The sequence below is a fragment of the Python bivittatus genome, unplaced genomic scaffold (assembly GCF_059951505.1).
Source record: "Python bivittatus isolate LINGU-HERP-01145 unplaced genomic scaffold, Pbiv_v1 ctg000850_np1212, whole genome shotgun sequence".
Lineage (NCBI taxonomy): Eukaryota > Metazoa > Chordata > Lepidosauria > Squamata > Pythonidae > Python > Python bivittatus.
Genome location: NW_028277112.1, coordinates 27,879,520 through 28,167,877, shown reverse-complemented (window position 1 = coordinate 28,167,877; position 288,358 = coordinate 27,879,520). Strand labels below are relative to the sequence as shown.

Sequence of the window (288,358 nt, the reverse complement as noted above, 5' to 3'; positions counted from 1 at the left end):
GTGGAACTGCCTGAAAGAAAGTAAATGTTGCATTTTAGGAGGGTTTTTTAAAGATACCATATGACACCTTTAAAAACGTAGGGTGGGGAATTCAAAGAGTTGAAAACTATAAAACAAACTCTCCTGTCTGGTACTTTTGAAACTTTGTGTTCCAGGAAATGGGACATAAACCAATCTGATGAATTAATTACAATGCATTCACAGAGACATTTTCATTATTTGAATGCTACAACATCACTTGAGGAGAATTACATATTCCACTCCCTCTGGGAGCTCAGAATGGCATACAGGAGGGCCTCCTCTCATTTTATCTCCATAACAACAATCTTGGTAGGGAGGTTGGGCTAGGAGAGAGTGACTGGCCCAAAGTTACCCAGTGAGCATCATGGTCAAATAGAGACCAGAACAAAGTTCTCCCCAATCCCTATTAATATTTGCACATAACCAAATATCACTTCAAACTTCTTTACTGGAATACTTTCATTCATTTAAAGCATTCACATAACACACTATGCCTGTAAGACTTACTTAGTAGTAAACTTACCTGCATGCCCTCTAGGTTGGTCTGCAAGTAGTATAGTCCTCATATACACATAGACCCATTTGCCACTAAACTAGCCTTAATGTAATGTCTGAATTGGTCCACTGAGTTTCATCGGTCTGAATAACATATTATGGAAATCCATGTGCATGCATTTTTGCATAGAGAGGCAGCCCTAAGCATCTGTTTGCCTGTTAGTCTGAGGCAGTGTTTCTCAACCTTGGCCACTTTAAGGTGCGCGGACTTTAACTGACTGGCTGAGGAATTCTGGGAGTTGAAGTCCACACATCTTAAAGTGGCCAAGGTTGAGAAACACCAGTCTGAGGAATCTCTGAAGAAAAACTGGAGCAAGGCTCTGAATATTTCCAGAGCAAGGCTAGATAGTGAAAGTTATATCTGACTAACTGTATAGTGGTGGGCTTGCTACTTTGAAAGTTTCCCTGCAATTTAGAATACAGTATCCTCTTCCACACTCTGGATTTGTGTTACTCTTGGATTTGCACCAGACCTGTGTCTTCTTGTAAAACCACGAAGGGGGCTTTACAAGCAAAGCTGATTTCTGGCATACCTTCTGTTCTAGGGAAAAGGCTAAAGTACTGGAGATGTCAAGCAGGAATTTTCTCATAGGTGAAACCCTCATCTCACCTCTTGATTCCTCACCTATCTTCCTTTCAAGGCAGTGTTGCTGATCTTGCTGCCTTTTCTTCATACACCTTCTATGGTGCAGAAGGGTGGCCCTGCCACTCTCCTCCAAGGGCTGTTGTTTTTTATTTTTTTGCTTTTCTCCACTGTCAAAATAAATGAGAATGGGGAGAGGTTAGTGGTTCAGTACTGATTTTTATGCACTGCCATTGATCAGCTGGAAAGAATGCTCATTGGCTCAGGAAGAGCTTGTGTGTTGTGAGGACACAATTGTAAGAACTTGTGGGGTAGTCCAAACTTTCTTCAGATTCTCTGGGGAGTAAAATTGGGGATGATGAGGAAGTGCTTAGTGACTGCTTTGTCATCCCACAGTGTGGAGCAATGTATATGTGAATGATTAACATAAGTCTAGAGAAAGAATTTAGGACACATAAATATCACATAAGAAAATATAAAAGGGCAGTGTACAATATCTATACATATATAAGTGCTTAGTCTCTGCAGTGAAATTAATAGGTATTAAAAGTAAAGTAACTGGGACTTAACCTGATTCAAAGCCTGTTGACATAGAGAAGCCATGTGCTTTTTAAAGTTCACTATGTTTACATCTTAATTGCTTTAATAGATCTATGCCATGGTGATCTATCATAATATTGAAATTAAGCAAGAAATCTCTACTTTCTAATTTAAACTCTTGTTAGCCACTGGTTGGATAATGGAACTGTAGCTTAAAGCATCTTTGCAATTTTCCATTTGAATATTCCTTTTCTTCCAAATTCCCATATGTAATTTAAAAAGCTTTATTTAAAAAGTTTTAATATTTTTATATTATTGATTATTTTATGTCTTGTTAGCTGCTCAAAGTTCTTTTGGACTGAAACACCTTAGAAGTATTGTGAATTAAATAATCGATTAATATGCTGAATTACGTTAAAGCATTTAGTTTATTGGTAAGTTGCACTTGTTTCATAAAAGAGGAAAAAGTGGAGAACTGTAGCTATGATGTAGAAGATATATACTAATGAATAATGATTTTATTTGTTTATTAAATTTGTTTATTAAATTAAACCCTATAACTGAGCCAAATTATACAACTGCATCTGCATTAATTGCACAAAGATTTGTACTCTCTTAAAAATGAAATGCTAAACATTAATGCAAATAATAGCAGGATGTATTGTGGACTAGGGTATTTCCATCTGTAAAGGGCAACAGCATTTCATACAGAATCTTCAGGTGCAATCCTGTAGACATTGAGAAATAAACTTCACTGAAAGTAGAGATTACTTCTGAATGTACATGCTTACGATTGCTCTGTAAGATAATGTCGGTCCATAGCAATCCTGAAAAGCAAGTGATATAAAACTACAGGCATTTCCACATAGCCAATGGCCTTAACTTCTGCATCAGTTACAGGCTATATGAGATCATGTAGCCTCACTGCTGCTTCTCCAGACTGTGGAAGAATAGGGAGGACAGAAATGCCCCTAGCTGGCCATTGGGGAGTGGAATAATTGGTGCACCAGCTAGTGTTCCCCCCCGCCCCCCAATTCTCACAGTTTCCTCTCTGGGGAAAATGGAAGGTAGGGCAAGCTGGGAATTCATATCAGTAGAAAACTGTTTTCCAAGCCACTTCTGAGAAAACACCACAAAACTGTTCTTGCAGTCTTTCCTCTGGAACAGCCCATGAGTCAAAAGTTAATTGGCTCAGCCGGTGAAGACTTAAAATCGCCATGCCGCTGGTGTGTGTAGAAAAGGCCTAAGTTGTCCTTGGCTTTTAAAATCTGTCTTCATATTATTCATCTAAAATCCATCCAGGGAGTCATAGGGAAGGGAAAGCAGGATGCAGTGGGGTCAAATGCAATATATATCTCTTTATTTATTTTAAAATCTTCTGCTATTTAGGTCCATTTTCAGCATTTCATTTCCATGTTGTTCTTCAACATTAGAGAATCAGTCATCACTCATTTCTTTCCCCATCTCACAGGTTTAGGATCTGCTTCATGGAGCTTCTGATGTCCTTCATATTTGTATATTCATTGTTTACGACTAATCTTCCTTCTCCTCTTCATCCCACTGAGAACAGACGGGCTTCGGCACCATTCCATCAAGCTCAGAGTTACAGGGTTTCTGTGCTGTTTGATGCCATGTTGGCAGGCTGCCAAGCTGCAGAACATTTCTGTTGCAGGTTTATTGCTATAGCCTTGGAGTTTTATTTATATTTTGAATTTCCTTTCAACCTTTCCTCATAGAGCAGCTCTCAATAGTTGTTTTTATTTTTTGTTGCATAAGGGATTTTGGGGGGGGGGGCATCTGTCAGGTAGGTGTAGATAACTCTTGCCCCTGAATGGTAAGGAGCTGCACAAATGAAAAACAGTCAGCGCTAGCTCTTTTTTTAAGATTGCACACCCAGGGATGTGGACATCCCTAAGTTACCTGAAAATGTATATAAAATGTTTTAAAGCTTGGGAAATAGCTTGGCTTCATGATTCAGAGATTACAAACCAATATTTCTCGCTAGAATGTAATGAGGTAATTACAGTAAGTTTTATAAGAAAGTAAATGTTTAAAAAAAAGTCGATCAAGCAAAGTTAATTTTCTACAAATGCAGGTGTGCATTTTTAAGGTCATTGTCATAATATTTTTATAAGAATGTTCTGAAGGTTTGCTTATGAATGAGGAATACATATTATTCTGACGTAAATGTCATTGAATATTGTCGCTGCTAACTTTGGGTGGGAATGTGCTTTTGTATGAAAAGTCAGTGCAGTGGATAAAGGTTACAAAGTTGTGGCAGAGATCCACCCACATTTGCACTAGCTGTACAAAAGCCTGTTTTTCTAAGATCCTTTTGTGGTCATGGAGCTTCATTTTTTTAATTACTTCATTGGATAAGTCATTAGAACAGAACAGAACAGAACAGAACAGAACAGAACATGTTTAACTGGGCATACCATTACACTGTAAAAGTAATCTTTCCTTCTGTATTTTCACAAAGGGTTGTCATGATTGTATTTTAGTATACAAATGTTTACTGAATATAATTGGACAGAATTTTAAAAGAAGGTCACATGGTCATTTTATTGATTACCAATAGCTCAATAACATTTTATACTAACCACAAGAACTTCCTGTTAGTATTCCCACAGGGCCTGACATTTCTACTTTCAAAAGACAGCTGCCTAGTAACAGAGAACGTAATATTTTCCTCTTCCCCCTCCTTTCGTATTCATAGCACTTTATATAGTGTGCCTGTCTGTCAGCTTGGTTCTGTCTGTGTTTTCTTATCCAAGGTTATTAATTTCCCTGTTGGCTCTGTCGAGTGCTAAACTTAGGGCTAGTTCTGTGCTCCAGCCTTGTCTGCCATGTTGCTCCCACTTCTTTCTTAAGCCAACTCCAGAAATTCAGTCTGGATTGCAGAGGGTTGGCAACAGAGCTGAGCTGATGCTCAGTCCAGGCTGTAGCCACCTCAAGACCTGATCGGTATTTCCTTTGCTTCTTGCCTGTTCCATCCCAGCAGGGAAGGCAAGCCTTGCTGGCTGGCTCCTATGTGGACCAGTCTACCAGTGCCTTGTACCCTTCTCACTTGTTCTCCTGGCTTTCCATTGCTTTCCCAGATATTTGCACACATGGGTGCCTTCACACACACACACACACACACACACACACACACACACAATCTCTTTTGACACTAAAGCAGACCCTTTCTTCTTCTTCCCACCCCCTGTTACGGTACCATCATTGTTCTGTTGTTAAAATAACCAAAGTAACAAGGAAGAGGTTGTTATTTTGTTCCTATATTCCCTTGTAGCAAGGAAGAAACTGATAGTTTCTTTGTAGCAGAAACTTTGTATCAAGGAAGAACTTATAGTTCACCTTTGCAGAAATAAACAAGACATTGGAACTTAAATATCTTTTAAAAAATAAAAATGGACACTTTGCAGTACTGTAGCTAGAGAGTCGGAAAGTATGGGGAGTATGGACCATTAACCTGGGCAAAAACCAAATGGGTGCCCACTGGGAAATGTAAGGGTTGACTGGAGCATGAGCTTCTAGGGTTGAGGATAGTTCATTGACTTCAGGGGCCATTGCTGGATCAACCACAAGGAACCAGCAACTTCTGACCATAACTGCTAGCAGCCAAGGACAAAATAGCCACCCAAGGTATGACTAGCCTCTGGAAAGAATGGGCATGCCAGACATTGCAGGCAATCAGTGGTGGGGCTGCTACTAGAATGGAAGAGATCACTCTGAAGGGCTTATGATGGCTCAGGTTTCCAAACAGCCATTCTGAATCAAAGATGCAAAACACAGGTATGGGGTGGGCATTTGTAATGGGCTGGAAGTAGGAGGAGGATGACATCATCTGTTCCTACACTCAGGAAGTAATGAGTAGCCCGTGCTGGTGATGGGTCGAGTAGAAAGTGCAGATCTGTCCTAAGTTCCTGTTGGTTAGGTCAAACTAAATGCTAAAAACATTAAACAGAAAATAGCTGTTAAAAAGGTACTCTAGTGCACATTTGTGGCACAAATTTGATTTTGTATCCATTTCCACATAATCGATAGACATTAGTGCAGAAAGCCTACCTACATAATTCAAACTTTGGGGGATTTTGTATTTTAAGTCAGAAACATAAGCTACTCATATTTTGAAAAATAAAGGACAGCCAACATGATTCTGCAGTCTTCAAGCTAAACCAGTGTTACCAGACTCTATGATTGATGAAAGGACCATGTAAAATTTTTTGGAGTGCTTAATCAGTTGTTCTAAATAGCTCTGACCTAGAATATAGGGGATTCTCTTGGTCTTTCCCAGATCAGTTTTAGAGGGACTAGTTAAGGTCTTAGGCTGCTGACTATCTATGAACCTATTGCTAAATGGTGATATATCATGACTCCAAAGACTGGCTGAATAGATGCTTCATCCTTATGTCTTTTTCTCATAGGACAATGACAAACCAGTTTTTTTTCTCCCCCACAAAACTCCTTCAACCCATATCTGAATATTTTAGTTTCATGGTCCTTTTCTGTTATTTTAAGCACATTACTCCAGATAGTTAAACCTGAAGAGCTCCTGCCAGCTGCGTCTTCTGAATTTCACACAACCTTAAAGCAATTTCCAGCTGCTCTTTCTCCTCCTGCTGTAATGAAACTTGAACTGATGACTCTGTGATCAAACTAAGCCTCTGTCTCTGTCTCCTACTGGTGTGAGACCTTAGTAGGTCTCTGCTGCTCAGCACTCCTCCAAAATAAGCAAATAATGAGAAAAAGGAGTCTGGTCAATTTGAATTTGATTTGGCATAGCTGAGCAGTTTTCTTTATAGCAGTTCATTGTACATTTCATTTCATATTTTTTTACCTTCTGAAAATTGTTCAAAATGGCTGCAAGGGGCATTCAGCTATTGATTTAATTCTGGTTTACTAGAGAAGGAAAATGGAGGCCAGAAGAAAACTAGAAAAGGGTCCTCAGAGGTGCATTAAGAGCAATAGTTTGTCATAACACATTTCAAGTCATAAAACCCTTTTTTAGAATAACTTTCCATCCTCAAGTGAATACTTATTTCTGTGATTATCAGGAGAGTCTCTTCCCTTTTTTGTTCTTAATATGCAGGTGTCATCAAAAGCAACTTCCAGATAGGAGGTAGCTCTTGTAGAATGATCTCCCCAGTATAATCATGATCAGATATGAATCAAGATGTGGTAAAATATTCAGTGAATCATTTTACTTGTTAAGCCCATGCAATGAACATGCATATACATTTCATGACCTGCCTTCAAATATGATCTTTCAAGAAACCCACTTGTTTCCCATGCTCCCATTTGAAGGTGATGTATTGTGATGCAGAAGTTGCTTTGGGGACACAATATTGATGTTTCAGTTATCTCTAAATAAAAAGAAATGCCTCAATAACACCAGGAAAATATCTGGATTAGTTACATTCCAGGAAACAACAACCCAGGAAGTCATCTCACACCCAGTGATTTTTCAGATACAATACGCTTCCAACAGCAGGATGTAACCAACTGAAAAATGTATTGCTAAGTGGAGGTTGTTATGGAACATTAAACATCAGATAGGATCTTCTTTCCCACCCCATGTGCCTTTAGTAAGGAACAAAATACCTTCACCTCTATTGGCTAGACCCAGATCTGCAAATGATTCAGAATCTAGGCCTGACCAGATGCAAAAAACACTGTCATTTTATGCTCTTGCAGGGAATTTCAGCAGGCTAAGTTCTCAAAGTTGCTCTTCTTCTTCATAACTGTTAGGATTCAAGATTCCCATCTTCTTTGCACCTGACCATTCTACATGCATGCACAAAAATCTAGAGCATCCTTAAGATTTCTACATCAACAAGAAAATAACTGTGTGTGTGTGTGTATGCACACATGAAAGCAGAACAGAGAGAGCTGAGAATGAAATGGGGTGTACTTATGGAAGATAATCTAGTGTTTTTTTTTAATTCAAGCATATTAATTCAGCTGTCTCCACCCCATGTTTTTCTTCTGTGCCATAGTTTAATCCTCCTTTCCTCAAGGAAGACTAGGAATTGCAGATTTTTAAAAAGAGGTTAATATTACTTTTTTTCAGCACTTTCATAAAAATTTCTGATGGACTGAAAAAACGAGGATTTCTTCAAGTAGCCCTAGGCAATCTAGCAGTGTATTATTGCCCTGGGCAAAAAAATACCAAGCAGAACATTAGGATCACTGCTTTAAAACATCTACAGAAAATTCTGGGCAGTTAAAACTATAAGTCATAAGGTTAGCTGGGCTTGCCCTGATATCTGTCATTGGCTTAATGCACCTCTACATTAGTACAGTTTTCTATGCACTGGTGGTTCAGTGGTAGAATTCTGTGCACAAGTCCCTTGCACAACTTCTTTGATGGTAAGATTGCTGTGCAAGTTCTATTTTGAGGAAATTTTGCAAACATCTCCTGTTTAATCTTTCATCACTGTCTGCCCAATAGGAGAAATATTAAGACATGCCAAGGTCATGGTAATTACAGGACAAGCTTTACTTAAATTTCCTTTACACATTTCAACACCAGATTTATTTTTAATAAGCACATGAGAGATTTGGGTTCCATTAGGTTTTTCTAATGTGTTACTCAGAAATGCTCCTTACCTTCTTAAAGTCAGATTAGCTTTAAGAGGTTCAGTCTGCCTGCTGGGCTCTTTGTAAAAATGATTCAGTTCCATGGCACAAAATCAGCAGCTTTTCAGGGCATTAAGCATTTTCTGCTATTCATACCATGAAGACTGTTGCCACATACTACTTAGACACCTAGGAAACCATATTGACGAGCCGGTACATGGGTTGTGCCTTAAGCGAACAGCAGACTCCCAACTGCATTTTAAAGCAAACACTCTGACTCACCATTTTAAAGTATTCTCTTGAGTCTTTCCTTCTTCTGTGTACTGCTCTTCACAGATACATTTTTAATGTGCAAATAGTCTATATGCAGAAAATCAGTTTTGCCCATAATGACAGGTTGAAAGTGGCTCATCTGCAGAGATATGTATCTATCAATCTGGAAGGCACTACTCTAAGATATTCATTAAATACATTTCTGTGCAGCCTTTAATTTACTTTAAGCATCTTGAAAGCATTCTGCTTTAGACAAGAGATCTATTTATTATCATGACCAGATCAGGTCTTGTACTCTCGAACATTACAAAGTGCTTTTCAAAATGACCTTTACTGCATGTTTTAGCATGCATAAAAAATGCCAGCAAAGAATCTATATTATCTAAAACTCATCATTTGGATGAGAGTCCTACCACATGTTACTGTTCCTGTATCATTCCAGTCTTAATCTTTATTATGAATTTCTGATATGCAAGTATTTCTTCTTTGGAATTATAATCCTAGGTTTTCAATATGCTCCCTTTCCTACCATCAATGCAAGGTATCATGTGTTTCAGTATATCTCCTTCTAATTTTTATGTATATGCCAAAAGAGAGAAGAGGGGAATTATGACGCAAATTAATGTTAAAAACAATTTGGAAAATGGCTTTAAACTTTATGTCTCTGGGAAAACAGAATAAAGTGTGGCTATGAGTTAAGTTTCAGCCATGTTGTTGTTGTTAATTTAAGTAGATTAATTTAAGTAGCTTTTCACCTTTCCCCAAGATCTGTGTGCATCCACTCCTTCTGGTACTAGGAAGAAAAATGCTGCAAGTGCAACATTTCTATTTGGAGCGTTACAGAAAAGGGATGACAGACAACAGGAAGTACTAGTCATTTGAGTTTCCTGTCCCCCCTGCATTACCTAAATATGAACCTGTTTGTAAATACATCTGACCTGAACTGCTGAAGTACTAATTTCTTCAGTATTTGTTATATTGGTGATCCTGCTTCCTAGCAAGCATTAAAAAAAAGAAAAGAAGCAAAATCAAAAGATAGTTATGGTGATACATTTTCAAGTCCATTGTCACAGAAAATCAAAGGCAGACATAAAAAAGGAAGGGCAGTATTCTTCATATTTTGAATTCTATACAGTGAGAGCAAATTCTACACTTGTTTGGTGGGATCTCGAAAGCCTGAAACCTGAACATAATTTCCCAGTCATTCATTGCCTACTAGAACTCTTATTTGGACACAGACATATATGATTTATGAATGAAGTGATTTAAAGGAAGAATAATACCTGGATTATTCTGGTCTATTGCCTTTTGTTTCATACCCAAATATTCAGTCTTATAAATTAAAGCATGGCCATGTCTTCTCAGATATGAGAAGGTGAATAGATGTATAATTCAACATGCTGGAATCTGAAAAAGTCAGTAAATGCATGATAATGAAAATAACCTGTCTCTTTCTGCAGAAGTTCTGAACAAGTACTCCTAAAATAGATAAATTTGCAACAGTTAATTCATAAAGTAAACAATTCTATGCATGTATTGTTGAAGGCTTTCACGGGCGGCATACGATGGCTGGTGTGGGTCTTCCGGGCTATGTGGCCGTGTTCTGGAAGTGACGCCAAAACAAGCAGCCACTCAGTAACCCAACCCTCCCACCCCCAATCTCCCCCTTTCCCCCATCCCCCTCAGATCTCTATAAATACCCACAAAAAGGGTCACATCACCCTGGGCACAGAGAGAACTGCTCCTATCTGTGTTCCTGCACTCTGAAGATGCCGGTCACAGGTGCTGGCGAAATGTTAGGAAACAAAACTTCCAGAACACGGCCACACAGCCCGGAAGACCCACACCAGCCAATTCTATGCATACTTACCTAGGTGTACATTGCATTAATTGCATAGGATTGCATTATTAACATAAGAAATCCAACTTTTCTAACTTTAATCCTCATTAGGAAGCCCTCCCCACAACACACAGTGGAATAGGAACACTTTCTGTGAGATGCAAATATATGTTCCTACTAGTGTGTGCAAATCTCACCATTCTATGAACAAAACTGATCACTTCAGTTGTTCCCAGATCCCTAACAGCCTGCTGGAAATAAAACCAACAATAAGGCATATGGGAAAGATCCCTGGATTCAGCCTTACCTATTTTCTTCATACACAAAAAGCAGAATAAAACAACTGCCAATTTAAGAGGGAGGGAGGGAAGGACAGTTGTTTTGCAATATTTTTTTTGTCTTCAACAGGGAATAAGAGTCACAGGAAGAAAGAGTGTGAGAGTTTTGTCAACTGTAAACATCCTGAGTCAAGAAGCTTTCCAGAGCCAGGGGCCATGCCCTTAGATTTCATCAAGAAGCACTGCTTTTCTCCTGTTGAATTTCTCCCCCGTCCATCCACCCACCCATATTCTCTGAGAGCTGTCAGAGAGTGTGATTTTGACTTTAATAAATAACTAACTATAGGTAACCAAAGTAGTGAAATATAGTGTACATTGGTCCAAAAATAGCACATTGGTCCAAATTATGCCTCTAGTATGCATAATTCCTCTGGTAACCCACAGATGCTCACTATTTAGCCATGCCTTCCAGTTTCAAACAGCCTGACTTATTTCTTGTCTTATTTTAAACAGGGTGAAGGTACTGTGAACATCCTGGCCTTATAATGGCATTTAGAAAGCTATGTCTTGAACTGAGACTGCCACCATGAAGATCTATCAGAATCAAAATTGGATGGTATCCAACAGAGTAGCTATTTATGAGAACGTGACCTGCAACTCCCTCTCTGTTCCTTCCCACAGGTCATTGCCTATAAATCTTGTTTTGTCCTTTCTTTTGCATAAATGGGCACATTCCCACATTATATCCACCCATTATTTTTATCTTATATTGTTATTGGAGTTCAGAGATGTTCTTCAAAATAAAGATGATGCTGGAGCAGAGGTATCCACAGGAGAAGTAAAAAAAAGTCACAGCTATGCAGTTGAAGTCTTGCCTTTTTATACTTGCCGTGCATTGGATTCGTGTAAAAAAGGGCAAGACTTCAAATGTGGTCATGACCACCATTTTGATTTTTTTTTTTGAGACCCCCACCCGATGGATGCCCCATGTTGTAGGCTGGCACTTTGCAGCATGGCAGCTTCCCATTTTTACATTTTATACAATATATTTTTTTAAATGTATATATTGTATAACATTAACTCTAATTAGTACATATGTAATTTAAAAAAGAGAAAACCTAGGTCCAGCCCACAATCATCCTCACTGTTACCAACCTTGAACCTCAGAGGCAAACAATGTGCCTGCAATCTGACCAATAGGAGGGGGCAAAACAATGACATCTAACCAGCACTCCATAGCCATCTGTAGTCTATTTGGCTTGGCATTTAAAACACGGAGAGTTTACAATCTGCCGATCAGCTCACTGTAGCAGCCATTCCTCCATCAGTTTATTAAAACAGCAGAAAATGATAACATAAAGCTAAGATTTGTCCATGAGGATGGGATGGACCCTAGGAAGAGCCAGAAGGCAGAGCAAGATGAGAGTTCCCACTCACAATAAAAGCCTATCCTTAAATTATGCAGAGCTCCAGTGCTTCTACTCCAAAACTTGATTTAAAGGACCATAGGACAGATGGATTGAAAAGGACCTTCTAGGTAATCTACTTCAATCCCCTGTTCAATGCAGAAATCCATCACAGGTGACCATCCAGCTCCAGTTTGAAAACAAGGGAGAATCTTAACCATCAAGAATTCCTCCTCATATTCAGCTTGAATCTCCTTTCTTTTAATTTCAGCCTGTTTATTCCTACCCTTGGTTTTGACAGGTTGGGGGAGACAGCCTTTAATATTTCTGTTAGCTAAACATGCCCAATCTTTAATATCTTCTCTTTTGTTAGCTAAACATGTCCAGCTTCTCTAAACATTTCTCATAATTTCCATATTTCTTATCAACTAGTAGTTTTCCTCTGAATGCACTCCATGTCCCTGTTAAAGTACAGTACCCAGAACTAGGTACAATATTCCAAACAGAGTCTTAGCAATGCAGAAGTGAGTTGTATGTATTTCTTGTTTAACTGCAACTGAGCTGAAAATAAATCGCCTCAGCTGCCATACAGAAACAATGTTGTAGAACCATGAGACTGTGGAGTTGATCCAGGAGTTGCTCAAATACTGTCTGCCATATAGAAAATGACATTTGGTTGTTTCTGCTAAAGATCACTGCCTAAAAAGCCTGTTTTTCCAATCATGGAGTTAATCAAGTCTTTCCATTGTTTTAGATGAGTGGGGCAAAAACCAATACAAAGTGGGTTTTTAAAAAAAAAAAAAAGGCAAAACACTTCTTTGAAAATGAAAAGATAATAATTTACTTGTGAACTTGTGGCCTTTGAAGGCTGCCACAGGAAAACATGGCTCCACCTGATTCCAGCCCTCCCATTTCTTTAAAATTTGGCAACTTATTGTTATAGCCTTGGCTTAGGTTTATGAGGGCAAAGAGTACTGGCAGAGAGATCCATGATACTGTAATTTACAAAACATTTTAGAATATTGACTATAGGTCAATAGAAAAGTGATATGAAGATTGGCTAGAAGGAATCATTATTCATGCATCTGTTTATTAAAATTGTTTTTCTTACTTTCCAACATTAAAAAATATAATGCTTAAGATAGTTGACAGCGATCAATTATAGGATAATAATTAAAGCATGATAAAGGAAAACATTAAAAGAAATATGTTAAGAAGTCATTATTTTAAAAAGTAACCATCCTGCAAAATATGAGCAGAATGAAATACCTTAAGCTGTCATTTGGATTGATTGGTGAGACCTGACATGATTCAGTGCTTTTTCATTCAAAACAAAATCCTGCTAGAAGAAAAATAGGGATCTTTTTATCTGCATCCTGTGACTTTCTATGTTCCAGGAGCTGTGCATTTATGTACCTGTGAGAACACTCAATCCAAATTGCTCCCATGTGGTAGGTCTCCCAGTACTTAGTTTGAATGAAATCAGGCACCTCCCTGAATAGTCTGAGGGGACAGTCTTTGTTATCTCCTTCTATAATCCTTCTGTAAAATGATGTATGCCTACGTAAACAAGAAAATCAAGCAAGTCCCTTAAGCAACCAAGTATGGTGAACATCAGGCTACCTATGATCTCAGGACTCTGTTGGCCACCTGTATAATGGAATGGAGACTAACAATCTTCTGGCTAAGGGGACATTCTGAAGATCTTTCTTGTATTTGGAGTATAAAATACTTGATTCCAGTGGGTTTTGTTTTTTAATTGTTTGTTTGAACTTGAACTCCATACAAAAACCCACATCAGTATAGCCTCCTTGACTGAATGGAGAGACGCCACTAGGTACTTTCCTACTTAAGTCTGTTCCATAAGAGAACATTTTCCCCTCTTCAAAAAGGAACCTGATTTTTTTTCTTTTATTCTTGAGAAGTTTTTTTTTTAAAAAAATCATTCTGCTGATGTTTCTGAGGTTGCCTTACCATTCTGAGGTGGCTGAAGAAAATGGTAGTTGTTGCTTTTTTGGCTGTACATCTATCCAGCTCTCTACAGCTTCCCACACTTTCTGATCTCAAAAAGATCCATGGGAGAAAATCCTTTATGATGTCTGCTGTTGAGATTTAGTTGAAGTATGGAAAGAACCTGCTGGAGAGTTGAATGAAGAATAAAGACAGAACATTCACAAATACAAACTGGCAGGCATCTCAAAAGTACAACAATCCTTCAATCCACCTATTTCTGGAACGAGAGTGATTTTATAGGTATGCAAATCAGCCTTGAATGGGTGTGAATTTCTAAAATGGTTTAAAAATGGTTAAAAAAATTAAATAGGTTCTATCTAGCTTGTTAAAGTAATTCAGAAAATCAAATTGTTTATATTCAGCCATTGGAATCAATTTGGAAAAAGTATATTTGTGCTTGTACAAATATCTTTTGAGTTGTTCAATCAACTTGGGAAGCATTCAGTTCAACTGTACACAGAACTCTGAATCAAATTGTTAAATTGATCAGATTGTCTTACTGAATCCCTGAATTGTGCCACTCCTTATTCTCTTGTGCCCAACTAGAAATACCAAGCATTCGTTTAAAAAAGCAAAGAAAAACTCTCCACAATCCACTGCTGTAAGGGTACAAACAAAAAAATGACTAATTTTCTTCTTTTAAAAATCAACAAAAATTGTCAGGTGTAAAAGGCTTGCAAGTACAAATAATCATAGTAATCTTACTGAAATGTATTCAGACAAAAATTTCACCAATGACACAGTGAAACTATCCTGCATAAGCTAAGGCTGAATCTTAAATCAGTTTTATTTCAACCTTACTATAATACTTTGAGTTGACAGCTTGTTTCTCTCTGCAGACAAAATCCAAATCTTCTAGTTGTATAATGCTGTGTATCATCTCTCACTCTCTCTCTCTCTCTCTTTCTCTCTGTCAGAACAAGGAAATAAAAGTGCATACAGGTAAACAATAGGCTTAACGTGTCACTCCTGCTAGTTGTGAGGGAAATCTGGATCCTGACTTTGAGGTCACATTGTTCTATGGCGAACCTGGACCTGGCCAGAACAAATTTGTGTATATTTTGACACAGAACTAAATATATTGGAAGAAGTCTAATTTACATCAGGAACTTCCATCCACTTCCCACAGAAGTAAACATATCTCTGAAAATTGGTATTTAATGTGAATGAAATTAGGCATTCTTACACAAATCTGTAAACACAAATCTGTAAACATATTGGTGGTGTTTAGCCTTTTGCACATTTCTGCTTCCAGTTTAAACTAGTTTATATGAAATGGAACCCAGATCTTGGGAAATCTTCACTTTAGTCTTTATATGAGATGGTAACACTTCTTTCCTTCAAAAACAGGAAAGGCCAAGAGAGAGAACAGAGAAAAGTTGAATAAATACATCTCCTATTAATCCCACCAGACTAGATGTTTGAACATTTGTCATTTATATTTAAATAAATGTGTTTCACGCAGCAGCCGTTCCTTTCTGACATCCCAGCCAAGGAGGGAAGAAGTCTGAAATCTGCCTGTGCCTCTGCGTCCATTCCTTGCCTGCTGCCTGATTGAGAAAACTTCTATGACACAGTGATATAAAATCTCAGTGATAGGCTTTGCTTCCTGCTTGAAAATCATTATGCAATATTGCTATATAATTATATACCTGTACAAAAAAAGGCTTTAATATTCTTATAAGCTTATAAAAGTCAACGTTTGTTTCTCATTTACACCTCAAGAAAAGTGACTTTTCTTGTTTAATGGAAATAATTAAGCAATCTTTCATTGGGATTTAGACTTTACTTAATTCAGTATGGCCTGATTTAGCCAAGATGTTGCGCTCCCAGGAAAGACGTAATTTAAAAAACCACAAGAATATGTTCCCAGTGGGTTACAGTTTGGCAGAACATTACATAGCCATATCCATGGGGTCATGTGAAAAGTCTAGTTTGTATACGTAACTCAATATTTGAGTCAGAGAACAGACATCATAGAGAAGTTCTTGAAAACCCCTTAGTGGCATCACTGCGCCACCCAGCAGGTTGTGCCGAAGTATCTATGACAGTATGTTCATGTGACCTTTGGAAGCACCATCTCTTTAGCCAGTTGATGATTACTGAATACAAGATAGAACTGGAAGGGACCATTTTGACCAAGAAATTGTTGTTGCACTCAACCTTCATATAATTTCAACCTTACCTTATTTGGGGTGTATACAACAACTTTGAATGTATATTGAAATGCTTCTATAGACACATTTTAGGCCAAACAAGTTCTCCCAGGATAGAGTAAATTATGTAGACCTGCATAGCTCTTTCTGTTTTTTTCCAGTATGGTTTTAAAAGAAGCAGTGTATGAGTATTTCCATGTCTTGGTATTCAGTATATCTGTGAAATAGTCAGAGTAGTGTAGGAATGACCTTGACATAGCTACTAATTTTTACCCTGTTGGTTGTGGGATAAGCTGCAAGGTCACCCTCTGCAGTCTTTTTCATCTCTTGAGAAAGGAGAGGATAAAAATGAAGGAAATAAAACAAATGAGCAAGCTATACAAGTTAGCTTACCTGCAGTCACTTATATATGAATAAGGATTATCCTTATAAACATATTGTAAATGGCTAGATTGTATCTAGGCTTTAATATGATGTTCTTACAAGTGGAAATTTTAACTTGAAGGTCCCCTTCACAGAGGAGAGAGGCTTAGATCTAGGTCAGGATTTCTGCATTCTGGATAGATTTTAGATTTTCCATAACAGTCAGAGGATGCCCTACAAAAAGGCCCCTCCTTCACTTTCACGGGAATGACAAAGGAGTGCTGATTTTTGCTGGCTTTTTGCAGGGGCAGGGAGCTAAGAATGCAGTATCTTTTTACTACCAGTGGGTGTAGAGATTACAAAACAGTGCTAACATTCAGAAAAGGGTGACTACTGTTTCTGATTAATACTATTTTAAAATCTGCTGGCATCTGCATTAAGGATCTGGGATGCACAAAACTGAATTATCATTGGATTGCAGCAAAAGAGATACAGAAAACTCTCTTTGTTGCCATCTAGTGGTGGTTCAGATTTTTGTGACCAAAACATGGTACTGTATAAAACTTTCACTGTTTTTCAGGTGCCCAAAACACCACAAAACAACACAAAATTTTACCATTTCACCATTTTTAATGTAAATACCAGGTCTACTTCTGTTGATGGACCTTGAATTGTACCTTTAGGTGGTTTATTTTTATTCTCTTTACTCTGCCAATGCACAAAGTGTGGTTCTGTGTTTAGGATGTGGTTCACTCAAATTGTGTCCCTAGAGAATAATAGACAATAAAGAAAACACAATGACATTCTTTCCTTGCAGCTGATACAGCTTAGAAAAGTCTGAAAAAGCTCTTTTGTTCTATAACAATTCTGCTTCTGTATTTTTTACATTTTCTTTCGTGTCATTTTTTTACTGAAGGCATTTGTATCAAAACATGATATTTGTTTAAGGGTTCATCTGCCCCTTCCACTTAATTATACAACCGAAATACTAATTCTTTGCTTCTAACATCACCATGGGTTTACTTAGTGGCTTGCCAAAAAGCCGAGAGCTAGGACTACAGGTAGAGGATAAACAGAAGGAGCAGATTCCTTCTTGAGAAACAGAAGATCCTTTTAAAATCTAAATATTTTCACTCATCAAGAGTGAGCAAAAGGAAGGACAGAAAACACATGACAAGTTACAGAGGTGCAGCTGGAACTTTTTAACAAGAACTTTGGCAAACTGAAGTGTGAATATGTCCTGTCACTCTGGGAGAATATATTTTAAAAGCATATTCCAATCCATCCATCCATCCATCCATCCATCCATCCATCCATCCATCCATCCATCCATCCCACTTGCATAACAAGCAGGAAATCAGCAAGTGGGTTTATACTGCTTCATCTATGTAACAGAAAAATAAAATATGTAACTTCTAAATTTTTGTCAGACCTGTAAAAGGCTCTGCTTTTTTAAAAAAGGTGGCAAACCAAAACATAAATTAACACCACTTTCAGCTTTCCTGCATGATATCTTCATTGATCTCAGGAACCAACAAAATTACTCTTGCTGTCTTTTAGCACTTTCATGTACTGATCTAGTCTAATCCTCACAAGATGCATTACACCCATGGTGACATTTTGTTGATCCTCTGGTGGCCCATGCTGGGGATGGTCAAAACAGACTCAGCATGAACCCAGGATGCTTTGCAATGGCAGAATGAAAAGTGCCTTAGAACAACATGTTCAGCTGAGTCCTTGTATTGGAGTACTATCAACACTGACCCCTGGCTGTCAGGTGTTCTTGAAGATGTGTTTGTTCATACAGTATGTACTTTCTTAATTCTATGGATTATCATGCTGATGGCTAAACAGCAAGAGGCTGGAAAGAGATTTACTGGTAGCCTTGATAACTAACACTAAAGGGTTAGATTTTTGGATCTGCCATCACTCACTTTCCCCTTCTTGGTGTCACCCTTGAAAAAGGATGTTTTTCCTAATCCTAATTCCCTTTAACATAGATATTGTTTGGGCTAGTAAGTATTCCTCCCACCTATTTAAAGTCAGGACTGCCTTCCTTTTTCATTTTTTTAAATGTGTTTCGTACTGCTTGATACCTGTTATATTGCAGTTTACATAAGATAAAGAAAAGTACATAACCCTTTTTGTTAAAGAAATTATGTTTAACATCCTGCAATTTTTACTACTGGCAATTGGCTTACTGTAAAAGAGCACTGATTAGCTACTTCAGTCATGGAGAACTTCAGTCAAGGCAACATACATTCCTTTAGCTCATTAGTATGTGCAAATATGTTAGACAGCGGAAAGCAGCCACCGCTGGTCATATCAAGTAGTTCCCACCTACTTAGGTTTCTGAATATGTACCAAGGCCTATTTTACTAGGCAATAAGGTTTGGGAAACCATCCCTTTTTCTAGTACCCCTCTCTTACAATGACACAAACACAGGAACCAAACTTTGTGGGAGACCCAGATGCCAATTCTAGCCATATATTTTAACGTTATTTTAGGACTTTGTCACATCAGCTACAAAATCAAAGGAATATAGAGTATTACCTTCCAATGTGAAATATGCTACTGTAAAAAATCTCTGCAGGGAAATCAGCTGCCTTGGAGAGCTAAATGTAAATACGTCCCATGTAATTCCTGTGCTGGCTTGTTGAAACAGGACATCTTGGGTGCAGGAATTGCCCCAAAATTCTGCCATCAAAAGATAAAGAGTAGAGAGTTGTAAATAATGGGAAAGAGAAAATGATGTATCTGGCAACCTCCCAGAGCTGTGTTAGAATCTACAATGCTAACATGAGTGTACAGCATGAACATGCAAGGAACTGGCCAGTCTACTAAGAAAAATCTATTTTAATGTTATTCATGCTCCAAGTATTCCTTGGAGAGTGAAGTCAATGGGGCTATTTTGCTGATACTCTCAACATGTGTGTAAGATAACTTTTATATTTATAGAAATATGATAATATTATTTTAAAAAAAAGTCAGAATAATTCCTTGATATTCAGTAACAACACATTTAGAGGAATGTGTCAAAATCTCATAAACTCTGCAGCTGAAATTGAGGAATTAAAAACAATGGTGTCCTAGAACAGAGTAACTTCAGGGCTAACAACAAATGATGCACTGCCTTTCAGTTGGGAATTCAGATTTCCGTTTCTAAGAACAAACTAGGAAGGTTATTTTAGGTGAGCTCTCTGTTTATTGTGCACCTGCTACATTTGATAAAATAAGAACTGCAAAGGGAAAAGTTGTTCATGGGAGGACATAAAGATATTTCCCCAAAGCTCCTACAGTATGATCTTCATTTTTCTAGAGATTCTACTCATCCTTAAAATAAAGAAGCCTGCAGCCTTCTGAACCCCGTTAATTCCATAAAAAAGAAAAAATAACATGTGTACTCATTGGTTGAACAATGACCAGTTAAATAGTCACTATTTTTCCATGATGTACTTTGCTATCACCAGAAGAAAGCAAGCACAAAGATTCATAATAAAATAATCTTATACAATAAAATTTGCTTCAAGTCAGGTTTGTCTCCTGAGAACTTCATGGTCATGTCCATGGAGTTCTCATAGTCACAGGAGGGAAGATGTTTTTCATTCCCTTTTTCCAGGATGTTGTTTTGATCTCCAGACTGGCCTATGGCCCTAGTATTTCCTATCCAAGTAGTCACCAGGTCCAGCAGCCTCCTTAGCTCTTGAGCCCTAACTCAACCAGCCAAATTCTTCAATAGCTGATAGAGTATCTTAAATGAAATCATCTTGAGCTGTGCAACTGCAGATTTACTAACCACCACTTCAAGATGCTCCTTGAAACTGCTCAAAGGTAATGCAAATACAAATTATCTGAAAGCAGTAATATAAATAATGCAGCATATTCAGTTACAAAATGAACATGCTAGCAGCAGCTATCAATCAACCTTAAAAATTCAGTTTTATAGATGCAAAGCACTGCACTTTTGGATGAAATAACATTTATGGATCTGCACAATCTCTCTGTGCCAATCACAGCCACCTTCCACAACACAATAAATGGATTTTTGTTATTCATTCAAGTGCAGGTTCTACATAATGGTCCTCAAGATAGCTGATTTGTTGCTGGATGCATGGCTGTGTCATTTTGTGAGCACGTATAGCAGTCAGTATCCCTGGAATTCCATCAAGCCAGGCACTGTTTGCCATATTATCATTCCAGGTTTATGTATGTAGTAAAAATACTGGACATTGCTCAGGTTCACTATTAGTGACAAATGATACAAACATATCGCACCAAACTTCTAACATTAGTTTTAATTTGATCTGTTTTATGGAACACAAAGAGAGAATAGAAAACAGAATAAAATAATAAAGCACAAATGAGAAACAATGGATCTAACTAATGTCAAGGAGATTATAGTTTTCTGGTATAAATATTAGTAAATTATGAAGGGTTGAATGTAATATATCATTTTAAATGACTAAATATCCCTGCCAAGCTTTAAGAAAAAATATCAAGAACTTTGGTCAATACAGTATATAAATTACCACATAAAATTATAAGCTACAATGGATTGGGTCAAAACCGAGAGTCTGTTCTCCTTTAAATATTCCATGAAATAGAATATGAACTCTATACCTAAAAAACTCAAATTCTGGTTGGGGTACAAATTTATGTGTTAAGTTATAGTCCACAAATGGTTTCCACTTTGAATTAAATTCAATGTCAGATTTACCTTTACGTTACAGAGTTATTTTGGACATTGAAACACACCCTCACAACCTGGTTGACCATTCTACCAAAAAGGGAATCAGACAACTTTTACAGTAAGAAGCATATAATAACCTTGCAGAACTTAGCATGTACAAAGTTGGTTCACTAGAGGGAATACATGGTTTATTAAAGTTTAATAAGACTATCACAGATTGAAATGGAATTCAACTTTTAAAATGTATTTCATTCTAGTATGAACTTTTTTCCAAAATTGTTGACTTTATAACATTGCCACCAAATATGAAAAAAATGATCTGATTTGCTTATCCATTTTAGCAATTAAGACTGGAGTGACAGTAAAACATGTTATACCAATTTCCTCTCATATGATATTCAATGTAAATTTAATATTATTCTTCCATTGTTGCATCTCTATTACTGCATTTAAATACTGCATCTATTTAATCAGTCCTTGACTTGTTCAGATTCTGAATCATACTTCACCAACAGTTTATAAATCAGGCCCAATAAATATTTTGAATTGTGTATTATAAGATTTTCAAATTCAGTCAAGTTTCTCAATATTCCCTATGTCTGCAGGATCCCAAAACCAAACATGTTTTTCCCTAGATGACACTACCTCTGTGGAAAGCATTTATGTGAACCTGGGAAAAGATGTAGTTGCTTTAAGGAGTTGCAGTCCCCTGTGTGCTCTGCAGAACTTTTTTGCCTTTGAATCTGAAGCCAGAACCTGGGGTGTACAAACTACAATGGTTGGGTTCATACTTTTTTTTTTTTTTTTTTTTGGCCTTCAAGTCAGTTTTTGACTCCTGGCAACTGCCAGGACTAGTCCCTGCAGCTTTCTTGACAGTATTTTTTTTTTTTTAAGTGGTTTGCCATTGCCTCCTTCCTAGGCTGAGAGAGACTAACTGGCCCAAGGTCACCCAGCTATCTTTGTGCCTAAGGCAGGACTAGAACTCACGTTCTCCCAATTTCCAGCCCATACTGGCTCTCTACTTTACATTAAGACAAATCAAGTAGCCATATTATGATTTAGCACAATATTTGAACTCAGGGTACAAGAAAAGAAACATAGAGCATTCCTTTTATTGTTCTATAGTGGTTGCACAAGGTTAAAACTAAACTTCTCTTTCATATTTGCTGCAACTACAAAAGGAAAGTCTTAAATCTATTAAAACAATGGGTAAATATGCACACTCCATGTTAGTTCATGCCGCCTTTGTGTATGATTTTATAATCTAGGCAGCAGCAAATATTATACTATGCATCAACTCACTTTGCTGGAGATTCATAATGTGTTAGGTCTCCAACAGAGAATGAGATGATATATACAGCAGTTACTGGATTCCCCTTGAACCTGCTATGCACCTGAAAAGTCAGTAATTAAATTGGTTTGACCATTCTTGGCTAGCTCATTTGCTCTGTTCATAAAGGTTTAGGACTATATAAGACCTCTGCATCTAGACAATCTTTGTCTCCTGTGAACAAAACAGGTCTTAAGACTTTGTTTGTTTATTTTCCCTGTCTAAATAAAGCTGACTGTGACCGCAAGATAGTTTCAACACAAGTTTGCCTTGCTCTTTTCTATTTACTTAGAGTGTAGCTCTTCTTACACAGGGAAATACTCCCACCACGTTTAAGATAAACACAGAAATTATGCAATGACATATTTTAATAGACCAACCACTGAAGATCTGATGAAGCCTCTCAGGCTGCACTCAAACCTTTTAAAGCAAACTAGGTTTTAAAAAGGTGAAAGAAGGCCTTGTTAAAATGTCCAGGTCAATTCATATTGCTTACCACTTGTTTATATAAATCAAGAGTGTAAAGGGTTTTTTTAGCCGGGGAAGGGGGTGAGAGGAGATCAACACCTTCAGTTTTTATTTATTCATGGGCCTTTGAGGACCACAAGGCGTCATGGCAGAGACACAGTGCCAGCACCAGAGATGCTCTTTTTTTGTATTGTTTTGCTACTCAAAGTAGATGCATGAAAACCTGCTATTTTTTTTTTTTTAAGGAAAAGGAAAAAAACAACGCATCATTGAAAGTTGCTTCAGACTTTGCCTCAGATTTTGCCTCAGACTTTGGGCAGAAATAAGGGCAGGGCATTGTCTATCCCGGATAGAACTAACCAGGCTTAGGCCAAAAACTTACACTACAATCAGCCCTTAATGGGTATTTTGCTTAAGTAAGGATCAGGGGTTACCATTATCTTACATTGCTTTAGATAGTGGGAATACAGTGACAGGATGTACTTAGTAAACTGGTGATCATTTGTGGTGTAATTCTGAAGCTTAACAAAAATGTCCCTGGGTTACCTTTCCCGCAACTGTTGTTTTAGGATATTTAAAGTAGAAAATATGCTGTCCCTTTGTGCGCTGTGTCAATACAGCCAATCTTTATGATGATTTATGTCAGCTATAATACACCTCTAGATCCGTGAGGGAACAAAAACAGGAGCTTAGATTAATTTCAAAACTTCTCCTTTGTTGCCCTTATCATAAATGTGCTTTTCAAAGAAGCTGGGGGAAAGGAGGTGAGATCAAAGGTTGTAGCTATCCAAGTGACAAATTCCTGGCTGTAGGGTTGTTGTTTTTTTTAAAAAACAAACTTATAGAGCTGCCCAGATAGAATTTGTTACAGACAAGACCTGCCAACACTTTTCCAAGTTTCAATCATTATCTTCTTTGTCACTTCAGATTGCCAGCTGTTTCATTGCATAATCAGAAATAAGGAGCGGAACAGATAATCCTGCTTGATATGTAACAAAGGCCTTTTGCAGATAATTGGAATACTTGCTTTTCATACGGTTAAGTGTGTTCTGAGAATGCATATAGCTCTCAACAAGTTAATTCCATTCTACTTGAAATATCAGGCATTCTGGTGAAAAATAAAACTGGCTGCAGAGAGTTTTAAAAAATGCACAGCTCTCTTTCTTCTACACTGTGGTTTTAATTGCAACATCTGAAAAGATTTATTATATTGTGAATAACTGGAATTATTCTGATGCATAATCATGCAGTTATTAGTACAACCAATGATTCTTGACTCTTCCTTTCAGGAGTATTCAGTGGCAAATGCATCAAAGGGCCAACAGCCAATCCATTTCTTGCTATGGGTAGAATCAGGGGTTTTGGGTAGCAGTAGAGTTGCATTTCTCTTTTGCAAGAAATATTAATTATATTTCAAGCTTCACATTACAAGTATGTGACTGACATGTGACGATACTTCTAAACCAAGACATGCTCAATGAAACTGAAATTAAAATGGCACAAGGAAAAGACAAAACAGAAGAGATCTTTTCCCTAGATGACACTACCTCTGTGGAACGCATTTATGTGACTCAAAATAAATTGTCCATGTCAATAGAATTTTCAAAGCTATGTATAAAACATAACTTTAAAAAAAAATTAAAAAAAAAAAAGACGACTTTTGTCCATATTCTTTTCCTGCATTATGATTGCTACAGTTGGGATATTACAAAAATACCAGGCATCACTGTACGTAACTTTAACACAATAAAAATACAAACTGCTAAATTCTTCATCATCAGTTTCAGGCATATAAAATTTCAAAAACCTTTCCTTCTATTATAGTTTGTGTTAATTGCTAAAGATTAAAACTCCCCACTTTCTCTTCACTTCAGAAGATACTTATTCTAGGAACAAAATATACTGTGTCAAGATGGGAGATAACAGCTATGAATTATATATATTAAAACATGAAGTTTTAATATAAAAACATTTAAGTTTTTCAATTTGTAATACAAATCTACATCCCAAACATTATAACTAATTGGAAGAACTGTATAAGCCAAATAAAGGGTTGTTTACATACTAACTTCATATAATTAGAAGTCACTATATAACAGGAATTGTGGGAAGATATCTTCTAATGCTGTTTATGCACTTGTGCATGTGTGAAAAGTCTGGCTACCATTCTCCAGATACAGGTAGTCCTCAACTTACAATCACAATTGTGATTGGAACTTCCAACGATAAATGATGCGGTCGTTAAATGAGTTGCATCCAATTTTATGACCTTTTTTGCACCATAGTTGTTAAGTGAATCACATGGCTGTTAAGTGAATCTGGCTTCCCCCATTGCCTTTGCTTGTTGGAAGCCCCCTGAGAAAGTTGCAAATGACATTCACATGACCCCGAGATGCTGCAACCATCATAAAAACATGTTGGTTGCCAAGTGCCCAAATTTTGATCACATGACCATGGGGATGCTGCAGCGGTCGTAAGTGTGAGGACTGGTCATAAGCCACTTTTTTCAGCACCATCATAACTTCAAACAGTCATTAAACAAATGGTCATAATTCGAGGACTACCTGTATATCTGAGCAGCCCAGAACAGAACTATTTTTTATTACTAAGTGAACACTATGCTTCTGTTACTAGCAGCCCCAGAGATAGCTATCTTCATCTAAATCTTAGAATAAAAAATAGCAAAGTTGGAAGTGATCCTGCCAGGTTATTCTGACCCACCTCAAATTCTTAAGAATAGATTAAGAATTTCCTTTCCTTTCCATTCTTTTGATAAAGACATGTTTTACCTTAAAGAATTATGTCCTGGATAGGTTACTCTGTCAGTTATACTGTCTCCCAAATTCATTTACAATCTCTAGTACTTTCCATTCTATTTTGAAAGAAATGCATACTGAACAAAATTTATACCCATCTCTACAGTAATCACGTCTATAAAATCTAGCTCAGAATCTACTTTACTGGGCTGTTTGGAAGGTTCATAATTGTCTTTGTGCTCTTATTCAAATGCAATTATCTATTTCATATGCAGATACAGTATCACTCTGCTATTAACTATTCCCTGGTTATAGATGAATATTTCTATCCTTTTTATGGAATGGAGGAGGGGACAAACAAAGAAAAGATATACCAAAATTATAACAGAGAACAATTTCATCAACAGATTGAAGAATGTTTTTGTTACTAATGAGGAACAGTGGTGCTCCTTCTTGTTTATGTTTTTATTAATACAGCAAAATATCCCTTATCCCCATACCAACATGTCATCCGAGAATACTTCTATGTCTATAAACATTTCCACTGACTGCTATCTGCCTTCTAGTAAGGCTGCAGCAGACCTGCTTACATTGCTTGTTCCCCAGATGCTGGTGAGTTAAACCAACAATCCACTCATAATCCCAGCAGTTTCTTGAGGCCAAAGTACCCTTCTCATGCCTCCCGTTTTCAACCCTTAAGATCCTCTACAAATGTTAATTTAATGTCATTAAGAATTTTGACCTTTCACTCAGTCCCAGAATCTTTCCTACTCCCTTGCTTCCTTATTTTTAGTTTCTGGGAAAACTTGCTATGGAGTTATAAGCTTTTCACGCTTTATTTATTCAGACTTTGGAGAAAGAGACTAATTCAAGAAAGGACATAGGCACATGCCTAGCATGTGTTTTGAAACTAATTAAAGCTGGTAAAAGATTAGAAAGCATTTAAGGGTTTGGCCAAACGAAAGTAGTAGTTTCTTATCATCTTATTTTTGATTTAATGACAGGAATAGTCTTTGTAATGTAACAATAGGCCACTTAACTTTCATCTCTGAAACAAAGCTCTACTGTTTATCTCACAGCATTTTTTATAAAGTTTATTTTTGCAAGCATAGAAGATTGATTTGTATGATTTCAGTCATTTGGCTTTGTAGCACAGAACTGGGTAGCTTCGTTGAAATCTTAAGGATCTCCAATCTCTATTTCTATTTCTATATTCTTGGCAAGCATTTTTTCCCCCTTCCAGAAGTGGTTTGCCGTTGCCTCCTTCCTAGGGTTGAAAGTGATGGGTCCAAGACCACTCAGCTGGCTTTGTGCCTAAGGCAGGACTAGAACTCACGGTCTCCTGGTTTCTAGCCTGATGCCTTAACCACTACACTAAACTGGCTCTCTATTTTGCATTCATATCATGACAATATTAGAGAAAATATTTAAAAAGTGGACTTTTCAAGCATCAGGATACCTGCATTTCTCAAATATACTTTGTCTAAACCCTGTCTAGAGGTTTTTCCTCTCTAGATAGTTAACACTCTGTGGGAGAAATCAATACCATGTTCATTGCTTTCAATGTATCTTCTGCTGTTTCCACCCCATGCAGTGCATATATTGGGAGAAGGTTTGTTGACATGAAACCTGCTGAATCTGTGTAGATTGTCTTTGTAAACAGGAACCTTGATTGCAGAGACTCTGCTCAGAGGAATGGACCAACGTGTATGGCCTTGAATTCTCTTCATCTCATGATAAATTACAGAGACAGAAGGGTGTTAGTCTTCCTTCTTTTACATCCAATATAAGCATAAAATCTTTGGAATATATATCCAATTATACACCATGATAGCTCTACCAGTACAAAGTTAAGTTTTAGTGTCTAAATTTGGTGACTAAAATCAATGCCTTTACATGCAATCCATTCTTCCTTTTTTAATTTATGAAGGCTACAAATCTGTACATGCTTAACTTAGAACATATCCCTGGAAATTAACAGTGTTTGCTGCAACATAGATAGGTAGAGAGAATTATGCTGTTTGTAAATTACTGACTGTATGCTTTCTAGTAGTATAAATATATATTTTTTTTATGTTCAACAAGTGCCATTCAGCCCTTGGTTTACTTTCCAGCCACCACAATTTGGAGTATTTTTCAATCTCAAAGTGAACTGGTGGAAAATATTATTTATGAAATTTGTTACTCACTTTTCATATTTTAGTCATATTCCCAAAGTGGAGAAGCTGTTTTTCCTTGGTCTTTTGTTCAGTAATACAGTCTTCTGAAGTGAGGGAGATAGAACTAGCTTTAACATGGGCACATAAACTTTGGACTGACTTTGTAGAATCGTTTTTTTGTTTCTCATACTTAGGCACCAAATAAAATCACTCTCCTTTTCCATGACTTTTCAGGAACTGTTCCTTTAATTGTTTTACATCGCTTTGGATACTTTTATTAGAAAGTGACACATAAATATTTGACAAGGAATAAATAACCAGTATGTCATCTTTAATTACTCAGTGCTTTGTGTTTTCAATTTTCTCTAGCCTCTAGGAAATGCAGTTAACAACTGCTGTCAGGTATATATATCTATATTTATCAGATTAAAGTCTATTTTAATTACCACACCATTTAGTGTTATGCCTCTGGCCAACTATCCTAATAGTAGCTATGAATATTGCACTTGGACAGGGGAAGCTGAGGTTCATGTAACTGTTTTGTTATGAAGATACGCCTTGAGCAAATCATAATTTCTCAGGGTTGCTGAGTTCAGAGGTCATTGGGATGGCAATATGTCACTCTCAATGACTCAGAAAGTACAAAATGCAATTAGAATAAATAAATACAAGCTGTGAAATTGAATTGTGTGATCTTTGTAGCACCAAACATTGTATGGAAATAGACAATTCTCACACTCACAATACCAAAGGACTATAGAGGTATATAAAAATAAACTCTGCAAGACATGAGCATTTTTTTAAAGGACCACAGATCTATATAAACTATAATGTGAAATGTGAAAGTAACAATATATTCCATTACATCTTGGCCTTGGTTTATGTTCACTTTTCTCTAAATTGATCCTGCAGAAGAGTTTATATAGTTGCAACATCCTTTCTTCTTGATATTTTATATACAGAAAAACTGACAGCTAAACCTGAAATTGTCGGCCAGTTTCCTGTTTTGCTGGTTTTACTCTTAAAATATTTGCTTTTCAACTGAATGCTTCATTTGCTTTCCAGCCGTCTATTTACTTTGAGAAAAGTTGATTGTATAGCAAATAAAAATCTATGGTGTTATTATTTTAGATTGGGATGAATGTGTAATCAAATAAACCAACAGTACTTTTAGGGTCAAATGTGGAATGTCTGTGCTGGGATATCATCTTTTCTTCTGTGGGCTGCCAAATTGCTCACAACAAAGACAGGAGGGGTATTTTCTTTATATTGTTCTCCCTCTACCTTACTTTAGAGGTAATCTTTCGTTTCACTTATCCTTGCTATGAGCAATTAGGCTGCATTTTAATTAAAAAAAAAAAAGAGGGTTCATCCTAAAGAAAGAGTTCATCACAATTAAATGGAGTAAAAACACTTTAGTTTACTTCTAGTCAAGAAACGTATTTATTTATCTCTTCATGAATATGCAAAATAAAGGATTTACCTTACTCATTAAAGATAAACAAGATATTAGTTAACTGCTCTGATGAAGAAATACATTCCCTTTCATTGATCTCAACTGGAGATGGTACTAAATGATATTTTGAAACCATGATGGTATATCTTGATGAGACCAAGGAAGTATTTAAAAATCCATGGATGCCTCTTCTGTAAAACACTATTTTTTTCAAAGTTGGAATGAAAGAGATAACCCTATGCAGAGATGTCCATGGGTGAGGTCAGAAAATTCAAGTTAGAGGCCATGGCTGTGTGATCAAAGTCCCACACCTTTTTCACATATATCATGGTACATCTAAAAAGGGGACAGGGTTTCAGTCACATGGTATCAGTTGCCATCTTTAATATTTTTACACCCTCTAAGGGATGCCCTTGACTCTATGTAAAGCAAATTTTCCTTTGTTCAGAAATTACTCCTGACACAGTTGCATTTGAAGAAGTAAGTTGTTCTGGTCATAATTTAGCCACACACTTTTTATTCTCAAGTTAATGTTCAGATCAGTATCATCTATCAACTCTAAATCCCAAATCAAAACATTTGAAAGAAGTATGGGAATACTTGGTACAGATATTTTAAGCCCTTCTCACTCATGTAATGGATATTACTAATTTTCTTTTATTTCTTTGAATCATTATTTTATAAGACAAAAGTAATGCCATTTGAAAGAAGAGCTGCTTCTACAAGAGCACAAAACAAGCTCACCATGTTCCTAAAGATCATTTATTTTCATCCAGAACAAATATATTATGTTTGGCTTCAAATATTGCAAGTCACCTGCCTTGAACAAATAATGCCTTAAAGATTAGGCCAGGCAATATACCATGTAGCACCACTGGAAGGTTAAACAGATCTATTTATACATTGATCTAATGCAACGTCTTGGCTGACAAGTTTACAGAATAATTTAGAAGCTGAGATGCAAAACTAGCTGTTGAATCCAGTTGGATACAAGATGAGGCCAGCTGGCAGTGAATTCAAAGAGTATCATAGGAGACACTGGCATAACGATTATTTTAAGGAACCTCACTGGCACTTCCATGAGATTCCATCTGAAGTCTAAGTTGTGTGCAGCTGCAACACATTTTATCACAGGATAGTTTATGTCCAGCAACACCACCCAGTATTTTTTTCTTTTTTTCTTAATTCAAACTGTGAGGCTTTCCCTAGCTGGTTTGTGCAATTTTCAGGATTTCTTTTCAGGGATTCACACATCAATATTATCTGATGGTGTCAGCATCAGACTGATGACTCATATCATAAAACTTTAATTCCTCTCAAACATTTTTTCCAGGAGAGAGTGCAGACCATTTACATAGTTATGAAGTCAGTGATAAATACCAATTGGTGCTCATGAATTATTACTCACACTGAACTGTGACCCTGCCCCTTTGAGGGCAAAAGTAAAACATGTTCTAAATTCAGTGGCAGAGCTCTCCCAGAGGATTGCCACCCTGACATGATGGAAGAGCTCAGTAGCTTCCATGAACCTGAGATTGATGTTGGCATGAGCTTTCGGTAAGGTTACTGAGCCAGCATGAATGAAAGGGAAGGTGATAATCCACAATGGGCAGTGAGGACAAATTGGGCGCTACAGGCATGAGAAAAGTCAAGCCACCTAGGAAAAGAATCCAAAATTCAAGAAGAAAGCAATAGCAAACCATTATCGGATTGTCAAGCCATCTGTATAGACTTGGCTGAAATATTTGGACAAATTTGGATGCCAGGTGATGACACCCTAGGTCAGAAGCACCCCACTGATTCCTGGGGAAAACATTGGATTTCATGAGTAGATACAGAACTGCAAGTTAATCTGTACAGTGATGAGGGTGGTATTGCAAATGTCAAGTCTCAGTTTGTAGTCGAGAAATTCTAGGCTAATTTGGGGGATTTATCTAATAAAAGAGCAGAAATGAAGAGAACGTAAACAAGCATCCATCATCAATGGACACTATGAGGTGGGAGATAAGATAAATCCAAATGTTTTCTTCAAAAAAAGCAGGAGTGCAAGAAGGCACAAGATGTTTGAAGTCTAATCAGGTATAAATTCTGAACAACTATTCCCTGTTGCTCAGGCAAAACCAGTAATCTGTTATGGCTGCTGTTTCCTGCAATGTACTGTAATAAAGATACAATTTATAGTCATGTTTACCTGTTTTTTTTTTGTTGGAGGGCTATACCTGACATCTCCCAATTATGGCACAAACATGCCCTGGCAACCAATTTTTATGTCATGTTATCTCATCTCCAGCCTACATCTGAGGTACAGTACTTTACAATTGTTTTAACTGTTCCAGTTTTAGAGTTATATTTTCCCTCTGCTCCTGACACAATTTTTGCTGTGGACACACTCTACCAATTTCTATTGGTCACTTTAGGCTCCTACCAACTCCACAGGCAACTTCCGGGCATTGCCAGTCACACCCACTTGCTGCCAGATCTGCTATATCCTTGCAGTACTAGCTGAGGATGGAACTCACCCATTATTGATAGTTTTCTTCTGCTACACCCTACAACTTTCCTTAATGATTGTGACTTTCAGCTGGGCTATTTGGGGGCAAAGGTTTAGTTGTTTTTTGGAAGAGCACTAGACCTCTGTTCAGAAACAAGTAACAGGCACAAAGCACCCCTGCACATGTGACTTGTTAGTCGGGCAACCATTCAAAGTACCCACCTACACTTACCCTGTTCCTCTACAGATTATGAAGAGTGAATGATGATTGTCTTTCCTTCTTACAGATGAAGCTCAGGGAGAGATGAAATGAAGCCAGGTGAATCTACCAATTACTGGCCTTAACTTGTCCCAGATTGAAAAAGTAAGGAGTACCATTCACTGACCCCATTTCTGAGATAGAAGAGAGACTGGTGATTATGGCAACTCAATGTATGATGCTCACTACCAGCTCAGAACTGAGTGACTGGTGCAGTGGGAGACACTGGGTGACACTGGGATGGGATGGAGAAGAATCCAGATCCTGTGTTAGTTTGTGCATTTTATAAATGGTCAATGAGCAAATGACAACAATTCTCTGGTATCTATGGAGAATCCTCAGTGACTGATCTTCCTATATAGACACAAACATATGCAACCCCAACTGAGGTCAGAGGCCAAGAGGAGCAAAGGAGAAAAATTTCTGCTAAGGGATACAGAACACAAGGTGTACTTCATTATCTTTGTGTCCTGTTGACCAAGGCAACCAGAAGTAGGAAAGGGAAAGCTTGATGATAGAACACCTGGCAGAAAGCCCTTTGCAGAACCAACTGTGAGACAAGGAGATGACGAAAAATGCTTCCAGTTGCAGAGGGATTTCCCCATATTATGAGAGTTCCCTCCCCCAACAGCATTCTACTTTTTACTGTTTCAAACTACTATAAAAACTGGGGTGGGGTGGGAATACATATTGATTGCCCTGAAGATTGCTTCAGTATTAAGTTACATACCCTGGGAAATCCTTTCTCCTGATTTTAAGTTTATATCCTATAAAAATTCAATTGACTTCATTTGTTTTCACCCTTTTCTCGGCACTTGTTCCTTTTTTTACCCACCAGAATATTTTTGCCCACTAGTAAGTTGTGTAATCACAAAGATATATTTGAATACATTTTACATGATATATCTGTACAATATTCATGTAACTGAGTTGTTGATTAAAATTTGTGTAACCAAATAGTTCATTTATAAAAGTTTGCAGCATCTGACTGTGTGAATTTATCTGCCACTGGGTGAAATCTTTTCAGACACATGATGTTATCACTAGTGGTGGGCATAAAAGGAATAAGAGCCCTTTTCTTCAGTCCTCTTGAAATGGTACACTGAAAAGTACAGAATATTTATACTTCTTCATATAATCCTAAGACAGTCTTCCTGAACCTCAAATCTTCCAGACATATTGATTACAACTCCCAGAGTTCTCAGCATGACCAAAGGTGGAGGTTTCTGGAAATTGTGGTCATAAAAAATCTGGAGGGTGCTAGGTTAAGAAAGACTGCATTATGTTTCAGAAATGTTCATAATTAAAGAAGGAAATGGAGGATCCTTGGTTTGCTTTTTGCCCATTTCCAGCACAAAATATCAGTGCCTTTAAGTAAATATTATGTACACCTCCAAGCTAAACATTTGAAATAGTGTAAACAGAAAACAAAACTGTGGGGTCTGGGACCACAACTTCCATAAACAGTATTGAAACAAGAAACATTAGATGGTGTTCCTCTTGGATCTAATTCCATGGGGCTTTATGAAGAGAAGTTTAAATATGGCAGCTTTTGGGACATGTGCATTCTTGGACTTATATAATCAAGGCGTATTTATTTAAAACTTCAACATTTACACCTCTGATGATAAGCCCAAGCTGTAAAACAATTCTGAGCATGAATACCAATTTCTTTTATTAGATGGGGGTGGGAGTGGAGGGGTGGAATCTCCCTAAAAAAATGATCTACTCATTTCTATAAACATTTTTAGGCTGCAATGGTTGTTTGTACAAGGACTTCAAAGCATAGCCGGTATGATCATTGAAGAGTTAGCTTCTCTCTCCTTTTAAGAATTCCACTGAAGGGGCAATAGTGTAATTAAAGGATGAAAGGGAACATTTTTCTGAGTAGACATTCTAGTTCAAGGTTAGCACATCTCAGGACAGGAACAGAATTGAACAGAGATTGAGATGTCTAGTGCCTGTTTTTCATCCTTATGTTCTATCAATCCTCTGCTGCAGTTCAAAAAGCACAGATTGTTCATGAAAGGTGTTTACAGATTTCATGCTTTTGTTCTAAAGAGATGAGAGAAATGCGCTCCAATTTTAATATGATATGAGTCCTTTTTGGGCTTACTGTATTTGAATCATCTGGGGAAAAAAAAGCATGAAATTTGCAAACATCTTTCATGAAAACAGCTCCAGTTGTGGAACAGGAGTGTGATTTCTTCCTGAGCTTGAGCAAACTGTACTGGCCTTACATGGAAATTATCTGTGATGTGCTTTATTTTTTTCATTAGATTTATATCTCACTTTTTTTAACAATTCAAGGCAGTGCACATAATGCTCTCCCCTCCCCTGAGGTGGGTTGAGCTGAATAGAGTGACTGGTTCAAAGTCACTCAGCCAGCTGTGCCAAAGGGAGACTAGAATTCACAATCTCCCAATCTGTAGACCAGTACCGCCTTAACCATTACACAAAACTGACTCAATGTTATGTGAAGAGTAAATACATTTTATCACATGCTCATGTATATATTAATGTATGTCACTTGGGAGTTGGGCATTCTTCTACATCCAATAAAGAAGTAAACAAACAAACAAACACAGATATGATAAGAGATCATTACTGGCCATCTTCCCAACCTGAGCCCTTCCAGGTGTGCTGGATCACAACTCCAATAATTTCCAACTAGATTGGAATTGTAGTGTTAGCTGGGAATTATAGTGCAATACTATAGGTTGCAGGGATATAATATAATTATTTTCTGATAATTGTTCTAAGAATGCAAGTTCTTGGAGTGGAAATAGAAAGTTACTTCACTAAACTGACATAATGGAAAAAGTGATACATTGAAGACTAAGTTAAATGAAATATCATTAAAGTCATGGGATACACCTGACTTCTTAGCATCCCAAGGCAGCTTGATCTTCTGCCTATGCAATGTTTTATTTGAGGTCCTGTCAGTGAATACATAACATTCATGGGGACTCAAAACATCAGCTGCTTCCTCTTTTCCTGTCCCTTCCAGGTCACTCTAAAGTTAGAGACGAGGGACACAAGATTGATATTCAGTTCTTGAATGGAATATTTATTTCCTGCTAAGGATGGACTATAACTATGTCCCAACGTTGCTGATAGGGGTATAATACTATTCACATATGTAAAAAGGAAACTGAAGCACAAAGCATCCCAGAGGTACTAGGACTTGAAGAAGACCTAGTCTCTCCTTGACAGGAAAGGACTCACCTGGTGGATCTTTTAAAGGAAGAGGAAGCAAGTGAAGGAACACTTGATGATTAAGTGCCTGAAAATTAAATAGACCCTCTCAAGCATATTTTGTAAGTCAAGGACTCTTTCACCCTGCTGCCATTTTAATCTCTCATATTCTCAGAAACAGTTTGAAGGCAATCTTTCTCTTGACTTGAAATGCTGAAAACAAGAGGTGAAAATTACTGCTCTACCCTGAACTTCTAAAGGTCTTACAGCTACAAAATTTCCCCAATCTACACTCCAAGGAAGGAAGGAAGGAAGGAAGGAAGGAAGGAAGGAAGGAAGGAAGGAAGGAAGGAAGGAAGGAAGGAGAGAAGGAAGGAGAGAAGGAAAGAAGGAAAGAAGGAAAGAAGGAAAAGGGGGGAGGGGGGAGAAAAATAAAACAAAACAAAACAAAAACAAAACAATCATTTGGCATTTTGTAGCCAGCTACTAGGAGCAAACCAGCAAAACTTTTTCACCCCTGCTTGGTTAGTTTAAGTTACTGAGGGGAAGCTGAAAAGCCATCTGGCTAGCATTCCATTTCCAGGATCTGAAGCTCAGAAAGCAGGAGGGCTAAGGAATGAAAAGCTGCAGCATCATCCCCCTCGAGCAGCAAAAATCTTGCTTCACAGTGGTTTCAACTGCACTGAAAACAAGTCAGACATAAATCAGTTCAGCTCTTTAACAGTATTGATGTCATGGAAATAAATTAGGTTTGGAGGGTCTTTCAAAATAGCTCAGAATCCTTATGTAGAAGCACCCTAAGTTCTCACTGAGATCATACCTTTGTATTTGGACTTTACTACTTCAGGCTGTAGGTGGAAGTGTTGACTGAATTCATCTACTTACAAACCTATTCTGTCCATAGTGAATTCTAACATCAGCAAGGAGATCAAATTCCAATTTTCCAATTTTCTTTGTGAATTAAAAAAAAATGGTGGTTCTACCTAATATTTATTTTTCTGTATGCAAAGACTTTCCCTAGAGAGGCAGATTCTGTCATATAAGGTCCACCTACAGTTTGCCTTACAAGCCAGGGAGTGGCCTACTATGGCAGGGTTCACACAATACATCATTTCAAAATAAGGTTGGCTTATTTGTGATTCAGTATGATGGCTAGTTTATGGTTCAATGTACAGACAATTGAATTACAGTGGTACCTCGGGATACAAACTTAATCTGTTCCGTGACTCTGGGCGTATCCCGAGTTGGTCGTAACCCGACGCAAATTTCCCCATAGGGTTCAGTGTAAATCCGGTTAATCTGTTCCTCCCTCCAAATTTGGTCGCACCCCGAAGCAAATTTTCCCATAAGTTTCAATGTAATTACCATTAATCCGTTCTGGCGTCCGCGGACCACGCATCAGGGATGGGAAAACGGCCGGGCCCAGTGCGGCGCGGTAGGAAAACGGCTGGGCGTGGCGGGAAAACGGCCGGGCGCGGTGCGGCGCGGCGGGAAAACGGCCACGGACCACGTGTCAGGGGCGGGAAAATGGCCACGGACCACGTGTCAGGGCAGAAAAATGGCCGTACCCCGAGGCGGAGTTCGCACATCAAGGTAAATTTTTGCGGCCGGAGCTGGTCATAACCCGAAAAGTTCGTTAGTAGAGGCGTTCGTATCCTGAGGTACCACTGTAATTTGATAAATCATGGTTAAAAAACATGAGTTACCATGTTGTGAGAACACAGTTCATGTCATTCAGATAAAGCAACGTTAGTAACTGGGTTGTATCCAAGATGGTTGCTTTCATAACAAAGGACGGTGTACAGTGATTCCAGAATCCCTGACCTGCAGTTGTTTTAATAGCTGCTGAAAGTGATCATACTGTATTCAGGAGCTTCTCTTTCCTTAGTTGGGAACACAAATTAAGAGAAACCCTATTACCCTCCATGCTTTGCTGGCGGGTGGGGATTGCCTTTCTTTGCTCATAAGGGAATTAGTACCTCTTACATTTCAGTGGCAGTAGTTGCTCTTGGGGGCAACTGGAAGGCCAAAATATGGGGAAAAAATTTACACAAGAGAAAAAGGAAAAGGAGCTGGTCCAAACAGAGATTATCTTGTGTTTTCTTCTTACAGTGATAGTTAGGCAGTATTATGAGTTGACATTAGAGACTTTTTTCTTTGTTGACTCAGTTAATCCTGACTGGTTTTCTGCCTATTGGCACCTGCTCATCCGTTCTGCTTTCATGTCAAGAGACCTGCCAGACAACATTGCTCTTGGACTATTGTTCTTCCCAGTTTGCCCTTGGGCATGGCTCTCCTCTAAGAGCACTGGGCCTCATTAGCCCTGTAGGCCTCATTTGAACCCCAGCAACCTCTGAGCTCCTTTGCTTCAGGGTCATGATTTAATGAGAGCTTTGTCCAGCCCAGAAGCCTTTCAGACTTCAAGGCTAATTGGTGAAAGAAAGGCTTTGATACTGTAGCTGCATTGTGGAATTTGCCACACAGCCTAAGCCTCGATGATGATGCTCTGAGATACATAGCTATACTGACCCCTAGGGGCTTCTCTGATCTGTAGAGCTCTCTTTGGCCGCCTGAATACATACAGCCCGTGTCTGGCTAAAGCCGGATAAAAGGCCTCCCTTTCTCATTCCTGAAAGAGTTTCTTTGTGTGAATGACCAAAGGGGTCCTATATATCTGCAGAATAGTTTCCTTCCCAAAGGAAGAACAAGAATTTCATCCATGAAGTGGCAAAGCTATTCTGGTAGTTCTGTAACATGCAATCTTCTTTCAGTGAATTTGTGGAGTTGCAGAATTCAAATGATGTTTAGAAATGAAAAGAAACAGCTTTATAAAGATTTGTCCATTTAGCCTAACATGATCTGATTGGGAGAAGCTCCTTAAGGTCTTTCCCATTGACTCCTTTGGTCAGCAATGCCACAAATTGAACCAGGATTTTTTTCCATGCAAGGCCTGTCCTTCTGTCAGCATCAAACCTTTAACCTCTATGTCTGCCTTAGTTTCTGTCCCAAATGCAATGTCTCTTCATAGAAACTTATGCTTATTTGATTTGGGAAGTTGCTCCTTCCTCTAATGGTTCTTCACAATTGTCCCTCCGATGGTTGTATATTAAAAAGCATTTAAACTTATTACATGTGCATATATATTTGACAAAGGGATAAAAAGTAAAAACTATCTGGCAGTTTTGCCCCCTTATAAGTAGGCCTTCTGCAACTTAACTAGTCTCCTATACAGGCAGTCCTCATTTAATGACCACTTGTTCAATGACCATTCAAACTTACAACAGTGCTGAACAAGTGGTACTTATGACCGGTCCTTGTATTCGTGACAGTTGCAGTGTGTCCCCACGGTCACATGATCATGATCTGGGAGCTTGGCGACTGGCTTGCAATTAGGATGTCACAGCATCCCACAGTCATGTGATCACCATTTGCGACCTTCACTGCTGGTTTCTGACAAGCAAAGTCAATGGGGAAACCAGCAGGCGGTTGCAAATGGTGACCACATGATGTTGTATTTAACGACAGCATGGGTTTTGCTTAACAGTGGCAACCAGATATGCCAGAACTACCATCACTAAGTGGCATGGTGGAAAGTCCAGTCCCAATTACCATAAGTATTGGTAATTGAGGACTACTTCTATGTGTAATGTAGTGTAGAAAATAAAGCAGGATACATTCAAAAGGGGGAGCAGGGATTCTTGATTAATTTTCAATTAGAAATGATCAGGCGATCCACACACAGATACTATTTTGCTTTTACAAATGAATCATAACCAGTTGATAGAAGCTATTATTAGCTAATTTCTTCCACATTGGAGCAACTAATCTCAGAGCGAGCAGATATATTCAACAATGAAAATGTAACAGCGTGGATTTTCCTTCCTGCCCCTTATCAAGAAAAGCCTTCCTTGTTGAAATCCAGCCTAATATGCCGGTGTTAAAATATGGCAGCTGTGGCAAGATGACTTTTCAAAGAAGAAAATAGAGAGAAAGCGGGAGAAAGACAGGAAAGGAAGTGATAGCTGTGAGGATTTAATAACGCAGAGTGGAAAAAATAGCCCTAAAATGCATTTCACTTGGGCCCCACCTGAACAAAACAAAGTTCACGACTCTTCATCTGCAGTCTGTTTACAACACAGAGTAAACTTTGGAGTCAAGTTGTTTAAAAGCTGCATACCACATTTAACTCCAAAGTGCAGCTATCCCTATTCCTGCATTTATGGCTACAATAGAATTACCAGACAATCAGGAAATCCTTAGGTGGAGAATGGGAAATCCTATTGTTCTGAATTAATTTAGCAGGGAATTCCATTGTGGAAAATCAATGTCAACTGAGAATTTCAACAAAGCCCACATGCTAAGTTGAAATGGATATTGCATTTTTGGGAAGCTTCTATTGTTGCTTGTTTGATATCATTTTCTTTCTTGTAGGTTTTTTTCTTTTAATTTCAGTAAAGACACGCTTGTGTTTCTAAAAATACAACTTTCTTCCCTTTCAGAAAGATGCTGATGTACATTTTAGTGTTAAAAATTATTATCCTAGAGCAATTCTTGCTGGAATAAGTAGACCCATTTTTTTTTTTCCCCAAACAGTGATTGCTCATAATCTACCACTATGCTTGAGGTCCTTCAAACATACACACACAATACTGAAATTAACATCAGTGGAATTGATGTTTTAGGATTTAGGAGAGGGGGTGGGGGGAAGGCAGCAAAATAGAGAACTATGAGGGTGCTATGTCCAAAAAGGTTATGCAATAAAAACTTCTAAATTTCAAAGTATGAAATACTAGGCATCAAGATAGTAAGTATTTAACAAATGTCTTTTCCATTAAAATAATAATAGCAATCTTGGTCCTCTTCTTGATCTACTTAAGATTGGGCAGTCTAAAGTACAAAAGATCCTCATAAATGTTACATGGTTCAAGATATTCCCACATTCCACTTTTTATTTTAGATTTAATCCTAAAATTCAACATAGGACCTCTAATGTACATATACTATATTACCGGCTCATCTGGACACCTACTACAGTGCAGCACTACACTGAAACAGAAAAGAAGAGGAAGGATTTAGGAGAGGGGGTGGGGGGAAGGCAGCAAAATAGAGAACTATGAGGGTGCTATGCCCAAAAAGGTTATGCAATAAAAACTTCTAAATTACAACTTGAGTCTGGAATCTTTCTTAAGAGCCCTGTAAGAAAGAATACAACACTGAGAATTCTTCCTCTCATTGTGGATAAACTGTAAACTTTAGTTGACCAAGGTTCGGTATTTTATGGAATTCCATGATAGCATTTTGATGAGCCTAAACGAAAACTGTAATGCCATATCCTAAAATCACTTGATGTCCATCTAACTCAGTTAATTTTTACAATAAAATAGAAAAAAGGAACTTAAGGTTTGCAATCCTTGAGTTGCAACAGCACAGAATAAAAAAAAATATAAAGGGGTTTGGCTTAAAGATCTCTGAAATAATCTGACTTTCGTCCTGGTATCTCTGAGTTATGAAGCATGGCGTAATATTCTTATTGTACTTTTCTTTGATTCATGACCAAGCCATTACAGTAATTACTGCAAGCAGTAAGTGCCATATATGAATGGAAACAATCAACCCAAATAAAGCAATACAGAGGGGGATTTTATATCATCTGACATCTCTGCAAACAGAATCTTTTTCAGTGGTTCAAGTCTTAAGCTATTCAGTGACATGCGTGTAGTTAGTTGAGATACTTATTGCACAGACTTAACTCTACATGCTGTATTAAGGAATATATAATATGTGCATGTATGCATCCCTCTCTCTTAGAACAAGAGGACACAATCATAGATTGTCTCACATGCTGCCTTATAAATTTTATTATGATCTGGATCTTCACTGATTTGATAATTCATTTCTTCACCAAATTCTAGGAAATACTGTACAGGAAGCAGGGGCAAAATACTAAACTCTACCTGTTGAAAGCCAAAGCAGCTATTCTTTTTTAAAAATCTAAAAAAACCTGGAATGAATAGCAAGACTTGGCTTACCATGCATTTTACATGCCCCCCAAATAATCCATATTAAGGTAACTTTTGGTTAGAAGAGGAAAGAATGCTATAAACATCCACAAGAAATTCAGACCTTTTAGATTTTGGAACTCAAAAACATATTTTAACATGCACATAATATAGACATGACAGCTACATACTTATAAGGCACTCCTTATCAAAGGACTATGTCAACCTCCACAACACCATTTTGCTTTAAATGGTCAACTGTGGAAACAAGGTGAAATAAGTTCACTTTTCCTTCTACCCAATGTCATTAAGAATTGAAGGCATATAGTATCTTCTCAAAAGTAACCAGAATTGGCAAGATTAGATCTCTGGATTTAGCTCAAATCAACGGTCTGAATGCCAGCTTAAAATGGCCTTTTCTAATGGGAAGAGTGATTGCCAAAGGAGTCCTGGAGAGGACATTTGCTATATGTAAGCGTAATCTTTGCCACTCTAACAATCCAGAACTCTGCATATTGCTTTCATATTCATTTATCCAAGGATATCACTCTGTTTATTACTGATTGTTGAATTCCCCTTGGATTTTGGATTATAATCCAAAATTATCCCACGAGAAGGCATCCTTTTGAGGTTAGGCAGGAAGGGGCACTTAATTTGGAGTAGAGCAGCAGTGGGCAGAGCAATAGGACAAAGGGAGGCTGGCCATTTTCATGCATTTATTTATTCACTTAAGTTACATACTGCAGTAATGAAAAACAGACTCCTTGAATTTTTTTTTTCTATGAGACACATAGTAGCATCTAACTTCATTTTTAAGATTATATTTATGACTTAATTATAGTCTAGTGATGATGGGCTTAGAGCCCTGCTGGAGTGAAGTACTATAAAAATTATATTTTGAACAATTAAAAATTAAAAAGTGAGATTTATTCTTCAAACTACCAGAGGAACATATCTTCCCTCTAAACTTTGCTGAGATAGTAAAAAGGCTTTTTAAAAACATGTAGCCTCAGAGGCAAGTATCACCCACTTTTCTTCACTCAAGCCTGGGAAACAGGCTTTCAACCAGAGTAAGAAGCAACTCTTAAAGCTGTATAATCCTATGAAGCTGCCGTATTCCAGATAAAGCCAATGACTCACACAGTCTAATGTTATCTTGGTATTACTGGTTTCTGCCCAAACTCTTTCTTATTACTTGCTACTTGATCCCTTTACCAGTATAAAGTGTCTGGCATAAATGTTTTTATACTCAGCAGACAAACCTGCTTTATTGCTACAGTTTTGTTACCACAGATTACAACTCAGGAAGTTTGGAGAATCACTCACCTGGCTCAGTTCAGGACACTTTATTTAGTTGAAACAGTTGATGCAACTGGCTTTGAAATAAGTCAGTTACCACAACCCTTAAGGCTCCACTTAAGTTAAGCAGGGTCAGAACTGGCTAGGCTGGATGGCAGAGTTAAAAAAAAAAGAAATCTGGACAAAGGCAACTACATCTATCCTGGTGAAAGAAAACTCCATGTCACCAGAAGTCAAAGTTGCCTTGAAGGAAGTCAAGTCAATTTTTTAACACAATCCTTTTTTTCTTTTATTACATTAGTTATATTTTGTAATGAGGTGGGCTATCAGTCACATAAATTGTCTGGCAGGAATGAAATAATCCAGGCTTTTGGTCTCCTGTAGTTTAATGGCTGATTGCCTTTAACAAGCAAGCTAAGTGGCATCACCAATCCCATCACATGAAATCCCATCTCATTATGTCTCTCATCTTCCTCCCGGGATATGACAGAGAATTAGTGTCCTTTTCTGTACTGAAACCCATTGTTTATATCAGCTGACATTGCCCTGCAGTACCAAAGGGTTGGCTGAGTGCAGCAGGCCCATATCCCCCTGTCTATTGGCCGGCTCATTTTTAGACACAGCACTTAGGGGAATTATTCTCTATGCTAATGAAACTACAGGGTTTATATTTTGCATCAGCAGCATCCCTGTGGCAACAGACCTAGGGCTGCAATCATAAACACACTTTCTAGACAAACAGCCCTTTTGAATCTTGTGCACCGTCTATGTAAATGCATATTGGATTAGATTTATAGCTGATTTTCTAAATGTTATTAAAAGATAGCATATTTTTTTCTAATTAAACGCAAGGTAGTGAGTGCATTTAGTATTCACATAGGTTTAGCTATATTATTAGTATACTGTGATTGTTTTCACACAACAACCATGGCTTCTTTAACCATGATTTATTGAACCACCAGAGGCAACCCAAAATCAATCTGCAGATGAGCAAAGCAATCAAAGTAAAGAAGTGATAACTGCACTGCAGTTCACAGAGTGGTTTAGAAACACTCCAGTTCAGCCAAAGTTGCCCTAGGGATGCTCAATTAGGATGCAATGCCTAGCTCTAAAGCAGAAGCTTCTGCGGGGAGAGGGAAGGTAGGGCAAATGATGAAATCAGTGTCACACGCTATCACAAGGCATGCTCCACCTCTTTCGTATGTGTGTCATGATGTCTCATGGAGGTTACTGGCTTGAGTTGTGATGGCACAACACTTTCCCACTTTGACAAAAGCCTTTGATCCTTCAGACACATGTATCCCTAGAATGTGGTTTTCTTTTGTGTGTGTGTGTGTGTGTGTGTTTTAAAAAGGAAGATAAAAACTAATACCAACTAATATAAGGTAAGAAGAAGAAAGAAATCTAAAAGAAATCTAAAAGTACAAGAAAGAGAAAAAAAAGTAAAAGAAAATAGATAACAAAGAAAAAGGATACAAAGAAGTAGGTTCCAATCCTCTTTACAGCGGTTATAAGTACAATTACAAATTTACCTCTTACTCTATGGTTACATCAATCTTAAAGGAAATCAACCCTGATTGCTCATTGGAAGGATCGATAATGAAGCTCAAGCTCAGATACTTTGGTCACCTAATGCGAAGAGAGGAGTCTTTGGAAAAGACCCTGAAGCTGGGAAAGATTGAAGGCAAAAGGAGAAGAGGACGGCAGAGGATGAGATGGTTAGATAGCATCACTGAAGCAATGAGCATGAAACTGAGCAAACTCAAGGAGGCAGTGAAGGACAGGAAGGCCTGGCGCAATATGGTTCATGGGGTCACGAAGAGTCGGACACGACTTAACGACTAAACAACTATGGTTACAACATAACTCTCTCTATAATCTATAGAGCTAATTATAGAACTATAATCTATCCTGTCCAATAATCAAAACCATAAATCAGAAGTTTATTTTTTACTGTTTTACACAAAAGGTCCATAAGGGGTTTCCAGTCAGCAATATTGTCTTTTCTCTGATCAAAGAAGTCAGTTTCTCAGCAAGTTCCAGCATCTTCACCAGCCATTCCTCCATTATGGGTAGTGTTGAATCTTTCCATCTTTGTGCATACAATAATCTATTGCAGTTATCATGTACAAAAACTAAGTTCCATGACTTTTTTCCAACTGTTTGTCCATCAATTCCCCCCTCCCCCCTCAAAAACCCTCTGGTCTCTCTGGTTTTATATTAATCTTTAAAATCCTCTGAATCAGTGTGTGTATTTGAATCCAGAATTTTCTAGCTTTTTTACACATCCACCAAACATGATAAAATATCCCTTTTTGTTCACATTTCCAACATAAATTTGAAGTGGCTTTATACATTCTAGACAATTTCTCTGGTGACATATATCAACAGTACAGCATTTTATAAAAATTCTCTTTAAGATTATAACATAGTGCAAATTTCAATCCTTTCAACCACATATTTTCCCATTGTTCCATCTGTATATTATAAGCAAAAAGTTTAGGTCACTTTATCATACGTTCTTTCACTTGTTCATCTGTTTCAAATTTCAATAAAAATTTATACATTTTAGCAATTACATGTTTATCATTTGTACACAATTCTATTTCAAACTCAGTCTTACAATGTTCAAAACCAAAAATTATTTGTTTACTTTAAATCTTTCTAATAATTGTAAATAAGAGAACCATTGACAACTGTAACCCTCCGCCACCAGTTCTTCTCCTGATTTTATTTTACATTCCCCTTGACAAAATTCTAGTATCTAACGATAAGTTAGCCATTCATATTTGCATATTATTTTTCATCTATAAAATGCTTCTTGGACTAAGAACCATGAAGGTGTTTTTGGGTACAACCTGAGTTTGTATCTATTCCATATTCTCAATATGGCATGTCTAACATAATGATTTTTAAAATCCACATTAACCTTGACTTTGCCATACCACAAATATCCCTGCCACCCAAATCTCAGGTTGTGTCCTTCTAACTCCAAAAGCCTTCTGCTTCTCAGCAGCACTCACTCTTTCACCCAAACCAAACAGAAAGCTGCAAAATACAATTTCAGATCAGTTATGCCAATCCTCCCCTTTCCTTTGCATCTGGTAACACCTTATATTTAACTTGTGGTTTTTTTTCCCCTGCCACACAAATTTAGATATATCCTTCTGCCACTGTTTACATGGGGCATCAGTTGTCAAAACAGGTATTGTCTGAAACAAAAACATCATTCTAGGCAAAATATTCTTTTTTATCATAGAAATTCTCCCCAGCAATAACAGTTGTAGTTTCTCCCATCTTAACATGCCTTTTTAAACTTCATTCCATGTCTTAATATAGTTATTTTGAAATAACATACAGTTCATATTTATTGTAATGATACCCAGATATTTTACCTTCTTCTCAATCTTAAAACCCATTTTATTCATCAATTCTGTTTGATCTTCTATTTTCATATTTTTTGTTAACATCTTTGCCTTCTGTTTTTAATCCTGAAACCTGCTAATGCACCAAATTCTTTTAATTTGCCCATTAATATTTCAATTCCCTTTAAAAGATCTTTCAGAACCAACACCAAGTCATCTGCAAAAGCCCTAACTTACAAGTTTTTAAATATTTACTCCCACAATCCCCTCACCTTGTCTTATATCTCTATTCATTATTTCAAGAACCAAAATAAACAGGAGAGGAGACAGCGGGCATTCCTGTCTTGTTCCTTTTTGTATCTCACAGGGTTTGGTTAGATCTCCATTAACAATTATTTGTGCTTTCTGTGAAGTGTAAATTGATCTTACCCATTTTATAAAGTTCTCTCTAAAATTCATATCTTCCAAAACCTTGAACAAGAAAGCCCAGTTCAAATTGTCAAAGGCCTTCTCTGCATCTAAGTAAATCAGTGTGACTTGTTTTTCAGTACTGTAAGGTTCATGGCTACCCAGAAAACTTGAAATCAATCAGCAGTACAAAATAAAAGACTTTAAGCAGGGACTTCTCTAAGCAGCTTTTTATTTGGCCAAGCAAAAGTCTGGGTGCTCACACCATGCACCAAGAGAGAGAGCAGGGTGGCACACACTTGGAGACAAAAACACAGCCTTTAATAGTATTTTTAAAAAGGCAGATCTTAGTACCATTATAATAAAGATGAGTTTTACAGCCAGTCAAAGAAACTTAAACAGAATACATTATTTCCCGCCCTTGTTTACTTACATTAACTCTATTACCCGCCCTTGTTTGCTTACATTAATTTAAAGGAGTTGCCCCTAACTCTTATACCTTGTCAGTCCCTGCAGACCCTTGTTCTGGGTCCTCCCTCCTCTTATCAGGCCTCAGACTTAGTCCCTTCGGGAGGAGTTTTCCCTATTATCTGAGCTAGCTCATCTGTGATTAGTTGCTTCCTCTTGCCATTTCGCTAACTGCTGTTAGTATTGAAGCTTGGCTATAGAGAACTCTGTACATGCTCTAAAGCTATGAAGTTAACATTGCCAATTTAGATATTGCTTCATTGCCACTTTAGATATTGATCCCTTCATTACGTTGCTCCAAATATTCCAAAATGTCCAACTTATTTCTAACATTGTCCTTTAACGGTCCTTTAACCCACATTGATCCTCATGAATAAATTCTTGCAAAATTATTTTCAGTCTACAGCTAGAATCATTGTGGACAACTTGTAGTCATTATTCAATAAGGACATCAGCCTACAGTTTCTTGTTAAAGTCAAATCTTCTCCCTCTTTAGGGATTAGTGCTATATTGGCTTCTTTCCAACTCTCTGGCATCTCTCCTCCCTGTAAGATATAGAGTTCATCATGTTTTGTAAGGGTTGTAAAAGTTCATCCTCCAAACATCTATAATAAGAACCTGATAATCCATCTGATCCAGGCAACTTTCTAGTTTAATCTTTTTTATAACTTCAGAAACTTCTCTTATAGTTATAGGTCTGTTCATAATCTGTCTCTGTTCCTCTGTAATCCTTGGTAAGTTTTGTTTCTTTAGATATTCATCTATTTTCTCTAGAGAGATGCCACTTCCTCTATACAAATTGGACTAATATTGATGAAATGCTTTATGTATGGCCGCATTGTCTATTCATACAGTATCTCCTTCTTGTAATCTCAATATCATTTTATTTTATTTTTCTTTTCTTAATTTATATGCTAGCCACTTCCCTGGTTTATCTGCAAACTCAACATTTTTTTTTATTTACGTAATTCATTTTATTTCCATTTGTGTTACTGTGAACAAAGATAATTGTTGAAAAAGCTTAATTTGTTGAGAAATATTTATCTTCTCTGAAAATTTCTTTACTTCTTTTCTCTTTATTTCATCCTAAATAGCTTAGAATGTGGTTTTCATTAAGCCGCATCAAATGTTAAAAATAATAATACCTGAAGGAGGGAGCAATGTTTGCATGATTCACCCCCTCAAAGCTGCTTCAGGAAGCAACACAGCCCCCTGACTTCTTTCTTAGAAAAAGAGAAGCAGTTTTGATGCTTGGCAGCACTTTGCCTCTCTCTGCTCTGCTTCCCAGACCCTGCTCAGTTTCCTCTGGCTCTTGTAAAAGCGAGAGGAGGCCATTTTGGCTTTTGCCAGTGCTGTAGGATGCTTGGAGGAGGTTATAAGGCAAACTCCACCTTTTAGAATTGTCTGGGAATCCTTTCCACCTCTTGCAAGTACTGTAAGATGCTAAAGGTGGCTGCAAGCACTTGAAAAAAGCTTCCAGCATGCTACCCTCTGCAGGTTCCCCTTAGAATCCTTGTCCAACATCTGCAAATGAAGGAGAGATCCCAGAGGACATGCAAGACAATGGGGAGCCTAGAAGGCAATATGTAATGTCTCATTAAGGCAAATCACATCTCCTCTTTGTCTTGATGAAGAGAATCACATCAACTTCCCAGTGAAAAGCTCTTCACTGAGATGAATTTAAGCTGCCTCATACAGGCACAATTGCACTTTAGAGCGTATATTGTAAAGACAGTGTTTTCGTAATGAGGTATTCTCTGTTTGGGCTCTGTAGCTGCTTTGAACGTCAATTGTATAGGATTTCTAAACATTTAAAGCTGCTTTTCAGATCTGATTCATTACCTTTACAAAATAATATGGCAAGTGTTATCATAAAACACTCAACTTCCCTGTGATCAGCAACTTCAAGCAGACCATAAAATACTTTTATTCCTACAGTTAGGAGTGGTTTCCCATTACCAATTACTGCTACTTGTGCTTAACCTTTGTCTTAGCTGCTGAAATATTCTGTGCAACAGTAGCCAAAACAAACAAATCAAGTAGAGGGCAATCTTTTCCATATTAGCCTAATCTATTTTTATTATATCCAGCTTAGTTCCTTTTGCCTGATAAGATATCCAGCACACCATGCAAAGAAGCTATAAAATATAATGACCATCTTTAAAATAGAATGAACTTGATATTGGGCAAGAGTTTCCCCATGTGGATACATTTTTTAAAAAATCAATTCTACTGTGTTTCTAGGTTTTAATTTCAGCTAACCAGACCCAGGAAGTCTGGGCATGTATGCCTTCAAGAGCTGCTCCCACTTTTTCCCATAACCAACTGATTAGTCTCTCCTGTATGGAATCCTCTCGCTTTCTCTGTTGCATGTGGGGACAGAGAAAATCAGAAAAGTTGAAAAGAAATAAGTGGGCTTACGTGATGAGATATATATCAGCTGGACTGGATCTTTAAGAGTTATTCAACCTCACTGAGAAAGCTCCATATTCCAGGGTAAAAGAATTCCATTGTAAGCAACCTGTTTTATTGCAGATGAGTATTTAATTTCCTTTCCTTTCTAGATCAGTGCTTGTCATTCATCAGCAAAAGCCTCAAGCTTTGCACCCCCAGCCTGTTTTCAAATGATTTTAAACTGTTTTGTATATCTTGTAAATTTTTTAGAAGAAATGTTTGCTTCCTGCCAGATTTCTATGTGAGGGAAGGGATTGTTTTCATCAGCTCTTGTCAAAACACCAATGCAGTTGAATTCCCATTTAATTTAATGCATCATCTTCTCTGATAGCAGGAAGAGGAAATTCCTCTATGATAGAGCTATCAGACCTGAGCAGTAAAAGTCCAGACAACCATAAAACAGCAATGATATACTTTTTCTGCCTCTCTTTGCTATTATCTACTGATCATCTGGATCATAGTCCAGATCCGGTAGACCTAAACTGTGAAACCATAGGTGTGCCCACTAGGAAGTAAGACTCTTATTTCTATATAAATGTAAATAGGATTTCAGCATAAGCATGAATGGCTTCTCAAAAATGAAGTACTAAACAGCTTCTTTCTTTCTTTCTTTCTTTCTTTCTTTCTTTCTTTCTTTCTTTCTTTCTTTCTTTCTTTCTTTCTTTCTTTCTGGAATTGTTTGGGAATCAAATGGGAACAATGACTTTTCAGTGTGGAAAGCCTTTGAATAAGAACACTGAGTTTTTGTGCTTTAAATGCTGCCTAACTTCTGTTTTCCTTAAAGAAAGCACTTCCTAATTTTATCATGTGCCTCGGAGGAATAGATAACTTCCTTGGATTAATGCTGGCTCCCTATGCTTACCATCATCTGGATCTGGTTCTGGATGGGGTGCAATGGACTTTGATTCAACCCAAGCAAGACTGAGTGGCTGTGGGTATTTGGGCCTTCTGGTGACAAGGTTTTTCCACCATTGGTCCTGGATGGGGTGGCACTGTCTCGGATGGATCCAGTGCATAACCTGGGTCCTCCTGGACTCATGACTCCTGCTAGAAGAGCAGGTGGCAGCCATGGCTGGGAGGGCCTTTGCACATCTTCAGGATGTGCGCCAGCTGTGCCCATTCCTGGACCTGGAGGCTTTATTTACAGTCACTCATGCCCTCATGACCTCTCATCTGGATTCCTGCAACGTGCTCTACATGGGGCTGCCCTTGAAGAGCATTTGGAAGCTTCAACTGGTGCAGAATGTGACTGCATGGATAGTAAATTGTGTTGGATATTTGACACATGTAACATGACTGCTATGTGAGCTTCATTGGTTGCCAGTGTGCTTCTGGGTACAATTCAAGGTTGTTACCTTTAAAGCACTTCATGGCTTAGGACTGGGTTACCTAAGGGACCATCTTCTCCCAGTTGTTTCTACCCATCCGATTCGGTCTGGCAGGTCGGGCATGTTATGGGTCCTGTCGGCCAAGGAATGTTGGCTGGTGGGGACTAGGAGATGTGCCTTGTCTGCCATAGCCTCTGCCCACTGGAACATTTTCCTTTTAGAGATTAGGATGACCCCGGCCCTGTTGGCCTTTCATAAGGCCATGAAGACCTGGTTATGTGCCCGGGCCTGGAGCCCTGAGTGTGTTAAGGGCCCTGTTTCTTGACTATATTAACATCTATGGCAATAGTTTTACTTGGCCACCAGTCAGGTCCAGAAATATTGGGACATCGACACAATTCTAACATCTTTGGCTCTATACACCACCACAATGGATTTGGAATGAAACAAACACAATGTGCGTTAACTGCAGACTGTCAGCTTTAATTTGAGGGTATGTACATCCAACTCAGGTGAACGGTGTAGGAATTACAACAGTTTGCATATGTGCCTCCCACTTGTTAAGGGACCAAAAGTAATGGGACAGAATAATAATCATACATCAAACTTTCCCTTTTTAATACTTGGTTGCAAATCCATTGCAGTCAATCACAGCCTGAAGTCTGGAACGCATAGACATCACCAGACGCTGGGTTTCATCCCTGGTGATGCTCTGCCAGGCCTCTACTGCAACTGTCTTCAGTTCCTGCTTGTTCTTGGGGCATTTTCCCTTCAGTTTTGTCTTCAGCAAGTGAAATGCATGCTCAATGGGATTCAGGTCAGGTGATTGACTTGGCCATTGCATAACATTCCACTTCTGTCCCTTCAAAAACTCTTTGGTTGCTTTTGGAGTATTGCTTTGGGTCATTGTCCATCTGTACTGTGAAGCGCCGTCCAATGAGTTCTGCAGCATTTGGCTGAATGTGAGCAGATAATATTGCCCGAAACACTGCAAAATTCATCCTGCTGCTTTTGTCAGCAGTCACATCATCAATAAATACAAGAGAACCAGTTCCATTAGCAGCCATACATGCCCACGCCATGACACTACCACCACCATGCTTCACTGATGAGGTGGTATGCTTAGGATCATGAGCAGTTCCTTTCCTTCTCCATTCTCTTCTCTTCCCATCACTCTCGTACAAGTTGATCTTGGTCTCATCTGTCCATAGGATGTTGTTCCAGAACTGTGAAGGCTTTTTTAGATGTCATTTGGCAAACTCTAATCTGGCCTTCCTGTTTTTGAGGCTCACCAATGGTTTACATCTTGTGGTGAACCCTCTGTATTCACTCTGGTGAAGTCTTCTTTTGATTGTTGACTTTGACACACATACACCTACCTCCTGGAGAGTGTTCTTGATCTGGCCAACTGTTGTGAAGGGTGTTTTCTTCACCAGGGAACGAATTCTTCGGTCATCCACCACAGTTGTTTTCCATTGTCTCCCGGGTCTTTTGGTGTTGCTGAGCTCACCGGTGCGTTCCTTCTTTTTGAGAATGTTCCAAACAGTTGTTTTGGCCACGCCTAATGTTCTTGCTATCTCTCTGATGGGTTTGTTTTGTTTCTTCAGCCTAATGATGGCTTGCTTCACTGATAGTGACAGCTCTTTGGATCTCATCTTGAGAGTTGACAGCAACAGATTCCACATGCAAATAGCACACTTGAAATGAACTCTGGGCCTTTTATCTGCACATTGTAATTGGGGTACTGAGGGGATATCACACACCTGGCCATGGAACAGCTGAGAAGCCAATTGTCCCATTACTTTTGGTCCCTTAACAAGTGGGAGGCACACATGCAAACTGTTGTAATTCCTACACCGTTCACCTGAGTTGGATGTACATACCCTCAAATTAAAGCTGACAGTCTGCAGTTAACGCACATTGTGTTTGTTTCATTCCAAATCCATTGTGGTGGTGTATAGAGCCAAAGATGTTAGAATTGTGTTGATGTCCCAATATTTCTGGACCTGACTGTATATCTATTTGTATTGTTTTAATTGTTTTATGTTTTTATGATTGTATACCACTCAGAGTAATGTAGGATTTTTTCTCCTTTTACTGAGAAACCCCACCTGCCTATTTAAACCCCTGTCATCACTTCCTTCAGTGGCAGTCATAAAATTACTATGGGGGAACAGACAGTATTCAGAGCACATGGTCATGCAATTGGTATGGGACAAAGAGGTATTTAAGTATAATGTAAGGGTAGGTCATCAGGATGAATTTCAGCATATATTTTCTACTGCATGAGTGAGTTATGGATGAACACAGATGGCAAATGCTACATTAAAATGCACTGAATTTTCAGCTGGCCATTAGTGTATGATTCTACAATGGACTGAATAGAAATTGCTGAATAGAAAAGGGATGACAATCATAATGACTGCTGAAATGCACTGAGAGGGCTAGGAAAGAATAAACAGAGATAGAGAATGGTGTGGCATGAGCTTTTCTATCAATCATCAGTACCTTTACTCTTCCACATACTTCCTTCACCGAGTTACATCCATGTCCAAGCATTCTTTTATAGAACACCCAAACCATTTTTACAGTGATGTATCTTATTTTCAGAATACTGCATGGCATATACAATTTTCTTCAGTTCTGAATTTGCAGAATCTCTAGCTAGCAAGAGAAAAAAAATCTTCTGTTCATTGTGTCACTATCCAGCTAATTAGGTATCATATGTATTTATTTCACATATAAATCACATGGATCTGATAATTGTTCTCCAACCTTGTAACCTCAGGAATCTTCACAATTCAGGAAAGCCTCCACATATCAAGTTCTCTTCTGGAGGCTTCCCTGTCTTAGATGTCCACATTTATGTCTGAATGGCAGAGCCTAGTCAAGAAGAGCCAAATGATTCAGGCACATGACTAAAGCTTCAATCCTGCAGACTCTTTCAACATGCTACATCCCTTCACATTCCTGGGTCATAAATTGCAGGAGCTGGTTATACTGGCAAAATCACTTAGAAGCTCTTTCAAATTGCTTGTGTGGAGCTACTCTATATGGTTTCATTTATTAGTATATTTAGTATAAATAAATGTATGGATGGAGTCTATGTCAGCTGGCTCTACCATCAGTGTCTGTGACCCTGTAACTCAAAATCAATATATTAAAGTTGGACATTGGAAAGGAGAGCTTCCATGTTTATGAACTTAAGAAGAATCATGGTAGATGAATCTAAAAGGCTTATCTATTCCAGCATTCTCTTCTCAACATTGTCAACATGTAGCAGGCCATGAAGGCAGTTGTATTGTCTTATTTGTGTTCCACAGCAAGGGGCTTGAGGGACATGCTGCCTCTAGGGCTAGAGATAATGAATAGCTGTCATGGCTTGTAGCTGGGGATTAAATTACAGCCATCCAAGTTGGCGACCATCACTACATCTTGTGGCAACATATTTAGGTATATAACATATACCTGAAAGAAGTGCTTCCTTTTACAGGCTTTGAATTCAACATAAGAACATAAGCAGTGCCTTGGTGGATCAGACTCCTGGTCCATCTAGTCCAGCAATCTGTTCTCACAGTGGCCAACCAACTGTACAAGGAAGCCCACTAGTCTCTCAGCAGCAGATGGCCTTCCAAGGCAATCAGCCTGCCATCAAGGCTAATAGACATTGATCCCCATGACTTCCATGAACTGATCCAACTCTTTTTTAAAGCTAGCTTGTGATCCTGAATTCCAAAATTTAATTCAACTTAATTGAACAGGTTATAGTATAAGTATGTATAAGTTTATCTTATTCCATATTTACTCAGCTTTCTTCTAGGCTGATTTGTAGCCAAGTTGAGCACTGGTATTTAATTAACCCTACTGAATCCCTGATGGATCAAAGGTGGATGTTAGCCCTATAACATAGAGCAGACTAAGAAACCAATGCCATATAGGTCAAGACTCCTTTTATTGGAACAGCTGTAGTAACAGAATATTGCAGGTCCCCTTTTCTTTACCTTTGTGTGAACTAGGGAGGAGCTTGTCTGAGATGTTTATTCAAATTAGTTTCTTGGAACAGCCTTAAGGCCTGCTTGCCTGATTGTTGCCTGAGTTGTGACTCTTCCTCCTGTCCTTCAAGGTCATTCCCTATGTCCTCTACATGGGGTCACAATATGAGGAAAAAAATTAAGAAGTGGATTCCAAATGCATCTTTGCATTAAAGGAATTGTGTGCCTGATAAATAACTAAAAATGACCAAGATAAGCTATAGCTCTTTTTTTTTTTTTTTCCAGTTGGACATAGAAATTTGGAGAGTGGGAGGTCAGGAGGATACATGGATATGGATGAGGGTGGCAGGACTAAAGCCACTTCCCTTTCTATACTTATTATACAGAGATACAAAACCCTTCTATTCCTGAATAGGTGAACATTATATAGGTAAAACAGAATGCAAACTATAGCATATTAATAGTTCATGAGCAAAATTACCTGGAATTCTGCTGGCTTCACAAAGATAGAAAAATGTGAAGTAAGCCATAGAAGGACATTTACTGAATAATTTTAATAGAGTTTAGAATATGTTAAAGCTTGGGAATTTGTTTTCTCAGTTTTACTCATTGTGGCATAAACTTATGATGCATGCTGTTGCCTTACGTTTCTTGGAAAAAAGTCAAGATAGAAATAAATATCCGTAAACAAATATATACATTTATTCTCCCTTTTTATGGATTTTGTTCCAGCTACTTTTGCTCATTTGGAGAGATTGGATCATGAATGTGTGCATTTTATTTACTGGAAGAACCCAAATCCAGTAGTGTGATAAGGAGGAGATAATACTTCCACCTAATAATTCTTAAGCCATAATTCTTCATAATTGAATTATGAAGAATAATGAATAATTTTGAAGAATCCATAATTCTTCATCCACCCCTAGTCTCATGCTTTCCCAGTGTTTTATAGGAGCTTCTGTAGAAGACTTCAGGAAGAAGGAAATATTGCAAAAATAATTTTCTTACTTCTTTCACTGTAAATGTCTTTTGGGAAGGGGAATGAATGCCCTTTGGAAACCTGAATTCATTTATTTGGATTTTTCTTTTTGTTTATTATTATTGCCCAAACGAATATCACAGTGTAAGTGACTGGGTGTTGACTACAATGATTCAGGTCCCAGCCAAGGACCTAAGAGTTACAGAGGTAACTCCTTAAAATGTATGCTGTTCTAAATAGGATTTTTAAAAAAAATTAGGGGAGTTAATCCCATTAAGTTTAAAACATCTAAGTGTTTGGTGAATCCTTCTGAGAGTGCACCAAGCATTCCAATTACAATAAGTATGACTTTTTTCCTCCATAATCTTTCAACCTCAATTTGCAAATCTCAATATTTTGTTATTTTTTCCTGTTGTTTTTCATTGATCCGACTATCTCCAAGTACTATCACATCAATGAAAAGACTTTCTCCTTTTCTATAAGTTACGTCTGCCTTAGTAGGTTCCAAGTACTTATCAGTTTGAATTCTGAAATCTCAGTAAATTTTGAACTCTTCATTTTACAAAACTTTCAGTCACATGGTCCTAGTAGTTTTCACAAACATGAAAGCCACTTTTTCTACATAATTTTCAGTGACATGATGATGATGGCTACTGCTACTGAAGGCTGAAATAGGGGGTTAAATAAATAAACAAACAAAACACATTATTTGGTCATATAGAAAATATTAACAAGACACTCAGTTCTTCATTTTTTCAGTAGTTCCCCTAGTTCCATAGAAATGTGAGGCTCCTGTGTAAAGTAACCAAAATAACTAACCACTTTCCCTGTGAGCTTGAAAGATAACTTTGCCTGTACTATATGAATACCTTCCTGAAAAGGAAAGGCAGAGAAAGGAACAACTGCATCTGTTTAGCTTCACCTTCCAACTGTAAATAGGGAGGGAGCTTTTCTGTTGCCAAAATCCTGAACTTTTCTTTATTCCCTCTCATAGCTATTCTGTAATTTGTGGCAGTCACTCACTCAGTCACCATGTCGTACTAAGCAATAAATAAAATGAAAGCCGTGGACTGTTGGCTTGGTTGGTGACAGGCTGGCTGCTTGGCTGACTAACTGACATTAAACAAAGAAAGACCAGGCTTATTGTCTAGAGTCTGCTTCTTGCTTGTCTGGGGCAAAATCTCTATATCTTCCTGACCCATTTGAAACAAGTGCTGGAAAAGAGACCTTGGAAAGGAAAAAACTGTAGAATAAAGAAATGGGTACATTCTACTGTCCCAGCTTATTACAGTTGTATCTGTCTTCCATGTGAGGAGCTTAAGATGGCACGCAGGAGATTTTCTTATGTTATTCTTACAATAACCTTGTAAAGTAGGCCAAGACTGGGGCAGGGTTACATCCCCAACCCCCCTCAAAGATTGGGAATTTTAAATCACCTCTCTCTCCTCAAGAGGAGCCACATAGTGGACTGCAGTACACAGTCCTGCTCAGTTTTGTTCATGTAATTTTTTCTTGTGTATGCATTTTTCATACCAAATCTTCCTCAGGTCTGAATCCCATAACATTCGGTGGCAATCAGTGCCAGCTTCACTGAAAGATTTAAGGTTGTTTCAGAGCATAGTCCACACATTTGCTAGGTCAGTGAAAGTTCGCTGTAAACAAACCAGTCATATATGATATCAACTCTGTTTGATTTCCTGATTTGTTGGGTTCTCTCAGTCTTCTTCTATGAAGTTTTGGGCATTTATTATTCTTTGGGAGGAGAAGGAAAGAATTATGTACTAGTTTAGAAGGCTGTTCCTTTGGGATTCATTAAGAGCATTAGTGTTGCATATCATTTCTTGGCAAGACACATATTTTGCAAGCTTCACTTTTTTTTCCAGTTAACGTAATGGCTGATTGAATTTCAGAACCAGAACGCTTCTACAAAAAACAAAATCTGCATTTTGTTGCAGGACTCACTTAAAAGTACCTCCACTCTTAAATAATGCACACAGATTGATATTCCGTGGCAGGGTAGACAAAGACCAAAATCAGATTTTAAAACTCTTTTCTAAAATGTTTCATTAAAATGATAGGCATTGCTTAAATATGTAATCATGAACATAACTTCTAATTATATTCTGTTCTATTTTCTAATATGGTAATGACAGGCCTGGTCATTTATCTGTTGCTAAAACTGTAAAGGCAATGAAGATCAATGAACAGAGAATCTGAGATAAGGAAGTATTTGTTGCAAGAAGGAGGATTCTAGATATAAATATAAGGCATAGGAGGGACAAATAGAAAATGAAACAAGCCAAAAAAAAGAAAAAAATGAACAGTTCACATTTCTACTGTTTTGAATATCTGCGGAATGTTTTTTGGTCCTGAAATATACCTTCTATTGACTAAAATCTAATCATGGCTGCATACCATAAAAGAGACTTCATTTGGGAATATTTTATTGAAATCTTATACTTGTGGATATGATCAGCAAGCACCTAAAATACTTATGTAACAAAGAAATTCAGGGCCTAATTGCCCACATGAAAAACCAGTATGAAAAAAGCATGTCTGAACGTGCAAAATCTTTGTTAGTCAACATTATTATGTTATCATTTTTTTCCCACAAGAACTATCTGTTACAGCTGTTAAGTGGGCTTCTCAAGTTTTCAGAACAAAAACATATTGGTACTGCGTTAAAGTAGCTTAACACAGTTAAACAAAACAGGCATACATTTATTTTATTGTTCTATTTTTATAAGTATATGTACTCAATAGCCCTAGACAAGCAGTAGATACACTAATCTGATTTTGTTTAGGTGGATCCATCCTTAAAATATGAGATTCTAAGGGTTGCCCACCTGTGCTATCTTCCATGTCATAATCAGTATCTCTGTTCCAACAGAACAGAATATCTGTAGCTCAGGGTTGAACTGTGGAGTTCTTGGTGCTCTCTGAGCTTGGTTACATCATTTCCTGCAGACATTTCATTACCCAACTAGGTTACGTCATCAGTGCACACCAACCAAGCTCAGAGAGCACCAAGAACTCCACAATAGAGTTGAAGTCCACACATCTTCAAGTCGCCAAGGTTGAGGAACCCTGGTCTAGGGGACAGCTCTGTCACAGATATAACACTGTAAATGTATCCAAAATGAAGAGAAATGTAGAAGGAACTGAAGAAGTCCTCAACATAACAGCTCGGTTCATTTAGTACGGCTCCTAGCAAGACATTGGAAGCAAAACGTAATGTAGCAGATTGTAAGATATCTTTGCAATTACCACGTTAAGTAGCTGCTCTGATGAAAGCAAGAAGCAACAAAGGAGCTCTCCCAGAAAATAAAACACATTAAAGGATGGTTTAGAGATATATCGAGAATTCAGTCTGTTCTGAGGGTATTTTATGAACAAAATTGTGAAGAAATAGATGGCTAAAGAAAAACACTGAACACTTGAGAACTATCTAAAAGACTGTTTCTGTAGTCCTGAATAAAGTACAAAGAAACAATCTGTTTTAGTTCTCATGCTGTTGAGGAGGGAATAAACTGACTGTATCCTTGGAAAAAGAAATACAGTAAGCAAATACAGAATAAAACTACAGGAATTTAAAAAATGGAACAAACAGACTTTCCTGCTCGTTTTCTTGCCAATATCCTCACTACTCAGTAGCTGGGCTAGGCCTTCACTGCTTAAATAATCAGTTATGATGTAGGCTTCTAGGACAATCATCTGTCCATAATTCCAACTAGAATAAAGTTCAGAGCAAAGGGGAGTCCATTCAAGAAATAGCTTTCTGATTATGCTTTAAAGAAGCTGGTGGAAATCACTTAAATGTTGGATTTGGAGATTCGAAGTAATAATCCAACTTTTAACAACAGAATCATCTTTTGTTGATGCACAAAGAGTATTGTCTTTCTTTGGGGTAATTTATTCAAAATGGAGAAACAAGTTTGAGAATTGAAAATGCAGGAAAGTTTGCCTTTATTTTTGAGACTGTGAATAAAATAAAAAACACATATAAAAACTGAATTTAGCAACCACAGAATATTTAAAATTTCTTGTGCTCCCTTGGCTGAAATAGAGTTTTTAAAATCCCTTCACTTATAAATTAAAGAGTTCATTCAAAAATACACCTGCTTCCTTTTTGGCTAAAATAATTTTTTACTCTTGCCGAACAGTAAGTGCTGCAACCAATTAATTTAGGCCAACGGCCACAATGATAAAACAAAAAACCCCATCATGAGCAATAATGTAATCCCAGTGTTGATAAAACTGAGTCTTGCATACTGTTTGCAAATATAAAGGATTCACTTTTCAAAACATTTCCGTTGGAATGAAGTGGTTGCTAGTGTATATCATAGTATATATGATGTAAGATATGGCTTCTGCAGACACTAAACCCTGCTGATTTTTTTGTCTGCCTGGTTCAGTAATGATATTCTGTCTCTCTATATAACTATAACAGAGTCAATTGGTTGAGATGGGCGGCTACAGATATTAAATAAATAAATAACAAGAAAACAACTAAATGGATCAGAGAACAAATCAATGCAGAGATCTCAACTGAGAGACAAACGACCAAGTTCAAATTATCATATTTTGGACTCATTATGCAAAGACCTAACTCTCTTGAGAAGATGGTAGTGCTGAAAAGAATGGAAGGAAAGAGAAAAGAGGATGACCTGCAGTAAGATGGATGGGCGTTGACACGGACTTGATGGCATATAATCAAATATAACTACATCAATACCTCATCCTCAGATGAACTATAGCTGCAAATTAGCTTGTCCTAATGCTCTGAGCATATTGACAGCTTGAAAAATGGAAGAGCTGTGTAGCAAATCCAAAAATTTACTGAAGACCTTTCAGAGTGCTCTCGCACGCCTAAGGCTGCAATTTAAAACAGCCTTACCTGGGAAAAAGGCCAATTGGATTTAGTAAAGTTTTTCTTCTGAGATGAGGGATACAGAGATTACACGGTCTTGTTAAATCTCAGCAGGTTCATAGGCTTGAAGGTGCTCTGATTAGATAAATACAAACTGTGTGAGTGGCTGCGTTTTTTTGCACAGCTGCAAAACAGATTTATGAAAGAAGCAAAGATTCTGACTGTATTATCTAAAATCAATTGATGTGTGACTGAGAGGCTTTTGACAGAGGTGCCTGTGAAAAGGCAGAAGGATTGACTATCCTTTTTCAAAGCAAGACTGGTGATTGGAGGAATAAGGCAGTGATCCTTAGTGTTCTATGCAAATTGTTAATTTTGGCTATTTTCCCTTCCTATTATGAAACATACCAATTAATATGGGCTTGGGGTGTGTGTGTGTGTGTGTGTGTGTGTGTGTGTGTGTGTGAAGAAGGCCACTTAAAATGGGATTCTAAGCAGGCCAGCTTGTCCTGTTGATTCTTCAATGTGTATAGTATAGGAATAGGAAATCTGCAGCCCTCCAAATGTTGCTGAACTACAACTTCCACTATCCCCCAGCATTAGCCATATTAACTGAGACTGCAGTTAAACATCTGAAAGACTACAGGTTCCTCCCTTGAACTGTATAGAATTACATCCACTGCCTTCCTTTCACATGAGTACCAAAAGGTACCTGGGATCTATTCTTCCTCTTGCAAACAGACATACCCAAAAAATTCCTAATATCCACAGCAGATTCTATGGAACTCCTGCATTTCAGGTAAGATTCAGTAAAATCTTCCTACTTTTTCTTTCATAAAGGAAATAAAGTATGGATTTTTTATATCAGAATTACACAATGTTTTCTGGACCATTGTTGAGTTGGCTACTGGGTGGGGGTGGGGGGGAAGACATACCCAAAGAATAATGAGAGGTGCCAGGAGCACAGTGAATTTAATTTTATTTATACTTAAGCAATATGTGTGTGTGTGTGTGTGTGTGTATGTGTGTATATATTATATTATATTATATTATATTATATTATATTATATTATATTATATTATATTATATATGAATGATTTTTCTAGGCATCTATTTAATTACAATTTGGTAAGAGGTTTAGAATATATCTAGAGAACAACCTAAAGCTTTCTGGAGCTGCATGTTGTTCTTAGAACATCAGGACATGCACTGTATGAAGGCAAGCCTTAGATAGTTTCACAGGTAGTCATCATCTTGTAAGGCAGATGATAAGCAATGTGATACCCATAGCATCTGGCATTGTGTTTATCTGCGGCAATGCCTCCAGGCCTCACAAAGATGAGAGTCACATTGAGATGATATAGCATCTTGGAATGTTACCTCAACTTCTGGTAAATGTTTTGTGACTAACTTCTTACAGCATGGCAGACATTTCATGAATATATCAGTCTCCTGTGGCAGTTATTTTGCCAGTGTTCCTGCCACAGATTCCCAAAATTCCATCTGTGCCTTCAACTCCCAAGGGTGGTAAGGCTTAGGTGTGGGCAAGGGCATGAAAACAGTAGCGAGGACTAATTGTATGCAAACATTAAGTGTCCCACCCATAGTGTAAGTGGAGAATCAGAAAGCATGTTGATGTAAAAGATGTAAGACTCGTTGTAATTTGAAGCGGGGAAAGTTTATAATCCTTAGATCCATAAACTAACATTATAAATATTAAATTACATGGCAAGAAACATTCACAAGATTCCCCATTATATTTGAGAGTCAGGTGGTATAGTGGTTAAGGTGCTGGATTAACAGAAAGGAGACCCAGACTTTGGGCCAGTCACTCACTCTCAGCCTGTCAACAACAACGACAACAACAATTCTATTTTACTGAATTGCATATGGATAAAATAAACACTGATCTGTCTTTAGCAATCATTAACCTGCCTGAGCAAGTTTTAAATACAATTTTGTGCATAATAATTCATCTTCATCGTAACTGCGCAGTTAATTTTTCAAAAGAGCTCATGCCTACATCCACATAGATTATTATGATTAAAAAATAATAAAATGCTATTTGTGCTGCATGTTCAGTAGTAGATTTGCGTGTGTTGAAAGAAATCAATGGCATCATGCATAAATATCAGTCAGGGTAGAGTCTAATTTTCAGCATTTATCTCTGGGTTTGGGTCTTTAGCCTGTCATCCTGAGCAGGCTTAATTCCATGCAGGTGTTTGATTAAAGTATTTTTTGTGTGCTTCCACTGCAGAATTTATAAATCCAGGCAAGTGACTAATGTCAATACATTGAATCAAGCATTCAAGACACAAACATTACATAAAATGTTCACATCCTTAATAAAATGAGCAAGAAATTTGGCCAGACATATGAAAGATTTGTTAATCTGGGACTGTAGGAACTGAAATCCAAAATCTTTCCATGATGACAAAATAGGGAAAGCAAACTCGGCAACGGCAATATCAATAATATTGGGTTGCCATTACATGTTATAATAACTGTGTTGCTCTCCAAAACAGCTAGAAGATAGGTGGGATATCAACTTTCAATGCTAAACATTAGAAACCAAAGTTTAGAAGTATCTGGAAACTTTCCTTTTTTTTTTTTTTTTACATAGTCAAAATATATGCTTGACTGTGAGATCACAAAATGTATAGCTTGTCCCCTTATTTAAAACAGTTGAAGATATAAAAATAAAATATATTTTAGCCATGCTGATCTGTCAGCAGAAAATCCCAAACCATACCTGGGTAATGTCTTTATTGAGCTCAACCAAAATGACACAAAATAGAAAGTTTTCAAGTTCTTTAGAACACTTCATGAGGGGGCACGTTACCAATTCAAAGGGTGGGAAAGGTACTACCAAAGAAAATTTTCCAGCTTTTGTGTTGTAAGTTTGAGACCAGGGGTTTCATGATCTATAGTTGAGCCTTACTCACTCCTCCGTGCCAGCTCTTGTTCAATGCTCCTTTGTCCTTACAAAATCAACAGTGCTTGGAAAGAACCAGCAAAACAGTACCTTCAACAGGAGGTTCACACATAAAAACAAATAGGCTCAATGGCAAGAGATAAACAAATATCAGGATGAACTGAAGAATACAAAGTAATACTTGGTAAACAGTAATGTAATTCTAAGGGAATTCATGCCAGTGGAATCTAATTTGATGCCAAAGAAAAAAGCTCAATCCTTTCTAGATAAATATATTGAATGAAAATATTACAGCAAGTTCAAACAAAGAACTGAATTTATCTAGCAGATGGTCATTCAATTTATTATAAAGTTTGCTTGGAATGGCTGCCACAAGTTGATGGACTAATGAGGAAAAGTGGCCAACCTGGCATTTACAAGATGCAGAAGAACTTACAAGAAGCAGGAAAATCAATAGAAACTCTTGCTTAATAGCTTAAGATTAGCTTTACACATGATACATTCTTTCCATAAGTATGAGGAGAGATGGGGAGGCAGAACCAAATATGAAGATCACTCAGGATCTCAGTGATACAGACTGGGGAGTAGGAGTCTGGACCTTTGTATTGCTCTTAATGGGAAAAAAATATCTGCAACATAGGTATGTTAATATATAACATACGTTATATATTAGTATAATTTTCTAGGGCAGGAATAGGTAACTTGTGGCCCAAAGCCACATGTGGACCTCAAGTCCTCTTTTTGTATCCCTTGGAACCCCCGTCTGACTATGCTTGCTGGCAAAGACAAAACAGTCTTCCATCATTTTGTGATGGGAATGAAAGCTGTAGTGGAGTAAGTTCTAAAATAGGCATACCAAGATTAAAAAACAAAATTGATCCCACCCACATGGGTGATATGGCCTCCATCTCATTGTGGTTATGAACCTTCCCCATTTTAGGGCATGGGCATATTAAAGGCAATTGAAGAGAGACATCAGTTATCCTGTTCCAAGCCAGTCATGGATACACACGCAAGAGTTTAATTGCAAGATTTTACTTCAGGTCTGTGCAGTTACAAGCAAAGGCAAGCAGGCTGTGTGTGCAAGTGCACACACAGGGCAACAAAGTCCCAATCCCTAGGGAGCTTGCCTGCAAAGGTTCCAAGTAGTCAGAGCAAAAGTATTGTCAGGTCACAGCCCTGAAGTCCAAGAGTGCAAATGTAGGTTGTCAGCCAGTCTGGGTTCCAAAAGATAGAATTTCTATAGGTAAGGGGTTCAGGAGAAAATGTACAGAGATCTGACAAGCAGAGTGGTTGTTTCCAACAAAGGGCTGCTGGTGGCAATCATTCTTAAATAGTACCTGTTGCAGGTTTAGGCAATCAAGGGTGGGAACGCCCTTGATAGGCAAGAAGCTTTGCACTGCTTGGTGCTCTGCACAATGTAGTTTAAGGCTGGGGGGAGGTCCTGGATCTGTCCCCAAAATGCCAGCTGCTTTGCATGTTTCCCAGCTCCATCAGCCTCAGGTGCCTAATTGCTAGGCTCTTCCTGAGGCTAGCGTTCATCCAGGTCCTCTGGAGCACTGCCCCCTAGCATTTCCTGGCATTTGTCTGGTGTATCAAAAGCATATCTCTCCTGAATCCAAGCTAGCCATGGCCTCAATGAAGTTATGAGGATAGAGTTTGGGGACAAGACAACCTGAGCATCATTCAGCAAAATGAGCAAGCAGAGCTGGTGAATCACATTTTGAAATATGAGTCATCATGATGCATATTACCTCTAAAGATCTCCCACCTTAGCCTGTACATTCAACCCAGAACATTCAACCCATCCTGAAGGATCTATTTAGCTTGGTGGCTGCACTGGAAGCAACAATGGATATTAAATTCTCTTTTTTATAAGAACTTTATTCAGTTATAAAAAGCATAAAGGTAAAAGCAAACAAGAACTAATAATCAAGGAGAAAAGTAGAGAACAAGAGAGCTAGAGATAGAGAAAGAATACAACAGTGATGGAAAGTAAAGAAAAAAATCACAAAAAGAATAACTTCTGACTTCTTATACAGCAGATATAGATAAATCATATAATAACCTCTTACTGTAAAACTACATCTAAACATACATACTTTGTATAATCTATTCATTTAATTAATCATCAAATCCATATATCATAATTTCATTTTTTCTTGTCTCCTGCAAAAATTCTCCTTCAAGTTATATATATAATTTTTTAGGTTTATTACATGTCCACCAAAGTTGATAAGAAGTCCCTTCTTGTTGTTCACATTTCCAACATAGGTTTGAAACCCCTTTGTACATTTCTGATAATCTTTCTGGTGACAAATACCATGTATACATCATTTTATAGAAATTCTCCTTCAAGTTATAACACAGTGTAAATTTTAACCCTTTCATCCACATTGTTCCATTTGTATAGATATTAAATTCTCAATGAAATGTCCTGTGTTGATTGTAATGCTACAGCTGCTTTATATTAATGTGACTTTGCAGGGAGAGGGAAATGTATGGAGCTGCTGTCAAGAAGCTGTTTTCAGGGATCTCTTGGAGGTACAAAACTCAGCAAGTCCTTCTCCTGTGGTATCTGGTAGTCCCAGTCATTTTGGATTCTGTAAAAGTATGAAGTAGGGAAGAAAAGGTGCTTGGTTTTGCTTGCTTGAAAGAATTATAATATTTTTTCAAATTTTAATATTCATTGAAACTAGTTCCAAAGCCTAATATAGCATCAGACTCTTAAGTTGTACAAAGTTCAGAAGTTATAACCATACAACATTCCAAAAGATATGCCATAAAAATGAGTATCTAACAAAAACTATAACAGTTGAACTGCAAGAATGAGAAGGAAGCTTACCAATGGAAGTGGAAAAAGGTGTAATGGTGGGTGGGAATGACCTTGGGAGACAGGAGGGAGAGCTGCAGACTGGACAACCAGTATGCAAAAGATATCTTAGCCCACAGAAGGGTGGTTGGTGTGGGAAATGTGTCAGAAGGGACCTTCCCTAGTTTTCCAGAGAGTAAAAGAAAGGAGGGGACAAATACTTTCAGTCTTGCAAGATTCTGTTAATGTAATCTTACAATAAAGATAGTTAGTACTCCAGGTTGTTCTTGTTGTCTGGACTACCTCACAGGGCTAACAATAGGGACAAAGATTTAATGGAGAAGTGGGGTAGGGGGAATAATTGCCCTGGTTTTGATTGAAGACTGGCTTTAGTTCAGATCCAGTAAAAGGTGGGTGGAAAACTATTGATTAGGCTGAGAAATGCCATTAAGATGATGGAAGTTACCTTCACGATTCAAAACAAGACTGAAATGCCTTGAAAATGGATTTCCTGAGGAAACTGTTCTTTTTCACCCCAAAGAACTTTATCCTTAACAATGACAAACTCTAATCTTTGTTTTTGTTTTTTCCCCAAAAGAGTCAGCTCTCTTCTGTTCTGCCCATGAAACCCTGCCAACAGGTTCATTATGGTTACAGGAAAAAGAATAAACTACAAATTCCTTGTGCAAAAATACCTGGGCACACCTCTGATCAGATATGGCACTCTCTCCAAACCACTAGCAGGTTACTTCAGCCACACAAAACACTCTTTCACTTACTTCACAGTGGCTGTTTCTGCTGTAACAAATAATATGGTTTTTCCCTTGGAAACTGTTACATGAAAAAAGACTGCTATGAGCTTGATAAAAAGAAGCAATAAGGAACTCAATATTGCTGAAATCTTTTCTGCACATATTAAGGTCTGAAATGTTTGCATTTCATGCCAACACTTAAAAGCAAGTATCAAAAAAGGTAGAGTTTACAGCAAACAGATAATGCATTATTCTGCTCTACATGTGTGATGTCAGCTCTGTCAGATGTACAATGCAATATAATGTTATATATTTACCAGTACATTAACAAATACATTTTAATTTTCTAATAATCAGGTACTCAGTAGAAAAATTATAAAAAGGAATTTCTTTGCTATTTTATGAAAAAAATATAAATCTAAAATAGATCGTTTTACAATGCAGTGTTTAAACCTAAAAAGCTATCGAATCTCCACATGCCAGCCAGATGCTGAAGAATGAAATCTTAGCCATGGAGAATGAAAATAGGATACTTGGTGTCCAGCTGAGATATGACATCCCTGAGGAAAAAAGCACAAAACTTTCTCTGTATTGTATATCTTTAAAAGGCGGACATCAGGGCCATCTTTGGATCAACTTAAGAATCTTAAAAGATGAAGCACTCCATTTTAGCAAAGGCATTTGCAGTAAATTACGTGGGTGATGGCAGCGTCTGGGAGGACCATGTTGTTATAAAAAAAATTCCACTGTGCTACAATCACATTTTAATGTGTTTTGTAAGCATGCTAAGATTAACAAGGTGGTCTGAGTGGTGCCGTCTAGTTCTTATTTAAAGTGTGATGTGACTTTCTCATTACTACCACTCCAATGTTAAATACCTTTTACCCTTGGAATTGTCTTTTTCTCCATATTGTGATAGAGTTTGGAATACATGCAGTTGAATGTTCTTGTATGAAAAGTAATGTTCTTATACTCAATATGTTACAGATAAGACTGGACTAGAACTTCAGAATATTGAATAGGGATGCTCAAAACTTCAAACAGATAATTCAGTTAGAAGGAGATTCAACTGAATGATTCCCTTGAATTGAAGCTTTGAATTGATTCAAGGCACTGAATTAAATCATGTCCTGTCATATAACTTCAGAGGGATTCAAAACCAATCCACAGATTTGATGGATGTTCCGATACTTTCTAGGACAGTTTAATGCTATGATTCAAAGGGGATTCAGCCATTCACACTAAATGTTCAGATCAAATTTTGATTCAAATTTTGAATCTCAAACTTATGTGGAATCTTACACTTACAGATCCTGAAATAATACATTCCAGAAGCCATTTTAGATCTCAACAATAGCTTGCCAAAAACAAGTAGGCAGCCTCCTGATATCTCAGGACTGTGATTCTCAGAAGTCCCAGCCAGTAAGAACTGATGGCAGTCCAGAAATCCAAAGGATGCCCATCTGGGGAAAGCAGGTCTAGAAGTCTTTAAATAAAAAGGAAGGGAATGCTTGTGAGTAAACTAGAGCACTGCTATGTACTTATTAAGGTGGCATTGATCATCCAGGTTAACAGCAGTTGCAGGAGAAAGATGTCTGTGTGTGTGGCTGGCTGTGTCTGTGTCTCTATGTATAATATGCATACAAGGTAAGTTTTTTAGTTCTGAAACCTAAACAGAAGGGTGTAAAAAGCATTCTTGACTTCCTCTTGATTGGAGAGCTTCCCCATTTGCCATCTTCTAAACAGAAGCTCTCTAGGCTTGAGAAATCACCTCTTTCTCATTTTGGGCATGCAACAGTGAGCTGAGAAACAGTCAGGCGCACCGTTTCATAAGTGCTGCGAACAGTAAGCAAATTCACACATCAGGGTGAAGCTACTGTACACTTTTTCTTTGCACCTCTGTTATTTATGGTGACAAATTGCTTAGAACAAATGCATTTGCTTAGAATAGTTCAGGCTTAAAATAAACATATCCTGCACAGTAAAATAGAAGACTTTTTTTTTAAATTATATTTTAAGCTTCTTGCAGCAGGGAACTACCTTATATACTGTTGGCACTAAATAAACAAATATTTTCTGTTGGGATGTTGGTGTACTGGTCTTCACTCCAAACTGCAGGTCGCTAAAGTAATGACTTTATTAACCCAGCAGCAAACAAACCCCTGTAACCAAGTTACTTAACTGAGCCCTCTTGCAGGCCAGAAGCCTCCCATAGAGAAACAACTGTAGCTCATTTCTTAAAGATATTGTAGCGCACATCACACAGAAATCTAAGATCATGTGGATGAAGGAGCTCAGTATGTTAGTTCTGGAGTAAACACTATTAAGGGGCTAAATTTGAAAAGCTGTCCCTAAAAAACTAAACCAAAGCAAAAAAAAGAAAATGAACCCCACAGAGAACAAAAAGATTTCAAACAGGTTCTGACAAAACAACTTCAGTTTAGAAAGCTTTGTCTAACATTGGGAACAGCTTCCTGTTACAGCAGTGTTGTCCAAACTTGGCCACTTTAGGATGAGTGGACTTCAACTCCCAGAATTCCCCAGCCAGCCATGTTTGTGAGTTGAAGTCCACTCATCTTAAAGTGGCCAAGTTTGGACAACACTGTATTAGAGAAAACCAGTTGGCTTCAGGAACAGGTGGCAGGGTCAATTTTATGAGCAGTTTTCCAGAACTTCCAGGCTCTGCTAGCTCCACGATTTGAAATTCCCAGCTCTACTTTCTGATCCAATAACTAATCCTTCTCTTTAGAGTAGCCAAGGCAATGCGTGGGCAGACTAAGCATCTGTAGAAAGAAATCTTCTTTTGGGTAAATATGGCATATCAAAAACCCTTTATTAAAATCTTTTAAACTTCAATTGTTTAAAATTTCCACATGCCCTTCATGACATCTGCAATAACTTCTCTCTGTTTGTCATTTCCAGTTCCTTCAGGAGCATCCACAGGAAGGGTCAAAATAGTCAAGATGGCAGCTGCAAGATAATTGTGACACATATAAAAAGGGGGCAGAGGTTTGATTGCACCTTGACACCCCCCCCTGCAGACACCCCTGAATCGTTTTTTCAGAAATAAGAATTTTTTTTCAGAAATAAGAAATAAGTCTCTAAAGTATTGTCATGTCACATGTGCTTTACACATGCAGTCGTAGGAATGTCATTGCTTTGTAGCAGTCTGCAGGGCCTACTGCACTTCCAGGTATCTATTACAGTCCCGTGTTTATTTTGCACTCCTTTGCAAAATCTTGTGTGAAACAGCATTATTTCTGACCCTTGAATGAACTACAAAGGGAAATACGGTCTTAAAACATCAGAATGACATGTTAAGGTAAGGACTTAGGGGCCTTAATACCCATTTCCTTTCTGAAACCACACAGAAATAAAAATGCACGACCCATGAACCAGAAGTGAAACTATAATATCTGAGATAGAATAAAAGTGGCTGACAGGCAACTGGAATCTGTGGTGAACATCTATTACTAGGACTGATTAAGAGCCATGCCTAGAATTTGTTTACTGGTGAGGCTGGATGCTCAGTCAATTTGAGGAGTTAATTATATAGGTGCAGATTAATTTGCCCATAAACGCTGGGCTTTTGAAAATGTAGCTTTTTCTCCCTCCCATATTAGGTATTTGTGATAGTGGCATTCTGCTTCACTGAAGCTTTGATAGCCACTGCTTATCTGGAGCACTATACTTGTAGTATCTGTTAACAAAAATACAACAATCTGAATTTCTGAGTGAGTTTGATCAATGTAGGTTTCACATACTGTCCTATTAAGCCTGATTCTTGGACGTAGTTAAGTGACTGTTTAGAAGGAAGATATTATAATACCCTTAATGGGAAAAACGTAATTTTTCAAAGATGATAGTAAAAAGCTATCTAATCCATGGTTGCACTGGGTGAGTAATGCAAAAATATTCCTCCATTTCATTTTCCCAGTCCAATCCTCGTGTGTCTTGTGCTTAGGGCTTAGAATGCTATTAAATGCCAGTGATGTTATTCAGTAATATATGCTCACTTAATTAGCCTAGGATTCACTATAAAAAATCATATCTTGGAAAATATAACCTCTTAATAGCAGCCTTCTGGCTCTTAATTTTTTTAAAAGCTATAGTAGGAAGTCAAGCAAGAACAATAAATATTAAATTAGTTATGTATTTTTATTTACAGTGATCCCCATTCTTCTTCAAGGAACTCATAGTGATTATATTTTATCCTCCAAAAGCCCTATAGCACAACATGAAAAACCAGGGCTAGGCTACTTAGGGCATTTAGTTGTTGCTGAATTACAACTCTGCATCCTTCACTGTTGGCTATGCTTTCCTAGGGATGTTGCAATTCAAAACCATCTCACCTTGCCCTGGCAGTACACCATGCTGGTCCAAGGTCATGCTATACAATGTTCAGATTGCATGAGGCGTGTGATAATATGTGAAAGTCTCATAGCACCAGCCTCTCTCCGCTCATGAAATGCTGCTGCTAGACAAAATATAAATGTGCTATGTTGTCATTCATACCTGTGATGTATGTGAAGTCTGAAACGTTTGGAGGACATGGGGTGAAAGAAGTCTCCATTAGTTCTGAAATTGCTAAGACCCTTTTTATTGTTCGTAGAAATCATGTAGGAATCAGTGCTTTATCAGATTCATAGGTTTAACTGAGGAATTCATTATTCAGTATAGCTGTTGTGTGTTTACCACACAGATCCAGTTAGTTCCTTATTATTTATGTAGTTATTTGTTATAGTTAGTTGATTTATAAACACTTCTGAATAATATATAGACAAAAGCTAGCAAGTTACCCTTTTCTCATGCCCGCTTGTCAATATCGCCCTTCATTTTTCTTGTTAAACATTCCTCAAAAATCATTTTGGTTGTACCTTGCTGTAGCAAATATTTATTGTTTTCACATGTGAAGTCCAGATATTGCCTGCATTGTTCTTGGAAGAAAGTCAAAAGTAAAGGGCAAATTATATCAAGATTACAAGGAGAAAAATGACTTTCCAGAAATGCTCACAAGCCTTAAAATTTCTTCAGCTTATATTCAAACTAGTTGTTTTCCAAAGCTGCTGATCTGGACAACGGATCATTATCTCAGTGATACTGCTTATAGCTGAGAAATATTCTCCATGTTACCTAGCCTGATTTTAAATGTTAAAGCAAAAAATGATTCACCTAATCCATCCAGGAAGGGCTTCAGAATCCTTTTTAGCTCCTTATACCCATGATCCCCAGAGTCTTTGGGGCCAAAAATTGAAAGGGGAGAGGTTGCATTTGGATTCTGATAGGGTATTCAAGGAGCAAAATGAATCCTTGCAGATGGTTAAAGCATCCATTTCACCCTTAAAATTTCTGAACTTCTTTCAGAGTTTTTCTAAAGACAAGGAATACATGGCAAGGAATTATTTCTTTAGGGATATGGTAACCATATCAGACAGTTGACAGTCTCTGACCAGGCAAGGAAAATGATATAGAACTTATACCCAGTTCAAATCAAATAAATTATGCGAAGCTTTCTGGAGAACACTCTCATGCTGGGAAAGGTGGAAGGAAAGAGAAGAAGAGGAAGAACAGCAGCAAGATTGATGGATTCAATGGTGCTGAAAGACCTGAAAGAACAGGTTAGGGACAGATTGTCATGGAGAAAATCTATTTGGTCACTAAGAGTCGACAGTGACTTGATAGCACATAATCAATCAATCAAATGGAGACCTGACAAAATGGGTCTAGCCCCACATACTTTTGGAATGTGGCCTTGACATTATACACAAAGCTTGTTATGGTCCTCAAGCTAATAGAAATTCTGTACCCCTGCCTGAAAACATTTTGCTGCCTGAAGGAACTGAAATATTGCTTAACCATCTCATAAGCCAATATTATTCTCCCTGACAATAAACATACAGTGATAACAAAGTAATGGCCTAACAATTTTCACGACAACCCAAATCTGCTACCAGAAGTGACTGTCTCATTCCACCTAATGATAAGGGTGGTCCTGAAACCCTTCCTGTTTGCCCAAGTCATGTCCAAAGTCTCCATACAAGTCCCAGGCATCCCTCATTGATAGAAGAGGCCACTTTAACGGAAGCATTGTTTTTCAGTCTTCTAGCCATTCTTTTCAGCTCTATGTTTGTCAGACAAAAAAAAAAAGAAAGAAAGAAAGAAATTTTACGTAAGTAAAATGATAGTAATTTAGTTTCAAGACATTAAATGAAAGAGCAGGTTGAACAAAAGGCCACATTTGGATGAAAAAAATCAACATTCCAGAAATCTGGATCTATTTTGATATGCTTACATTGTGCCAGAAGGGCAATGAGCTAGAGTAACCTCCTCCCACCTTTCTGCCTCTCCGAAAACCTATTTTGAGTGCTTTAAGCAAAGCTGTTGTTGCCTTCTTCCTGGCTTGTCTTCATTATCGTTAACATCTCCCCACTCTGACAGCATTTGCCAACATTCTTGGCTACTCCTATGCAGATCATAGGATCTTAGAGTTATGCCAAGATGCTGATGGGGTAGCTTATATGAACAGATTTGTGCAGTCAGCACACTCACTTTCCTGCCCTGTTACTAAAAGCCTACGCTTCCGCAATCCAGCCCATTTAGTATTGATTTGTCACACAAACAGTATACCTAGACATAAATAACACACCAGCAATCGTCATTGAAGTTGTACATTGTAAAGTTCAAAATTGTCTGGTTAATGTTTCCAGCTGCCAGAAAAATAAAAATAATAACAATAGTGATTATAACAATAGTAATAGTAGATATGAAAAAAAAGTGCATAACAGTGATTACAACTTTACCTATAGCTGAAGAACTTAAACATTCTTTTTATCTCTTTATGTATTATTAGGTGCATTCCATCCCATGATAAGAAGGAAAAGTAACTACAATCACATAGGAGTATGTTAGCAACCTTTTAAAGAGGTCCAGTGAATAATATTGCAAATAGAGCATGTTGAAAAATTCTGTGAGTCTCCAGGCAAGCCTTGTTTTTTTGTATAAAATGATGGCTACGAGGTACTGCTTCTGTTCTTTTACATATTAATATTTTAACCTGGAAGGCCTAACTTTAAACCGGTTTGTCTTCCTTAGATTTTTTTTAAAACTACCTTTCAGTAGGAGGTAGAAACAACCGGTTCCCTTTGTCCATGCTCAGTAAGCATGGTCAGACCTGGTTAGTCCTCGGATGACAAACCTTCAGGGAGTATCAGGCCCGTAGGCTAAACTGGTAAGTCAAAACACATCCTGTAAGAAGGCAATAGCGAGTCACTTCCATACTACTACCAAGAAAATGAAGTCATCCGAAGAGGTGAGAGAAAGTATCTGAGTTCCTATGATAAACTTCCTGTTACAGAATGAGTAAATATAATAGAGCTACATTTTTCTTATAGAAATAGAGAGATGAAGATAGACAGGTACCGGACACGTCCACCCTGCATTCTTAAGATTCTCCTATCCCATGCTGATGGTGGCTGGACTCTACGCCAGCTTAAGAAAATTCTGTCTGAATTGGAATCCTTTAGCAGGAACCTGTCAGAAATTGAGGCTTGTAATGGTATGTGGGAATGACCTTCGGAGGCAACAAGATGCAGCCAAGGGAACAGTCAGATAAAAGGCAGCTTACTCCTGAGCAGGAATGTGGAAGGAGCAAGAGGCTCAGAAGAGATTGTCCCTAGTTTCTTGGGCTATAAAGGAGATGGGGGGAAAATGTACTTTCAGGCTTGCAAGATTCTGTTAATGTAATCTTACAATAAAGTAGAATTAGCTTATCTGGTCTACCTCATAAGGCTGACAGACTAGACCACTAGCTACACTGGTGCTACACTGGACAGTTCCTCTGCTGTCGTGCCTGTCCAACTTTCTGGGCCAGGAAAGCAATTGCCAGTTGTTTTCCTTTCTATGGGTGTATACACCCACACATACATATGTACATATATATATATATACATAGTTACATTTATATATACAAAGGTATCAAAAAACACATATGTAGGTACAACAACCAGCTTTAAAATAATAATAAAAAAAACTTTCTTGCATTTTCCCAGATTTGGCCCAATAGTCTCTGCTGCAAATACTATTACATGAATATTTCAGTAATATAATGGTTATAACATTTGCTTGACAATGCATGCAGAATGTCAGCAATTTAAAACCTTGTAATATCTGTTTCTTTCTCTGAGCTACCCACTTTACTACTCCTTTTTTCCACTAAGAACAACCCCCCAAAAGCACACCAAAACATTGTATGGTGGAAAGTGATCTAAGTAGGAGAAATGTCTTAATTTTTAGTAATATTACGATACAAGAGATATGCCAGGATGGTTCTGCCAATCTCAGATTAGCTCCTTGTCTTATTCTGTGAACAGGATGGCCAGTTGCAGTTCAAAGGCAGCATGCATGAAAGCTCACCAAAACAGTGAGGAGCTGTCGCTCACGGCCTTCTTCCTTCGCTGGGATTATTGAAAACAGTCAGTCAGATCCCAGCTGAGCAAGATCACAGTACTCTACAATTGTGATTGGCCCAGTGCAGCTGAGAAGATTTATGCACAGGACAATCTGCCAGTTAGAGAGATTCATTCATCCATGTATTCATCTGCAGGCTTCTTCCATTACCAGCTGTAAGGTGTCATGGTGGTTTACAATGAAACATAAAACCAAGTGTAAAGGTTTTAAAATAAAGAATGGAAAACAGCAAACAAATGATTAAAATTACAATCAGTGATTAAACAGTTTTAGAAAGGAGTATCTTAGGACTGAACAACAAAATTATGTTGGGATTACCAAAATAAACTAACACCGCAAATATTTTAGATACATAATTTTTATTATAGCTTAAAAACTTGAGGTTTTCCCCTTGCTTTAAGAGACACACATTGCTAACTGTGCTACCCCATAAGCTAATGTTAAGTTAGGTTATATATCTGCCCTGGGGACAGAAAGGCCAGATATAAAGCAAAATAACCATTATCAACTTTATTATTTACAGTTTTATTCTTGATATTCCAAAATCTTAAATTGTTAACCAGAGATGTATTGATTGCTCACACTATTTAGCAAGGCACAACCATAGATTCTAGCAGCTGTTAAAGGTTAAAGATATCTTGTGCAACAACAGTCTTTCTGTGCTCAACTCATTGGACGTCTGGCACAATGGGAAGAAAAGTTATGTTTTCCCAGGATATTTAATTCTTCCTTCTGTGAAGGGGATGAAAAGGGAATATATTTAAAGGGTAATAAGATTATAATTTTTGAAAGAAAAATAATAGCTTGATTTATTTTTTCTTTATATTCTCTTTAGCCAATAGCTGTAATAGAAAAATGTAATACTCAAAAGCTCAAATGTGTGAAGTGAAACTCACCATCACATTCTTAGGATCCTACCATAACATCGCCACCCACCACCATCCTCATCATCTTCATCATTATTACCTTTATTGTTACTACTAAAACTTTTATCACCATTTACAAACTACTTATTCCAGTAGAGGAATCCAAACACTGTTTTTCTGCATCCCCACACAGAGAACAATGTGTGGCATATATATATTAGAACTAGAAAGAGGAGAAATACAGGGTTAATTGCAAAAGAGGATAGAGCTCCCTCACCCCTTTAATTGTTACATAGACGAGGGAATTTTAGCAGGTAGTCTTTTAAATAGGGTGTGACCATTTTTCCACATGTAGACTGCCTGCTTTTAACACGTAGATGATGTGCAGAAATTCATCAAGTGCCACTTTCCTGAGCTTCATACAGGCAAAACTAAAGAGACAACTGTATTCCCTTCTTACAGTATGCACATATTTATGTACATAAAAATGCAGCTCTTTTCCTTTCTCCATGCTATGCATGCTGATTCTGTCTCGCAAGTATATCTCCAGCAGTCCTTTTACCTTTGTAGGGTGCTCACTAGGCATGAGAAAACTTCCTGGTGACTATCCACTTTGGCGTTTTGCCATATCTTGCCTTGGGATGAGCTCTTCTAGTGAGCCCACTGCCTACAGGGCTATAAAAAGGGAAGAACTTCATAATGAAACTTGTAAGTTGATGTCTATCACCCCCAGCCTAGCAAGAACAGTCCAGGTTGAACCAAGGAATTACTCTGATGTGGCACATCCCCTACAGAGAGCCGTACACTGAGTTCTATGCACCTCCCATGTGACCGAGACAAGAAGGCTATAGCCCTGGGAATCTTGTGACACAGTGTTCCAGGAAACAGCCTTTGTTTGCCCACACTATGTCTCTTTTATTTTGTAATATGTGCATTCCACAATGCCTATTGTCTCCTTTCATGTCGAATGCTGTCACATGAGCAGTTTGAGTGACACCAAAAAGCTTGTGAGGCAAAGCCAAGTGGCCCTCTGGTTCCAGCTCGAAATGTTATAATTCATTAACACTCTGCATGCCTGACAAATGTCTCTTTTCAGAACCAGTCACCCACATACATTTTTAAAGTTTTCAGTTACAGGGAAGCACCCAAACAATAAAGCCAGCACAAACACGTTTTTCTCTCACAAGCTGCAGAAAAGAATGATTAATTTATGAAGTTGTGGGAGCAACATCTCACATGGAACAAAAGGCGGTGAAGTGCCTAATCAGATTATCTGAATTTCTGAATGCTGAAGACTTATGCAAGAGTCATTCCTTGTTACTTGCTAGATGATTTGTTAATTGTTAGGTAGAAGGCTGGGAATTTATAGTTTGGGGGAAATCATTATCCCATTCTCTACACCTTGGTAGATTATTTTTGTCATATAATGAATACATAGGTCCTACTTATTTGTGGTCCAAGAAGTGATCATATTCTTGTGATTGTTTTATGGAATGTGGCTGATGGAGTGTTATTGACATTTATGTGAGAATCCCTGTGTCATCATCAACGATGATCAGAGTTTGGTGGTCATCATCAAGGCACAGTTTTTCACCCACATCAGTGCCACCACCTGAGCCTTTGGAAAGCAATTGCTTTGTTAATTTAGAAACACTGTTTCCCACCCTGCCATTGATTTAGCTCTTTAGGAACAAACATGAAGATATAAAATAATTAAAAATAATAAAATCATCTTTTGCTTTTTAGTGTTATTGTTCTTTACTCATCTTGAAAGCTAGGGTGTGTCCAGGATTTTAATGAAGCCATTGCCTTCTTATCCTATAATGAGGATATTTATGCATTTCCTAGTTGGGAACTGGATACTGTACTGTACTTTTACCACTGAATGACAACTAAAGATTATTTCAGATTATCAGTCTACTTCCTGGTCCATTTAAGGCTAGCTTAAAATGCACTGAGTGATCTGGATTGTTGTGATAACTGCAGATCTCTTCAGGCATTAAGACACCCTGAACCCATGTTTATATATTTGCAATCTCCAGCTTGCAGAAAAGCATCAGCCAATCAGTGCTCCCTTTCTCACCTAAGGCAGAGCCCAGAGAATTGTCAGCCAATCAGTGCTTGCTTTCTATCCTTTCAAACTGGCCAACAACTGAGCATTTCATCCCACTTCTCAGTTTTTATCACTCCCATGCCTTAAACACACACATACACACTACTGTTTACCTTCTTCATAGAAAAGAAATCACTAACATTCTGCCTCTCTTGTACTCAGTGTGTTTCTGTGCATATATTTGTGAATATTCTTCTCTGTTTTGCAATAAAAGTGCAGAGACACTTTAATGGGAGGACATAAACCAGTCAACAAATAAATGCATTAAAATCCAACATTCCTTGGTGGCAAACCTTCATGGCCTTCTGAACATCTAATGCTGCACATGGGCTTCTTTTCCTAATCATTCAAGTATGCTGCTGGGAAGAGAAGCTCGGGGCTGGGAAGCAGGATGACAGCACAGGCTGTCCCTTCAGTCACAAAGCAGTGAAGCGTTGCCATTTCCAATCTGGCCCTTGGAATATACTGAAATTGCTCATCATTGCAAGCCCCCATTACAGCATCATTTGGTCAGTAGGAGGCACATCTCACCTCATCACAGGAACCAGTCCTCAGTATGAAAGGTTTACAGTATGAAATACTGCCACAAATAGTACTCTGGAAAAATTCCATGCAGAGATCCCTATGCCCACCTGAGAGCATCACATGCACGTTACCCATAAATGTGTTTGAACAAAATTGCCCTAATACTGTAGCATGTCTCATATTTTTGAAAGCATAATTTAGATACAGAATCCTGCATGGGTTGTTGAATAAGCATGTTGGTGGCCACGTAGCTGGGAAAAGATTGAGTGCGTCCTTCTGTCCTGCAGCTTCTACAGGTTCCCTTGTCTATAAAAGAAAAGGTAGCTTGAGAATTACCTACATGAGACTTAGGAATCGTTGCTGTATGGAACTGTTATGATACTGGGCTGCCTTCTCCCACTTGTTTGGACATTGCTTTGGATCCTAACTGTGGTTCATTCTCCACTGCTGAGCTGAAGTGCTGTTTGTCTGTCCATCCATCCATCCTTGAGTCAGCAAAAAATCATACAGGCATAAAATGTTATCTCCTGGTTACCATTTCCTACCCTGTTTACTACATCTCACTGCCAGTCACCTGACATCCATCCAAAGCACTGAATGACAAATTTTAATACATTTTGAAGCTGCTCTTTGATGGAATAAAGGGGGATTTGAGGAAATACTACTTTAACTTGGACTAGCTAAGGCTTGAACGTTGTCTCTCTCAAGGGCTGGAGATGAGATGAGGGCAACATCAGGAGGCATGACAGAAAAAAATTAATGCTGCCAGAGCATATTTGTGCCAGAGTTAGGGTCCTAATCGTGCTTCTTGCAATTATACTGTTTTACCTACTGTTTGGTTTTTGGTGTTCTCTGAGCTTGGTTGTTTTTCTGCAGAGATTTCATTACCAGGCTAGGTAACATCATAAGTGCATGGGATAGTGAAGTTAGTTGGTTGTTTATATATATATATATAGTAACTTATATATACTGTATATAGTAACTTGCCCTGCCAGTTTTGGTTGGGTGTGATTTATACTACATGATTAATTCTCCCCAAAAGGAAGCAGTATGAGAAAATTTGTTATGACAGGGGAGACTCAAGCTGGCTTGAAAGAAGAGACAAAAATGAAAAATAGAGAAAAAACATGTACCTATAAAAATGCACCGACTGTAGTACAAGGATCGCATCAATACTTTTGTACAAGTATATACTGTATTATTATAGTATAATAATTTCGTAAATGTATTCACGGAAACTTAGTAATGATCTCACTAAGCACTGGAATGGAATTTAATTTGAGAGTTATGAAACACAGATAGAAAAACATTCCTAAGGCAAACAGGTATTGGATTGGATTGGTATTCCATGAAATTATGGGGTAAAAAATTACATTATATTTATGCACAACAAGATATACTTGGCTTACATATTGTACTAAACCATAATGTGGTTTATTTTTGGTTTTGTGTGATGTGCAAACAACCCCTTTGAAGTTTATTCACTGTGGTATATCACTTAGCATTATTTGTGAACTGGGCCATTGTGGCACGTTCAACAAGCTGTCATTAAAACAGATCCATGCTTAGCACTATGTATCAGCCACTGAGGTCAATGACATTTACTCCTAGGAAGTATCCGAGGGATTGCAACCGCAAGTTAGAGCTGAAACGGATGAATCGAATTGGGGGCAGGGATGCTAAAAGACAAACCAAAGCTAAACCACCAGGTATAAATAAGCATTGTTGTTTGGAAGGAATTGGTGGTGTAAGGTAACTTCCCTGAGTTTAGAGTAAAAACCATATCAGGCTTCACAGTTACTCTGTTTCATATGCTGAGGAATTCATAAGCTGAGGAATTTCATATGCTGAGGAATATTTCTCTTTTGCTGTAGTTGCATCTCAGAGTGACACTAAATACTGGAAAAAAACACTAAAATGTACCACTCTGCTAATTCTGTACCACTCTGCTAGGAATTTCAGACATAAATTAAAAGGACATTTCAACATGAACCAGCCTCTAAGTGTCCCTTGGACTGGGATTCTTCCATGCTCCTGATGTTTTTTTGCTACATGGAATAAGGTAGTGATTGGCAAGGCAGAAGAGCGACACCCAGTGGCCATGAACATTTATGTCTGTAATGGAGGTCTCATTCTCAATTAAGTCAATGTCATTCAAGTAAAGACAATACAATTACATCAAGAATCTAAACATTATTTTTCCGTAATATTTGATGCCTTAAAAACTGCTTCATGATATAGAACATTTAAGTGAAATGTTTAACAAGATCCATTTTAAAAAGCCAATATTGTGTACCATTGTGTACAGTTTTATACCATCATCTATTTACATATTGATTTCTTCTACCTGAAAAGAACCTATGGCAGTCCCCAACACCCCATTTTCAGCTCCAAGATTTCAGAAGTTAGGATAGAAATGGAGACAAGAGGCTCCTGAGAGGCAAAGTGACCCCTTCTTCATTCCCTATTCCCAAAAAGTGTGCAAAACTATGCCACCACAATTTAGCTATATTTCTGACAAATTTCAGAAATATGGAGTTGAGAAATTTGGGGGGTTTATCATCCTTTATCATGTTTCTTGAAGTTTCATTATAACTAAGGAGTCATGGCTTAATGTAAAGAATCTCCTATAATTTGAACACTTCAGGAAATTTCTTTTAATGAAGGGTGCAGGTGGAACTATAAGAAACAAAATTTAAAATTCAGATGCTTAAGTTGCATTGTTATTACTCCATGCAAAGAGCTCCAAAGACATTTTGTTGAGAGTTAAATGCATAAATAACACAATAATACATTTAAAACATTGTAATATATTTATTGTATCTATCTTTGTGTAATAAATTCAAACCCAAGGCAGCTTATAATAAAGATATAAGTCAGAAGAAAATTAAAAAGCAAACGCATAAATAAATAGCTGTAAATGTGGAAAAAGCAGATGAGAAACAAGGTGAAATAGTAGCATTGTCAACAAAACATTGATTTGAAAGAGCAGGTATTTTCTAACAGTGGGATCAGCATTATAGTGCCAATTGTTCTTTATAATTAAAATGGCAACAATTTATAAACATATTAAAATAAACCTCTGGCTAAAAATTCGATAGTTACTTGCCTATTGACACTCACCATTTCACTGCCTTTCCCCAACATTCATCTGGGGGTTTAATATAGTGTCTAATGTGTCTGTGTAGGGAATGGGAATGTCTCTTCCTTTAATTTTGAGAAATGGGAGGTATTTTGCCTTCTGCCCTGCTTGCTTTTGGGCTTCTTTCAATAAAATAGGTGTTTTTGCTAGACAGTTTAGCATTTGGACTCAAATATAACCTTTGCCCTACATTCGAGTTACGTGAAAAAGTGACTTGTGACTGGACATACTTCTTCTCTGGAGAGGTTCTACTACAGTGTTGTCCAAACTTGGCCACCTGGGGTGGCTGGGGAATTCTGGGAGTTGAAGTCCACTCATCTTAAAGTGGCCAAGTTTGGACAACACTGCCTTAGAAACACACCACCTATGGTTGCTGTCAGGAATGTTTGCAGCAAGCTGAAATGTCATCAAGATAACAAAATGTACATTGTGACTTCACAACACAAGCTCAGCCTCTTATGTACTTTAGTGTGACATCACAAGGTAAATGCAAAAGTAATGGAGTTTGCGTCACAGTTTTGTCATTTGCCCTTCCCCAAGAAGCCCTTCACTGCCACAGCGAAGGAAGCATCTAAGGTAGCTGGCGGGTTTAACAAAACTACTCAAAGCATTTGAAGTGTTCTTCTTCTGCCGGACTCTCCTAATCTTACAGACTGAATTGTGTATTATATTGGTGATCTTTTATTTCTTGCCTTTCACGCTGTGGAAGAATTCTTCTAAGTGTGTACTACTTCAGACAGTAGGAGAAAATGTTATTATACCCCTAAATATACCCCCAAATAGGAAAAGATCTTTCCTGTGTACAAAGTCTCTGAAAAATCAGGGAGAGAGAAATGAGTGGCCCTGGATTCTTTCTGCTTGATACATGCAGCTGCAATTTTGTGCTTGTGTGTGCGGGGGGGGGGGGGGAGGCAATGAATTTTTTTCCCATCTTTATTTCCCACCACACCTCTAGCTTAAATACAAAGAAATATAACAATACTACATTCAACGTTAAACAGTTTTCCAGGATATTACACAGCAGGAGCTCACAAGCGGATAAGTGAGAATAGGAAGTGATGCCACCTGATTTCCCTTCCCTCCACTCAGATATGGGAGATAGGTGGGAGAGATTGCAGTGGTGACTTTACCCCCCCCCCCTTCCCCTTGGGGATTGCAGTGGAACTCACTATGGGATGGGATGGCTTTTTTGAATGCATGTTTCCAGACTATGCTCCTTTAAGATGAAAATGGGCATGAGTGTTTGGGCAACATGGCAATGGGTGGGGTGGATCATCTGACTCTTACCCAGAGAGAGCTTACCTCTGTGTGGAAGTGAGTGCCTCCACTGTGTATGGAGAGACCGCTCCCTGCTATAAGGGTGGGAGATTTCTAAATCAATGGGACTCAGAGAAGAAACAGAATTCAACACAGCAAGGAACATGGGGTATGGACTACAACCATCAGGTTTATTAACAACAGTTGTGCTTTGACCTGGGGCCTTGAGTTGTTGGACTGCTCTGTTGGAAGTGTGAATCAAATGGGCCTCACTCTTCAGCATCACCCAGCCTACAATCATGAGGGTAGTGGACTGTAAGCAGAGACAGATTTACTCAGTGTCCCTCTTTGTCTGTGATTCTGCCTGCTATTCTAAGAGTTTGGTAATCTCAGGTGATTTCCTTCTGCCTTTATTTCCAGGGACTCATGGAAATATTCACTGGAGTATTTGGCCTTTGACTCTCCTGGTAGGCTGTGGTTAGCTAGGGGTCAAGCTTTCCTTCTCATTTATTTCCTTAAATAAATCTCTTTTCTTACAGAGTTATAAAACCTCCTTCACTAATTATTGCTCAGGCCAGACTCCGCATATCTGCTTACAAAAACACTTTCCCTCTAGCATGGAATGTAAGTTCTGGTGTGTGTTTGCAGCAGGATGACTGCTGAGTTTCTAGACAGAAACAACAGAAATGGTTCAACAACTCTACCTATTTTGGACAGACTGCCCCATTTGTTCCCATTCCAAAGTTTCACCTTATGCACCATCATGATTATGCCTGTGCAAAACCTCAAAGGGGAACTTTGCTTTGATCAAGGTTTCATAGCTGCTTCGAAGTGCTGCGTTGGAGCTGGCCTTCACTGTCCTTTATGCTCTTGCAGAAAAGCTTTTCATGGAAACCAAGCAGCTCATGGAGCATGGTCTGGCTTTTGACTGGAGATGTGGAAGAATAACACCTCACTTCTCCATACTGAGGCCCTGCCTTGAAAAAGATCAGTCCCATGATCAGCATTAGGGCAGATCTATGAGCAAAGAGGCCCCACTTTACACAACCCAATGATCTATGGACAATACGATACTAGAAATATACAGTGCCATCATAATCAGCAGTGCCTATTAGCTATTACTACCTTCCTATGGAGTAGCTGATGCACTCGTGGTGCTGTGGTGTGACTGGGTGCACTTTGTTTGACATGAGCCCCTGGATTGCGACCTCTGAATAGGATTGGAAGATATGGGAGGAAGTGGTCTTTAAGCTTAAAGGCAATACTTCTGATTGCTTCTGGTAATGGACTAGCCGATAGCCTTAAGAGTAATACACACACATAATAAATGGATGGCCTTATTCTGGCCCTATTTGGGAAAGTCTCTATTATCTATAAAGGCAGTTTGTTCTATTGTCTAAATGGGATGATACCAGCGTATAGGTAATTGTGTCACTGGCCAAGCTGCCTTCATCCAGATAAGATTGCAGTTAGCTAAACTTCAAGCTTATTAAAGTCTTTAATGACAGTGCTGAATCAATAAGTGCCCCTAGATTATAAATCCAACCCTTTAAGTGAGTGAGATTCCATAGAAATAAATACATGACTAACTGACTAGCCTTACCTGTCTTTCATCTGGATTAAACCTCAGTTTATCATCTTTATCAGTCCATTGCCAAACCAAAGCAATGGGTGGGGACAGTCACAGCCTCATCTCCTCTAATGTCATCTCATCACCAGGCTCAGGCCAAATCTCCCGATGACCTCTTCAAGCATTGCAAATGTTAAACAGCTTGCAAGAAGGAAAAGAACTCATAGATTTCCAAAGCAGAAATGCAAAGGAGACAAGTATCACTTTCTTCAGGAAACAGGCCTGTAAGTAGAAGTGGCACTTTTTCTAAGCAGTAGCTTATATACACCCAGTTTGGACAGTTATCCAGATGGATTCCATTGTTAATGCTTCTGATTCATTCAAGAGATCAGTACTATAATCCACCGTTTGGCAACACCTGAAACTTGATTGAAATAAATCTAGTTTATCCATTTAATCCAGGAGGGGCTAGAGTTCTCTTTGCACTCTTTCCCAACTACTTTTCCAAGAAAAGCATGTAAGCACTTGGCCCATTTTTGTTAACGCCTACTTCTTCGCTAGCTATCTTTATGAGTGGTTCAATTATGGTTTCTTTTAAAGAGGCTAGAACCACTCCTTCTTTCGATGCTATATTTACAGCTTTCTGGCCTAAGATGAACATCCCATCCTTGCTCAATTTAATGAGCAATGAAAGCCAAAGTTGAGTTCATAAGTAGTTCATGTGCCTCAGCCAGATGATAGGACTCTTGTAGATGATCTCTGAGGAACATTCAACCATACTGAGAATCTCTTTCTTCCCTGCCTTTGAACTTTTTCCAAAGTTTCTGCTTGACTGTAACAATTGATTTTTCTAATTTATGAAAGAACGTATACATCATGTTCCCGGCACAGTGGCCTGTAAATGAATGTTAAGGTAACCCAAGACAATATAGAACTATATCTCCTATTTTTATTATACTTTTTCCTCTGCAAACACACTCGATATTATGGATGTTCTTTTTACAGTAATGGGCCAACCTGTCAACTGAAACAAACAAATTAAGATCACTTATTAGCTTTTCAAACTATTAGAATTCCCTGCCTGAATTTTATTAATTATTAATTAATCTAAGCACAGATAACAGAAGCCAAGATTGGAACTTGTAAGGCAAGACAAATCAAAGTTTCACTTTATAGGTAAAATGCTCTTTTCTTATCCGTAATCTAGAATGTGACAAACCAAATCTATTGGGATATGAAATGTTTAAATATATTCTCTGCATCTCACTGTAAAAGATGAACTATTAATGAAATAGGCCGAATTATCATTTGGGCTTCTAGTTCAATAGCTTGGCATAGAATAAAGGCAGATAATCCTCACAAAAGTCACGCTGAAGACACACTTTTATTTAGCTAATCATCTTCCCTCTCTGAAAGCAGATTTTGCCAGGGGAGATATGTAGTATTACAGATTTCACTTCCTTCTTTCTCTAATTCAGTTACAGAGCTTTTCTTTAAGGCAGAGTTAGAGCACATAGAATAGAATAATACATAAAATAGTGAGTAGAATCTTTGAGATGGCAGAAAACGATACCAGCATAAAATTTGCTACCCCTACTGGCAATCCCTATCCTACTATAGGCACAATGGGCTGGTAAACAGGGCTTTCCTTATTTATAGTGTGCAAGGCACATTAAAGACAAGGAATGGTGGATCCCTCTGACTGTTTCTCTCTATTCTCACCAGCTGGAGAGAAAATGTCTACCAATCATTCTTCTTAACGTGGGAGGGGGATGGGGTGATGGTAAATGCTAGGCCTATGCATATATCCATCTGTCAAAACTTGTTCTGGTTTTGCACAAATGTTTTGTATGAGTGCATTCAGAAATCAGCTGACAGGTGGGGTCTTTTTCAATACAGGTTTAGCACTATTCCAGAAGAGCCCTAAACACATAGTCCGTAGCAGCCCAAACAACAACTGACAGGCATAGAAAGAGCAGAGAGAGGAGAGGCAGGCTTTATCTCTCCTACTTTAACATTCAGATCCCCTGTCACTGCTGTTCAGGTTGATCCATGTCTCTGAGCTGGGGATTACTTGGGATACCTGGCAGGGGCAGGGTGGTAGCCTGTTCTGAAGGACTGCTGATGCCCCAAGCAGAATAGGTCTAAAAGACAATACCCAAGGACCACAGGTGAGGGGCTGTGTCCAGACCAGCCTGAAGTGGCTAGCAAATACCAACGTGACCAAATCCCCTAGGGATCATCTGACTGTGCCACCAGGAGGAAGGTTGGTGAAATGTATCAGACTATACCCATGGCAAAATCTGTATTGGAATAAGGGGGAAACTCTAACATGGGTACAATTAAGAACGATTTAAAGCTGCCTCAGGAATGGATCAGATGGAAGCAATGTGGTGAGGACACAGTAAAAAAAAAAAAAAAGCTTGCCAGTGCACGTTCATGCTACAGTTAGATATAAGTGAGGAAAAGCTGAAGGCTCACGGTGTCTGACAAATGCCTGAAAACAAAGCACCAGATGGGGAACCAAGGTGCAGTGTATCCTATTCTTGAGAGAAGACATAAGATTTAAACATTGTGCTCTAAAGGTTTATTATATTGAGGAGGGGAAACAGACTCCCTTTCCAGTGTTTTTATTACAGGAAATTGTTCATGATTCTGCTGAAGAAATTTAATAAGGCTCACCCTAAATATTCTTTTTACCAAATTTCTGCAATCTGAAATTCATATGGATTTGATCTACATTCTTCCTCTGTTTCAACATACATTTGTAAATTAGATTTAATTGTCCAGAGAGACTAGATGAACAGTATGCTTTGTTTTATATTGGAGAAGCAGAAAAGAGAAAATTTGTATTTCATTAAATTGGTGAAATAGCAGAAATGGGCTCTTAGCATCTGTGGGCCAGAAGTACTGATGGTACTTACAATGTGGTGGCAGGCAGTTGTAAGTGAATTGCATCACATTCTTCATCTTTTAGATAAAAGGGTATCATTTTAATGGGAATATTTTTTTTCACATTGCTTAGCCATAATTGAATTTTCCCCTTCAGTTGTACAGTTTCCCCTTTTTTTGACTTGTGTGAAAACTCCTTCCTTTTCTCTTTTATTTTTTGCATGCTGTTTTTAACAGTCTGTTCATAACCCTCTGTGCTCCTCTGCACAGCATGAAGGCAGGGGAAAGAATAACCCTTCCATTCACGTAGGAAGTGTTGGACAATTGGAGGCACTGAATATTGTCCATAATTAGATTATACACATTTTGAAACAGCGACTGCTGTTCTCCCTTAAACAGAAACATTTTGAGACACGAATATTTAGCAAAGGAATGCTTTTCACAGTATTTATCATCCTGCTACCCTTTCCACAAAAAGTTTTCATCTGTTACTTGTAGCATATCAGATTGTTACTCAAAGTACAGGAACAGTGTTTTTTTGTTTTTTTTAACAGCTGGCAATCCTAGCAAACATGTATTACTTTCCAAATGGCTAGATTCATCCATCCATACACAAATGCTGAGCTCTTAAAAGTCTGGATTTGAATCCTTGAATATTAAACCAATGTTTGTGATGCTATATTAGGGTTGCATGGAAGGTGGGGGTGGGGTGGGCTCAGGCTATTATTCTTTAAGAGCCTCATGGCTAGCAATATAGTCCTCTCCTTTCTCTATTTAATAAGTGATAGATGAGAAATCATTTAGTGGGATTGGAAAAAGTTGAGATTCAAAAGAGTTTATTGTGAGTGAAAGCAAAACAGGCAGATTTCGTTGTCCCTGTAAGAACACTTTGTGGAGCCATTTTATCAAAGACAAAGTACATACAACAGTGAGGGTAACATTTAAATTGGGGAAATACATTTACTAGAGTAGTAAATACACTCTAAAGTAGACAATGCAGCATAGACTCTTCTTGTCCAACCAGGCAGTTGAATTCTTGTACAGCATTGCAGAATTCTCAGGTTAGATAGGCATTCTAGATAGCTCCACATTATTCAGGAGGGACAGAAGCTTGCTCCAGATATAGCACTTTCATAGGACAACCAGATCTGGGTTGGAAAAAAATCCAGATGACTACTAGATGCTAGCACAAAGATATACAACATCTCATTCTTTGCTGCCATCTAGTGGCCATCCAGATTTTTCTAGCCCAGATCTGATAGCTCTATACTTCCAGAATTATTATCCTGCTAAACCACAATTGGTCAGCATGGCAGAACCTCTGTCAGTATACGGAATCATGCCTTGCAGGAATGATTCACCCAGAGCTCCAGATGCTGACTAAGGAGTTAAATAGTTGTTATCCGCCCTTTCAAACTTCAGAGGGATAAGCAGGAACAGCTCAAACTGGAACTGTTCTTGGTGCAGCATCTCTGTTGCTTTTGGGTTATGCACCAGCTGTCAGTGTGTGCACATTCTTTGAGGTAAACCAGAGTGGGACGCAGACACCATGTACTTGTTTTAAGGGGGAGGAAGTACATGCTAGGCCATTATAAAGGGCTGGGCTACCAATGGAAGCCTCTTACCCTGGTTACCATAAACAATGGACAGGTGTGTTCCCTCTAATGACTATATCATCTATTATATGAAAGTGAAATGTACAGTTCTTTTGCAATTTCTGGGTCATATGTCAAAATGTGGGAACAGGTGATACATTTCTAAATACTACTCGGCCCAATAGAGCTAAGTACCCTGAACTTTAGACTAACCTCATTGACTGAATTCACAAAACGTGTTAAGTTTAAATATGGTAGGCTAGTTTATGGCTCAGTGTGGGCTACAGGCCCAGCCAAGGTGGATTTAGTGTACTGTGCAATGCTAGGCAATTGTTGGGCTGTACTGGGCTTCAGGGTTTAGTGGCCACAGTCTAGAGAACAGATTTCCTGACATTTCGCTGGCAACTGTGGCTGGCATCTTCAGAGGCAAAGTGGCCTGCTTTGTAGACCACAGGCAACTGAGCAGAGACTGACCGGGCTCCCGTCTTTACAGCCAGGGATCCTACACCAGTATATTCTAGGCAGTTGTGTTAATTTATTATGTGATGATTTAGTTCACCCTGGATCAGCGTATTGTGTAAGCACCATTTTTTCCAAAATAGCTTTGCTAGCCCAGAATGAAATTGCTTCTAGTACAAAAAGACAGCTTTGTATAGGTTGCCTGTTCATCATTCTAATTTTTAAGTGGCCACATATCTAGACCTGAATCTTTGTAACTCTTTTTAGACAGCTACAGCTGTTTTTACAATTATTTTCTTACTTTAAATTCTTGCCTTGGAATGTCATCTACTGAACTGGAAATGGTGTCTAATAAGCCAGCTTGAAAAACCTTAATAAAGAAAAAGTTCCCTGGGCATTACTGAACAGAATAATCCAAATGAAGAAATTCTGCTAGCTTGGATAAAATATGGTCAAATCTCCTTCACATTGAACTTGGCTTCTGGTAACTTTCATGTAGCTTTATTGGTAATAATATGTCATGATTTGATATTGCGTTCTTCCAGCAGTTTTTTTTGACTTTCCAGTTGATCTATAGAACTGGTAGCATCCTGTCTGAGTACTAGCTGAATTGAAACTTGCTTAGCTTTTTTTAGGTCAGCTAAAAACCTTAAAAAACCCTTAATATTGATACCAAGACCTAAATGCTGAAAATCAAATTATTACTAATTCTATCATCAAGTCAGTATGATTCTGTAACAAAAGTATATTAATGAAGGCATTGTTAAAGAGATCTGGAATGCCAATTATTATTTTTTTATGCAATCACATGATAGTCTGGGTTGCTGTAAATAGAACCCAGTGTAAGTAGGAAAATAGCTTTCTTATTAGAGAATGGTGTTTTCCGATACATAGTTTCACTAATCACCACCGTGCCTATGTCAGCCTATGGACTAATGTGTCCTCAACATAATGGGTATGTTGACTATTAGTTTGGACTCACAAAGCAAGTTTTGGGAAAACATATTTGCACCTTTGCTGCTTTCTGTCAGCTGTAGAAAAGTGGAAGCTCTGAAATGACTTGAGGAATCTTCATTAGGCAGGCCAACAAAATAGACTCCTACCCCTATAATTCCTAGATTATTCTAGTAATCATCCTGTTTTGTACACATTTTTGTGGTCATGAACTAAACATTTTGGAGTCCATCTACTGCTCATGAATTAGCTGAATATCAAGAGACCGCTAAAAAGACATTGCTAATTACCACTTAATCCCAAGATTCCATTTATAACTTTTTGAATTTCAATGATTGATTTTAGTGACTCAAATTATAATTGGTTTTGTTGACATTCTTTGCAGAAGTTCACTCCTGTGTAATAGTGGCTGACCTCCTGAGATCACATTTGGAAGACACAGGGGTTGTGGGGGGAAGGAAGGAAGGAAATTCTCTCCTTTCATTTCCATTAATGGAAGAAGCTCCACCAGTTAAAGAGGGACTGGATTCCACCCCAGATCATGCTCTGGAATTTGAAGAAACAAGATGTACTTCACAATGAATTAACATCTGTAGGAAACAGCTCTGAAAAGTTAAACAGTAATGTTGCTTTTATATAAAAGAAAAAGAAATCTTCTCAGATGATGTAAACTATATAAATAAGAAACCAGAGATCAGGAACACTGAGGGTCTGGACAAAGATTGCAGTTATAACTCTCTTGGTATGGTGTCATTTTAATATTTTTGGCCATCAATGTGTGGACTCATCTGTCTTTGCAGTTTGGCTGCCAGTGGAAGTAGAAGGACAGAAGGCATTGATTGGTGCAGAGGGGTTCCACCTCTGGGGTGCCTCCAAAATTTGGACGCCACTGTTGGCCCAGGTACCTAAACTCAGTACCAAAACATGTTTTCACACTTTTTAAATGAACATAGAAAGAGAAAGAGACAGATGTATCAGAAATCCATCATGGACGTATTCAATCAATAGTTACTTTTATGTGCTAGAGAAAGTGAAATGCCAGACTAAATTCATGTGCATTTTTTTAAAAAAAGAAAACCATTCTTGTTTATACTCTAGATAAGTTTACTTCTGTGTATATTTTAGTTCTCCACTGTATATTTCTATTTTAACACACTCATGCAGTTAATGAAAAGAATTCCTGGAGATCAATTGTCAACCTGAACTTCATTAAGAATTTTTTATTGTAATAGTAAAATCCAATCTATATACTACTAAACCTCTCATATCTCTAACCTTCAACTGAGCAAAACATTGTGTCACAGGGCAACAATTTTTGAACCAAGGTACCTCAAATGCGCTAACTTACAGAACGTGTCCAAAATCTGGGACCCATGACTCCTCTTGGATTGAATTTGGGAAATTTGTGGCTGCTTCAGCACTGCTGTGCTGCCACACCACCATAGTCAGCCCAGGCCACGTGATCACCATAGGCGTATCCCCGACTTCTTTTCTGCCTCCCTATGTCCCCTGTGCCCAATTGGCTGGCAGCAAAGCCCGATGGGCAAGCACTGATTGGCTGCTTTGGAAATGAAGCCAATATTTGAAATCTCTTAATGGCAGTTGGTGGTGAGGGAAGGATGAGGGAGCAACTTGGATGCCTGCTGGTGAGGTAGGGATGGCTGGGGGGTGCCGGAGGTGAATGGGTGAGCCCTCTTCCTCTCTTAAGGGAGGGGGCCCTTGGGGACACACAGAATGAGGAGCAGGGGTTCAGTTTTCCTCACCATCTGCAGCTCCCTTTGTTCCACCTCCCCCCAGCAAAGTGGTAGGCAGTTCTGTGGGTCAGCCGAGGAGGAGGAGGAGGAGGAGGAGGAGGAGGAGGAGGAGGCTTCACTAGGGCTGTCCTGAGGGTCATGAGGGAAGGGCAAACGGTGCAAGCCTATATTGTATGTGAGAAGGAAGGAAAGAAACCAGCAGCAAGTTGTAAGTCACTCACACTCCCACTGCTTTTTTGCCCTTGGTCATTCTGTTTCTCTGTTTAGGTAAAGAAATATCTCTGAAAGGATGACGCAACATGTCATGCGTTGTCTAGTACAAACTAAACTTAAAGAAAGAAAAGAAAATAGAGAGAATGAGTAAAAAGTGTAAGGAAAAAAAAAGAAAAAAGAAAAAAAGAAGAAAGAGAAAAGTAAGAATATAATAAAGAAAGAGAAAATAAATATATAAAGAAATGACTTCCAATCCTTATCATAAGTATAAACAAATGTAGTGACTCTTCACCCCCTCTAAGGTTACAAACATTTATCTCTTCATCCCATATCCCATCTCTTATGTATAAACAAATCCATAAAACATCATCTTTTCAGTCCTGGTGTCAGCAGAAAGTCCATAAAGGATTGCCAGAAATAACAACATATCTTGTTTTAACCTTGATCAAATAAACCAACTTTATATTCCTTCCTTTTACTTCTAACAGTCTTAATCTTTAGCTCATTCAAATATTGTCATAGGATTTTATTTTCTTCATTTCTTCTTTGTCCCATCGCACAGAGTTCTTCAAGGCTTTAACAAGCCTCTTTTGTAAATCCAATAAGAAAAAATAATCCAGGTCATTTTCTTGGTTTATCATTTGTATTTCCCTTTTAAATTTTAAAACCTCAGTCAATTTCTTTTGTAGATCCAGTGAAACATCCTTTTCTAAGTCATTCTCTTGGCCTGCCAGTGTAAATCCACTTTCAATACCATCTCTATCTTGTCAGATAAAATTTGTTCTACGCCTGTCATTTTTTCTACATCTGTCATTTCTTCATTAACATCTTTTGGACATAGTCTATATATAGAAGCAGACATCATTACTGACATTGTTGATATTGTGGCTACTATTTTCTGATTCCATTCTTCAAAAGTCTCCTTCAGTATTTTTATTGTTATAACATTTTTCATCATTATACAGGCATGTATATCTTTCCTCTACCTAAATTCTTTAGTCCCTTCTAGTGTCCAGTTTTTGAAATCATGAAATTGCTTACCTTTGTTATGTCTTGTACAAACCAAAACAGGATCTATTTCTCATGAGAAGCTGCTTGTTCTTTATAATTAATTCCAAAATCTTATTGTAAATGTTTATTCCAATTTTATCTGGACCCTTAGTCCATTTATAACTTTCTAAGATCAAAATGTTATTTAGCTTTTTGCTGTTTATTTCAGATTCTTTAAATTCTTAAGCTTATGATAAATTCTTAACCTTTAAATTCTTAAACTTATGATTAAAATTTATTCTTGTTCAGGACTGAAGGCAGACTCACCTGGTATTTTCAAATATGTCGTTCCAAAGGTCTCTAATAGCTTAGAAGTACAGCTTAGAAATAGTTAATGAGCAATTTCTGAAAGTGATTGGAAAGTGAGGTTTGCAAACTTAGTGTCCTTTAAAAGTGTCCGCCACAGTTGCAAGCAAGATGGCTAATCCTATAGTCTCCCAGCACTGAAACCCATGGAAAACCACTGTCCTGCAGTCTCCTTGTGAGAAGTAGCCATCTGGAGCACATGTGGGCAATCTCCCATCCTCTCCTTATCCAGAGAGGTTCCTTGGTTTTTGCAGTGGATGTTGGCTCCACTTCTGCAGAGCCATCTTCAATTCACCATACCTTCCCCCGGAAGCTGTCAACCTGAACTTTGAATTTGTGATTGATTAATTAATATACTTAGAAATGTTTCAAATCAAAATTTAAATATTTGTGAGGTTGTGAAATCTAGCAATCCTTAAAATAATTATTTTGGACTTAACCCTAGCAGAACAATAAAAGAAAATTAATAAGCCTTACAGGATGATAAAATTTCATTTGTTATAATACCTCATGACAACAAAATAGCTGGAACCTACCTTTTATTTGCCTAATAGTTAGTTAGTTAGTTAGCTGTATCATTACCTCTTTTCTCCAGGATTTCAAGGTGGTTTATATAGGTTACCCCTTAATTTTATTCCTACAACAACAACCCCATGATGTAGGTTTGGCTGAGAGTTTGTGATTGACTCAAAGTCACCCAGTGAGTTTCCATGGCTAAAACTGGATTTGAACCTGCATTCTTAGTCCAAATATAATTCAAAATAAAGAGAAGGAAATGAAGAAAACAAACTTAAATTCCAACAGTTTGAAACTATAACAAGTAATGGCATATAATTCTTTGATGCCAGATTGCCTAACCAGCAAATAGTCACAATGACATTCCTGAGACATTCAGTTTTTGGTGCATTTTGAAAGAATAGAAAAGAAAAAAGATCCTGGCTGCTATTTTTAAAATGCTAAGGATTTGACTCAAGATTTACAAGTATTTGGGGCTGAAAATGAGGTGTCTTTGGATATTTGTTTTTCAAATTGAGCAGAGTTTATTAATATTAATTAGGAAATCCATCTCTGCAAAGGGTCTTTATTTTTTAGAGTAGCAGGAAAAATCCATTGCATTTGTTCCTATCAATTCTCATTCATTTTATGAAAGAAAAATTGTTTAGATACTCCACTAAAAAAGAAAAGAATTTTGAGAAATTCTCAGTGGTGGAGTGTGGCATTCTTGCACTTATTTAATAACAGAGTAGCCAGCAGATGGGTGCGTATGAACACCCTGCCTTTTGTTGTATAGTTTGTATGTTTCCAGAGTTGTGTAGCTTCCCTGGGTTGCCAGTGTTCCAATGAAATTCCAGGGAAGACATCGTGAGAGAACTACTCCTGCTGAGCTTCATCAGTGCTGATGTACCTGTCTCTGCTAAGGATGAGTCCTGCACTTGGGAAATTATGAGAGAAATTCTCCCTTCCTTGGACAAATTTGGGGAAAATCACCCATCCAAATTTGCTGCTTATAAATTTGGTGGAGAATTTGGAAAGGCCATTTGTGGCCAGCTCTAAACAGAACAGTGGTTGGTGAATTTATCACCCTCCAAAGGTTGTTGAGCTATACTTTCAATAATGTCAGACTACTCTCCATGTTGGTAACTGTAGCCCAACCATATCAGCATTTTCATAAACTCCCATCCCTGCACTAGGCTGTAAAGGGAAGCAAAGAAGAGGTAAACAACCTATTCAGTCACCAAGATACTTGGAGAGATTTCTTGACTCTCCTAACAAAATGCAAAATGTCTGCATTTACCCTCCTCCCCCCATCCCAATACAAAAGTCTATACCTTGTATAAATTTGCTTATTTAGTTTAATACAGATGAAGGAACAAGAAAGTTTGTCTTCAGTATTTGTGAATACAGTCTGCTCAAAAAATACTGTATATATGCAAAGGATTGATTAACTGCCCAGAGAATTATTACTGGACGATATAAAAGTACAATCAGACAATTGATTTGCTAACTAATAAATCAAGTAGGAGATATCAAAAGAAGCTTCCTCCCACAGCTGAGGATTATAATACAGACAACAGCAACTGCCAAACATTTTCGACATGCCAAACTTATTACAACAGTATCACTCAGTGAACAGATAACTTGAATCCTCCCATGACGCCAGCTGATCTTTATCATGCTAAAATGGATCCTTGTTTTTCTATTGTTTCCCAGTTGAAAGCTTTGCGACATAATACAAAAATTAGGGGGTTTTCCTTGAAGAACGTTGTAACCGAAACTCTCAGCTGTGATGTTAATCTGCAAACCTTTACATGTACTGTGAGAAACAGCCTCGCCACCTACGTTTCATGTGTCCTCTAGAAAGAAAAATGCTAGGAGCCCAAATTAGGCTTCTGGGCTTGGCAAAGGTCTTCCTTCTCTTTGAAATGTGTGATACTGACTCATATGCAAAAGGTGGCATCAAAATATGCCACGAGCAAACAGGAAGCCAGAGAAGAACATTTAATTCCACTGTATTTCCATAGTGTCAGAATAAGCATCAGTTCAGTAATTAACTCTCACATAAGTAGGGGAATAACATCCTTTGATACTCCTGTTTACTGTTTTAATGCTTATGCTATACTAGGTATCCATGAAGATATGAAGGATTCTAATACACAATGAACAGCTTCATTCTTCATGAACTTAGGGCATATGTACAATTATTCAATTACAGGCAATTTCCAATCCACAGAAAGTAGCACATAGACTCGTATATTTGAAAGGGCTGCTTAGGCCATAAGGTCCAACCTCCGCTCAGATACAGCTGCTTTAAAGAGTTGCAGGCAGATGCTACTATTCTGCCCCTGTGCTTGAAGCACCTTTTAGGCATTGAATTTGAAGTGCTGCACAGTCCTTCTTAGCAACATACAAAAAAGAGAAATATTTGTTTATTCGATTTGTATAGCCATCCCTCTCAACAAATATGCTTCAGTACAGGCAGTCCTCACTTACTGACTGCCTTGTTTAAAGATCATTCAAAGTTACAACAGTATAAAAAAACCCAGAATCCTCACATTTACGACTGTCGCAGCATCCTGCGGTCATGTGATTGCCATTTGTGTGCTTCACAACCAACTTCTGACAAGCAAGTTGTGAGCCTGTTGCAGTCACGTGATTTTCTGCTTAGTGACCACGGGGGTTAGTAACAGAGTTGTGAGTCCCAATTGCAGCCGCTAAGTGAGGACTACCTGTACTGTCTTTCCCATGCAAGCATGCTCTCAGCAGGGTTGAACTGATAAGATGTTTAATATTTTATTAGCAGAAAGATAAATATTATTGCTCCATCCTTTTCCACAACCCTTTATGGGAATACAGTACTGTATGTTTATTGGCTGTTTTATTCTAATAACATAAAATAGTATAAAATCCAGAGAACATTTATCTCAGAACCTCTATGTACTATGGAATCTATTCAGAAATAACTCCCTTTTAGTTCAGTGGGTGTACTTTCAGGACAATGTATTTAGGATTACAAGAGTAAATTAGACAAAACATTAATTAGGTGAAAGCAATCAACAGGCACTTTTTAAATTAGGTAAACATTAAGCCTCAAGAATCCCTAGACAATCAGTGCTGCTGGTGCTTATGGAATTAGGTTGGATAGGATGTGTATAATTATTTCTCTCCCTGCCACAATCTTGAGAAGGAACATCAGTCCAAAGCTGTTATGTGGATTTCAGGAGAGGCTCTCACTGAATCAGCAGAGGCTTCCAATGGAACATAAATAACTTCAGAGAGGCAAGCCTTTTCAGCACTATAGCACTTCCCACCAGAATCCTGAGACTGCTAAAGATGGTAGTAGTAATTTTTGTGTATGTGTCTTTGAGTCAGTGTTGACTCCTGGCAACTGCCTGGACAAGTCTCTGCAGTTTTCTCAGCAAGATTCTAGACATGGCTTGGCATTACCTCCTTCCTAGGGCTGAAAGAGAGTGACTGGCCCAAGGTCACCCAGCTGTCTTTGTGCCTAAGGCAAGACTGGAACTCAGGGTCTCCCAGTTTTTAGCTTGATGCCTTAACCACTACATCAAACTGGCTCTCAGTGGTTATTTACATAACCCCAAAATGTGTATGTTATTTGCATTTGCACAATTATTACCATGAGTATATTGTCATCAATTTTATGGAGATTTGGTACTAAGCATCACTGAACACAATTTATAAGCAAAACATTAGGTAGATAATTTGTCCAAATTTCTCCAAGCAAGGGAGAAATTCTGGAATCATTTTCCAAGGACAGTATTTTCCATTAATATTAACATTAGTGGTAGCACCACTACTGATAAAAATTAAAAGGATGAATTCCCTCATGGTTTCTTTCGTTGGGTTTTAATTGAAGCATTCAGAAGCCATGAGAGCTTCAGACCACTGGAGAGATGAGTGTCCAGCAAAAGAGAGGATTTTCACACATAGTCCCAGATCATCTCTTTACTAAGTGGAAGAACACCTAACTTCACCCAGGAGAATTTATCTGAAATTCTCTTTTTCGTTGGGAAAAAAAAAATCTAAAATGAATTATCTTGGATGAAACTGGATGAGACCTGATTGGAAGACAAAAAAATAGGATAATTTTTATTTTGGCCCTATTTCTAAATGCATAGAAATCATGTATTTTGCAGTTGCTTTATGTCCACTTGTAAATAACTCTGATCTGCTATTGGCATCCTCAGCCTTTAATAATCCTATCTGTATTGCAAGGAACGGGGATGAAGTCAGCAAGATTTATTAGAGTTCTTCCCATTCTCACTTAATTTTTTATTAGGTTTGGCTGCTTGGCATTCTCTACAGTGTTTCAATAATTTGTTTATTCTTGATTGTGGGCCTAAGTAGTTAGAATAAGGATATAAAGCCAACATAATGAGCTGTTAAAACTTTTCAATAACAAATGTTGAGCTTCAGATGGAAGGCTGGGGCTCCTGTTACAAGGAGACTGCCCATCTCTTGGAAGGATAAATAGTCCAAGACATAAGATGGCGGAAGCTGCCATTGCTGCAGTGTGGAACTGGTAATTCATCTGAATCATTCAACTTCTCTGAGTGCAAACAATTCTCAAGGGATATGTGTCTCCAAAAAGATTGGCACTGTTCTCACAGTTACATATCATCCAGCTAATGTAAAAGTGCCGTCTATAAAAGGTTAAATGGTGAATATTGGCTATGAAGTTGGTATGGAAGGGTAGACATAGGCAACATTTTTTGAGCTAAGAAATACAGTTCTGTGCAAAAGTTGTGGGTGTGAAAAAATGTTGTAAAAGGCAGGTGTGAAAAAATGCTGTAAAGTAAGAACGCTTTCAAAAATATCTATTGTAACTGTTTATGTTTATCAATTTACAAAATGCAAAGTGAGCAAAGAGAAGAAAAACTCAGATCAAATCAATAGTTGGTATGACCATCCTTTGCCTTCAAAATAGCATCAATTCTTCTAGGTACACTTGCACACAGTTGTTGAAGGAACTCAGCAGGTAGGTTGTTCCAAACATCTTGGAGAACTAACCACAGATCTCCTGTGGATGTAGGCTGCCTTGAATCCTTCTGTCTCTTCATGTAATCCCAGACAGATTCAATGATGTTGAGATAAGGGCTCTGTGGGGGCCAAACCATCACTTCCAGGACTTCTTGTTCTTCTTTATGCTGAAGATAGTTCTTAATGACATTGGCTGTATGTTTGGGGTCATTGTCCTGCTGCAGAATAAATTTGGAGCCAATCACACGCCTCCCTGATGGTATGGCATGATGGATAAGTATCTGCTTGTATTTCTCAGCATTGGGGCACCATTGATCCTGAGCAAATCTGCAACTCAATTTGCAGAAATGCAGCCCCAAACTTGCAAGGAACCTCCACCATGCTTCACTGTTGCCTGCAAACACTCATTATTGTACCGCTCTCCTTCGGTGAACAAACTGCCTCCTGCTACAGCCAAACATTTCAAATTGTGACTCATCAGTCCAGAGCACCTGCTGCCATTTTTCTGCACCCCAGTTCTATGTCTTTGTGTATAGTCGAGTTGCTTAGCCTTGTTTCCACGTCGGAGGTATGGCTTTTTGGCCGCAATTCTTCCATGAAGACCACTTCTGGCCAGACTTCTCTGAACAATAGATGGGTGTACCTGGGTCCTACTGGTTTCCGCCAGTTCTGTGCTGATGGCACTGCTGGACATCTTCCGATGTCGAAGGGAAGTAAGCGTGAAGTGTCTTTCATCTGCTGCATTAAGTTTCCATGGCCAACCACTGCCTCTACGGTCCTCAACGTTGCCCGTTTCTTTGTGCTTCTTCAAAAGGGCTTGAACAGCACATCTTGAAACCACAGTCTGCTTTGCAATTTTTGCCTGGGAGAGACCTTGCTGATGCAGTAGAACTCCCTTGTGTCTTGTTGTTGTGCTCAGTCTTGCCATGGTGTATGACCTGTGACAGGAAACTGTCTTCCACAACCTCACCTTAGTAGCAGAGTTTGGGTTTTCCTCACCCAGTTTTAAGCCTCCTACACAGCTGTTTCTGTTTCAGTTCATAACTGTTTCAACCTACATATGAAATGGATGATCATTAGCACCTGCTTGGTATAAATGATTAATCATACACCTGACTCTAATCCTACAAGATCCCTGACTTTGTGCAAGTGTCCAAAGTGTGCAAGTGTAAGAATTGATGCTGGTTTGAAGCCAAAGGGTAGTCACACCAAATATTTGATTTGGGTTTTTCTTCTGTTTGCTCATTTTGCATTCTGTAAATTGATAAACATAAACAATTACAATATATATTTTTGAAAGCACTCTTACATTACAGCATTTTTTCACACCTGCCTAAAACTTTTGCACAGTACTATACATCTGGACTTTTGAAAGCTGTCCCAGACATCCTCACTGGCTGCCGGACTCGGTGTGGGGCTTAGTCTTTTTTGAGGGGTTGCCACTTGCAAAGGCCTCATTTAAGCAAAGAATCCATATAAGCAAAAGTGTTCCCTGTCACTCCCTTGAAGCTCACAAAATACCTTTCTTTTCTAAGCAAGCAGGACATATATTCAAAGAAAACACTGAGTTGTGGACAACCACCATTTGTATTTTCTAAGGAATATGGAAAATACACAGGATATTCTTGCAAATAAAGAGACTGGCATTTGGTTTATAGATGCCAATTCCTCTCTTTCTCAGTGTATGCATGTATCCGTGTGTGTATTTTTAATAAAGGCAATCTAAAGAATTAAATTCTGGTGGGTCAGGAAGACCAGCTGTCATCAGGCAGGTGTAATGCTCATAGGGGCATAGAAGTTCCAGTCACCCTGTTGCCTATCCTCATCATAGAGTTTGCCTGGGGCAAAAGTGTCAGGCTCTTTTTGAAGAAGCCCTGGACAGTTATGTACCCTCTATCCCTTTCTGAAAATAAGTTGTTAGAGCATGTGAAATTAGCATTCTTCTTGATTTGAGAGATGGACAGTATGATATGGAGGGCAAATAGAAATATCAGTGCTGAATTCTATCAGGTTTTCCCAAAAGATAGATAGCATTGCTTGCAACTGGCAGCTGCTAGTTTTTATGCTCCCAAAATAGTACTGAGTATGCATTCAGACTGAGGATCGCCAGATGTGGATTGTTCCACTTTGTACTCTTGTGAAGAGGTAGGCCCCAGGAGGCAACAGCTGGATCTCTACATGTCATTATGGGTAGGCTTCCTTATTCAGAATTAGACTCCACCGCCATCCCTCCCTGCAACACCCCCACCCCAAAATCTGAATGCTCGAGGAAAGGAGGAGTCTGGACTTTTAATGACTTACATGTTTTGTAATAGAAATTAAAGCATATTCCATTGTTTGTTTCTTTTACACCCAAAAGATCTTTATATATCAAGAAAGGAAGGGGGAAAGGAGAGAAAATGTTTAACTTCATATGATGGCTTGACATGACCATTAAACAGGTCATAACACAATAATCATTTACACAAATTACTATAAACTACTATGTCAGCGGAAGAAACAGTTTCTGTTAGTACAGCAGAAAGAGTTGGAATAGAAGCAGGAAATGTGAGCATTTATTTAAGAGCAGCTGTACAAAAAGTTTGTACAAAAAGGAGCTGAGAACCAATTCCTTTGGTAACCATGGAGCATAAAATAAAACCTGGCTTCATTTCAAGTGTGTATAGATAAAGTTCAGCTTCCTGTAAGCTTATGTCATATTTGCATCTGATTACCTGAAGCCTTCAAAGTGAACCATTTGTTGCAGAACAGGGTAATGCATTGTTGTCCCATCAGGCTGATATGGTTGCCAAGGCTGGTGTCAAAGCTTGGCAGAAACAGGCACATGCCCAGCCCAGGCCCACTTCCTGCTATCCCCTGGAGCCTCCTAGTCCTTCTACCGCTCTTTTTTGCTGCTTGTTCTTTATCCTTCCTGAAGAAGTCAGGAAGCAGCTCTGAAGGTGAGAAGATGGAGCAAAACCTTCATTGATTCCGAGCCCCTCAAGCTGACTCCTGCTGATTGCCTCCATGCAGTTCTCTTGGCACTGTTAGGAAAGTAGTGTTTTCTTCTGAGATTTTTTTTTTTAATTATCCAGTCTAGCAATGGAGCTAGAATTTCCATGGAATTATCTATCCAAGTCTTTACCAAAGCTAACCCTGCTTCACTTGTGTGATCAACCAAGGCTGGCTAGGTGCTGCAATCTGCCAAAAGATGCTACTGCAGGTTAGATCGGCATTAGCCTCAAAACAAAGCATGCCACCAGATAAGTTGCTTATTTTGTGATCAGGACTGGAGTTTTTACATGGCATTGATAAGAACTGAAGTTCTGATAAATTAAATAGTTCAAAACAGGAACAACAGAGAAACGATGTCCATCATCCTTCTCCATCTGTGCAATATCCAGCCACAAGGAACTATAATTGCACAGCTAGCATTGCCATTAGTTTGCTGAGGCCAAGTGGCAGCACGTGTAGTGACCAGAAAGTCCCAGAAAGAACAATGAGAAACCAGAGAGAAGACATACTTGGCTTATTGAAAGAGGAAAGCACTCCTGGAAGGCCTTCCTGGCTTGACCAATAACACTGCACCCAGCAATGTTTGACTGCAAATCCCATTTGTAATTTTGCATCACTGCAATGGGTGTATAATGGTTTATCTCAAATCACTGCCTTTGTACATACATCTGGTACTGAAAATGGCTATGTGCAAAATGCAAACTCGGTTTCTTCGCATATTGTATAGCTTTGCCAAAGAAAAACACTACAACTTTGCTCATTGGGGAAAAAATAAGCCCAGGCATTTTTCATCAAATGCTCACCATGTTTCCTATCCATCCATCCATCCATCCATCCATCCATCCATCCATCCATCCATCCATCCAATTTTAGTTTGTTTTGCCTGTGTGAGAACAAGAAATGTTTCTAAGTAGCTACATTTCTGGCTTTAAGCCAGAACATAATCAAATTGCCCTTTTTCTAGCCCCTGAAGTCCATCTGTCCAAGTGGAGGTTGGCATACTCCTGTAAGGGTCTAAGAGAATTCGAAAACATCGGACAAGGAGGAAGCCAAGGAAAATAAACAATAAAAGTACAAAGGCAAAGGTAATTTTCTGTTCCAAGGTAATGCCAATTTCGGAAGGAAAGTTTCTGGAGGAAAAGAAATTGGAGGTAAAAGGCTCTCCATCCATTCTTCAGGAATCCTAAAGCAGGAGTTTCTTTTCATCTTTGATGCACATAGTCAGAAGCGGAGCCACTTTGAAGTCCATTGTCCTCTGCAATGGAATTGATGAGAAACAAGTTACAACTGAGACCTATTTCCAAATATTACAGTGTGAAGTGCTTCTAGTTTGGGAATCCAAGCACTTGGCTCCCCTCCCACAATAATCCAATCATATTTCATGATCAGTGACTATTCTCAGCCCCTATCAAATTCTTGTTTGGTGGGGAACTCTCTCCTCCCCATAGCCTTTCATCCCATTAAAATATTACAAACTACTGCTAAGCTGAGATGTATTTACTTATTTGTGAGATTTTGATCACATCCTTGTGGCTGCCATTTTGACTTTTTTGCCTCCCCTAGAATGACCCATCTGTGCTGAACATAAGGAGGAAGCTGTGTCTCAGCCTCCTTTAGTAAAAGAGAATCCCAACCAATGTATTTATCTGGTTATTAATATCAGTATTACTGGACACTTATTAAAAAGGCCTCAAAGGGCATTCAAATGAGCTAACAAATTGTGCTTGGGAAGAAGAAATGATAATTAACCAAGCTGAATTTTACTTCAACAATTTAACAAAGAGAGGAAAAGTGGTTATGCTGCTCCTAGAAAATCATCATTCAAGTGTGAGTAAATTCACTGTGTTCAAATTTTGACTTGTGTTGGTAGCACTTATAAGGGGACGAAAGGCTGGGAAGGGGAGAGAGAGGCTGCAGCTTCATTGCTTACAGTTTACAGAAGGCAGGGGACATCATAGGACCCAAATCCATTATCTCGTATCCTGCCTCATTGCTGACCCTTTCATCACCACGTGTTTGTCTTGGCATGAGCAATCAATGCTTGTGCCTGTCATCTGGGTATGTAGCTGGTGTGTCTGTCCTTCAAGATGGGGTGAAGCCATGCCTCTTCTTCTAAGGACCTTTAAGGGGATTCTCCTTTTCTGCATTACAGGAAGCCCCACACTTGCTTAAGCTTAAAATGGATCCTGACACATACTCCCAGTGCCCAAACAGAAAATGACAGACACCACTTGTAATATGCCCAAGAAATGTATACACCACATTGTGAAGATGAAAACCCCTAGACAGTGCATGCGTGAGAATAAAATTCCCTTCCAGATCCATCACACACTTGGAAGTGAGATATCTTATCACTTGTGCAAGATAAATAATGCCATAATTCCTCTTCTCTGTGTTTCTACAAACATCACTGCTAAGAGCAGTGTTTGAATATATTTTCCATATGGTGACATTAACAAACATTAATGTCAACATATTGTCAGTAATGCCTAATTGCATGTAGCTTTAAACCATGTATCCACATGAACTGTCATGTATGAAGAATGAAGTACACAAAAACTGCCCAAAGGAGGCAAAAAGGCTTTAGGAAGATTTTAGCTTATCAACATGTGACCTGAATGAGATAGTGAAACTCGGGAAAAATACTAGGTGTGAGAAAATGTCAAGGTGGGATTGGCCAGACTCTGAAGGAGTTGTTGGAAGGTTTAAAAATGTATGGGAATCGGATTTTTGTCAGGCTATCCCTTAGAATGAGGTACTGGCCATGATGGATGTCTTGCCTCAATTCTTCTGGAATTTAAACCAGGCTGTCTAGACCAGAGTTTCTCAACCTTGGCAACTTTAAGATGTGTGGATTTCAACCATTTTGCTGGCTGGGGAATTCTGAAAATTAAAATCCACATATCTTTAAGTTGCCAAGGTTGAGAAACCCTGGTCTATACCGTGTTGGGTGGGTATGCATACACATGTAAATGAGTGGAAGTTTTCTTTCAGAAAGTGAACAATAACAGTTGTAAACCTGCATTTGTACTGACTCACTGGAAATAGAAAAGAACAGATGCCACTGGAGGTGTCATAAAGACTCTTTATATCCTTTAGTGTGATGTGTGACCACATCATGTAACACCAAGAGTTGCTGGGTAAGAACTTTCTTATAAGTGATTGCTCTCCAGAGGAAAAGAAGAAAACTGTCAGATTTGAGGATGAAAATTCAGAATGGTAAAACTCCAAATAAATTGTGAAGAGCTCCCAAAGGCTCAAATGAGGGAAACGGGCAACAGTGTGACAAATGACAGGCAAACTAGACAACATGGAAAGTGTGTATTCTTGCTACTCTTTTTTTAATTGCAAGAAAGTGGTGCCTAGTGTAGTTCAGGGCCACCTTACACAGAGTGGAGGGCAAGTCTAATCCTTCCTTTAAACCAGGGTTTCTCAACCTCAGCTACTTTAAGATGTATGGACTCCAACTCTTAGATCACATGACCATGGGGACACTACAATGGTCATAAGTGTGAGGACCAGTTGTAAATCACTTTTTTCAGCACTGTTGTAACTTCGAACAGTCATTAAATGGATGGATGTAAGTGGAGGACTACCTATATGGTGTATTTTGTAACTGCTCATTTATTTTGTGTTTCAATATGTTTTGCTTACTTGTTTTGTATATTAATCTTATTTATTATAAATGTTTATAGCTCCTTTAACAAAAACAGCCAAACCAACCCAAGCTGGATTACAAAAAAGCCCCCCCAATGAAATGGTTTAATGGCAGCAACAGAGCAGCGGCAGCAAAGCCGCTTGAACCAATGTATTTTTCATACAATAGTTCTGAAATGGCTACTGGAAAACAAAGAATGTTGATAATGTTTTAAAATCTTCAGGTCCATTAAGTGGGTAGATAGAGCAAGGTGACACAACTCCATAATTCAATTTCTGCAGCACAGAGATTTAAAAAACCTATCCCAGCGGCAGAAAGAGTTAAAATGCCAACGATCTGACTCCTGATTTTTCCTTCACTTTAGAATCTGTCTCTAAATTCTATGTGTCCTTGCTAAAATATTATGACTGTGGGAAAGTATTCCTACTTATACATATTCAGTTTTAACATTCACTAATGTTAGGTGCTTCTAAAGGCGGTGCTTCTCAACCTCAACAACTTTTAAGATGTGTGGACTTCTACTCCCAGAATTCCCCAGCACTAAGGCACTGCTTGATCTTGGGCATATGGTTGCAGGGAAACTATGGTCCAAATCCGTATTTTCCATTAAACCTACTAAATGCCTTTGACCAACCTCCTCTTTTTATTAACTGAATAAATGCAGGGTGTTTGGACAAAATGTTGTTCTGAGTGAATGGAAGACAACTGTAATAAAAAGAAGCTGGTAAAACACACTGGATTGAATCCTCATGGTCTCATACTTAGTGACAGAACTATTAATATCACTGTTGGTCATACTCAAAATAATCAGTTTATTTTTATTATTCATAGTATTAAATTTGATTTGATTTTTCTTTGGTCTGCTCTAAATCTGGAGCCAATCCAAGGTGGGGGTTTATTTGGTTGCAATAGCAGAGAGGTTAATTTGGTTCACAACCCGCTGCATCTATTTCCATATCACTGAAATATCTTTATATTTTGTTGAAAGTATATTTTAAATAGTTAATGGAGTGGCTGTATGCAAGTTATCTTCAGCCTATTAGAAACAAAATCACTTGCTTAATTTTTCAGCTTAACACTTGATGCTGTGACTTCTAGCAAGTAAGCACAAAGTACAAAACACTTGGCTTAACAAGACACCTTATTCTTTTAAGCACAGACAAACTGTGTTAAATTGTCAAGCAAAATAAGTCCAAAAAACTGAAGTCTGTTTAAAGAGACACTATTTCTTATAGTGATTTAAAGGCTAAGACTTCTGGCCATTAGGTATTGAACATAGATCTCTATATGACATAGAAAGAATAATAACAACAAATACTCATGCTTTGAATAAGTTTGCTATGCATCTGAGTTTCCAACTGGGCTCCAAATTAAAACAAATAGAATGTATTTGATCAGTGGTATATCCAGAGATTCACATCAAGCTCTGCAAATTGAATTAAATTAATGTTAGCAAGAGATTTATCCAAACATGCCACACCAACAATAATCCCGGTGCCTTTCATATACACCTTGTCTCTTCAACTGCTAAGTAATCCAGCCTGGAGGTTTTAGAATCAAAACATAGCTAAAACATTTTAAATAAATTGATGTAGACACCGGATTAAGAGTTTGAATATTCAGTGAGAAATAAAGTGTTAATTATAAAATCAGAAAATGCTTAAGAGGTTATCCAGATCTCTGCAAAATTCCAGAAGAAGTATTTATTGTCTTTTAAAATATATTTCACAAAGAGTGTTTCAAGTTTTCAGAAGTTGTTATTAGTCTAATACATTTCACCAAGCGCGTACATAAATGAAGGTGCAGGACAATCCTTTTTCTCTATTATATTCTATTTACTTCAAGTCCTACTATAACAGCCAAACAATTACTATGATTTTATAAACATAGCATAGCCATTTTATTCTTTATGCCACAAACAATTTGATATTAGCAAATCTCACTAATTTTAATCTTTACTACCAAGGAAGCTCACTTAGATGTACAGCCACAATCACAGCCCAACAATAACAATTTTAGAAGATTTTTTTTTCAGACAATAGCAGATTTCAGGAAAACGTGTATGTATAAAAAATGTTAACAAAAAATCCCCCTAACAAGCAAACAAACAAAATTACAATGGTTTAAAATAGATTTACAGCTCTAATTTCATTGCATTGTTCTGACTGATTATTCTCAGCTAATCTGATCTGTTTTTTAAAAACCTTTCATATGCTCCATCAAACCAACATTGCTTCACACCAATGGAAAGAAGTGATTGTAAGGTCAGATGCTCCCGCTGTAGTACCTTTGTCCTGCCAAGGGTATTATCTACGGCAGCCGTGACAGGTAATTCTGTTTCCATTTTCTCTGGAGGTGGCCGAGGATCCACAGCAGAAAGCGATGAGGAACCTGAATGGCTGAAAATATTAAAAGAGATATGTTTATTTTTCAAAAGCAGGAAAGCCATTTCTACTTTTCAGGGATTAGCTGACAAGTCGCTGTTTCTTTGACTCAAGCCATCATTTTAGTCCCTGTGGATTGAGCAGTGGCTCATGGATTTGGCTTCAGGAAGAGGCTGCAGCTTAGCAGCTTCGCTGAACCTATTTTCAGAGAACATTTCCATTCCAAAGGAGTAGCATTTCTAATAAAAATCCCATTCCATATCCTGTTGGAAAAGGAGCTAAGCTGTACATTCCACAATGTTACTTCCTTTGTGCTTTATTGATTGCTATCAGTTATCTGCCTTTCTGATCCAAACAATTATTATTCGTGCTTTAGCCAACTAGAATATTCATTACAGTCAATGACTTTCAGGAACACCCATTTGTAAAAGGTAAGAATTCAGGGAGATTGATAGCAGAAGATAAATAAATGTTGTGATTAAGCTGCCTGTTTGTCGTAAATGCACATTTTATTTTTCCTGTTATATCTGATTTGGTACCTGGCATTTTCTGCTCCTAGCAGTTCTCTTTGGCTGCATTTTCTCTGCTTCTTCTCCACAGGAAAAGAGAAGAAGGATTGCACAGTCCCCCAGGATCTAACAGCTTAATAATATCTAGTGCATGCTATTGTAATCTGAGGCTTTTGAAGGGACCAACTGTACAGCTTTACGGACCAATATCAACTGCACAATCCTCACAATGAAAAGGGACTGAAAGAACATACATCTGCTTTTCTGGTGCCAACCAGCCATGATATCTCTGTCTCCATCCTTAAATTCCCATTTAAATTTCCCCAATAGTCAGCACTGTAAGCCACTCAGTTGCTCTGTCCTAATTAAGAGATTTTAGGTTTTCCCTCCTCTTCAGGAGGACCTTCCTTCCTTCCTTCCTTCCTTCCTTCCTTCCTTCCTTCCTTCCTTCCTTCCTTCCTTCCTTCCTTCCTTCCTTCCTACCTACCTACCTACCTACCTACCTACCTACCGGACCTCAGCACTGAATGTCAGCAGTAACTCACCAGATAATGGTAGTGCAGTTTCCTGCCAAGTGTAGTGGGAAATTAAGGACTGATTACTGTCCCTATTACACGTTTAAGTCCCTCAAGCCCACACAGACACAAAAATTAAAACAAAAACAAAATCTATGAGGTGACCTCACTATATTAGCATCTAGCCCTTGGTGGCCTGTGACCACCAGAAATAATCAGCTTGCTTCTTACAAGAACAAGAATTTCTCCCGTTTCCCTGAAGTTGTCTTCCACGCTCTCCCATTCTGTGTAAGTCATGTGTACAATAGACTCTGTTAGCGTCTTGAGGTCTATTTTTCTACCTGCAGCACACAAATGTTTCATAATACATGGGGGGAGGGGGGTATTTCATAGGCTTTTTTGGCTGGTGGTATTTGGAATACCTTTTTAGGGGTGCTTTTACAAAATTAGAATTATCACTGGAGGCACAAATGACCTCATGGCTCAAATTATCCTACTTTGGACTTGTTACTCAAAGCCCCAGCTCTCTGGAAAAGGCTCTAATGCTAGGAAAGATGGAAGGAAAGAGAAGAGGACAACTAGCAGCAAGGTGGATGGACTCAGTTACAATAGTATGAGTACACTGTTGCAAGACCTGAAAGATGAGGTTAAGAATAGATCGTAATGTGGAAAATCTATCTAGGTTGCTTGGAGTTGAAAATGACTTGATGGCACATAATCAATCAATTTACAAAACGGCTGTCATGAGAGAATAATCAGTAAGAAAGAAGCAATTCACCACAATGCTACCTGCCACATTTCTAGTCCATCTTCCAGCACAATGTACCCCATTTATCTTTCTCCTTCTTCAATGTAGGTAATCACATTTCTTAACTACGCACTGCATTGCAACCACTCATTTTATTGTCTAAGAACATGTTTCAGTACCCAGAGCCATTTTTGGAAATAAAGAAGATGTTAGAAGTATTTACTAATTAATTATAATTTTTTAAGAATGTAAAAAGTCAGCTATTTCAAGCAGTATAAGCATCCTTTTCACCAGCATATGTACCCCGATCCAATCAAAGGTATAATCCCTGGGTTGCAGCAGCCCCAGTAATCAATAGAATTGTTGGGGTACAACACAACAAAAGATAAGCAAGTTCTTAGAAGGGAACAATCAGGATGATCGCAAATCAGCACAAGTACATTTGAGTAATATATTAACTGAGTTTTTGTATGACATTTAATACCAGATCAGTATTATGAGTTGCCCACACCTGCACAGGGATATTGGCAAAGAAAGTTCACTGAAGTTTTAGGGCTGAAAAGGTTCTATACAAATTGTTTTTCTTAACAAATTTATGGCCAGCTTCTTTCACAATGTTTGTTTACTCCAAAATGGGTGCCAACTGGGGAAACTGTGTAGTGTCCTTTTAAGAATTAATTTCAAGGAAGTTAAAATAAACAACTGGCACTTCCCACTTTGTTCTTATATTTTACTACAGCAGAAACAGCAGCAATGCAAATTGCAAGAGAAAATTTATGTTAAGTGGAAACCAACAGTAAAATATTTGACAGGTTATTTGACATCTCCTGGGAAGTTTGATTTATCCCCCTTTTTTAGTAAAATCAGTTCAGGGGCCTTATTCTTGCCAGCAGCCATTTTGTTCTTGGTTCAATCATTCAGGGGCTTCCAACTCTTTGTGGCCCAATGGGTATCAGCAACTATTTCTTTGAGAGTTTATTAAAAGTTATAATTTTGCAAGGAGTTTATGATCTGAACTGCAGTCAGAACCAGATATCGTTTTGACAAGCTTCTCCCTTTCTTTGATGAGCTTCTTAATTTGTTTGTCCACGTGTAGGTTTTAAAAAGAAAGTATTTGCTACAAACATTGGGTTTTCTTGGCAGTGTTCCATTAGTTCCGTTTCCTGCTTTATTTTCTACACAAGGGGCAAATGTTCCTGTTATTCCAGATGCTATTTTGTTTCTATATTTAGCATTCCAGTCTCCAAAATTAGAATGGCATCTTAGGGGTGGGATTGTCATCCAGGTGTTGCAGATCATCATAGAATTGTTCAACTTAAGCTTCCTCTGCATCTGTGATAGGAGCATAGACTTGAACCATTGTAATATAGATCGGTTTGGCTTGGATTTGAATTGAATTGAGATCATTCCATCATTTTTGAAATTGTATCTGTACCCTGATTGTGATACTATTTAATAATAATGACTCCTCGATTTCTTCTGATGTTCCTGGCAAGAAAGAACTGATGCTCCTCTGATCTGAAGTGACATGTTCCAGTCCATTTCAGTTCACTGATTCCCAGAATGTCAAAGTTCAATCTTGATATTTCTGCTTTGACAACATCTAGTTTGCCCTGATTTATGGTTCTGACATTCCACACACCAATGAAATATCTACCTTCGCAGCATCAAACTTTTATTTTGCCTCTGGTTATATCAGTAGCATGGCATCCTTTTCACTTTAATCTAGCCACATCACAAGCACCAGTGCTGTTCCCATTTGCCCCCTGCTCTTCCTCATTACCTCACTGGATATCTTCCAACCCAGTATCATGTTAATATTGTCCTAGTTATGAATGTTCATTTGGTTTTCTTGGAAGAATACTGTAATGGGTTGCCATTTCCTTCTCCAGTGGATCATATTCTGACCTCAGTGATGAATTGCCCATCATGTGCAACCCTTCTGGGAGTGTACACTACAAGATAATAATCCATGAAGGGGAACAGCCCTTTAATCTCCAAATAAGACAGTTCTTATCCTCATAATTAATTGTGTTTAGCCTTAGGGCCATATTGGCCTAATTGCATGGTTTTGGGGGCCTGTAAGTACAGTGCAAATCATAGGAAAAAAGTTGTATCTCCCTCTTCTAGCACCATGGTGGGTGAGGAAAAAGAGATGGAAGGAAGAAAGAGATGGTTGAAAGTAAGACTGAAATAGTCCTGCCCATTTTAGTTCTGGCTCCCCATCACTCTTTTGGCCCAACCACTACTAATTTACAGGTCCCAGTGTAGATATGGGACTGGTATGTTTGAATGACCCTCTCCCTCCTGATTTCAGAAATAATATAAAGGCTTGATTGTCTTTAGCTCAGTGTGGTTGTGACTCTGTTGTCTGAGAAGACTTGTATTTTTGTTTGTTTGTTTGTTTCTGAATGTTCAGATACCTGGTTTATGTATGATGAATTTTGATTTATGGTTTTTAATTTGACTACCGATTATGTTGATGATGATATATTTTTCTTTGGTTTTAAAAGTTCAGGAATTATATCTGCTCAGAGTCATTCTGGTTCGGGCAGTTCATAACACCTGTAAATAAATAAGTAAAAATTACCAAACTCAGTTTCATCCTCTGGTATGTTAGGTGATCTTAGCTTTAGGTGTTCTATAGAAATTTGCAAAGTAGTTGACATTAACAATTCCTTTAAAATAAAAATTTGAAAAACTATAGTAGTTGAGATGTTTTTAGCATTTGGTCAGTGTCAGTAATATGACTTGTCGACTTGCTTTAAATATTGGTGTTAAAATAGGTTTCGTATCAGTTCTGCTTAAGGTTTATCTTTCACATTGTGTGAGTGTTTGAATCTCCATTTCTAAATAAATATCTGAAGTTTGGGTGCCCAGATTTCACTTCTGATTTTACCCATTAAAATGCAGAATACAAACTGTAAATTTCTCAAACGGAACTGATATGAAACCTATTTTAACACCAATATTTAAAGCAAGTCTACAAGTCATATTACTGACACTGACCAAATGCTAAAAACATCTCAACTACTAGTTTTTCAAATTTTTATTTTAAAGGAATTGTTAATGTCAACTACTTTGCAAATTTCTGCTGCAGATTTTTCCATTTATTGTAACAGAAAAATCAGAGACAGCCTTCCTCCACTAAATGACTTCTTGATCCATTGGACTACAGTTCCCATCATCCCCTCTTGCCTGGAAAGTACCAGTTAAGAAAGAAGCTGGTCATAAGGAAAGCAGTTTCCTAATTGATAATTTTTCTGGAAGAATTGTGTGAAATGTTAGAGAAAGTTTAACAAACTGCCCCACTGTACACATTGATGTGTTGTTTGTTAATCATTACCTCAAAGAAATCCACAAAGCAAAAGGTTCAAGAAGGAACATGTGAACAGTAACAGAAGATGCATAATTCATTCATGAATTGTTTTTGCAAAGCTGGATAATATTGCAAACTCTAGAAGACTAATCTATGGTTCCAGCAAGTTGAATTTGAACAGAGTTCAAAAGTAGTAGTAGCAGTGGCATATAAATATGTCATATAAATAACTACTGGTTGATTTTTACAATAAATCCTTCTGTGCTAGATTTATTGTTTTAAAACCCACAACTCCCTGAATTTCAGGATGGGGAAGCTGGAGTATTGCAATGCTTTAACTTGGAACATTTATCTGAAAGTATCCCAATGAATTCATGGGATTTACAGCTAATAAGGGAGGGAGGCAACTATCATGGAAAGTGATGGGTCTGATACCTGAGTAATCATGGATGGCACCCAACTGCATGAATCCTTCACTTTGAAAGGTGAATGGTTAGGGTTAGAGTTAGAAACAGCAGGAATATTGAAACTTCTCAGCAGATGAGAAATGACCATCCAAATAACAGGGAGGTCTCAGCAGTAGTTCTTCTGAGCTGTGTGCTTGTGTGCACAGACCATGAATCCTGCACACATGTAAAACATAGTATGCGCACACAAAGAAGTATTGCTAAGAAATGTTAATTGTTTCATCTTTATTCACAAATCAGTTAAGAAACTGAATGATCCACATCTCCCAGGAGCCTTGGTTGCACAACATGGGAACTTTCCTTCGGCTTCCTCATCCCTTTTGTCCCAGTGTCCTGCCCCTGTCCTTGCCTTCCTGCCAACAGTGTGTGAGACTCCTGGCACCTTCAATGGGACTGGTTGGTAGAATGGCAACATTCTAAATGGTTTGCAATGTTCCCGGTCAAACTGGGAGGAGACAGGCCAGGCTCAGTCCCATGGGGGGAGAACCAAAGAGCTGTCTTTTATTGAAACCATTCCATTATCTTTTTAATTGTAAGCCCAGAGTCACCCTTTGGGGGAGATGGGCGGCATATAAGTTTAATAATAAATTAAAAAATAACTCTTAGTACATTAAAAGTAATTTTTTGAAAAAGTAATACTGTAAGATTTTTAAAAGATTTTTAAAAAACCTATCCCCCACATGTCATTAGCAGAATTAAACAGTGACCTCATTTAAATCTAAATGGCTGGATAGGCCTATAGAAATGACTACATCCAAATCCCATAGCATGACTCTTGTTGGAATTTGTGGTATATCCTCATGTAATGCCCCTAGAGCTAGTTGCTTGCATTGTCAACATGCCAAAGGTCCTGAAGTATTATGGTAAAAATGTAGGAAGATGCATGAAAGTTTGAGTTCTTGGAAAACCATCCTGGGAATTTAAGATTAAATCAAGAGAGTAACTAATAGCAGAATGATATAATTGTCAATGGTTTTCCCATTTACAGTTATCAGAAAGATTCAAAATGGACAAAAAGACATATGGTATAGAGCAAAGTAAGACAGAATTTGAAGTACAATTGTACATTGATGCTGAATATGTAATTGATAAAAATAAAATTTTTGTTGAAATTTGAAACAGAGGAAGAACAGGTTAAAGAATGTATGATAAAGTGGGCTAAGAATTTTGGTTATAAGATACAGATGGATCAATGGGAAAATGTGTTGTTAAAAGGGTTGAAATTTACATTGTGTTATGATCTCAAAGATAATTTTTATAAAATGATGCATTGTTGGTACATGATGCCAGAGAAATTATCTAGAATATATAAAGGAACTTCAGATGTATGTTGAAAATGTGAACAACATGAAGGGACATTCTATCATGCTTGGTGGACATGTTAAAAGGCTAAAAAAAAAAAAAGGATTTAAATACATACACTGATACTGAGGATTTTAAAGATTAATATTCAATTGAAGCCAGAACTTTTCCTTTTAGGATTGATGGATGCAGGTTAGAAAAAAGCCATGGAAGATTATTTCAATATACAGTGCATTCGGAAAGTATTCAGACCCCCTTCACTTTTTTCAATTTTGTTATGTTGCAGCCTGATACTACAATTGTTCAAATTCATTTTTTTTCTCATTAATCTACATAGTACTCCATAATGACAAAGTGAAAACAAAATTTTAGAAATGTCTGTAAATTTATTAAAAAGGAAAAACTGAAATATCACATTGGCATAAGTATTCACACCCTTTACTCAGTACTTCATTGAAGTACCTTTGGCAGCAATTACAGCCTCGAGTCTTTTTCAGTATGATGCAACAAGATTTGCACACCTGGACTGGGGGATTTTTTGCCATTCTTCTTTGCGAATCCTCTCAAGCTCAATCAGGTTGGATGGGGACCATCAGTGGACAGCCATTTTCAGGTCTCTCCAGAGATGTTCAATAGGGTTCAAGTCAGGGCTCTGGCTGAGCCACTCTAAGACATTCAGAGTTGTCCTTAAGCCATTCCTGTGTTGTCTTGGCTGTGTGCCTGGGAACATTGACATGTTGGAAGGTGAACCTTCGGCCCAGTCTGAGGTCCTGGCGCTGTGGAACAGGTTTTCATTGAGGATATCTCTGTACTTTGCTCCATTCAGCTTTCCCTCAACCCTGACCAGTCTCCCAGTCCCTGCTGCTGAAAAACACCCCCACAGCATGATACTGCCACCACCATGCTTCACTGTTGGGATGGTATTGGGCAGGTGATGAGCGGTGCCTGGTTTCCTCCAGACATAACGTTTAGAATTGAGGCCAAACAGTTCAATCTTGGTTTCATCAGACCAGAGAATCTTGTTCCTCACAGTCTGAGAGTCCTTCAGGTGCTTTTTTGCAAACTAAGTGGGCTTTCATGTGTTTTGCACTGAGAAGAGGCTTCTGTCTAGCCACTCTACCATAAAGCCCAGATCGGTGGAGGGATGCAGTGATGGTTGTCCTCCTGGAACTTTATCCCATCTCCACACAGGATCTCTGGAGCTCAGTCAGAGTGACCCTCAGGTTCTTGGTCACCTCTCTTACTGAGGCTCTTCTCCCCCAATTGCTCAGTTTGGCTGGGCGACCAGCTCTTGGAAGAGTCCTGGCTGTGCCAAACTTCTTCCATTTGAGAATGATGGAGGCCACTGTGCTCTTGGGAACCTTCAGTGTAGCAGAAATTTTTTTGTAGCCTTCCCCCAGATCTGTGCCTTGCAGTAATCCTGCCTCTGAGCTCTGCAGGCAGTTCCTTTGACCTCATGGCTTTTGCTCTGGTACAGTGTGCATTGTCAGCTGTGAGGCCTTCTGTAGAGAGGTGTGTGCCTTTCCAAATCATGTCTAATCAATTTAATTTACCACAGGTGGACTCCAGTCAAGGTGTAGAAACAGCTCAGGAATGATCAAGAGAAATGGGAGGCCCCTGAGCTAAATTTCAAGTGTTGTTGCAAAGGGTCTGAATACTTATGCCAATGTGATATTTCAGTTTTTCCTTTTTAATAAATTTACAGACATTTCTAAAATTCTGTTTTCACTTTGTCATTATGGGGTACTGAGTGTAGATTAATGAGTAAAAAAATGAATTTGAATGATTGTAGTATCAGGCTGCAACATAACAAAATTGAAAAAAGTGAAGGGGGTCTGAATACTTTCCGAATGCATTGTATAATTACTGCGGCAAAATTATTATATGCACAATGGAAAGATTCGACACTACCCACTATGGAGGAATGGTTGATGAAATTGACAGATCTTGCTGAGATGGATGAAGTAACTTCTTTGATTAGAGAAAAGACAATATCTGCGTTTATTGGTGACTGGAAATCCCTTATGGACTTTTTGAATAAAAACGAAAAAAATGAACTTGTGATGTATGGCTTTGATGATTAGACAGAATAGATTATAGAAAGAAGGGCATCATGATGTAACCTTAGAGAGAGAGGTTAAAGATAATTGTACTTATAATTGCTGTGAAGAAGATTGGAAGCCACTCCTTTGTATCTTTCTTTCTTTTCTATTTTTCTTTTCTTGCACTTTTAGCTTTCCCTTTGATGTCTTTTTCTTTTTTTCTTCCTTACTTTATATTAGTTTGTATTAGTTTTTACCTTCCTTTTCAAAAGTTTAAAATATATATATGTATGTATGTATGTATGTATGTATGTATGTATGTATAGTTATAAGTTTGAGTCCGTAAAGCATCCTCTGTTGAGTGAATTTCATACAGTTGGTGTACAAAGACTCAGAAATAAAAAACCCTTCTTCACAAGGAGCATTGCTTGGTATACAGCTTGAAAATCCAGCCAAAAGGAAGAGAAGGGAATTAATCTTGCACACAATTAAAAAATGAAATTAAATTTAAATTAAGAGTTTTTACTGACAGCGTTTTATTGGCTATTAAAATGAATAATTTGATATTAATGAATACATGAAAAAGTATGTATATCAGAGTGCTAGTGAAATAAAAATTATGCTTCTGAATTTCTCAAAACTATCAACAGCACTGCACAGAATGAAATCATAAATGAAATAGCACTGGCAACATTTCATACTGTAGCTGTTAATGAAAGCACAGACATAGCTATCAAGAAGTACTTGATCTTCTACTTTAATTTAGACCCCCACATTCTACAGACTATAAAACATTTTTAGTGGAATATTACAATTGCATGGCTGTGGTGCTCTTGTGGGAGTTTCTGCAATCAAAGAGATTATTAAAAAGCAAAAGCTTTACTTCATGAAAATGGTAACATTCACATTTGACAGTACTTTCCTGAAATTGATAAACTCCAGTGTAGCAACACTACCAAAATGTGATATTCCATGCTTAATCCAGCAACATTGTGTTGCACACCCTGAAAACTTGGGGGTGTCTGATGTGTGGAAAAAAACAGACTGATAAGAGACATTGGAAACTTTAGTGAAAACTGTCTATATAATATTTTCTTCGTCTTCCACTAACAGTGCAAGTCTGAAGAAATAGCAAGTGCTTGTGAATCAGTGATTTTTGGACATCTCAGTGAAGTGCATTTCCTGTCCTTTTTTTTTTTTGTATAATTTTATCAAAGATTTTTTGAAAAGGAAGATAAAAACTAATACAAACTAATATAAAATTAGAAAAAGAAAAGAAGAAGAAAGGAATAAAAGAGAAAGCTAAAAGTGCAAGAAAGGAAAAATAGTAAAAGAAAAACAGAAAAGAAAGAAAAAAGATACAAAGAAGTAGCTTCCAATCTTCTTTATAGCAACTATAAGTATAATTATAAATTTTACTCTATGGTTACAACATAACTCTCCTCTTTCTATAATCTATTCTGTCTAATCATCAAAACCATAAATCATAAGTTCATTTTTTTTCTGTCTCACACAAAAAATCTGTAAGAGGTCTTGGCACTTTGCACTTCCAGTAATTATCTTTTAGAATACATTCTAAATTCTAAAAGTCTTTAAAAATCTATGTTTTAGTCAACATGAATGCATTTGAGTACCATTATCTCAAGGTGCACACATTGGAAATCCAGTTGAGAAGAGTTGCACAAATGAAAACCCTTATGCACACAGCCTATCAAAAATTAGAGGGAACGTTGCTCTCCAAGTTTCCTGTGACTCATCTATTAGGTTTCAGAAGGAATCGTCCATCATTAACCTAAGTACAGTACACCTAAATATTTATAGCTGTCATCACACTGAACTGCCAGCATGAAACATTTTGTTTCATAAACATTTCTATTTGGAGGATTATGAATGTTCTTCCTGGTATGGCCCAGGCTTCTGCTCTATTAATCCTCAAGAACCTTCAAGAATTCCAGATTCCATTTCTTGTTTATATCTGTGTCTGCCAGACCAGAACTGAGAGGTGGCACAATATGATCAAGCAAAAGTAAAGAGCCAGTTACTTAGCTGGGAAAGTAGCAACTCAGTCAACATAGTAGCCATTTGAAATGTAACCATGCACAATAAGACAGCCAAGAGAGAGGCAGGAAGAAATCTACCCCGTATTTCTGGATACACGTCCTCTTCCCCCATTTCAGATTGGTTGTAATTATTTCCACAAACACTTTTCCCAAAGCACTTTCCCCTCTGGCCAACTCACTGGTTCTGCACCATGAATGGATTCTCCTGGAAACTCTGCATCACTTGGGTTGAAACAGGGCGCAGAAGATAGTCCTGGAGATACCTTGGTGCCAAGCAATATAGGGCTTTAATAATCAAAACCAGCACTTTTAATTGCACATGGAAGCTAATAGGAAGCCAGTGCAAGGCCTGGAGCACAGGTGTAATATGGTCCTGTCAGATGAAATAAATTTACATTAATAATATTGCTATGGTTGTAAAAATGTAACATCTACAATACACTGTTTTGGATTATAGTTTGGATTTGCAATTTAATGTTAAATGTATCAACAAATGGATCTTTAAGACTGATGGAGTCTTGTTCCTGCAACACAACTCAGCAACAAAATCAAACCTGATATAATTAATCACAAGAAGATGCTGAAGAAATGGGGGAGGGGAGCTTTGGATAGACATTTGCTGTATAAAATCTAGGAGGATATATCTTGTCAAATGGTCTTCTTAAGCTGTTTTGGCAGAGTCCGTTGGTGCTTAATTATAGGCTTTTGAAACCAACAGAGCAATTAGACATGTTCCTAATTGCATCACAAAGCTGGGAGGGCACCATTATGTTAAATGTTGCCTCTTGGCTGCTTTCATGTGTAACCTTTCCTTCTCTGTAGCCTAGAAATAATGCATGGGTGCCTAATCAATGGTTTTGAAGTCAACAGAGTTATTAAAATATATCTAAGAAGTTTTAAAATGTTGCTTTTGAAAATGATAACAGTTGATCCTTCATAGTTCATTATTTGTTTTCATATTTGATTTTGTAAAATAATGCACCATGGGAATTCTTTTATGAACTGCATTATGGAGTTAAGAATAATTGTTAACATTGTAGGCCGAATGCAAATAGAAACCATGTCAACATGCTTGATTCAATGTTTTTAGTGCATTTTCAGCATTTAACACACACACACACACACAGATTGAGAGAGAGAGAGAGAGAGAGAGAGAGAGAGAGAAATGCCTTTTCATTGTTTTGCTAAGTTGTATCATATGAATATTTAAATGTTATGTTATAAGAAACTAAGGATGGATTTGACATGGACATAATGAAGAAGTATGGAGAAAAAAGGGTTACATTCATGAGAAATCTGGATCAGTAACATTTATTTAGCGAGGTAGTCCAGACAAGAAGCACACTCAGAAGAACTAGTTCTACTTTATTGTAAGGTCACATTAACAGAATCTGGCAAATCTGAAAGTACATTTTTCCTCTGTCACCTTTACTGCCCAAGAAACTAGGGAGGCTCTCTTCTGAAATGTTTGCCATTCTCACATTCCTGCTGTGGGCTAAGCCGCCTTTTATCTGACCATTGTCCTGGCTGAGCCTCTTCCCCTGTCTCCCAAGGTCATTCCCACATACCATTACAACTATCTTTCTTCTGACTGGATTTCAAAACACTATACCATATATTAACCCAATCTCTACTTTCTGTACAGCAAAATTTTCCATTTGGCTTGGTAAAATGTTACACAGAATTTAAACATAATGAAATGGTTTGGTCATCTGTATTGGCTCTCTGATTCAGCACGTCTTGGAAAACTTTCAAAGTCTGGGTTGAGCCATCTGGTGACCTCTTTGTCAGCAGTCTGTCATTTAGGCAAATTAATAGCATCTAGTAACATCATGAAAGGTCTGTCCTATTATAACCCATCCATGTTTTATGTTTTGCAATCTGATGCTATGGCAGCAAAGAGGGGAAAAATGCTAGGGTTTCGGCAAAAGGCAGGTTACTAGACCAACTTACAGATGCCCCAGAGAGTATCTCTTCTAGCTTTCACTGAAAGCATAGGGCTGAGACTTCTTACCACAGGATAAATCCCAGAAAATGCAGCATTTAAAGAATGTCCTACTTTGGAATAGGAGCAGTTTGGGATCTAATAGAAGATTTCTAATTGGATTTAAAATAGTACTTTTTTTCCTAACTCTTTTTCCAACTAAGTAAAATTTCTCTTACCCCTCTAAATTGAAAAAGGACACTTTGGGAAGACCACAAATGAATGTGTGAACAGACTTGTGAACTTGATTCTATTACTGATTCCCAATTCTGGGCTGAGCATGTGTTTAGATGCATCATGGACCTTAATTCTTAACATATCTCTGCCAGCCTGGGCCACTATTTTGCATCTACCAATTGGTGAATTGAGAGTTCTATTTTAAACCAAAAATTGATTCTGATGGATTTGGCCAGATTTTTTCCCACCATATCCCTGCATCAATAAACAAATTAATTTATTAGACAAAAACAATAAGCATTGGTAGCAATGTGTTGCTAGCATAACATAACACAGCAGGTGTGCAGTCCACAGTTATACACACATCAAAGATGTAATTCGCACATATCTCTTTCTACCTTGGTTAAATGTAAGCTCCAAAACCTAATTCAGACTGAATGTTCTTGATTCTGGTAGATTCCAGGAATACAGGCTCCTATCTGTGTTATCTCAGTTAAGGAATGCTATCCTTTCCGGGTGCTGGACTGACACTGGTAAACTTTATACTAACATCAAGTTAAGTTCTAGTTATTCATCAGATATTTACTGAGGCATTGTTGTATTTGGTTTGCTAATTTATTTTGTGATAAGATTCAGTCTAGCGACAGGAGCAACATGCACTTTGACTCTTTAAAAGTAGAAAGCATTGAAGCAAGCAAGGATGAGATGATATAATTAACTAACCCACCTGAAACTCAATAGAAATTCACCCAAGAGAAACTTTCATTTAAGCCTCCCATTTTTATTAAATTTTTGCTAATTGTGTGAAAATGCTGAGGTATTGGAAATTCTCTTAGGTATTGGACGATATGAAAACGCTCTCAGGTATTGGATGATTTGAACCAAAGAATCTATGGCAAATCACTGTGTATTGCTTATTGCACAAAACATTGAATTTTTAAAAATTAATTGTTTTAGGTCATTCTGGGGAGGTGAGGCATGTGACTGTAGAAGTGGGTGCAAATGAAATTGGTAACCAGTGCAAATCGGAAATTTTCTTAAACAACTCAACAGTGTAGACAATCACAGTCAGAAACCAAAGGAGGTCACAACAGTAGAGAAGTGACATTCGTAGAGAGTAAGGAAGATGAATATGGCGATATGCAAGCTTTCTTGCCAAGGTGACAAGGGGTAAAACATGTTTTAAGTCCAGAACATCCAGACAATGTTCAGAAATGCCTCAGATAGCACTTCCCTAATTCACTGAACTATAAGGAGGAGGAAGAGGGACAACAAAATTAGACTTGCAAGATTTTATTATTATAACCAATCTTAAAAAAAAAAAGTAGTTTTAGCTTTCCTGTGGAGTTTTTTTGGTCTTAGTGGGGCTGACACATTTTAATGTTCCCTGTGCCAAGCACAAGTCTACATGACAAAACCTTTCTGTACTTATTTTTGCAGCTGAGCTCAGTACAGTATGATTATAAACCCTGACATGTGTACTATAATTTGTGGGCTGGGCAAGGAGAAATTTTAAACTATAATTGTGAAATTATTAAATTGTTTTATTTTTACTGAGATGAAGAGCATATAATAATGGAATACAGAACCATTTCCTTCCTGTCATTAAGCAATATATATCTCTTCAATGTAGCTAGAGGTCTAAACTATCTCTCTGCTTAGATGATAAATTGCACAAGAAGATGAATATGCATGAATAGCCATGACATTGAGCTAAAAATTTATGACAGGGCTGGTCAGCTCTTGAGAGACACAGAAGACCATGTTTTGGTTTCTCATTCTGATCTCAGTTATTAGGTGCTCACTTTCCTTCATCAAGTATGACTATATGTCGTTTTATTGAGCAATACATAAATAAGGATTTTGAAAATACTATATATTGCTAATTGTTATCCATTTATTGATTTCAGTCTGCCTTTGAAATGATCCTGTAGTTTAGATACATTTATTTAACCCTTTATTTATATAGCTGCCATATGTAGCAATGAAAATACAATCCCAAACAAGTAAAAATTCTGAACACTAAAAGTACCATTTACAAGGATGAAGTCTAAGTTGGCACCAAAAAGACTGTTGCCCCTCAGGGGCAGGCATGAAGAAGGACCCTTCTAATGGTTGCCAAGCTCAGGCATATTTGGTGAAGACCCTGGACCAAGACCAGTGAAAATCTTCAGGTTTAAATAAGTACATAAGGAAGAAGGTTTGTCTTTGGTAATCTGGTTTAATTACTGTATTTTGAACCTATCAAATTGCAGGTAGAACATTAATATATTTTAATTACATTATTAAATTGTCATGTGATGATGATAAAGCCTAAAATCACATTCAGTGGACTTTAATGTCCCTATTGCTGTGATGGATTATACTTAAAAGTTTAAGATGTGTTTCTTTAATCCAGTTTGGTAATGAAATATCATGCCTGTTTTCCATGTGAAACTAGCATAAGGAATAGACCAGTACCCCAAGGCCCACATTTATTCAAATCTTTGAAGAATAAACTAAGAGACACTGTTTCTGTGATGAAACAGAACAATGCTGATTCGTTTCACATTCATAGGAAAATCCATAAAGGCAGGTCATATAAGTTCAGTGCAAATGATAAAGTGCATAAAAATATTTGCCTTTTTATTATATAAGATCAACCTCATTATTTATGCCACAATTCCCATCATGTTGCTTGAGAATACTCCCTGTAATTAGTAGGAATAAGTGGGCATCTTTTTTTAAAAAAATTTAAAACTAAATACAAAAAACAAAGAAAATTGTAAAAGCAGAAAAAAACAGAAATAAGAGGAAACAAAAACACACAGGACATAATTTACAGACATATGTACATCAATAAATTGAAGCCATGATTCATTACAGTCATCCATAGCTGATCTGTATTAACCAATTCTGCAAACCAGTGAATAATTGGAGCCATATGTTTGTCTACCATGTTTGAGACAATGAAGTGCTAATGTAGTTCTAAAGCTTCCATAAGACCAATCTTTTTGTCTGATCTCATAGAGGAATATCCAAGTTTCAACAGAGACTATTTTAACGCAACTCTTTAAGTATACAAAAAACAGGAAGAGACTACAATAGGCATTTACTCATTATATATTGGTATTCTGTTGAATATCCTTCCAACCTATAGGATCTGTATAGAAACATAATGCTAAATTACCTTTGATTAAACAAGGATAAATATAACTACAGTTTGCACAAAACCCAGCAATAGAGATTAAATATTACTGTCTATTCCAAGCCAGACCTCCCTCATCCAGATCAAGGGCAATGCTCAGCTGATGCCATATGTTTGTTACAAGAGCATTTCCCAACACTAACATAAAAAGATCATCTTTGCTTGCATAGATGTCTATGTAAACTAAAGGTCATCTAAACCTTTAGTTTACATAAACCCTTTAAAAAAATCTTAAAATTAGAGGGGAGAATGCCAAAGCATGCATAGTATTTATCATATTAAAAATTAGAATTCCTTGATTATAAACTTACCTTGATCATAAGAGCCTGAAACAATGATATGCTGTTTGTGATGAAATATTATATGAAGACATCAGATTGATTGGCTTTGATCAAAGGCCAATTTGGAAGAGATACATTACTAATTCAAAGGATAGAAACCCGCCAGGGAATTAGCAATGTCGTGAATTCTTTTGCAAGTATACTGTATACCTTGACAGAAAATAAATATAAAGTGATGGATTCCATCACAGCACACTTTTCAGAAAATAAAAACATTTTAGACAAAAGGCACAATATTTCTGATTCTTTTAAAAATCTCCCTGTACTTTTGAAGACTTGCTTGAGTAATTTGTTGCAGCACACTGAAAATGCACAGTAAAACATTCTCCAATTAAAGAAATAAAACATGCACAGGCAGCATTGCTGCAGAGACAAGCCAACAAAGCAAGGCGTCTATGTCTGCCCATAAAAGCAAAGGATTGGGAAAGTTCGGCAGCTGGCTGAGCCTTCTAAGGGGCTTGGCAGTGGGCATCTTGCTGACACCAACAGGCTTTGTGCAAAGCCTCTTTTGAATGTATTACACAGCTCTCACAAGCAACAGCTGTACTGTTTTGATAGAGAGTAGGGTTGGGCCAAGTCCTGAAGGCAGGCTTTGATTTGACAAAATTCTGATCAAATCCCCCCTCCAAGCAGATTAAGGAACTGAAGCCAAAACCCACATTAACACAGCAAATTGAATCCGGTAGCTGCGAAGCCCTTCACAAGGTTGCAGATTCAATGGCTTTGTTACCATATATAGAGAAGGGGAGGAGGGGTTGATTGATGTGATTAATCATTAAACTTTCTGCCTGACAGAGCTCTTTTGGAGTGGCAAAGCTAACATTGCTTGGATTTCATTCACTTTTTCAGCTTTTAGCTTTAACTTTGTTCTTTCTTGTTCTGATGGAACGTTATAGTTCCATGCCGATCCTGCCAATGCAAGTGGGAATTCAGCTCAGCTCTCAGCATGCTAAATATGGGCTTAGGGCTGACCTCGCTGTTAAATTCTGCTCATCTGGGGCTCATTTAAGTTGCTGAACAATGAGTGAATGGGTGCTCTTCTTCCAGCCAGGGAGACACCAAGGCTGTAACTGCCATTTTCTTGGTGCTAGCCTTTTCCCCTGTGGCTTGCCTATCTCTCTGCTGTTGTATATCTATGGGAGCTTGCTTCTGCTTTCTGCTAATCAACTTATTTCTAGCAAACTACAATCCTAAGACAACAGAATCTTGCCCAGACGAGGCCAACATACCTACCCGAAACCAGAAGAGGCCTGGCTTCCAACCAAAGGTATGGATGAATTGGTAGTTTCCAGGAAGGGCTAAGATGGCAAACAGGTATGCCAACCCACTGGCATCCTACAGAAGACCTTGACCTAAGATTGCAAAGACAAAGGGCATTCTGCAATGTCATACCATGCCTGGCATACCCCCGCCCCTCCCAAAAAGGGAGAAGGAGGAAAAAGGCAGGAGAGTTTTGGAGATTTAGTTTTTAATTAAGTAGACCTATGGGGAGGGGATGTTGGTTCAACTGATGTAAGATAGGTACTTTGGTATCTTGTCCTCATACCAACTATCTTAGCTTCACTCCTACTTTCTTCATCTTAAAAGTGGTAAATACATAGCAGTGCAATCCTTAAAGGTATCTGGCTGAAACATGGCAGGGTTAATATCCTCTAAGTAGTCTATCTCCTGGTTTCAGTTTTTTGTGTGTAGGTGCCTTCAGTTTAGTGTTGACTCCTGGCAACTGTCTGGACTAGTCCCTGCAGTTTACTTGGCAAGGTTTTTCAGAAGTGGTTCACCCTTGCCTGCTTCCTAGGGCTGAGAGAGGTAGACTTAGGCTGGCTTAGTGCCTAAAGTAGAACTAAAATTCACGGTCTCCCAGTTTCTAGCCTGATGCCTTAACTACTATACCAAACTGGCTAAACTCAGCTACGCTGACGAAAACCAAAAAAACCCCTGCAAGCATTTTATTGTTTACCATAATAGCCTTTTTCAAATCAAATCTCGAAACCACTTGAATCAAATCAATTTGCCCTTGAACCTTGAAGCAGAAATTCAGTTACACCCTCTCCAATTCACCAGTTCTAATCAAATCAAGGCTGATTTGCACAAGCCTTGCTCACCTTGATGTACTGGTTCATCTATGGGAAACAGATTTTTGTTGTTGTTATAAATGATGTGCTTTTACATTCCAGCTCAGGGGAGATAAGGAAACCTTGCCTGAACTCTAAAGAAAACCAGAAAACAATATCCAATTTTCTTGAATATTTATACAATGCTTCTGTGAATGTCTGGATTTTTATTCTTAAAAATATATACTTTCAAAACAATAAATGCAGTTACATCAGCCTTTATTAAAAATGCAGTAATATCCAGTTGTCTTTGTGTAAAGATTTATTCAAACAGCAAATTCAGACTTATGCTATTTGCTAACTTTCTCAGTCCTGTAACATCTTTCATTCCTTTTTCTCTGTACATACAGTAACTCCATTCTTAGAAAAAACAATTTTTTGTGTGTATAATCATAAGAGATCACGCAGAATCAAACAATATAGCTTTAAAAAAATGAAGTAACTCTTCGGCAAACACCCCCCCCAAACATTTTCTGCCAAGTCCTTGTGCAATGCCTTTAACTAATTTAGAGTGGAAAAACTGTAATATGGTTTTCATTAAGAGAAGAAAAATGGAGGAGGGGGGAAGCCACAGAATAGAAAGGAACCATTTTATACCAAGGAAACTCTATTCTGGTAAGCTGATGCTTTCCAAGGTCTCAATCAGTTTTTTTCCATACTTGCCCCGCACTAAGTCCACAGGCCTCTGAACTTCCAATCAGGCTTGAAAAGAAGAAGCTGGGGGAGGCTAACAAACCAGCAACATCTAGGGTGTATCTGCATTGTGGCCTTACACTGCTCCTGTCCTCTGCTGGTGCTGGTTGGACTCTAAGCTGCTTAAGAAACTTCTGGCTGGGCTGGAAAGGCAGCAACATGACAGGTGTTCAGTCCGGACTGCCAGCTACTGCTGTCCCCAGTTGGACAGTTCCTCTGCTGCTCTTCTGTGCCAGAAAAGCACTTGCCAATCACCTTCTCTTTCTTTAAATATGTTTGTATGTGAGGATACACACATGTGCATATGCACATACAAAATTAAATTAACTTTATAAGTTAAAGCCTCAAAATGCACATATATGTAGCAAACCCAACATCTTTCAAATAACCATCTCTTTCTTGCATTTCCCAGATTTGACTAAATCATGTCTGATGCAACTACTTATGATAGGAATCTCTCAGTAGTTGTAGTAGATATATTTGCCTGATGTATAGAATATCGCTGGTTCAAAACTTGGTAGAAAAGTATATTATTTTAAGTTAATTTTTCTTCCCTGAACTATCCAGCAAGTTTACCAGTGTACCGTTTCTTTGTTTTTCCCTCACTTGAGATAGATGACTTTTCAGAACTTATTCATTCCCGTGTGGGCTGGGTAGAAAAAAGAAAAAAGAAAGTTCCAGCATTTCAACAGTGCATTGATGGACTTATTAAAAATGAAAGAAAGGGGGAAAAATTAATTTTAATTGTGAGCTGCCCAGAGTCACCCATTGGGGGAGATGGGCAGCATACAAATTAAACAAACAAACAAACAAATAAAAATGCCCAGGGAAAAAGTGTATGGCTCAGAGAAAGAAGACTAGTGCTCATAGCAAGGGAAGCAAAGTAGCACAGCTGACTCACTTTCTAGAGAAGGGAGAGGTGCTCTTGCTTTGAAGCGGTGTTTTAATTAAGGCCTCAGTGAAGGAAAGCCCCATTGAAGATCTGCAAGCCCGGAACATTGTGAAACCAAACATATACTCTGATAAAAGCCAGCTGGGAGAACTTGCGAAAACTACCTTTATGGTGTGTGTGAGAAAGAGATGGAGAGAATAAATGCAGTTCAGGTGTATTAGGTCGGTCTATGTATACAGACTTTCAGCCTCTGATGAGAGATCACAAAAATGGAAGCCATAAACCACTGTTGTCTGTAGATGAGGCTCTGACTTAAGTAAAACTACACCCACTCCTCATTTAGCACTACTGTGCTTAGCAACTATTTGCAAATATGGTGGTAACAAACAGTAGTAAAAAATTCATTTTCTGACAAATGCACACATTTATGACCAAATGTCTGCACCTGACAACAATGCATGCTGGAGTAACACTGGTGTAGCTATGCGAGAGAACTTTATTTGAATGAGATGGCAGCAACCAGTGATCTTCACAGTCTCTCTCTCTCAGTCTTGTGTTCACTTAGTGACCATTTCACTTAACAGCCTCGTCATTGGAACAGAACTTGGTTGCTAAATGAGGAGTGATTGTACTGGGTATTATAGGACTTTTTAAATGTATTTACATAATCAATCTCAGGAAATATGCATTCTTATCCTTTGACTAGAACAGTTAGTATGTACAGGTAGTTCTTGGTTAACAACGGTAATTGGGTAACTGGGACTGGAATTTCCATTGCTAAGCGATGCGATCATAAAGCACAATGTCATGTGACCACATTGCTTGGTAATGGTATTCCTGGCACTCATTGTTGCCATTGTTAAGCAAGGATTGCGGGTCCTTAAGGAAGTCCCAGATGGCTTGCAAGCAGGCCAGCAGGCAGGTAAGTGGCTTCTGCTGGGTGAGAGAGGATGCATGGATGGCCTGCACAGCATGGTGTGAGTATGGCAGGGCCAGGAGTGGCTGCTGCAGGTGGAGGAGAGTGCGAGCGAGTTATCGGAGTGACTTGCGACCTTCCCTGCTGGCTTCCTCATTGACTTTGCTTGTGGGAAGCTGGCAGGGAAGGTTGCAAATCGTGATCACACGACCACAGGATGCTGCAACCATTGAAAGTGCAAGCTGGTTGCCCAGTGCCCAGATTGCGATCACGTGACTGCAAGGGTGCTGGAATGGCTGGAACTTCAAGGACAGGTCGTAAGTTCCACTTGTTCAGCGCCATCGCAACTTGGAACCGTTACTGAACAAGGGGTCATTAAACAAGGACTACCTGTAAGCACATACGACTAAAGGCAGTGAACCCAATTTGACTGTTGGTCAACTGCAGAATGCCCACTCATTGAAATCCTATATAAGAAGATTATTTGTTAGTTTGAACATTATTTTAATCTTGTTATGCTTTTATGTCAGCTTTACCAATTGAATTAATTGCTGGACCATAGTCACATGTTTTTGCAGTTGAGAGAACAAGTCTTCCCCCAACATACAAACTTCCTCTTTCTAAACAATTATCCCCAAAGTAGCACTTTACTTTTTATGATGTTTATATTGCTTTTTTCCCCCCAGGGAGTCTTTACTAGCTGAGGCAATCTCAGGTTTCGTTGATATACACCTCTAAGAAGGCACAGGGCCAGCCAGTCAGTGAGCCAAGCAAGCACTGGGAAAGCTAATTACCAGTTTTATTTGGCCTCTTTAAGCTCTTACTAAGCAAATCATTCAGAATTACCAATCCTAGGCCTGGTTTGAATTAGTAGATCAGTAAAAGATGACTTGTAAACCCTTTCCTGGAATCTATAAAGAAGGTCAAGACTGTGGGTGTGTTTGCATGACTTTGAGTCATAGCTAGCCAACCATATATTAAGCTAAAGTGTTGGGCAAACCCAGTTTTTGGCTCAACATGTTGGGTAATCCAGAAATGTGGGTTAGTTAATAAAACCATATTTAAATTATGTGAACAAAGCAAGCAAGCTTCTTACTGAATAGAAAAAAAAAAAGGCTGAAGTGATCACTTGTAACCACCACCCATTTTTGCAGATCAGCAAACATTCTATCCATTTACTTAGGACTATCAGATCTGGTCACCAAAAAACTGGATGACCTCCTAGATGGCAACAAACAGATATAGAACTCTCTAATGCTTTCTTTGCATCTAGTGCTTGACTAGTTTTTGATCGCTTGGATCTGGTAGCGCTAGTTCGCTGGCCTGATGCCATGAAGTACAACGACTCATGCAGATATTCCTTTGGATTAATATATATACGTTTGAAAAAGAAATATCAACAGGTTTCCCTCTTGATTTTTTTTCCAGTTAAATAATAATAATTAAGTAGCATACATTTCAGCAGATCTACAGAGCTTTCAGTAGACCTAGCAACAGAGCAAATGTTTGGCATGGTTCTTAAGTGATATGTTGACAGCATTCCTTTTCCAGAAAACCCTGTTACTCTTTAGACACACGCACTGAGGTTCCAGGGACATTCATTGCCTTTGGAATCTTGGATGTCACTCATAAAGCCCCTGTCACATTGTCAGCACAGTGGTAGAAAGCAAAAACTATTAAATACATGGGGGAATCAGATTAACTATATTGAATCAATTTAATTTGAATTAACTTTACCTGCAAATTAAACAAAATCAAAGATAGTTTTTCCCTTGATCACAGCCACGTTTTTGTTCTGCCCTGTCTGTTTTTTGGAACATAGTTCCTGCTGGGGCATTCAAAGGTCTTAGTCCTGCTCTATGGCCACAGCTTCTTGCCATTTTCAAAACAAAGGCTGTCTTCCAAACTTCCTATCCCCACTTCCAGCAGTGCATAGTGTTTCTGTTCTCAAACCCACTGCTATAATTCTGAAGGTCTTTTAAACAATAAAACTGAATTTACACAGCATGTTAAACCATGGTAGGATTTTAGCTGGTATTGACTTTGGCATGCTATAGAAACCAAGACATTGTGGTTTATAACCATGGTTCAGGATAATTAGCCATAGTTTATGAATAAGTGTAATGTGGGAACCCTATCATAGCTTGTATCTAACCTAAACTAGGTGAGGTTAGGACCTCCTGAAATTAATGAGATTGGTTAGTCCCATTGATTTCAGGGGAAACTAAACCCGCTTAATCTTTATCCAAGCTTATATCTCTACCATCCAATGTTTATCCAGGTCTGTAGTTCAGCTAACTTATTATTTTGGTCTGGTTCTTTTAGCCACTCTTATGTTCTGTCAGTGTTCTATCACTGCTAACCTAAAGTTTCTTCACTGTCCACTTCTAGCTCATCTCTTCTTTTCCTCAATATTCTTCTGACTTATCTTCTTCAGGTCCTTCCTATCAGTTTATATATTCTCCACTCTTTCTATCATAGTACCCATTATACTATAGAGCCAATTTCCCTTTTTCTCATAGAGGCTGAGCTTCATGAATCCTGACAGCTCTGTTCTCTGAACAACTGGATTTTTATGGACATCCCCTGTCATCAGCCTAGTTTGCCCTGTCATCATCAAAGGCTTAGCTATATCATTCATTAGAATGCACATGGTAAAATGAAAAGTATGCTTTACAGAATTCTGTACTGAATAATATTCAAAAGAATGGCAAACATGAAAAAGAAGATCTATTCAGTTGTCTGCAATTCCATATACATCAGAAAGTAAGAAGGAAAAAAACCCTTCAAAACATTATATTACTATATTATTATATTATGTATTATATAAATATATATGAAACAGGAACAGTGCCTACCTTGGGCAAAATGTGATTCAATTCATGATCCCAAAGCTTTCTTTTATATAGGTTGATGCAAAGAGCCATTCGAGGAGCAGTCCTTCTCCTGTGTGCCACCTCTTCCACTAGAATCTGATGTCGTATTCAGTCTGCTTATATATCTGGACTCCCACCCACTGCAGGCACTTGGCATCTTATCCTTCTTGACAACCATGGTAGCACGGGCCCCTTCATTTTAGCTGCCTCTCTTTTTTTACTTCATCCTTCCAGCTAGAATGACACTCTTCCTTGGGGAAAGCCTCAACAGGGGGGAGGGGGGAATCAACATATTTAATTTGTCATCATAAATTCAAGACAAGTCCAAGATATTGAAGTATGGTACTCACCACTATCTATGTCATATTGTATTCTATCTGGGGTCAGCTACAAGATCTTGCACCTGAGTTAGAAAATACCACAAATGTATTCTCTCTCATTCTGACTGTCAAGTCGTCATCATCAAAATCTCTTTTGGATTGTTCTGTTGGATTTATTGGCGATCACAAGCAATCAACAGCAAAGATAAATTCTACTGCTGGCTCAGGGGAAAGCATAAAAGCTTCAAGAAGAGCAGTTAAGTTTACAATGCACTGAAAGGGAAGCAGAAATGTAGTTTGCAAATCAAATTGACCATTGGGATTGACTGGCCACTGTAAAGTGCAAAACTGTCGGCTGCTGTAAATGATAACCATTAAAAAATGTGAGACAGTTGCTTGGACTACTGAAAGGGCAGCAAGATTTTAATTATATTGTTATGATAATTATTGTTATATTTGAATGGCACAAGAAGGGGAGATTCCAACATAAATTAACTGGCCTTGGCCTAATTTAGGGAAGAGTGACAGCCCCAATGGTCTACTTTCCACTCAGTGTTCACCTGGAGGGTGAGTAGGAGAGGATTCTTTAAGAATCTGAGAGGTGAACTGGGACTTTTTTTGTCAGGCTAATTACTAAACCATGTGGAAACTGATGTCCCCTGAACAGCCAACAAGGGTTTCCAGCAATTACGGTGAAGGCTGCAAATACTCAGGGATAGCTTGCATGCCTTCTATTACAGAGTGCTGAAAAATATTGGGTTGTAGATCCTCTACAGAATTCTTGCCTCACCATTTCCCCATATCTTTTTTTCTCTTCTCTTTTTAGACTGACTTTCTACTTCAGCTTCCTTTAAAGCTTATGAACCTGATGCTTGAAACTGAATGGTCCAGGCCAAGCGAAGACCACCAGATATATATCCAGCCTTGCCCCACTTGACAATCTTCTTTTTTTATGCAAGTGGAGGCAGGAAGAATAAATAGGCAGCTTGCTAAGCCTCCGATAGTTGGCTATACATGGTGCTAGCTATGATTAGATCAGGTAGTCACAGGCTGGATCTAGAAATAGCCTTATCATTTCAGGTCCATGGCATTTGCTTGTACTTTTGAATGTAAAAAGTGCCAGATAATTTAGCTTGGATTAATCTCAGATCATGAAACCAGAAGATGCTGATTTCAAGCACAGCTGCCTGGGTCTGCTTTGCACCACCGTGAGAGACTTGTGAGTTGGTGGAAGAAAGATGGAAAGAAATGAATATTAATATTTCTTTCAGAGTGTTTTGCATCCAAATCAGCAGAGTATTATGGCATCTTATAATGTAAATATTTTATTCTACACTTTTTTGGATCATTTTTCACTTCATCAAATACATGGTATACAAGAACATGGGGATGGTAGTGGAAGGGGCAAATGACATCCTACCCATAATGATGTCATGCAAATGACACAGATTGTGTAATGACATCATGCTATGTATGAAACATCATGGTTTGTACTGGATACCTATGGGAGTATACTCCCAAAAGGAATATATGTATAAACAGAGTTGTTTCTTGAGAAGGAGGAGAGTGACAATGATGAAAATAAAGTGGAGAGATCAAATTCTCTTTAGTTATTGACCATTAGCAAAGCAGGAAAGATACAGGTGTCCTTGCACTGAAGAGCTGATTAATGTTTGTAGTACAATAAGAAATCTTGATCAGTAAAGATTGGTTTTAAATCTCCTGGATGGCAACCTTGAACAGCTTGTGAACATTAACGGATGGTTAAGAACCAGAATGAAGGCTACAAGCATTTGCCTCACAGTAAGATAAGTGTTCATATCATTTTCATCCCATTCTAATAAAATTAAATAGTTAATATTCTCTAATCATATATTTCATAACTTCTCTGATTTGGAAAATTAGAAATTATAATTTGGTAACAACTTTTGATGGTTTCTAGGATCATACGCATAGCTTTAGATGGCTACATATAGCCTTGGGACCTCATCTGATGTATGCCTAAACTAGAAAAAATTACAGTTACTGTTGGTTATATATATATATAGGGAGAGAGAGAGCGCATGCAATGCATATTGAGACAGAATACCTGGAACTGTGAAATGATCAAATTCATAAGAGCAACAAAACATTTTTACCTACCCAGTATAGTTAGGCTTTCATCCAAATGTATGTAATAGATTTCCTTCCATGTACAAGGCAATCGAAGGATCTGAAAGCAAACTTTGCATACTTATGCCTGTCCCAAACAACTAATAGGTTCAATCTTTACACCTTGAATGGATCCCTTAAATCAGATCACCCTGAAGAACTTACTTTCTGGAATGGGTCCAAGAGTAGCTGTATAGACTATGTCATTGTATCTAGAAATATTCTACAGTTTCTTGATTATTTTAAAGTTTCTTCCCAAGATGATAGTGATAATTTCCCACTCACTCTACACTTATTACTTCTACTTTGACAGATCTCCACCAAATTAACGCACCAGTGTAATGTTTTCCCAACTACTACATCTTGCATACTAAAATGGACATTCAGCTTGATAATTTAATCGCAGAACAGCTAGCTACTACGCACATTTCACACATGGGTTCCCTCTTTGCTACAACTGACTCAATCAGTGACCATCTAGAATTATACAATAACCTTGTGCAGAAGCTACAGAAACATCTACTTCAAAACAACACTAAGACCTACAAGCAGCCTGCACATCCATCAAAACCATGGTTTGACACAGACTGTATAGTAGCCAGGAAAAGATTAATAGCTAGCTATAATTTACATAAGGCAAATAATAGCAAAATTATAGCACAAGATCTACATAACCAGAAGCAGTGCTACAGGTAATTAATTAGGCAAAAGAAAACAGAGGACATGAAAGCATTATGGACTTGACTTAGTCAGTTAAAACAACTCAACTCTTTCTGGCATATCATTGCAGGACAACCAGGTCCTGGCCGATGTCTGCTGGAGAACCTTATATTGCCAGAAGTATGGGAAAACCACTACAGGGAACTTTGCAAAGGCATCTCAGTGTCTAACAGATCCCTACATATTGCCATGGAAGAGCTGCCTATTTGGCAATCAGTAAAATCCAAGAAGGTTATGGATTTAATTTTCCAGCTTAAATCAGGGAAGGCACCAGGTGGATAGTCTATCACCTGAGTTAATTAGAAATAATGCAGCATGGTATAAACTGGCATTTATCACAGCAATGGATAAATCTGGCTGTATATCTAAGGACTGGGATCTAGTGATCATTGTACCTATACACGAGAAAGGGAATAAGACTGATCCTGCCGATTATCTACCTATAAATCTCCTTAATACTATAAGTAAACTTTATGCAAGAACTTTAATGGAAGGTCAGAGATTGGATGGAACAGGAAGGACTATTGGTGGAGGAACTAGCTGGTTTTAGGCAAGGTCATTCAACAATTGATCAATGTCTTATACCTCAACACCTTATCGAGAAACACATCTCTCTGAATACTGCTTCCCTTTATACAGCCTTTGTGTTTTTAAGGCAGCATTCGACACTATATCTTGGATTAAGCTATGGAACAAGCTGTATAATATCACCATCAATCACTGACTGTTGTTTCTTATTCATGCATTACACAAAAAAACAGTACTTAGAGTAAGAGGCACCTCTGAAGGACACCTGAAGCACCCATTCCACCACCAAGGGCAGTGTTGTCCAAACTTGGCCACTTTAAGATGAGAGGAGTTGAAGTCCACTCATCTTAAAGTGGCCAAGTTTGGACAACACTGACCAAGGGCATATAACAAGGCTGCATATTGGCACCCCTCTTATTTAATTTATATATAAATGATGTGATAGAGTAACTGAAGAATCTGAACTTCCATCCACCCAAATTATCAGTGAGACATATTACTGTACTGCTATATGTGGATGATGCAGTAATCCTTTCAAGGATTTGGAATTAAGAGAGCTTTGAACACCTTTGCACATCAACCAGCTGGAAATCAACTACTTTAAAATAATGGCATTCACAAATCAGCCCCAAAAGTGCTCCTGGACTATTAACAACCATGCCATTGAACAAGTGCAATGTTTTGATACTGGAGGTAATCTTCCAGGCTAATGGAAGTAAAAGGGCCTGTGCTAATTATGCTTCACAAAATGCACACAGGAGCGCAGCAACTATTTTTAAGATTTCATCATTCCAGAAGAGGTCAGTGTATACCTGCAGCCCCTGCTCTTTGAGGCAAAGCCCTTAGCTCAATTACTATATGGCACACAACTTGGACCACCCCCCAATTTTGCACCACTGGAACCTGTTCAATCTGAATTTTTAAGAGCAATTTTCTAAGTTCCTCACCATTTGCTTCCCCAGTTCTTCACTACACACAGAGGCTGGAACGGTGAGAGTGGAGACTAGAATATGGCAAGCTGTGTTACACTACTGACTGAAGCTGACACTTTCCTTATAGGTTTAGTTCCAATGACATTAGAGAACAGATTTCAAAGTGGGTGGAAACAAGCAGTTTACAACAAGCTCTTTCTCCTAGGACTTTCCCCCACTTACGTACTATCTCTGGATAATTGCACCATTTGCAGCCTTCCCACAAGCAAAGGCAATGGAGAAGTCATTTGGGTAAGTCTCCCGTGCCCAGCAGCAGCCACCCCAAGCCTCGCCATGCTCATGCCACGCTGTGCCGGCCCATCACACACCCTCCCCCACCTGGCAGCAGCCACTTACCTTACCTGCCTTGCGAGCCAACTGGTTGTTAAAAGTCAGCAGAAAGTTGCAAGGAGGTTGTTGCTTAACAACCCCACAAACCTTACTTAACCATGGCAATGGGGTCTGCTGGGATTGCCATCACTAAGTAATGAGGTCACATGACATTGCACTTTATGACTGTATTGCTTAGCAACAGAAATTCTGGTCCTAATTACCATCATTAACCAAGGACTACCTGTATTTGTATTTAATGTTGCTATTTCAAAGTTTCTACTACCCGGATTACTAATTTTAATTCTTTCTTTCTTTCTTTCTTTCTTTCTTTCTTTCTTTCTTGCATGCATGCATGCATGCATGCATGCATGCAACTTAATTTCTATAGCCACCCATTTCAGACAAGTGACTCTGGGTGGCTTTGTCGCACATTTGTGGCCTGAACAAGCATATTAGCATATTTTGATTTAATATTGTCTTTTAGCCAAAATTCTTTCTCTGTATGTACCTTTTCTAATTATCCTGATATTGTCAATTTAGTTTCAATTTGAATACCAATTCCCTTGTGCTGGTTAATGACCACAATAAAGTTAGAGGCAGTAGCATTTAATTCATCTTCTGATTCTATTATTCCTTCATTAGGAGAGCAGTAATGAATATTTGTATTATTTATGTCTCAAGAAAGATTATAGCTTCTTTGACCTAAAATAATAATGCATTGTAATCCATTTTCATTTTATTCAGGTTCATTTTATTCAGGAATGCCCTATATCTAAAGTTGTTCTTCTCTAATTCTGTAATAGGGCTAGACAACCAGTGGCTTTGCCGATTAGCCATGCTTCACAGAGATGGTGGTACTTCTAAGTGCAACACCATCCTGGATTGTCACCAATTGTCAGCTTCCACTCCAAGAAATATCCCTCAATATAGTCCTCAGGAGTTTGAGCTGAGAGCTTCTTAAATTATGGAATCCTAGCAATCTTTTAGAGAGGGGAATGGGAAGAAGCAGCTCATCCAAGCTTTCCCAGCATGCCAGAAATCCCATGACTGCAGACTGTTGAACTCCAATTGGACGACCTTTGCAGTCAAAGGATCATAGCATTGACCTCAACTTCATGATTATCAGGTATCACACAGTGTAGAGTTCTTCTATCTGTCTCATTCACAAAACCCATGCCCTTCTTTGTTTTGATTTTCCTCTTTTCTGGCTTACTTGCCACCCTGAAAGCAATGTGCATTGGCTAGCAGGAGCAAGTAAACTGCCAACTTACTTTTCACTGCCTTGCTCTAAATAAAAATGTTATAATGATAGAATATTGTCATGAAAGTAATGTTTTATGATGCACCTAAAGAAGCCCTTCAGATAATTCATTTTCCCCATGGGTGTTCAGAGGACACCCATGCCTCGCCAAAGTTTCTCCTAGGAGATCAGGATCCATGACAATGATGAAGAACATTGCATCAGAAGAACTAGTGGATGACTGAAAAAAGAGGCAGAGGACTCTCCTTGAGCCTCTTCTCTAGACCAGAAGCCTTTGGATGAACAATTCCACACTGATTGTAAGAGTAGTGTGAGTAGTGAGGGCGGAGTAAGCAAAGCAGAACGTGGATGTGGTTCAAAATCTAAACATAAAGGGCTAAGGAAAAATGGAATAAAGAGAAATGATATAGATAGCTTTTGTTCACTCTGTGAGAGAACATGTAGCTTTGTAAAAATTAAAAAAGGCTGAGGCTAAAACTGGGGCTACCAGTTCCGAGCTGCCCAAATAATTCTGTTGGTAACCAAGGGATTTTTGCAGACCAGATCTGGTACTCCTACCAAAGCCAAAGATAACAGATGGAGGGGAAGATTCATCTCAGCAGCCTTCCTCAAACCACTTTCTTCCTAGACCATTAAAATAGAAAACTGTGGGTTTGATGGTTTTAGTTCACGGTCAGTCCACAGGGAACTGCTTACAGACTGTTAGGCAACAGCATCAGGGCATTTGTCAGACTTCACTGCAGAACCAGTTAGGGGTCTGCTCTGTGATGGCATGAAGGAGCCAGTCTAAAGGAAGATAAACATAGCAATAGCATGCTTGTCTTTCATGGACATCAACACCTATTGAAAGGATCCCTCACCAACACATTTTTTCCAGGACATAGCTGGCATCCCATTATGGTAATCTCACTCCAAAGATTATTTAACAAACCTCAAAGAACACAGGAAAAGAAATGAAAATGTCATTCCCCTCCCAATTTTTCCCCCCTGCAATAGTAGGCAGTAACATTTCTTTTTCATATCACATGTAAAAAGATGACAAAATGGAGCAGATAAGAAAAGGAAGGAACAGTTCAGATTTCTTATATATGCCTGTAAGAATGCACATATATGGGGAAAAATAAATCAGTTATGGCAAACTTATGCAAGAGACACTAGAGCTTCCAAGGTAGACATTGTGGGAGGAGGCCCATATTACATAGCAGCCATAAATCCTACATCCTTGTAGCCATTCCAATCATCTGATGAAGTGAGTTGTAGTTCACAAAAGATGCTATCAGATTCCTTCTCATTTAGAACTTCCAAAGTGATTAATTTCACTGTTAGTGTTATTTTGCATGTGCAGGTTCGAGATCAGCAAAACAAACAAAGAGTAAATTGATGTAGAAATGTATTGGAATAACTGGATAGTTTTTCATATTAAATTGATTGAAAATGTTCTAAATTGGGGTAACTGATTTAGCGTATATTCATGTTCGAAGGGAAAAATTGTGGTAAGACCGCCCTCTTCTGGATCCCAGAGAAAGTGGCAAGGGCTTTGCCACAAGCATTTGCTTTGCTAGCAATGTTGGCAAATAAAATTTTTGGACTTTAGAGTTGTTCTTACATTTCTCTTAATTATAAAGCGATTACAACTTAATTTTAAGTCATTTGTCAATGCTGTAAGATAATTGCTGGCTACACAATGTTGGGAGTTTTCATGGATTAAACAATGTTATTTTCCTCTTCTCGTGAAAAGTAAATATAGCTGTAAATAAGATGGATGCAGTCACTAGAAGTGGATATTTTTACTTAACACAGCATCTAGATTTCTTTGCTTTCCTTGTGAGCCTCACAGTTTGGGTCTCAGGAGTGGTGGGCTTTAGAGCAGGGTTAAAATTTCTGAGTTCTTTATACTTAATTTGAAACCAAATGGGATGTTGGATTTTTAGAATGAAAAATTGACTTTTAAAATATATGCATTAAAATATTATATAAGGTTGAACAATCAGCTTTTTTAAAACTGGTAACACGTTCGTGTAGTTTTAGTCCATTTTGTAGCCCAGCATTTGAGGTCTGGAAAGTGTTTTCAAATATTAATTTTAAAACTTCCAGACCTGAATGTAAAATTATGAAGTCCAGACAAAGATTGTGTTATTTTTACTCTGACAATTCCTGAGCCACCAAAATCTATTACGTTCATTATTGCACGAGGTTTTATGGATTGCATTCCACTTCATCAGTTTTATCACATGTAACCTGAGTGACGGGTAGATAAGCACAAAAAGAGAAGATGAACTATGAGCCCAGAAGGAAAGAAAATGCCGAAAGTACAGACAGTGAACATCACAATATTAGCAACACCATGAGCATTAATCATATGTATATATTTAACTCAGAATCGCACTTCTTACATTTAATGTAATGGATAATCATTCATAAAAAATCAGTTAAGCTTTAAATTGCCCCAGCCCTCAGTAGTTGCAGATGACTAATATAGCTTAGAAGGAACCAATGTATGATGTTTTTGGATGTATACTGTAAGAATATATAGGAAGTTCTGCAGGCAAGGCATAGCACTCACTTGTATATATTTATTTAGGATGCAGTCCTGTACAGAGTAACCTGGGAGTTAAGACAAATCTTATTTGTCTCAGATTACTTCTGAGTATTGGATTATTTTAGGTGTTGGATTTACATCTTGCTTTTTCTCCAGGGAGTGTACAGAGCTCCCCCTTCTCCCATTTTTCCCCACCAAAACTACCTTGTGAAGTAGATTGGGTTGAAAGAGGGTGACTGACCAAAATCACCCAATGAGTTTCCATGGCTTGGGGCAGACTTGAACTTGCATCTCCCCTGTGTCAATACGGCTTTGTTGAGGGAACAGCTTAGACCTGGAGACATTTGTGCTTTGAGTTCAAAGATCTGCAGGGGAAAAGTCTTACGATGTTTAGCTGCGTACAGATTGCATTCCACACAAGCAGAGTCCTTGTATTGCCATGATCCTGGCTCACATGGAAGACATGGTGCATAACACTGTACATGCAAAGTTATCATTCAACAACATTAGCTGGGGCAAGAGTTATACTAGCAAGCCCTGGAGATTTCATAACAAGTGAAAAGTTCACAATATACTAAGTTCTCTTAACAACACACAAATCAGGAGCAAGCTATGTAAAATACTAGCAGTTTATACAAGTAAGAATAGTTGTCTCAACTAACTTTTCTCAACCTTTTTACCCAGGAACAATCCTTGAAATAATTTTCAGGTCTCAGGAAACTCTTGCATAAGAATTATTGTATTTACAGCTCAAGGTACATTAGTGTGATCAGTAAGTTGTATATATAATAATCCAATAATAATTGTCAAAGCTCTTTTGAGTACAGAATATTTTTCTGTAGATCTGTTTTTTTTAGCCAGTTTATTAGCCTACTCTCTTTGTTTGGTTTCTGCTTCCCTGCAAAGGTTACCAACAATCTCAGTTCAAAATGCAATGTTTATTTTTTTCAACCATGATCTCTCACAGGACCAGTTGAGAAAGGCTGCTATAGACTGATGTTCTTTGAGCTCTCCTCCATGCATTCAGGGAATTCACAAAAAGCAGCCAGTGTTGTGAAGGAAGCTTGTGTTTTCCCTGCACTACCACCACATTGGTTGGAAGGTCTTAATATGCTAGCAAGCCTGGAGTTTTCCCTTCCCTTTGCACAGCAACCCTTTTTAATGACAAAGCATTGCAGAGAAATCAACTAGTCTCAGTTCTGAGCATCCATCAACAAGGCTGAATCCTCTTCCTGTCTGATTATCCAAGTTGCAGGTAAATTGGGGGAGACTTCTACCATTCTGTCATGTTCTATGTCTTTAGGCAAATTTATTTTTTTTCCCAAGTACCTAAAATAGACTTGAAGATCCAAAAATAATTGATGTGATACAAAAAGGAGATGGGGGAATTGTGGATGTCCATAATTTAGATTTAATCTGAAACCGGAAATTATAGACAAGCATTTGGCATTTTGGTTCTAGGAGCACATCCAAAATTTGAATCTGATCCTTCCAAGGGTTTTAGGGAGAGACATTCTCTCCTGCTCCTGGTCAAGGGTTAAGAAGCATTAAAAGTGGTTTCCTATCTGCTTGCCCTTTCTAAGCCTATGGATTTTCACTTGATCATTTTCACGGTGTCTCCCTGTGCTTGCTTAAGTATTATAAATACAGATGAAGGAATGGATACTCTACCCAATATACAGTAGGTTTTACATTCACCTGATAGGCTAATCAAAATAAACTCTATGTTTGTAGTACATATAACAACATAGTACCATCTGGATTCAGGTCATACAGATTCTCCAAAGTTAAAAAAAAGAGAAAGAGAGAGAGAGATTGCTGCTTCACTATTTCATGTAATGTATTACTAAAGTATTTCTCAAATTGACACTCTTCTGAAAGTGTTGGGATTGTAAGCCTCTACATATTCACAGGGCTGCCAGACTGGAACAGCTGTTTATAGCATGAATGACTTCGCATTGTTTAAATAATGAAAGACAGAGATAATGATTCCAGTATGAGAGTGTTATTTGATAAACAACTGGAAATGTAGAAAAGTACTAAGTCATAATGGAAACAAATACAAGGCTCACAAATATTGCATTAAAAGGAAATTTCATTTCCTAATCACAAGGTATATGACGCTTTGTTCAGCTTTTGAAGCGACATCCATGTGTTCCTCTTTATTTGGAATATTATAGACATATGGAAAGAATTTGCCTGTGACGCACCCACATAGAACTATGTCTGCACCAAAGATTTCCATCATTTAAAAAAAATTTTGTAGTCACAGTAGGTTAGTGGTTAAGCAGCAGCATTCAATTGTTTAGTTTTATACAGTTGTTGTTATACAGAGATTGATTTATATTATCTATTGACTAATTTCATTTACTGATATTTTACAATTGTTTATATTGTATTTTAAATAATTACATTTATCACTATACATCTGACAGATTTTAGGTGTTTGAATACAATTCTGTGAAAAATTAGCATAATGAATGCTTGAATTGTTCTGTTTAAAAGATTCAGAACAGCAAGCAAAATACTACTGCATTCCTATTCTTGTGAATCAGACTAGGTCACATGATGTGCTCTTGTCCCACAGGTTTAGAGGACAAATTACATATAGGTAGTCCTTGAGTTACAACAGCAATTGGCACCAGAATTTCTGTCACTCACCAATGTGGCCATAAAGTGCAAAGTCGTGTGATCATGTCACTTAGCAACAGCAGTGACAGTTGCTGTCATCAAGCAAGTGTCATGCGGGTTGCTAAGTGAGGACCTCATATGCCCATGACTTCTGACTTCCTGCTGGCTTCCCCACTGACTTTGCTTGTGGGAAGCTGGCAGGGAATGTTGGAAATTGTGATCATGTAACCGTGGCTTGCTACGATGTCGTAATCACAACTCAGGTGCCAAGTGTCCAGATCACAATCACATGAACGCAGGGACACTGCGACAGCCAGAACTATGAGGACCCATCATAAGTACGATTTATTCAGTGCCGCTGTAACTTTGAATGGTCACTGAATGAATGGTCATAACCCGGGGACAACCTGTACTTAGTATATCTCCCTGAGATCAATGGGGCTTATTCCCTGTATTTGTATATAGAGTTGCAATCTAATTGTTCTTTATGTGTGGGCAAATGCACTGGTTTAAGCACCCATTATAATTTTCAGCCTGTTATCCACACGTCATGCCATCTTTTGTCCCACCTTGATGCCTCTGTATGCAGTTCTGCTAATAATACTACAAATATACTTCTGTGCAAAGAACCAGAGAAGGAATGCAGCAATTAGCAAAACAATGAATTAAGCTTGGGAATTAATGAATTAAGCCTTGACTCTCTTTGGTTTAAAAGAGAGGAAAGGGAAAACCTGTTGGCCTTTCAGATTTTGTTATTATAGCCTATATCAATAAAGGAAACTTCAGTATTTCTTGTGGAGTCTGTTTCCTGACCCGGCTTACCTGGAAGGACTGACAATCTGCTTCCAATTCCTACTAATAATCTGCATCAATTAGGGATGAAAGAAAGGACAATGAGAGGCACACAATATCCCACACTGACCAAGCAGACTTCAGCTGGTTGGGTTAGCTTTCCCTATAGAAACGTGTTCCGGAGGAAGCAGAGTGATCTAGAGCAGCTTTTGAGAGCCACAAGGAGGGTAAAGGCCCCTGATCAGTAGTGCTTATGTTTCTTGTAGACCCCACTGGATTTCACTCATCACATTTACATTTGGGAAGAGGTGAGGGGCTGCCAAAGTAAAACTGATTTATTATCTACATATTTAATTACTTTTCTTGCTTCCCAAGGAAGAGAAAGCTCATTATGTGCTTCACAAGAGAACACTAAGTTATGAAAGGCATAAATGCTTGATTTATTTGTTTATATTTCTTTTGACAAGATATCTAGTGATAAATTCAGGTGTCAATATCCTAGTGAAAGGATTCATATTGTATAAAAACGTAAAGATGCCTTCAAGCTAGGCTCAGTTCCTGATGATTAATTACATTGAGTGACTTGATTACATGAGATTTTCTTGGCAACAGGATAGAGGGAGTTTGCTATGGCTTTGTGCTTGGACATTTTTCTGACTTCCCAGTCTAGCCTTCTAGTGATTCCCCATCCAGGTACAAAACTGTAAAAAAGAAAAAACGTGACTTGCACTTGTATGGGGTTTCAAATAATTATCTTGAAATAAGAAATATAAATCAGATTTCAATCAGTTTCCCTCAAGACTTGAAGGTGGACCACACAATCATGAAGAGTGACGAGTTCCAAATTCTATTACAAATCAAAGATCTGAAAATATGCAATTTTTTTTTTAATCAGCAGACATGTTTGCATTTAGTGGATCTACTGTGCTTCTACCTTCATTTATTTTGGTTAAAGTAAGAGTACACAGTAGTAATGGAACAGAATATATATGAGTTTTTCATGTGGCCAGGCAGCAACAGTACTTAGTTTTCTTTAACTTTGTAAAGTCTGGGACAGCCTCCTCAAATACTTAACAGCTGCTCTATTTTTTATTTTACAAAGACACAAAAATGAAAAAAAAGTACAAAACTAAAAAGAAAAAAGCAATGACAGAAACTTAAGTAACTAAAGAAAAGGGGATATGAAAATATACACATGCTTATAGGTGGCAGAAAGTTGGCATATGAAAAGTTGAATTCCAGCCATGCAACTCTCTTCTAAACAGAGAAACATCCTGTGATATGTTGTTGCTGCTTTGTGGTTGCAGTTAAAATAATCATATCATCTGCTATAATATGAATGCCAGCAATTTCCCCAAACTTCTCATTTTTTGTTGAAATACTTCACTGGCAGATTTTATACTAAAAAGAGGGCAAAGAAATCTTCCTTATGGTGTATTAAATGTACATAATTCAGAAGATCCTTCATCCAACTTTACTTATCCATATCCACCGTTTTCATTTAAAATATGTTTTTCCCTGCCAACTGAACTGAAAAAAAATGTTTCCTTTGTATGGCTTTACTCATATCTCTAGGATAAAAACAGACTCTAAGACCACAGTTGTTTTTCAATGAAAACTAAACTGTGAAGTTATAAAGAGAGTCTATTTATCTTAACTACAATCTCATCTTTTTCTAACCAGTCCAATGTCTCCTTCAACTCAGTGACACCTCCCACCTCATCATGGCCTGTTTTCTTTGTTACCCTCTGGGAAGAGGTTCCACTGTATCCGATGTAGAACAGCCAGATTGGGAAATAGCTTTGTCCCCCAGGCTATTAGATGTTTGAATGTTTAATGTCCAATGTGTACAGAATGTATATTTTATAGTAACTTTGGTATCTCGATTGTATTTTAGTGTATGATTGTAATTGTGAGCCAACTGCAACAGAATTTCATTTTATTATGCATTTGGTGTATAGTGGAATGACAATAAAGTTATTATTTTATTCTAAAGTTATTATTGTAACTTATCCCACACCACAAAGGGTATATCTCAGTAGATATGACCCCTTGTGGCATTTGTATATATGTGATATATTACATAAAACTGTCCTAACCTTTTAAAAACTCTAGGTTGCTATGCAACTAATTCTTTAGTCCCAGAAGGCTTGGTTTCCAACATACCAGTTCAATGCATCAACTGCAATTTAGCACAAGTTTCCCTCCCTAGCAATGTAGTTGTCAATGAGCTGGTAACATAAAACCAAAGTTACATTGTGCTGTGCTCATTCATAGAGTTCTCTCACACAATTCTAAAACTACAATATCAACCAATTTGACAACACAATGAAATAACTCTTCAAAGATTGCTAACTTGCTAAAATTACAAACTGGAAGAACATTTGCTTCAGCTCCAATGTCCAACTTAAGACCACAGTACTTTACTTTAACTGTACGTGGTGTCCCTTTAACGTTTAAGTAGAGTACTATGGTCTTGAATCAATGTTATAAGCAAGTTCTGTGAAAGATTGTACTGGTAAAAGTCAGCCAGTCCCAATCAAGGTTTTATTTCTTTGACTTCTGTTACCCTACATTCAAAGAAGTAGTGATTCAATTTCTCATGTTTGTAGTACTTCATTCCAAATATTCAACAAACATGTGAAGGGTGGAGTTTATTACAGCAAGCACATACGTTCCTTTTCACAGGTCTTAGTAAAATTTTACTTTCTCTTCGAGGTAATAAATCCCTTTTAGAGGTTTCTTGTTCTTTCTCCTATGTCAAAGAACAAACCTATTTCTCAAATGCTGCTGCTGGCATTGCTTTTTGCAACTCTAAGTCAGCCCCTCTTGGCAGTTTCTCTTTCAGCGTATTAACACCAAACAGACATTTATCTTGCATCAGTCAACAAGTTTATCTTCATCCATATTTCTAAATTCAGTTCCTTGCCTTCTTTGCTGCTAGTAGTGTATAAATTTATTTGTTCAGTATCCATTGGTGCATTAACCCAACTGATAGTATTCAGATTCTTTTTAATTGAAATAAGATTTAAATAAAAAACAGGACCCCTTCCAAAATAGGGGTCTTCTATTTACCATAATCTCACATTACATACTTCCAGGGCTTCTTCTGCTACAAGAGGTAACAGGAAAGAAACATGAAAAAATCTGACTTTTTTCTGCTCTTCATACAGTCCTGTACAGCTGTAACTGCTGTTCCTATCTTCTCCAATTCTCTGCTAAGTTTCCTGATGGAGGTGAAGGGTGGTAGAACACAACCCTCATTTATAGATAAGCTACAAAATTATTTTAACCATGTGCTTCAGGTCAGCTTTTAAAAAAATTATTATTAACCCCTCCCCCCTGATTTCTTCTGTAAGACTCAGGAATCTGCAACCACTTCTGATACCATGTAATGTCTTGCATTTCTGTAGGTAACACTCTCATGCTGGATATCAGGAGAGTCTGTATTACCACTTAATATATTTCAAAGAGGAATGACAAACACTAAACCTGAAGCCCATTTTACTGTATCACAACTTCCCCTTCAATTTAAAACGTCAAAAGACAATAATTACTCCTTTACACAATAATGTACTAAAACCTATTAAAATTATGGGAACAACACAACAGTAAACTGTCTTAATGATCATGAGATTTAAAATCTGTTTTTACTGAAGTTTGGGGATTGTTTGATTCCCCCTTAGATAACATGGCATTTTCTATTCCCTAATGGTGTCTTAAAGGAGTATGATTGTGGTTCTGGGCATGGGCGCTATTATGGTCGCCAGTCTTCTGCTGTTTCCATGAATCTTGTGTTTAGATGGCTGGCAATGGTTTTGCTGACTGACTGTATTTCTTTTGCTAGCAGTGCAGCTGCTGCAATCAAAAACGTTTTTCCTAAAGAATGTTGGGCTCCAAAACTGGTTGGGTGGATGCAAAGGGTTCAATACTCAGCCCATCAGTTGTAACGCCTTGCATTCCTTCCACAGATAACATCCACACACTAGATACCAAACATTGCACTCCCCACTTTTCAATTTCAGTTTATTGTCCTTCATACATTCCTACAGTGTGTTCTGACATGCAGAATAGACTAACTCAGATATTTCAGACAAGCATATTGAGAACACGTGCATGCTACTACTACTATCTGTAAGCATGTAAGGAAATCTGTATCTAGCTCTAACAGGAAAGGAACCTATTAGCATTCCCACAAAAAGTAATTCTGGCCTTGAAGTTTAATAAAACTTTTCTGGGACTAATGCTTCTCAGAAACAGAAAATGCAAGAATGTGCTTTTATTAAAGTGAAGGTTTATAATTTACTAAGCTTTTTCACCAGGCACAGAAAGAAGGATGTTGCTAGCTTACACCCGAGACTTTACAGCTCTTAATTCTTAATGCAAACTTTGAAATCAAGATAATCAACAAATCAGAGAGCACTCTGGCAAACAAATATTAAATTTAAGAATATATGTGTTCCATCAACGTATTCTGTGCAATAACATTATGACATTGTTTTGTCAGTACTTGACTATTACACATTTCTATGTGCTATCAGTGTATACTTTAGCTGTTATAGATAGACTCTCAAGTTAAATATTAAATCCTTAAATCCTGATATTATTGAATTAATAATACCTCCATGGAATGAGAGCAGCCCACAGATGGATTTAGGTTTACCTTTGCTTTGGCTTCTTTAACAGAGGATAGGGAGAACCTGCTATTCTCCCAGATACTGTTTGATGTTGGTGTCATAAGTCTAAACTTGTAAGGATAATGTTCAGGAATGGTAGTATTGTACTCCAACATTAACTGAAAGTCTATGATTTCCTACTTCAATTATGTTCTCTTAATGAGCCTATGATTGTTTTGATTTACCTGGAACTAAGGGCCATAAGTGAGGGACATAAATTACTCCTTCCTGTCCACTTGATTAAACTGACAATCCGCCAGGACTTTTTCAAAAAACATGGAGGAAATTAACACAGGATGCTGTGTAATGCTAGTCTAGTCTATCATAAGAATAGAAGGAGTTAAATTATAGACAATGCCTACAATTCTTTGACATATATTCATGCCTGGGGCTAAACCAAATATCTCATGTTGGGGGAATGTCAAAAGTTTATTTATCTATACAAGCGTACTGAACAGTTAATGTAGACCATCATTCACTCAAGAAAACCAAAAACAAGCAAAGATTATGACTTTGTCATCAACATACTCAGTCAACCATGTTGAAATGGTTAGATAGTACTTGGTATATTCAGCTTTTTTATTCATAGATTATCTTGTACCAGACACAGGACATGATACACATTTTTCATGTCTAATTACACAGCATCCTTGCTCATACACTATCCATCATGCGCCGTCGTAGTATTATTATTATTATTATTATTATTATTATTATCTGAAGTGCTCAATCAAGTTCAGCATTTACCATATCTAATTTTAAAAAGTGAAAAGGGTTAGAAAAAGAGTAAACACTGTTGATGAAACAGAGCTAAACAAAGCAATGGTTTTACAATTTTAGGCTACCTCCTAGTGTTCTATTGTTTAAATAAACATTCACATTTCTTTAAGAATTGACATAGAGACAGGAACTTTAGAATAGGGAGCCTGGCCAGCACCAACAGAGACCCTGCTGAGAGAATGTGCACACTACTGAGCGCCCTGCTGCATTTGAGAGGCCAGGTTTTATGTACATTATATGTCTTTTCCTTTACTGGCATTTTCCATTACATACTTTCTTTATATGATAAAAAATGAAATTCAGGAACACTTCAGTCATAATAGGATCTATCTCCAAGCCAACTCTCTTGACTCTTAAATTGCTGGGAAATTAAGAATGAAGTCAGGTTCAAAAAAAGATAGTCTTTATTTGTAAGCTTTTTATACCATGATACAAAAGCCTGTAGAGCTATTTCAAACACTATTTAAATCTTATCCTTCGGCAAGATTTTGTACCATTTAAGTTCCAAAACTCTGTTCTTTTGCCCTTTAGGTTTGCATCTTCCAAGCACAGTATGTGTTTTAGTATACAAGGTCATTGCATACCAAGTCTAAATCAAGTTATGGCAGCACCTTTTGATGGAGAATGCCTTCAAAGTAAAACACATTTCAGTTTCAGTCCAGGATTATCTGGACTATCTAGAAACGTTTTTTTCTTTCTCAGCACTACCATTATCTGCTTTCAGTTAAGTTAGATCTGAGTCACAAACATTTTTTTTAAATTTAGTAGCCCTATGACATATGACTTACCAATTTTAAGAATTAAATTGGTAAGAAATGGAAAATGGGGGACTGTAAACTGAAAAAAAAATTACATTTAATACATATATTAAGGAATAATCTGTTACTATTAGGGCTAAAAATGATACAGCAATGGATAGCTACATTGTACAGAACAATTCCAGATTGAGAGATGATTATTTGCCAATTTTTACTTTTTATGTGAAAATTCAGCTATTGGCACATTAGAACATAAAAAAATGCCATAGAATCAGAGATGTTAAATTTATTGAATAAAAAATTAATCAAATCTAAGTTTTCTTCAATTTAATATTTTTCTTATAAATCAACCCTTGCACTAATATTAAAACTGTCTTTTAAAAATATGATTACTGCCACAGTTTACACACTGGTTAAATACAACTTTCAAGTCTATCTTTGTTGGGAAACTGATGTATTCAAATAATATTTTTCTTCATAAAAGCAGAATGTCTAAATCAGACGAAGCTGGAAATGAGGGGAGTTGACAAGGTTATAAAATATAATACTTCACCACTGTTGTTCTAAACCACTAGAAAACACAGCTACATTATTTTAAAATACAGATACAAGTTAATGAAATGTGGGTAATACATGCCAAGTTATCAGCAATGCAAAAGTCCAGCTTAAGCATATTTTTCCTAAACCAATCATAAAAAGATACCTTTTCAACAAGTATACAAAGATTGGGTCAACTGATTTCAGGTGAACAATAGTGTTCCTTGTTGATGAACTTAAACTCTTTCTCATTCAAAATGTACATATGTTATATTTGGGTTCTCTCATCCAGTTATTGAACACATTTTGGTAAAAATAAAACCTTTAACTTATATGTTTATGAAATGCTTATGAATATATGTATTTGTTATATATTACTCACATATAACAAATACTGTAGTTAGAATAGCCACTTGGGTCTAGTTGAACTGATGACTGGTGTGACTTGTCACCAAATCCCATTTCATGACACAGGTCTCCAGACATATTCATTCAAGCTTCACTGATTCACTCCTATTCAAAATTATTCCTGTATTGTATTTCCATTACCAGCAATGTGGTAAATATCTTGGGGGTTTCTCAAATCAGTCCAGAACTGTGGAGAGTATACTCTCAGTTTATCTCTTCATACCATCTTTGCCATAGAAAAAGTGTTATTGGTTTCTTTTTACAACCCCCACTCCATAATTAGTAATTCTTGGCTAAGTGAATATTTGGCAGATTATGCTGTCTTGATTGCATGTCAACATATATAAGTTGAGATAGTGAAAGATGGCTGCTCCTTCTGAGGAACAGCAGTAGAGTTGGCACAAGCATTGTTCTGCAAGCTTGGATGTTGAGCCAATCCATCACAGTGTAAGTGTTTGGCATTTGCTTCTTTTTAGGAAATGTATGGAAAATCTGTCATGATCTTCCAAGCTTGACATCTATCCATCAGCAATAAGCATATACAAACCATAGTTTGATTCTCCTCCTTCATGTACAGCAAATTTTTACTGGATGCAGGTAGGAAAACAAGAAGAATAACTAGATTCCACTTTTCCAAAATAACTTGATTATACTCAACAAGGATCATTCACTGTTTTCATCTTTGTCTGAAGATGCAGGACTATCCCGAGGAGGCAGCAGGTCATAGTGGCAAGGGATGTGGCTGTTTTTTGGTAAATCATAAAGACCTTGGCTGATAGGTCCATTATTACTTAAAACGCCTTGGACAACACTAACTGTTGGTTCTGCAATTTAAAAGAATGCATATATTGTTACTCCGATATTGTAAATGGGAAAGAATCATAAGATTTAATGAAAATCAATGAAATCATTCATTTAGGAGTCTCCATGCTTTAAAACAGAGGTCTCAAAGGGAGGAAGCTGCTGGTAGCAAGGAGCTTTGCCAGGAAAGCAGACATCCCCACTTGCCTGCCACCCACAGCTTTTAAACTCATTTGGAGCAACTTCCCTCAATTGCCTCAACCAGTAGCAGATAGAAAGAGGCCAATGTCACTCAGGGCCTTCTTGGGCTCCACAGTTCTTAGGGTGTAAGACAATGGCCAGTTCAGGAAAGAAGAACAGGTGGGGGTATTTATGCCATCTTGAATTGCCCCCCCCCCCAAATAAAGGTGGAATAAAAATCTAATCAGTCGTAGAAAAGGTGTTTTATTCCCAGGAGTGTGTGTGGTGAGAGATCTTTGGGCCATATTGAAGTATATATTGGGTTCTGATAATGAAGCTCATGAATACTTAACTCTTTGGAAAAAAATATACTTTAAAAATAGGTGGTAAAATGTTCTATTGGAAAGTTTGGACAGAAGCTGGGCGTATGACTTTAAACCAGTTTAATGGTAATGGATGTTTTAAGGATTTGTCCTGACTTCAAATTGAATTTGATCTTCCCAGTTCACAACAGTGGTGGTATCTTCAACTTAAGCATGTTCTAATGGACCAATATGGACCAGATGCTTTGCCTGCTTCAAAGGCACCTGAGATACTCAATTATTTGAAGGAACCCATGACAGAAGCAAAACCCATAATATATCTCTATCGAAAACTCAAGAATATTAAAATAGACACTTCTGGGATATTCAAAACATGGACTAAAGAACTAGAATCTTTGATAATGCCACATCAAGGGGGTTCATGCCCTTACAAATATTAAAATGGCATTAATAGACTTGAGATTAAAGTTGATTCGTCAAAAAATCATATTTAGAGAATATTGAGCTCCCCAAAGAATGTGGTTGAAAGGATAGACATCAGCTTTCTTTGTTGGAGGTGTAAAAAATTTGAGGTATCATTGACCCATATGATATGGTCATGTGATCATCTGGTATCTTTTCGGAATGGTATTCTAATGTAAATAAAAAGTAGAATGGTATTTTAATGTATATCAAAGTGTCACTATGTGAGATAGTTCTTTATTTTGAATTTGGATTTCCCTCTTTAAAGCTTCCATCCATTGGTTCTTCTCCTACCCTTGGGCACTATGGAGCTGCTGCATTTGTCTCCGCAGAACTCTTTCTGCTGGACTCTTCCTCACTCATTACCCTGGAGCTTCCAGATTGATAGTCCCAACACAGCACTGACCTATTTCCTTCTTGGCCCTATGTAACCCCCATGGACACAACTTCCCAAAGTAACTGGTCCAGTTTCTGCTTCAAGCTGTTCGCTTTACGCCTGTGACAGCCAAAGAAGGTAGATGAAGCTTAGGCTCCAATCTTCAACTTAATTCAAAATCAAACATCAGTGCTTCCCCATTAATTATAACTGGAAAACACAACATAGCAGCTATGTCACATACATGTTTATTAAATCAATTTTACCCTGGTTTCCATGACAAGAAATCTGAAACTGAGCTGAATTTGCAGAAATTATAGCTTCTTATAACAGGATGACACATGCCAAATTGAAGACAAAACATTTTTTTTTCTTTAAGAGCTGCCAATATCATTTTCATTTCTTGGAAGAATTGGAAATAATTTTCAGGCATAGTTGTCTTTTCTGACAGATAAATCCTGCCAAGTTTCAGATAATTATGTCCAACAATTTTATATTGTTTTTCAACAACTACCAAACCAAATATTGCTTCAAGATAAATAGTCAAAGTGAAATGGTGAAAAAACAGTTCAATTTCACAGTATTTTTATTTAACAAATTTGTTCAGTGATGTACCATTTCTTCATTTTGGACTCACTAAAGACTTTTTTTTACCAGTTATATGAAAAGGCTTTAGTGCTGAGGTCCTTAGGTTAATGAATTAGTCCTCATGTGGCCCACAAAATGATTTCTGCTATAAAATAATGTATTTCCTCTCTTCCCAGGCCTCTTTAATAATGGTATTAAACAATTTGCAGTCATCTTAAAACAGTATTTAATCATGACAATGCAAGATAGCTACATAATTAAACAGAGTAGAACATCATAGTTACTAATGCCTTCTAATTTACGTTTTTTTAAGCATGCTGTTCATTACCTTTATTTATAGGCTATCTTTAAATATGTGGTGGAGTTGTAGAAACTGACAGACTGTTGATGTTGACGCAAAAACAACAAAAACAGAACAAAGGTTACTGTCGCATAAATGGTAAAATTACTAAAATTGGTACTTACCAACTTCATATACATTTCTGTTAGATGAAACAGAGTTATTAATTTCTGCATAGGCAGAATCCCTGTGTGCTGGTGACTTCATTTCAACGTATCCACATTCTGAATGTTTTGGCATAAGTGCTGGTGGATCTTTAATAGTAGCATATGGATTTTCAGAGCTACTTAAGGAACAGTTACTTAAATTATATTCAGAATTCTTTATTAGATCTGAGAAAACATAAAATGATAATTTAATGGTACTGCAGAATGACAATGAATAACAAATTAATATTATTCTTTAAAATGGTTTGGTTATTTGTCGAGTTTCTATTTTTAGAGAACCAGTTTGGGGTAGTGGTTAATGTGCTGGCCTAGAAACCAGAAGACTGTGAGTTCTAGGCCCCCTTTAGGCACAAAAGCCAGCTGGGTGACTTTGGGCCAGTCACTCTCTCTCAGCCCAACCCACCTCACACAGGATAAAAGGATAATGATGATGATAATAATTTTTAGCACACCTTATACAACAATATACAGTGAAACAAATCAGCAAACTAATTCATGCTAAGCCAAAAATTTCTTCTGTATTGTTTCAAATATTCACAGTGAATTTTATGAAAATGAAAGTCCTTGGAATAGTAGCTGATTATAAACTTGATATAAATCAGTACCATGATGAGGCTGTAGAAAAGCCAATATAAATTTAGGCTGCATCCACAGAAATATAGTTTCTGAATCATGGGGAGTAATATTTCCACTTCAGTATTGTAATGAGTTCTGGGCAAAACTCTAGCATTCATATAAAATGGAAGAGGTTCAGAGAATAAGGAAGAAAAACTAAACCTTATGAAAAGAGACTGAAGGAGCTCAGAATGTTTAGCCTCAGTTTAGCACATGGAATATCGAAGATTCATAGTTTTTTGCTGATGGAACCAAAAAGTGTAATCAGAGAGGTGGTAGGCTTACATTCACTGGGAGCAAAGGTGGTACAGCTATCATTTTAATGGTTTACTTGATTGAGCAGGGGATGGGCCTAATAGCCAAAAAGATCCTTTCCAACTCTGATAAATAAAATGAGATAAAAAAATAAATGTATGTGTCAAGGGAAGAAAATGTTAGGAAAGTAGAAGCAAAGATTTTTGTACAGAATCTCTTAGTCCCTCTTCATTAATATCCACTGCATATGTTGCATAAAGTCCTGACACTTTCACACACTTTCACCAAGATCCTCGAGAGCAACATACATTAAAATAAGGAATTAATATATTTTTGTCAGTATTTGTCACTGTATGTAGGTTTTGCTAATTTTTCTGTAGTTATTTTTAGCCTTGTAGTATTGTCCCAAATCTATATTTATTGTCTTTTCAGCTGTTTTTGGAAATAATCTGATCCCTTTGTCTTTGAAACAACCAGTAGCAATATTGGAGTGCCAATGCGCTTACATATAAAGAGTCCAGAGTGACTACTGGGTAGAAAGATGGAAAAGGGGACAAAGAGAAAAACCAATGTTTGCATTCTTTTTCTGTAAGTTCACGAATAATGCAACATATAAGAAAACTAAAATATATTTTTGTAGTTCATGAATTAACATACTCTCAGTATTAATTTATAGTTCTAACATATTTTTATGGGTCCAGAATAGGGATCACGTCCAGGATTGCTTAGCTTCAACACATCTACCATACGCCAATGTATTTTCCTTTGGGGAAATTTCATACTCACCTTTCAAGGATTTCCCCATACAACCTCTGTCAATTCCAAAAGCCCCTGTAAATAATGGAGAAGAAGAAAACCTAAATAAACTAGTAGCCCCCTCTGCTGGGAATAGTTATATTTATTGCACTAATTGTTCCTAATATCTAAAATCTACAGTATCATGCTTACAACTGGCTGTTCTTATATTTATACCTAGTTCATTGTGGTAGCCTCCATGCTTCCAGTCAGCAGGCAACGTCCCTGTGTAATCCATGACAGGGGCTTGCTTTTGAGGGTCCACGTTTTTAAGATTCACAAACAGCTGGTTCTTGTTTGACTGTTTCAAATAAATAAATAAATAAATAAATAAATAAATAAATAAATAAATAAATAAATATTATATAGTACATAATGATATATTTCATTGTATAGAATGCAATTGGAAGTATGGGGTTTTTACAAGTGTAGTCTTTTTTGAGGCATTTTACACATCCATCTGGTATATTAGTATACAGCCTTTTTTATTTTCTTACCTTTGACAGAGTCATCCTATTCATGTTGTTGGTATTTGCTGTATTTGAGCACTGTGTTAGAGTGTGATAGCTGGGGTTGGAGAAGTAGTGACTATTAGTGTTTCCACCATTACTATGAGAAATGGTTTCTGAAAAGAAAAAAAGTAGATGCTTCATCATTGCCCATCATCTAATTTATAGCACAAGTCTTAAGAACTAGCTAACAGCAATCCTAGAATTAAAGCATAGATTAAGAATGATTTATATAATTGCTCTTCAATCCTTTTTCATTCCTAAATGCATCTTCTGAACTTAGTTTGGTCTCTTTCTCAAGGATAATGATTTTTTTTTAAATATACTAAATGATCAATTAATATTTCAGATCTTTATGAAAATAAAATGCATTCCAAAATTGATTTATTTAGTACTTCAAATTACTGCTGGCCTTTCAACAATTTTTGTGTGGATGTTTCAAATGCATCTTATTACCAAAATGAAATATAATTGTTTCTCAAACTCTAAAAAGGTCAAAACAGATACAATACTGGCTTCTGAGCTTTATCCATGAAATTTGCAATGTAACACATTGGGAACAGTCTTAGAAATATTCATTCCTTTCCCACAGCTCTTTTCTACATGTAAATATCCTTTTAAATAACAGATAATAAGTACATTGGCAGGAGCACTGATAGTGCTTAAGGCTAATCTATTTGGTTTCCCCATAAACTACTGAAATGACTGTCTCTAAATGATCCTGATAAGACAAGACAGGGTAACTGAACTTTTCCAAATGTTACTGGATTTCCATCATGGTTCAATACTAGCCGTTCTTGCTACAGCAGATGAGAACTAGAATTCAACAATATCTGGAGGTTCAAATATTCATTGCTGAGTTAAAGACATTAATTTGGTAGATTGCAATTACTACGGCAAAGTACTATACAGAAAGTTAGTAGTTAATAGGTAGAAGAGGGAAACAGAAAAGATTCTAGATTTTCATATTTTTTCAATAGCACTGTAGTTTATCTATGTAGTTGCTAGGAGTCGAAAACAACTTGATGATACGTATTCAGTCAATTAATCAATCAATCAAAGCAAAATCTTCTGTTCCTACAGAATTTGCTAATACTGTACAAAGCCCTTAATCACAGAGAGGATTTTAAAAATTTCCTTTGCTAAAATTATGTCTAGCAGAGATAGAATTAATATTGCAGTACTGTATTCCTACCTGAAATTGTATAATCTGCATTGATAACCCTCACGGCAGGTGTATAGGTGACTGCTGGCATATTTGTTTCTTTCCCTTTCTGCTTTTGTCTATAAATAATGAACAAAGCAAGCAGGAAAAGGACGACAAGGACAAGAATTATGATTCCAGCAATGGCTCCAATCTGGTAAGAATCAGCTGGGATGGCAGCGCTAGTACGGCTTAAACTGTTCAAGTTTCCTACAATGATTACCCCTGCTGTAGAAAACAAAAGAAATGAAAAGCCAGTCATAAACATATAAAAGAAATCCTATGTATACAGAAGACATTTTTTTAATTGTGTAAGCTGAACAATATATATTAGAAGCATGTCACGTGTTTCAAAGTGAAAATATTGTCCATTCCAAGCTCTCTTCTAACCTACTGACAATGTTCTGACGCTGTTCCAACCTTCATTCCCGTATTTTTGTTTTGAGTTAGAACAAACCATTTTGAAATGGGTACAGTTCCTGTACGTTTGGAACAAAGTTCAGAATGGCCATTCTAAGGCTGAAACAGGGCATTTGGGGATCATAACATTTCAACCTCAAAATATTTTGAACATTTCTAGTATGTGTTAATTTATAAATGATTTAAATATGCTTGAAAACATGCCAGAAGATAAGGTGCCTGGCACTCAGATTTTTTTGAAACTATGCTTTCACATAAGAATTAGGTTACATTATTGAGTTATACTTTTAAAAGAGTTAAGACACCTGGTTCTCAAAAATCACACCACACAGAGTAGTTCAGTAGTTAAGGTGCTGGAATAGAATTGGGTTCAAATTTCCAGTCAGCAATGAAGTTCTGTTACAGACGTTAGAACAATCCACTACTGCCAGTGTTATTTTCTAACTGTTCTAGTCTGGGGTTCACACAAACCAGTTATTTTTTCCCCCAAAAAATCGGCAGGCTAGAGTTGGAACATGTCCATACCCTGCTGGAATTTGGCAACTTAAGTATTTCTGATTAATCACTACACCAGCAGGTCTTGGCACCATCCAGGGTGCCTGCACAACCCTTGCAACTGTAGCTAACACATCTTTTCTTCTGCTCAGTTCAGCCACTTTGGAGGCAGTGAGTCTGGGAAGGGAAAGGGAAGCAGCATAGAAACAAGGAGGAAAACAAGGGCCCATGGCTCCTACAGTAGAAGGTGCTTGCCCAACACCCCTGTCCCTCCTTCTCTGCCCATCTCCTGTTGCAGACCGGCAGACCAGACTTGTCACACTATGTCTTGGCCAGTGGAAAATATGGTGGGCTGTGCTGCCCCTTGGGACAGATGGTAGGGAGCTGGGCGGCCTTTACCCTTATGCCTTCTTCATTGTTCTCCTCAGCAGCTTATCTCACTGCTTGCTTCTGAAGGTCACTCTGGAACTGAATTGGTGGTTGCCTAACAACTGATTTCTGTTCAGCCTAACCTAAATGGCAGAGTTGAAAGGATGATCAGACAGGATGAAAAGGGATATTTACATGAATGTTTGCCTAAAATTTCATGCTTTTTATAACTACCAATGCTTTTTAGAACCTACAACAATTAACATGTCTTTGAAGAACTTTCAGGAAACAATTTGGAACTTTTCAAAATATGTTTTAATTTATTTTGTAAGCCAAAAACTAAAATTGGAGAAATTAGCACATTTTTTCTAATTTGTTTTGTACTTCAAAAGACATAGTTTCTGAAATGTTATTTTAACTATATATCCAGTTTCATTTAAATAATGCATATACTATGTTTGGCCTTCCTTTTGACAGGTTTTAATTATTAATTAATAATACTTTTGTAATTTTAATATATGTATTTAATTTAAATTTAATTATATTTCATCATCAATTATTTAATTATTGTCAGCTGTCCTGACTACTGGGTGGAACAAAAAGACAAGATATAAAAATAAATAAATGACACACTATAGATTATTTTAAAAATTATTTCATACCTTAAAAATTATGAAACATTTTATAATTTACTGTATATAAAAATTAGCCACAGTAGAATAAAATAGAGGTAATTTCCAAACAACTTTACAAATTATAAATGTTACAGTGGTAAAATATAAAGTGCCAGACAGAAATAAGAAATTTTCAGGGTATATCTCTTCTTCTAAATTAAGCCCCCTGGGAATTCAACTGCCATTCCACTTTCTATGCAGAATGCTAAATAGTACCTAATACACCTTGGGGACTGTTTAGGAAATGTTACTGGGAACAAATGAGATGATGTTTAATTTGAACACACTTAGTTCAGATCAACCTTTTTTAATGTAAAGGAGTTTACTTTTGATAAACATACATTAGACTGTGTGTTAAGTCTGATCCTAATCATGCTTGAGAAGAAATCAGTGCCATGTAAAAGATGATGAATTGTACCTGACTATGTATATATAGGACTGGGAGTGGGATTCTTGTGAAGCTAAAACTCTTAGCATTCTTTGCCACTGGCCAGTACTGCACTGCCAAGATACATTACATTTTGCAACAATCTAGCACGATCCTCCTTCTAATCAGAAAATTGAAATAGCAATGGCACCCCCACAAATATACTTTGGGAGGCAGTCCTATCAGCATTTTTTAATGAACAATTTTTAGAAAATATTACCTTGGTCACATCTTGCTCCTTTCCAGCCAGGGCTACAATAACAGGTTCCAGTGATATGGTCACAAGTTGAGTTGTTCAGGCAGTCACATATTTGCCGACAACCATAGCCATAGGTACCTGGGGGACACTCTTTAGAAAGCACATGGAGTTTTTAGGTTTTTACCTTATTCAAATTTGCAGTCAGATTCATAGACCCTTCTCAAATACTAGTGACTATAAGCAGCTCAGAGTACAACTGGGACTTCCAAATTCTTAGCAATGGAGCATGAAGATACACAACATTATGGGTACTCATTGATCAGCAGTGCAGACATTGGTGGCAGAAAAGATTCCACTTCCCATATAGCATGTCCCTCCTCATCTTCTCTGAAAAGCAGATCTGCTTTTCTTCAAGAACATGCAGGAGGGAGAATGAGAAAGGAAAGTCCTATTTCATGATATGAAGTCTTTCTGTGTAACAAAGCCCCATATGTTTACAGTTCTGTAAACAGATTAGTATATAAGCTCTTCTGAATCAAGCTCTATGAATAAATTCCTATTGCCAGAAAACGTGTAGATGTTATCAGTCACCACCAGATGGCAAAGTTTCATCATAAGAAATTATATCTAAGACATTGGCCATAGCATGAAAAATGCTTATAAGTGCAGATCAAATACAATTTAAGATACATGCTTGTACAACGTAACATTCTCTCGATAAAAGATAATGTTGCCCCCACTTTTCTTAAAAGGCTCCACAGAAAATCAGGTTGCTAAAATAGCTGGGAAACCATTCATTACAATAGAAGTCAAACTCTCAGAATAAAATAATTTCTTCCATCTCTCTTATGATGTTTTACTTATATTATAAAAAGTTATATGTTAGTAAATGCATTAATTAAAGTTGAAATGCAGATTCCTGCATTCCTGAAATGCAGATTAACTCTAAACATTTTTTTTTTTAAATACAAAGTTTAAGGAAAAAAATACTAGTAAAATGTTTCTCATAATATGCCAAAGCCAGCTAGAGTATTCAGAATATATATCAGTTTTTACAAAAAAGAAAAAGAAAATAAATTAACTTTCATTGGTAGCTTCATTGTAGAAGTTTTCTTAAAAAATCATTGAAATGTTACTGAAAGTTCAACTAGAACAGAAACCTCCAACCTAATCCCCCCATTTACATCTAATTCTATTGATTTCAACAGAATTTGTATGCCAGTGACTTTGCCTAGAATTGCATTTTAAGGAGCTAACTATGCACTCTTAATTCCACTAAATTCAATGAAAATCATAACTTAAGATCAAACTTTAAAACAACTGCATTATGGACTGTATACAATACAGTTTACAATGTATGAAGTACCACTGTCTTATGCATTAGTTATCAACGTGAAATTTTAATATAGTCAGCATTTTCTGAGTAAGAAAAAGAGCTTAGTGAGTTTTAATTATACATACATCTCCTCTTAACAATGAGTAAGAAGAGTTTCCAACTCACTCTGTTCACAGTGTTTTCCCATGAATCCTGTTCGACATGTACATTGGCCTGAGATGTGATCACAATCAGCTCCGTTCTCACACTGGCAGATTAATGCACAGTCTTTCCCATAAAACCCCAGTGGACATCCTTGAAGAAGTTAAGAAAATAAAATAAAGCAGCATACAATACAATACAAATACAAAATACTTTAATGACCAAGTATAAAATATATACAAGGAATTTGTCTTCGGTGACAAACAGCAAGATCAACGGTGCATTTGGATAGCAATAGGAAATTAATAAATAGTAACAATAACACTGCCCCAGTAAAATAACTTTTCCAAAGGGAGAAGCCACTGTCCAGTACATATCAGGTCATATAGTATTTAACAGAGCAATGGCACAAGGGAAAAAACTATTCCAATGTCTAGATGTTTTAACATATGGTGCTCTGTAGCCGTCCTGAAGGAAGAAGTTGGAACAGATTATATCCAGGATGAGAAGAGTCTGCAGATATCCTCTCTGCCCTCCTTTTGACCCTCACAGTATATAGTTCTTCTATAGAAGGCAGGCGGGTTGCAATTATCCTTTCTGCAGACTTAACTATCTGTTGGAGTCTGAGTCTGTCCTGTTTGGTTGTGGAATCAAACCAGACAGTTATAGAGGAACAGATAACAGACTCAATGACTCCCCTGTAAATACATTCAACAACCAAGACTCTAAAGCAACCTTGGCTACTTTAAGACATGTGGACTTCAACTCCCAGAATTCCCCATCCAGCAAGCAAAGCAAATAACCTATGTCTGAAAATAGATACAGTACTGTGCAAAAGTTTTAGACAGGTGTGAAAAGATACTGTAAAGTAAGAATGCTTTCAAAAATATATATTGTAATTGTTCATGTTTATCAATTTATAAAATCTAAAGTGAGCAAACAGAAGAAAATCCCAAATCAAATACATATTTGGTGTGACTACCCTTTGGCTTCAAACCAGCATCAATTCTTACACTTGCACACTTTGTACACTTGCACACACTCAGGGATCTTGTAGGATTAGAGTCAGGTGTATGATTAACTAATTATACCAAGCAGGTGCTAATGTTCATCAATTTCATATGTAGGTTGAAACACAGTCATTAACTGAAACAGAAACAGCTTTTGGAGGAGGCTTAAAACTGGGTGAGGAACAGCCAAACTCTGCTACTAAGGTGAGGTTGGGGAAGATAGTTTCATGTCACAGGTCATACACCATGGCAAGACTGAGCACAGCAACAAGACACAAGGTAATTCTACTGCATCAGCAAGGTCTCTCCCAGGCAAAAATTTCAAAGCAGACTGGGGTTTCAAGATGTGCTGTTCAAGCTCTTTTGAAGAAGCACAAAGAAATGGGCAATGTTGAGGACTGTAGATGCAGTGGTTGGCCAAGGAAACTTAATGCAGCAGATGGAAGATACATCATGCTTACTTCCCTTTGACATTGGAAGATGTCCAGCAGTGCCATCAGCACAGAGCTGGTGGAAACCAGTGTGACCCGGGTACACCCATTTACTGTCTGGAGAAGTCTGGCCAGAAGTGGTCTTCATGGAAGAACTGCAGCCAAAAAGCCATACCTCCAATGTGGAAACAAGGCTAAGCAACTTGACTATGCACAAAAACATAGGAACTGGGGTGCAGAAAAATGCCAACAGGTGCTCTGGACTGATGAGTCAAAATTTGAAATATTTGGCTGTAGCAGGAGGTAGTTTGTTTGCCAAAGGGCTGGAGAGCGGTACAGTAATGAGTGTCTGCAGGCAACAGTGAAGCATGGTGGAGGTTCCTTGCAAGTTTGGGGCTGCATTTCTGCAAATGGAGTTGCAGATTTGCTCAGGATCAATGGTGTCCTCAATGTTGAGAAATACAGGCAGATACTTATCCATCATGCCATACCATCAGGGAGGTGTGTGACTGGCCCCAAATTTACTCTGCAGCAGGACAACAACCCCAAACATACAGCCAATGTCATTAAGAACTATCTTCAGCGTAAAGAAGAACAAGGAGTCCTGGAAATGATGGTTTGGCCCCCCAAGAGCCCTGATCTCAACATTATCGAGTCTGTCTGGGATTACATGAAGAGACAGAAGGATTTGAGGCAACCTACATCCACAGGAGATCTATCCAAGATGTTTGGAACAACCTACCTGCCGAGTTCCTTCAAAAACTGTGCAAGTGTACCTAGAAGAATTGATGCTATTTTGAAGGCAAAGGGTGGTTACACCAAATATTGATTTGATTTGGGTTTCTCTTCTGTTCAGTCACTTTGCATTTTGTAAATTGATAAACATAAACAGTTACAATATATATTTTTGAAAGCATTCTTACTTTACAGCATTTTTTCATACCTGCCTAAAAGTTTTGCACAGTACTGTAATTCATCATTTAAAGAAGAGATAAAACATATTCTTTAAAAGTGTTTATAATTGAAATAACACTTGTCTAATAAAAATGGTGACTGACTTACTTAGAAGGACCCATTATGTTTAAAGGGTATAGTTCCAAATAAGTTGCATAGGCCTATGTTCTAAATCTCAGTACTTCATTACTTCGAAAGAAATCCAATAGATTTTCAAGAGAGAAAACTTTTTTGCATGTATTCTCAGCATAGAGAATGCAGAGTTATAAAACAATAAAATAACATCAGAGCAGAAAAGAACTGAATACTAATACTAGTAACACAGAATAACAGTACAACTCTGTACTTCTTCCTAACATTATGTAATTCTGGTGGAATGTAAAAGTTATACTATTATAACTGTAGGAGATGGGTATTCAGAAGCCAAGCCTCCTCCCTGCCCCTCCAAATCAGTAATTTTTTCAGAAGTAATTTCCATTACTAGTGAAAATATTAGGAGGGCTACACACTCCTTAAAAATGATTCTGAAAAAAATGTTATGTGAACATCTAAAAGTATGACCACAAAACCTCCCCATAATTCTTTAAAGCAGCCTGACTTTCTTCAGGCTTCTGTGTAATTCATTTGTTCAAGTCAGCTGTGACAAACATTGGCACTTTTGGGGGGGTTCATGCAGGAGCCTAAAAGAATCAGACTGCTTAAATGAATAGAAGGGTGCTGTATTCATGCAAATCTGATGCATTTCTAATCATTTTTGAAACATGCATAGCTGTAATGTTTTAATATCTCATTCTGATTTATGTACTATAGGGGTACCACCTGCTGACTTATGAATAATACTACTTCAGGCATTAAAAACTTCTTTTGAGAAAATGGAAAGCAATATGAATTGGAAACAGATTATTTTGTAACCCAGCAGGAGCTCCTAAATTTTAGCTTTGATATTACTGGCTGTTTCTGAAATCCAGAATAAATTTATCAGGGTAAATATGTGTAACTCACTTTGTGTGCAATAAAGGCCAGTCCATCCTGGTGTACATTTGCACTCTCCATCATAAGCACTACAGTGAGCTCCATTGTGGCAATTGCATGTATGAATACAGTTTGGGCCCCAATGGGAAGGAGGGCAAGCTGAAACAAAACAAATCAGTTAATCTTATTTGACTAATTAAAACTAATTTAATTAATTAAAAATAAATTAAGCCCAGTGTAGTGATTCTTTCACCACAAGGGTTTGTGAATCTTTATCATATAAACCAAAATAAAATTGTGCCACAAAAATCATACTTCTCAGTTAAATCTGGTCATTATATTTGACAATATCATATTTGATAAGAGGATTGGGGTTTTTTTTTCCTGAAATAACAACTTGTGAATTGAAGGAGTCACTTTACACTAGCTGAGAAAAACAAAGGCTAAGAGTTGTAAATGATTGCAGAAATAGCTACTGAAAAGAGAAGATGCCTTGAAGTTCAGCAGGTGCTTGAGAGGAGCTGGTTATCTGTGATTTTAACTATAATTAACATTAATTTTGTAATGCCTTTCCTCCATTTTCTTTCCTTGTTGTCTAGCTATCTCTTCCCTTCTTATTTCCATCCAAATTTCTCCCTGCCTTTCCTTCTTCTTTTCATTGTAGCTCCTCTTCTTCTTGCTCCAGCTCCATCCTAATTTTTCCTTATTTATTTTTGCTGTTTCTGATGGAAGGGGGAGGGTAATATGTGTGTTGAATGCTTGTAGGTTTCTGCCTGTGATAATGGTTTGTGTGTGATAGAAGGGTTGGTATATTCAGAAGAAGGCTCAGTTAAATTTATAAATGGGGTCACTTTACAGGCAATTAATTTTATTTTTGTCCTAATTATGCCCTCTTTTAAAATATGTTTTTTAGCAAATCAATATCCACACATACGTATGAACATACAATATCCTACATACCTCCATTTATTAAGCAGGCAGAATTGTCTAAGACTGATTTACACTCTTTGACAAGATGAGGAAGATTGGAATTTCATAGGGTTTATAACTATGTTTATATTTTTTCTTTCGCATCTTCATTTTGGGAGGGATCATCTTCCTTGTAGGTAAATACAGTTCTAGAGTGGTCATATTTAAAATAACGTAATACAAATGAACTTTTAAATATTGGCTGTATTGACCTTTATTATTGCTATAATATGCATCATCTAAATGAATGTTCTTATTTATAAACTATATTTACTACATATTTCAGTAATTAAAATATAATGAAGAGGAATAGGGAACTTACAATTAGGGAGTAGGTTTTGCCTGGCCAGGTAAACTGAATAAAGATAAAGAGGCACAGAAGGACACAAGAAGTCCAGTGACTGCTATGTATCAAATGCAAGTGAAATATATAATAAAATCAATATTCAAATTCTTGTCCCTTTTTCTCCTGCCCAGGCAATATAATAAACCAGAAGCCAATCCCTCTTGTTGGGGAAGGGGAAAGAGGCAGGATACAATTTCTGCCTGATTTTTGTTTTGGTAATTGAGTGATCTGATAGCAGACTATCTGTATGTGGAAAGTGGGCCTCATAATCTATCTATCTATCTATCTATCTATCTATCTATCTATCTATCTATCTATCTATCTATCTATCTATTTTATATTGTTATATTTATTATAAAATTATATTTTTATATTTTTATACTTTTATTTATATTATATTTATTATAAATTTATAAATTATAAATTTAATTTATAATACCAAATAATTAAATTTATAATACCAAAAGCAAATTTAGTCCTACAGGATACATTGCCCATTCTTTAAAAATCATTTGTTTTAGTGGTGAATTTGGAGCCTTTACCACCATTATACAAAATTAAGTATGGAAAGACTCCTATATATAGTGAACTGGCCATTTTCATGGTCAGGTCTGCAATGGCCTACTGGCCAATGCTATCTTCATTCAGAGTGACTACTGAATCTTCTGCATAGGGGACCTTTGGAGACAATGTCGGGGTAGGGTGGGGTGGAGGTCATTGCCACATATAACATTAACAATACAGCACATGAAATAAAAGAGCATATGATAAAAATATCCAGTCACATGATTAAAACCATTGTTATCATTCAGAAGAGACTTCCGCAGATATTACTAATGCGGTCCACAGCCCAGATCTGACTAAAGAGTGGTTTGCAAAGTCATACATATAAAAACATTTCAGAGTTTTACAGAGATAATTCCAAAGTCATTTTAAAGTAATGGGGGTACTTTAAATATTTTGAATATTAGATATGTTACAGGAATATTTAAAAGAAATATTATTTCTTTTACAGGAATCACATAAAATGGACTTTTCCTAGCTTAACATAGATCTCCTTTCATTCAACCAGCACATTTTCCATCATTTATCAAGTGCTCATTGGTGAGGAAGAAGAACCATTATAGAACAAGATAAATGTGCTTAAGAATTCTGAAAACACAAGACATAAAATCCATTTTTTTAATTTATATTTTTAAGAAATCGCAAAGCACTGATTTATATGAATAAACATTAAAATAATTAGCATTTTGATATGGCTGTTAGTATGTCTCAAAAAAGAGATGTATAACTTACGTTTTACTATTTTAAAAAAATATAAAATGTAGCATGGAATACTCAAGACTAAAATAGCTGTGAATAGACACTGTAGAACATTGTAATGCAAGAAACATGACCAATGTACTAATACAAAGGAAATACTGTAAGCCGAAAATTAAACACCAAATATGTTTTCATATTATAGCAATAATCCACTTAGAAACCCACAGATTTATCTATTATGCCTGCAAGAGCCTATCCAGCCTTCCCTAAAGGATCCAGGTTACACTGAACACTGATCAGGAATCTGCAGATACAACTAGTCCAAAGAAGAATGGAAAATTCATCACTCTTATTGCCATTGTGTAGGCCTGAATGTGGGCTCTTATCAGTATTTGGTCACTTCCACTTCTGTTTTTCCACCACCATCACTCTTTTCATTTACTTCATTTCCATCAAATAGTCAGTAAAGCAAGGACACACCTGGGACTGGTAAAGAAGCCAAGGATTCGCAGTAGCATTGTTATTCAACATTCCCGCTACCTCCATATTCCATTGCTTGACCAGGCACAAGATGGAACTGCCTGCCAAATCGTCAGGAAAATCCTCTGAAAACTGTCCAGATCCCTTTGGCACCCACCCATGCTAATAGGTCTACTCCCTCTACTGAGTTCCAGGACATCCATGACCTGCAGTTTAACAGGGAAGTGATCTGACTATAGCAAAGGAGAGATGTTAATATTCTCCATATCCAGATCATGTCTCACCTGTTGAAAATAAAGATCAGCTTCACCATGTGCCCTCCAATGTAAGTTGGGTCTCTGGTGATATGACAGGCCCATGGTCGCCATGGAAGTCACAAAATAACCAGTTACACTGGACCCATTTCCCACGGCATGGAAATATAAGTTACTTAAGACTAAAAGCCTCATGATCCTCAACTCCTGATCCAAGATAAGATCCAGGAGTAGTCAGTACACCAGGAGCAGCTGTCATGGAAAGCTCAGATTCAGAAGAGTCTGAGCTAGAAGACACTACTTTTGATGCACTAGATGAATGCCAGGAATTGCTGGGGGGCACAACTCCAGAGGCCCTGGATAAATGCCAGTCTCAGGATGAGCCTAGCAATCAGATACCTTAGGCTGATGGAGATGAGGAACGTGCAGGGCAGCTGGCAGAATTAAGCAATGAGAGACCAAATCCAGGACCTCTCCCAGCCCTAGAGCACATTGTGCAGAGTGCCAAGCAGTACAAAGACATTCTGTCTACACCTGCACTATTTAAGAATGATGCTACCCTCCATTGGAAAAAAACTGTTCCACCTAATGGAACTGTGCATTTGCCTCCTGAATCTATTTCCTGTGGATACTCTGCCCCTTGGAATCCAGACCACCTGATAACTCATCTTATCCAACTTGGATTTTTGGACTTCTGGACTGTGTCGTAACTATGCTTTTGCTTTCCCCACTTGCTCTGACTACTTGGAACCTTGGCAGACAAGTTCCCTAGGGACTGGTACTTTGTTGTTTCAGGCATGTACTTGCACACCCACCCTGCACAAACCTGAAGTAAAGTCTTGCAATTAACTCCTTGGTGTGTGTGCATCACTGACTTTAGACAGGACAGCAGCCTTAGTTTATCATTGCTGCTCAGTTCCATACACAGGCATTCGGATCTAGGCAATGCTTCCTACTACTGAAAAAGCTCAGAAACAATCATGACTACCTCTGACCTTCATTCACAGCCTTAACATCATTGTTGCTGGGAGTCCTGAAATACAGCTGGACATATTTCTCAGTAATACATTCCAGATCCACATGATCAACCATCACTATATCATAGACAAACACAGTTTTATTATGTACAGAACTGGCATTTACCAACAACAGCTTGAGGCTAAGATGGTCAGCAATACAGATAACTGGACCCAGGAGAGAAACAACTGGCTCAGAAGATGCAACACTATGTAGGTCCTGTTCTCTTAAACTAGCTTACCCAGTGTCCCCACTGTCATATTCCTAGAATCTAATCTAAGCCCCAGTTCCTCCACCATCCCATTTAGCCCCTTCCACCCATCCATTCCATTAGCACAGACCACCATATGCAAAGCACATTTGCAGATAGGTCCAGAGCACTCAACACAACCACTCAATTTTACTAACCATTACCTTCTGCTCATCCTCCAGAATGTACAATATAGAATCATTCAACCCACCAACCAAAACTACAAGATTCACATATCTTCATAACTGACCAACCTTCAGACTTTTCCTTGACTTTTCATCCTACTGCCAATTTACCTCTTGGCATACATTAGTAGGGGCAAGAATCCTTTCTTCCCATTCTCTTACTTCAGAGGAAGCCTTCCTCACCACTCCTGGCTCTCAGCTAGGGATCAGAAACTCAAATACATTCCTTTGTTTCTCCTGTCCAGTCCAAATGCAATCTATCACCAACTATGTTTTATCATTTTTGTGATAAAAATGATCAGGACTTCTCAGGAGCTGCTGAAGCCAGGCTGGTTACTTTGAGTTCTCTGTTCTCCAGCACACTGACCTCCCCAGCAGTCTTTCCAATCCAGCTATATTATTCTTACTTTCCTTTTCACAACCACTGTTCAACCTTCCATTCCTTTTCATCTTGTTGTACAGTATGTGCTTCTGCTCACTTTGAACATGAGCTGCTGTTACCCTCTCACTTATGGTCACTTCTGCTGTAATGATGACCATGACATTTCTTCCTGCAAGGCAGCCAGGAAGATGCTGCTTACCTGGATCACTTTCCTCAGTCTGTACTGTCCTTGAATAGTAGCAGCGGCCCAGCAAGCAAACACTTCCTCCCAAATTCCCCAACTTTCTCAAAAAGTCCTCCAGTTCTATCAACTTCATATGCATATGTAAGAAATAAGAGCCAAATCTACAATTATCCAGTGAGAGAACCACATACTGAAAGCAGGGTAGTAACTCCTGGACATTTCTTCTAAGCCTTCCAATTATTTCTGCCTAGTAGAGGACAGAAGGGTTTATGTCACTAAACGAGCCTGTTGTGAGTGAAACATACTGCTTCAGGTATTGGAGGGCAATGGTAGCTCTCCCCCACCTCTGTATTGTTTCCCTTAATTCTATGCCTTCTATACTAGTCTCTTCTGTGCCCACTAATTTTGCCAGCCAACTCCTCTCAGAAACACATTTCATCACCAGAGGTGAAGTAAAAGCCATTTCCACGTTTGTTTGTTGTTTGTTTGTTTCATGGAATGGGGTATTAATATGCCTTGGCCAGCAAAATGTCTGACAAACACTGATAAAGGCATGTCTACTGAGAATGTATCTGATGAAAAAAACAAAATCTCTTTAATGAAGGGGTTCTAGTTCTCAAAAATATCTGCAATGATATGATGGCAATTGTGTACTGGGGAGTAAATCCTACTGAAACAACATATTTCTCAGTTTTCCCTTCTCTCCAAATTGTTTTCACTTTCAGTCTCTACAAAGTATTTTCTTATCCTATTAGCTCTTATTGTAGCTGTTTTTCTCTTGGAGGGGGAGTCACTTGGAACTAAGCTTCATCTTTTATCTCAGACTGTAGACAGCTTCTCCCTAGCTTTGCTCTTTGCTGTTTCTTTTTGCTGGTCCTATGCTGACTCAGTTCTCCTTTTAACTGTGCAGTGCTGTACTGTATGGTTTCTTTAGATGAACTGACATGCTCTAAGCTCAAATATGCCAGCTCCTTCTCTGTTACAGCCCAGACTCCAGCACCATCAGCCAGAGGTTGTTCAACCTCTGATGGGCAACTACCTTGCCCTCCAGCCATCCTGGCTTGTATCTGAGTTCTATTTATCAGTTTGCAGCTGACAAGTGGGCAGGGAACATACAAGGCTACATATTTCTTCTAGGAAAGTTGTGAATCTCCTGTACAGGAAAGAACTTGCATCTTTGAGAAGTTTGACTTCTCTCTAAAACACTAGGCATGCAGGGAAAATCTGCACTATTTTAGTGTGTTATAGCTGTGCTTGTCTTCACATCCATATAAAGGAGGGCTCCATATTATCCAGCCTCTTTTATGTGAATATCTTTCCATGGATAACATATAGGAAGGTTTTTATTTATTTGTACAGCAAATGCTTAAGAGTCTGCTGAATTATTTATAGAATTTATATCAATGGCTATATTATAAAGCTTGAATTTTTCAAAAGTGAAAAACCACATGGCATATATTTCATGCGCTATTAGAAATGCAAATATATTGAGATATATTAGTCATGCTGCTCTAATCATTTTATTTCTGTTAAAAATATGTTCTTAATCACTAGAGGAATATTAAACAGAACTAAACTGTAATGAAATGCACCCCAAATAGAAACTTCCCAAAGAAGGAAATGCTAGTACTTACGCTGGGAACAATCACTACCAATCCAGCCAGGATAACATTGACAGGATTTGTCAATTGGATTACAAGTTCCATTGTTAGTGCACGTGCAAACTCCTGCACAGTTCTTTCCAAACCTGCCACTGGGACAAACTATAGGAAGAAGTTACAGAGGTCATGAATACTTACATTCTTATACTTGTGTGCTTTACTTTTATTTTTTTATTTTTTAGATATTTTTATACTAATAGTCAGATGTCAGTAGCTGAGTGGATGGCTAATTAGGAGTTAGCATTTTTTCCTATAACTTTTGCTTCTCCCATCCCATTCTTTGGTTTCCTTCTCTTTGTCTCTGCAGACTTCTCACATCCTCCCTTTATCCAGGACTCACTACTTCTGCCTGCCTTCTATTTATTCCTTATTTCTTTATCCCTGCTTCCTCTATATGGTGCATCCACCCTCCCCCTTCTCTTCAGTCCTTGTTCTTATTTAGTACTCAATATTATTTCAGTAAGTGAAAATATCATATATGGAAAACTATTACCCTGACGTATTTTATTGTCAGCACAGGGTAACAAAAAAATTAGGAGTAGTCTGGGAGCACCTTTTCTGATTAACAAAGGCATCAGCTTTCATGAGCTGTAGTTCACTCTGTCAAATGAAGTGAAGATGATTAGTTGGCAAACGTGCTACCGGATTCCACCTGCTTTTTTTTTTGCCACAAGGTGAACAGTGATTTTTAAAGAATACCTATATGCATTTAAATACATTTTATATATAGCAGGGAAAAAGATGTTTGAAAATGCAGAGCCGCCATTTGAATTTAATTTTCTGACCATAAATAATAGGCCTGTACATATCATTCACTGGATGATGCTATCCTCCTCGTAGTACAGCAGCTCATCCAACGATTTGCACAAGCCTAGCAAATGTGTTATAAGGAGAAAACTGGGAACAGTTGGTGGCATTATTTTACCATTCCTACCTTCATTACAGAGAGCTCCAGTAAAACCAGGTAAACAATCACATAGTCCTGTCACATGATGGCATGGGCCACTGCTGTGAACACATTGGGGGCATGCCTGGTTACAGCGATGACCATAAAATCCTGGAGAACAAACTGAAAGAAGAAAGATGCCATCATATTCACCTTCCACACATACTTATCAAATCTACAAGAGGTGATCTGGATTCATCTGGAGAGATTTGGAAATACTTGAGAAGTTCTCATTTATGCAGATTATTTGTTTCATACAGTTAAAACCATTAAGTTTCCTTCAAATCAAGCTGGTCTCCTGATCCAGTTGAACCCCCACTGACATTATGGATACATCTGTATTGTTTTCTTGGCAACATTATCAAAACAATATACTATTGCTTCTTCCAGGGTTTTTTTTTTTTCAATTTCCAAAGTTTTACCTCCTAAATAATAACTACTTAAGATTTAAAGACAGTAAGATACACAGTGAAGTTTACCTAAAATTTCTGTTATTATTTTTCTTATGGAGTCACTTTATAACAAATCATTATCCTCATAATTATACTTTTTCTTGTCATAGTTGTCAATAATGTAATATTGTTTTTTCTCTAACTAGACCAGTCTGAAATCACTGCAACTGAGCAGCTTAAATATTTTTCTCAATACAAGGACAAGTGCAGAGAGCTGCACACTGCTGCTTATTTTTATTCAGCTCATGACTTAAAGGAAAAAAAAAATCCAATTCATTCTCATGCCAATACACCAACCCTTTCTTCAGAGATATATCACCATTTGGATTTATATATCACTAAGGAAGAAAGAAGCCATTGGGTAGAATTTATTTCTTTATATCTAATATTCTACCATTCCTTTCATGACCAATCAGTATATTAAGCAATGTTTCAAGTTAAGTGCCTGTTCTTAAGTTTCAAAGGTAAATTTTGCTTTTACATTTTTTAGAATTGCTTAGAAGTCAACTGGCCTGACATATTTGAAACAGGTTCCCTAAGGGGGGGGGGAAGCATTCCAGTAACATCAGTTTTTCAGTAAAAGTTTGGCACATCCATAATTTCTTCCTCCTCTCTTCATCCAAGTTAGCTGTCGATGTATAAACATCATTAGTGCAACAATCGTTTTAAATGCTACATTGTCCTGAATATACTGAGATGCACTGTCTTACAACAGAGAGAGTCCCTGGACTATCTCTATGATATAATGCCATTACATCATTTAATTTACAATGCTTCTGCATTAACTGAATGATTAACTCTGAAAGTCATTAGAGATGGTAACAATTGTTGCTAGTCTTGCAAACTATCCATCAAGGGTGGCTGCTGTGTAGCTTCAGTTCAATTCAATGGAGTTTATGTGGGAGTAAATTTGATAGAATATATATTCTATAGAATAAAGGGATGATTTAACATCAACCACTCAGATTATTTTGTTAATTAAGATGCATGAGCATATTGTTAATTAAGATGCACCAGTTTATGTATCCTGGACTACCACATAAATCTCATGTCATGAGTCAGATTCCAATTTATAATAACTAACATGAAATGCTTAGAAGAATTAAAATGATAATATCATAAAGTCATATTTTTCCAGCATTCAGAGCCAGGATGTCAGTTCCCTCTCAGAATAAAGACTCATCTAAAGGTATGACGGATCACAGAAAATGTCTATTCTTTGGTAAGGATTTTTAGAAAGCTTTTATGGGTAAAGGGAGTACAATTGGAAAAAAAAAAGTGATCAGGCTAGGAGGGAGAGCGGGTAGAGTCATGAGAATTAGAGCAAAGAACAGTTAGTAACTAATTAGAGTGGGAAATAGACAATGGAAATCTAAGTCAATATAATATTGACTAAGAAATATTCCCCAAAGGTGTGGTTTTAAAACAGGATTTGACTCATATATCATATAATTAAGTCATTTATTGCCATTGTTTTGTTTCAGCTGGTCTTCCTTAATCATTACCCTCCTCCTTTTTCATTATTGGGATTCTCCTTATGTATATAATCATTACTTTTTTTTTCTACTTTAGTTTTTTATAATATGTTTAAATAATAGTCTCTAAACCTTCTGCTTCAGTTGATTTTTAATAAGTCAACAAATTAATTATAAATGTAGGCCATCAATGGGCAAAGAGGAACTTTCTTCTATTTACCTCTTCTAGGTAGATTCTGCTCTAGTATCATTTTTTTTAAAAATTAAGTTTTCTTGGCCTTGCAACTAAAATATAAGTAGTATACAATAGTTCTACTGATAGCATACCCTTAACCATGCTTTGAATTGGCCAAGTAGTTTAGAATTGACCAAGTGGTTTAGAAGCTCTCTGTGTCAATGCTAGTAGCTACAAGAATTTACCAGGGAGAAAATAATTCAGAATTGTCATAAATGTCCAGTATGGAGCTACCAAACAGAACAGAGTATTTATTTTCATTAGCTTTCCTGTGGGTACTGGATCCATCCTGATTAATTTTTCTTGTCCGATTTAACAGAGGCAGTTAATGGTACTTCCTCCAAGTATATAATTTTTTAAATATATGACTATAGTTCTTTTTGATGTTGGATGGTGGGGTCAATATGTACCTTTATATACACACAATATATGGCAATTTTACAAATGAAAAAGTAGTAAGATTACTATCTCAACATATCATTTTGTAAGAATTATTTTTTTTTTCCTAACATAAAGTTGTTTGCTTATATATTAGTATTGTAATCATACTAAACAAGGAACAGGAAACTCACTTCGTTGACAAGTAGTACCCCTGTAGCCAGGTGCACACTCACAGATTCCTTCATCTGGAGAACATGATGCTCCATTTTTACAGTAACAGGACAATGAACAGTTTGGACCCCAATGCCCTTCAGCGCATACACTGTCACAATGCATACCTGCAAACAATTAATATGTACGATTATCATTAACCCAATACTAGAAGATCAACAAAATTACCAGGAATAAAATAGAGAATAAAGCACAATGTAAGCCTGGAGTCTCAGCATGACTTCTATAGGCTTCTATATACCTACTAACAGATCAAGTGATGTCTGCTAGACTCTATACCCTTTCTATTTCTTTCTCTCTTTTAAATGGGAAGCCAGCAAATTGTAAAGCAACATGGTAGCTCAAGTACCATGTACCAAGTACCAAGTAGCTCAAGAAGAATACTTCTGGGCTGTGCATATAGAGGAACTCTTTGAAAGTAAAGTGACAGTCATCTGTTTAGAAACACACAAAAGTTAAATCAAAATTATGCCTATCTGACCAAAAAGGGACACTGATGTAGAGATTATCTATGTATATCTGATTGTTTACTATATCTGAAGCCACACAAAGTAAGTTTTGGGACACTGTGAAACAAAGCCTCTTATTAAAGCAGGGAGAGAATGAACTCAAACTAGGGAAAAAAAGGGAGAATTGCTATAAGAAATAAGAAACCAAAATGATTGGGTGACTGATCTGGAATAGCTCTCATTAGATAGTGATACACTATTCAGCTGATGCCAACGATGGAATCTTTTGGGTTTCAGATCAAGACCTACTTATTTCCCCAGGCAATTGAAATTACTTGTATCTGTAATTTATGAATATGTTGCCTTGCAGCATTATGTAATTGCAATATATTGTGATTAAATCATTTTTTTGAATAGCTTAAATATCTGAGTTTAATCTATTAGAAGGGCAAAGATTAAATAATAATTTTAAATATTATTTAAGTATTTAAAAATATATACATTTTTAACCAAATAAAACGCTAACCAAATAAAAGTAATGGAAGCCAAATTCACTTGATTGCACAAAACAAGTCATTGGAACTACAGTCTCTCTTTCTTTTACAGTTAATAAAAATAATTTTATGTATTTGGTAAAACTAAACTTTTTCTCTTTTTTAAAAATTATATATTGTATATTATGTCTGAAATTATCTTGTTATCTTACTAATTTGTATATGTATTTGAAAGGTACTAATATAGATATTTGTATTTTTCTATTCTATTTCCTTTTCACTTTAATAAAAGAGAGTAAAACTAAGAAAAACCTACTTATAGTTATCCATATAATAATCTATGGGGGTTGGGAAAAGAATCTTGTTTGGAATATTTTCTTGGTTAGAATAAAGGGGAATGTAGGTTAAATCTTTTACATTTCGGGTCTTTTTATCAAATCTGCTAGAGAAATAACTACAGAACTAACTGTAGTGGAAAATGCATCACACTGAAATTTGACAAGAACTCAGAAACTAATTTTACACAGGATACTGAACAACTATAAAGGGGCTACTTTTCCTGGCTGAATGAAAATTTGAATGGAATTTGAACTGACCATCAAGACACAAAAGAAGTTACACCATCAACATCTCACAAGCTGATTGTTGTCTGCATAGCTGTTTTCTGAATCAAGTCACAAAGTAACTTATTTCTCAAAAGCTTAGAACAGTCATTTTTAACTGGAATTTTAACTGAGCCACCTAAATTTGCATCTGAATTAAACTCCTTGGTGAATCTACACTGAGTGTCATTAGATCCCCTGAAAGCTGTGCAAACACCACACCTTAAAAATGTGACTGTGCTGCTACATTTTATAAATTTTAAGCTTACATATAGAAATTAATGTACACAGATTTGAAATAAACGTTTTAAGAGATTTCCCAGTAATATTGTTGCTTCTTTTGGGGCCAAACAAGGACAAAACAAGGTTTATTTAAGAGATTGGGTTTTTTTTCCTTTTTACTGTTTTCATCAAATATAAGCCGTGCTATTATTTCCCATCTCCGGAAATAAACCACCATTAAACTGAACAGAATTTATTTTTCAGTAGATATGTAGGACTGTTCTGTTAATAAATTAAGTTAATTTATTAATTAATATAATAATATAATATTATAATATTAATACATTATAAATATATTATTTATGTTAATTAAATTCAATAAATCAAAAGCAAATTTATTGTTTTGAAAAGTGAAGAGGTATTTCCAGTACATATATTTTAATAGATTTTAGATGCATATTAGTTCATGATTATACATACTTATATCTTAATGAAATTTAATAATGTACGGGCATAGAGAAATTAAACTGAAATAGCATTATGGCTATATTTGTAGACAATCCTAAATTACAGTTTAGCAAAATGAGGATTATCTATCTACTAAAGTCTTAAATTTGTGTGTGTTCTTTTCTCCTGTGGCACAACAGTAAGGAGGAGACTGAAAACCTCTAATTCTATTTTTATTATGCCTAAAACTTAACTGTGGTTAGTATTAGCTATGATTTGTTAAAAACAAATCAGCTTGCTTTTAATTTGATTTCTTTTAAATAAAAACTACTTAAGAAGTAGTTACAGAAGGCTGCATAAATGGATGCAAAAACTTCCCTCATCTTCCTTGTAGCTTGAAAGTAGAGGGGAAACTCACTGCAGTGTTACATGCTAAACTGTACTTAGTATAATATGGCAACATATCTGACCAGTAATGAAATTGTATTATTTTTGTACACATGCAGAGCAATTATTGCCCTGATGAATTTGTTTTCTTACATATGTCTTTATTAACAGATCTATTTAACTAAACATTGCTGAAAGAATTAGGAACAGGAACATATTTGCATACGTTCATGTTCTGAAGAACACATGTCAGCAAACAGTGCTGCTTTAATGTGTAGATATTTCAGCCCACAGCTGACTGTACTGCATGAGTACTTTGCACAGAAGGCTTTTACATTAAAATCTTACAAATAATGCTTTTTATGTGTAAACTTTGAATATTTAAAATGCATTTTATGAAACAAAAGAATTATTAGCAAATAAGTCCATTAATTTCATTCCTGATGAACAGATCAGTCAGGAAATGTTTTGCCAGGAGAATGGACAAAGAACTCTTTTATGGCCTTTACAAGTTGCTAGGCAATAGCAAAATGGTCATGATAAACTTCAGCTAAGCAGCTCTGAAGAAATCCTCAAACTCGGAGAACTATGCCAAGAGCTTCACTTCTAAATTAGCATTCCTGCAGCACATATAATGGTGTGAATGAAGGGAATGATTACTTGGGTGATATTATTTATTCTACTATAAAGTTATGTAGTCTATATAAAAACACTTTTGGTATTTAAACAGGGATACTACTATGAAACACTGTGGTAACGTTGACATGGGGAAAACATCTCTGTTGTTGGGATCTAGTAAATAATCCATGCTGACAGCTGCTGGAGTGCATATTAACTGATATTTTATATAATTACTCATGTTTCAAAGGTACAAACAAGTCAAAGGAAGGCCCTCTTCACAAGCAGTAAATACTGGGGTTGTGCAATACTTTGGATTCAAAGGCAAAAATATGCTCTGCAGTGTGCAGGACTGCAAATGTGGCACCTGTCTGCAGGTCCTTGAACCAAACACATTCTTTCCCAGGTCTGCAAGGCAGAATCTACATTAAAATAATATGGACAAATATCTGTTTTTCTGAATACAAATGGTGAAAATAATTGCTATGTGGAAAGGGAGTAGAAGTTTTAAGATTAGAAAAATGAAAACCTGAACCATATTGAGTTTGATGGATTAACTCATCCCTACCCAGGATTGTTGATCTCAGCAAAGACAAAAAGACAGACTAGGGCTATTACACTGAAGAGGTGAGAGTTCTATCTGTCCTATTTAACTGTGCTATTCAAATTACAAAATGAAGTTATCAATTGCCAAAGATGTACATGTCAATTTTACATATGACTATTCATAAACAGAGTGGCCTTAATCTATAGATTAAGAAAAAGAGCATGAAAATTAATATGGAAATATCCTTTACTTTTTTTTCTTACAGCTCGAAGCTGTAAATGTATCATTAATCTAAATGCACATTATTAAATGCATTTTTATCCTAACACTACAGTCCAATAGTTGGGTGGTGTACAAGGTTAGGAGAGACATGGTGCTGGACCACACTCAGCCATGGGAGCTTACTGGATCACTTTGGGACAGTCAGTATCTCTCAGCTATTTCACCAGTGAGAAAGAGAGAGGTATGATGCATAGAACTAACTAACTAACTAACTAACTAACTAACTAACTAAATATTTAACATGTATCTTGAGTGTAGGTTGGTACACTGCAAGTCTGTGGATGTGAGCAACAGTTTGTTGGCTTGAAAGGCAGTTCTAGATTAGAGAAACTAGCTTGCACTGAATAGTATGAAATGCTTTGAGTATAGTTGGATTTGCTGTACTTTTGGCATACTAACCAAAATTAATTAGTATGTCCTTACTCTTAGCAGAGAATTCTGCATGTCGCATGGGTATTACTAAGGCTGGAAACCTAGCCATCACTTTAGCTATACCACTAAAAGGATTATGTAAATATCTTAACTGAACAAAGCCATGACTGGTGACAGAGGTCAATATCTATGGGCCCTTATTATGATGATCATAGTATATGGAAGATTATGCCTTGGAATGTAAGAGGAATAAATAGTAAAGAGCATGAATTCATTAATGAAATGAAATAAAAATAGCTATGTTGTGTGTCTGTGAAAGTAAGAGAAAGACAAAGGATATTGTGAGCTGATGCTGTGTAGTGGAATTGAGGAATACACGCAGAGAAGTCAAGGTGTAGGTTACATCATGAATGAAGGGAATGAATAGTAAATAACAGAAAATATGAAATTGTGTTCTTTAGTGTTGTTTAGGATGCATATGAAAGTAAGAATCCATAGCTCATTATAATTGCATGTTGTGCTCCACTGAATGGTGACAATGGAAGTACCAGGGATGAGTCTGGGGAAAAATTATGTAACGTTCTGAATGAATGCTACTTTGGGAAAATTATGCTGCCAGGTGACAGGAATGGATGGATGAGAACAAGAAGAGAGTGAGCAGAAAAAGCGATAGGGCCTTGTGACGACCCAAGAATAAATGGGAATGCTGTTTGGTGAGTGTCTGCTTAGAAAAATGTCCGTTTGTTTCATTTACATGGTTTATACTTATATATGACAGAAATGAATGTAAATCTAAAAGCACGTTTGCTTGTTTTTGATGAAAAGCTGAGAATTACTGAAAGACATGTGACAAGTGTCTGAATATGGAACAGACCATATTTTGGTAGTGTCAAGAGAGGAACTTTGGAAACAAATGAACATGAAACAAAAGGAAAGACATAAAAGAAAGGAGAATTAGACTCTCCTGTATGAAAAAGTACTAGAAAATACAGTAGAGTAATTTTCCAACAGTATTAATAGAAAATGAGCATATAGAAAGAAGGTGTGGAAGCTGCTCTGATGTGGAAGAGAGTTACATTATAGAGTACCACCAAAGTGGGTGAAGTTACAGTAATGAGAAGTATGAAAAACATTGCTTGGTGGAATGATTAAGTGAAAAGGGCTGTGAATGAGCAACAATACATATAAGAGAATAATTGATGGAATTAGATTTAAGTGAAAAGATGTTGTAAAATGTGTATACAGAGAAAAAGATATTTGCAAAGAGTGCAATTAATGTGATCAAGGAACAGTTAAGATTAAAAGAGACAAAGAAAATGCAGAATGGTTTTGATTTAAATAAAAACTTGTTCTGGAAATGGATGGAGAGGGCTAAACAAAGACCCTTAAGCAGAGTGAATAGAATTAAAAATAAAAGCAATGAAATTGGTTGGGATGAAACTGAAGACATGAAAGGCTAGGAAGGACTATTTCAGAGATTTGCATGGGAATGGTAATAATGTCTTGAATAACAGAATTGAAAGAAACACTATAAATGTTAGTGTCCAAGGAAAAAAATGGATGAAAAAAAAGTCATCAGTGCTGTGACTAGGTTGAACAATAAGTTTGTAGAAGGTATAAGTGAAGAAATGTTAAAACTATACTATAGTTCTAATTAATACTATAGATCTAATTTTGCAACTTAACATATTAATGAAGACTTCATCTGTGCCTGACAATTGTAATTGTCCATTCATTGTTCCGTTATAACAAGGTAAAGGTAGCAAGAATGAATGAAAAAAAATTACTGAGGAATTAATTTTAAATCCGTTAATTTAATATGTCTCATAAATTGGTTTAAATACTTGTGACCAAAAAGGAATAAGAATTGGCAATAAGCAAAACCTGATATGTTTATGCGTTTTAAATGCCTCTTGATACTTTTTTTTAATCTGAGAAGTACATTCCAAATTTAAAGAAGTTTGAAATCCAAAGGATAACTGTATTCCAATTTACTTACGATCACAATAGGGACCAGAAAATTTATCAGTAAGCGGTGTGGTCATTAAGCAAGGCATCTTGTGACTGCACCTGATTTTACGACCTTTTTTGCCATGTTGTTAATTGAATTGAATTTGCTTCTCAAAAGCCAGCTGGGAAGGTCGCAAATGGCAATCATGTGACCATCGTAAATACATGCGGTTGCCAAGTGCCTGAATTTTGACCATGTGACCGTGGGGATGTTGTGACAGTTGTAAGTGCGAGGATTGGTCATAAGTCACTTTTTTCAGTGCCACTGTAACTTTGAACAGTTGCTAAATGAATGGTTGTAAGCCAAGGACTACCTGTACTCATTATCCTGAGAAAACTGAATCAGGTCAGTTTGCTTGGTGATAGAGACTGAACAAAATCTGAACTATACCTGTCATGGATCTCAAGTATTAAAAAGGCCTCCAGTTCTTACTTTTTTGGCCTATCACTGGATCATCAGATTGTATTGTGACAAATGCAAAAATCCTACTAAGAAATCTCTATACATTTTTTTATGCTCTGCTATCTTTAATCGAGTACGGCTGGTTTTATTGCTTTATAGTTTTATTTCTTAAGTATAATATGTTCTAAGTAAATAAATAAAATTTCAGCCTATTTGAATTAAATATTAAAAAAGAGAAACATGTCAGCAATTTCTAGACATGTAACATGATACAAGCAAGACAGCTTTCCTGGTATTGGGTGTTTCAAAAAAAACTTTTGCCCAAAGACAAGTGGCAGTATTGTCAAACATAACATACTGTACATTCTGGCATTTGTGAATGTGAACTATGAAATATGAAGATAGACTTTAACTATATCCCAGATCTGTAATTTTGGGTGATATTTAGAACACAGTGTGATCGCTGACCTTGAGCCAGACATCCTAGAGAGTGAAGTCAAGTGGGCCTTAGGAAGCATTGCTAACAACAAAGCTAGTGGAGATGACAGTATTCCAGCTGAGTTATTTAAAATACTAAAAGACGATGGTGTTAAAGTGCTGCACTCAATATGCCAGCAAGTTTGGAAAACGCAACAGTGGCCACGGGATTGGAAAAGGTCAGTTTACGTTCCAATTCCAAAGAAGGGCAACACCAAAGAATGCTCAAACTATCGCACAATTGCACTCATTTCACATGCTAGCAAGGTTATGCTCAAAATCCTACAAGCTAGGCTTCAGCAATACATGAACCGAGAACTACCGGATGTACAAGCTGGGTTTCGAAGAGGCAGAGGAACTAGAGATCAAATCGCCAACATTCGCTGGATCATGGAGAAAGCACGAGAGTTCCAGAAAAATATCTACTTCTGCTTCATTGACTATGCAAAAGCCTTTGATTGTGTGGATCACAACAAACTGTGGCAAATTCTTAAAGAGATGGGAGTACCAGACCACCTTACCTGTCTCCTGAGAAATCTGTATGCAGGCCAAGAAGCAACAGTTAGAACCAGTCACGGAACAACCGATTGGTTCAAAATAGGGAAAGGTGTACGACAAGGCTGTATACTGTCACCCTGCTTATTTAACCTATATGCAGAGTACATCATGAGAAATGCCAGGCTGGAAGAATCACAAGCCGGAATTAAGATTGCAGGGAGAATCATCAACAACCTCAGATATGCAGACGATACCACCCTAATGGCAGAAAGTGAAGAAGAACTAAAGAGCCTCTTGATGAGGGTGAAAGAGGAGAGTGCGAAAGCTGGTTTGAAACTCAACATTAAAAAAACTAAGATCATGGCATCTGGACCCATCAATTCCTGGCAAATAGAAGGGGTAGAAATGGAAGCAGTAACAGACTTCATTTATTTGGGCTCCAAGATCACCGCAGATGGAGACTGCAGCCATGAAATTAAAAGACGCTTGCTCCTTGGGAGGAAAGCTATGGCAAGCCTAGATAGCATATTAAAAAGCAGAGACGTCACCTTGCCGACAAAGATCCGCATAGTCAAAGCTATGGTTTTTCCAGTAGTAATGTATGGCTGTGAGAGCTGGACCATAAAGAAGGCGGAGCGCCGAAGAATTGATGCCTTTGAACTGTGGTGCTGGAGAAGACTCTTGAGAGTCCCCTGGACTGCTAGGAGGTCAAACCAGTCAATCTTAAAGGAAATCAACCCTGATTGCTCATTGGAAGGATCGATAATGAAGCTCAAGCTCAGATACTTTGGTCACCTAATGCGAAGAGAGGACTCTTTGGAAAAGACCCTGATGCTGGGAAAGATTGAAGGCAAAAGGAGAAGAGGACGGCAGAGGATGAGATGGTTAGATAGCATCACTGAAGCAATGAGCATGAAACTGAGCAAACTCAGGGAGGCAGTGAAGGACCGGAAGGCCTGGCGCAGTATGGTTCATGGGGTCACGGAGAGTCGGACACGACTTAACGACTAAACAACAAAGAAACCTTCTTCTAATAAATATTAGAAAAGAAAAGAAAAACAGAAAAACTTCTATTCATGTGAACAAAATAATGAAATGCAGCATTTGCATCAGTTAAGAAAACCAGTAAAAGGAAAGCATATTTTCAGAAATGGCTCTGTAGGATACTGTCAGATTATAGAAGAATTGCCAGGATTAACTTTGTAGATATAGTAATGGTATCTTCTTAGGCTAGCATCAGAGCTGCAGTTGTAATAAAGTTCAGTGTGTACCTTTCTTGTATCTTGTTAAACATTCTGACCATACTATGAAGTCAATATTTTATTTATCCATTTATTTATCATATTTATATAGCTGCCCATCTCACACAAGGTGACTCTGGGTGGCGTACAATACACAGAATATATGTAATTCTAGTAATTTTCTCTGTTAAGGAGGTGGTAGAAGTGTATTTTTAAATATTTACTAAATAAATTTACTAAATAAATAAATATATCATGAGACTTTAAAAAGTCTGGAGTAAACAAGATTAGGATAGATCTAAGAAACACAATTTGGAAGCAGCCCTGTCAAAATAGCTATAATATAACATTTGACCATATGAGATCACTATGGTTTTTAGAAACTGCCTGATTAATCTGAATTTCTTCTGATCAAATTGGCATACCTTTCTAGTCTGGCAGTAGATACCAGAGGCATAATCATCAGAATACAATAGAGCAGAGCCTGGAGAATATAATAGCATTTTTAATTAGGGTCCAGGTTGTACTAAGATGGATGTCCTCAAAACACAAACAATATCCTAACAGTGTATCTGTAGTATTTTGGACTCTTACAAGAATGGAAGCAATGAAATTTCAAAACTTCAGCCAGTGCAGAATGCAGCAGCCTCTCTATTAATAGAGATGCTCAAGTGTCTTCTATTCCGAAGCACACGAAGCAATTTACAGCATTTTGTATATGCCTTTTAAATATTACAGTGTTGCAAAGGACATAGGTTTTGTCTATGGGTTATATTATGGGGAAAATCTATGTGGTCGCTAGGAATCAAAAACAACTTCATGGCACATAATCAATCAATGGGTGTATGTCATGATAAGTTAAAGGCCCACAACTAACTAGATAAAACCACTCCTTTCCAGAGAACTACTATCTCCCCAGATGTTAATTTTCTGAGAAAGGCTTATGCAATTAATCTGAACTGTACCACGTATAGTTTGGACTCATTCTGATTAATACAGAATCTACCCTGAATCTTTCATAAATTGATCAGGATGCTATTAATTTACACAAGGGCGGCTAAGCCAAATCAAAATTTGGATGGTGTTCTCTTATTGTCACAACAGTTTCAAATTTACCTGACCATCCTGGGAGGCAACGGCAATAACCAGTTACTGGGTGACATCCATCTGCATGGCTGCAGTCACAGCGCTCTGAACAGTCCAGGCCATATGTGCCATCCTGCCAGGAAGAAAATGAATTGATGTCAAATTTATTTTGGGTGCAGTTAACATGCAAGCCTTATATTATTGATATAATAAGAGATTTGATTTTTGAATGGGTCTAGCATATTCATTCATTCATTCCCTGACTGCATTATCATCATCATGAATGAGATGTAAATTGTTTCTACGTCAAGATGTGTGTAGAAGAAAGTGGAAAAAACTACTTTAAACTGCAAAGAACAAATTTAGACTGTCTATATGATGATGGGCTAAGGATGAAACAAAGGCTGCATCTTGAAAATGTGCCCTCTAAAAGGGATGGGGGGACATCCTTGTGCTGCAGTTAATGGGATATATGGATGAGCTATCTGTTTACCCGCTGTAATACCTGTGATAATAATGTAGCCAGGCTTTATTTAAAAATATAGCATATAATCTTGTAATATTCAACACATTTATCAATGGCTTATATTATTGTAGTCTCCAAATCAAGCTTTCAGTGGACTCTGTTTTGTTACCTGACAGGAGTATTCACATTTTTCTCCTCTCCAACCTGGAGCACAGGTGCAGGTTCCATCCAGAATATTGCACGCTCCTCCATTAAGGCACTGACATGTTAAATTACAGCCAAGACCCCATGTCCCACTAGGACAATTTATAGAGCAATCCACTCCATGCCAACCTGACACAGTAAAAAGAAAATGCCTCTTTTCAGTGTAGAATTCTAATTTTGAAGTCCTTCCTTGATAAGAGCAGCTAATAAGAGCTGATAAGCACTTTTTTCATTTTTTGAATAGGAAATTATTTTGGACATATATCATTCTCAGAATTACGTACTTTTGGCAGAATTGTAGGAGGGTAGCTGTGTTAGTCTATGGTAGCAAAAAATCAGTAGTCTAGTAGCCCCTTTTCCAACTAACAACTTTTATTAAAAGACATAAGCTTTTCATAAGTTGCGGCTGACTTCATAAGATGCACTTCTGGTTAGGAAGTCTTTAGATCTACAAATGCCATTAAGCAATTTGCGGTGAGGGATTGTAAAACCTTATTTTTATTCTGTTTTATTTTGTTTTATATATTTTTAATGTATTTGCTGTTTTTAGCTTTGTTGTACACTGCCCAGAGTAGCCTGTGGTGAGATGGGCAGCTATATAAATTGATTGATTGATTGATTGATTGATTAAATAAATAAATAAGTTTGTATGTTGTTGATAAGCAATGGCTGTACAAATGAAAGTCAAAGAAATGGCTAAAATAAGAATATGAACATTTTTAGAAGAATAAAGGCAGTGCTACTTCTGGAAGGGGATAGAATACAAATGCTGGAAGGAATTCTTTGGTTTGTTTTTTTTCACTCTTTCCTAATTCTTTGGATCTGGGGCCTGATAATTTGTACAGCTGAGTAAAGTTCCAGTCAATGGAATTACCCCTCTAAACTGAAACTTGAATTGAAAGCCTAATTGAATTGCCAAATTGAATTAAATGCCTTCCAACTGGGATCCTGAGTCTAGGGCAGTATACTGCATATTCCTCCCAGTTGGCGGGATGCAGGCAATAGTATATTGACAACAAAGCAGACACTAGATTAGGGATCTTAGGTGGCCTAGTGTAGTATGAATGTCTTTTATGTAAAACTGGGCTTTAGTTGCACTTGTGGCCGAGTGGCCAAAATGTGCCAACGCTAAATTGTATTATCCTAATCATTAACAAAGAATGTGCATATGATTACAATTGGTAACCTTGTTTAATCTTTTCTAGTCTGCTAAAAAGAGTTATACAAAGGCTTCAATTGACCAAAGCCATGATGGTCAGCATCCATGCACCCATCGGGTGATAACCATAGCATTGTGAAGATTGCAGCCTGGAATGTAAGAGAAAAATGCTAAAGATAGTGAATTAATGAAAGAAACAAGAGGAAATGGAAATGGAAATGGAAATGTGTGTGTGTGTGTATGTGTGTATACAACTGAGAGAAAGAAGAACAATGTAATAATTATGAATAAAGTTCTGATCTTGTAGAGTTGATGAATACATGCAGGAAAGTGAAGGTGTAGGTTTACTTATGAACAAAATGGAAAACATATATGTCAGAAAGTATAGATTGGTATCATCTAGGTTGTTATGGGGGAGTATAAAAGTAGGAATCTATAGGTCAGTAATAACTGTGGTATGCTCCAGTGAATGGTGATAATAAAAAACCAGGGATAAGTTTGAGAAAAATTGTGCAACTTGTGATCAAGGGGATAAAATCAGAGTGAGCAGGGTGGTCATAGTCTCAATCCCTTCTGTGAAACAGTGCCATCTAGTGGAACCCAGGAAGTGCAGAGCCTGCCCCATCAAGCAGCCTCCCTTGAGATGTAGATGGCCCTGACCCTGTTCGTTTTACAGAAAGCCTTAAAGATCTAGCTTTTCCCTTTGGCACTGGGCCCGGGGTATTAGTGGAGCCTGTTATGTATGGGTTTCTGATTGGGAAATAATCTTAACAGATCTTGGCTACATTGTAATGTTGCTTTATAATATTATACATTTTATGATTTTTGTATTGTGAGACGCCTAGAGTCACAATGCTGAGATGGGTGGCTATATAAATTCAATAAATAAATAAGATTCTGTTAGACATGAATGTACAAGTAGGAACAAAGGAACAAAATGGCAGAATACAGAAAAAGTTACTGGGCCATTCAGAGATGAATGAGATTGCTGACTGGTTAGTATGTGCTTAGAAAAATGTCTGCTGCTTTCAAATACGTAGTTTAAGCTTACGTCTGTTCATATATTTACATGAATAGGGAATGGATCAACAGCATGAGTGATCTGATTGTTCATTATGAAAGACTGAAAGAATTAGTGAAGCATATAGGAATGATGAAATGTTCTAAATGTCGGACGTAGCATTATTTGGTGGTATCAGGAATGGATCTTGGGGGAAAAGAAAGGTGTGAACGAAACTAGAGTGGAAACAGAATGACTCTTGTGGGTTAGAAAAATGCATATAAGAATATGATTGCTGCAAATATGAGGATGATGTATATGGTATATACTATGAGGAGAGACAGATAATTGCAAAGTATGTAGCCAAAGAGAGTAAGGAACAAGTATGATTAAAAGAGGCAGAGAAAAAACAGAGGGATTTTGACAAAAAGTTTTTTTTTAAGTTTTGGAACTGATTCAAGAGGATTAAACAAGGAGCCTGCAGTGGAGTAAATGGAATTAAAATATTTGGAATGAAGCTGAAGTGTGAGAATGCTGGAACTAGCAGTACTGTGTTGTTTATGATCCTCATTCTTTTAATGGTCCATCCCATTTTTTATTAAAATGTTTAGTATGAATTTCATACTACAAAAGGTAAATTATTTCTCTTACCAGCTTTGCAGACACAAGAACCATCCACTGGGGAACAGCCAGCCTCATTTTTGCAGTTGCACATAGATGAACATTTTATTCCATATGTTCCAACAGGACAAGGAATAGAACAATCAGGACCCTAGAATGCATTTGACAAAAGATAAGCAAAAATGCAATGTTAAGGAAAAGGATTTAATCAGGTCTTTAAATAAAAAGATAACCTTATCAGTGTAATGATGTTACCTAGTTGGGTAATGAAACGTCTGCAAGGTTGTGTTACCTAGCTGGATAATGAAATGTATACAAGCAACCACCACGCTCAGAGAGCACCAAGAACTCCACAGTTCAACTCTCAGCTACAGATATTCTCTTCTATTGAAAGAAAGTTTCTTATATGCACTCCTGTGTGTTGTGAAGCACCTCTTCTGAAGGAACATCATAGTCCTAATAGCTATCATTATAGGAAGCTGCTTCTATATTCAAAGGCAGACAACCAATGAAATAACAATCAGAACTATTTACCTTAAATCCTGGGGCACAAATGCATTTTCCAGTCACGCTGTCACAGTCAGCACCATTTCGGCAACTGCAGATTTGTTGACAAGATTCACCATAGAATCCTGGAGAACAGGTTTCGTTACAAGAGAGCCCAGACCAGCCAGCCTTGCAAGAACACTCTCCAGACATTGGGTGGCAGCTGCCAAAAAGGAATAGATGGATAAAACATTTGGAGAGAATACGATACCAAGACCCCAATAAAGAAAAATGGACACATTATACAAAGGATTTCACACAAAGGAGTTCTTTAGAAAAATGCACCCAACTGGGGGGGGGGGAGAGTGGGGGGGGGATAGAGGACCATACAGTCTAATATTAACCTACTGCAGTAATAACACTCTACCAATAATAACAGCATCTACATATTTTATGCTTTAAAATAAAATCTGTGCTGAGGAAAACTATCACTTAGGCATAATTATGAATACATTTATAATTAAGTTTTGGGATGAAATATGACAGGTATTATCCAAATATGTAGTGATATTCTATAAGATCAAATGAAAACCTAATTGTTTCAATACTTCATTACCTTGGAACTGCAGAAACAAAGAAAATAGGCTATCATGAAGATCAGGAACATAATTTGTATTCTGATTGTTTAAAATAGTAACAATTTTTTCAAACCCTACTGAAATACAATAAATCATTAGATCACCTCTATGAGTGATCTCACACTATATTCAGGAAAATTAGTATTTAAGGTTAAATGTATGTATGTATGTATTTCTATCCTGCCTTTCCTTGAGGCAGCATATATCGAACTCTCTTGTCCAATTTTTTCCCACAAAAATCCATGAAGTAGATTGGACGAAGAGTGTGACTAGCCTGAAAGTCTCTTGGGGCACTTCCAAGACTAAGGATGGATTTCAACCTCTTTAGCCTTGGCTAACACTTTAGCAACTATACCATGTACTTCCTGAAAAAAACTAGCTTCAAGGACAGGATCTTTCTCAGGACTGCAACAAACAAGGTTAATACCTTTTATATCAGCTGCAAGCCTGTAACTATCAGTCCCCAGCATTTATTCATTTTCCTAAAAATTTAAACCAAAGTCTATTTAACAGATATATAATTTGACCCTGCATGAACCTATTCTGGTAGGTGTTTAGTATGCAACTTTTTTTTTTTTTTTTTTACTTAGAAGCAGTGCCAAATTGCTTTACAGGGGAAAGGTCAAGGGCACTCTTACAGCCTTCGAGAATGTGGATAGTTTAGTTTCCATACCTGGTGTCAGACCATCTGCTCCTACCTGAAAACAGCAGTTTTATTCAATGGGCAACCACACAGCTGTTATCTTGCAACAAATGGAACCATCAGCTGTGCTAAAATATATGTGCCAAGGCAGTGAACACAAGGAGCGCTCTGTGGTCCTCTGGCAGGAAAAGCACTTAGCTTAACTCTCACCAAAAGAAAGCCTTAATATCCAGATCAATTATGTTTACAATAGGCAGCCTGTTTAAAGATGACTGATCACTGATTGAAGTAATATTCCCTAAGGCATTCGAAAGGGGGGAAATGTACTCAAGTCAACACATATTAAATGAAGGATGACAGAAGAGTGCATCCTTTCTATGTTTAAAAAAAAAAAAAGACCTCTGTTCAATGCCCCTTACTGATTTTTGCCAGTAGAATTCCTTAGAGTTTGCTGTTCTTTATCCCTGTTATTAAATCTGTCCCCAAGATATCACTTTTCTTACAAAAGAAACGTGTCTGTCTGTCTGTGTGTGTAAAGCATGTTTTCAAAAAAATACATGGAAAATCAAAAGGGCAATGGTTTTTCTAATTCTTCTATGTTTGAAATATTTGAGAAGGAAAGGGCAAATTAAAATTTATTTCTATTTATGTTATTATTTTTAAAAAATGTCTCAACTTTCATTGTGGCACAAGCAGTAAATTAGGCACACACTAGGCAAACCAATGAAACAATCCAGCTTCATTTGATCTCACTTGGGGAATGTTGCTTTCATTCATATTTTCTAGAGAAGATATAGCTCTAGTAATTAGTAACATATTCAATTATATTGCATTGACAAAGTATATTTTAGTTTCCAAAGCTCAGTCAGAAATTTAATCAAAATCTGACTACTATTTGGGATAATAATGCTTCACTAACGAAATAGGATTTTGCAAATTATTTCTCTGCTTTTAGTTATTTTCTAAACCAGAAGAACTCAACTGGGTCAAGGCCAAATTTTTCCCAAGCACCACTTCAGCACAAGAGATGATGTCACTGAGCCAGCACTAACACCCATGTCTCACTTGTGCAGACATAATCTCGCTCCCAGGCAGAAGTGCTTTGAAGGGCTCTTCCCTGGAGCCAGCACTTAAAGGTGCTTTTAGCAGGGAGAACTATTCAGAGCTGGCTCCTAGGAAGCTGGTTTCAGTCATCCTTTTTCTTCTCCCTCTGAAGGTAAAGCAAAGGATGCTTGGAAGCGCTCCATTGAACAGCTTTCAAGGGCAGCACACACGGGCTTCAGAATCATGCTTTTTAATCTTAATCACTTTTTATTTTGCCTTTAAAAATAAGGAAAAAATATTCTATGTTATTTAGAGCAGTGAAAAATGATATAGTAACCCATGACAGTTCTTTGGAAATAAGTAATAATCAATGAGTGTACTTCAGGAAGATATTTTAGGTCTGCCAACCATGGGCAACATTATAGCAAAAGAAACCAATAAACAAACAACAAAAAGTATGATTATTTTAGAAAACTGCTTTCTACCTCCATTTTCCCTTCTTCTTGTTTTGGTGTGTATGTGAGAGAGAGAGAGCAATGGAATGCACTTACAGTGGAGCTGAAGCCAAATTATGACACTAATATTTTGTATCCCTATTCACATACATACCTAACTCTTTTTAAAATAAATCTTAGGAAATTAGCTTTCATGAAGATCAGACTGACATCTATATTTAATCAACAATTGTCCATACAGAAATGTGAAATGTAAAGAAAGTCAGGGCATTCAAACTGTTAGTGTTTACATTTTTCCAGGTATAGCCACAACACACTCATGGTGACCACATTTTTGAAAAGTTTTCACTTAGCTTCAGATCCTAGGCCTAATGTTTGTGTGTGTGTATGTGTGTGTACACATGGGCTTGTTTACTTTGATGATATGTGTACAATAAGAAAAGCCCTCTTGACTATAACTGAAAAATCAGAACTTCAGTATCATAACTTAAATCTTAATATATCTGCAGAATTAATTAATTTTTGTCATTGTCTCTGACATTTTTTGCTGTTTGTGTTGACACACACACACACATACATCTAAATACATGCAAACAATTTTTCACCTATGCTATAAGCTAAATATCTTTAATGCCAATTAAACAGTTTGCTCTTCTGAATTCTAAAATGAATAATACAGTGCTATTACACCCATATCACTGCTAAATTCATTCAATTTGTTACAGAAAGGAATACATGTTAAAAACACATTCAAAAATAATCATGTGCTTCTATTGGAATCAGAACATTTTTAGTCTGACTTGACCACAAGCTTTCTTTCATAAATGAACAGCTGTGTTGAACATGAATCAAACTTAATCCTTGAAATATCAGAAATGCTATATAATGTTGAGCTGTACATTCTTGTCAATTTAAAATGTCTACTACAAATTTAGTTAATTTTCTAAAATGTTAACTAATCCTAATTTCTACATACAGTGTACAAGGGACTTGATAAACATTCCAGCCCAGCTACTACTTACTGAACGTTGTTATTCAAGAATAAGAAATGGAAAAAGAGTGAACATACCACTGAATAGAAAAGTTAACGGAAATGTTGCTGGCTTTCAACTCTAGCACTGAACACAACAAGCACTTGGAATTTTTAAATATATAGTCTTCATGAACAATAATGTCAGAGAATGAAGGAGGCATTTCTTCAGGAGTTTCTCTGCCAATGTTCAGCTAAAGATCTCTAATTAAGCAAATAATGCATGGTTCAATTTATGAATAAATGACTAGCGAAACTGCTGTAATAATAATCAAACTCAAAATATCTATACATTACATCTTATATGTTAGCTTCGACCCAGACAGCCTAGCTGTACGTGTGTGTCAGCTTCTGTGTCCAAAGTGGTGTTCTATGATTTTTTTAGAACCAGATCCAGCTTCCACTGAACTGGAAGTTATAAAATAAAATTGTTTCATTTATTTCCAACTGTAGCCTAATACATCTATTTACCTAATTTTGTCTATTGTCCTAATTTGAGTAATAGCTTCGAAAGCTCTGCTGGGAAAACAAGAAAATTGAGGTTTTGTTTTCATTAGTAGATCAAATGAACATGAAACCTACATTCTTAGTGGGGTGTTTTTTCTACAAGAAACACATGGCAAAAATCAACATTTTTTTTAGGTACTAATATTTATAGAATGGAAGCTATGGTTCTTTATCCTTGTGAACAACTGTTATTACAATTGCAATGTCAGGATATCAGGAAAAACAGATACTTTCTCATATTCTTATATCTCCCCTCATATCCTCACTAGTAATTCACTGTGTTATATAGCTATTGCTGTGGCAATATAAAGTTTGCCTGTGTTAGTGATTTGTCACAACAGCAATAGCTGAGTGACATTACAAGATCACTATAAATAACTAATGAAAAACATTGCCCAAGACTAGCTGGCAAACAAGATTTGATTCCAGATATAAGAAAAATGTCTTTCTAAAGTACCTGTGAGTATTTGGCAAATGACAGGGACATCTTTTGTCACATTTAAGACCATAGACTACTTCAGCACACAGCCTTGTTTCACAGTGTTCTCCTGTAAATCCTGGCTCACAAAGACATTCGCCGCTAACATGATAGCATTTTCCACCATTCATGCATTGGCAGATCTCTGCACACTGTATTCCAAAAGTTCCAACTGGACATTCATCCTGACACCTGGTGAGAAAATGAGGAAGAAAAAAATATTCTCACTTTCTATGAAAATATTCTGAAAGATATGTTTAATTCTTCATTTGTCAGGTGACAGCACTATACACACAGTAGATACAAACACAATAATGCATACAAACACAATTTCATGCAGTACAAATCACCTTTCTAAAAACTGTTTTCTGGATAACAACTAAAACAAACCGTGCTCTTGTCTTAAGCGAGATCATGGGTACCTCTTAGCGGAGATATTACAGAGATATTACCAGAAGACATACATACACAGATAATGCCTTTGGAATTCTTCCAGCAGGATCCCCATATCAAATGAGATGAATCCCATGCACAGTGAACCTAGGCTTTATACCCACTTAATAATATAATGACAAGATCTATACATATTCTACAAGGATGGCAGAAAAAGTAGTTGTTTAGCAAAGAAACAATAGCTATAATATTCAGAGGGGACACCTTTAAATAGCAGAAGTCAGCAAAGAAGCTACAAGAAAACCATGTATTAGTGAAATAGGTCTTATGCACAACATTCAGATAGTTGTATGCAGGCTACCTGTGATTAGTTAAAGGTAGGACAGTCAGATCTAGTCTGCAAAAAATTAGCCCAAACAACTGCCACATTGCACACCAGTCTTGAATGGGGAAGTACAACCCCAATTCAACAACAGCATCATTTGGTCAGCCTAGGATCAAGATGTATGTATAATAGGATATTATACTGATGATGCTTGATCCTGAACCAACAGATGACCTCACTCAATGTAGGTGTCAAACAGAACATTGATGAAAAGCATGTAGGGAGGTGGTGGTGTGGCAAGGACTATTTCCAGTGAAGAGGGAAACATGGTGGTATTTGAGGTCCATGAAATCTTGAAGGTGGGGGGGGAGGATGTTTTTGAAGGATGGCAAAAAACTGGATTTTTTAAAATTCACAGTACATTGCCACTGGTTTGCTAGTAGCATTATACAATGGACAAAAGTGTGTAATTTAGCAGAAATGTAATATCATTATGTGATATGCTGAAATAATATGCATACAAAGAAGAAAGAAAAAATCTTACTTCATCAACTGAGAGATATAAAGAGCTATTTAGTAAACATAAAGTCAAAAGGAAGGAAAATAAATCTCTTCAATAGAGTCCTATTAATTAGCTTAATAATAACTAATATAAATACTAAAAGAATGTTTAAATTTAAATTTAAAACAACAGTTAAGCATTTTAAGTCTATGTGCATGAAGTTATCCCGCTACTGTAAAATCATTGTAATGCAAACACTAGCTAGAATTTTTGGACTAAACTGCATTTTTTCAATCTTCCATAATAATTCATTTCAGTTTAAGAAAAGGGACATTTAGTTAGAAAATAATGTAAATGTAAAAAATAATCTAAACTGTCAATTACAAGACATAAAGTGTGTGTGTGTTTTCACACAATTCTCAAAACTTGGCAGCAAAAGACATAACTCAAATAGCCATAAAGCTCTTAAGAACTGTGCTTACATTCTAATTTTTATTTTAAATCTTATCTTAAATCCATCTCCATTTTTTCTGTTTGCAATATTTCATGCAGATGCAAACCACATAGGTTTACTAAAATATAGTAAAGCAAAAGAAAAAAATAGATAACTTCAGACAATGGAACCAGGTTGAAGGGTAACAAGCATAACTGAGGTTAACACAATAAAAGTTGGCTCCACAGGTGTCTATCAGTCAGGTCCAGTGAACAGTTCATGAGCAAATCCCATTTAATTTATCTTTGCTGTTAAGAAGGCAACCTAGATGAAGGCCAGAACATATGCTTTGTAAATATAGGAAATATACCTAATGTATAGGCCAGGTTTGATCTTGGCCTAATCATCTAACTCATAAAACCTTTTGGGGTATTGTAGCTTCTGCATACCATCAACATGCCACAGTAATGAATATGTGGTAAGAAATCACATACAACAGGACACTCTGATATAGCCTAGAGCAGTGTTTGTCTAAGTGTGGTCTGAGGGTCCTCTCAGGGGTCCACAAAATCAAAATTATTTGTCAGCTTGTCAGCTATTTGTTGAAAAATAATATATTATTAAAATCCCATCAAATAATCATGAGAAGCAATAGGGGCAGCAAAAATGTCAATTTTAATTTTTAATACAGTAAATATCAGTACATATAACCCAAACAAGCAAAAGCTCTTTTGGGGTCCTCCATAATTTTTAAAAGTGGGAAGGGGTCCAGAGAGAAAAAAAGTTTAAGAAACACTGGTCTAGAGTGACTGAGGGAAGTCAGGCAATTCTAGATTCTTTTTCAGAGATCAATTATGACTATCAGTTAAACAGAAAAAGTAATTAAAAAGTAATTAGAATACTGTTCCTTTCCCTTCAAGAGGTTGTTCCTCCTGATTTCCCATTGAGGTAATTCTAAACATCATTTCCATATATAATGCAATGAATACTGCTGCTGCTAATGTTGAGCTATACAGTTACTGAGCTACATAGAAAGAGAGTCTGAATAAATGTAAGTACAGCTCTTTTTTTAATTCTATATTTAAATTTAAGGCAGACAGTTCCTGATTGGTCTGAGGAAGGACATTTTCTTTTGTCAATTTTCTATATTAGACCTCCAAAAATTCTAACAGAATTTTGATCGGTGAAACAGAATTTTGCTATAATATCTAAGCAAATGCTTATTCCACAAAGCACCATTTGATTTATTATATGAGGATTTATTCACTTAAGTGTCCATCTCTGAATCAAATCCACTAGGACAAACTACATAACATGATATTTCCTGTGAGAGTTGAAAGAGGAACACCCCAGGCATCTGTGTGTTGCTCTTTATAACATAAAATAATGTTATGCAGAGAAAATTGAAGGTTAGGAAAAGAGTCCAGGGTTATGGCCAGCTGCTACACATTCTTTTCAAACAACACAGATAGTATGCAAGATTTTATAAAATACAGAACGTTTTTTAACTCAATAGCTAAAGAAAAATCCACTGCAAAGTTTTTTTGCACAAAGCCCATATACATGAGAAGTAGTAGGATAAGAATTTAATTTCTAGCATGAAGCTCATTTGAACACTTGTGGGACGGAACTTTCTTTCCTTCCCCTCTGAAAATGATTCTTGGTATCATATCAAGAAGAAGGTAAAATAAGAAAAAAGAAGCTACTAAGCCCCTAACACCTACAAGGACAAAAGAGTTCTATTGTTGTGTCCCATAGTAACTGGGGAGAAGGGAGTGAAGTGATGATACTGGGAAAAAAATGGGTGGAATAAATATGCTTACAACTTTGTTCACAACTATGGGAGTCTTCATACGATTCGTTTCCTCACATAAAGCAGTAACTGATTAAAGAACAATAAAATAGGAATAAATGTAAAAAATGAAATGGGACAATACTTTTTAACCTTTTCATATTTGGCTTGTAGTGGAGTGGCCAAACTATTCAGAATGAGAAAAAAAAAAGACAAAAAAGATTGCAGAGTTTTTAAAAATAAGATAATAAATTGACCATTATCAATGGATGCATAGCTAAAGAAAATAACTTAGCTATATAACTGAATTCCAATAACTTTCTTAACTGAAAATGAATCAGCTCAGGTTTTGCTTAGTTTTGACTGGAACAGTATTCAAGTCTGCGGAATACTGTAAATTCATTCAACTTTCCTCTTTTCCACAATGAAGATGATAGAGTGCTCTGGAGTATTTTCTTCTTACCGTTCTCCTGTGTACCCTGGGCTGCAATGACACTGACCGGTTGCTAAATCACATGTCCCTCCATTGTGGCACTGACATTCTTGGGAGCAATTCTTTCCATAACGTCCTTCCGGGCAAGGCTGACCACAGACTGTGCCCTGTTTGAAAACAGATTTCAGTTTTATTCATAGGAGTGCAGCTATGAGCGAGGCAGTTGAACTGATTTTGAAGGAAGCAACAAGATTAAAATACTCTTATATGAGACAGTTGCATGTAATGTAAAAATGCAAGATATTTTTTAGCCTTGCAATACTATATGCATTTTGTCATAAGTGTTAGGCTGTTAATTTGTCACAATGTTTATGCCATAAAAGAAAGCTAATCCAAGATTTTATTCCTAAGCAACAGTAACAGATTCAAACATATTATTTCCCTTTTTTCCTGCACAGAAAACCTAGAATTAAAACACCTAAAACATACCCATAAAAAGCTTCTTGTTACCTTAAATTATTTTTGTTCTGAATGTATATTTAAATCCTGCATGACAGAGTTTAAAACAGATACTACTTAGGCTGGTTGTATAATATGGTATTTAGTAAAGAACATTGGCTGCATGGAATAGCAGCTATGAATCTTAGACAGCAATGTAAGCACTGGGGACATATAGCTGAGGTCAACAATTATAAGCTACAGATTATAGATGGGGGAATTTGGTTTGTATGTGAGATTATTTCTAATTTAGGTTTTTTGGGGGGGGTCCTCTTTCTTCTGCCTTTCACACATCAAATGCAAAACACAAACAAAAAGAGATATATAGTGGTAAAATGACTCCTAATTTTCAAAAATGGCAAAGAATCTTGTCACATTTTATGACTAATAAATATAACACTGCATATGCTTTCATAGATCACAGATCATAAAATGAGACAGGAGTATTATAATTCACATGTATGTTGTTGGAAGGGAGAAAAAGAGGCAGGGTGGGCAGTGATGCAGTAAAAAGAGAGATTAATGAGAATTACTACACTGTTGTGAGCATAAATAAAGCAGTTTGATGTGACCAACATTTTTGCACTGAAGAAGTATTTGATTTATATGATATAAAATCTTGGTTTTTATGTAATATGGAAAAATTATTCTGATGAATTTTAATTTCACTTTTCCACATTACAGTTGGTCTTTAGCTTTCTCAAGAAAGTTAAACTTGAGGTTAGCAATAGCATGTCCTCCAAAAGTGGAATGAGAATTGCATTTCTGATGTCAGATTTGATTCCATTTTTGTCTATCTGCATAGAGATTAGCCAGTTAGTCCACTGAAAAGTCTAGTGGGGCATTGCTAACAAATGATGACATACTGAATATTGGGCAAATAGTAAGTTCCTTAATGGTGTAGATATTGTATTAGGTCCTGTAATAATGTTGTCAGAGAAAATATGGCAGATAGGTTTGGCATCTGGATTTGCTCTAGAAAGTGATTCCTGTATCTGTTGTTCCTAGTCAGTAGTTTTTTGAAATTAGGTAGCTATTGCGGAGACTCATCTTTTTGGAAAAGACTCTAATGCTGGGAAAGGTGAAAGGAAAAAGAAGAGGATAACCAGCAGCAAGACTGATGGACTCAGTTACAGTTATGATGAGTGGGAGACTTGGAAGAACAGGTTAGAGATAAAGTGTCTTGGAGAAAACCCATCTATGTGGTCACTAGGAGTCAAAAACAACTTGATGGCACATAATCAATCAATCAATCAATCAATCAATCAATCAATCAATCAAAGCTGTCTTTAAAGAAGTACAACTCCCAACCCAATGCAATCACCATAAACTTCTGCCTACTGCAATGGATTATAGAGACTAATTTGTAAAATTCTTATTCTTTTTCTATCATGTTGCTGCTTGATTTGTCTGAAAATGTCAACGTGCCAGTCTCCATCTTGGGGGAGTTTTCACTGATCATCCTATACAGGGCATCCTATATAGGACAGATTCCTATGTACTTTTCCTGTACAGATTCCTATACAGATATACAGGACAGATCCCTATGTACTTTTGTTTCCTACTCACTAGTATTTTGGTATTTAATATTTTTATTTGGTATGTGTTTATTTGTGAGTGCAGTATGAGACCTAATTTTCCCAAGAATGATACTGTGAAACAATTTCACATTAGTGGGAATAACTCTCCCAGAATCACTCGGAGAGCTTCCATGACTGAGGTGAACCTGAACTTGGGCTTCCTTTCACCACTATTGGTTATAGATTAGGCTATTGAACGTATATGTTTTTAATGACTTGGTTTTAATTCTTTGTGGTATGCTAAGACATTCCCTCTCTTCCTGCCTGGTCTCAGGTTATAAGTCAAAATAAATTTTCATCAGAGTCTAAAGTGATAAAAATTTATAGAAATGATAGCTACCATCCATCCAGGAGGACAGGCACACTCTCCTGTTACATGATGACATACTCCTCCATTCTGGCATGGGCATCTTTCTTCACACTGTGGTCCATGCTTGCCAGGTGGACAAAGATCCTCACAGCTAAAAATAAAGCAAACACACACACACAGAGTGGTTAACTATAAGAGAAATGATAAGATATTTATGTTTTTAATAGGGTTACGGTTATTAATCTGTAAACCCAAAGGGATATTATGCAAATAATTTCTATACTTAAGAAAGTTCCTGTATTTATAAATGCCAACAGATTATTGCAATAATCCACAAAAATCTTTACAGGAATTTCTAATCCAGTCAAAAAAGCTTTCATGTTAAAAGTTTCAATGTATTTGCTATTTTTAAAAGAATCCTTTATCTACTTCTGATTAAATATTTTCCAAATTCTGTCCTGAATTCTGCTCAATTTTGTGGCAACATACTAGGCTTGACACCGAGATTGTATATTGTTGCTATGTATGGTACACAATTACCTAGTTAATGTTCTTGTACTTCTTACATCCATGGCAAACAGTGGATTTAGGCCTCCAGCAATCAAATGTATTTATTATACAAAGTTAAAATAAGTTATATACAAAAGCAGTTTATGATCCTGCTTTCTCTATTTACAATTAACTATTCCTTTTAAAAAAAAATCTGATCACTGCCTTTGTTTTTGCCTTTTCAGTATGCCATATAAAATGTTTTGTTCAGATGAGTTGCTAAAATGTTCATTCACTGGATTGCTTTGGGAAAAGATGCTACCTTCCCTGTATTCTACTCTGGGATCTACTAGACAATTTTAAAGGAACTTTTGGCAGGAACAGGCATACTGGGAGGCTGCAGAGCAATTCATTATACTTTTATCTCACCTTTTCTCAAAGCAACTCCAAGCAACTCTCCACTCACATCTATTTAATTGTGATAAAATAGTAAGATGAAAATAATTGTGATTGTGATTGATTCTAGGTCATAATGGAGCAGGAATGTGAATTTGCATTTCCCTGGTGCAATATACACTATCACCAGGGCACCAGGGAATACTGTGCTGACTACTGCATTACTCATATTTACTGTCATAATATTTCTATTATTGTGAAAAATACCCTGAGAACACACATTGTGGCAGGAGCTTATGTAAACCAGAGTTCACTGTGTCAGATGCATGAAATGGGATCCTCCCACATCTCATCCAATGGGCTCTGAACCATGAACTATTAAGTTTCAATATACTGGTTAGTCTTGAAGGTTCAGCTGGATTCTATTTAAACGATTTCTAGGCTGCCTAAGGACAAAAAGCCATCCAACATGGCTTGCATATAATAAAAGGAACCAAGCATTAATAAAAGCAACAAGGAAAATAATATATTATATACATTGAATACTCTTCAAAATATTAAAATACAGTTCCAAATTTATCATAATTCTGTTGCTTATTACTTATCCATGAGTTAGCATATTGGATTTGGATCTGAGAGACCATTTCAAATCCCAGTAAAATTATTCACAGAATGTAAATTATTTTTCTGTCATCACTAGAGTAATAACCATAGCATGAGGACAATATTGCCATCTTCCTTAAGCACTTTCTTGTAAAAGGAAAAATAATTGTTAAATCCACTAACACTCCACACATAACCAATATATTAACTGCATACAAAGCTCCAGTATATCCAGGGGGACATCTGCATTCTCCAGTGACGTGATCACAGGTGGCTCCATGCTGACACTGGCATTTTTGGTGGCAATCATTTCCATATGTGTCTTGGTCACAATGTTCCTCACAGCGCCATCCCTTGAATCCTGCAGTACAGTGGCAGGCTCCAGTGATGGGATTACACAAAGCTCCATTTTTACACTGGCAGCGACTACTGCAATGGGGTCCCCAGTGGTAACTATCACATGCTGTGCAGAAAACAGAAAGCAAGGTTATAGGGGCTTCCTTGGCAAAATATTCTCCCTTGTATTTATTATGATTCAGTGGCAAAATGAATTGCTCAATTTTCGTCTTAAAATTGAGAGGAAAAAAAATATTTTATATCAATTATTATAATTTTAAAAGTTGGACTTTTTTAAAAAAAATGCAAAAGCAGTCTTACAAGTTTTATTGCAACAAAACAGATGATGGGACATGTTAAAAGACCATTTTTAAGCAAATATAGAGTGAAGTTTTAAGCAGGAAATATACAGATACATCTTGAAATCTGTTTCCTTGCTGACTTTCTTTATGGATTTTTTTGCTACCTGATGTGAATCAACAATGCCCCATTTCCTCTCTGAAAACATGAGCTAGTCACTCTTTCTCAAACTAACCTACCTCCATGGTTGTAGTGATGATAAAAATGACACCTTAAGTTCCTATAGAAAATGGAGAATCTGAATGTAAGAAAATAAAGTTTTTAAAAAATTAAAAACATAGTTGTGCTACTATGTATTAGCAGTCCAAACAATTTTTGAAGCATCTGATATAGTTATCTCTGCACTTCTTGCACTCTGCACTTCTTGGTGCTTTATTATGTACACACACATACAGAACAAAAAAGTATCTAGTACTAGTATGGACATTTATTATATGTAGACCTTGAAAAAGGGATCAAGAGCTACCAATTGTAAAATTTAATGAGACAAATCTTTGTAAACACATTATTTTCCATGTTTCACATTTGCTCTTTCATGAGAAAATGTTGTGGAGGATTTTTTAAAATGACAAAACTGTAAATAACCTATAAAGGGGTCACATGAAGTTCAGCAGGAATTTACTAAACATACGCTAACAGCATCTTTTATTTTCATGCTGAACTGAAAATAAAATGGCAAAATTCTTGCTAAGAATTGTCACTGAGCCACTTTAGTGACTATTATTCCCACAGCCTTCTCCTGAGGCAAAACAGACCTATTTTTCAGAGGAGACAAAAAGACCTCATGGCATTTCCTCAGACTGATCATTACTCTAGCATAAAGCTAAGTTCTTCAGACTACACAAATACAATAGTAGGTTCTTAACAAAGATTCTTTCCCATTAATATGTCTTATACATTACTTAGCTATGACAGCTTTGTCTTGGATACAACTGCTTACAATTACAAATGTTATGATTTGTAATACACAATAAAACATGATTGTGTCTAGACACACAATGGGGAAAAAACCTCTACTCAACACATGTATTTTTTTATTACTCTTTATTCATTTGTAATGGTTCTTTACTACTCTAAGTTATCCTGCCTATATGGTATACTATGTGCTCCTCCAAAACGTGAAATACATAAATACATTTAACTTTAAAAGGTAAATCATTTTAAATGCATCTGGTGGACTAGAAAATGTTATGCTTCTGTGCAATTGTAGTGGAACTTTCAAGTCTCCAGGCAGAAACCTGGAAATGTTAAGCCTCCTACCAGAAGCCTTCTAGATCTTCACACCCTGGCCCTGCACTGTGACAGCATGTTAGTAATTCCTGCTGCCACCCACCATGACTCATTTCCAGCCAGAATCTCAGAAAATATCTCAAAATATTGTTAGACAAGAATTCTACATAAGTTGTGCACACAACTTGAAAGGAAATCCTATAATTTATACAGAGAAATACAGACAATTCGTACCACACAGGAAAAGCAAACTGACAATCTAGCACAAAATTCTTGTTAATTTTTATCCATTCCTACAAAAGTAGAAGATACTTTAAACATATTTTCCTGCTGTTTCAAGTTACCTGGTCTTTTCAGTTTCCTGGACCATCCAGCTATTTATAAGAGACTATTTGGGCAAATGGTACACCCCATTTGTTCTCCAGCTTCCATTCAGCAACTTCTGCTTGATTTTAAAGGACTCTTAATTTTCCTCTTTATAGCAAAGAATTACAGCTGGGAATATCTCTCTGTCTACATGAAATATCTGTCTACAAAATGTAGGTTCCATGTCTGTAATGGTATCTGGAAATGACCTTGGGAGACAGGAGGAAGAGCACAGCCTAGACAATGATCAGATAAGAGGTAGCTGAGCCTGCAGATGGAATGGTGATGTGGCAGACATCTCAGAAGGGACCCTCCCTAGTTTCTTGAACTGTAAAGGTGAGGGGGAAGAGATGTACTTTCAGACTTGCAAGATTCTGTTAATATAACCTTCCAAGAAAGATAGAGCTAGTACCTCTGGGTGTGCTTCTTGTCTGGACTACCTCAAAGGGCTGACAATGTCTGAGATGAGAAGATGTGCATTCTTGCTTGAGCTCGGGCTGCAAATGTCAGAGTTTTCATCTTATCATTCACAACAGTAATTAGCCTTTTTTTTTAATCTCAGAAAACAATGTTTTGTCAGGCAGATTGAGCTTTTCCAAAGACTTATCAGACTACAAGACTAATTTTGTTTAGTATCTTTTAAAATATTCAAGTTACAGTCTCCTTTAAAGTGAAAGAAAACTGTTCTAGCTAATCCCTAAGAAAAGATTACAAATGGACTTAAATGTTCTGAAATATCTAAACAAAGCACCACTGACCACTAAGGAATTTAAAAGGGACCATTAGGCAGCACTGATATAAAGTAAAATGGACCAGATTTATGCCTTGCGTGGATTGTACTAGGTGTGAACTTAGTTGAATAATATATCCAGAATACTACTGCACAGGATAATAATTCTTTTGGTTTGCAGAATTTCGTTAATATTATTTTACAAAGGCTGGAAGTGGGATATTTTCTGCAAACCACCAGTGGTCATGAAGATGTTTAGAAAGATGGCTTAATCACTGTCAGAGTTAACAAACAAAACAAATTTACACTACTGCATGCATGCATGCATGCTATGGTATTAAAGCAGACCAGACAGGACATAGCTGACTTACATAAACTCTGCACTGTGTACAAAACATCATAGCTCTTGTGCAGATACCATTACTGAAACACTGAGCTTGGTTGTTTTCTTGCAGACATTCCGTTACCTGGCTAGGTAGGCTAGGTAACATCTTCAGTGCTAGAAGGGAATGGGCTTTGCTTTCTGTTTATATACAGTGGCTTGCCCTGTCAGTGTTTGTGAGGGTGTTGTTTTCTCCTTGGTAGTTCCTTGATTAGGCTGTTGTTTACTGCTTGTTTGAGTTGACAGTTCCTTGATTAGGATATTGTTTACTGTTTGATTGTTTGTCTGGTGTTAATCCTAGTGTTAATCTCTGCTTATCTGGGTGTTGATTGCCAGCAAGGAGTCTTTTTGTTTCCTTTTTATTGTCTCTTTTGAATAGTGTGTAGACGTTGTTTATCTCTATGTGCCTGTTGATGGCTGATTTCTCTGAATACCAAACTTCCCTCTTGTTTTTGGATTTAGCTGGGTCTAAGATGCTGACAGTTTCCTAGCTGAAACTATGGTTAAATCTATCCATGTGTTGTGAGATTAAGGAGTTTTCATTGTGTCTTCTGACTGCTGGTTGGTGTTCATAGATGCGCTATTCTGCCTGTCTGTCCTACATAGTGGTTGTTATAGTCCTTACACTGTATGTTGTAGATGACTCCTGTTTTTTCTTCTTAGGCTACTGGGTCTTTTGGTTTACTTAAGATGTTTTGGAGGGCTTTAGTTGGTTTGCGTGCTGCAGAGATGCCATGTGGTTGTAATAGTCTGTTGGTTGTTTCTGATGTATGGAGAACCCCAAGGACTCCACAGTTCAACTCTGAGCTACTTCCATTATTATCGAAACTCCCAACTATCCTTCAAAAATGCTTCTATCTTTTACTATCTATGTTGAAGTAAGTTCCATATTACATCTCACTGTGAATTTGAATTTAAACTATTTCAGCCATAAGTCATACTCTCTGAATGAACATTATTGGTTCCCTAGTGTGTTCTTTAAAATCTTTGTTTACATGAACATAGTTACTCAGAACCACTCTCAAAACTGAAACAGCATTTTTAACAGTCCAGTTTAATATCTGAACAGACCACAAATAGAATTAAATTTAAAAAAAAACAACTGATGAAAATACTAAGCTCTGGTGTAAATTGTAGTTGAGTTGTAAACTTTGCAACTCATAAATCTTGTGCACATAATCTCCTGAAAGTCAGAGACCTGAGACAATTTCTTCAGGTTTTCAAAGCCAGAAATCCATGACCGATAAAAGCAATAATGGTTTGAATAAATGCTTCTATTTCAGGGTAGACTAGTCACTTCAGGGTCATTAGGATCATGCATATTATAGTGGCTGTATATCCAGTGCTTTCTGGAAGCAAATATTTGAATAAGGTCATTGTTCTAGCCAGAAACTAGTTTTTAGTTTTCACGGCTGAAGACTGTAAATAAAATGACAATGTTTCATAATGGATCAGGAATTGAAAAGAAGGGATTGTTAATTTGTCCTCATATAGGTTACGTACCTTGGAAGCACACATTCACTTATTTTTGTCTTTCTAAAATGCTAGCAACAACAAAACAACGTATTACTGTAGATACAGAATGTGGTGTTTTTCACCTTAAGTAGATCCTTTTGTGGCTATATGCTTAGTAATAGAAATACTATGAAGACCTTATCATTTGCATTTTTTTTCTTAAACATTCAGCTCATTTCAGATCACTACTACTATAATCCTTTGTAACAGATATTGGGTAGATCATGCAAAAATATGTAAGAGCAAGCATTTCACTTCTATCTCAAGTCAAAAAGTGACTTTGGGATTAATAATATACATTAAATAAGTAATTCATAGGGTTCTTAAAATATACATTCACCATCAACAGCAACAAAAGCAATATCTTTTGAAAAAGTGGCAAAAATATAAACTTGAATGAATCCAAAAATATTCCTCCTGCTTTCAACATAACTGCATGCAGTTCTATTTTTTTCTACAGAGTAGTATTTAATATTAATAGAATATATGATTGGTGCAAAGAACAATTCAACAAAAATTTGGCCAAAACTATACATTTGGAGCTACCCTATGATTTTTCATCAACTTATTATATCTGATTGATCATTTCAGATGTTCTGAAATTATCCAGAAGATGAGCTTATTTACTTGCAATTCTAATTTTTCCTTTAGAGTGTTCTTTTCATCTTACAGTCCAGATTATATACCAAGAAAATAGTAGCATTTTATGCCTGAATTAAAGTGCAGAGATATCAGACACTGTTAACAAAGCCCATGGTTTTCCCAGTTGTAACATATGGCTATGAAAGCTGTACCGTCTGAAGAGCTGGACAAAGACAAATTTGATGCCTTTGAATTGAGGTGCTGAAGAAAATTGTTAAAAATACTTCAAATCAGAGTAGAACAAATCATTCCATGTTTGATGAAGTAAAAGCAGCCTGCTCACTGAAATTACTAATAATGAAGCTAAAGCTTACAAATGTTGGGGACATAACTCAAAGGATCTTCTACTGAAGAAGATCCTGATGCCTGGAAAAATTGAAGGCAATGAAAAAAAGACAATGTGGCTAGATATTATTACTGATGTCACAAGCATGAGAGTTTATAAGAACTCAAAGAAGCAGTTATTGATACACAGTCCAGCAAAACACAAAGAGACAGAAGTGATTAAATAACTGGAAAACAACATGCCTAGTGTTCCTGTAAACTGAGTGACCTGACTTCAAATCCCTACTCTATTACAAAACTCATTGTGACTTTCAGCCAGATATTGGGTTGGTTCCAGAGTAAGTCTTTGAAATACACATAAGTTAAACTTGTCATGACTAACTTGAGCTATTAATTTCAGTGGGAAAAGGATGACTAATACATCCTGAAGTAACCCTGGTTAAACTCAAAAACAATAGCTGGGATGATATTGTTATTTAGACATGTCAGATAAAATGTTGATTTTTTCTTTTAAAATACTATATAGAAACTGCATTTAAAATCATCTTGATTTCAGAAGCAATTTTTCAGGAAGCTACTATTCAATTATTGAAGAAAACTACTGGTATGCCTCCACCTTCCTAACCTATAAATATATTTTAAATATTAAATTTTATATAGAATTCTGAATGTATATCAATACACTACATATACAACCAAATTGAGAAAATATGGGCAATGGTAAGTGGCTTGCAAGTTCTTTTCTAGATTGCATGGATTAGTGTGAGCAAATTTTGGATAAGGCAAATGTGCCCAAAAATCTGCCCAAAAAATCTGCCCAAACTGACTGGTACTATCCTTACCATTTATAAAAACTAATTACATAGCCTACAATTTCTCAATCTGATTAAAAATGTCATGTGAAAACCTTAATTGACCAATGGCATGATGAGCAGCATAGGGCCTGTGATCACCATACCGTGCCACTTAGAATATAAGAGAAAAAATAGATAAGAAGATGAATTAACAAATGAAATGCATGAAAGAATAGCTATGTTGTGGATCTATGAAACTTACAGAAAAGGAAATGATATAATAAATCTGAATGAAGGTGACATGATCTAGTGGAGTGAATGAATACATGCAGGAAAGTGAAAGTGTTGGTTAATTATGAAAGAAAGGGCTAAAATGTATGTCATAACATTTGAATTAATGTCATCTATATTGTTGTGGGTCAATTTCAAAGTAGGAATTCTGAGTTTATCCACCTTTTCTCACATCTGTTTCTTTCACAAAATACCCATTAAGGAGAAAAAAATGGAACAGCTGCATCATGTTTTTCACTTTCTACCAGTCTGGAAGCATTCTTAGTTAAATCAATTTCTTTTTCCTTAGTTCCTTATTCAGTCCTCCAAATAGTTTTCAAAGGGTGTGTGTTATGTTTACAAAAGAAATATACATGGATTGTGGGTTGTACAGAAGCAGCAAACAGCTATATATATTTTTTTCCTTTTTATGGAAGAGACAAGCGGTTTGATTCTTTGGGTGTATGGGTGTGGGTTTGATGTTGTTCAGTCTCAGAATTCATGCAGGTTTAGATACAATGGGAAGAAATCTGCAGATGGGTAGAAAAACAACAATGGCAGCAAGGACCATCATTGGTTGGTACAGTCAATTAAATATCTGGGCATTCCCCACACACAGTGGAAAGAACATAGTGAAATGTTATCAATCATCTGTATCTTGAATTATTGAAGATAATTCAATCTCTGTATTATTGAAAGATACAGATGACTGATAATTTGGATGTATCATGTACCATGATAACATAGGCTTGTAAACCAGCACCGGAATGGTTGACAGAAATGTATGCCATAATAAATTGGCTATTTAAGATGCTGTAAGATTCTTCAATCTTTGCTGCTGTTTTATTTACAAGGAATAGATCTCAATTTATTTTTCATATGTATTCAAGCAATATATAATCACATTGTGGTATAGTATAATTCCTTTCACATCTAGTTTCCTCTAGAATCTTTTGTTCCTATTTAGTTAATTTTGTTATATGGTACTTTTTTTTTTGCCATTTAACATATTCATCATTCTATTTTATTGCTGTGTGTAAAAAAAAATCTAAGCTTAATTTTTTTGCTATTTTTTGATCCACTCCGATACATTAAATTTTTAGAATTGCGTTTTTCATATTTTCACAATATTCTTAAATAAATTATAATATGTCATACTGAAGAACATTTAGGAAGACAGCAAGGTTTTTTAATCTTGTACTGAAAAACAGGAAATATGGTGTGGAGAAGAGAATCATGATGACAGCAAACTTAGAAAACACAAATATGAGTGTGGTTCACCACTGAGCTACAATTTGTAGTGACTTTTTCTCAACTGAAGTTTTGTATTCATTTCATTGTGGATGCTAAAATCATCTGATGTGGTTCACATAGAACAATCACATGGGTATGGAACTGTATTATTGTATTAATGTAAAAGTGTGATGAAATCTGATTCTGGTTGGCCCGCCATGTTTAAAATCTCTTCCTTGCTTAGATAGCTGCTTCATTTCCTACCTCCCTCTACTCCTTTCAGCATCCCTTTGCAAATATACCGACTCCCTGAAGGCATAGTTCTACTTTTTTGCTGATTATTGCTTGCTTAGATAAATTCAAACAATAACTGCCCCACCTTTCTGCCTATGTAAACAGGAAAGCCGTCAATCAAAGTCACCCCATTTAAACAGCATAATGCCTAACCAAAGCACCTTGATCCTCATTCCTAGCAACTACTCTTTTTCCTAGAATTGTTAGTTATTCCTGAGCGTCCCTGTTGGTTGGAGTCTCTCCTTAAGTCTCTTTACCACTTTAAACCAGTGTATACAATGGTAACTTATCTCCATTTTAGCCAGATAAACTTTCTGGTATAGGTTTTTATTGTGTACATCACTTTCTTCTGCTCTCAGCCTCTTTTTATCTTTTATTCAATAAATACATATTTATACAGGTAGTACTCAAATTATGATGGCAATTGGGACTGGGATTGAAGTCGCTAAGCATAAATCATGATATCACATGACTACATTGCTTAGTGACAGTGATCCTGGGCAGTCCCAGTTGCCACTGTAAAGAAAGGAAAGGAAAGGAAAGGAAAGGAAAGGAAAGGAAAGGAAAGGAAAGGAAAGGAAAGGAAAGGAAAGGAAAGGAAAGGAAAGGAAAGGAAAGGAAAGGAAAGGAAAGGAAAGGAGAGGAAAAAAGGGAGATGCCTGGAAAAGTAGGTAAGTATTTGATATCTAACTTCCCCCTTTATATTCTAACCAATTTGCAGTATTTATAAACATTTATACCCATTAGAAACCATTCTGTGCTGTATTTGATTTGCTGTGTGATGTATTGTGTATATGGAAACTATTCTTGCTTCAATTTGATTAAACTTCTATTATGTATATATATGCTGATGGTTTTGCCATAGCTGCATATTCTCCAAGTTTGAGTTCCCAATTGGATATCTTCGGTATTGTATCTTTCTTCCAGCTCTGGGCAAAGTTTATTCTCGCAGTCCAGGGAAGATTATTGTAATTCTTTCATTTTAGTATTAGGATTCTGTACCTAATCCTCTACTTCCATTCAAATGGCCATTTAGTATATTTCTTGCTAAACAAAACTCACAGTAAAAGAAAGTAAATCAGTGAAAATTTCCTGACTACTGAATGTCACCAACATATCTTTGGGTGACATGATATACTTTCATTTAAAAAAACCAGATATGCATAATTATAAGGCTTGAATATGGAATGTAAAAGTAATTAACATGTTTTTATATGCAATGTTGACTCTTAGTGACCACAAAAATAGATTTTCTCCATGATGATCTGTCCCTAACTTGATCTTTCAGGTCTTCCAATGGTGTACCCATTGTCACTGTAAGTGAATCCATCCACCCTGCTGCTGGCCAACCTTCCATTCTCTTTCCTTCTAGCATTCCCAGCATTAGAGCCTTCTCCAGAGAGTAGGTCTTCACATAATGTGTCCAAAGTAAGATAATTTGAGCCTGTTCATTTATGCCTTGAATAAGAACTCTGGGTTGATCCATTTGTTTGTTTCTTGGCCGTCCACAATATTCTCGGGAGTCTTCTCCAACACCAAAGTTCAAAAGTTCTTTCTATTCTGCTTCTTCAAAGTCCAACTTTCACTTCCATAGGTTGTCAGAGGGAATACAGTTGCTTGCATTATTCTGATCATTGTAGATACAGACACATCCCAGCATCTGAATAACTTTTTGAAGGCCTTCATGGCTTCTCTATCAAATGCTAGTCTGTGGCGTTTTTTTTTTTTTTAATCTGCACTCAGTCGTTACCGACTTTGCAGTGACTGCTTTTTGGACGAGTCCTTTTTGCAGTTTTCAAGGCAAGGAGTTTCGGAAGCGGTTTGCCATTGCCTCCTTCCTAGAGCAGAGCCCAGCTGGTGAGCGCAGGAGGCAGGGTTTCTGTTGCTTCGTGCCCTTTTCGGGCGAGCACGGCTTCCGCGCTACCGGCAACTGCTCCCAACTCCTTTTGCAAGGTGCCACCAGCATTTTTCCTCCCACTGGAGTGGGAGTCCCCATTTATCTACTCACATGAGTTTTCGAACTGTTGGGTTGACAGGAACTGGGGGAGGAAGCAGGAGCTCACTCTGCTATGCGAAGGCTGGGCTCGAACCGCTGAAGTGTCAACCATTTCTGGCCGGCAAGTTTCAGCGTCATTAAGCTGCTGTGCCACCACGTCCCCCTAGTCTGTGGCGTACTTAACTGCTTTTTCCTTTACTGTTAACTGTTGATCCTAAAAGGCAGAAGCTATCCACCACTTCAATATTTTTACTGTCAGTTCTAAGGCTGGTTGTTGTACTTGTTGTAATTAATTTGGTCTTCTTTATATTTAATTTTAGTCCTATTTTTACTGTGCTCTTTGACTTTCATTACTAGAGATTGCAGATCCTTTGCATTTTCAGCGATCACAGTAGTGTCATCAGCATAGCATAGGTCACTGATGGTTCTTCTCCAATTTTAAAACTACCTTTCTTCTTCTTATCCAGGTTTCCCTAATATATTTAGCATACATCTGATTATCTCCCAGATAGACTACTGCAATGTGCTCTACATGGGGTTACCCTTGAAGAGTATCCAGAAGCTACAGACAGTCCAGAATGCAGCTGCGTGGGCTATTTTTGGAGGCCCAAGAAGGGCCCATGTAATGCCATCTGCGAGCTGCATTGGGTACCAGTTTGCTTCCGGGTCCAATTCAAGGTGCTAGTTATTACCTTTAAAGCCCTACATGGCATGGGACCAGGTTACCTAAGGGACTGCCTCTTCCCCATGACTTGAACCCATCCCACCCAATTACACAGAGAGGTCATGCTTTTGACCCCCTCAGTAAAAGAACTCCGATTAGCGGGGTCCAGAAAGCAGGCCTTCTCTGCTATAGCCCCCCGCTCTTTGGAATATTCTGCCCCTGGAGGTGAGATTGGCCCCCTCACTCCTGGCCTTCCGGAGGGCTTTGAAGACCTGGTTCTGCCACTTGGCTTGGGGTGGGGAGGGAATATGTCAAGCGTGGGGATGGCTAGCCCCATAGAGGCCTGCTGTCTTCAGCCCCAGATCCTTCATCTTCTGGGACTCTCTTCTTTTTTAGTAATGTTTTATTTAAATGTTTATGTTTTATGTATTTATATGTATTTATGGTTTTAATGTTTGGGGTAAGCCACCCAGAGTCTCCCACTGGGGGGAGATGGGCGGGGAGAAAATAAATAAACAAATACTGAATAAATAAGGAAGGAATATACAGCCTTGTCTCACCCCTTGGTCAACCTGGAGCCAGACTGTTTTGCCTTGTTCTGTCCATACTGTCGCTACCTGTCCTGTATTTAGACTTTTCATGAGGACAATGAATTGTTCTGGGATTCTAATTTTTCTAAGCACATTCCACAGCTTGATGTGATGGACACAATCAACGGATTTTCTATAATCAATGAAGCACATACTGAATTATTTTTGGTATTCTTCGGCTTTTTCAATTATCCAGCATGTACCAGCAATAGTCTCTTGTTTCTCAGCCTTTCCTAATGCCAGACTGAATATCTGACATCACCTTTGCATGTAGGGCTCTAATCTGCATTGGAGATCCTAAGTATTGTTTTGCTAGCATGTGAAATTAAGGTTATTGTACAATAGTTTGCCCACTCTGTTAAGTCTCCCTTTTTGGTACTGGAATTTAGATTGACCTCTTCCAATCAGTTGGCCATTGTGTTGTTCTTCAGATTTGCTAGTGTAGTTTGGTTAGAATCTTTACTGATTCTTCTTCTGTTGTTTGCCATATTTCTGTGGGTATTCCATTAGTTCCTGTAGCTTTTCAACTTGGTAATAACCAGAGTGCTGATCTAACTCCATCTTCTAGTATTAGAGGTTCTTGTAAGTAGGGAATATCTTCTAAGGTATTCTTGGATGCTGACATCTCTACTGTACAGTATTTCACTTCTGCGTGTGAGTTGCAGAAGGCTGGGAAGGGCCAGCGCAGGCTGTGTCCAAGTTGGGAGAGGCTGGGGGAGGGCCTTCTTGCAAACAAGGAATATATTCAAAGGTATCTTGGATGCTGACATCTCTAGTATACAGTATTTTACTCCTTCTCTAACTTCTTTGAATCAGTTACTATCTGTCCATTGGTGTCCTTTAGCATACCAATTCAAGGTTCGTCTTCCTTCTGAATAGAGGACTTTTGGAAGACTTTCCCTGTTTTTTCATGTCTGTTTCCATCTTCAACATCTTTACAGATGTTGTAACTATAAAAGCAACTCCATTTCTCCTTTGTTCTTCATGTCCTGAGTAGTAAACAAAGTAATCTTCTTACTGAAGAGTATCCATCTTACTTTCTTACTGAAAGTATCCAATCTCAGTCCATCTCAATTCACTGATGCCTAAGATATTAATTAGTATCATTTCATTTAAACTTTAATTAACATATTTACTTTATGCTTTATGATGTAAATGAAATGGAAAAGTGTGTCCATAAATGAAACGGGATTAAACAACACAGTCATATCAAAATATATTCCTTATTTTCCTAGGACAGATGTTATAAACAAACAAATGGTTTAGCTCAAATTATAGTAAAATATAAAAGGATGATGTGCATCTATTTGTTAATATGTGTTTTAAAAGACTTCTTTATTTTGAAGATATACAGAACTTTAGTTGCTGGTTTCCCAATGGCATTATATGGGAAATTATTTTATACTTCTTACTCCTAAATAATATTTAAATGAAACTAGAGTTGTGCACACAAAATATCTCTTCAAACTCTTACTGTGTTTGTGAATATCAATACTGAGCAGACAAGTTTATTAAACTGTGCCAGGAAAAGAGGAAGGTATTCCAAAGTTTTTCAGAGATGGGACTCATGAATTGCAATGGAAATAACACTTTTTTCTTCTTCTAATGCTTTTTGTGGTAGTAAAAGGTATCCTCACCCTTCCCCCCATACACATGTAAACTGCATTCACTACCAAACTTCTGAGATGACCCCCATACATACAAACTGCTTAAAGTGCCCTTGTAAGAAAACATTCACAGCAAGCTGAATTGACCCGAGTGGTGACAGGAAGAAGACTCAGTTAGGAACCTGTGGCCCAGTAAAACAAATTGTTTCTGTTCATTGACCATATCTCAAAGATAGTATGGCTAGCATGCTGACCTAGTAGGAAGGGATAAATAATAATAATGTCACATGGATGGGTTTATCTAAAATATTCCAACATCATACTGTAATTTCCACTGTGTCTGCTTTTTTCTTTGTCTTGCCTTTGCAATGTAGTGGGCCAAAGATATATAAGCTCTGGTTCTGTTTTTGCTCATGGCCACTCAGCAAAATATCAAAGCTTTGCTGGGGGTTTGGTAAATACTGCATTATTGATTGCACGCAAATAAAATTATGTTGTATCTTCAAAGTGATTTGGTTGCTTTAGGTGAGCCAGGTGAGCCAGATTTTGGCTACAATATTTTTAAAAAAATTATATTTGCATCATCTACAATGCCTTGAACATAGCTTATTTCCAAACACTGACGGGACAAACTAGTTCATCACATAAACAATAGCCAAAATGAAGATATTTGCTCCATAGCAATGTTGCATGATTTTATGAATTACTCTATTCCCAGCTATCCCTGTAATATGGGTTCATACATATTTTCCTTATTGCACATTTTTAAAAAGTATGCCTTTTCAATACAACTATTCCTAATGTAATTCTTTTTTTCTACATGATTTTCCAAAATAGGTACTCATTTTTGGGCAGTTGTGGCATTTTTGAATGACAGCTGAGACAACGCTTATTCCTTTCCACTGAGTAGCCACCGTGTTAGATTACCTGAATTTAATGCCCAACCTAATGTTGTCTAATTTAGTGTAATATAGGCTACCATGGTGGGTGGCTGCACAAAGTGATCTCAGTCAGTTCTATTCCAAAGTAACATCATGCCCAACAGAGAAACTTGGCAGAGCCAATGGGTGTGATTAATAGCTTAGGTGATAGTTCATTCATTTCGCTTTCTAAACATTCCATGATGTTTCTATTCATGATTTTACAATCATCTCCATTATTCAAATCAGGCTCAGAGCCAGGTCTGTGAAAGAGGCAGGAAATACAGTAATGGCAGATTTTAATTAACCCAACATATGTTGGAATATAAACTCTGCCAAGCATAGTCCTTTTAGGAAATTCCTGACTTTCCTTGTTGACTATTTTCTCCTTCAAAGAGTGAAGGAAGACACATGTTGGGAGTTATTTAAAAACAAGTACAATTGCAAAAAATTCCAAAAAAGAGTAAAAATAGAAGACAGTGGAAGAAGCCAATGTGCTGTACAAAAAACTTATTGAGAATCTGGGGAAGACAGCATCTATGTAGGAGGTGGACTACAGATAGCCTGGAATTAATTACATGGTATTGGAAAAGCTAACGCTCAGAATTGGTTGGCAAAGGATGTTTAAAAAGGGCTTCTTATAAGAGAAAACCAGCATATCAGCTTCTCAATGAAGAAAACATTCATTCTTTACTGAAAGGAAACAAAGAAAAGGCAGAACTACTCAATTTCTATTTTTACTCTAGATGGAATAAGTTCTACCAGTCAGGTGTGAAGAGTAGGATAAAGGGACAGGACTGAAACTCAAGATAAATAGAAACATGTTGCAGAATTGTTGGAGTTGAAACATTCTGTGTGTATGTGTAAGCATTCTTGAGAATGAGAAACTGATCTGAGCAAGGCCTAGTGAGGCAGATTTTACAACTATAACAGAAAAGAGGTTTATTTATAGGAAATACATTATAGGGAGAGGCAAAGACTTGCATAGAGCGGATACCTGGGAAGAAAGGCAGAAGGAACTGACCTCAGATTAGCAATCTTGCAGACAAAAAGCAGGCTCAGTGCTAAACAAAGAGGGGACAGAGTAAGCTCTTAACTCTCTATATACACCTATTGTTCTCTTGTGGTCAGTAGGTAATGAGATGTTAAAGAATCAGTGCCATTTGATTTGGAACCCCAGCTCCCTTTCTCATTGGCTCATGCACTGATCCACAACTCTCATCATTTCTTGAAGGGTTCTTAATGAGTTCATCTGCCAGCTTCTCCTGATGAGAAGTATTTTAGTTCAATAAAAAGTGGACTTTAGCTAACCAGGTATTAGAATTTATCTATCTCTATAATATATTTCCTGTGAATAAATCTCCTTTCAGTTATAGTTGTAAAATCTGATTCACCAGTCATGGCTCAGGACAGTATCCTGCTATTTGTGAGAACAAATAGTCATGTGTGCAGAACACTTCGACTTTAAACAGAAATAACTCTTTAAAGAAACTGAAATCTCCAGAGCTGGATTAATCACATTCTAATATACAGAAGATGGTCTGGCCAAATCTTAATAAATAATTTTTAAGGATGAAATGCCAGTCAACTGAAGGCAGAAAACTGCTTTCTTATCTTCTAAAGCAGAGGAATGGAGAAGCAGTCAAACAGACATCAGAACAGAGCAGTTTCTAGAATAATTCATAGAGTGAGCAGTAAACACCTTGAAAACAATGCAATAATTAGGCATGGATTAGGCAACAATAAGTCTTGCCAGACTCATCATCTCAATTTTTGATTGGATTATTTCCTTAGGAGATTGTGGGAATGCTGTAGATGGAATTTCAGTAAAGCATTTGACAAACTAGCCATGGCATTCTGATTAACAAGCTAGTTAAGTGCTGGCTGGATGGCATGACAACTAAGTGAAAACACAGCTGGATAGAAAATTCTACTCAAAAGTTATTCATTAAGAGTTCTTCATCAAACTGGAGGAACCAACCTAGTACTGTACCACAAGAATACTGTATTCTTTCTGTTATTAATAACTTGAATGAGAATATGGAGGGAATGATTATTAAATTTTCAGTTGATACAATATTGGATGGCTCATACTTTAGAAGTCAAAAAGAAAATTTGAAATGATCATGTTAAAGAAATGGGCTGATTCCCATTTCAGTTCCCTTCAGTGAATATATTCAAGTGGAGATATCTATTAGGGATATATTAATTTAGATTCTTGCGCTGACCAGGACTTGGATTCTGTGATTTTATGAATTTGGCTAGATCTGGAGGCAACACTAAAATCCTGCCACATTTTGGACCATTTGCATTTTATAAGAATTCTTCAAAAATAGCTTCATCTAGAGAACACCACCATATCCAACACAGATATAATTAAGATAGACAAGCAATTGTGGGAAAACTTTTGTTTTAAAAAGTGGCATATACATTCTTAAATGAATGAAATATCAAAGAAATTCAACCATTATTTGAGTATCCAGGTGCGTGGTTGAATCCAAAAATGTCCCCAAATTCTGAACTTATAGGACAAATTCTATGCCATCTAAAACATTCTAAATATTCCCACACAAGAAGCATTTCTGTCTCATTAGGCAGCCTATCTTTCTAATTTCATGTAAATATAAAATAACACAAAGATTAAACCCTGAGGGAGACCAGTCAACAATAACCAAATGAAATATGATGTTACCGTCCTTAAGAAAGGATTAGAATTATTCCAGAATAGTGTCTACTACAAGATAGTATGAAGCATCAATAACAGAATTCATGGGGCATATTTCTTATACCCAGGTCTGACACTGGATTGGATAGGTCCAGAAATGGTCTAATATTCAGCTGAAGTTTTATTATGACTTCTATACTGGTTTAGTTACAAAAATGAGCCAATTTCCAGTTTAGTTTTTTCTTTGATTCCTTGATTATTCTGCTCCTGGGTTGAGAAAATGCAATTGTCTGCTTTAGTTGAGTTCAGTCTTTCAGCGGTTGATTAAAAACGAAACGCTTCTCTGAGAATCTGGCAGAGTTTGTACCTCGTGTGAATATCCCACAGAAATTGTGCCAAAAAGTACTGTTTCTACTCTCTTCTGCATCTGCCAGATCGTGTGAGAAAAATAATTGGCAGTATGGAACTTTACAAGACCTTTACAGACATTCTTGATGGTAAATGACACTGCAGGGAAGCATGAAGATTGTGTCTGAAAATTTCCATAATAAACATGCGCTCTGAAAGTAAAAAGACATGGAGTTTTGTTTTGTTTCTGTTTTGTTATCTGTCACGCCTGGAGACTTAACAAGAAATATCAGCTCAGTTCCTGAGTACATGCTTTGCATTCAGAAGATCCCACATTCAATCCTGGGCACAGTGTTAGGAAAAAGTGTATCTGACACCCTAGAAAGTTACCATCAGTCAATATAGATCACAGATAAACTATTCAATACATTTGGGGACTAGGGATCCAACTGAAGACTCTCACATGAAAATATACTGAGATCTAGTCCTCAATCATTTTATATCAGATCTTGCAAGGTTTCAATGATTTCAAGTGTGATCTTGCAAGTTTTCAGATGTTTAATATAAAATTGTGTAATAGTATCAGGATGCCAAAAATGGACTGTTGACTCCTGCTTATAGATGATGACTTTACTTTTTATAAAGCAGTTTCCTATGCTCTTACATGTTATCTTTATCAAACATCTTCACTAATATTATATATCAGGAAATTAGAGTAGTGGAGTTATCAGGAGCCTGGATCTTTAAACACCTTTTGAAATTCTTTGGGATTTTAGAAAACAGTGCAGAGCTAACAGATCTGGGTGGCAAAAATCTGTTTGTTCATTTGATGGCAGCAAAAAGCTACAGGGTAACTCTCACTCTTTGCTATTACCCAGATTTTTAAAATCTGGTAGCCCTAATACAATAACGTTTGTTCGCTTGCCTAGGTAAAAGCAAGATATTCTCATTTAAAGTAGATTAACGTGCACTATTTTTAACACTGTTGATGGCAACAGACTCACATGTGTCCTGACTTAACTCTTTTTTATGATATATTCTTATATTCTGTATTTGAGGGGAAGGAAGGCTGAGAAGCTGAAACTATATCTGCCATTTCTGGGATTAAGGAATAGTACAAGTATCTCATCTATGGTTTCACACACTGGCATTAACACCAAATTTAATAGACAAAGACGACGTCATAGTCCAGTCTGGGGTTTAAGACAAATGCTTACAGTATTTGTAGGAAGGTTTAAAGAATCAGCAGCAAGACACTGTTACATGCAAAGGTCAAAGTATCCAAATTCTAAGAGCAAAATTCAGGATACAAAGCATTCACAGTTAGGCTGTTAATAGGCATTCTAGCACTTAAATAAAGCCAGATAAGGACTTTTATCTCAGAAGGTTTGGTAGTAGTAGCTTGTTTTGCTCAGATGGGGTATTACTGCTGATCAACTTAAGAGCACCAGCCTACTCAGGAGTAACAAGCCACTATTTGCAAGTTGCTCTGTCAAGCAATTTTGTACTTCTCTGTCTATCTGCTTGCCAACTTTCAGCTCAGAAGTGGTGGTGCATTTGCACACTTGGTGACCATATTCCTGCTTCAAGTTTAAGACTGTACAATCAGAAGAAATATCTACCAAGATCTCAGAATTGGTCTTGCCAGGCTTTTTGTTCTGACTGATCTCCAACTCCTCCTCCAACTCCTCCTCCTCCTTTGAAAGGGCCATGAAAATATGTAACTGAGAAAACTATGACTACTTATTTATTTAATCAATTTATATAGCTGCCCATCTCAATAAATAAACAAATGAGCAGTGAACAATATTAAAATAAAAATAATAACCATAACAATAACAATTGCAAAAATTAAAACAAATAGCAGCTAAGAAAAACACAATAATCATTAATCATTAGCACAGCCAGGAGAAGGGACCCTTCACACACTTGGGCCCTTTCATGACCCTTTCAAAGGAGGAGGAGGAATTGAAGGAGGAGTTGGAGATCAGTCAGAACAAAAAGTCTGGCAAGACCAATTCCGAGATCTTGGTAAATATTTCTTCTGATTGTACAGTCTTAAACTTGAAGCCGGAATATGGTCTCCAGGTCTTTAGGGCCTTGCAAAGGGTCAGCAGGGTCTAACCTCCAGAGGGAGAGCATTCCAGACGGCAGGCACTATTATCACATAATTGCTTTGATTGTAGCTATTTTTCCACTTAAATTCTGAAACTGACACATCAGTCAATGTTCCAATTGCTTTAGGAATCTTTATTTTAATGTAATTCTGACAAAATTGTAAGCTGATATCCAGATTCCAAGGGATGGCTTCTACTTGTTTTCTGCTCAGCAAAAATTATATTGATCTATTATATATAGGGAATAAAGTTTTAAAAATTTGATTTCATGTCAGAATATCAATGTCAACTGCTTTACTGAACAGGAAATATTTGTAGCTGTATATTCTTTTATATTAGTAATATTTGTTTTCAGTAGCATAGCATTCCTTTTATCCATTTTCATAAAAATACATTTCAGACATTAGAAACGTCTTTAATTTTTTGATGGGCCAAAGAAAAGCAGATAGTTCTTAAGAAGCATAAAATAACATTTTTACCATGCTACGTTTTGGGGCAAGATACATTCTGAGTTTTTTTCTTAATTTTTTGTTAGAAAGAATGTTCAAACTTGCAATATGAGCCTACCAAAATCATTAAAACAAATGTCTACTGATTCTATGACTAATTATTACAAAGCAAAGCAATGTGACCAATTGGATGTTTGGAGCTGATTGGAGTGTACCCTCAGGGTAGAATATAAAAGAGCTCTGTTCAGAAACAATTTGAAAGGCAAAATACAGTGAAATAGTGGCTGATCTTAGAAAGAACAGAAAAGGAAGGGCAAGGAAAAAAAAGACCAAAAGTTACTTGAGAAGTTAGGGAAGTATGACACATCACTTGGCTCTTTTAGAGACAAAAACAAAGCTTTAGTATCACATTAAAGTAGGCCTGAAGCCATTGTGAAAGGAAGAATGACACTATCAGTGCTATATCCACTATACAGTAGAGTGAAGTGGTTCACTCTGATGGCAGAACCTGGGTAGCATCAGCAAGGTGTTTGGAGAAAAAAATTGTGTGTCTTTAGCCATCCTGAAGGCACCCGATCAGCAGCACTGATGAAAAATTCAATGTTCAGTATCATCTATTTCTGTACATACTGTAGAAAGGAGCCGGAGCATGCTCTGGAGTAGCCCAGTTGTGAAATCTGTAAGATCTATTCATGTAATGCTCCTGGCTAATCTTCACCTGATCTGGGAAGCAAGTCTCTGACTCCAAGTAAAAAAAACCTGTTCTCGGTGGGAAAAGCACCTAAAATTCTTCTAAATGTTAAGTTTGCATCTGGGAGAAGACATAATATTTTTACTACAATCTGTTTTTTTTTTAATTTCTCTTAGACCTTAGTATAAGTATTTATCAATAACTGAATACATTTTTAAACTATGTTTGGTGCATTAATTTTCCTGTAAATGTAATAACAATAATGATAATCATATAACAATTCATTGCATTTTTCAGAAGATAATTTCAGGATGGCATGAGAAACTTCAAGGGGGCAGAAAGAAGCAAAAGTATGTGCAATGAAATAGATTTAATCCAAAAATCCAGGGATTTTTATGGTAAGGAGTATGCATTCCACCTTACTTTGGCTTCCTCTGCAACTTTATTATCTTTAAAGCCCTACATGGCATGGGTCCAGATTACCTGAGGGACCGTCTCACCCCCATCACATCAACATGTCCCACCCGGTCAGGCAGAGGGCACGTTGTGGACCGCGTCAGTGAGAGAATGTCAGCTGGTGGGGCCCAGGAAGAGAGCCTTCTCTGCCATTGCATCTACCTTTTGGAATCTTCTCCCCACAGAGGTGTGGCGGGCCCCTACCCTCCTGGCATTCTGGAAAAGATTAAAGACCTGGCTCTGCCAGTTTGTGTGAGGCAACAAGAATCTTACCCAATCCTTGGGGTGGCTGGCACCCTGACGACGCTCCGAGTTACTTGCCAATTAATATCTATTCTTGGATTATATTTATTTTCTATTTATTTAGTAACATTTTACATTGTATTTGTAATTGATTTTAACTTCTCTGTAAACCACGAAGAGTTGGTTTTTAACGAGATGGACAGTGACAAATTTGATATATAAATATAAATATAAATAAACTGTAATCTAATTGCTGAGCTTTAGGTACTACAACATTATTTGCTAATTTCTAAGGAGTCCTGAACATTTTTATCATAATTACCTTAAGCAACTAAGTAAAATTTGCAAGACATCATGCAAAGGAATCATCAGAGTTTTTTTCTGGATTTACATTTTATTTGTTATAAAATAAATCTTTGTCCATTAATAATTGAAATATTGAAAGTGACCGTAATTTGTAAACTACAATGTATCTATGTTTCCCAAGTTAATGTGCAACACTAAACCTAGGTTTGACATTAAGGAGAATTTTTTAAACATCTTTTGATTTGGAGGACTGTGGATATAGAGGAAGTGTACAAATCTAAATGCAATCTATCACATTATTTCCTCTACTCAACTCAGAAATCCATGTTGAAATATACATTTGATATTGTTCATGTCACTTTTTCACACTTTTACATTTGATAATAAAAGAAATGTCTCTATATATACTACCTTGGGCTCCTGAGTGAAATATAGGGTAGGAATCTAATAAATAAATAATGGATCAGTCCAAGTTTTTTAGCAAACTTAAACAATAAGCAGCTGCAATTCGGCCTACAAGGGATAAACAACTGCTGCTTTTTACAACAAACCAGCAGTTTACTCCAGCTGCATTTTTTTTAGTTTGAAAATTGAATAATGGATTGGCCACAATCTAATCAATGTCTCACAATACTATGTTCAAAGTTAAGTCATCCTCCCATTACATATTAAATTACACACCAGACACAAGTTTCTAACCCCTGCCCTCTTGTCTGCCCTTTACTCACTTCTTTCTGTTATGCTGGAACATTCATGGTACAAACTTTTTAAGAGGACAAAGTAATGCTCCTGTCAGTTGCTACTGTGGCTCCACTGTCTCCAAAATTCTTGCAATGAATTGAGTACACTGCCACTTTGTACAGACATTTTTATCTATACACACTTAATATCAAATGAAAGGATGATTTAGCTAGAATTTTTTTCTGAGTAAGGCCCATTGAATTCAGTCAGATTCTTGTCTGAGTAAATTGCATAGAACTGCAGTGTTAGATCAAGAAAATGGTTCAAGGAAAGGAATCCTACACTACTGCTGACTTTTAGTAAAATTGAAAACATTAAGAGGCATGATTACAGAACATGAATTTGACTCTGACTTACGAAAAGCTAACAGAATTCAAAACTGACTTAATGCTAAATTCTTACTCAGAAAAATTTATTGCTATTTAAAATCAATTTATAAAATGGATTAGCTATGCTGAACAGTAACAGGATGTAAAGAAAACAAAAAGGATATTTTAAAATCATATTTTGATTATTGTTTCCTTCTACCAGCCTATATACAGGAGTAATAAGCCCTGTCATGTAGATAACATGGATACTTCATTCCATTGGTGGATTACACTCTGGAATAATATCAATGCATATAACAGATTTTGTAGTGATTTTATAATGAATTATAATGGTCTTGTATGGTAGATAAGTAGGTAGGTAGGCAGGCAGATTCAATTTGAAAAAAGCAACAGGACCAGTTGTTTTTTAATCATTTTAATGATAGGAATATATTTGAATTTATGAATGACCAAAACTATTGATGAACAAGTATAACAGCAAGGAAGGAAACAATTTCATTTCAAATTAGGTTAAGTTTCTTATGTGTCAGAACAAGTAGTGTGATTAAATTCAATCCTGCTTTGTTTGCAGATTTTGACATATCTTTTTCCTATTTTTTAATCAGCAGAATAGTCTGAACATTCTGTCTACAATATGAATAAATTCCAGATATTCATGGAGATCTGCCAGCACTTCCTCTCATTATCTCTCTTTTTTTTTTTGAGTGAGATATCCCGTACTACTTTGCAAGAAAACTTGTATGATAAAGGAAATAATACATATCTTATAACGTGGGCAGTAACAAACTAAAGTGTTATAAAATTATGCAAGCTAAATGTGTCCTTTCATTTTGGAATGACTATAGAAAATAAAATTTGCAGCAATACATTGCTATAAAAGCAACCTCTCATTTCTCCTTTTGTATGCTGTGGTTAAATGGATATATGCCAGACAGCCTAGGCCTCCTGCTTGCAAAATCCGGCTTTAACAGCATGAACAAAGCACTCTTTTCTATCCTGATGTGCCCTACAAGAATAATTTTTGAAAAAAATAATTTTTAGCACTTCAAGTCAGTGGCAATTAGTATGCAAAAACTTTTATAAGGGATCACCAACATTCCAGGGGGTTTCTCAGCTTAGGAATCACCAACAAGGGCTCTTTCACATAACTTCTCTTGTACAAATAGATAACATTAGCACTGTTGAACCTGATGAAACTGGCTTCAAGAGGAAATGCAAAGGAAAGGTAGGAGCAGAAAAAATGAGGTTTAAATCCAGCATAAATGAAGGACAGAGGAAGCATATAAAAAGTCAGTCTGGAGAATGCATTTTTTAGTTTTAGGGTACATACGCTTATTTGCTGAATTTCTGACTTCACTAATAAAAATACTAAAAGGAATGCTACAATATCACCAAGAAAGCTATACAATGAAATGAACATCAGAAACTGCTTTTATTTTCTGCTTGAAATTTTTTGCAGCCAATACAGATAAAATAATCACTACCCCAAAGTTTAACACTGTTTTATAGTATTCTCTTTAACAGCACTGTTGAAATAACACCCATTAAACTCTATCCTAAAAGCATATTTTAGGACTATGCCCCTGGGGATAATTTTTATGTCTCAAAACTGGCTAGAATTGTCTCCTAATACATAATATGTATTAAATTAGCCCAAAATCACCTTATTCATTATATATATAGTTTAAGGGAGAAATCTTATACAGTATTAAACTGATCACCAGTAGCTTGAGTCCCACCAGTTTGCCAACAGAGGCAAGCTGGTCCCAAGCATTTTAGCTCTCATGTATTAACCATAAGAAATCATGCTGCCCGCAGGAGGGCTTTTAGAGGTAGGGCTGTAGGAGGTCTTTCACTGTTGGTAAATGCTGAACTGGGGTGGAAGTATAGAAAGATTTTGCTAGATCCAGAGGTACAGTATCTGTTACCAATTCATATTTCATTTAAGGGTCTGGATCTGCTTATATTGAACGTATATTTGAATCCTAAAATGGGAGAATGGTTTGAATTAGGACTTAAGATTTTGGAACTGAAGAATAGATATCCAAAGGCGCTGATAATCATGTTAGGGGATACTAATGCACGAGTGGGATCTTCCCTGGATAAGTTTGTACAGTTGGGTATTATCCCCAGCGGGTACTTATTTAATCAATTTACTTGGGAGTCAAATGATCCCAGGGAGAATAGGGCCGGGGAGCATTTGATCTCACTCATATATGAGAATGACATGCAAATTCCAAGTAGTAGCAACAGTGATTTCAAATACCCAATAACTTATCACGGAGGACGGGCCTGTTCATCCATTGATTATATATGTGCATCGACCCCACTGGTAGCTTTAGCCTCTGACATAGAAACTTATTTGAGATGTGACAGTGACCACCAACCAGTATCGGTTAGGTTACGTCTCCCTTCAGATCTTCGCTCAAGAGCTCCAGTAGAACAGGAAATAGTTAATAATACAACTATCCACCAGGAAAGAAGGTAAGCTTGGAGGTTGGTGGATGTGAAAAAGATAGAGGCACTAATACATTCCCAGGAGTTTACGGCTAAAGCTGACAATGTGAGAGGGCAGAGCCCACAGAGGAACTCCCCTATTGAAGATTATAACTGGATTTGTGGGCGATTTAAACAATTGTTGGTGACTGCTCTGCCTCTTAGAGAAAGAGTTTGGGTAAGAGAAAGATGGTTTGACCAAGAGTGTTTGGTGTGTAAAACACAATTGAGAAGACTTTTGAGAAGATTTCTTCTCTCTCCCTCCTATCAAAACCACATGTCCTTCATTGATCAGAGAAGGAAATATAAGTTACTATTAAAAAAGAAAAAGAGGGAGCATACAATTAAATTCTGGGCTAGATTAGAAAAAGCAGCAAAGGGCCCTTCCGTGGTTTTATTCTGGCAGGATATAACAAAAATTTTAAAAGATAGAAAAACAGTGCTAGACGTACATATTCCTGCAGAAAATTGGGAATCTTATTTCAGGGCAATTTTTAATGATGGTCCTGGTATGAGGGTATCCAGACAATCTATATGGGAGAAAGATTTGAGGGATTCCCCGTATTGGCCCTCGGTTTTGGCCCTGGAAACTAAACAACTAATTACAGCATTAAAAAATGGACGTGCTCCAGGGCAGGATTGTGTGCCTGCTGAGCTTCTCAAGCAAAACACTGATTGGTGGGCTCCTGTGTTAGCGGGCTTATTTACTTATATAGATAGGACAGGAGATATTCCAATAGGGTGGAAACTCTCTCTAATTGTACCTATATATAAAAAAGGCAACAGGGATGACCCATGTAACTATAGGGCAATTAGTCTGATTGATATCATAGCTAAACTATACGCCAATCACCTGCTCAATAAATTAGAGCAGTGGGTCATGGAAAATGACATCCTCCCAGAAGAACAATCAGGATTTCGGGCAGGAAGGTCAGTTATGGATAATTGTTTTATTTTAGCCCACTTAGTTAAGAAATATAAGGATAGGAAGAAATCACTCTTTGTGGCCTTTATTGATTTAAAGTCAGCTTTTGACTCAATCAATAGACAGATTCTATGGAATAAGCTGAAAAGGTTGAATGTAGAACCCAGACTTTGCGCTCTCATAAGGGCATTATACACGGATACACAGTTGAAAGTCCGTGTGGGGCGATCAGGAGCCACAACCCGCCCCATCCCAGCCAATAAAGGTGTAAGGCAAGGTTGCATTTTGGCACCCACATTATTTAATGTTTACTTAAGCGATCTCCCAAAGGTGTTTGCTCAGACAAGTTTTCATAGACCAAAAGTAAGAAATAGGTCCATAAACATGTTGATGTATGCCGATGATTCGGTTCTAATGTCATTTTCTCAGATTGGTTTAAGGAGACAACTAAAAGCTCTATTGGAATACTGCAATGTAAATGACCTTACTATAAACAATGCTAAATCAAAGGTAATGGTTTTTGGCTCACAAAAGAAACAATATCGTTGGCACATAGACGGTCGCCCAGTAGACCAGGTATCTTCCTTCGTTTATCTGGGCTTGACTTTCTCGGTAAATGGCAGTTGGAAAAACCAGATGAAGACAGCTGCGCAGAAAACTGCACAACATATAGCAGCGTTGTATAAACTTATGTCTTATTCAATTCCAACAACAATACTTCCAGTGCTTAGGGTATATAAAGCCAAGATCATCCCATTGTTAACCTATGGAGCTGAAATTTGGGGTTCTTTGGTAACCCCGTCCTTAGAAATACCACAAAACAAATTTTTAAGAAGAATTCTTCTGGTTGGACCAACAGTTCCAGCCAGTGCCGTTAGGGCAGAAACAGGTATTTTCCCATTAAGTGTACCTGCCCTATTAAAAGTAGTAAAATATTGGAGACGATTGATTGAGATGGAGGAGTTTAGACTGCCAAAACAATGCTTTTTAGAACAATTGTCAGCTCCCGAGATCACCAATTGGGTTGGACTTTTGTATAAAGCTACAATAACTATGGGCCTCTCCCCCCTTTTACTTCAACCCCTTGGAGACCAGGCAGTTAAAATCATTAGACAAAGAGCACAAGATATTAGTGCTCAACAAGATATTGAAATCTTATCTGCTACGAAGTCGGTTGGCTTAGCCAGAAATAAGACTATTTTTGGTATAGAAAAGTATTTGACAGTCCCAACTCCCTTAATGTATCGCAAAATCTTTACACGATTAAGATTTAACCAGCTGGAAACTCAGGAAGTAACGGGCCGGTACGCAGGCATACCATATCAGGAGAGACTTTGTTTTTGTGGTAAAAGTAGAGTGGAAAATTTAGTCCATATAATCTTTGAATGTCATCTGTATGAACAAATAAGACAGAAGTATATAAAGCAGTATATTACAGTTAGACCTTATATATCCTGTGACTTTATATTGGACCGATTATTGTCAGGCTACAATCAACATGTGGTTAGGAGTATCACTAAGTTCATTAATAAGGCGATAAAAATTAGAGAGGAATTTAGAGCAACCAATGTCATAAATTGTAAAGATGAGAACTGAGTTAAGACAGTTCCTGGTTTTATAATTATAATTTTAACTGTATATTGGATTTTATATTTAATATGGTATTAGATTGTTTTTATGAAATTGAAATGGCCAGAAGGCTAATCAATAAAGATTGACTGACTGACTAAGAAATCATGCAAACCACAAAAACAAGATTTCATCTTCCATAAGGTAGATAGACCTCAATTTTAATGAATTATAAGAGGAAAAAGCTGAAAACATTTTTTTTTTCTGCATGGGAAATAAAAATGTACCATACAAATAGTTACATGGTTTCCACATCATTCTTATCGACATATAAGACTCTTTAGAGCCAACTGCAATATATCATGCTTTTTTATCATTGGTGTTTTAGTTGTTGTTAATAGCATTAATAACCTACAACACTGAAGAATAAATACAAGATGAATTTATTAAAAACACAATGGAAACAAACTACAATAACAATAACCCAATGATAAAAAATACTTTTAAAACAACACAGTGATGCAGGAAAAATATCCTCTTTATGTGCCTAACAAATGAACTATTGTGGGCAAGAACATCTGAGACAGATGGTTTCTTAGAGCCAGGCTTGAATCAGCTTTTTACAATCTGGGTGCGCTTCTGATGAAAGGACTTCCACTCCCACAATTCCAGCCAGCATGGACATTGCTGAGCATTCTAGGAGTAGAAATCCACCTAGCTGAAGGATATACATATTGGGAAAGCCTGTCCTAAGACATTTACAGTACAGCTTTAAACATAAAGTAAACTGGGAAGAGAAAACAATTAGGCAGATCTTTTAGTGTAAAGATTGTATTGTTCTGTCACCATCTATCAGTTAGCAGCTCATTACCCCATAAGCTGCATCAAATAAACTTTTCAGGATTATCTTTAAAAAATTGCTCCATCCAGAACATATTGCAGTAGTCTGGTCTTGATGAACCAAAGCAAAGGTAACTGTTAGCAGGTGTTGGCTCGGGAATAGTTGCAAACAACATACTAAACACTCTTTAATATATTTTGATATTTGGAAATGATAATCAGGAATACTTTCAAGTTGCAATCCTGATCTTTCAAGAGGAGTACAATTACTTTCAGAATTATTTTAATCAAAGTCTCTTTCAATTGACCAATAATATCACTGTCTTATCTGGGTTTAATCTCAATTTGTTCTGCTTTATCCAGCACATTGTTTAATCCAGGCAATATTTTCTGGTGTCTTAGAGTTACTTCCTTTAAGGATGTTGTTACTGTTACCATTCTTTGAGAAAATCTTGACTCCTGATGACTATGTGGACAGGTCCATGAAGTTTTCTTGGCAACATTTCAGAAGCAGTTTGCCAGTACCTTCTTGCTAGGGCTGAGAGAGAATGGCTGTCCCAAAGTCACTCAGCTGCTTTTCATGCCTAAGAGAAAACTTGAACTCCCTGCTCCTAGTCCAGCACCTTTTGCATATGTGCCTTCAAGTGTTGACCCTTGGAAATTACCTGGACAAGTCCCTGCAATTTTCTTGGCAAGATTTCAGAAGGGGCTTTCCATTGCCTTCTTCTAGGACTGAGAGAGAGTGACTGACCCAAGGCTACCCATCTGGCTTTGTGCCTAAGGTGGGACTAAAACTCAGAGTCTCCCAGTTTCTAACCTGGTGTCTTTAACCACTACACCAAACAACACCTTTTACAGCTCACCAGGCTGGTCTTTTTTTAAGGATAAGAAAGCATCATTCATGAGGCAAATTCCACCTTAGTAAGGACTGTGTTAACAACTGGTACACCTTGATAAGGCCTGAGTTAATAACTGGTAGCCCTCTTCTCTTCAACCCCTTTGATTCCTTAAAACTTACAAAGTAAATATAAAACAACTGGGCAATTTATTGCCATATCAATCTGACAACCTTTACATTGGAGTCTAGATATACAAAAATAGCTTTTAGCAGAAAGTCTGAAACCTGGGCCAAGAAATTAATGTCCCTTGCCTGCTGATATTCTGTTAGAATTTTGATAGGAGATATTTCCTAATTGGAAGAGTTTGAATTATTTAATAATTTTTCAAACTTTTTCTTTTCTGTGATTCAGATACTCTCTCCACTTAATATGCTAAAAATATATTATATAAGAAAGCAATGTTGGTATTTAATAAATTGAAAACAAGAAAGACTGAATCACATATGAAGAGTTCTATACCTTTGAAAGTGACATCTCAAATACTGAAGAACTGTAGCCCAACAGCGTTTAAATCTCCTTGCAAAGAAGAGCAACTGAACAGACAGAGTAGAAGACTGACAGTAGCAGATGCAGACTTACCACTTGAACAGTTCGGCCCACCCCAACCAGGCTCACACTGACAGGTGTTTGGAGCAATGCAACGGCCATGAACACATTTATCAGCACAGTGAGCTGTCAAAGAAACAGGGTGAGTGAAACACATAATGAAAAATCAGAAAGAATAAAAACACTGAAGGTGCAGGGACTAATAGCTTTTCTGCAACCTAGCCATTTCCAGTTTCCTCTTAAAAATAAGAGGCTAGCTTATTCATTTTTTTAAAATTTGTCTTCTACATTTCATTATTCTATCACCCATCTGTACACATTTGTTTACTAATTGTTCTAGTCTTTATCAGTTTGCTTCCTTTTTCTTCAAATTCTGCTAACAAAACAAAAACAAATAAGGAAAGAAAAACTTTAGCCCTGTAAATAAAGTTTCCAGTGATGAAAAACAAGGAACAATAGTATTAACTAATATTAGCAGGAAGGGTTTTTTTAATCTAAATTTCATATCATTAGTACAGATCTTTCTAATCATTGCCTAGTACTGAATTCATAATCATTACTTTAAAGATTACCATTCCTAAAATATAAATGCATCCAAAGATCAGAAACGTCTCCTTCCATCTTTTCCATATTTTATGTCCTGCTAAATTCATGTAAAATATATACTCTATACAAAAGACAATTCCCTGGTAAATAATCTTGAATAGAAACTTCTGAAAATGGTTGTGTTTCAAATAGTGTTAGGTCAGTCTGCAAAGAGCAATGCAAACAGCCTCCTGCCCCCTCCCTTTTCTATTTATATTATCACCTCTTTTATTCTTTCATCATTTTTGTGAAATAATGCAAATATAAATTAATAATGTTTTTAACACTGTGAGAGTCTGAGACTGTAGTGGTAATAACTCAAGTACCTTAAGTTAAGTTTTGGTTTTGATGCCCTAGGAAGCATTTAAAGACAGCACAGCTGCTAAGGGATAAGTCACAAATTAGAAGCAACTATAAGGATATTCATATTGAGGTTCAGCTGAAATGAAAATTTTATGAAGATAAAAGGATGTGTTTTTATCATAAGTCACCAATACATTTTAAGACTAAATGTAAAATATGTTAGGAGGATGCTGGTCTTCTTTAAAGAGTAATGTCTAAAGTCTTAAGAAAATATAGCATGAGACCATTAACCTGTTTGCTAAATTTGAAATTATTAAAAAAAGCCCTTCTAACTAGCTGATATTGTCCAATAATACATATTTGTCTCTTGTTTCAGGCAGATGCCTAATTTCCATAGGTTAATAATATTTGACAATGTGCAGAGTAAAAAAATCAGCATATGTTGTTCTTTCCTGTTATAAGATAAACTATTCTAGAACAAGATCCATAATTTTGGGGGGATTAGTGGTACATTTTGTATTTTGGAAGCAAGGGCTCACATAAAATGGATGCCATGTAGGACATGGCTAATAGAAAACATCCATAAGATTGCTCACTGTCATACTGTCTAAAGTCCCAAGATTCTTTCCATTATTTCTGTGCTTTCAAATATAGGATTGCACTAGAACACATTGCCATATTTCTTTTCTAATTATAGGATAGGATATATGCAGGATCCAAAAGCATTTTTTAGAAATATTTTGCTTGACTTCTGGAGGAGGTATGGTGAACTGACCATGGCAAAGAACAAGGAACTGGTGAGTGGACCAGTTCCTTGGAACCTTTCTGAATTAGGAGAGGACAGGAGATCACCCACATGTGCTCTGGACAGCTGCTCTTCACAACGAGACCCTAGGACAGCAGTTTTCAGTGGGTATGAGCGCCAGATGTCGGGATAAGTCATTTTGCTTGCAACAGCAGCAGAGACTTTTAAAGGATGCTAAGTTTGCAAACCTCACTTTCTAATCACTTTCAGAAATTACTCATTAACTACTTCTAAGTTATTAGAGACCTTCAGAATGACAAGTTTGTAAATGCCAGGTGAGTTTGCCTTCAATCCTGAATGAAATGACAGACATAGAACAAATTTTATCTGATAAGATAGAGATGGTATCGAAAGTGGATTTACAACTGACAGGCCAAATTAATGGCTTAGAAAAGAATGTTTCACTGGAACTACGAAAGAAACTGGCTGATGGCCTTCGACAATACATCAAACTGGCTGATGTTTTAAAATTTAAAATGAAAAACCAAGAGAGTGACCTGGATAATTTTTTTCATATTGGATTTACAAAAGAGGCTTGTTAAAGCTTTGAAGAACTCTGTGCGATGGGACAAAGAAGAAATGAAGAGAAATTAAATCCTACAACAATATTTGAATGACCTAAAGATTAAGATTGTTAGAAGTAAAAGGAAGGAATATAAAGTTGGTTTGTTTGATCAAGGTTAAAACAAGATATGTTGTTACTTCTGGCACTCCTATATGGACTTTCTGCTACAGGACTTAAAAGGTGATGTTTTATGGATTTGTTTATTCATAAGAAATGGGATATGGCATGAAGAGATAAATGTTTGTAACCTTAGAGGGGGTGAAAAGTCACTAAATTTCTTTATACTTGTGATAAAAGTTGGAAATAACTTCTTTATATATTTCTTTTCTCTTTATTATATTCTTATTTTTCTCTTCTCTTTTTCTTTTTTGTCTTTTTCCTTGTACTTTTTACTCCTCTCCATTTCCTTTTCTTTCTTAGTTTGTATTAGATTTTACTATTATAATCAAAATTCTTAATAAAAATTATATATTTAAAAAAAGAAATAAAGATTTAGCTTGAGGCTGACAAATTTTTCTCATCACGCTAGATTCTCACTTAAAAATAAATAAATAAAACAGTATGAAAATACAAAATTGGGTGAAGTATGGAGCCTGGCAAACATTAAAAATGTTGCAAGGAACAGGACGGAAACTAAGAAAAAGGGGTAGGGGTGTTTTAGGAGTGGAGGGAGGCCCACAATGCAGAGGTTCCTCATCCCCATTTCAGTTCAAAATTTATGTGAATCAAAGGAGACACGCATTGGAAGGAAAATGTTGAGAAACCAACTATGTTGCTCTCCCGATGTATTGGAGTATAATTGGAGTATAAATTCCTCAAAAGCTGTGAGCCTACAAAATCCCAACATATCTGAAGGATAGTAGGTTAAAAATGTTGAACTGTGAGTCACTTCAGGCCACATGAAACAGTGGAAGAGAAAGAGGCTAGCGATAAAAATCCCATTTGTGTCCTGGAAATAAAGTGATTTAATTATTATTAAAAAAAAAATACAAGCAGGTGGGACCATTATGGAAATGGTCTCTGAGAATAATAGCTTTCTATCATACCCTTCTCACAAACAGTGTTTGTGAAATCTAAATCATTTTTCCTGTATAAGAAGAGACCCTGGTTTTGTCCTCAGTTGCTACGCTGACCTATGTCTAAAATAAAGAATATTTATTCATTCATTCATTCATTCATTCATTCATTTATTCATTTTGTTCTTAGTTGGTTAAGAAAGACACTATCCATTTTTAATCTTATGGTAGTATCCCCTGACTGACTGACAGCTGAAGAAATAATCAGTGACTCTTCTAATTCTGGCACCAGAGATGCTAGACAAGAAGTCAAAACTGCCAACTGGAGCTGTCAGTCAAAATTATGCACACATTAGCACTGGCACTTCACTTTGAAAAAAGAAGAAAAAGAATGCAGAGAAGCCTGCATTTAAGCCACAAAAAGGTGAACTAAACCTCTGAAATGCTGAAGTCAGGACAAATGGAGTGCAAGTTCTCAAAACACCTCATAAGAAGGTCTATTTGGTCAAAAGCAAACCAGGTTTGTTTCTTCAAGATTCAGTGTTCTTGTATAAGATAAAAATAGGGATCCTAAAAGTGCATGACTTTTTGCTGGCAATTGTAATATTGAAGGAAAGGCTTAAATATTACCTCATTTTCTGTCTCTGTTTAAAAATATCAATATATGTGTAATTTTAGGTACACATCTTAGAAAACTATATGTTCTTTTAAAAGCCTTCCAACTTAAACATAATTTAAATTCTGTACTTCCACACTGGCTATTTTCAAACTCTAATAGGAGTAGCAATCATAGTCTTTTTTTTTTTTTACTTAGCTTTTCCATATAAGTACACTTGAAGTGATGCTGTGGAACAAGATGAAAACAATGCATTCCCATTCATGTTAAAGACAAATCAAAACATTTTTACAGTAAAACATCAACATCGAAACAAATATAAGTTCTATTGGGTTTGTGCCAGAATCTGCCTCCTTACTTCAGGAATTTTCTAAGGCAATGCATTTTTTTCTACTATATGAACAGTCATTGTTGCCAATTCTGTTTTATGAAATCTCTTTCAAATCCCAAAATCTGTTCAAATTGAGCAATTTAGTAGAACAAGAATAGAACAATGGGAGATTTACCCCTGGGGGCTGCAAAAGAGAGGAAAACAACTGAAAATCTCCCTTCCTTCCTTTCTGCCAGGAGAAATGAGTACTCTGATCCAACCTATAGCTGGAAAAATCAAAATGAAACATACTCTGTCCTTGACACAAATGTTAATATTCGAAGACTTTTGAAGAATTTCAGAAGGAAGCAAAACCCAGTGCAAACCAGGTAATGGTGTGACATGGTAAAGCAACCTCTGCCCTCCATATATGAGAAACTGCAGAGCCCCCTACTCTGGTGACAATGAAAAACAAGAATGTTGAAAGTATTAACTACCTTCTTGGGGGAAGTGAAAAGAATTTAGCTACAATTTTCCAGAATAATGTAAAAAATATATGGCAATACAGTGCTTTGTATTTGATCTCCAGAAGGTGATTCAATATGTGCAGAACCACTAATAGGACACCTGTGTGCACCACCTTAAAGCAACCAAATTTCATGGATGCTTTAAAATGTCGCAGACAAGTAAAAATAACACTGATAATTGAATTCATGTGTAATATATATTTTGAACTGTAGAAAGATATCGCTGCAACTGCATACTTTATCCTAGGCCAGATACCAGATAGGAAATATAAGTATTTTTGACAGCAAAGAATTTATCTCTTTTTTAAAAATTATGACTTGCCCATTTCAAATGTCTCTGAAAATTTACACTAAAATTAGTTTTCTCTTCCATGTTAGAGACAACTCTGTACATGCAAGAAATAATCAAGTTCTATAGAGGCACAATTTAATTGTGTGCACTGAAACTCCTAGGCATCTGAAAGAGCTGATGGTGTGTGTGTGTGTGTGTTTATGTATATATATCAGTATCCTTTTAATTAATTATATGTTAATCTACAATTACTAACAAGACATTTCTCAATATCTAGGCTGTATGTTAATGTAAATAGTTCTAATCTTAATTTGAATCTACTTTTTAAAACTCTTTTTAACAAAGGCTGGTTGGGTAGTTTTCCAACTGGAATTGCCAGCTGCAGCTATGGGACAATAAAACAAGAAAATCCATTTTTTAAAAAAAGAAAGCAATGGCAGGGAGAAAGGACATTTAGCATCATGCAAGTATATGTTTCTGATTGACCAGCAGGGTTGTTTTAATGCAGACTGTGGAAGAGTCCTTTGCACAGTGCAGACTGATAACTACTGTGCCCCCCCCCACATCAGTTAGTGTCACATAAACACCCCATACCTGTAAACCACCATGCTAGTCCCGCTGCTTTTCTAAGAGACATATTGTTTTTTGGGAAATGCTTATTAACATTCTCATTAACATACTATCAAGAGCTGCATATTCTTGTGAAAATAACTTTACTTACGAATGCACATTTCCCTGCTTTCATAAAAACCGGGGCAACACTGAGATTTCCGTCTGTACATGGTCTTTTCTCCATGCCTATAGGCAGTTCGGTAGCTGATTCTGTTAAAACATGAACATATAAAATTTGTGAACAACTATTTCAAAAGACCAGCTATGGCTATTTAAGGATAATCTGGATTGTTCTATAAATCAGCTACATCCTTTACAAAGAAAGATAAACAACATTACCTGCAAATAGAGATACTTTGTTAAGATCCATCACAAATACTGCAGAACTGCAGCTTACTCTATATGGATTTATGAACTGCATCTGTTATTAAATATTTTAACTAATGAACTGGTACAATTCAGATCGATGTTTAATTTTTAGGTGCACAAAACCATTGTCAGACAATGAAAGGACAGAAAGAATAAAGTGTACTTTTCCCATGTGTCACAAAGTTTACAAATGCAAAACTTCTTAAAACTCAAAATGACTCAACAACAACAAAACTTCGGTGTTGTTCAAAAAGAATCAGTAAATAAATACATGCACAGATGAGGCCACATGTTCACTTCTGCACCATATGAGGGGCCCATTAAATACAGAGTACTTATACTACAGAACTACTTGACAATTTCTATTCTCAAATAATAATATTATTTCTCTTCTACTGTAATTATCTTTTTAGAGGAAGAGAAGACCTTTGCAAGTCAGACAACCCTCTTTAATCTCGTAATGCATTTCAAAATTCAAGACAGTATTTTCAAGGCTATTTTACAGAAGATGATTTATACATGTAAGCACTTATATACCTATATATAAATATCAGTGGCATCTGATATTTATATATAGGTATATAGGTGCTTATATCTGATTCTGCAAATGCAAGCAACGTGTTACTGTGCTTCAGTGTGTTTTCTACTGTTTTTAACATGCAGCAGCTATTAAGTACTTACAAAACATCACTTTAAAAGGGTAATCAAACAAAGTTACTAAAAATCACCTGTGTCGTGTACACTTAAACCAGTTCAGTATGTCTGTGCAGCTGGTGTAGTAAATCTGATCAAAAGGATGGGGATAGGATTCTTGCACTGTAACAGAATAACTGCACAGAAAAAATAATAAAATTATTAAACATGCACTTTGACTAACTAAAGAAAGTTCAGTAGGATGGAAATAAAGGTTCAGAGGCATTATTGCTGAGTCAAAAAAATTACATTTTTTAAAAATACAAGTGGATGCTAGATGCTCAGTAACACGAGCATCTTTTGTAAATGTATTATTTCTGGGCTTCGAAATCCCAACTGTTTGGGAACAGAAAGCTGGGCCACATAGGCTTTTTATCTGTAATTCATCATTTCATAGGTCTTTTCATATTCTTAATCTAAAGGTATTTTTAATCCAAAGATATTTTTAATCAGTTCTTTTTCTATAAGCTATGAATGAATGGTACACTTTTTTGTTGTTCTTTCTGATCTGAGTTTTTCTATAAAGAAGTAATTTGGTGTGCCAGAAGGCCCTGGTAGAAACAAAGCATCTAATTTTAGCCAGGTATTACAAAAACATTACTGTAGTTCCTTAGATAATATTTCCTACCTTACCTGTCATGTGCAACTAGAATTTTCCTAATAGCTTCACCCAGTGGTTGGCATCTTCAGCATACATTAAAAATGTCATTAATCATTAGGTCACTTTGTACAACTAACAATGTTACTTAAAATTTATTAATATGGAATATGTAAAGCTGCAGTTAGATGACAGGCACGTATACAGTTATTATGAAAATAAAACATTCATGTAACTAGAGAATAAGTTCAATATGTAAAATTTAAGAAATAAAATCATACTTCTACTTTCCAAAACGTTAGCATTTTATGTTACATCGGGGGGCAGCATGTTGCCAACCTTGCTGGTTCCCGCAAATTTCAGCAGTGTCATACCCTGTTACAGCTTGGATGAAAGACCGCCAGGAAATTCCAGGGCTATATATTAGACTGGAAAATTGAAAACCCATTCCGGAAGAAGGCACTGGTAAGCCACTTCCATCTTGCTGCCAAGAAAACTGCATACTGTCAACATGAGGCAAGCTCCGTGCAAGTGAGTTTTTATCTTTTCAAGCTTATGCAGACAATTTAGTCTTTAAAAGATTTTTTTTAAAATACACAATTTCTTACAAATCCAACAAGAGCTTACTCACTTCATATCCCAACTGTTTATGACAACCCAGGAAAGTGAAGCCCATGCCATGTCAGTTTAGACAAATGTAAGTCCCAGACACTTGAATAAGATGCAGATTGCAGCCTTTAGCTTGGAATTCTGCTTTTTTTATTCAGATACAAGATTATTTCTATGCACTCAATATAATGGTAAGTATTCTATGAGACTGCTGAAGATACAAGCAGCCATAAAGTTCATATATGATAATTTACTTATGTTGCCTACTATGAATTCCAATTCAACTGTGGTTTTTTATGTTATTCCATCTTTCCACACCCTTGAATAGGGGAAGTCAGATGAAAGGCTGCTATACTTAGAAATAACCACTAGCCAGTTTCACAGTTTTTTATTTCGTTTCTTTCAACCAGATTGTGTTAGAATGGTTTATAAAAGCAAAAGAAGATGACACATTCTGCTGATTCTGCTTCTTCCATTTATGAGCACAAGGACATCCCCAGAGAATTTAGAAGAGAATTCAGTTATTGATCACATCAAAAATACAAACAATTATTATGCAACATTATAGGGAACGTCTGATTTACTTTTACATTATTAAATACTATTAAATAATAATATTTATTATTTTAAAGACATACAATGAAATGGTGGATATTATTGTTGTTGTTGTTATTTTGCAAGGCTGGTATTCTGGTAAATAATCGCTAAGGCATGTGAGGTAAAGTGCTTAAAGCGTTGGGTCATAACTTCCTGGCTTGATCAAGCAAAGCTTGGAGTGAGTTCTGACAGAGCTCCTGCTTGTGGGGCACATTTTATAGTCTGCATACTCAAAGTTGGATCACTGTCAGAACTTACTCCTAGTCTGCCGGGACAACCCAATTGCAACATCAAATTTTCTACAGTTACTTCTATAAAAAGCAAATATGCTTAAAAAGTAAAAATGGAACAAGACAATGTTTACCTTGTGACATATTGTCAGCCCCAATAGGTAGACCAGACCAGAAATCAACTCCACAGGAAACCTAACACTACTTTCACTGAAATTGGCTATAAAAACAGAATCTTTCAAGTCCGACCGTGCTGTATCTCCTCCTCCTTCTTATACTTCAGTGAATTAGGGAGGTATCTGCCTGAGCTGAACATTACCTCATTGTTCTGGATTTAAAAATGTTTCAGGCCCTTTTTGCCTTCATAACAGTTCTTGCATATTTCCATCAAGGTCATCTTCCTTTTGCTCTCTATACATACATGTACCTATCTATACATCTGCCAGAAGCCACGTATAAAAAGGACCCAAAAATAAATTTAGGTCTATAGTTAAACAACAAACTTATGATGAATTAATAATGAGTATATTAACTGCCCGTAAAACAAGATGCAGTGGCTCATTTATAACTGATCCCCATCTGTATATATACCAATCATTCTCTCTCACACACAGAAACATGTCAGTACATGCACACACACATTCTTTTCTCTGAGGCATCTTTTTGGCTTCTGAAAAAAAACTGAAGAGGCAATTATTTGTAGGGCTTACTAGCAGGTGAGTATGTTATAAACTGTTTATTTCTGAATATTTTGTTTCTTTCTGCCATAATAAATTAATTAAGCAACGTTTCAGTATAGATTTTAAAGCTTCACAGTAGTAACTCAGGGGCTTCTAATAGGGCTAATATGCTAAATATACAACCCCCCCCAGCAATTTAAATAGATTAAAATAGATTATGTTTATGTTATTTGTAATTTTTACTGTATACTTTAAACGTATGTATACTTTATACATACCTTGTTTTATACCTTTTATTCCTTGTTTTAGTAGTTTCATTATATGCCATTCATATAAATACACACACATACACACGCACAGCTTGGTTTTATATTTTTTTCAATATAGTCATTTCATAATATGACCCATGGCTTGCTATTATGCATGTATCACAAATTTTACATAAAAATTAATTAAAATAACCAAAATTAATTAAAATAACCATACTAACAGAATTTCATGACTATTTATTAATAGTTATGTTACCTCTCCCAGTGGCTACACACATTTGGATCCTCAAGATTTAGAGAGATAGTTGAGACTATCCAATGGTGCAAAAGCATGAGTGTGAAATGAACAAAGGTGTCCAAATAAAGAACCATCTTTTCAACACAAATGCCTGTAAAGAGAGAGAGAGAGAAAAAAGGTTTGCTAATATTATGGCCACGTACTATACAAGCTATTATAAAGGCATAAACATTGGTGTAGACAACTAAAATCAGCCCCCTTGTGCAATAGGATGAGAAAACCTGCTTCACGCTGCATCTTAAAAAAAGAATAGAAAGCAAGAAGTGATTGTGAATGATGTAGTACAACCTCAAACGCTCAGGTATCAAAGAGATGCATTAAATTTTAGCCACATTCTTCTACCTAAACTGTATGTTGGTTTGGCAAGGACACCTGTTTTACTGACGTGCAAGAGTTCAGAAATTAACATTATATCTTTTACTGCCTGTCTGTATTTTATGAAATGACCTAGCAATTTCAAGTTGAACTATAACTTTATTTATTTACAGTAACAAACTATATCAACTGCTCAGTCCTTAATCTGCTTTTCCTAATCAAAATTTCACTCTCCGGCTAAATTCCAGAGATTTGGGGAAGTGATTGTCAGCTCATCCCAGATTTGCTGGCTTCAGAGTTATAGTTAAATATAATATAGTTAAATACCCCAGCCCTAAGGTCAGATAAGGGGGGAAGAGGATAGAATAAAGAAAAGGAAACTAGTTAGGGAGGGAGTAAACTCAGAAACCTATTAAGACATCAATTTTGAGTGTAACAGATGAGTCCATTTATTCCAGTTTCTGCAATGTACATCAAGCAAATTGTGGTTGTTTGCTTCTGTTTTCAATTTCTCAGAACTTAAATTTTGTGAATTTATTCCCATCCTCATGTGCACAAATATTTTAAAGCAAAGATCATAACTGTAATTTTTGGATTCAGACATAAATTGGGCCTGATATTACTGACTGCCTGATTTGCAGTTTCTCACAAAACATTTTTTATTAACTGTGTAAATTCATGTATGACGACAAACCATGATCTTAAATTATCTCTAAATGTGGCAGTATCTGAAAACCAAACTAAATGCAATGGCATGCACATCCATGTGTTTATAGAATAATTGTTTTAATGACACAGAATGCAAGTTTTGATGATTCAGTTTAAGGAGCAAAAGGAATCATTCTTGCTTACAGAAAAAGATTCACTTCCAATATTAAAACCCATTTGATAAAAAAAAACATAATGGTACAGGACAAAGATAATAAGGGAAGGGGCTATTTCTTATCTTTAACATTATCTAGATTTTGTAAATTCCCCTGATCAGCATCAAAATATTAAAAGTATATAATTTTGTGATAGAAGTGTACCTGCCTGTGCATTTTGATTTCCAACAGGCGGTGATTTCCCTTATTAAGAAGGTAATTGTATTTCCTTTTTAAAAATGTCAATAGATTTTCTTCTGAATACATTTAACAAAAAAAAAAAATCAATGTAAAAAAGTTCGTGCTATTTGCATGAACCCCCTAGTGTAAAACGTGATTGCATCCTAGTTCTTTTGCTTAATTATTAAGAAAAATCAAAACAGAAAATCAGCACAACTGATTAGCATTGCTAAAGTGGTCATATTAGCAATAAAATGTAGAAGGTATATTTAACTCTTACTATTTACAATACCAAGGCACCCATTTTAAAATCATATGTTAGAAGAATAAAGATTGTTTGATAATACATCAAATATTTTATATATTTCAATAATACAACATTGAGAATGTACCCTATAAAGAAGACTTACATTTAATATAATGGTGATGTACATAATAAAGATACCTAGTGACTACTATTCAGGCCCTAGCCAGGTTTCTGTTGAGTGGTAGAATAACTCAGTATTAAATTAATGTAATGAGGACATTCCAGAACAATCAAGAAATACAGGTTGTCCTCACTTAACGATGGTAATTGGGACTGGCAACTCCATCACTAAGCAACAGTCATAAATTGTGATGTCACATGAATGCACTGACTTACGACAGCAGTTGCGACAGTTCTACTTGCTGTTTTTAAGCGAATCATTAGGTGCAATGTCACGTGATCACCATTTGTGATCTCCTGCCAGCTTCCCCATTGACTTTGCTTGTTGGAAGCCGGCAGTGAAGATTGCAAATAATGATCACGGGACTGCAGGACACTGCAACCATTGTAATTGCAAGCCGGTTGCCAAGCATCTGAATCGCAATCGTGACTGTGGGGATACTGCTACAGACGTAACTATGAGGACCGTAAGTCTCCTTATTCAGAGCTGTTGTAAGCCTTCATGGTCACTTCAGAGATGTCATTTCTCAATTTTAAGTTGTGACTACCCAAAGGCTTTGGGCTGTTAACAATCCCCAATGACTACTTCCAAAGGCTCTTGGCAGCTAACAATCAAGTTCAGCATAAAATAAAAATAACCTCTTAAAAATTATACATAAGCCCACCCATAATATAAAGAAAATCAACATCAAAATAGTAAACAGAATTATGCACCCACCAGATTCTAACATTCACTCACATACCCTCCTCCTGCACATGATGGAACAACCAGGTCTTAACTGCTCCTCTTAAGTGCAGGAGAGAAACAGCAGACCAGATCTCCAGGGGAAGGGAATTGTAAAGTATTGGGGCAGTCATCAAAATTATTGCTCTCAAGGTCCTTGTCTCACGTAGACAAGATCTGGACAGAGTTGACCCTAGCAGATATGATAGTATGGGCAGATGAAAATGGAAGAAGACAGTTCCTAAAACAAAACCCAGTTCAAAGCCACACAGGGCTTTAAAGATGACAAGCAACATCTTGAATTATACCCAGAAGCCAAATGGCAACCAATAAAGCTCCCAAAGCAATAGATTTACTCAAGTATGTCAGGATATATCCATCACTACCCGTGCTGCCAATTTTTTTACCAGCTGTAGCATTCAAATGCTTTCCAAGAGCAGCCTCATACAGGGTGCATTAAAATAATCCCAGAGTGAAGTTACTAATACATGACTATAAGCAGGATTCCTCCCAATCTAGGAATGGCTATAATCAGCAATTAAGAGATCTATATACTACTAAAACTCTCATGTCTATTTGTCTGTTTGTAACCTTCAATTGGGTGAAATGGTGCATCATAGGGCGACAATTTTTGAACCAAGGTACCTCAAATGGGCTTACAGAATGCATCCAAAATCCAGGACCCATTACTCCTTTGGGATTGAAATTTGGCAAAATTGTGGCTGCTTCAGTACCACCACGCTGCTGCAGTCAGCAACAGTAACATAATCATCATTTCCAGCGCTTTCTGACAGCTTCCCACAAGTCAACGGGAAAGTTGGCAGGAAGTCTAAACTTGATCACGATTGCCGATGCTCCCTGCCAACTTCCCATAAGCAAAGTCAATGGGGAAGCTGGCAGGAAGTTGGAAGTCCAAGGCCAGCAAGCAGGTAAGTGGCTGCTGCTGAGTGGGGGAGGGTGGGAGGGGATGCCCAAGAGGTGCAGAAAGGGTCAGGGAGGGCACAGCACAGGTCGAGGAGGGTGGATACACAAATGGCCAGTGCAGCATGAGTGCAAGGGACTGGGGAAGGGTGTGTGGGTGGGGGAGACTAACGAGGGAGGGAGGGAGGGAGGGAGAAAGATTTCCAATGCTCCCTGATAGCTTCCCACAAGAAAAGTCAATGGGGAAGCCAGCAGGAAGTTGGAAGTCACTCCCACTTTCACTACTTTTTTGCCTGCCCTTGGTCATTCTGTCTCTGTTTAGATAAGGAAATATCTCTGAAACAATGATCCAACAGGTCACAGGTTGCCTAGTAACTATACAAAGGTTCTGCTGGCCACAGCTGTTGCCTGCTGATCAAGTAAATGCTGGGAGTACAAAAACACGCCCAAATTACAAATCACCTCTAAATAAGTACAACTCTATTCAGAGTCAAAGATAGTATTTCCCTGGAATAATTTGACTCACCAACCCAAACTCCTTTTGTCTATAGACAGTCTGAATGTGTTCTATCCCATCCAGACCCCAGAGCTTCCAGATAGTGGGCCAGCACTTCTGTTGCATCACCTATTTGGCCTGGAGCTCAGATATATACCTGAGTATGATCATATTGATATATCAGACCTCATGCTGACAGATGGACTCCCCTAGACTTTTCATGATTCCAAGGAATAGAGAGTCCTGGGGCATTCCACAGAATGGAGGTCTCTGGATGTCCTCCACAGCAATCACACAGAGGCAGTCTTGAAGGATACCATTCTCAATTATGTATCTATTATACACTATTGTGATTTTTTGCTTCTAGATGTACAAGGTCATAGCCATGTTTCATTATTTGGACAACCTTCTTTTTCTCTTGTTCTCTTGACAACACCTCTGTATAATTCACTGCATGTTAGAAATATACAGAAGGGCTCAAAAGGCAATTATTTTAAAAAAATACTACGCTACTTTAGCTCAGCTAGTGGTAGTACCTAGTTATTGTGGCTATCTTGTAAAACTATATATAGTACTAACGTAATTAACACTTGGATGGGAGGCTACCAGGAAATACAACAGCTGTAGGCTTGAGTGGGAATCTGAAAAAGACAGATCTCTGAAGAAGACATTGGCAACCACTTCTATACTGCTGCCAAAGAAAACCCTATATGGACATGTCCGTGAATTCACCAGGAATTAATCTTTGAAGGAGACTTTATGTAATAGACTTTATCTTAGGTAACAGACTTTATGTTAGGTAGTAAAAATAGGAAACACTATTTATTCATTTATCAAATTTGTACCTAAACTGACTCTTGGCAGCTTGCAACAAAATAAAAACAAGGCATATAATTATACAAAATACCCCAAATACCTAAACTCACTAGCAACATTTAAGTGGCATCATACCCAAATATTCTCCAGAAGAGTTCCATCGTCAATTTCTTCCCAAAGGCAGTGTCAATGTCCAATGGGAGACCATTCCAGAGGGCTGGCCAGCAGGTTCATATTGGTCAGGCCAACTCCCATGGAGCAATGCAGTCCTACAAGTAACTAGTTGCCAAACCATGAAGGGCTTTATAGATTAAAACCAGCACTTTAAATGGTTGCCCATTAACTATATGCACTAGTTTATTGGTAATAAACAATCCTTTATATTAGGCATATAAACACTCTGATAATGAAAAGCTGATTTGACACAAAAGAATTCAGTTGTTATTCATATCACTGTAGCTCTTCCTTATGCCCTTTTTAAAAAATACAAAATCCAATGTCATTAAATCCGCAAACTTATTTTCTTTAATGTAGAACAAAATCTGCTTTGGAATGAACCTGGAATATTATTAAAGGAACTGCCTTAGAAAATGTAACAAAAATCTATCTCTCTTTTTGTAATTAATAAAGTTCCAAGATAATTATTCCTATTAAAATATGCTAATTGACTCTAGTTTTAGATTATCTGAAACTTTCTGATAGGGAATTCAGAAGTTAATTCCTTGCTGTGAGCAATAATGATGAATGTATTTTCATTACCATAACCAAAAAGTGATTTCAATCTTCAAACAGTGGCCCTTACAGAATATTTCTTGTATATGTTAAATCTGACTATATTCTCCTTTTGAAAATAGATGGTATTGATAAAGGACATTTTACACCAAGAGTTTGTATTTATTTTTACAGAAATAATTATTTCTAATAATACTAATGATTTAATGAGCTACTGCATTAAATAAACAAAATTTGAGTAATATATTAACTTATGAGGCACTTTATTAAACCTTCATGCTCTCTATAGTAAAAATTAAGAAAGTTCTACAGCTCAGTTGCATCATGAGTTGTGAAGTACTTTATAGTGATTTACTCGAGTGTATGTTAAACTCTATGCCAAAAAATAGGGGGATATAACATAAGTAGACTGTATATCCAACTGATATTAATAGTTTCTCTCTCACAGTATGTTAGTTTTTTAAAAATTTGTCTATTATGAAATACTTGTATACAGTGGTTATTTGGTACTTTTTGTTGCTGATTATCCTAATCGCTTGTTTTCAGAAGCCAACATCAATGGTCCTTGTTTTATCTAAGTACATTACAGCTCAGGTACATCAGACAGAATCCAGAGAAATCAATGGGAAAAATATGCCATATTTCAGCCAAGTCATACTAATTTTTAGTTTTCTTATTTTTTATTGTATGAAAACTGATAAAGAATAGGACAAATAAAATAATGGAGAAAAACATGCCTCTTCTTTATGAACTTTTCCTATTTTTTAAAATATTCAAATTTAAATGAAGCCCTCTGTTCAAATTTTGTATTCAGTCTAACTGACAGGTACATTTTAGAAACAGTTGTTATTTATAATCTGTCTGCTGAAATAAAGATTAAAAGATCAGGTTTCCCTTAACTTCCAAACTGGTCAAACCACAGCTGGTGCATCAGATTTTGAGCAACTGTTCAATGTATATACAACAAGGCTTCTGTCTTGGTTGGGTTTGCTCAGGTCATCTGCATGTGGCATGGATTAAAGTAGCCATAAAGCTTTCTTATAAAACTAGGCTAAACAATGAGATTATATACCAAACTCCTCTGACATTGGTAAATTCTGCCTTCTGATATGTTCTTCAGAGGTATTAAATTCACACAGCAAAACTGTATGAACATAGAGGTTTTCAACTTTATTGAAACAATTAAAATGGTGATTCAGCCTATGTATGATAAAGCTGCATGTAAAGAAGGCAAAGGGGAATAGAAAATAATGTGGGGGAGGGAATCCCCCAACGTACCAGACAAATGTATTTTCAACAGGAACAATTCCTTTGCTTGCACTGAATGAGTTCCTTATATAAAAAATTAACTGAACACAGTATCTCTTCTGTTAACACAATTTCATTCTCTACTTTCAGAACTGGGTATCAAAATTTTGCTGATAAAAATCAACTGAACCATTTCATTATTTTTAAAACGAGGTATGAGTTAAAACAAACATGCAGATTTATGATACCAAATTATGAAAATGATCTTTCAGAACTGTAGGAAAATTCATATTGTTTATAGAAATACTAGAATAAATATTTTTTTCTATTTTCACAAAGTAATCTATCTCTAATTATACAAATAGAAGCATTTTCCAGGAGCAAAGTCAGTAATGGCTATAACTCAGTGGAGCTTAATAGTAAATAGACTAGAGGACTGAACTATCAGTGGGTTTTGTACTCATTAGTGTACTTTGGGAAAGAATCCTAGCTATGCTTACTACAGGATAAATCCCGAAGGACTTCAGTGTGAATATCTTTAAAAGCAAAGACAACATTCACTGCTGCACAAGCAGATTTCTTTTTTTCTTCTCTACCTAGCACCCAAACAGGCCTCTCCAAATCTAGATTGTGTGGGCATATGCAGGAAGAAAGGAAATACATTACCCTAGGCTAACCATAGCTGCTTGCATGTTTACTGCCATTATTGCAGATGTATTCTGCAGGTCTGAAAATGTAATCACAAAACAGAAAGTCTTCCTATAAAGTTTCTAATCACATAATCCCTTGCTTTCTTTATTTACTATATGCTTACTAAGAACTAGAAGCCATATCAATAATCAAATTCCTTCCTTTTTTTTTGAATACTTTTTAAATAAAAGCAAATAAAAATTCAAGAAAGTTTATTTACTCTAAATGTCCTCATCATCCAAACAGGATTTCAAGTGGTGCAGAACGATTTGAAAAATTACATTAGAATGATAATGTTAAATGAAACAAATAATCATCAAGACAATAAAATACAGAGGCCATAAACAGTTAGGAAATACAAGCTTTGAAAATTGATATAGCTGGTTAAAAATAAGTATTTTCCTCTTTCTATCTGAATATCAGTCATTACTCTTTCTTCTCCTTATTCTTTGAAATCACTAACATTCTTTTCCTATTACTTCTAACTGTCCATTTTTTCACCTGCCTTTCCCTCAAAATTTCTATAGGAAATGCACAATTCAAAATAACATCCTATCAACAATTCATCAGTTTATATTCATCCATTAAAGAATACATGACAATGCACCAACTACATTTCGATTTCTAAAATATACATAAATTTATTTGGAACATGTTTTGTCATAGTAGCCCTCACAGTTGTTCTTATAGCCTAAAGCCAGAGTTGAAGACTCCTGTCAATTTGTCATACTTGTGGCCTTGCCAGAAGCATCCTAGGAAACAGGATGCTTAACTAAGGTTTTGGTACATCCACCTGATTCCTGATGATAAAAAATTTGCCTAAAGACTAACCATAACTGTCTATCACCATCAAATCCCTCTACAAGCAATTAGCTTGACCCCCTTGTCAAATAATTTTCTTTTCAACCTTGGGGAGAACAGAATGGGTTACAATTATTAAAGAGTTTGCTGGTGGAAGCAGAATTGGGGGGGGGGGAGGTCCAGATAATAGATTCATTTTTTATCACAATAATTGTACAGAGGAACTTGTACAATTATTGTGATTAGAACCTTTGTATGAATTGTGGTCTCACTCTTACCATTAAATATATGGAAGGAGAAAATGAATGAAATCAGCAGTCAGATTCAGTGCTAGATGTAGCTATATTTGCAGGGTGATAGTAGGATACCAGATTCACATTCTAGAAGGAAAAACAATGCCAACTTCTCTTTTTGAAAAATTGTGTGTGTATCAATGCTCTCTGTAAATCACATAATCAAAATAATATATATGGATGAATTTTCTGATCCAGTAATAGTTTTATGATGTCTGATATAAATGTCATATATTTAAGTGCTGTATTATGGAAATAGCATTATTAAAACTGGAAAATAACTGTCTTGTTTATTTTTGAACCATATTTCTCCAGCTACTCTGTGCTACTTTACAAAATCCTAAATTTTTGTTTCATTAATATTTTAAAATATATTAATATTATTAAATGAAGGTAACTTCTTTGGACAGAAAAAAAAAAGATAACTAAAATCTGCTAAAATAATGCACTGCAGTTTAAGACATTCTTCACTGAGATCTCATGCAAACCTTGCAGGCATAATTTACAAAGTATTTTTGAACAGCATATGGTCTTTTACTCCCTTTCCCACCCACCATGTCTGGTATGACTGAAAATCCCAAAGAATTATTTTTGTATTTAAATAAAGCTTCTTCTTGTCAAAACTGCTTCCTACAAATAGTAACAGTCTGTCTAGCCTTTATTCACCTAACCTGTTCAGCTGTGTTGTCACTTTTCCTAGAAGGCCTGATCTAGTTGGTGGAAAGAATGTATTATACTATTAGTGTAGACAGACTCCATTTCTGGACCAGGCATAGATGTGTTAACTGTTTCTTCAGCTTGTTCCTTAACTAGTGCTAAACATAATCAGAATGTCATGTTTTACAGTGATTATTTCTTGAAGAAGAAAAATTCCTAGGGATTCTATTGAATTATTGGAGATCTGTAATTACTCATTATTTTTTTATTATATTGTTAGCCTAAAATAGTTTCTTATTGTGATAATACATTATTTCTAGATTGAAATATTAAAATTATAATATTTCATAATTATATGTTATGATAGTTTATTTTTTATTATATTTTTATTATATTTTATGATAATTGTAACAAAAAATGAAGTTAGCCAACCTGTTAACACAGTGAACAGGCTATGAGAATACTTAAGAATGAGATAAAAATGTTTATTCAAAATGATCTGACCTCTTTAAATTGCATTTTTTTTTTTTATTCATGGATTAATGCAGAACAGAATAGACTAATAGGTTTAAAACTTGCTAATACTTTTATCAATATGTATACATTTTGTATAAAAATGTATACATTTCTCTATGGAAAAGTTTCCCAGTGTAGATCAGGCTGGCACTACCCCAACTGCATTCAGGAAGATGCTGAATTGTTAGACGCTGAGAGCATTCTAACCAGCCTGGAGCCAGCCTGGAGTTTTACTTTAATTTTCTTGAGTTTGTGTTATTTTTTTTATTATTATTATTATTATTATTATTAAGAGAAAACTGCAAGCAACAAATTTACCCACAATTTTATTGATATATTCTTTAGTCAATATAGTAATAGAAACCATATAAATTCTAACCATAGGGCCCAGACATACATTTGTATTCTTATTTATACTCATGAAATTAATGCATCTAATCAATATATCTCTAAATACATGTTTATTGTTTCCTGATATAAATAATATGCGAAATAAATTCTTAAATTTCTCAATAATTTTTTTGGTGAAGCCAAGTTTCTTATACAAGTAAATTTTGCCTATTTATTACAAAATGTATATACCATGCTATCATCGGATTCCAAGCAGGTTATGATCAATCAGTTGATAAAGCATTTTAATGAGCACTAACTAAAGAAACAAGATAAATAATTTAAAACAATTACATTGACATTTGTGAAAAGAAAACCTATCCGTTTCATTTTTCCACTTTAACAATTTAATATTCAAAAAGAAGCCAATTCTAGGCATTTGTTAGCAAACAGATTCCTTTTATATGAGACCACAAGAAGGTAGTATAGCATCCTGTTTCTGATATAAAGCAATCTGCTTCAAATGGAAGATGCTGTGAGATAAACAGTGAGATATTAAAGGGCTAAGTATTACCACTAAGCCTTTTCTATAATTCTAGGTGTCTAAACCATGCTTATATACAGTATTTTATTGTCATCCATGTTCAATAGCAAGGCTGCAGATTTAGTATGCAGAATAGACGAGATACCCCTAAGAAACGAGGAGAATCTGATACTGGTTACCTTCTTCCCTGTCTCAGAACTTTGAGAAATAGTCTCAAGGATGCTGTCCCAGGCCCTACTGAAATTATTATATAATGATTGTTTTAACATGTTATCAAAAATGCAAATATAGAAAATCAAGGTGATTTAAACATATTACTCTGAGACTAGATGTTCTGATAGGATAAAGAAAGTGCTATTCAATAGCTCCTTACAATGTAATGTTTCTGCTTCCAGATTGATAAATCTTTGTTGGCTGGTTTAAAATATTCAGCCAGTGAAGACAGTGTCAAATTAAAACATTTAAATGAAAGTCATAACATTAAAATATAATTTATTGGCTCTACTTATTACATGTGATCTTCATCTGTTATCTTAGAGTAAGTAATCTAATTAAAGCTGACCTACAATTACCTGATTTCATCTGCAACTTAATGGCCATAGGTGGTCCCTTGAATGGGCAATCTGAATGCAAGGAAAAATGAAAAAAAAAAAAGTGGTTTGGCAGGGGTGTATGTGGGGAAAAAATCATTTTGGAGTATGAAACAAAAGTGGAAATAAGAGAAGCAAAAGTTTCTAACTCTAATTAACTGGGATTGGAGGTGTAGCTTTAAGGGAGGCCAATGAACACACAAGTTACTCTCTAGAAATATGTTGTCAATTTTAGAATATTCCTTGATTCTAAAATCCAAAATGTTCTACTTGTATATTTGTAAGAAATTAAAGCCAAATAGTTTCTAGTGGAAAGCTGTAGCTGTTTGGAAGGAAAAGTGAATAATCCCAGATATTTTTCTAACCTTGATTTTGCCAAGTTTTCCTTGAATTTAAGCAGACTGAAACTCCTGTTAGACATGCATAATGGCTTCTTTGTTTAGCTGTCACATGAACAGTGTTGTTATCGTTATTGTTACATAAGGTTTAAAATGGAAAAGATGCTTTCATTTAAACTACCAGCTTTCTGGAGCTACAGAGCCATTAAACTGATTAAGAAATAAAACAGTTTCTTATACTGTCTATTATATCAAAATTAAAAGGCATGTGTTACTTATTTTTAGTTATATAATGGTATTATTATACTAATGTTCTAGTGTCAGAATCCTTGACAAAGAATTAATATTACAGTATAATTTAATGTAATAAAATATATTTCAAATACCATAGAAACAAAATACATTTTAAAATACAAGAGTAGTGATTCCAATGGGATGTATCTAAGGGCTTCCTACAGAGCAGTTGTCCCTAAAGATCACTGAACTCATACTTACATCAGTGTTGTTCAGAATAACTAGCTACCCTCACTGCTGAATGGAAAACCTCAACATACATGAACCCTATTGTATTAGAAGACCAAATAAGAATAAAAATAAGTAAGCAGACTGGAACTGATTTCATCCTGTGATCTGCCTGCCTTACAGGATGTTGCTGAAAAAAATCAAAGCAAAAGGGGGCAATCTTTATTTAGGTAAAATATTTTGTACTGTCTTTCAACCAATAGATTGTCAAGATGTGCTTGCAGCTGAGAATATAGTTTGTGAAACTATTGCAATATGTTTGTGTGTCTTTGTGTAAATTGCTTATAGATTTTAAGGAGGGAAAGACAAGTTTCTTAAGGATGGGTGTGTATGCGCATTATAAAATGCCTGGAATAGGTTAGATTTAGAATATTTATAGCCATATCCAGAAGCATCCCATGATATTTTGCTGCCTGTGGAATCTCCCATCTGGACTTGGGAGGGTCTAGCCCATACACTGTTCCTGTACACAATGCCAGCTGCTTGGTTGTGCCATTCAATGTATGCTGTTCCTGCCTGCATCTTACACCCTGCCATTATGTGTTGGACTGTCTCTGAGGCCTCTCTCCACAGTCTGCACCTTGGGTCCTGTCTATTGTGGTAGACCCCTGTTTCTATGGATCTGGTGCTTAGTGCCTGTTCTTGTGCTACTATGATCAGTGCCTCAGTGGTTCTTTTTTAGTCCAGCCCTTTCCAGCCACTGGTAGATTTCCCAGTGTCAGCCACCTCAGCTATCTGTCGATGGTACATCCTATGCAGGGGCTTGTCCTGCCATGGCACTTCCTCTGCTTGAACTTTCTCCCATGTCTGCTGCTGCCTCAGGCATTCTCTCAGCAGCTCATCTTTGGGTGCCATATTACTGATGTATTCCAGGATGCTCTGGGTTTCATCCAGGACAGTGGCTTTGACACTCACCAGGCCCTGCCCACCCTCTTTCTGGCTGGTGTACAGTCTCTGGGTGTTGGACTTGGGATGGAAACCTCCATACATTGTGAGGAGTTTCCGGGTCTTCACATCAGCAGCTTCCATGTCCTTTAGCCAGCTCACTATACCAGCAGGGTATCTGATGACTGAGAAGGCGTATGTCTTGATGGCATGGATCTTGTTCTTCCCATTGAGCTGGCTCTTCAGGACTTCTCTTATCTTTTAGTGGTATTTGGATGTTGATGTTTTCCTTGCTTCCTCATCATAGTTCCCATGTGACTGTGGGATACCCAGGTACTTGTAGCTGGTCTCTATGTGTGCTGTGTGGCCTGCTGGTAGTTCCACCCCATCAGTCTTAACTACCTTTCCTCTCTATACTACCATCCAGCCACACTTCTCCAGTCTCAATGACATCCCAATGTCATCACTGTAGATCCATGTCAGGTGGATCAGCGAGTTGATGTCTCGTTCACTCTTAGCATACAGCTTGATGTCATCCATGTAGAGGAGGTGGCTGATGGTAGTTCCATTCTTGAACTTGTATCCATATCCAGTCCTTGTGATTATGTGGCTGAGGGGGGTCGAGCCTATGCAGAATAGCAGTGGGGACAGGGCATCATCTTGATATATGCCTCACGTGATGGCCACTTATGTCAGCTGCCTTGAGTTGACTTCCAGTGTTGTTTTCCACAGTCCCATTCAGTTCTTGAGGAAAGTCCTTAGTGTCCTGTTGACTTTGAATAGTGCCAGGCATTCACAGATCTATCCAGGTTGTGCTCAGATTGGTCTGCCTAGACTTTGAGCCTCGGGTGACTGCTCTATCTATGATCAACTGGTGTTTTGAGCATCTGGGTTGTTCCCAATGCCCTTCAGAGCTGTGCTTATGTACTGGCCCATAAGGTCTTGTAGCTTGGTGGCTATGATATCTGATAGGACTTTCCATGTTGTGGGGAGGCAGGTTATTGGCCAATAGTTGGATGGTGCTGTTCCCTTGTGGGGTCTTTCATGATCAGCACTGTCCTTCCTTGTGTTAGCCAGTCTGGGTAGGAGCCTGCTGCTAGCAGCTGGTTCATCTGTGCTGCTAGGAATTCATGCACTGCTGTTAGTTTCTTTAGCCAGTAGGTGTGAATCATGTCTGGGCCAGGTGCTGTCCAGCTCTTCATGTTCTTGACTCACTGTTGGATGTCTGCTACTGTGATGGTGACTAGCTCCTATTCTGGGAAATTGGTGTGGTCTGCTTTTAGGTCCTGCAGCCACTTTGCACTGGTGTGATATGTCTTCTTTGGAGAACAGGGCATTTATCTTCTTGGCCTCTGCTTCTCTAGTGTACCTCCTTAGCCTGGCAGCCGGTGCTGTGAGCCTTTGTTTAGCAGTCTCTAGGGCTTCAGATGAATCAGACCCTTGTATTTTTTCAGTAGCTGAGTCTTATCCTTAATCTCCACACACTTCTGTAGTTCCACCAGCTACTTCTCTCCAAATTGACTTGATCTTAGCTTCCAACCTCATTTTCCCCGGTGGGGGCAGGTATGTACTGCTGTTCTTCTTGATCATGTAACCAAGCATCTCTAGAATTACAGTGGCTGCAGCGTATACCAGTTCATTGGTTTCAGTTATGGTGGTAGTGGGGATTGGATTGTCGTAAGGACTCTATTGGCATCTTCTAGCATACTATCTGATGGTATTTCACCACTGAGCCTTGGTAATCAGTCTCGAGGGTTGACTGTAGTTAGTTTATCCATGATCTTGTGCCTTATATCAGCTGCTGTGCTCTGTAATGGAGGGGGTAGCAGTGACGTTCCAGCTTTAGGTGTTGGCTGCACATCGAGTTGTTCTTCCGGGTCTTGATTCCAGGATATAATGTGTAATTGGCCTATTTCAAGTTGTGAGAACAGCTTCCTCTTCATTATGTTGAAGCTTTTTCTCAGTTAGTGTGGATATAGGTCTTCTGTCCATCCATAGTTCCCTCATACATTTCATATCTCTCTTCTCATCAGGTCTATTGTTGTAGTAGCACTACATCAATTCCAGGTTCTCTTGTCTCATTCATGTATAGTTTGTTCCAATAGCCCACTTATCGTCAGATTATCCTGGTTCCCCAACATCTGATCTGGATCTTGTTAATCTGGGCGACGTCTGAGCCAGCATGACTCTCTTAGTTCGTGAGACTTTCCTATTTGATGTAGGCAGGTGAAGCGTTAGGAGGTCTTTGCTCAAGGACCCCTACTGGCAAGGTAGGTACCAACTGGTCTCCCACATCAAAAGGTGGCGCTCTATGCTATCCAGCCTGTTCTGCTGTACACAGGGGTGTTTTCTTTGTTTTGTCTATCATGTTGAAACAAACACCACCAAAATTCCTATCTATCTGTCTGTCTGTCTGTCTATCTATCTATGTCTGATGCGAAAAAGCTGGAGATATATTAGCCTAATTACAAAGCAGTAAATAACTCAGAGTGCTCATTTCCCACACAGATATAATTCAGTAAATTGGAGATTAAATTTAACACCAGTCTGATTAATCTTCATTTTACAAACGAGATTACCAAATAAAGAGATAGTTTTGTTAGCTAAATTGCCTTTTCCATTTAAACAGCATCTCATGATATCAAGTAATGCTAATATTTAGCATGTAATAAAAATGCCAAATCAAATATTAATTTACATGAGCAAGCCGGAATACATGCTGAAAAGTGCACATTTTTTTTTTTAAAATTTGCAGAATGAGAAAATATGCCCTATAATATATTCATCACTCAATTATTAAGGTTCTGCAGTACAGCTGACTGGCATTCTTAACTTGGCCCTGAAAAATGTAAATAAACTATTCAGCAGGATGCTAGTTACTCACTTTACTGTTTTGCTAAACCCATTTCCTTACATCCCATACTGCATGCACATCATGAAGAACACACATAGTTAATTATGTATGCTCTCATTTTGAATAGTGTTACTGGGCATTCACGAATGTTTACAAAGAAAAATGAAGTCTGAAGCCAGCTTTCAGTTTCAGTCTTGCATTACATAGACAGCTCAGTCAATGGCTACATTTTTTTTAATGGCTAGAAAACTTTATACTTCCATTTCTACAGATTTATTATTAATCTTCCCAACTACTAAGCATTTACTGTCAAAGCGCTACCTTAGCCTTGTGTCTAGCTTAACTGATATTGATGAAACAAGCAGCCTCGGTAGTTTTGATAGGAAAAAGATGAAATTGTAATTTTACCTATTTCATGTGTTCGTTAACCACCTAATAACTTTGATTCTCTGATCACTGTATAAATGATATAGAACAATATAGAACACAAAGGAGTAAGTAAATGATGGGAAATGAGTGATATGACAACAGATAAAACCAGCAACCATACAATTCAAACACAGAAGGAAAATGAGTTGGAAAACTGCTAAATCATGTGTGCTTAAAGGATATCCCACTAGAGACAATTTCATATACCTGAACACAATTGATACAGTTTAAAATATTTATATCCTGTTTGTTCATCTGACAAGTGTTATAATAGTTAAAAATATGCCAAAAAAAAATACGCTCAACCATAAAAAAAAAATCAAAACACAGCATACATCAAACCCATTAACAATTAAACAGCAGCAGTAAAACCAAGATTATCACAGGTCATAGCAGAGACAAGTAATGTTTCTTGAAGGCTCTCAGAAAAAAGGAATAAAACTGACAGGATTAGACAAGACAAAAAATATGTCTTTTTAGTATCCCTTTTAAAAATTCCATTATATGATAGAGTCATCCCAAATGAATCAACCACTAATAAAATCTCACAGCTTAAGTTTATGGATATGTCTGCTATTCTAAACGTTGTTATTTGGGAGACAGTTTCATTGACTTCAAAGTTTACAACATAAGTTTAACTTGTGAAATATTCTGAGCTTCAACAAAGGACTTTTGTTCAGACAAATGAATGAAACATTTAATCAATGAAATATGAAAATGTTGCATATGGTTAGCATGAATTATCATATCAAAGAAAATAAAAGGATTACTTCTGTTTTATTATTTTTTCTTTCTATGTGTTCCTCTATGCTCATGAAGGCCTCATTATCATCTCATTCACTTGCTACTGCAAAAACAATGCTGCCATTACCCTGGTGTTCCAGTAGATGGGATCATTGGTCCTCTCAAAAATAGTCAAGAAACTAACTTCCAGTAGTCCACTGAAATTTATCACTGATGTCATCCTAACATCACAATTTAAGAAAACAAGATACACCCTTTCTACTTTGTCAGTCTTTTTGTACACACACCAGTCATAAAGGTGAATCAGAGAGCATTCCATTATATCCATCTTGAATATGATTCCTGAGAATTATTGTTTATTTATCCTGTACTTGGTATTAGCTATAGTTATCAGAGTTGCAAGAAAACATTACATTGTGAACTGAATTTCTAGCCAAACTGTTTTCTACTCTATCTCTGCCACTTCTCCCACCCAACCAACAGTTAGTCAACATTCTGTACCTTTTGAGCTCACTCAGATTTTATCTGCCTGTTTCAATCACTGGAGAGATTTCTCTAAACATTTTGTTGTTACACTTCTGCCAATACTCAGTGTACCTGAATGGTACAGAATAGAAGGCATTATAACTCAAATACTGTAGGGCTTAATCATGTCTGAGACAAGTAAACAACATCAGAGGCTTTTGATAACTGTGCAAATCAGGGACCTACAAAAGATTCTCTTTTAGGGCAGGATGGGAAAGTGTTATGGAATGTCAAACCTTCATTTCTAATTAACTGGTTTACTGATACTGGTCAAGTGTTTAAAGACTAGTGAGCATGCCAAGCCCTTCTTGGGGAGAATCAAATTACAGACAGCTAGAATTTAATTTCTAAAATGAGATCTTCTGTCAGTCAGTGTAGCCCTGTTGATATTTCTATTGTCCATACTGATCACAAAGAGGGCAGCTTTGTATACAAGACAGGGTGTTGTCACTCAGTAAGAAACTACACTCTTTGCATTTTCAGAGCATTGTCTTTTAGAGTTAGTTCACATGTTCTAAGCAGTGACAGTGATACTAAAAACATAATCGAATACCAGATTGATGCATATGGGCACTCCTTAGCTTAAATTTCATGGTCAAATGATTAAAAAACAATGCATGAAACTAGTCAAGTGACAAATTATTAATAAAACAAAGAGTGCTGGCCCACCCTTTCTGGAAGGTAAAATTCTTCCTGAATGGAAAAAAAAAACCTGAATGAACTTCTGAAGGGAGGAATAGAAGGAAAGGTACTACAGTAAGTTTCTTTTTTCTCCCAAAACATAGTTATATTAAGAAAAGAGAACTCTTGTAAGGACATAGTGAAAATTGGAAACCCAGAAATAAATTGCTAAAATGTGGGCAAATTAACCAAGAGTAGCTGAAAGGCTGTCACATCCATTATTTGGGGTTATTTATGGGAACAGCTTTTACAGACAAAACCTGCTTCATTAGATGAACCATATGGGCACTTTGGGCTTGCAAAGGTGTCCTTCACTGCTCCATCTTGCCTACAAAAACGTAATGCCAAAAGACAACAATTTCAGTTTTCCTACTTGGAAGACTGCAACTTTACACAACAATGGCACAGGTGTGCATGTTGGCGCTGGTTGCATTCTCTGCAACACACAGCAAATCAGTCTCGTTCAGAAAACATGAACGCGGGCGGGGGGGGGGTTAATTGTCGAGAGCCTTTTCTGAACCCTTCCCTCCACACGTTCCGCTTGCACAGCCTTCGCATGTACAGCCCCCACCGCCTTCCCGACCGCCACACATACCCGGAGTGTTCCGCAGTCGACTGGAGGGTTTTAAGCTCTGTGACCTGCACACTTACCCGTTTGGCCACACATGGTGGTGGGGAAATCCTTCGCTTCCGAAGTGCTATATCTCTGAGTGATTTTTTTTTTTTTTTTTACACCCAATGACTTTACGAACTCTTAATGGGGCGAACTAAATCGCCACCTCCCCACTGCGAAGTCCTCAGCGCCTCAGCCTCTCTCCCCGCCCGAAAAAGTCGCCGCCAAGTAGCATCCTCGGTAGGCACCTGTCCTTCCCGCCTCCGACGTCCCTCACCTTCTAAGCTGAGCTGCTGGTGCGGCGAACGGGGTCTCTCCTGGAGGATCTTCCACCCTGCCCGCAGACTTATTTTCCCTCTTTCCTACCGCATTTGCTCGAAAGACACCATGGTTTGTTCTTGTCCGTCCGCGTTGACGACCACGAAGCGCCTCAAGTTTGTCCGAGTTGAAATGCCGCTGAAGCGCCGCAGACAAGACTGCTGAACCGCTCCGTCCCACGGACTTCTTCTGCCTCCCGCTCTTTGGGACAGGGGGCGGAGGAGGCGGGAGGGGGGGTCGCCGCAGAAGCGCCAAGCAGCGCCTCCTGCTGCCTTCGCGCCTCAGAGCCGCGTCTTCTCGGGCGTTCGCTGCAAGCGCAGCTCAGCCACGCAGACAGCCCGTCCAGAAACGCGCGAAGATGGTCGGCGGCAGCTGCCCCCGGCAAACTTGGAGCGGGGAAGTTCCGGCCCGGGCAACACAGAGACGAGATTCTGGGAAGGGAGTTCTCGCCTGCAGATTCCCTATCCGGGCTAGCAAACAGGTGCCCGTCGCCCAAGATGGTGAAGCAAAGGGACATTTCCTTCTCCCAATCCAAGCACACAGCCCGTTACGCGTGCGCGCAGAGACACGTGCACGGAGCGGGGTACGAAGAGGATTCCGTTCTGCGAGAAACTCTTCGGGACGCTCCTGAGCGGCTACAAGCTCATTGCGCCCAAAAATAAAATAATAATAATAAAAAAACCCTAAGACACCCTGTATAAAAATTAGCAGTTCAGCCATCCCCCTTCCGACTTATACATACATGCTTGCTGGCATTGTTTATGTATAGCAAAAAAAAAATATATATATTTTGCAGTAAAAGGTATGACTGTTCTTTCACAGACACAGGTACAAGCATTATGGCATTTGTTCCAGAGGATAGGTGCAACTATGAAAGGCCTGCTAGATGACAATCTCTGATTGATGGGATCCAGAGCATGCCCCAGCTAATGGGACAGGTAGAAACAATGGGTGCAAGGTGGTCCCTCAAATACCCTGGCCTCATGGCATATAGGGCTTTATCGGTAGTAACCAAGATCTTGAATTGCACCCAGAAGGAAATTGGGAGCCAGTGCAGTTTGCAGAGCAGTGGTGTAACATGGGTATCATGAGACACACCCATAACTGCCCACATTGCTTCATTCTGGGCCAACAAAGTTTCCAAATGTTTTTCAAGGGTAGCCCCATGTAGAGTGCATTGCAGTAATCCATTCAGGAGGTAACCAAAGCATGAGTGACCATGCACAGTGCCTCCTGATTCAGGAAGGGGTGCATTTGGTGACACCCCTTGTTCAAACAGGAGCTGTGAGTCCAGGAGGACCCCCAAATTGTGCACCAGTTCTGTGTGGGTTACTGCAACCCCATCCAGAACTAACGATGGAAAATCACCAGGTCCAGGAAGCCCTAACCCCCAAAATCATTACATTTTGCTAGGGCTGAGCTTCTTCTTCCCCATTCATATTCCAACAGCATCCAGGCACTGAGACGGAGCCTCCACAGCATCACTTGGCTGGCTGCACGGGATATACAGTACAGCTGAGTATCATCAGCATATTGATACCTCACCTTGTACTGCCAAAAGACCTCACCCACCAGCTTCATGTAAACATTAAACAGGAGAGAGGGAAAAGCCAAGCCCTGAGCTACACCACATAAAAGGAGCTGTAGAGCAGCCCTCTCTCCTCCATCAACACTGACTGGAACTGAACCTGAAGGAAGGAGGAGAACCAGCATACTACTGTGCCCCAAATCCTAATCCCCAGAGCTGGTCCAGAAGGTATACCATGGTCAATGTCATAGAAGGCTGTTAAGAGATTAAGGAGAGCAAGGATGGATACACTAGCCCTATCCTGCCTCCTCCAAAGCTCATCCAGAAGCACAACCAATGCCATTTCAGTCTCATACCCGGAACTGAAACCTGACTGGAAGGGGTCCAGATAATCTGCTTCATCCAAAACCCTCTGAAGCTGCAAGGCAACCACCTTCAACAACAACAAAAGTTATTCCAATGGTCAGGTCTAGGGATGCATTCTCAGGACTGTAAGTTCAGCCAGCTTGGTTTTAGATCCATGTCCCTCCTGGCTGGCTAAAGCTACCTGGGAGATGACATATGATAAGGTCTGGGTGCAGCCCAGGTAACCACACTAAGACGCACTTTAGTCAATTCCATGGGACTTGCACCAAGGCCAGAATCCAATTTGGAATGAATTGGAGTGACTATCCACAAGATGCCTAGTATATTCCTCATTATGTTTTTGCAAGTGGATCTCCATCCTAACTTCCCCAGGAGGGATCAGGTCACCTGGCTGTCTGTGGAAACAATAAGATGGAAAAGTAATTACACTTCGTTGTCTTTATCACCACAAGGTAGGCCTTAACATGGACCCTAGATTGTGTTCAGTCAGATTCACTCTATGTTGCCCTCTAGTAGCGCTGTCAGCCCTTCACAGTAGATAAGATCAGGAAACAGACTCCACAGAAAGTCTGGAACTAGGTTATAATATCAGAATCTTGCAAGCCTGATAGTGCTTTACCTTTCTTCCCTCCTACACCCTAGTGAATCAGGGAGGAACTTCCCTGAGTCTCTTCTGAATATTATCTTGTTTCCCAGGACTTAAGGAATGTGTCACTCCTCTTTGCTTATACTGTATAGCAGCTCTTGCCTATTTCCCTCAAGGTCATCTCCCTGACACCCTACAAGCGCTCTTGGCATCTTCTCTTCTGCTTCCTCTCCTTAAGCACCTTCATAAAATGAGGGGAGACAGAGGATCTACAGGAGGAGAGAGGCCACATGGGCATAATGTGATTCAAGTCCTCTCATTCCAAGCAGTGACTAAGGCTTTGGCTGGACTGAGTGCCAAACCTTCAAGAGCAACATCAGGTTTCCCCTGGAACCCTACTGGCAACGGGTGCCTTGTTAGGACATCTGAAAGGCCTGTTCAAAGACAGACGATCCCGGAGAAGGTTTATCTCTGTAGTTACTAGGAGTCAACACCTACCTGATGGCACATAATCAATTCTGGAGGAAATACACATAGATGCATTCAACCTGTTCAGAAGGTTCTGTACATAGCAGAAGTCCCCAACCCATAACCATGCTTATGAAGACAACTGTGAGAGCAGTGAGGACTGGCCCATATCTGTTATGTGAACTAAAAAGTGTGTACCTTTCTTTTCCATAAACATAGATGGGATTGGATATTTTTATAGTCAAAATTGAATCCCTTGGGTTCTGGGTGGAGGCTATGATCTATATTAAGAAGACCGGGGTCTTCTATGAATCAGTAACATCTGCTAAACTGTACATCTAAAAGGCATTGTTTTTGCAAATAAGAAAATTCATTGCTTTGCAAAAATATTTCAGCAGCCGAACTGTAAACACATTGAAACTGACACAATATGAATTGAATGGGAATTCATTGAGACTCATTCTTGAATAGGTATACTTAAGATTGCACTGTTCTGAGTTCCTGTAGAAATTTATCTGAAAATTGGGCCATCTGCTGTTTGTAAGGGTCTTCTGCAGCCTTATTTTCTTGGCCATTGTACTACAAAAGAATGGAACAAATTCATTATTTTATAAAATTAGTTATTAACAGCAACCTCAAATTACAAATAAAATTAGAATATGAGAAATTTGGTCTAAAATATTATTTTTTCTTTTATATATTGATCTATCCCACCAATGCTTAGAAGTATGCTTGAATATTCAGATTCAGATTAATTAGATAATTATCTAATTAAATAGCTCTGGGTTGAAAGGAATATAACAAAAACTCTTGTAGTAAAAGCATAATTAGCTCATCTCAAAAATTTGAGAACAATATTTGTTTGTTGGTTGATTAAAAAAAATAAAAAATATTTACCATATCTATATATTGTAGGCATAAATATATAACTTTATTAATATTAATACAACACAAATCATTGATATCTGTTTCCATTAATTAGTAAAAGATAAGTACATTTATATAAATTATATTTTCATTTCCTTATTTAAATCTTGTATATGTCCCATGGTGCTTTGATCATCTCAACATTTTTCTTTTTCTTCAGCTTGGTAGATATTTCTATGCTAAACATCATTTAGAACTAATTAAAATATTCGGTAATAATTTACAGGTAGTCCTTGACCTATAACCATTCAGTCAGTGACCATTCCAAGTTACAACGGTGCTGAACGAATGGTGGTTATGACCAGTCCTCAGAATTCTGGCCATTCCAGCACCCTCATGGTCATGTGATAGTGATCTGGGTGCTTGGCAACTTGTTCACACGACTGGTTGCCAAGAGCCCTGCAATCACATAATCACCATTTGCAACCTGCCCTTCTGGCTTCCCTAGAAAGTCAGTGGGGAAGCCAGCAGGTAAGGTTGCAAGTAACTAGGGTAAGTCTCCCCCACCTGCGCACCCTCCCTGAGCCCCTCTGTGCTCATGCTGCACCAGCCACATGTGCAGCCCCACACACCCTCCTCAACCCACACCGCACCCTCACACACCATTCCCAATCTGTGCAGCACCTCTCATGTATCCTCACACACTCTCCCCAACCCACACGGCACCTCTCGTGCACCCCTTGCACCCTCATGCATTCTCCTCAACCCTCCCTGACCCATGTGGCATGTCTTGTGCACCCCCTCACATCCTCTTGAACCCTACCTGACCTGTATGGTGCACCCCATTGCACCCCCTCATATCCTCACATACAGTACTGTCAGGTTAAGCCCAAGAAACTCCATGAGACAGTACTGGAACAGCTCAGTTACTTTATTAGCTCGCACCTGCTAGACAGAATCTTGCCAGAGTAACTCTAAACTCCCCAAGCCAGCAACTAAACACTACAAATTCCTTAGGTTGGTGCCAGTGTCATCCTCTTTGCTTTCCCATGCTCAAGCTGTGGGCTGAGGAAATGCTTCTGTCCTTGAACCTTCTCATCCCAATCCATCACACATACCTTCCCTAACCTGCATGGCACCTCTTGTGCAGCCTCCTCACACCCTCCCCTCCCTGACCCTCCCTCACATTCTTGAGGTGCCTGTCATGCAACCTCCTTGATCCTTCCTTACACCCTCACACACCCTCCCGACCCTCCCTGACCTGACCTGTGCCTTTTGTGCACCCCCTTGCACCCTCATGTACCCTCCCCAACCCTCTCTCACACCCTTGCACACCCCCTCACTCACTCCCCCACCCAGCAGCAGCCACTTATCTACCTGTGGGCCTAAGACTGGCAATTTCCTGTTGGCTTCCCCACTGACTTTGGTTGTGGGAAGGCGGCAGGAAGTTACCTCACCTAACAACCATGGGATTCAGTTAATGACAGCAACTGGGACTGCAGAGATTGCAGTCACTAAGCGATGCAGTTGTGCTTTACGACCCCCTCACTTAGCGACAGAAATTCCAGTCCCATTGTAAGTCAAGGACTATCTGTAATTTCTAGAATACAGTATAGCAAAAAATTGAATTAAATGTTTCCAGGGCTCAGAGAACATTATGATTTGTTATTTATGTCTACAGACAAACACCACTGTGCAATGGTTAAGGAGCTGAATTTCAATTCAGTTTAATTCAATTCAATCTTTACAGCCAAAAGGCCGAAATAGCAAGTTACAAATACTATCCAAAATTTGACATTAGGTAAAATGATTTAACACGTAGAATATTTCATAAATATTGCATAATACATAAAGTTCCAACTCATTGATTTATTACTAAAAACCTTGTTTTTATAGCCATAGTTAAAAATTTGGCTGTTACTTCTGTAATTTTAGGATTTTTGTCTGCAAGTAAAATGCTGATATATTCAGAAATATCTCTTTCTGGTTTTCATTTTAAAATAGGCCAGATAACGTCCTGTCGAAGGCTCTTATAAAATTCACAGTACAATAAAATATGATCCACCATTTCAAGATCATTACAGGGACAAAACCTTTGAGAGATGGCAATTTTTTGCAATCTACCATATAGCATATTTGATGGCAACACATTTAATCTAGCTTTCGAAAAGGCTATTCTGTATTTACTTAAATATAAACTATTCAGATATTTAGGGAGCTGAAAAGTATATATATATCCATAACTGATTCCAAAAGTTACAAGTGAACCCAAAACTTTGGGTTTAGCCATTAATTCTTGTACTGAATCATCCCCAATCTCTGTTTAATGCAACAAAATGCTGATGTCATACCTCTAGAAAATATATAATGAAAATCAATAGCAATCTGACTAATCTTTTGGGTTACATATCTACAAAAAATTCATTTGGGATTTCCTGAAGCAGTCCTTCCTTGTTTTTAAAAATGTATATTTGCAATCAAAACTTAATAGTGTTTAACCAAGCCATTGTTTTTAAAGGGCATTGCCAGTTTCTAGGAGAATAATGGAATTTGGAACCCAGCTTGGACACTTAAAAGAGATCTTAAAAATTTCACCTACAGTTGGGCTATGTTATTATTGACAAATATAATCCAAACTGGAGCTCCAGTTAAAAAATTTGGGATGCAATTTTTGCATTGAAAACCTGTATTGCTTTATTAGCAGCCCTATTTACTGCAATAGATATTTCTGGTTTAATCCCTTCAGGCTGGCATAGGGCTATAATAGTTCCCCTATATAAGAAGGGAGAAATAGAAGACCCTGTCAATTATAGGCCAATTAGCTTGTAACCAGTCCTGGGAAAACTTTATGCAAGACATGTAATGAATTAAATTAAAAAGGAGCTGAATTATGACTGGGAAGCTTCAGATTCAAATCCATCCTTAAGCCATGGAAACTTACTTGTTTGACAAATGGTTGCTTTTCTGGAGATAAAATGAAGGGAGATTCGCATGTAAGATACCTTAAACTCTTAAAGGAAAGGTGATATATAAATCTAAAAATACTTTTTTCAAAAGAACTCACATGAAAACATTATGGCAGCAACATAACTTCATATACAGAAAACTGTTGCTACTGTAGTGACAGAGATTGTGTAAAATGACCGCTTCTGCTAAAGAAATTTTCCAGATCAAATTTAAAATCCTAATATTAAGGAGATGCACATAACCCATTTCAGCTTCATATCCTGCTTCATATCAGAATGATTCAGATATGAATTTGTGAGACCAATTTTGTAGTCTCAGAGTTTATTTATTTACAACCTGTCTTGCTCAAAGTGAAATAAATGTTCTTTTAACTCAAAATGTAATGCATGAATCTGGGCTGCAAACCACAACAGATACTCACTGAATTACTGGCTTGTCCCTTGTTTCCGTATTGGCAAAATATTGATTGTAAATGAGATTGGCCCTGAATAAGTGTTTGAAATATGAGTGTGTTATAAAACAGTTGATGCAGTCAGATTTGTAATACTGCCTTAACGTTTACTTATTTAAACTATATTTAAATAACTAAAAGAAGCAGTCTAATAGATTGTTTCTTTTTATTTAAAAAACCTCTTTCTCATGTTGCTCACAGTATCAATTAAAACAATTTTTGTTTTTAAAAAAACTCAGTAAAACTCATATTCAGTTGTGTGAAAATAAACTATTCTGAAAGAAGGGAGTCTGCATCATTCTGATCCAAAGTAAAGATCTATCACCTTGCCCACATTGTAAGGAGTGCATGGGAGAAAATGACATTTCTGATATATAATGCTGAAAATCAAGAGAATACAGTAATGATTTTTTACAATGAAAGAGCAAAGTTTATGTTTGCTTTGTTAGTGGACTGCCATCTTGTGTTTATTTTGGAACTATTTTTGAAGTTGTTTTGGTTAGCTTTCTGTGTCTTACTGTTTTTATGTTATTTTATTGTTGTGAGCCACCCCTAGTTGGTTGGAGTCCAAACTGAATAAAGGAAATAAATAAACATTTAAAAATAAATAAACAAACTATGGTTGGATAATCTATATAATTTGAAAGCGTTACTAGTGCATTTCACCTATGTGGTTGATTATTTTATTGACCAGAGAAAAATAAGGAGTGGGAAATGAATGATTTTATTGTTAAAATATTTCTGATTTAACTTGGTACAATTTATGAATTTAAGTTTGCAGTAGATTCCAAATATTCTTTGTCATGCTTTGGAAAAGACATGGCAAAAAAGAAAAAAAAAATCGAAGAGATGGAATGTTATTAATTGACAGCTGTTATAAACATATATTTGATTACCTTTCAATCCATTATTGTCCTATTCTGAGCCTGAGGACAATAATGGACACAACACAATTAGTGATTAACTTGTCCTTTCAAAGCCTGGGATTAGAATATCGTCTTTAATGCTTTCACATCTACATATTCTGTTCCCTCTGATGCCTTAAAGAAAGAAATAAAATAGAACTTTAGCCTCCAGCTTAGCCTTCTTTCATCTGTATGAGCTCATATAAGATTTGATGTTGGAGATGATATGAGCTTTCTAGATCTCAGTTCAAGGAGACTCAGCCTTTGGGACATTTTTGTTGATCTTTTTCAGCTGTGGACATCTTTAGTGTGTCAAACGTTTTCCAGCAGAGGGCACTCTAACATAGCTTTGTTTGCAATAGTTTCTTCAATATTTTTTTTTAAAAAACCCTCCAAACCTGTTTTTTAGGCTATAAGTATTTATTTTTTAGGCTATATTTATTTATTTTCACTAGTGTCATATGTCAGAAATTTAAAACAAATGATATAACAAAATAAAGAATGATTAGATTAAAAAAATAGAATAGTAAAGCCCACAGAACATCAAACATTATTTTTCATCAGGGAACACCTATGAAATTACCTTTTAAAAAGGAAAAAAAAGAATATTGAAATAAAAGATTATTTAATAACATTATTTATTTCTCTTACATTTAACATGGCAAGTTTAAACATTGCTAGGATAAATGAACATGTACACAATGGTATATTTGATAAATGTCTGGACTGAAATGTGCAAAAAGAAGAGTTAACATACAATCCAGACTATGTCAGTATTTGTTCTGTTTGCTTGAATTTGTTGCTTATAATGAGTGCTGAAAATCCACTTCACAAAGATTTGTTAAAAAAAAGAAGATAATAGGAGCTTCAGTAGCTCTTCACTTAAAAGCTCATGTTCTCTTTGAACTTTCCTCCAAAAGTCTTCTAGTGATGATTTAAAAAAAAAAATCGTGTTTTATTTTGATGTCAGGAAAGAGATTTGCTAACATCTACTTGCCATTCATGGATAGAATAGTAGTTCTATTTACTTGTGTAGTTGTGCGTAGTTGTGTAGCTGTGTTCTATTTCGTTGTGTAGTAGTTATGAGACTGAGCCTAAATCTACCCTCCCCCACCAAAACAAATTCTTGCCCCTTGGGACCAATTGATAATGTTTAGCATTATCATATGATCAAAAATTTTTTATACTGAAAGGAAATACTTAAAGTAATCCTGCTATGCAAATGGCACTCAAGCTAATTCATATTTAGCCACATATCAGGTTTCAACAATTTATGGCCCAGAGGCACACAGTAACTGCCAGCCCATTTTTGTGGCTTCCCACAACTGCCCACTAGAAGACGGTTGAAATTTGGCTGAAAAATGCTAACTTCTGGAAGTGTAATGATATCTGTGTTCAATTTTGGTTCTCACTATTATTACTACATTAGAAATTAAAATAAGGAAGTTAAGCTTCTGCTTGGTTTAAAACATGTCCGTCACTGAACCTCTGCCCACCCAGAACCCCACAAAAGTTCAAAAATTTGACTTTGAAAATTGTGACCCCACATAGCTCATTGACATTACTTGATTACCTGCCACACCTGTTTGAGGCCTAAAAATACTTTTAAAAGTCCCAAGGCAATAATATTATTTTTAAGATTAAGGTCATTGGAGGAACCAAATAAAAACTGAGGGATGAGATCACATGGAGAAGTTCATCAGAGACAAATGATACATCAAAATGGTTACACAGAAACATAAATAAACATAAAGTCAATCTCAGATGAATGACCCAAGTTGGACTTAGAACCAGCAGATGAAGCAGAAGTCAAAACCAAATGAAACAGAAGGCAGAAACAGAAGGCAGGTTTGACAATTTGACAACATAAGTTTGACAAATGTTTGATATCTTTCAAGATGAGCTTTAAGTCCTATATAGATAGTCCCTGAAGGACATTTAAATAGCCAAATGTACCAAAGCTGGTTGTTCCATGACCAATTAATATTTCCACTGAAGGCAATACTGTGCCTTTTACAATTATAAGACATTCAAGCTGCAGTACTGTTACACAAATAATATTTCATATACTGTATCTTTTCATCTACAGAGTAACTGAATTGATATTTAGACACGTTACTCTTTTTCCAGCATTGCCATTTTATAGATAAATTCTTCTGTCCTGCAAATTGGTCAATTAGATGGCTGGTGGGAAAAATGAGTAGCTGCCTAATGTTTCATGTAAGTGTGTAAAGTTCCCACCAATTACTATTTCATTTTCACATTCTGGGCCATAAGGATGTAAATGGACGTCTTTAATTGCTTTAAAGACTTTTTTTAAGAAGGAATTTCAGTGAAATGAGTATAGCGTGGATTGTTGGGTTTGTGTGAGTTATTTTCTCTTTCATTGTATTATCAACTCCTTGGTGGACTACAGACTCCCCCTGGGCTTAAGACCTAAGCCTCACTTACGTTTTAAGTGAACCTAAAACAGTTGTCCCCAGGCCCATTACAGCTTTCCAAAGCTTTTGGGATAGCTTCCAAAGACCTTCCAAAACTTGTCCCTATATGGTATTTGTTCATGTGACAGAAAAGGAAACTTATGAAATACATGGGAATGATATCATTAACCAGATTTAATTAACTGTACATTAATTAAGTTTAAGCAAATAGAAATCTGAATTTTTCTCTAAGCCTTTCTGCTCTTTAAAATGTGATTCCTGGTATTTTTTTGAGACTTGACTCCTAGTGGTTACATGACAAGTCCATGAAGTTTTTCAGGCAGCATTTTTTGAGGTAATTTGCCATTGCCTTTTTCCTAGGGCTGAGAAGAAATGACTGGCCCCAGGTCACCTAGCTATCTTCCATACTTAAGGCAGGACTAGAACTCAGATTCCCTACTGCTAGTCCCACTAGACCACACTGGTGCTGGCACTGTCTTTCTCTCTTTATCCCTGCCCTCCCCCCCCCCACCCCTAGCAGCCTTTTCTTCAGTGAGTAGACATCTCCTCTCCCAAAATTTTTCCAGCATGCTGAGAATTCTAAGAATAATTGAAGACTTGATAATTAGACAGGCCCCAGGTTGCCAAACACCGAGAGAGACGGTTCACATAATCACTTCCCTGAAAATCCTATACAAGGAAACAGAGTCAGGATATATGTTTCTGGATATCCTTATTAATAGCAATTCAGAAAAATAACAGCATCATGTGTGTTGATTTGGAAAAAAAACCAGTCCTATTCAACAGAGCTTTCTGCCATGTATGTATAATACGATTAATCTGATTTGACATCTTTTTATCATCCCTATCAAATGTAATGGGATTTTAATGTTTAGATCATCCAAACTATTTTTGCCAATTCAGTGCCATGCCATTATTCTAGCTTTCTGTTTGTTTCTTCGTTTTGTAAGAGATGTAATTTGTTCTACCTTGAAAATGACCTTCAATGAACTCATCAGGATAATCTTGAGTGGAAAACAATATTTGTGGTTAGGGAGGTAAAATATTTGACATTCCATGTGCAGTGTGAGTGAACAAAAACAGTCCACCTTGTAAGAGCACCCCATCAAAGGAAAATTAAAATAAGTCTTTTGGCATTAGAGATAATAGGTTTTCTGCAATATAGAAATATTCTCTCAACATTTCTTCCAAAAGAACAAAAATGCATGTTTGTGATTATTTTCCTGCTTTTGAAGAAGATAAAGGAGTTCTTCTAAATTAAAGATAACACATACATAAACACACACACACACAAGCTGCAAAATCACCTAATTATTTAAATATGATTAGATCCAGCCCAGCATCTTTCAAGATCCAAACTCTTAATTTATGTCTTCGTAAAATAAAAGATAAGCAATCTATATAAGAGCTTCTCCGGCTTCCAAAAACCAGTATATTCTGCAGTCTGGGAATTGGAACTGAAAAACAAAACAAAACAGAAGCAGCCACAACATGGCAAGTGTCTAATGGGGCTGAGTTAAATGGTACAGCTTCAGTTCTTTGAGGCAGGGCCTCAATGCAGAAAAACAAGTCTGTCTACATTGCCTCCAGTTTAAAGCATCGTGATGAATTGCTTCACTTATTCTGGTTATTTTACTTTGGTGGAAATGCCTTCTGCATATGTGCATGGTTATACCGAAGGTTGATGAATGCCTATGAGGCAACCAGTTTGATGCAGCATGGTAACTCTGATGTGGCTTCTTGGAACTTCATCAAAGAGCACTTCCCTGAAATCTTGATTAAAGTGACCTGTCACTTGGAACCTTTATAATATACCTCGTGGTTAAGGTAGTTCCAGCCCATCTCTTGCAGGCAGGAAGGGTACATGTACATACTAGAATTTCTGATTCCAGTTATGATCCTACACAGTTTCTCTGCCCAGAAATCACTCTGTAGCATACATCCACTGGAAAAGAGTCTCAAGTGGAGGATGCTTCAGTCCCTAACTGAGATGTCCATAAGAGCAGCTGGTTTCAGAAAGCTCCAATAAGAATCTGGGGGATCTGTGTGTGATCTTTGAAAGCGGCAGGTCCAGGCAATAAATCCAGGAAAGGAAAAGAAAAAGGTGAAGGTTCAGCATCAGAGAGCTTAGAAGGCTCTTCTGCATAAAAAGTCTCATTGAGAGTAATCATCTGCTAAAGAAGTCACAAGTTCTTGCTTGCAAGTAGTTGTGGGGGGAAAGAGGGATGTTGTTCATGCTGGCTTATAGTCTCTGATGACTCACAGTCAGAGCAGGAAGAATTGTGTGGCTGTGTGGGTGGGGGTGTTACGGAGTGCATGCAGGCATGCGGGTAGGTGATTGGCACAAGTGCATCTGGGTAGGGGCATGTTGTAGCCTGGCATGGGCAGCCAGGTGGGTGGATGCTATGAAGTGCAGGCAGGGGGGTGCTGTGAGTGGGCACGTGCTACGGAATACAAGATCACCAGGGCTCCTTGGGAGAAAAAGCGATGGGAGCAGGAGCAACTTATGGGAATCACTTGCAACCTACCCTACCAGTTTCCCCATTGACTTTGCTTGTGGGAAGCTGGCAGGGAAGGTCGCAAACGGCAATTATGTGAATGTGGGACACTGCAACTGTGGTAAGTTGTCAAGCACCCGAATCGCGATCACGTGACTGCAGGGACATTGCGACAGCCAGAAGGACTGTCTGGTCATAAGTACCACTTATTCAGTGCCGTTATAACTTTTAATGATCGCTGAATGAGTGGTCATTAACTGAAGACTACCTGTAGCTGTGACTGGAACCAGAAGCAATAGACGTAAGCTAGGGATCAGCAGTGGGAGAGGCTTGCAGTGGGGAAAGGCTCAAATAAAACTTTATTATGGCCATAGACCATTGTAAAAACTAAAAACACAGAAAAAAACAAAAAAGTAGCAAAATAATAAAGGCCATCTTATGTACTATGAAGCACAAGCACTTACTCAGATGTTAGTTTGTTAGGACTTACTGTAATTTACAAACAGTAGAACAAAACTTTGCCACATTTAGAGAGAAAGAGAGAGAATGAGAGAGAGTTCTTATCTGAGCGTATTTTAAATAAATATAGCTGAGTGCTCTGGGTAATTTGTTAATAGCAAGGATATAAGGCAGAGATGAATGCCTGTATAGAGTTGACAGTAAAAGAAGACATGACAAGTTCATACAGTGCATTGGTACCACAAGAGCACAATCTGTCCACATATGGAATTTCCTTTCCATGTTTAGAATCCATCACCTAAACACAGGCATGATTTTCTCATATGCCGGCAGCAATATTACTGGAATTAAACGTATCAGGTAGTATTAAAGAGATCAAACCAATCTGGCCAAAGCATAATTTTAGTCAATATGCAAAGATGCTTAGCTGGAGCCACCTTTAACTTTGGTGACACCTTCTGTCTGCTGGAGTGCCATGATTGAAACAAAGCAAGAAAAATTGAAATATTTTTCAGGAGAATTCATAGAATCATAGGGTTGGAAGGGACCAGGGAGGTCTTCTAGTCCAGCCCCCTGCCCAGTGCAGGAATACCCAGACCATTCTGGACAAATGGCTGCCCAGTCTTTTCTGGAAAATCTCCAGTGATGGGACACCCACAGCTTCAGGAGTCAGGCTCTTCCACTCTTTAATAGCAATCACAGTCAGGAAATTCCTCCTTAGTTCAAGTTTGGATCTCCCTCTGTAAAGCTTCCACCCACTGGTTCTTGACTCATTCTCAGATGCTAGAGGGAATAAATATTCTTCCTCTTTCTATGACATCCCTTTATGTACTGGAAGACTGCTATCATGTCTCCTCTTAGCTTTCTCTTCTTTAAGCTAAACATACCAAGTTCCTTTAACCGCTCTTTGTAGGATTTAGCATTCAAGCCCCTTGCTATCTTTACTGTTCTTCTCTGCACTCTTTCTAGTTCTGGAGGGTCCTTTTTGAGTTGTGGCAACCAGAACTGGACACAGTATTCCAGGTGTGGTCTGACCAGTACAGCATACACTTCCCATGATCTTGACACTATGCCTGTATAGATGCAGACCAAAACTGTATTGGCTTTTTTGGCTGCTGCAGCACATTGCTGGCTCATTCTTAATCTGTGGGCTACCAATTTGGACTGTGTCCTTTCCAGTGCAGCTATGCTATTGTATGGCGTAACAACAATAAGAAGCAAGATAGCACAAAGCTCTTTAGGTACCTACTGACACCAAGGGCAGTATTCCTGCATCCTTGGCTGCAGTGAGCCTTGTGGGTGGTGAGCAGGACTGCTGAGGTGCTGAGCCAGAGGATTTATATAATATTTGAAAAGTAGAGGGGTCAATATGCAGCCCTGTCTAAGATTCTCCTCACTGGGATTTCTTTTGTGAGATGGCCTAATGCGCTACACCTGACTTTAACTGTAAATCTTATGAAGTCTACAGAGCAAAACCACTAGTCATCTGTCAATAGCAGAGCTTTTAGGCTCATTTCACAGCTTTTCTCTTGAAATTGAATTGAATGTAGAACTAAAATTGATGACTATAGTGTATAATGAAGAGCAGGATTTGGCAGTCTGTTTCTTGGCAAAGTATTGTAATATCATTGTTTGATCTCCCCAAAATGTCCTGTCCTGAAACATACAACTCGTTTCTTACCACTTCAATATTTGGTGCATGTTTTACTAATTATCATTAGCAAACTGAGTGGAATTAGGTGATAGGTAACGTACATGATAGCTGCTGAGTCTTACTGGTTACTTTTTCTGAAGGTTGGAATAATTATAGTTAAGACACAGTGTTGGAGAATTGAAACTGTGTCATAACTGCACAGACAGAAGCCAGAAAAGGCCCCACCGCTCCAAATTCATTTTTATGTTTTCTGTGGCAATAAGGTCCAGTCCTGGAGTCCTGGTAGGATTTAGGCAATCAATTATAGCCATTATTCCCAAGTGTGTAACCCGCGGCCACTGTGGGAGAATATTGGCATCTGCTTTCAGAGAACAAACTCATCATTAGCTGACATTGGTAGTGCGATCATGCGGGCTGAAAAAACGCTCTCTGGGAAATTGCTGCCCATTTGGAATGTCTCTTTGCAATAACCTAGTTCAATGTATATATTTTAAAATATAGAAAATACTACGAAGATTATGAAATTCTGTTTTACAATGCTTGCTTATCCAAAAAAAAAAAGAATCCTGCCGTATTTGTCCTGGCTCTTCTTAGCATTTGATAAAATGAAAAAAACCTATATATTGGCTGCACATGCAGCCAGTAAGCCACCTACACCAGGTATCTTGGCTTATTAAACCACAAGAAGAATGCCATATGCAGCCACTTCTCTTTTATCTCTTATTTTATTTTTTATTTGCTTCCTCTGCTTAAACAATTAGGTAAATTAACACAGCACAAGCTGTAGTAATACACTGTCCATGGTTAATGTAATCATCTATTCAATTAACCCAATTTTCTGGCTTCATACAGAACAAAAACCTGAAATTGTATTGTGTTTGGCTACCTTGTTATTTAGTGTACGGTACAAACACAGCCAGGGTCAACAAATTCAAGAATATGCTTTGCATCCCAATTAACCATGATTCACAACCAATCTCAAAATTGGATTAAAAGTGGTTTACAATCTTAGCTTGTTTGGATGCAATAAAACATAATTCTGGATATAAATGTAATGTAGGCTTGTTTACTAGTTTTGAAAGCAACAGAGCACAACAAAAACAAATGTACATTGTAGCCTTAGAAATCAAGATATTAGTATCTCCAGTCATGCTCAATGTTTTCACTGTTATTACAAAAAGCACAGGAATTTCTTTTATATTTGGTGCCTCAAAACACACATTTTGGGCAACCAAATCTATCACTGTGGTAGCTTTGCTGAATACAACAATATTGTATTAGGGATGAACAGGTTAGAATGCTGACCTATTGCGAAGAGAATTACCAATGAATTCTTCAGTGTGCAACCTAGGGATTACATAGAAACAGTACTTTATTATTTCAATAGTCTAGAGGGTTTAATTAATCCCATTTAAAGATTTGGTATCTTCTTCGTTAGCTATTTTAAAAATAAAATGTGACTGGGACTGTTCTATTTGAACTGTAAAGTTAAACTAACCCTGTGATTAATCCTCTGCACAAAGACGCAAAAGAAATAAGCATTAGATATGCTACTACATGTTCTTCTGGTACTAACAATTTGGAGATTTCTAGCTGGTAGTAAAACAAAAATAAGGTTAAAGTGCTACAATATTCCTCTTAGTGTGAACTTGTAGCAGCTTTCTAATTATGTGAAATTATTTGTCATCACCAGGCTATTTACACTGAAAGCCAGATGGTACATCATGGTCACTGAAGATGTTATTTAAATCTTGTGTTCAAATTTTCTTTTGCAAAAGAAACACAAGCCAGATGCTTTCATTACCCGCGCCATGAAGCTTCTACGATTGTATAAAGCCCCTTTGGTGTAGAGGGGCCTGGCTATGCAATCATATCCATGCTTGTTTGCTGCCCACAAGTTCTTTCCACATATGGTTTGTCCAGGTAACCTTCTTATCAATTACTTCACTGCTTCTGTACTGATAAAACACTAAAGTGTATCTAAAACAATATAATATGTCCCCAGGATAAGATATTGGTGTTATAGCTTATGTCATTGCAATCTGAATTCTGACTCAGCAAATGTGACTGCTACTTATTACAATGTTGTGATTTTTAATTTTTATTATTAGATTTATATCCTGCTTTATTTTGTTCAACTCAAGGGGAGGTACATAATCTTCTTGCCTCTGATTTTTCCCACAATAACCCTGTGAGTTGAGTTGGACTGAGAGAGAGTGACTGGCCCAAAGTCACCCAGCCGGCTTTCATGCCTAAGGGGATACTAGAATTCACAGTCTCCCAGCTCTAGTCCAGCACTGTCAGCCTTACCAGTCAGGAAACAAGACCAGATAAACTAATTCTACTTTATTGTAAAGCTATATTAACAGAATCTTGCAAGTCTGAAAGTTCAATTTTCCCACCTTCACCTTTACAGCCCGAGAACTAGGGAAGGTCCCTTCTGAGCCTCTTACTCCACCCACTATGCAGCTGTGGGCTATGCTGTCTCTTATCTGACCACTCCCTAGGCAGCATCTCTTCCCCCTGTCTCCCAAGGTCTTTCCCACATACCATTACAAGCACCTTAACTATTGCACCAAACTGGCCCTCAAAATGTTGTTTGTAACAAAAATATACTCCCAACTGTGATGTACTTTACTGCACCTTCAAGAAAGAGTCTGCAGTCACTTGCTGTACTTGAGGCTTCTGACCCCCCAAGATCAGAACATGCTGTTTCAGAGAAAACCTGACATAGTGCCAGAAGTTAAGATTTCTGGCAGTATGCTGAGTCATGATCTGAGAGCAGGAGAGAAAACCCAGCCAAACTGAGCATAGCTCACTCCTCAATGAGTTTTCAGAGAAATGGAACATTTTAAATCTTCAGAACTTCTGCTAACTGAGAACCTAGGGGAAAACTGCCACAGGAGGGAGCAGAAGTTACAACTTACCTGACTATGACCAAGGCACATGAAGAGCATGAAGATGGAAAGATTACTATCATGTGGGGGAAAGGAGTATCTAGAAATCTACAATAGTATGGAGAACACATATGTAGACCCAAATAGGAAAAGTCTGTTTGGCATTCAGAAAATGCAGTGAAACAAAGAAAAAATAAAAACCATTCTGTTTGAAAGTCACCAGTTCTGGTCCCACAAGTGGATGAAATGGCAGGTATAAATAACTGTGTAACAGAATTAAGGCAGAAAGACAGAAATTATGAATTTAGGGAAACAGAAAACATGTTGCTGTATTATAAAATTGGGTTCAGTGTTTCAGACGCCAGACAGAAGGAATAACAAGTTCATATCAGCCAGATTGTAGATAACTGCACAGCCAAAGCTTTAATATGGGCTCAGCTATGAGCAATATCAAGAGACCTGTTAGTCCCTCCTGGACATGCTGTGGGAAAACCTCCTTCTAAAGATACCATCAGAGTGGCAGGTTGGGCTGCTAGCAACCAAAAGAGGGACATGCAAAGATTAAATCACATGTAGGCGTTATGAACAAATGCACTAACCCAGAGCATGTCTAGCTTATGGCATTATATGTAGGTAGTATAAGGCTTAAATCATTTCACCAAAGTGTGGAAGGCAAAGTTGCCCACCTGAGCTGGAGTGCTATAAAAACTACACATTCTCTGTTTATGGGTGTAGTAGCACGTTGACACCAAGTACCCTCAACATTGCAGGCCAGCAATATATAGTTTCAATGTATCAAAATTAAATATTAGTGTCTTACAAACTGATGGCACTGAGGTCAACAGCATGCCAGAGATTATTGATGGTCAAATCTCCAGAAACAGGCTACGAAGACACTGCTAGTTGCCTTTAGAAGATCATGCATGAAGGCAAAATGAGGCGGTTAGCCTGGCATCAGAACGGCATGAGGTTTTTTACGACCAGTGATGTTACTTGGCCAACATGCTTGTGCTGGGCCTCATAGGGAGGATATTCAGGGTGTAATTCAAAGCTCCAGAAAGTAAAACAGACATGCTGCAAATCCCCATCCTTCAGTATCATCTTAATTTCCATGAAGGTCTTGAGTCCCATGCATTCTTAAAAAATAAAAATGGTGGGTAGTTACAGCTCAGTGCTTTGTTTGAAAGCACGTCTACCTATCCAGAAAAAAAGGGCAAAGATAAGCTAGGAACAGTGGATGGTGGGCTATTGGTGATGGTGGGCTATTGTCTTACCACTTTGTCTTCTGATAATGGGTGCTCTGTAACTGGTTATACACACATGGCTAAAATTTGTGAGATAGCCCTATAAAATAGACATGAAATTCTAGATATGACCATTTGGCTAAAGAGGTTGGTCCCTCTGGCAAAGGATTGCAGCAATAAAAAATGAGTTCCTTTTATCAAAATATGAAAATCCTTACTGCTTTGTTATTCAAACCCTTATAGTCAATAAATAAGGACAAGGCCAGTTCATCTGAAACTGATGCAATGTCTTGTCTATATAAGTAAGTCTACAGTAATTGTTATTTATAGTCAGTGCACTTTGAAAGTTATACATCTCTGAGAAGGCACGTAAATGTATAGCACATATTCTGTGGCTCATTAAGTTCCATCCTTTGTTAATTAAAATGAAATATTAAGTCTGTAAAATTTGATGGCCACATTTTTGCATCTTTCACTGGTTACAGCATATCTAACTTTCTATCTTTTGCATATTTAGTACAGAAAAAAAAAATCCAAGTCTACAAGAGGAGCTTGGTTCTAAGTAAAGATGGTCAGGCTGAATTTCATTTTTTTTTTTTCAGGGAATATCAATCTTGATTGATTATTTCTGGCAACCATGCTAATAGTTTGAAGTGTCATCTTGTAAGTCCATGAAGTTTCTTTTGTATGCAATACTGCCTTTCCTGACCTGTTGACCTCCACCATCATCCTCACATTAAATCTAATCTTACGTTTTGAAAGCAACTGGTTTGGTGAACATCTTTAGGGAAGAAATTAAAAGTCTGGGAAACTTGATGGCCAGATGGCAAGCTGGCTGGGGAATTCTGGGAGTTGAAGTCCACACATCTTAAAGTTGCTAAGGCTGAGAAACACTGGCCTAGAATAAAGTAAAGCACAGCAGGCAAAGTGGAAAGCAATGCTTGAGCTACAAAAGCTGGAAAAACAATTAATTGGGAGCAGGCAAACATGGACAGAAATTGTATTTGCGGTGGGCTGAGGTGAGAAGAAAATAATGTCATCCATTCATGTCCTCCAGAAATTGCCGGGGCAACCTAGCCATGTGGATATGCCTTTAATTTCTTTACTTATTTACTCTAAGGCTGGAGTAGAACTCATACTCTTCTGGCTTCTAATCCAGCACCTTTAACTACTACATCAAACTTGCTCTAATGCCCTAAAAAGCACATATAGAACAAAACCCTAAACTCTATTTTTAGCTACAGTATGTTTTATTCTACTCCTCTAGAAAATGTATAACTCTTGGAACAGATGTTACTCTGTGCCAATTTGTTACCTGGAAGATCCTTCTGCCTACAAATTCCAACTTAAATCTGAACCTAAAGGGAATTATTAAATCTCACCCATTTCTAGCCACCATCCAGTAACTTTTCTGTGTGTGTGTGTGTGTGTGTTTTAAGGCAAACACATCTCCTAAGGGAGGGGTCTGGGGGCAATCTGCCTGCAAACATGAGCCACAGCACACATGTGTCTCTTATGAAGATGTGCGTTCAGAATTCCTGTAATCTGCTTTGCCTGCAGCTGACAGTCTGGAGAACCATGAGCCCAGATGGGCTTCACAACAATAATAATAGTAATAAAAAAAGCCTTCTGTCTTCATGAGAAAAGGACCTCAGTCCCATTTAATAGTCAGGTTAACCACTGCAAGGCTTACTACAGTCCAAAATAATGTCATTGTTTCAAGCAAGGGAAACCTAAAGGGATTAACTCAGATTACAGTAAAAATGCAAATGAAAATACTGTCAATTCAGAACAGGTCTTGACTGCTGGAAAAAACTAGAAGAATGAAGTGGCTATAAATGGTAGGAAAATGGCAAGGAAATGAAAGGTAAAAATGGTTTTCAGCTGCTCTCTCACAGGCCGTTGATGCCCAACAATCACATTTGGTAAAGGATTCCCTAGAAATGTGGTGTCTTTAGAGAATTCTGTGATATCTTTGAGTCAGGTTGCACCTTGGCTCAGCTAAAGGCTAGAACATTTTATGATTTGAAAGGGATATTATTCCAGATGTTAAGGAATGTCTTTTGGTAACGTGTGATTTATCTGTCTTGGAAAAGGCAGTATTTTCTACTAATCAAAGGATGAAGCAATATGTATGACTTTGGCAGAGATTTGGGATATTTTACAATGATGTTTTATATTGATTACACCATATTTCTATGTATACTTATATTAGTAAACCAATAACAATTGATAAGTTTAATGTATAATGGAGGGTTTTTTTACTCTTTTTTTTTTTGGTTTGGGTTTTTTTTTTTAACTTCAGTTGTTTCATTTAGTTGTATATTTTTAGTATATTTGTTTTTTCAATACTTTGTATTTTGAAATAAAATTTAAAAAAAATTAAAGTCCAGCATCTAAAAATTACCAGAGGAGAAAGAGAAGAATATTTGATGGCTACAATGATTAGTGGAGAACTGATACTAGACATGGAAGGATATATTAACAAGGTTGAGTGACATAAACAAGACACTGGGATCAGAAAAGGAACTGATGCAGTGCTAACCAACCTTAGGATGGCAGTAGTTAAAAACTATTACTACCAGAGACTTAGCTTTGGGTGCAAGGTTAGGAAGCTGTTAGAACTGTTTGATGCAAATCCCTCTCAGAATGCTCTCTAAAGTTCTTTAGATGTTCCAAGAAGAATACAACATCTTAAATGATGCACAAAAGCTAAATAGAAACCAACTGAAAGATGTTATGTGTTTGTGGTGTCCTATCAGAAATCATCAAGCACAATTCAAGGGCAGCTACTTTCATATCAGTTGCAAAACACATGTTTGTACTTGTGTAGCTAATTCTTTTGGTTTCATTGACATGCAGGACTCCAGTGATAAAGGGAAGTAAATAAGGACTACATACCAGGAAATGGATTCCAGCAGAATTTGATAAACAGGAACTTCAGTGAGTCTATTCTAGGGGGGAAAAAAGTCAAGCAGAACAAGCCAAGAAAAAACACCCACAAAAAATGGTGTAAGAGATAATAGTGCTTAATGAGCAAAACAGTCAGAACAGTACCAGCAATAATAAAAACAAATCTGAGATGAAAGATAAGTGAGAATCCAAAAATGGATATATTCACAAATCAGTAACTGAACCTTACACTGAATATGAAAAGTGTCAAGAAGCAAAAACTGCAGAAATATTGTCATGTATGCAGGCAGAAACATAATCAGGCAAACATTTGGGTGAGTGGGCTGTATCTTCCTATGAAACCCTGAAGGAAATGCCCCCTTGCCTGAACTGATATGGAAAGAAAGTTCAGCAACAGCTTCCTCTGTCGCTCTGCTCTGTAACACAGCCTTTTGGACAGCCTGTAAATTAATGTAGAAATTATGGCTATTTTATAGAGTCAGATGTAATTACTGCAGAAAAGTGAATCCTTCATTGTAGTCATGCTTTTATTTGTTAGTTTAATCATCTGTCACTTTCTATTTATTTGCTCAGAAACATTTTGCTCCCCCACTTCCTAAAATCAAACTGAGTTTGTGCATTACAGTTTTAATATGCAGCAAGAAATGCCCATGTGCTTGTCTGAAGACTCAAGTGTGGCCAAATAGCTGTTATATTATTTAGAAGGCTGTGCAATTTGTACTTGCATTCCAGCTGTGCTTCACATTATCTTGAAGAACCGAGTATTTGCCAATATTGCTCTAGCCTACAGCGTGGCCTGCCAGCATGTTCCCATCCACAACTGTTCTTTGTTCATTTATAAGCTCACAGTTGTGCAGAAACACCTCAAAGGAAACAGTGCCATAAAAAATGTTCTTTTTACTTCCATATGTGCTCAAAATCAAATGATTCATGTCCTCTTTTTCCCTCAAGGAACTTCCAGATTAGGCTAGTATCATGCCATTTCTATTGCTTCATTAATATAATTTCAGTGAAGGGGAGGAACGGATCCTGCTGATAATCCTTCTGTGTTTTTCAACCCCTTTAGTATTTTTCTTTCTTCCCATATCATTATATCATTATGGAGGAAGAATCAAAATAGCAGCATGGTGTCTTTGACGTGTAGCTCTAGGAGCCATCTTCCAGAAGCATCAGTTTGTATAATTAGTAAAAGATCTTAGTACAGTATTGCATAATATTCTTATTTTGCTTTTCATATAAATCACATAGCCAGAAAAGCAAAAACACCCCTTCTTACCTCCAGGATAAGCACCAGGAGGCAACATGGAAGATTGTGTATCCTTCCTCTTTGTCAGCTGTGACAGTCACCAAAGATGGATTACAGGGTACTGGTCCAGGCCCAGGCAGTCCTCCAGAATCAGAGACAAGTAGTATGAGCTATTAAAACACTTGGCAGCATTTCAAACTGAAGCAGCTGTGCCCCATGATGTTTGAAATTAAAAATATATATATTCTAAATGTTAGTAGTAGGGTACTGAACAAATCAGATACTGCATTTGGGGCATGCTGCCAACAGGGACACCGGAGTGGAGAGTGGTAGGTTTAACCTTGTTGTCTGCTTGCTCCAGAAGACAGCATCTAATTGGGTCCCCTGCCTGCTCTTCCCTCTTGGTAAAATTATTTTATTTATAACAGCCTGTGACATAGCTGCTTGAGCTTTGGCTGGCTAGCGTTACAGTGAATGCTGGTTGGTTGTTGGCAAATAGGGCAAGACCAGTAGGAGATGCTGCTGTGAGAAGGAAGAAAAGGAGAATGCCAGAATAGCACCGAAGAGTCCTCTGATGCAGAAAAGGAGAAGGCAACATCTTTGCAGGACCAGGGCTCATCTCAATGTAACAGGCTGGATTAGAATTAGGCATTGTATTAAAATTAAAACACAAGGATAGACTTTTTTGGCCAAATTCAGGACCTGGATTTTTAAAAACTAGATACAGTCCTTCATCCATTATTGGTTATTAATAAATGTTAGAGGAAGAATTCCTAAAAATACAACTTTGCAGATTATGTTTATTTGCTATGGGAATATAGAAGTGCATACATCTACATACATGATGAGGAATGATGTCCTGCCTGGCAAGTTTATTCAGCACATTTCTCTTCCATTTTTCTGAGTGGACAGGTGGAAAATATCTGCCTCAACTCAAATTTGCTCTCATTTCTAGAGATCTTTCTTGTTCTGCCAGGAGAATGAGCAGCTGCTCATTCCTTAAATTCTTCTATGCTTGAAGCACTTCTGTGTGTTACACAAAAACAGAACATCCATGAGGTGCTGAATATGCAGTTGCATTAGGATCAAGAAAATGGATATGTGAAGGAGCAACAGCAGCTGCTATGAGTGGGCCAATCTGTCAACATTGTTGGTAATCTGACTATTGCAATTCTTGGTAAGCAGTCTTCTGGTGATCTAGACAATCATGGTAATTTATTCACCTTGGAGGAAATATCAGTGCATATCTTTAAAAATACACATATCTATGCACATATCATCAGGGTATTCCTTTTCAGAGTAAGCAACATTATGCAAAGCACAGAAAACAGGAAGAAGTAGTAAGCAAAAGAAATTAGAGAAGCAGCAGCAGATTAAAAAAAGGAAATACACTGTAAGTAAAACTAGTTTAAAATCACACCATTCACTATACCCTTCCTTACTTTTCTATCCCTGAAAAACATTCTTGTTTCTACCACTTCCATTCACTGATTCATGCTTTGTCTTTGTTCTTTAAACTTCTTTAATCTTCTCACCTCTCTTTTGTTGAGGATCCTATCAACTCATTCAGCCAGTTCAGAAGTTTATTTCACAGGTAGGAGTTTCTGTCAGTTATTGGAAATATTAGCCTGTTGCAGTCCACCACATGGTCCAGGTATGGTTCATCTGCTAGCTCAAGCCTCAGGTACCCAGATTTGGGGCTATCAGGAACTTTCTTGTGTAAAGCACCAATTATTTTAGTCTATGCAGGTTCTGGGCATAGCAAAGATCTGGGGAGCAAGTGTAGAATAAAGAGGAATGCCTCTGCACTGGAATTCTGGATATCTAAATTTCACATGGCAACAGCAGGCATGTAGCCAAATTGCTACTCATCAGCAGCACGAAAAGATATTTCTCAGAATAGGTGTTTCTGTCCTGGGCAGTTGGCAGGATCTAGATTATTAGAAGTTTAGCTATTTTATAGGTTGCCACTAATGTTCCTCTCAAATCATCTAGTCTTTTGATAATATCAGCCTGTTCCAAGTCCAGATCACTGAAAGAGTTAAACAAGATTTCTCTGAAGGATTCTTCAATATGCTGCTTTATTGTAGAATACGCGGGTCATTTTCTTAAACTTTTCCCTCTCAAGGGCATTGTTGGTAAAACATCCTTGGGATTATCTGAGTGTGAGTTGTTGCAGTTTACTGTACATTAACATGCCAGTGTGCTCTTGGCCATATTGAGCTAGGTGTGAGCTGGTTTCCTCCAAATGGAAAACTTGGATTGGAAAAATGGAAAAAGGGCTTTAAAAAGGCTTCATTATAACCAGCA

The 288,358-nt window shown here is 37.3% G+C and overlaps 2 protein-coding genes across 4 annotated transcripts; both read right to left on the bottom strand.

Annotated features, from left to right (window-relative positions):
* Positions 1–102,018: 102,018 nt before the first annotated feature.
* CTXN3 (cortexin 3) lies at positions 102,019–133,115 on the bottom strand. Of its 3 annotated transcripts, XM_088130069.1 has the most exons (4): positions 132,902–133,115; positions 126,665–126,783; positions 108,684–108,795; positions 102,019–103,993 (listed from the first exon to the last, which is right to left on the bottom strand). In XM_088130069.1, the coding sequence occupies exon 4, from the start codon at positions 103,907–103,909 to the stop codon at positions 103,667–103,669; it is 243 nt and encodes an 80-aa protein (XP_087986195.1). In that variant the 5' UTR covers positions 103,910–103,993; positions 108,684–108,795; positions 126,665–126,783; positions 132,902–133,115; the 3' UTR covers positions 102,019–103,666. The 3 variants fall into 3 exon arrangements, 2 of the variants coding, with proteins under 2 accessions (XP_087986195.1, XP_087986196.1); XM_088130070.1 differs by lacking the exon at positions 126,665–126,783; XR_015793796.1 differs by lacking the exons at positions 102,019–103,993; positions 126,665–126,783; positions 132,902–133,115 and adding an exon at positions 125,402–125,927 and having other exon boundaries at positions 108,075–108,795.
* Positions 133,116–149,884: 16,769 nt separating this feature from the next.
* On the bottom strand, positions 149,885–262,950 carry MEGF10 (multiple EGF like domains 10). Its single transcript, XM_088130035.1, has 25 exons — positions 262,518–262,950; positions 243,465–243,597; positions 240,261–240,362; positions 239,273–239,373; positions 233,566–233,658; positions 203,915–204,161; positions 202,241–202,361; positions 199,853–199,989; positions 195,924–196,136; positions 191,198–191,372; positions 190,694–190,814; positions 187,849–188,012; positions 187,244–187,346; positions 177,039–177,185; positions 174,293–174,427; positions 173,332–173,460; positions 166,398–166,526; positions 163,025–163,153; positions 161,545–161,673; positions 158,931–159,167; positions 157,724–157,851; positions 157,404–157,527; positions 157,218–157,262; positions 155,520–155,726; positions 149,885–153,148 (listed from the first exon to the last, which is right to left on the bottom strand). Exons 2-25 carry the CDS (start codon positions 243,578–243,580, stop codon positions 152,988–152,990), a joined length of 3,393 nt encoding a protein of 1,130 aa, XP_087986161.1. The 5' UTR covers positions 243,581–243,597; positions 262,518–262,950; the 3' UTR covers positions 149,885–152,987.
* Positions 262,951–288,358: the final 25,408 nt, after the last annotated feature.

Excerpts from the sequence above, each read along its gene's own strand:
- CTXN3 (XM_088130069.1), bottom strand. The coding sequence starts at position 103,909 with ATGGATGGAGAGCCTTTTACCTCCAATTTCTTTTCCTCCAGAAACTTT.
- MEGF10 (XM_088130035.1), bottom strand. The coding sequence starts at position 243,580 with ATGGTTCTTTATTTGGACACCTTTGTTCATTTCACACTCATGCTTTTG. Across the intron at positions 177,186-187,243 it reads TTGCCTCCCAGGATGGTCAG|GTATGCATTGTGACAGTGTA; the intron begins GTAAATTTGAAA and ends AATTGTTTGCAG. Across the intron at positions 157,852-158,930 it reads TGCAGATTATACAATTTCAG|AAACCATTTCTCATAGTAAT; the intron begins GTAGGAATACAG and ends TTTTCTTTTCAG.